At 45.7% G+C, this 286,422-nt stretch overlaps 9 protein-coding genes and 2 long non-coding RNA genes across 21 annotated transcripts; 4 read left to right on the top strand and 7 right to left on the bottom strand.

The window, feature by feature from the left end:
• The first annotated feature begins 41,036 nt into the window (after positions 1 to 41,036).
• On the top strand, positions 41,037 to 47,669 carry PITX1 (paired like homeodomain 1). Of its 2 annotated transcripts, XM_068205399.1 has the most exons (4): positions 41,037 to 41,168; positions 41,280 to 41,461; positions 44,198 to 44,403; positions 46,993 to 47,669. In XM_068205399.1, the coding sequence occupies exons 2-4, from the start codon at positions 41,299 to 41,301 to the stop codon at positions 47,530 to 47,532; spliced, it is 909 nt and encodes a 302-aa protein (XP_068061500.1). In that variant the 5' UTR covers positions 41,037 to 41,168; positions 41,280 to 41,298; the 3' UTR covers positions 47,533 to 47,669. The 2 variants fall into 2 exon arrangements, with proteins under 2 accessions (XP_068061500.1, XP_068061499.1); XM_068205398.1 differs by lacking the exon at positions 41,037 to 41,168 and having other exon boundaries at positions 41,173 to 41,461.
• Positions 47,670 to 84,554: 36,885 nt separating this feature from the next.
• PCBD2 (pterin-4 alpha-carbinolamine dehydratase 2) lies at positions 84,555 to 107,745 on the bottom strand. Of its 4 annotated transcripts, XM_068205741.1 has the most exons (4): positions 107,652 to 107,745; positions 104,789 to 104,920; positions 86,120 to 86,200; positions 84,555 to 84,701 (listed from the first exon to the last, which is right to left on the bottom strand). In XM_068205741.1, the coding sequence occupies exons 1-4, from the start codon at positions 107,733 to 107,735 to the stop codon at positions 84,606 to 84,608; spliced, it is 393 nt and encodes a 130-aa protein (XP_068061842.1). In that variant the 5' UTR covers positions 107,736 to 107,745; the 3' UTR covers positions 84,555 to 84,605. The 4 variants fall into 4 exon arrangements, with proteins under 4 accessions (XP_068061842.1, XP_068061846.1, XP_068061845.1 ...); XM_068205745.1 differs by lacking the exons at positions 104,789 to 104,920; positions 107,652 to 107,745 and adding an exon at positions 92,274 to 92,422; XM_068205744.1 differs by lacking the exons at positions 104,789 to 104,920; positions 107,652 to 107,745 and adding an exon at positions 92,163 to 92,207.
• Positions 93,592 to 95,094, top strand: LOC137483007 (uncharacterized). The gene is made up of 2 exons (XR_011004309.1): positions 93,592 to 94,161; positions 94,198 to 95,094. It is a non-coding gene; the product is annotated as an uncharacterized lncRNA (long non-coding RNA).
• A 773-nt stretch (positions 107,746 to 108,518) lies between the features above and the next one.
• Positions 108,519 to 112,319, bottom strand: TXNDC15 (thioredoxin domain containing 15; the record flags this gene model as incomplete). The annotated part of the gene is made up of 5 exons (XM_068205767.1): positions 108,519 to 109,879; positions 110,575 to 110,705; positions 110,899 to 111,062; positions 111,574 to 111,944; positions 112,031 to 112,319. Coding segments are annotated over 5 exons (1,152 nt in total), but the record flags the coding sequence as incomplete, so codon positions are not given.
• A 1,935-nt stretch (positions 112,320 to 114,254) lies between these two features.
• C15H5orf24 (chromosome 15 C5orf24 homolog) lies at positions 114,255 to 126,471 on the bottom strand. 2 transcript variants are annotated; one of them, XM_068205766.1, is made up of 3 exons: positions 126,323 to 126,471; positions 118,466 to 118,895; positions 114,255 to 116,617 (listed from the first exon to the last, which is right to left on the bottom strand). In XM_068205766.1, the coding sequence occupies exons 2-3, from the start codon at positions 118,890 to 118,892 to the stop codon at positions 116,577 to 116,579; spliced, it is 468 nt and encodes a 155-aa protein (XP_068061867.1). In that variant the 5' UTR covers positions 118,893 to 118,895; positions 126,323 to 126,471; the 3' UTR covers positions 114,255 to 116,576. The 2 variants fall into 2 exon arrangements, with proteins under 2 accessions (XP_068061867.1, XP_068061865.1); XM_068205764.1 differs by having other exon boundaries at positions 114,255 to 118,895.
• A 4,753-nt stretch (positions 126,472 to 131,224) lies between these two features.
• DDX46 (DEAD-box helicase 46) lies at positions 131,225 to 150,882 on the bottom strand. The gene is made up of 23 exons (XM_068205748.1): positions 150,786 to 150,882; positions 148,356 to 148,538; positions 147,943 to 148,083; positions 146,915 to 147,032; positions 146,579 to 146,744; positions 146,126 to 146,277; positions 145,676 to 145,789; positions 144,894 to 145,059; positions 144,405 to 144,525; positions 143,880 to 144,055; positions 143,327 to 143,448; positions 142,434 to 142,512; positions 140,557 to 140,639; positions 139,546 to 139,710; positions 139,044 to 139,206; positions 137,952 to 138,145; positions 137,282 to 137,419; positions 136,495 to 136,644; positions 135,678 to 135,875; positions 134,877 to 135,095; positions 134,209 to 134,353; positions 133,587 to 133,660; positions 131,225 to 133,127 (listed from the first exon to the last, which is right to left on the bottom strand). The coding sequence occupies exons 1-23, from the start codon at positions 150,800 to 150,802 to the stop codon at positions 133,080 to 133,082; spliced, it is 3,132 nt and encodes a 1,043-aa protein (XP_068061849.1). The 5' UTR covers positions 150,803 to 150,882; the 3' UTR covers positions 131,225 to 133,079.
• Positions 150,883 to 151,199: 317 nt separating this feature from the next.
• On the bottom strand, positions 151,200 to 157,732 carry CAMLG (calcium modulating ligand). 3 transcript variants are annotated; one of them, XM_068205759.1, is made up of 5 exons: positions 157,462 to 157,732; positions 155,890 to 156,344; positions 154,934 to 154,999; positions 153,795 to 153,885; positions 153,072 to 153,188 (listed from the first exon to the last, which is right to left on the bottom strand). In XM_068205759.1, the coding sequence occupies exons 1-4, from the start codon at positions 157,715 to 157,717 to the stop codon at positions 153,805 to 153,807; spliced, it is 858 nt and encodes a 285-aa protein (XP_068061860.1). In that variant the 5' UTR covers positions 157,718 to 157,732; the 3' UTR covers positions 153,072 to 153,188; positions 153,795 to 153,804. The 3 variants fall into 3 exon arrangements, with proteins under 3 accessions (XP_068061858.1, XP_068061859.1, XP_068061860.1); XM_068205757.1 differs by lacking the exon at positions 153,795 to 153,885 and having other exon boundaries at positions 151,200 to 153,188; XM_068205758.1 differs by lacking the exons at positions 153,795 to 153,885; positions 154,934 to 154,999 and having other exon boundaries at positions 151,200 to 153,188.
• Positions 157,733 to 158,663: 931 nt separating this feature from the next.
• Positions 158,664 to 182,263, bottom strand: SEC24A (SEC24 homolog A, COPII coat complex component). 2 transcript variants are annotated; one of them, XM_068205746.1, is made up of 23 exons: positions 182,107 to 182,263; positions 176,906 to 177,427; positions 175,372 to 175,530; positions 173,603 to 173,680; positions 173,117 to 173,283; positions 172,311 to 172,483; positions 171,261 to 171,363; positions 170,371 to 170,497; positions 169,929 to 170,038; positions 169,443 to 169,555; positions 168,659 to 168,777; positions 167,966 to 168,021; positions 167,450 to 167,656; positions 167,036 to 167,156; positions 166,324 to 166,482; positions 165,645 to 165,818; positions 165,450 to 165,560; positions 164,894 to 165,069; positions 163,782 to 163,919; positions 163,009 to 163,113; positions 162,780 to 162,872; positions 162,174 to 162,277; positions 158,664 to 161,767 (listed from the first exon to the last, which is right to left on the bottom strand). In XM_068205746.1, exons 1-23 carry the CDS (start codon positions 182,153 to 182,155, stop codon positions 161,653 to 161,655), a joined length of 3,279 nt encoding a protein of 1,092 aa, XP_068061847.1. In that variant the 5' UTR covers positions 182,156 to 182,263; the 3' UTR covers positions 158,664 to 161,652. The 2 variants fall into 2 exon arrangements, with proteins under 2 accessions (XP_068061847.1, XP_068061848.1); XM_068205747.1 differs by lacking the exon at positions 182,107 to 182,263 and adding an exon at positions 180,149 to 180,297.
• A 120-nt stretch (positions 182,264 to 182,383) lies between these two features.
• On the top strand, positions 182,384 to 196,205 carry SAR1B (secretion associated Ras related GTPase 1B). Of its 3 annotated transcripts, none has more exons than XM_068205761.1 (7): positions 182,384 to 182,560; positions 186,984 to 187,054; positions 189,869 to 189,988; positions 190,788 to 190,853; positions 191,393 to 191,496; positions 191,647 to 191,778; positions 193,278 to 196,205. In XM_068205761.1, exons 2-7 carry the CDS (start codon positions 187,000 to 187,002, stop codon positions 193,392 to 193,394), a joined length of 594 nt encoding a protein of 197 aa, XP_068061862.1. In that variant the 5' UTR covers positions 182,384 to 182,560; positions 186,984 to 186,999; the 3' UTR covers positions 193,395 to 196,205. The 3 variants fall into 3 exon arrangements, with proteins under 3 accessions (XP_068061862.1, XP_068061863.1, XP_068061864.1); XM_068205762.1 differs by lacking the exon at positions 182,384 to 182,560 and adding an exon at positions 182,586 to 182,636; XM_068205763.1 differs by lacking the exon at positions 182,384 to 182,560 and adding an exon at positions 185,579 to 185,602.
• Positions 187,061 to 189,793, top strand: LOC137483020 (uncharacterized). The gene is made up of 2 exons (XR_011004311.1): positions 187,061 to 188,403; positions 189,065 to 189,793. It is a non-coding gene; the product is annotated as an uncharacterized lncRNA (long non-coding RNA).
• Positions 196,206 to 215,519: 19,314 nt separating the features above from the next.
• Positions 215,520 to 284,952, bottom strand: JADE2 (jade family PHD finger 2). Its single transcript, XM_068205740.1, is given in 13 exon segments — positions 215,520 to 220,072; positions 222,320 to 222,448; positions 226,349 to 226,466; positions 230,811 to 231,272; positions 236,794 to 236,910; positions 237,416 to 237,583; positions 241,272 to 241,483; positions 250,975 to 251,144; positions 267,270 to 267,427; positions 278,526 to 278,611; positions 281,017 to 281,074; positions 284,756 to 284,857; positions 284,860 to 284,952. Coding segments are annotated over 13 exon segments (2,727 nt in total). The 5' UTR covers positions 284,938 to 284,952; the 3' UTR covers positions 215,520 to 219,203.
• Positions 284,953 to 286,422: the final 1,470 nt, after the last annotated feature.

The following is a 286,422-nucleotide window of genomic DNA, read 5'->3' as shown; positions in this document are numbered from 1 at the left end:
AGGATTGCTCCTTCCTCTGTGTTTGGACAATGCCTGGCACAATGGGATTCCAGACCTAATTGTGGCCTTGGGGCACAATAGCAAGGGCAGTAAAACCAGCCATGTTTTCTTGCAGTGATCATCCCATTCCGAGCCCCACATTTCTTTCCAACATTTTAGTAAGAAAAAGAAAAAGCAAGGATCTAAATTTATTCCCTGGTAAGAAAATGTTGTGTGACTTTTGGCTGGTTTGTGCCTCCCCTTGAAGTAGCCTTGCAGAGAAATTCAATTCTGGTCACAGACATACACAAAAAAAAAGCCTGCAGTGGAATATTCAGGTTGAAAGTCCAAATTAATCTGTGGTGTAATTGCACAGTCTTCCTGAGCTTTCTGCTCAAAGCTGCCAGATGGGATGCAAATACTTTAGTGTTTTTGCATGGCATCTCTCAGTTCTTGAACTGGATTTCAAAAATGGCATTGAGCTGGTCATGCCATTATTGGTCTTTGTGGTGATTGACTTGTTTCTGGTACTTGTGAGATAATTCCCTGCTAATGCTGGCCACAGGTTGGCTCAGTCAGCAGGCAGGGGAAAAGGGAGAGGCTCCTTCTAGGAGAAATTAGTTTCCTCCTCATTCCCTCTCTCCAAGTACAGGGTTAGTATTTTGACATGCAAAAAAAAAAAAAAAAAAAAAAAAGAAATTGGGACCAAAACCCTGCATGAGCAAAAATCATTGCTCATGCAAAATTATGAGAACAACTTTTACAGTCCATCTGAAAAAAAAAAAAAAAAAAAAAATATTTACAGCATTTGCAGATGCCAGAGCCTAAAAACCAGGAATCATAAATTGACTTTCTAGCAAGGAGGTCCACAGGCTGCTGCAGCTGACCTCCAGCTTCTCTTAGGTCAAGCACATCTATGTTCATTCCACACTTCTGACAACCACTCCTTTTGCAAAGCTGACTCAGTATTTATTGGGATAACCTGGGTGAGACAGACAAATCTATCATTTTTGGACCAATTTGTCTGCTCTGTGATCAAAGATGTTTAGATGTCATTAAGACTTTGGAACATTATTATTTTTAAGACAAGATAAATGTCACAGATACCAAGTTGCTGGATGATTTAATGGTTAAATTCAACTTTTTTTTCGTCTCCACCCATTCCACAAGATTTTTGGATTGTCTCCAAGCTGAGTTCATTCCAAAGTGTTCCCTCATTTTAGTTCTGTCCTTCTACAGAGATCTGCACATCCTAACAGAGGATTTGGCAAAAAATCACTCTCCTTGTTTAACATACTTACAGAAAATGTAGGCTAGATCTGACTACATACAGCATGTTTATGCAAACATATTTTATAGAGGAACTTGAAAACATTGTCTTTTCTCTTTGTCAGTCACATTCTGGTGCTTTTCTGGATACATTTTGTGATGTTTTTTAAACAATAATATGAATTATCTGGCTTTCTGTCTTTTCCACAGGAAAAAAAAAGGGAAATATTTATATTTGCTGTAATGTGTTCTCATCAAAGTCAGTGACTGAGAGTGACCCATTACCTGACAAATTAATTGTCTGGAAAGTAATCCTGGTCCCCATCTTTTCCCCTTACACTGCATCAGAATGGAGGGGCTTCTCTCATCCCATCAGCAATCAGCAGGTTTGAGATGATACCACACAGTATTTTGCAAAAGAAAAAAAATCACACTATATAAAGCTATTTTTGCTTTGGAGCTTTTATTGGCCTGTAAAATATTTTTACATTTATTACACTTTTAATGAGAACTCCTAGAACCAACACTGGTGTAAATAATGAAAACAACACTAGTAAATGTCCCCATAAACCTCGCACCAAGCCTTTGATGCTAATTTGCAGGCCTGGCGTCCCTTCCCTCCTCCCACCACCTTCTGCAGCAGGGCAATGGCCCGACTCACAACGCAAGATCTCCAACAGGAAAGGCATCCCGCAGGGCTGCTGCTCCCTGCCCGGAGCTGCCGTAGGTCTGGGAGAGAAGAAAAGCCCAGGCTGAGCAGGGACCAGCTCTGCCATCTCTGCAGCCCTCAGTCACATCAGCTGCAGCATCACTCCACCCCAAGCAGCTCCACAGGCATGGACCCTGCTCCCTGTGGTGCTGGACAAAGGGCTCTCCTTCTTCTAGGAAGCTGTGTGTCACTTGATGAGTCATTTAATTAAGACCCTTAGACAAGTCAGAAAATCTTGGAAGCACCTTTACAGCTTTGCCTTTGCAAATCCCAGCACTTCTGGCTTCGATAACACCACCCAATGCCCAGGGTAATGCAGTGGAACTGGTCCCTGATTCTCTCTCTCTCGCTGACACTCTGATTTCTTTATGTAGGCGGGACCTGGAGACAGCACCAAAAACCAGTTCAAGGGCCCATTTTGGCAGCAAAATTCAAGATCACAGCTAGGGCACACCAAAATGCAAGAGGCGATTGTCCTGCACCACCTTCCATCTCGGGCTACAAGTGCTTCTCCAAACACCTGTAAATTAAATGAGTCCTGTCACACTCCAAGATCATGATGCACAGGACAGAAAGAGAACACAGCCAGGCTGTGGATTAGGCCCAGAAAACACCTTGAATTACCAGGACATGGGGCTGGACCTTGGACTGACTTCCAGTTCTGTGCTTAAACCCCCAGACCATAATATCTTCTTTATTCTCTCCTGCAAGCCTGACCACAGCATTGCAGTATTTTGGGTTAAGTCCAATAGAAAAAAGCACAAAGCCTGCTGATGGAACACAGATCAGCACTCCATGGCAGCACATGATGCACAGTGTGTTGCTGCACCCCGGCAGTAGTGTGGGCTGCAGTGCTGCACAGAATTTTAGTGATTTGTTTCCTGTCTCAGGCACTTTCCAGCTGGGTTTGACACTGCACCCTGGAGCTTCCCTTAAGCACCTCCAATTCAACACACATGGATTAACTCTGACACATGGACTGATGGCTTCAAAAACAAAAACATCACAACTGAGGGGAATGTGTCCGCTTTTCCCACCATGGCGCATCCTTCCTGAAGCCATGAAGAAATGCAGGACTGCTGCAGCTTGTTTCTCCAGTCCTGACTCTCATGCTGTAGCTGTTCACAGATGGTTAGAAATGGCTGGCTACAGCAACTGGGACTCAAATTCCAGTTCCTACCAGAACTATCATTTCTGTGCGCTATCAGTTACAAATAGCACATTGGTTTTTCCTTTGCTATTTAATCCTTTCAATTCCAGGGCCAGATCCCATAAAAATTCCTTCCAGTATCTGCATCACAGAAACACACTCAAACCTTAACAAATCACTTTTTGCAGGGCTTACCAGCCCTGCCTGCTGCAGAGGGCTGTGCTCATTCCAGGTTGGGTCAGTAGATCTTTTTTCTCCCCATTTTTCCTATGACATTTTTCAATTGGAGTTTTCTCAGTTCCCATCCCAAAACACTGTGTGCCAGTACAATGCTCTTTCAACTTAAATCAATGCATCCCACTGACATCAGCTGGATTTCACTAGGAAATTAAGATAAAAGAGCTTTTGGTTAGACTAAATCCATATTTTGGTTTTTCTTTGGGATTCTTCGAAGCAGAAACAATACCTTCAACAGTCACATTTCTTAGCTGGAACTAATGACTATTCATTCATGAACTTTGAAAAATGTCATGTAATAAAGGAAATAGTAAAAAGTTATGGTAATGCACCATGATAAGTCATATTATCTGCAGAAAAACAAACACACGCAAGAGTTTCAAGTACACAACCATTGAACATGGTGTTCCACAGCCTCTGTGAAATGAAGGAGAAAAACCATCAGTGTCCATGAGGATGACTCGGACATAAGCCAAGCAATGTGGCATTGTGACATTCCCCACATGCAAACTGAAGATGTCACTGAGCCCTCGGGAGCACTGCCCTTACAAAATATTTTGTTGAGGCTTCTCATCACATGGACACCCCACCTGATGCTCTCACCTTCACAACAGGAGGAAAAACCTCTTTACACCAAGTTAAAAACCCTTGCATTAGTATTTTTTGTAGCAAAAAAATACCCTTCAGTATCGTTTTCCCAGACTACAATGAAAGCGGCATTCCCGCAAACCAAGACATGAGGCATTGAAAATGCAAAGGGGTTTCACATTGCCTGGCCCAAACCCAGCCAGAGCGGGCCAGCGGCAAGCAGAGAGCCCTTCCTTCACCAGATGTGTCCAATAAGGGGCAACCCAAAACTCAGCCCTAGTGGGATCCAACTTCACCCTTAAGCAGTGGCAAAATTAACCATTGTGCTCGGCTTCTCCAATGGGAATGCCGCTGCTCTTGCCACATAAATCAAACCCGGCTGAGAGATCAAAACCTTCAGCAGAACCAGATGGCTGCATATGGGGCACACAATGCACGTGCTCGTCGTGCAGGCAGCCCTTGTGCAGCTCCTGCAGCAGTGGATATGCAAGAAAAACTATTTATTCCTGAAGCTTCCCTGAGTTTGGGCTGTCTGTAGGAACAGGAAGGCTGCCACAGGGAAAAAATTGTGTGTGCCAGTCAACAAGGTAAAAGCATGCAGTGCAAACATGGAGGGATGCACTGGACCCATGAATATTTGCACAAACAGCCTAGAAATATCCTTTCCTCACATGTTGCCAGCAGGAAAAATCTTCAAGGAGTGCATTGGCACTGGATCCCACAGCACCCCTCTTCCCATGGCACTTTTAAGAAGTCTCTGGCTAATCTCCAAGTCATGTGAGACTGGGAAAAAGCTGGTATCTTCAAGGACATTAATATTCCTAATTCTCTGGGTTGATGCCTATGTCATACAGCCTGGAAATCCATCCCACAGAAAAGAAGAGTGACATTGTGGAATGAGGAAAACTAATTAATATAAAAGCAATAAATGAGACAGGTAAACTAAGCATACAAACTAGCAGGTAACTTCTAGATGGCAATTTTAATGTACAACATTTCCTCAACCTGGCAAGGGCCAGTGGCACCCAGGGAAGGTACAGTCAGCTGGAGAGACCTGTCTGTGCAACTGCCTGGTGCTGTGCCACCCCTGCCCCCTCACAGCACGAGTGGGGTTGGTCTTCACCAGGGGTCACGCACCCTGAAAAAAGCACCTTTGAGAGAATGACACCAAGACACATAGGCCTGTTCCTCCCTTCCCTGGATGTCTCTTTCTTTTGATTGTGATCCACAGAAAGGAACAAGCGAGGGCTTGCTGCTGACACAGTGATGGATGGCTCCAGGCAGAGGCTGCTGCGAGGGATGAGTGACAACCTCCCAGGACACAGAGCTCGTGGCAAACAGCCCAGTCCGCCAAGCTCCACTGCTAAAGAGGTGGAGCTACACTGCACAGTGGGGACCACTCACAGGCAGGTTGATTTCAGCAGTCTGAGGCCACTGGAAAAGCACTTTCTGGGAAATACAAGATGTGTGGAGAGCTTCAGCTACGCTCAGATCAGCCACCAGCAGGAACACGGGCACATCACACAGCATGATCTTGTCAAGGGAGGTGACAAGCAGGCTCACCTAACCCATGGCTGCTCTCCAGAGATGAGTTGTAGCAGGTCACAGTCCTTTGTGATAGCTATAAAGCACCATCAGTGTCTACTTCACTGTGTGCAAACACTGTGCAGCCTTTTTTTAAATAAATATAAATACTAACAGGCAAGTATTCACAGAGAGTATGGGAATGGCATTGATTTACTAACAGTAGAAATTTCAATTCATATTGATTTCCATCAAACATGCCAAAGGATATGGGGGTTTTATGGGTTTTTCCTGAAAATAAGATCTCCATTTCATGTGAGATCCAAGAATTCACCAAGAAAAAGGAATAACTATGCTCCTAAGTTATTTACTTCACATTTCATTTCAAAGCTATTTGACCTGTTGTACACAGGAACTACTTCAAACTTTATTTCTTTTTTACCATTTTCTTCAGAAGGCTGTTTTAGCAAAGCAAAGAACACATAAGACATGAGGGATCTTGTCTAACTCTTGAATGATACTAAAAAGAAAACGGAATAAATTGACATATACCCTTTTCCTCATGCCACATGTGAACAAAGAACTTGTACAGGAGCTGCCAGAATCCAGCCCACACCTGTCTGCTAGAAGAGCATCTCATTTACCCACTTTTTGTACTTCAACCACAGCAAAACAAAACCAGAATTTCCACACAAAGCACTCTGCAGCGGTGGAGAGCCGATGCCTGCTCAGGAGAAAAAAAAGTAAATTAATAAATAAAGCTTGTTGTTGTTGTTGTTTTAAGCACATCCTGAATCTGCCATTTCCAGATATCTTTGGGCTTGGTGAGTTCTTCTTACATTGCAATGCCAAGGGTGACAAGCTGAAAAGCTTAGGCCAAGGCTTGGAGAGATGAAAACCAGTGGCAGTTTCACCAAATGCAGGTGGGTACCAAGACTGAGGGATAATTTTTTGCCAAATGAATGTTGCCTCACCTGCAAAATGCTTCCTGCCCTCACCAGCAAAATGCTTCCTGCCCTCACCAGCAAGCCAGGAAATGACACCTGGAGTTGGGCAGCAGCACCACCCTCCCTTGCTTCCCAGCAGAGCTGCACAGGAGGGGAGCCTGGTCCTCGGGACCATCACGGTCTGTTTCTGGGTGCTGGTGGCTTTTTTCTGTCTGGGAAAGAGCAGATTTATTCTTGTTCTTGATTCTGGAGCAAGGAGTACATGTAAATTCCTACCCACCACCAGAGCTTAAGCCTTGAACATGGAACATCCATGGTTCAACAGCTCTGGAAAATATTCATTTAGAGGGAGAAAAAGGTTGTTTCTGAAATAGAAATCCATTCCTACATCTTACCTCATTATTCAAAGAAGATTTCTGATTCATGCTTGATTCAACTCTGCCAGCACTCTCCCAAAGCCACATGATGTCCAGGTCCCACTCCTTAGTGCAGCTACTGCAGGCTGAAAACCCAAGCCCTGCCCCAGCAGCTTTTTTTCTCAGCTCCTTTGCAAACATTTGCCATACATCATTCATTACACTTAAAACAACCCTGCATGCTTGTTTCTTAAACCAGTGCCAAAGTCATCTGCAGGGGAACCCCGGGCAGGTAGGTACGGGAATACAGAGCTTCCTGCTTGTCAGGAATGCTACAGTACTTTTCACTCTGAATTCCCATCCATTGCATCTTGTCCTCAATTTTCAGGACCAGTCTTTGCTCTGAGACATGTTGAATACCCATATGGTACAAATATACTTAGTGGAAAACCATAACACATCTTAATTATCAACACCATCACTTCAGAAGGACACAGCCAAGTTTACGGTGAGATCCCATTACAGCACTAAACACAGATAGCTCCTGTACAGCAGGAAAGGAAGAGAATAGGGGTAGAAACCAAGCCATTTAATCGAAAATGCACTATCTGATTGAAAAAATCTGTTTCTTCAGCAGCTCTTTGGGCCCAGGTTAAGCTAATGAAAAGAAGGTTCCCAGAGTACATGTGTGACTCTTTAGGCGACAGTAATCAAGCCGAGGTGCATTTCCTGGGGATTGGGAGCCAGCTGAGAGGAGCTGCCGTGCCTCGGCTCATTAAGCACAGCCAGGCAGTTACCCACTGCCCCATTGCCATTACTGCCAATACCCCTCAGCAGAAAAAAGAACCCTGTCCAGCTCAAAGGGGGAGAACCCCGGGGATTTTGCCCCTTCTGCACCATTTGTGGAGTTCATGGGATGTCAGGAACCTGTGTGCAAACCTGGGTGACAGAGCAAACCACCCCACTGATGCTTCTTGCAGTGTGTGGTGACAACACAGTTTGCAAAGCTGGGGTTTTCACCAAAATAAGCAGTTTGCCACGTTAAGGAATCCATAGACATCCTTTTCTTTCCCTGTGGCCACTAGAAAAGGGTGTTTGCTTTCACTGTCCTAAAGACAGAATGACGCAGTTTGCTCATCCCTGAGTTTGTTCCCTTAAAGAAGTGCTGTAAGATTCTTCAGAAATAGTCTAGGAGAAGCAGCAACTACTAATTTAATTATGTTTTTTTAGTAAATACCAGAGTAAATAGACATGAATGTACAGTGTTTAAATAGCAACAGCCTTAAGGCATAAGTAAATTATCTTTATCCTCTTTTAACTAAATGGTTTCTGAGGGCTCGGGTGGGTTTTGCACATAAATATGTATCTTAACAAATATTCAGCAGAATCTTTTGAATTTATGTCCTGCTTATGCAAAGAGAAAAAGGAGTCTTCCAATTCCCAGTGCCTTCAGAGACAAAAGGAGAGGCAAGCACAAGGCTGCACAGTAGGAAAGCTGCACTTGGCACAGAAAATAAATTGCTCTCTGGTCCCAGTGTGGATCCCACTGAGACCAGGGACCGGCCAGGGACACAGCATAGCGGGATGGCTTCTCACCATGCGGTGTGAACCATGCCCAATCTGCAGATGGTATCAGCACTTGTACTCCTCGTCTATCAGTGTGAAATCTAACATGATTCACAGCCTAAACATCACTCTTCAGGCTATAATTAAGCAGAAGTCTTGTTGCTGGTTTGCAATCTGATTTTAGGAAGGGGAGTGATGAGATTGTGGTTGGAGTCTCCAAGTGGCTTTGATGGGAGCATATTCACATCACATAATCACATCCCAAAACTGCAGGAACAGCTTCTTAAACCTCCAAGGCCATTTACACTGAGCCTTATTCGTCTTTCACCATGTTTATTTTTATCTTTAGAAAGTAAAATGATGCTTCACAAACAAAACTATAATGACTAGTGCTTAAGCAAGCCATTTGATCCTGCAACCTCCCCAAGCATTTTCCTCACTCCCACTACTCCCAGCCCAGACTCCCGAGGCATGAAGAGGTGCAGCACCTACTGCTCTGCAGAGGGGTGCTGGTGCCACCCTGTGATCCAGCCCCAGCTTGGGCAGCTCTAATAGAAATATCTCTGCACATCTACTGGTTTTCACCAGCTCTTCAAAGTGTGTCTCTGCGTTTCAATTCTAAAAGTCTTCACAAACATGAAGAGCACATGGAGATTTAAAAATGTGGATGTAAGCAGAAAGGAAGAGAGGTGAAAGGGACCTTTGTCTTCTGCAACCCCTGGCTCCAAAGCACTGTGTGTTTACCAGCCCTGTTGTATGCAGTCTCTAGCCCTGTCCCACGAAATCTGAGTGCAACCCAGCGGCCCCTCAAAACTCCTGGTGTGAATTATCTGTCCTTCAGGAAAGCCTGCTGATAAATCAGTCACTGCAGCCCATTTTCTTTCTGGTGCTCAGTAATTGTTACAGTCTCTCCCTGTGCCCGTGATGGCTGGGTTTCTCATTAGCATCTCAGTGAGCTGAAAGATGTGTAAACAGGTGTAGCTACAGAATTTCCTACCGGGTACACATCTGAGGAGGCTCCAAAGCATAAATTACTCTTTCTAAAGTCAGTTTTAAATCATGCACACTAACAGTCATCTCCTGCCCTTGATCCTTGTTCCTAGGATGGCAATAGGAGTTTCACATATGGTTTGAGTGAAGCAGGAGCCCTTCAATGGCTCCACATCCACCTGTTTCAGATTGTGTCATAGGTATGTGCTTAAGCATTTCATTAACATTTCCCTTTTTAAATGTTAACCCAAGCCATGCTAACTCTACACATGCATCTGGAAGTTTGCAGCAGAAATGCAAATTGCACCCTAACCTGACGCATTCCAGAGGCAGCAGAGTGTGGAGCCAGTGGGTGAGCAAGGTAGCTCTGAGATATTCCTGCCGAGAACAGGATGTTTTCTCCTATTTAAATGAAATTAAAACTCTGTGGATGCGTGATGTGCAGCTTTAAAGATCCATCCCTAAATGTACAGATTTGGAGTACCTGTGAAACACACACTCTGCTCAAGAATCTCAGCTGCATTCCAAGGCCATATCCACATTACTGCTTTTTCCTCATCAAAGCAGAACTGCACCCCACCTCCTTTATTTTGTGAGCTGGGAGGGTCCTTGCTATTTCATAATTGCTTTAGGAAAACCAATACAGTACCTGTGATGGAAAGAGCCACCCATCACTGAGCCTTTGTTCCATGAGCAATGTTATCCAGCAGCACAGCTCCAAAGCCTGGCTGGGAGCTGGACAGGTTTTAGCATGTTTTTTCATCTCATTTTTTCTATCTCCTTTCAGTTGGAAGCTCAACTGTCAAGATTAAACCATCCACCTGTGTGGCATACCCCAGCATGGCTGAACTTGATAGATCTGCACAGTTGGATTCTGCAGCAAAGATCACAGATCTGAGACGTACACATTGAGAATAGTCTACTAATCTTTCCCCCCTCCACTCCTCCCCCCACAAAAGAAAAAAACCAAACCCAAACATGTGTTTTTCCTCGTGATGCTTTCTTTTTAAGGTATCTCCTGTCAACAATGTCATGATGGGAATTCTCAGGGAATTCTCAGAGGGAAACCTTTGAAAAACTAGATTGCTGCTGGTATGTCATGTCTTACATTCAGCATATTACAGCAATTGAGGACAGAAATGTGTAAAAAATTATTTTCAATGGGAAAAAAAAGAGAAAAGTCAGCTATGCAAGACACAGGTAGGTAGGATGTTCCAAGTCTGAAACCTCCAAGCACAGTTTGGAAATAATGAAGAACTCTGCAGAAAAAGGAACACAAATGCAGGAATGGTGTAGGGTGAAGTGGGCTCAAACACCAGGTTGTGCTGCAGGGAAGCCCAGAGGTGAAGGAGGGGAAGGCCTCTGCACAGATGATTGGTGATTACGAATTTTAGAGTAAGACATCCACCTGTACACTGCTGCTCTCCTTCATGGGAAAACATGACAGAAATTACACAAACTGCTCAAGGACCTCAAAGCCCCCCTGAGAGGAACCTTAATATTCAGCCTTCTCAGGTCTGGGCTTGGAGTAACTCGCATTTCTCAGCATTTCCTCTACAAGGTGTTTTCTCCCTGTAGTTCTCAGTGTTGTTACCACACCACCTGCTATTCAGTTTTAGTTGTGAAACTTGGTGCATTCAAGTCCACCTTCAAACCCGTGTTATAATGCTCCATGGCATCGAGCTCTGTATCCAATCTCCTTGCCATTCCTCAAAGCAAGCTGCTGCCCCTTTGTCTTTTATTCTTACCTCATCTGTTGAACAAATGTCACAGCCACAGTTATTAGAAATATTTGAACCTGACAGCTGCAAATACTCAGAGGCAACTATACATGCAGAAAACTATAATTAGTTGGAGCATTAATTTTGTTTCTAAATCACTGAGATCCAGTATTGGAATCTCTGCAGACACAGACAATCAATACAGACAGTGTGACTTAGCGAGCTTTACGGTCATTTATTTTCCATGTATGAAAGGATAACTAATACAGCCTGCTTACAGTGACATGTATTGTATTGCACAAGAAGGGATTTTGCTTCACTAAAACTCAGACCTGGATACATCCACTCATACCAAGTTTAGCAGTGATACCACACTGAGTCCAGCAGTTAAAAATTAGCCCTGGGAGAGCAAAAACTACAGGCTTGGGCTGAAAAAAATTAGTGCATAATAATTACTTAGTGATTGCTGCAGGGTGCACTAAAATCATCAGCTGGAGTCTCTAATGTTGCCTAAAGTAGGTATCTCTCATCACTCCTGCCTTATGGAGGGTCAAGGCACAGTACCCTTTTTGCTGAAGGCAAAGAGATGAAGTTTGAGTCTACAAGCTCCAGCCTCATATCTCATTATTCAAAGCCATTCAGAGTTCCTTGGTATTGACAGTAAATAAAAATTTCTGATTTGTTGAACTTCCTCCAGTTTGATTTCTCTGACTGGATGCAATCTTCTCCAGAGCTTCAGACCACCACCCCACTACCCCACCACCTTGTCCATACACAATAAATCCAGGGAATTTATTACCTTCCCTTCTCCTACAGCTAAAGAAGCAGCAGACATGCTCAGAGCAGAACCTCTCCAAATAGCCCATCTTCAAATAATTCCAATCAAACTTAGGAGTAGATCCCAGTTTCCTCTCCCCATTCAAGACATTCTTCTCTTTGCTGTTTTCTGAAGAATCCTTTCAGAACTAGGATATCACAAATAAATATCTCATCATCTCTGTTTCTGCATTCATGACTGATGTGGCTGTGTGGATTGTGTAAAGTTGCTTTGGGTTTCTAATTGTGATATTAATTCATTTATTTGAAGAGAATACAGCTGAAGTAATAAAATGAAGAAGACAAAGAAGCAGTAGCCTATAAAATCATTATACCCAAGTAGTTTTATTGATAAGGATTAGGAGAAATAGCAGGAAGACAGAGAAGGAATAATATTTAGTTCAGATAATAAAACTATATGAGCTGCCATATTCATAATGTTAAACAAGACCTGAGGGAAGCTTAACTTGAAAGATTACACAGGTGGATTCTTTTCATTTGGAGAACATGAAAGATTATTGTAAATGTCTTTTTACGCAGCTGCCTCTTCAAACACAGTCACAAGAAATTAGCCAAAGGCCCATTTTTCACCACATGGTCTGACACACACAGCAGTGTGGGGATGGAGCCCTTATTGCTGCCTCTGCTCAGAGCAGGGCTCAGGGATGCTATTCTAGCACATCAAAAGTTTGGGGGGGTTGTGTTGTACCAGCTCCTTGCCCCTGTCCTGCATCCCATGGCTCAGGCACCACAGTTTGGCTCACAGGGATCCCCAGCTGTGGGGATCATGTAGTGATGGTCAGGGTCAGGGGATAAATGTGTAATGATATATAAAGATAAATCATGGACTGCTCTTGGAACAGGCACTTGGGTTCTACAGGCAACCAGGTAATACCTGCAGGCAGGGGTCTTTCCCAAAAAAAGGAGCACCTATGGATAAGGCACAAATGAGAAGAGGGAGAAAACAAGCCTCTATGCCCTCCCAAAGATGCTGTTGTACCTGGCTACCAGTGGGTTTAATTAATTTAACAAACTAATCCTGGTTGAAATTAGCAGTTTACCCCCAGAGACTTGCTGCTCAGTAACCCACTTGTTTGAGCCCATATTCTGTTAAAATGCTCCAGCCAAGCTCTCTTCAGGTGTTCTGGTCCTCGGTTTAAAAGTTGTTCAGTGATACACCAAGCTTGGCAAGCAAGCAAGTCTCACTTAATCTGAGAGATGATGCTTAAAATTTGAAAAATAAGGTAGAGAAAAATAGCAACCTTTCTGTCCTAGAAACAGGAGGAATTCCCAAACAATCCTCGCTCTGGGCTTGGGAATTTGTTTTGATTTTTACCTTGATGTTCACTCACTTTAAGCACGAAGATCCAAAGCCTATATGAGAGCAATAACCATTCCAAGACATTTACAAATGACCCTCTTAACTGTTTATGAGACATTATCTGAGGTAAAGCAGAGTAGGAGAAATAAACTTGAAGTAGGAAGAGCTGGCTCGCCTCCCAGATGGAGCATGATAAAGCACCAGTGTCAGTGTTTCTTCTCAGTTTTATGGCAGCCTTTAACTGCTTGGTGTTTAGGATTTTTTATCAGAAAACGGAAAGAAGAAGGAATGGATCCAAAGCAAAGAGGTTTTCACAAACAATATTCTCCAAATTACTTTATTGAGCAGATACTGTGTTATCTGGCTATCAAGATAACACCATTTTTTTTTTACTTGCCACAACAGCCTGCTGCTCAGATTCCCAGTCCTGGGATGTACGAGGAATTCCTGAGCACAGCAATAAATTTTCAAAGGGATCTGGATGACCCCACTCCTTTCGTATTAGAAAATATCCTGAACAAAGTTAATCTCTGGTCAGATTTAACTCATTAAATTGATTTCTATTGTCTCTCTTAAACAGTATGCTAGTTTTCAGTTCCCATATTTAGAAAAGCTCTCTGGATTTTGTTCATCTCCCACAAAAGTTTAATGAATGGCCCTTCATGAAGCCATGGGAATGGAATATATTTTTTTACACAGAAAGCTCTCCTGGTAGTTGAAATTGCATGAAAACTGCCTCACTTCTACTTTTTCCTAGCCCAATGCAGAAATAAACTTAAATCACAATTTTTACTGCCCCTTCAAGACATTTTCAGCACCACTTTAAGAAAAGAAGAAAGGGTAAACCTCAGTTGTTCCAGTTTGTTCAAATTTTGAAATGTAAGATACAAATCAGAGCAGCCATGCTGGGTTTGGAGGAAAGGTAAACAGCAATTGAGGGCTCTCAACAGGGATTTCTGCTTTTAACCACCTTCTTTAGGTAGCTCTTCAGCAAAGAAGAGCCTAAAATATGTGAGAGCGTGCCAAATAAACAATTATATCAATGGACCAGTGGCATTCAGTTCTGAAAGCACACACTTGTTTGCTATTAAAAGACAGTAAGGCCTCACATTTACAAAGCTGGTGGTTCCTTTCTATTGCTTACTCCTTGGTTATGAATGAGTAAAGCCATCAGTTTACACCATCCTTCACAGAACAGACAACCAGTCAGGTTTAGGGGAAAGAAAAAATATGTACTCCTTATTAAGCAACAGAACACCCTGTAAAGAAAATATGTTCATTGTATTGGATATACTAGATTAAAAGCTTCCCAGTTTTATGAAATCTTTATTGAAATGGTTGTCAAATTCACAGAATGAGCAGGGTTTTGACAAAAAATGTCTAAATCCATTTAAATAACATTTTTTTTCCTCATGCTTCTGCAAAGAACTTGGAAATGTGTAAAAAAATTATGAAAGAAATCCAGCAAAAGCGGGGGGAAACTAAAATACTTCAGAAATAGAAAACTAAAGGTCATGCTTTACAAAAACAGAAAGTTTGGCTTTTCCAGGATACCAGCGCTCACAACACCTCTGTCATGTGCCATGAAATGCCAGCAGGACAAAGGGATGGACACTGGGAGGAGCAGAGCTGAGGGAAATAGAAAACTAAATAGAAAGTATAAACCAGAGTAGTGCTGTAATAAGGCTTAGACCAGCTCTGGTTCAATGTGAGAGAAACTGGAATGAGTTAGAATGAGTGGTGTGGTGGTGAGGTTGTGCTTGGGGGGAAATGAGAAATCCTGCAGGATCACATCTTCAGAAATAGAAAACTAAAGGTCATGCTTTACAAAAACAGAAGGTTTGGCTTTTCCAGGATACCAGTGCTCACAACACCTCTGTCACGTGCCATGAAATGCCAGCAGGACTAAGGGATGGACACTGGGAGGAGCAGAGCTGAGGGAGGTACTGGAAAGATCTCTCATCTTCTCAGGCTGCAGCTGGAATCAGTTCATGAGGACAGAGCCAAAGAGCTGAGGAAACTCCATGTCTCAGCACCCATGGAGCCAGTTTTTGTTTGGATTCAATATCGCAGGCTTCTGCCAAGTCCAATGCAAATTTATCATCAGGTCTCTAAAAACTGCTGCTCTTCTTATCCCTAATTGATTGATTTGGTTTAGCTCCCTCAGACTGAGCTACTGTTCAGAGGCTAAAGAGGAAACTCTATCTCTTTGAGAATTCACCTGCAGATAAAGCACTTCCTGGACTGCTCAAACACACAACGAGCTGGAGAATGAAAGACCCCACCATTCCCAGGCCATTAACTCTCCCCATTGCTCTGCTGTGTGACACAGCCCCATGGCTGATGCTGGTCTTTCTCCCGGGTAAGTTACACCCTCAGAGCAGAGCAGCGTCCCTCCTGATTTCCACCAGGACAGCTGAGCTCAAGCTGTGCCCCAGGAGCAGCTTGTTTCAGCTCGGTGCAGTGGGCTGTGTGCTCTGCAGCTCCTGGCAGGCTCTGGGTGAGGCACAGGCTGCCCTGGTGGACACACACACAGAGCCCACAGAGATGGCACTGAGATGCCCCAGGGGTTCCTGGCAGTGACAGTAAGGCAGAGCTACTCCTCCAGCCAGGTGCCAGGTGCTGGAAATCCTGGATAAATATGTAAAATCCCCTGATTCCACTGGTATAAAATTTCCAGACAAAAAAAGAAAACGTGTCCAGGGAAAACACGCAACAGCCTGAACTTCAAGCTTTCAGTTCCAGGGATTTCAGAAAGCCCTGAATCAAAATTTCCACTAACACCATTCAAAAATATACCCTCCCCAGCCAGCAGGAGCCCAAATGAAGAGCTAAGAATTACTTGAGTCCACAGCAAGGCAAAAGAACTCATAGCTTGGTCCTGAAGGATCAGAATGGTTTTGAGGATCAAAGAGAGAAAAGTGATGCCACCCTGGCAGAGCTGGGACTTCCCTGTAGAGATGTGATCCTGCAGGATTTCTCATTTCCCCCCAGGCACAACATCACCACCACACTACTCATTTTAACTCATTCCAGTTTCTCTCACATTGAACCAGAGCTGGTCTAAGCCTTATTATAGCACTACGCTGGTTTATACTTGCAGCATGTTTGACCATGTTTTTCTTTTTTGTTTTCACCTTCTAGTTGCATTTTTCTCCAGATCAGAATAAAGCTCATGGCAATGCTCATGCAAGCCAACCTCTTCAAGCTGAAATGACTAGAAAAGTTCATTTATTGAACACCTTTTAGGTGCAAGGGAATAAGTTGTTTTTCCAAGTCCAGCCATCCAGTTAGAGGTTAAGAACCAAATTTCTCTAAGAATTTCAATTGCAATTCTGCTGCCCTCATTATTTACTGGTAGACTAAAACACAGTATCCAAGTGTGAGGCAGGCAATAAATACTTAGCACAATTCCATTCCAAGCAAAACCCAAGATCTGCACTACTTATGAGTCCAGCCTAATGGCTGCAAACATTATTTTAAGCATGTTAGCATGTCTCCACTGGAAAAAAAAATTAAATACTTTGTTTGAGATCTGTGAGTCTACTCTGAGCAGGCTGATGTATCTATAAGACCTGTCACACTGCCCAGAGCCCATTGCTTGGGTACCAAAAGCACAAGGGCTCAGTTAATGCAGCCCTGAGCCCAGGATAACTCATTTGGAGCAGCAACACTCTGTCCATTTTGCTGCCTTTGCCTTGCTGCTTGCTTGGGTAGGTCTGGTTTGGTGGTATCTGCACCACAAACCTCTGCCCAGATCAGATGTCTTTCCCAGACTAGACATCTTTCCCAATACAGAAAAGTTAACCTCAGCAAAGGAAAAAATATTGGAAAATCTATTTCACAACATGCTGCAACTTTACAATTTTTCATTCACATGATCCAACACAAGGATTTTTGGACATGGAAGTGTTATTTCCCATTTGCCTCTTAGAGGAAAAGGAAAGGAGAGCCCATGATGTTCAATGTGCTGCTCATGGATTAATGTTGAGAAGAGCAACTTGTAAAATAAAAATGGGGTCTTAAAAAATAAAATAGCTTGACAAAGAAATATTTGAGCTGTCTAAAACAGATTTATTTATACTTTTTGGCAAAGATCACATTTTAATTGGGGTTATTACTCACATGAGCCTGGAACTATATAATATTATCCAATAATATAGAGAATCTGACACCAAAACATGTCCCAGCACACATTATATTTGCATTTGCCAGACATGCAATCCCATAAATTGTTGTCTGATAAAGGTCTGCAGTTCAATGGACAAGACTTTAAACAATTTGCAGGGGATTATGGATTTCGACATACAACATTCAGTCACGGTTATTTGTAATCAGATGGTCTAGTGGGAAAGGGAATTAAGCCTCCTAAGCAGAGCCTGGCCTGAGGCTCTGTTGAACTTGAGAACAGCCCCTTCCAAACATGGGCCATCCTCCACAAGAGCCTGACAGCCTCAGCTATTCAAACCTCCCAAGGAAGGTGAAGCTGATCTAGATGTCTGTGAAGATGAGGCACAAATCATCTTACAGCATCAAAGATCCAAAACCTGGGATGTGCAATTTACTGCATGCATGAAGCTATTCAGGGACAAAGGAGATGGAGATTTTATGGCAGCTGCTCATGTTTCCCATAAAATTCAAAGCTCACACAGGGAGACTCAGGAGGAAGCAAAGAGTAACTGCAACTTATTTCCCAGGGTAACAGGGACCTGAACTGGAAAAGGATACAGCAAAACCACTGCAGGAGCAAAAAGAAGCAATAGGGATGGAAATGCTCCTTGGGGCATAAGCCCAAATACCCAGAACTCCTGAAAGATTCAGTAAGCTCTGATACAATAGTCACCATCACCATGCTCCCTGCAGCACACACGGTGGAAAATTTTCTGGCTTGTTATGAAAAGGGACGGCTGGGTAATCCAGCACTGGTACCTAATGCTGCTGAGCAGGAGCTGATCCCAGTCAAGGTGCCCCAGGCAATGCCACCTCTCTGCAGGAGAGATGCTCAGCTCCCGGGGGCACCTTTTTTCCAGGCTCAAAACTCTGAGGAAAAATGTCATGGGACTCTTCATTTTTAGTCATGCTTCATTTGGTTTAACCACTGGGTCTTGTGGACCAAGTGGCTCCATCAAGGGGGTGGTCATGGGGGAATGGGGACAAACCTCACCCTGGAGAAGCACAAACCCTTGGCAGCCATGCCTACTACTGAAATGAAATGTCATTAAATCACAGTTCCAGGTAGAAAGACCAGCTCTGGGACTCAAGTTTTGAGTTCAGTTGTTCTGAACCTCTACTAACAGTCATAATTGGGGATTGCAGATCATTGCCAGGAACATGTGCAAAGAACCCAGTAAAATCCACGTGTCAAGGTTTGGAATCACGTCATCATGGAACATTTCAGAAAAGAATGCATTTAATGGGATGAAATAGTAGAAAAGGAATATAAGCAGGTGTTGTTTTCACACAGGTCTCTGCACACATTGACAGCAATAAGCAAAATACAGATTAAAAGATGGACCTGAATGTGGAGGTGCACTTGGAAACAAGGACTCTAATCTAACTACCTTAGACAATCTTTGTCTTGGTCTTGCACTGTCTTGGAGCTGTAGTAAAGAACAGCAAAACAGAGCCTTGAATATCTTGAATGTCAGCTGAACACCAAGGTTATATTCAGTTCTTTCCAAAATTTCCACAAGATCATTCTTTTCCCCTCTTTCTATGGAGAGTACTGAAAACCACTTAAAAGAGTGTGTGCAATAAGGCCAAATCTTTCCAAGTGAACTGAGTGCTGGCAAAACAATCCAGGCTGAGAGCAGTGGGAATTACTCAGGTCCATTTAGTAAGAGTAGAAGAGCACCACATCAGAAGTACAAACAGCCCTACATCCCACTGCCAGGAATCTCTGCTGGCCAAGGAAGGAAAAGAGAGAGAGGCTCAAAAGAAGCCATGCACATGCTTAAACTCCATGCTTTGGCAATATCTGGTTTGAGACACATTAATCTTTTTCATGAATTAGAAAGCCTAGTACTCACAGGCTGATCTTCCTTTTCTTCTTGGGGACTTGTTTCCTTGAAAATGAAGGGACCCATTGCCTTCAGAGGGACTCTGTGAGCTTCCACAGAGCACAGAGCTCTGCAAATGAGGAATTCCACTGAAGCCCACAGGTTGAAAGTCCAAAAGAGATTGCAAGTCAATGAAAATTTATAAAGTTTGGCTATTATGTGTCTTCATTTTCATCAGTCTTCTGATTTAAGCAAAGTCAAAGTTCAGTTTTTTGTTCCTCAGGATAGACTCAAAACACCAGGAGTTACACCAAGGAGCCTGGAATTCACATGGAAGGAGAGCTCCCAGTTTTCCACTGCATGATGGCAAGAGCAAAGCAAGTGTTAAACAAAAGATACTCACTTTTTTCCAATGGCAAAGTCATCTCACTTAATGCTGTGCAGATTACAATGTATGCACATTTGAATCCTCTGGTGTGAGAACTGGTCCTATTCACTAGGACAGCTCAGACTTGGGTCATGGCAGGAGGTCAAATAAAACAATAAGAAATTAAAGTATATCCTGAGAAATAAAAACTGTATCCTTTTATTATTTGATAACAAAATTAATCTAGTATAAGAGATGCCTGTAACTACTCTTGACAGCTACCCACAGCACCTACAACAGCTACCACAGAGCATTTTGAAACGGGATACTGTGACATCTATTTTACTGATGGGCTCCTGAGGCAAAAAAAAAAAAAGACAAGAAGTGACAGTCCACACACTCACCCTGGGCTGGGGGCTTTGCAGGTGTAAAACCACCACAGAAGATTGACACATCCTCCTCAACTTACCAGAGCTCCACGGAAGTTTTCTGAGCAAAACTGACACCTGTGTAATTTCTACAGCTTCTGAGCTGGGAATGAGACTATGTCAGTGTAAAATTAGTACAAGAGATAGGAGTCAAGCCTTGTAGGTAAAAGCCTTGAAATTCTTGTCTCTGATCCACCTGTCAGCATGAAAAATAAAATGGTCAACAAGCATGAAATTCAGCTTTTTAGCTACTTTTGGCTAAAAAAATGTGAACTTACAATACGGAATACTACAACTATTAAATGATGAATGTAGGTCTTCCAAGAAGTCACGCAGATGGTGCCGCTTGAGGTTTTTTTAATACCACTTGAGATTTTCACTGGGACTTTAAGTTTTCCTGACAAATGACTCAAACTTTCATGAAATAATTCCATTATCTAGAAATGGCACTAAGGAGAAGTGCACACCTCTCAGCCATCCACATGCTGGGACACGGGTGACCTTAGTCCTGCCTGGACCGGTGCTGGTCCCCAAGGGAGGACACCCAGGAGCTTTCACATCCCTGGTGCTTACAGCCATTGCCCATCTTCTCACATGATTCTTCCTGTTTAGGGCCTGCAGTCAGCCTGGAACAAGCACAGAGCTCATTTCCAAACTGGCTCCAGTACCTAACTTCCTCATTGGTGCCATAACAGCAAGGCATTCCTCACAGAGTGCTATTCTTCTTTTTGTTTTTTTAACGTTATTAATTGTCCCCATTGACAGTTCTTAAACGGTTGGTTAGTTTTTTTCCCCTCTGATAAGACAAACACATTTGAATCAAACAAGCCTTGACAAATGCTGGAGATACACATTGCACTGAAATAATGAGGGAGCTCTTTAATACAACACCACAATATGTATGGGCAAGTTGTTGCACTGGAGTAGTATGAGCTTGTCAGATCACAGTGAAACAGTATTCATTGAAAGAATAGGTACAAGGAAGAACAGCAGAAAGTATTCTGCTGTACAAACATGTAGCTAAGCAAAACCTTTTAAAAAAATAGGACACATTCAACATTGAATCATTTCTGTACAAAACTGCCTGATGTCAATAAAATTACCCACAATAAATAGAATTATTTCCCTGACAAAGACAAAAGCACAAATTAAGTCTCAAATTTAGTCAGGTCCAGATACATAAAACAGAGAAAATTAAGAGCTGTCAATAGCTGCTGATTTGCAAACTATAAATCTAAAATAAGCAAACAGAAAAATGACAGCACGGTGGTTGTTAAAATACACAAGCTTACAGCAAATTCATATAGACATGTACAAAGTTACACTTCCCAAACCACTCACAATTAACTTGCCTGCATTCTTAATGATGTTAATTTGCTGAAATCAGGAAAAGGAAAGCGTGACAGCCATCCTTCCCACCCATGTTTGCCTCTGTGTGTGTAACATGGGCAACGGCCTTCCCAAAGCACAGGGCAGCGTGATTCACACTGTCAATACAACTCCCCAACTTCATAATTAAAAGGAGGTGCCAGTTTTGTGCTATTCAAAGCATATTTTGAAGGGCAAATGCTTTCTGGCCTGACAGCAGACCAGCCTGCAGCACCAGGCAGCATGTGCAGAGCTGTGTCCATGGAGCTGAGCCATTCTGCCGGCTGTGTGACAGCAAGGTGAGATGCTGTGAGCCTCCTCTTCCACACCATGCAGGAGCAAGCCCGTGGAGCTGTGCCTGCCTGGTGTCCCTGGCACTGCCCTCTCCCTGTATGACAGTGACAGCAGGTGGTGCACAGCCCTTGGTGGGTGTTTCGGCTTGAACAGGCTTGCTGGGAGCTCCTGCCCTCGCTGGAGGGGTTAGCAATGGAAAGCTGTGAGATGGGGCTTTCCAAGGGCACACCTTGTCTGAGGTTCACACAGATGTGAAATGCAAGGAGCTGTGTCACCACCACCAAAACGAGAGGTGGTGGCTCTCGTGGAGGAGTGTTGGCTGTTCCACTTCAAAGGAGCTGTGTGTTTGCAACCACCCCACCGCAAGAGGAGGTCCTGGCAGAAGGAATGGACTCTGCCTGAGGCAGCTCCTCTCCAGCACAGTGACCACAGGCATTAGCCATCACTAAGCATGTGCAAGTGGTGGTTTGCATTGAGTCCTCCCAGGCGGGTTTGATTGGACCAGAGGGCTCCAACCTGATCTGATCCTGCTGATCCTGTGCCTTCAGGAGGAAGGTCATGCCCTGCCATCATGACCAAGGTGATTCTGAGTGTGACCTGGCTGCTGCAGCTCTGAGCCAGGGCTCAATCTCCCCTCCCAGCTCAGCTACCCCACTGTCTTCATGTAAGACACAAGAATCTGACCTCCAGAGAGACTTTCTGGAGGACAGAGATCATCATCCACAGGCTACACAAGCTGTGACCTTGCCCTTGGGCATTTGCCTGCTCCAGCATGTCTCTCCTGTCACTGATAAAGCACATCTGGATCCTCCTCACATGCTGAAGAAGAAGGAAGGCAAAAATCCTGCTTCTGAGATTTCCAGTCCAGCATTGGCACAGCAATCCTGGAGGGAAAGGGCTTGCACGGAGCCAGGTGCCCCACTGCCACCACCCAGGGCTCCCAGTCACCTGCTTGCTCTTGCTTTTGTCGTTGCTGCAGGCACTGCTGGTCAGGGGAAGATGATAGCTCTAACCCAACACAGAAATAATTAACTGTGGGACACCGAGGGGAACATGCCATGATGATCAAGAGCCTGCAGCCTGAGGCAGCCCAGGGTGTCAGGAGGAGGGAGCAGCATCCCTGCTAGAGCTGCCACTCAGCGCTCTAATTTGTAGCGGCTAGGCATCCCACACCGGCCCGCCCTCCGCCCGCTGTCAGGAAACAGCTCCGAGTGGGAATTTACACTGGGAGGAATCAACAGACTGCCCTGGGCTGCGAGGAGGCGTTTCGGGTTTCACGGCTGCCGGTGGGTGACGGGAGCCGAGTGCTGCAAAGGGGGACACCGAACCTCAGAGCATCCCGCACGCTGCGGGAGGGCTCCCGGGGAGCGCTGCTGGGCAGCGCTTCTCCAGCTGCTGACACCCCGGCACTCTGCCCCGGCCGCCAGCTTTAGCATCAATAATCCCGCAAATAGCCACCGGGGTTTAACTTCTCTGGGTGAAAAAAGGCTCAAGAAAATGTAATAGCATGATGGTATCTCTGCAGCAGATCAGCAAGTCCTGCAGCCCAGGGAAGAGGGAAGAAGTGGCTCCTGTCTCTCTCTTTTCCCTGGGATGGAGAGAAGCTGAGAAGAGTTCTGGAAGAAGAAAGGCAAAGCAGGTCAGAAACATTGTTGGGTCCAAGAATATGCAGGAGATGGGAAAGGAGCACCAATGACAGCCCAGCCAGGTCATGGGGACCAGTGTGTGTCCTGCAGGACACAAGGACACCCCACAGGGACAGCTCTTCTGATTCAGCTCTGTGAGGAGCACTCCAACCAGAGTCCCTCATGGCAGAACACAGGCAGGGAAGAGGCTGGAAGGAGATTTGGAGGAAAGCAGGGATTTGGAGGTAAGGCAGCTGGGATAGAGAGCATGGGCTGAGCTATAAGGAGAGGAAAGCAGAGCCAAATACATCTCAGTCAGCTGGAGGATAGCAAAGGAGACATGATAGGAGCCTAAAAGTATCTGGAGGTTGTAAACATCAAGGAGGGAGAGAAACTATCTGCAGTTGTATAGATGGTATAATTAAGAGTAATGGGATGAGATTTGGAAAGGAAGGGTTTAGGCTAAATATCAGGAAATATTTCCCAATGATGAAATGTGTTCAGTTGCTGAATAATCCTTCCAGGGAAGACATGGGAGCACAGCAGTTTAGGTGGTTATGACTACCCATGACTAAAGCCTGGGCTATGTGCTGTCAGGCGTAATGGATAATGTAACTTTTGTCTCTGGCCTGCAAGGTTATTTCCTTTCCATCTCTACAGGAGGAATATTTTATCAAGTAATACGTGCTTTGAACGTGATGCTCCTTTTGTCAGAGACAAAGAGGCTCCCAGTTCCCGGCCCTGCCAGGAGTGTCACTGCAGTCAGCGGATTAGGGATGCACCCTGCTCTGCTGGTCACACCTCTTGCCTCTAGGGCACAGACACTTCTCCCAAATTCCAACCAAAACAAATACAACCTGCACTAAAAAAAAAAAAAAAAAAAAAAAAAAAAAAGTAAAAAAAAAAAAAAAAAAAAAAAAAGTGGAATGGTTTCTTTTGCTTTGATTTTCAGTTTGCAGTTAGATAACATGACATGTATAAAAGTAAAACAAATTACCCAAACAAAGTGCTGGAAAATAGGGAATGGAAGCATTGCAAGCTTGCAGCAAATTTCCTTGTCACAAGACAAATAAGATCTGGACCGACAGCATCAAACTACTCCTTCTGTCAAATCAAGGAAGCTCTTGTACCCCACAAAATCTGTACCTGCCCAGAAAACAGGATTTCCAGTCATTTTCATGGGAGGGTTTCCATTCAGACCTTAATGAGGAAGAGTCAGTCATCTGAACAAGAGGAAGGCAGCACAGAAAAGCCATCCATTGAGATATGACTCACAGCGTTTACAGTTGTAATTAGGGGCTGGAAATGCTCAGCAGCAGCATTCGGTGACAGAACTAGAACAATATCACCTTTCATAGCTCTTGAGAAAAGCATCAGGTACAATTCCTCAGCCTCAGCAGTGCCAGTGGGGTGACAGGGCTGGGACAGGGAATGAGGGGACAGAGACACAAGTTTTCTGAGGACAGGAGTGCTAAAGCTTCAGTCATACCATGTTTCTCCTGTTTATTTACAGTGGTCAGGAGGAGAGCAGCACAGGTCTGAGCTCCTGCACTAAATGGAGATCCCAGATGCTGAGCATCAGTGATGAGGCAGTCAGGGAGAAGTGGGATTTCTGAGTGTTTTAGAGCCCCAAGGCTGGGACATGGTGGGAGGAGGAGAACTAGGGAGCTATAATAAATAAACACTCTTTAACACAGGATCTCAGTGATGATAATCCATCAGATCCTAAAGGTTTGCCCTGAGCAACTACCCCGTTTATGTACAGTGGGTTACTTCCTTTGTACAAAATCTTTCATGCATCCTTATTTCCCATATACTGTTTCACCTCATGTTATACCTTATAATCTTGGCTTGTAATGCAGTTTAGAGTTATTATATGTGACATAAGTGTTGAAGTTTAAAGAAACAAACCTCAGCTGAGCTCAGACACACCGTAGCACTGGGAGGAGCACTTAGAAACACCGAAGTAAACCCGCAGAATGCTTTTCCCACCTGCAGCCTTTAACACCAGCAATTTCTACATGAGTGAGCCATTACCAAGGATCCCAGCACATAACAGGGAGCAAGAACAGAAACAACTGGAGGTTTCTGCTGGCAGAGTGTTGGTACAGCCAAAGCCAAATGTCAGCAGCAGCTCTGCGGGCACTGCTGATGAAGGCAATGAGGCTCTTGTGAAGCATATCAGATATTTCATAGTGTTTTAAAACTAATAAAGATGTAACAATATGAAACCAAAGGGTTTGCTGCCCAGGGTTTGCTGCAGGATTGGAGGATGCAGTATGCATCCCAGCCCATATCCATCCCTCATCCCCCATCCCACTGCACCCTGCACACACAGCAGCAGCTTCTCCCACTATCAGATGTGAGTCACTGCCAGAGGCACAATGCCAGACCTGATGAACCAGAGGTCTTATCCGGTCTGGAGGATCTGAACTTCCAGTGTTTACTTAAGAATGAAGAGGAATAAACTCTGTTTTTTAAAGCCAAACATCTAAATGTACTCACTAATCTGAAGAGGTACAGTAAGCAACTGTACAAACACACCTTAAATGTTCCTTGGCAATTTTTGCAGTTCACCCAGAAAGATGTGTCGTGTTTCAAAACATGAAAATCCATCTTCCCCAAGTCCACATGGAAATGTTCTGCTTTTCTCTTTTGCAGGCACCAAAAAGGTGAAGCAAGAAAAGCTGCAGCTAGGTACACCTTCACACAAAATACCAACCGCTGTGAGCAACACAGAGGCAAAAACACCTCTGCAAACAGGACATGCAGGTGGATTTTCTCTGCAGGTTGGGGGAAAAAAGGCAATTAAAGTACCTGACACCCTCATCTGTAGTGCTTGATTTTATGACCAGGAGCCTAAGCCTATACTTCTCCCCAACAGCCACATGTGATGCTTTTTAAAAAGTATTTCACTCCAGCCACAGCACTGAAATATCATTCAAATACATTCTGAAAGTTTTTGGTTTTTTTGTTTCCCTGAAAACATGGGCAGTTACTGAATTTAATGCTTTGTAGAGCAAAACCACAAGGTTTCATTCAGTCCTCATCTATAATTGTGGTAGATACTAAAAATAATCCCTCGAGAGCCCCAGCATACACAGAGCCAGACCAGATCTTCCAAGTTCCTTCCACATGCAAATCCTCCTGAATAACAAATATTAATATATAATAAATAATAATTGCAATACTTAGCACTTCCCACCCATAGATCTCACAGTAATTCTCTAAGCTGGATGAATGCCTTTAATTCTCTTGCACCCAGGAAAACAAGGACTTCTCTCCTGTAAATATTTTCCATGCAGGTGTTTCATTTTAACCTTACACCTAGTTTTGGGGATTATGCTGTGGTCAGCCCAGTCGCTGGGAGAGCTCCAGGTTAGTCTTCTTCTGTAAATGTTCCCCTCAGGAGAGCAAAAGTACTAAATGTGTTTTTAACCTACTGACATGGATGATTCATCTGCTTTCTGAGCAGCAAATATTTGCACCCAAACTTGAAATCAGATGGGCTTTAAGGTCCCTTCCAACCCAAACCATTCTATGATTCCACGATTCTGTGATCTTTGGCAGGATGGTGTTCTCTGGAGCAGGAGGACAGCCAGGATGAGATGGCAGAAGTAGCACCATGAGTGCAGAGAAGAGTTCTTTGAGGAAGCTCCTGAGATGCAAAGCTTTTGGATGTAACAAGATCCAACAGGTCTTTTCATGTGCAACTACCAAATCCACCTAGAGCATCCTCACTTCGGTGCCTTGTTCTGCTGTAGACATAAAAAATGATGGTTTTTCACATCAGCTCCACTGGACACTCTCAGGCTACCTCTGGAAGTCATCTCTCTTTTCTGCTCACTGAATTTAGGAGACCCTGATGATAGGTTTGGCAATTAACAGTCATCTAAATACAGCTACATATGGTAGGTCCATGAATAATGAGATGCATATTTAGAAATTAGTGCAGAGTTGGCCGCATCCTCCCTGGAGCCACAGAGAAAGTGCAAATTCCCTCAGAAATGCTGCCTCTAGTGCAACTCCAGCCTGTGTTTAACCCCATCTGCAGACACTGGTGGTGGGATGTGCTGGTGCTGAGCACAGCCAGGGCAAGAAGTGGGAACAGCAGGGGATCCCCCTGGCCCCTGCTCCCTGGGGGAGAGCTCAAGGCTAACACATGGCAGCCTGTCCCAGAACAAGAACACTCAATGGTTCAATCATCCCTGCAATTAGGAGACAATAACTCTTGGGGGGAAAATGTAACAAAATATTAAGCCATCAGTTTCCATTTGTATGAAGCCCTGTGTTTGCTGCCAGAGAGCTCTATCCCATATACAGCTCCTGCCAAATAATGTGCATTTACCTCATTTCCACCCACAGGCCAGCGTGGTCACCTATAAAGATTAATGTTTGGGACCTGTACACAGACTAGAGATGAGTTTCAGATGGATCATCAGGCAGTTAAATAGCTTTAGAACGGCCTTGGAAGTCATTAATCTTAATAGATACAGCAATGATAATATAAGACAGAGAAGGTCCTATGGGGCAGGGGAGGACGTGGTCCTGGCTCTAAGAAAGTCTTGTTCCACTATTTAACTTCAGGAATCAAGACTGGCTGGGCCAAAGTCCCCTCTCCTTCCTCTCACCTTGGCCCAAAGCCAGTCTCTGGGGAAGAAGGAGGAATAAAATACATATCCAGTTACAGATATGTGTACTGCACATCTCTGCCCTCAGCATCTCTTCAGGAATGAGTACAAATTTACAATGAGTAATGCCTTCAGCATCTCTTCAGGAATGAGTACAAGCTCAGTCCCTGTTACAACCAAAGCTAAATGAACCTCAATTAAAGGTATGCTCGAGTATCTATATTATACCTATATGTTTGGTTTTTTTCCTGACAAGGTCTAAGAAGCTGGTTTGAGTAGATGCCAGGGTCTAATACAGGGCGCATTCAGATGCAGTGTGGCATTCAGACAGTGAATGAGCTGAGACACTGCTGTGCCATCAAAGCATAGATGAATAATACTAAGCACAACACAGTATTTGGAGTCAGAGGTAACAGCTACCTTGTGAGAGCACAGGAAGCATCTGGGTTAATTTGAAAGTATATGGACCATTTATCACTTTCCCCAAAATCCAAAATGCATATAACAGACTGCAATAGAGATATTTGGATCGATGTCTAGATCTTAAGTAACTTTTCCCTAATGCCCAAATCCCCAAGACTCTCTTCTTTGGTGGTCAGTCCTCCGACAGATCTCTGGAACATCCTTAAAGGTGTTGCGATTTCACTGGCAAGTAAACAACTGACTACAAGCTGCAGAATCGAAAAATCCTTCAAGTGCAAAGATGAGAAATACATCAATATTTCACTGATGGAGATCTACTCCCATTAACATCTACATTGGGTAAGGAAACATCCCCAAATGTCATCCTGAAGAATAGCGAGCAGTTTTATTGCAGTAAATGTGGTCTTTCCAGTTGTCACAAACACGGCTATAATTATTTTCTAAGAGAATTAAGCTAAGTATTACCACCGTCTACAAAACTTTGTTTGTTTGTTTCTGTTTGTTGTGGGTGATCCTTGGTTTGCAGCTTGTTAGCAGCATGTCACCAGGGAATAAACACAACCACACACACAAAAGAAACTTCTTTCCCAACATCTTTCAAGGCTTGGCTGCTGCTAATTGCTGACGCACACAATTGCTGCAGTTTGGTTTTTTTTGCTGTTGCATAGCTGTCACTATTAGTAGTTTGGGATGCATTCACATCAGGTGTGTTTATTACTCAAAGACGGCAATGATGATAAATTCAGTGATTTTAAAGGAGTGAAGGGATTTCCTTGCCACAACAAGTGTTTTCTCTGTTTCCATCTAACCACAAGGCAGTGATGCCCACCTCATTCTTTCCACAAGGTATTTGGGTCTAGCTTTATTGATCCAGTGCAGCTTCAAGCGCCTTTCATAAGCATGATCAAAATGCCAATAAACTCTGCTTTTGTATAGCTTCTTCTATTTGTCCAACACCTTTTCCTGCCTTAACCTGCCCAAGTCCTGGCGGGAGGTCAGCATAGTTGGTTGCAAGCACATAAACCTCATACAGCATGCTGGAATCACACCAGGAGACTGGGCAGGGCTGGAAAAAGGACTTCTCCCAGTGCTCATACTGAATTTTCCTTGCATAAACTCACAGATATGTTTTTTAAGTGTCAGAGCTGCTCTGCTTTTCTTTCATGATGGACACCTTTTCCATCAGCAATGTCAGGCTGTGGATGAGGTTAGGGGGAAACGGGGACAGCACTGGGTCTCATTCCACTGCTCTTCCCATAAATCTGAGATGTAGACTTCTTTCAGTGGGGAATAAGAGTGAAGCAGGGAGGAGACTGAAGTTCTGGAAATATTGCCCTGAATGGATGATCTTGCAGGCCTGACTCACACCAAGCTCCCAGTGGAGTGAATGGGAGGGCTGCTGGACTCATATAGAGAGGGAAAATTTCATTATTGACTCCCTTCCCCCCATATGTTTAGGTCTGTCCTGAGGGAAGGACAGTATTTTCCAAACAATTTGTCATTTCTTTTTCTGAGCTCTCCTTTCCATTTGGCTCCAAAACAAATGTGCGTGCACAGAAAGAAGCTTATTCTTTTACAGTTTGCCTCTTCTGGGAAGCTTAGAAATGTTACAATCCAGTCATGTTCCAAACACCCCAGTTTCTCCCAGAGAAGCAATGTGGCCTTTTAGACACTATTCCGAGGATGGACTAACAGGGGAGGCTGCAAATAAAGGAATGGGTGAGTTTGGAGAGTCATTTCTTCACTATATTTGGAAATATGGAGAGACATTCTTTTAGTGAATGTTTGTGATGATTTTAAAAAGAAATTGCCAAGGGTTCTTCTCTTTGTATGGGAACAATCTGTGTCACCATCACACAGAATACCATCTTGGCTGTGGAAACAATACTTTTGGAAACTGGCTTGGCTTGGAGGTGATTTGATGCTGGTTTGGTTGGCATCAGGAGGCTCACCTGGTGGTGAGGTGCCCTTTCCTCCCAAGCCCCTGCAGCACTGGACACTCCTCGCTGTCATTTGGGCACACGCCCTGGTGTGTTATTGACAGCCCTCAATTCATCTAATGTCTTCTCTAGGGGAGAAGCTTTGCAATGACCATCTTTTACTCTGGAAGCTGAGAAAAGCAGACACTGAGACTAATTAATCCACCTCTGAATCGAGTGTGAAGGAAATAACAGTATTTAGGTACCTGCTTATACTCACAGCTTCTATTTCCACCTTATCTCAGTTCACTCCTACATCTTGCCTCAAAGCTACACTTTTTTCTCTAGTACTGAAGCTTGTTGTTAGTGCTGTTAGTGTTCAGAAATGTCTCAGTCCAACTGACCTATGTGGCTGAGGAGCTCAGTCAGGCTTCCAACCTGTAACACACATTCAGCAAGGACTGTCTCCCAGACTAGGAGGGGTGGAATCTGTATGTAAACTGCCCTTGCAGCCCAGAGGCCACAAGCCAGCCCCACTGCCCTACTGGGTGATCTCTGACCAGTTGTTTGCCTCTCCAGAAGTCTTTTGATCTCCTCTAAAAGGGAGTTCACTCTGAGCTTGTCCCTCCAGAAGGAGGCTCCTGAGCTGGGGGATATTCCAGCATCCATATATAATCTTTATGGAGGAAGGATCTTGACAGCCACAACCCGGGCTGCACATGGGCAGGACGCTCTCAGTATTTGCCCTATTCACCTGCTCGTAGTCATGACTCAAATTACTTGAAAACCTTCACAGAATCAGAATCACAGGCTGGGTGCAGTAGGAGGGGACCACTGGAGGTCCTCTAGTCCAACATCCCTGAAGAATTTCTTCAGCACCCACCCACAGACCTGGGTAAAACCTCTCCTGGTGCTGAGTGAGCTGTGCCCCAGTGCTGGGCTATCTGCAAGACTGGTAGGACACAGGGTGTCTCCCCAGCTTCTCAGGCAGGCAGGCAGCCTGGGAAGCTCCCCTCCATCCTCAACATGTAAACATCTGCTGGAGGAAGACTTTTCTCCTAATAACACATCATTAAACATTGATTTAAAGACAATCATCTTCCCTCTTTTCAGTTTCACAGCACCTTTAAAACAGCTGTTAGGCTGCAGAGGAGATGATCAGCTGAACAGGAAACACATTGTTAGCTCCCAGCATTAAAACAGTAGAATGCATTAATTTATGAGCTCCTACTCCCTCTCCAAAAGTTTTATTATGTTAATATCACCTTGATGTGCTGGTAGGCCCCAGTGCCAAAGCCTCTTTCACACAGTATGTGCCATCCTAAATTACAGATTGGTGCTTCCTGGAACTGCCTTTGGAAAACTGGAGTAAACCAGTAAGCACTGAAGTTAATATTATCTTACAGACTAACAACCAGCTAATGCTCGACATGTGAATCCCATTTACTTCTTCTCTCTATAACAAATGGCAAGTGTGGGACTGGACTGTTCCTGATTTTATGCTATTTATCTTTCTGATCCATTCCATATTCATTGTCCTTAGTGTTCAGCTACAGTTATAGCTTGTGTGTGTACAAGTGTGTGACCTGCTCTACTTAGGAAAGCCCTAGGCACACCCCTGCTGTTGTGTTTGCTTGGTCACTGCATGACTTTTGTGCTTTTCTCTCGAGAGGGAAACTTCCAGGGGGTAGGTATGAGAAGTGCAGTGTCTGGAACTCTAGAAGCATCCCGGAAAATGAAAGCAGACCAAGGGCCTGGGAATGAGCAGTGAGCTCAGTGTGCCGATATCACCCAGGCAAGCATCTCCTGGAGCCCTGCATCCTCCAGCCTGGGCAGCCCTGGCTGCTGTCAGCAGCCTTCCCCCGGGTGCTCAGCGCCGTGCTCCCAATTCCACACTGAGGTCCTGAAACAAGACAGTATTTCAGGGGGTGGGAAAAGAAGTAAAAAAAAGAGGCCATTCCTTGTCCCTGTCCCCTCGGACAAAAGCCCCAACCGGGAGGAAATGCAGAGCGCAGGGGCCGTGTAGCCAGGAGCACGAAGCCGCCCCCCGAGAGAGGCTCGGCCGGGCGGGAGTCTCCGGAGCGGGGGGCCGGGCTCGGGGATGCCTTCGGCGGCAGGACGGAGGTGCGGAGCGGCCGGCGCCGCCGGTCTCCCGGTGCGGGCGGCGCTGGCCCCGGCCCTCCCCCGTCTGCGGCACCCTGGGACGGGGCTGACGTCAGGAGGAGACGGGGAAATCTCCCAAGAAAACCCTGGAGCGGCGGCCGGGGCGCGCACAGCGCCCGCCGGGCCCGGCACCCCGCCGCCGCCGCGCGCACCGCCCGGTGAGTTCCCCACGCGCGCCGCCGCTGCGCCCGGCCCGCCCCACGCGTGTCCCGTCCCTCCCGGCCGGCCGCGTGCCCCGGCCCGCCCCACGCGTGTCCCGTCCCTCCCGGCCGGCCGCGTGCCCCGGCCCGCCCCACGCGTGTCCCGTCCCTCCCGGCCGGCCGCGTGCCCCGGCCCGCCCCACGCGTGTCCCGTCCCTCCCGGCCGGCCGCGTGCCCCGGCCCGCCCCACGCGTGCATCCCGCTCCCCGGCCCGCCCCACGCCGCGACTGCCGCGCCCGTGCCGCGGAGCCGTCCTGCCCCCGAGCCCCGCTCGCCTCCTCGGGGCTCTCCGGGCGGCCGCGGGCGCGGCCGGGGGTGCGGAGCGCTCGGGGCTGCGAGACAAAGCCGAGCCGGGGCGTGCGGCCGGCGCGGGGAGCGCCCCTCACCGCGGCCTCGCCTCGCCTCCCGCCCCGCGCTCCCCGCTCCGCTCTCCGCGCAGTCCTTGACATCTTTATACCGTGTATAAATTCTTTCGGGGCCTCTGCGCTTCGTCAGCTCTGACAAATGCGCAGGGAAAGGCAATTCCAGAGGGGTTACCTCATTTTATATTTTTTTAATGTATGTATATATATATTTAATTTTTTTTTCCAAACGCACCGTAACGTTTCCAGCCCCCAGCGCTGCTGCTCGGGACGCTCCGCGGCTCGTCCCCGGTGCGCTCGGCGGGGAGGCTGGTGGCGGCAGCGCCGGGGGCTGCAGCGATGCCCGGAGCCTCGGGCGGCCCCGGCGGGGCTGGGGCTCCCAGGAAGGAGCCGGGGGTGTGGGTGATGCGGACCGGGGCTGTGCGGTGCCTCAGCGGGGCTGCGCTGCCGCGGTGAAGGGACAGCTGCTGCCAGGGATGCGCAGGGCGGGAGGGCGGAGAGACCCTGGGCCGTTGATGAATTTTCCTTTTCAGGAAAATTATATTCTACAGCCCCTGTGCTTTCCTCTTTTTGGTTTGGGTTGTTTTGGTTTGAGTTTTATTTTAATTTAAAAAATAAGCACTATTTTTGGGAAGTACATGTATCACGGGTTCCACGCAGCTCCTGTGGCGGAGCAAAGTCCTGGAACGGGGGGAGAAATTACTTTTCTCCGCATGTTAACCCTGCTTAAATGGACGTGAGGAATGCCCACCGATGTTATCTTTTGGGGATTTCGTTTTGAGTCTCGCGTTAAAAACTAAGAGAGTTTTCTATTATTTCTATTATTTTCTATTATTTCGTCCCCTTTCCCCAAATTTTGCCAACCACATTGCAGACAAACACAAAGTTCGAGTCACGAATTGAACATAAAATGATACGTAGTGCTTTAATTGAGAACCTAGATGTTGTTTGCTTTTTAAAATAACTATTTAAATATATATATTTTCCACTTAACAAACCAAAGTCCCTGTTCTCCAGGTTATTCCCTGCGCCAGCTCCAGCCGCCTATATAAAAACTGACTTCCGAATATTTCCTGAGGTCTACTTCACTGGCAGAACTTCCCCAAAAATCCATCATTTGCCTGAAATAAGAACAAAGTCCTTGGAAATCCCGCGCTGGAGCCGTGGCCACATTTCCCTGGGAAAGTTTTAGACGAGTTAGAGGCGCCTGAGACCGAGGCAGATTTTTCCTACCGAAACCCAGTGCCGAACAATACCCTCTCCTCCTCTGCCACCTCACCTTTTACTGTGCGTTTCATTGTTCATGCATGTGTTATTATGAAAATGTATCTTTCCAAATATATACATATATATATTTATATATTTATATAAATACCTCCTTCTTATCGGGCTTAGAGAAGGGAGCACGTTTCTCCCAGAAAATGACCGCAAATGAAACAATTCATTATTTCCCTCCCGTGATGAACCGCTCTGATATATATTGCTTCTAAATAACAAAAGGGGAGGAGAAAGCATTCTCTAGTAAAGCGGAATTCCTTCGTTAGACCGCCTCCTAAACGTGCTAATAAAACTAATTCGTTTTATTTGCCCTGAACTTTTATATCTAACCCGGCGCGCTGATTAGCACAGCCCTCTGAAGGCGGTGTGTTCCTATCTCTCCCGAGATGTGCCCGTTAAGATACGGCCGTTCCCACAATGAAACTGGAAAGAAAAGTGTCCCGTGCCTTTATCTCGGCGGTGTTTGCTCCTGGGGCAGTGGAGACGAGCGGAGCTGCGCCGGGAGCAGCGCGGTGCTGCCGAGCAGCGGCGCGAGATCAGCCTTTTGGGGGGAAATAAGAAAAGAGGTCAGAAGAAAAAAAATTGGAAGGAGAGAGGAAAAAAAATATGGGGAGGGACGAGGAGGAGGAGGAAAGAAAATAAGAGAAAAAATTAAAAGCAAAAAAGTATAAAAGGAAGGAAAATAAGCAAAATAATATAGAAGATAAAATGAATGTGCTAAAAGGTTAATTATTTATCTGATTTTGCATTTAAGGCAGGAAATGTATAGGTCTTGCAGAGATTCGCTGCTGTTCTAAGCACATTAAAGAGTCCAGCGAATTATTAGAATATTTCAGCCCTTCAGGAAATGTCCTCTTGAATGGAAATGTGTTTCTCCCATCCAAATGCTGGAGCAATTAAGAGGTCGCTTGCCCAAACCAAGGTGGGGGAAACCCACAAGAAAATATAATGTCGTTCATTCTAAATGTAGCTTCTTTTTTCTCCTGAAGAAGAGTCTTCAACAAATGCCAACAGAGTGCTCGGGCCTCTGATTATCCTGTTTCAGAGGCATCTTTTTGAGCCCACAAAAGAGCCACATTTCGGGATCTAAAGATGCATAGAGTAATATGAGCAGGCTTCCTAGCAAACTCCGGTGCCCCTTCCTCTGTCAATTAATCAGAAAAGCATGTTCGCTCTGCCCAGAGAGGGAATTGTGTGGCTATATTGTGATTTTTCCCCTCTTTTTCCCCCACCTAGGGAAAAAAATCCCGTATTCCTGAGCTGTCCATCCTCCGACGCTGTCATTGCAGTGCACTGACACTCTCCCACTCACATCAGGTTTATCAGAGACAAATCCAAACCGCTGCTCGCAGCAAATTGATATTTTCTTGGAGCAGAGTTCAGTGCCTGTGGTCTGACGGATGCGAGGAGGGCTGGAAGGCAGCTCCTGGCGAGGGTGAGACTGTGCCGCCAGGGGTTTGGGGTTAAAAGAAGTTGTCCCACGTTGGACAACTACGAAATGGTTTTATTTTCGGGGTGCTGGTAGAATGACGGCCGAAGTGAACCAGGACCATCCCACTCCACCCCCGGCTGCTTCCAGCTGCAGAAACCCGAATAAAAAAACCGTTTCTCCAGCCGTCAGTCGTTGCATTTCAAGAAAGCCTTGGGGTATCATTTGTATCTGTCAGAAAACATTAAGCCTTCAACTTTTTCATCCCGAGTTTTTTCAAGCGCTGCCGCTGGCCGCCGCGCCCGGGGGAGCCCCGGAGCGGGATGCGGCTGGCGGGGCGGGGAGGCAGCCCCGGGTATCCCAGGTGCCCCGGGAAGTGTCCAGGACCAGACACCTCCTTGTGCGTTCCCCCCATCGTGTTTCAGTGGCGAGGAGAGCCGAGGTGGTGGGGCAGGGTCGGCCGGAGCGAGGGGAGCGGGATGGGGCAGGGGGAGGCCGGGGGGCCGAGAGCGGCCGCTGGAAACCCTCCCGCAGAGCATCCGCGGCGCGGAGGGGCCCTGCGCTCCCGCGGAAGGCGGAGGCTTGGCCGACATATGGAGGGACGAAGGCTGTGCGTCCAAAAGGGGCTGTTTTCGTTTTGCTCTACTTCTTAGGAAAATTGCTGTCCTGGCTGCGCAGAGGAGGACAGGCCGGCCGAGAGCCAGCGTAATTTTCCACCTTCCCCTCCTGAGCGATTTAACACACACTTCGGGCTGGGTTTCTTCCCCTCTCTCTGCTTCCCACTGCACCCCGCCCATGGGGGACCCGGCTTTAGCTCCGGCAAAGGTCGGGGGGCTCTGGGGCTCCTTTCGCCGTTTTGGAGTTTTGTTTCCTTTTCCCTTCAGGCCGGGGCCACGGTCGCGCGGGGAGAGCAGAGCTTTGCCCTGCTCGGGGGCATTAACGCGCATCTCCACCTTGTGCGTAAGGGTCATGCTTTTCATTTGGGATGATGCTGTTTTGAGGCAGAGCACCCCTGGAACATTTCCCCGACGGACACCACCCCACGGTACAGTGCAACAACAGCCCCCGCCCCCGCAGTGCGCTCCGTGCTCCGCGGGCCACCGCGCAGTCCTGTGCACACTCGAGCGAGCGCGCATCGCCGGACCCTGCTTCTTCTGACACGCGTGGTCATCCCGTGGGTCAGAGCCACGCAGCAGCAAAGCATGCCCGCGGGGCACTTTCTGGATGGTTCCATTATTAAAAGTTGTTTTCCCGCAGCTGGTCCGGTCTCCTGGGTTCAGCAAAGGGGGCGCCGAGGGAGGTTGGCGGTCTTGGCTTGGGCTTGGTTTGGCTGGGATTGCATTGTTTGGGTTTGGCTTGGTCTGGTTGCATTCGTTGTGGTTGGGTTTGGTTTGGTTTGGTTTGGTTTGGTTTGGTTTGGTTTGGTTTGGCTGAGTGGACTTGAGTTTGGCTGAGCTGGATTGGGTTTGGTTGGACTGAGTTTGTTTGAATTTGAGTTGTTTGGACTGCGTTTGGCTGGGTTTGGCTAAACTGAATTTGGCTGGGTTTGCCTTGGGGGGCTTCTCCCTCCTCTCTTGCCTCACTGCAGTTGTTTCTCAGAAGGCTTCCCTCTCTTCTCGGGTGCTTAAAAGGACGTGTCTTCATTTTCGTAACAATTCCCAATAATTTATAGACTGAATCTGAGTCTATACAACGGTAATAAATCTGAAAAGGAAAAGCTGGCAGAGACTGAACTTCACCACCTGATATATGGCCCAGGTGGTTTGGCATTGGCTGCAACCACCGCAACCAGCCGGGGATGGGAGCGCCTCTCCGAAAGTAGGGACCCCCTCCAGACACCTGGGGGTGAAACGGTGCTGTCCCCGCGGGGACAGTGAGAGTCCCGCTCTCGGACAGACGCGTCTCTTCTTCATGGGGCTGTCACTGGCGTGGCCAGCGCTGATTTGTTTCTAAGCGCCATCCTTAGTTCTGGGGTTATTTATAGCAGGAGGAAGTGGTGCGGTTTTATTTGCGGGTTTCCAGCGTTTTACACATCCCTGACGCAGTCCCCAGCCGGGGGTGCCGGGAGCGCGGTGGCTGCGCGGGCGCGGAGCGGCGGTGCCCTCCGGCCACCCCACGCGGAGCGTTCCCACGCGAAGCTGTCCCGCCACCCCGTGTCCCCGCCGATGCTCCGCGGGTCCTGCTCGCCCCGGCCCTGCCCTCCCTCCGCCTCTGCCCGGCCCTTCCCACGCCCACGCAGGTCGTGGCTCCCCAGGGACGTCCTGGCGGGGTCTCTGCGGCCGGGCTGCTGCGGCTCCTCCTCCTCCCCGCAGCTCCTCAGCCCCCCCGAGGTGGTGGGAGAAGGCACCCGAGCCCGGTGTCCCCGTCCTGCCCAACCAGTGGGGCCGCTGGGCCGCCTCCAAGTCCCGGGAAGAGCAGCCGGCTCCAAGTGGGACATCAAGGTTTGCCTTGGGTCATGGCCTGGCTGAAAGGTGTGATATGAAGTCAGGGAGGCAACGAATGACGTCACGCGAATGGACCCGTGACGTAGAGCCTAGTGGAAGGAGTTGCCGGCAGAGAGATGCCCTCGCCATCCGAAGCAGAGCGCGCTTGGATGGAAGGGAAGAGGAGAAAGCGCAGATCTGGGGGTGACCGCCCTGGAGGCGCGCTCTGCTGTCGCGACATAAGTGTCGGGAGCAGCAGCGGGAATAACCGGGAGGATTTGGTTCTGTGCTGCAGGACTGTGCCTGCTGCACAGAGCGCGGACTGAGAGGGTGCCCTTAAATCCACGAAAGACGTGTGAGACACACAGGGAAGACAGATACATGGTATGGATTAGATAGATATTAGATTAGATTAGATTAGATTAGATAGATTTATGATATAGATATATTCTCCCACTGCCGACCCGTGCTCAGGTGTGCAGTAAATGCCCGCCCGCGCCGCGGCCCGGCGCGGACACTCATGGAGACAGTCAGGGGAGAGCCAGGATCTGCTCCGGCTCCCGAGGGCCAGCCCGTTACTCTCTGTTTAAGGGTGGTATCGGGGGATGCCTGCCCCGGTGGCACCACACGAGGAGCCGAGGGCTGCGATCGCCTGGGGAGACAACCGGACCCGGCTTTACCACGGTCGTCACCTCGGCAGAATCACGCCGGTGCCCGGGCAGAGCCTATCTTTCCGTCCAGCCAGGAGGAATTGAACCTAGAACGAATATTTTAAAACTAGATTTTATAGAACAGAATAAAACCCGTAATTCGGTGCATTATTTTTTTAAAAAAGAAAATTAAAAGGAACGAAAAAATGCTGCCTCTGGTTCGGAGGTTGCTGTGAGCAGTGGGTTTAAAATAGCCGGAGCAGAGCCAGGCTGTTGGCAGACTCGTGGAATCATAGAACCATCAAGGTTGAAAAAGACCCTTAAGGTCAACGCCTCCCTCCAGCACGGCCCGTTGCGCTCCGTCCCCCTTCCGCCGAGGGCGGGGGAGCCCCCGCAGGCCCATCCAGGGCTGCCGCCCACGGAAATAAAGGGAAAAAAGGGGACGGTGAAGGGTCTCAGATAGGGTGCACGTTTGCAGTATATTCACCTCCCTCCTCCTTGGGAGAAAGGCCGCTCCCACCGCTTGCTTCTCATACTGGAGGAGGTCTCCATCCTTCCCGTGCCTCCTGTATCAGCTGAGCCCCTTGAGGCTCAGAGACCCTGGTAAATATTTGCATTTTAAACCACGTCCATCTTAAACAGCCCCGAGGTTGTCTGGTTCACCTCGGGTGCTCGAAATTCCCAGTCGTTTGCAGACTCCTGAGCGAAGTTCAGCCGGGAGCAGCGAACGGGCAGAAGAACATCAAGATGTCACTTTAAAAAAATCAGCAAAAAGAAAGAGAGCTCGGGAGAGCTGACCCTGACAGCACCCACATGTGCATCCCCTGAATGATGCTAAAGACCAGAGGTGAAGGGATTCGGAGCTTTGGGCTTCCCACACCTGGGGTCCCCAGGCCTTGCGGGGTGCTGCCGGGGGGGCAGGGTGGGCCCGACTTCATCACCTCGGCGAGGTCGGAAAAAGCCTGCGCGGCTGGAACACTGCTTCCCTCCACTTTTCCATAAAACAGTTCAAAAGTTCTTTCCCACATCTTTTCTTGATTTGAAAGCAAAATAGAGTGTCAGGATAGATCAGTTAAAATGAGCCGAGAAAGTAGAAAGGAGAGAGGGTCCTTTCCCTAGGCAGTCAGAGCCAGGGTCTTCCTCCCATTTCCATTCTCCCCGTCCCTCTCACCCCCCGTACCCGCGGTTCCCACCTTCCTTCCCCCGTGGGATTTTCCACTTCGCCAAAACACCGAGGTGTTATCCAGGCGGGCTAAGGCCATATCCCGGCCTGCGTGGGCCGCACCGGGGACGGGCCCTGCTCCACACGCCCCTGCCTCGGGACAGGGTGTCCCGATGCAGGAGAGGGGGTCTGCCGAGGAGGGGTGGGGGTCTCCCACCCCTCTCCCCGCCGGCTGACCAGGCTCCCGGACTGGCATAGTCTCAGACACCCTTCCCGAGGGTCACCGCGAGTTCGGCTGCAGCAGGAAAATTATTTGTTATTAATCATGTGCTGAAAGATGATGTGATGGGAGAGATGGCACTGCCGCTGCTCCCCGGGCTGCGCTCCCCCGGCCGCCAGCAGGGCCCGGGCAGCGTACTTATAACCCCCGCAGTCTGGAAAATAACGTTAAAAAGGGTTAAAACCAGTTAACGCTAAAATAGGTTAAAACCAGGTCCGACAGAGCCCACAGCCCAAGCACCCCTCCAGGAACATTTTCCCCGTGGGACTGAAACGTGTGGTGGGGTCGCTTAGCCCCGCGCAGACCCCGAGGAATGAGCGGATGCACATCCACTGCTGGGTGCGGAGGTTCCGCGGGTCGTGAGGCCCAGTCTGGAAGGGTCTGGGGATACCCGTGGGCTGCCGTGCTGCGCGGGGGCGCAACCTGCGCGCTGCTGGCTGGTAGGGGATTACGGAGGGGGACGAACTGACGGGGTGCTGGGAGCGGGCGGCGGTCCCCAGAGGATTGTTCGCCTCTCCATTCGTTTGTGAAATATTTTTAATACATCACCGAGTTTGGGGGAGGAGGCGGGTGAAGAGGGGGAGGAGGGAAGGCACCCTCGAAAGAGCCGGGGCCAGGCGGCGGGGGCCGGGCAGGGGCGGCGGGGGCCCGCGGGTCTGGCCGCGGACGCGCAAGGGGCGCGGATGGCGGGGAGTGCGGAGTTAGGTCCCGCGCGGCCGGGCTGGGCCAGCGCTAGATGGAGTGATGCATGAGCGAGACGGGGAGGTTTTAACCTTCAGGGGGAGGAGCCCCGTTTAACTACAGGCATTTGTTCTAGGGCAGGTCACTTTAATCTCTTTAGCTTTAAACTGTCCAACTCGCAACTCGCGTTTCTCTATAAGGGATCTTTACCACTTCCCTGCCTATGCGGCCGGAGCGCCGTGCCTCTCCCCAGCAGAGACAACCGCCTTCCACGCACTGCCCAGATTGCTTCCGACACCCTTAAAATAATACTGTTAGTAATAAGTGGATTTGCTTTTGGTTTTTGTTGATTTTTTTTCTTCTTTAAAAAAAAAAAGCTCCTTGTTCCTTTCTGTGTGGAATAAACACCTGCAAACTCCCCCAGGCAGCCCGGCGCCCCTGCCATGGATTCCTTTAAAGGTGGAATGAATTTGGAGAGACTGCCTGAGAGCTTGAGACCCCAACCCTCCCATGACATGGCTTCCAGCTTCCATTTGCAAAGATCCTCGGAACCCAGAGACCCGATCGACAACTCAGCCAGTGAATCCTCCGACACGGAGGTTCCAGGTAACCCTCCCCCTCCCCGCGCCCCCCGCGGCCCCGGCCCGCTCCCCCCGCGCTGCCTCCCCCTCCCCACCGCGCCTTCCCTCCGCGGGGCGGCCGGGGGTGCTGAGCCTGCGATGGAGGCGATGGAGGGACAGGGCTGAGCAAGAGCTGCCGGTGATCGCGGCGGCTCCATCCCAACCGAGCCCCGGGAACCGGAGCGGGGGGCAGGGGCCCTCCTGGAGCTGCCTCCCCCACCGTGCCCGGCGCTGACAGCCCGCCGGGGGGACACATGGCTCCACGGTCCCATCCCAGGAGCTGGTCTCTTTTTTTTTTAATTTTATTTATTTTTAAATAAAAAACTGTCGTAATTAATTGATGGGGTCGGGAGGAAGGGGGGGCTCTTTGGGGAGTGCGGTTTTGCCGGATGTTTCTGAAATAATGTCAGCTTTTGCCCGGGTTTATTTTCCAGCTCGGGTGGTGCAGAGATGGAAAAAGATCTCTCTGTCAGCGAAAAAAAAAATAAAAAAGAAAGGGCAGGCAGAGCCGGAGAGGCAGCGAGGGGCCAAGGCAGGCAGCGCGGCCGTGGAGAGGTTTTGCGTGGGGGCTGAGCACTTTCCCCGCAGGAAAAGGGAAGGATCCCCGTGCTCTGACCATCGTGTGCGAGGGCTACAGGGAACGCTGTGCTCTCTCAGATTGCATTTAATTAAAACAACAACATTTTTAGAATGACAAGGGAAAGGTAGAAGAGAGGAACAAAAGCTTAAAGAAGGAGTGTGATATTCCTTCTCCAGCAAGACTGTTTCAGAGGGAGTTTATGTTTTATATAATTTTAGTTTTCTAACAACTATTGTTGCTCTTCGGAATTTTAACCTAGAGAGTAGCTGTTGTGAGAGTCGGTCCCGAAGTGGCACTCGGTGATAAAGAGGGCTTGGGTTGTGCCTCCCGGCCTGATTCGCAAACAAAGTTAGAGACCGGCGTCTGGAAGGGACTCTGAGATTAGAGGGGATTATTGGAGATTAGAGAGGGAGATTTGCTCCATTTTGCCCTACCCCTGTGTGTGACCCCTCGGTGCTGCCGGAGGGCTGAGGAGCTGCCTGCTTTTCTTCTCCGAGAACCTGCAAAATACCTTTAGATTTTATTTTTTTAATGGGAAAAAAATAGTTACAAAGGCCGATTAAAGATGCCTTGCCTTGTGATTTGGAATTGTATCACAGCCTGCGCTGCGGCCGGATTTTTAGGGAGGACCGGGAGAGTTAAAGTCAGCGCTGGGCGAGGGGCCGCGGCCGGAGCCCATCGGGACCACTGCCGCTTCCCGATCGCCCCCCGCTCCCTGTCGGCCCGCTTTATCCGAGCCTTTCGCAGCCGAAAGCGGGAGGATTTGTTTTGGCGGGGGTGATTTTTGTTTCTGTTTCGCCGCCGCCGCCGGGCCATGCGGCTCGGCCGGTCTGGGGACCAGGGGCCCTGGGGCGATGGGGTCTGTGCTGAGAGGCCTTGGTTTCGCTGCAAACCCCGCAGAGCCATCGGCCACTTTTGGGGGTCCACCGAGCAGTTGAGGTTCGCTCGCATCCTCACCCCTTTCCCTATGCAGGGTTCCCAACAAGGTGCGATTCAAGGGTGACTTTGCAAGGACGAGTCCTCCCGGGCTCTGCATGCAGCACGCGATTATTTTTAGACTCCCGTTTACCTCGCAGAGGTCGGGGCTGTAGAAATACCCCAGGGCCCGCCGGCGGCGGGAGAAAACCCTCTGAAAGGGGGTTAAAAAAAATCCAGAACAACTGTTTAAAGGAGAAGAAAAAAAAAACCTCTAAAGGAGAAAACTCGCCGCGGTTTTTCCCTTCTGCAGCAGCAGGACTGAGGCCGGGGCTTGGCCGCGGTCCCCGGCCCTGCACGGCCCGGCCGCAGCTTCCCCACGCCTCCGGGGCCCAGCCCGGGAGCACTCTGGTTCAGGGCCTTCAGACCCTCTCCGAGCGCTTCAGCCGGGACAAACCGGGCCAAACCGGGCTGGGAGAGCCAGAGAGCCCGTTACGAAAGGGGAGAGAGTGTTCGCAGGGCCGGTATTGAATTCCTGCTCCCAGCCCGCGCAAATCCCGGCCGAGAAAACCCTCCTGGGTGGTTTCTTTTTTCTTTCCTTCTTCCGATATGATTTTTGCGGAGGGTTTCGCTCAGCCCTGTGTTAAAATAAACACCAAAATCCTAAAAGATGTAGAATAAAATAATTATGAAAAGAGAATGACGTGGGGGAGCGGAGAGGGGCCTTTTGCAATTAATTGCTCCTGGGTTTTCCACCCTTGCCCTTCCAAAGTTTCCTGTCGCGGCCGAGCACAACAAAGACAATGGAGCAAAGATCACGCCTTGGTTTGGAGGGAGCGAGAAGGTGCTGTAGAGAGGCAGAGGGGGCGGTGATACGGGGACCCCGCTCCCCACGAATGCAGTCACCCGTCGGGCCTGCTTTGAGCCGCTCTGGGGGTCCCTCCTGCTGCCTCCCTGTGTGCCCTGGGCCCGGCAGGGCTCCCTGCTCCTTCCCCAGCCGCGCCGGGAAAGGCCGGGATGGGCTGCGGCGCGCTTGCTGGGTGCAGGGCTCAGCGGGACACGAGTGGGTGCCCCCACGCGTGCCTCCGGTGGGGTGGGCAGCGCTGGCTGCGAGGCGGGGGTATCTGCCTTTGTGTGTCTGTACTGGGAAAAATTAAAGAAAAAAAAACCCCACGAAACAAAACAAAACCAAACAAACCATCCATTCCCAACCCAACCCCCTCGCAGAAAAAGAGCGTAGCGGCGAGCAGAAAAACGAAGACGGGGCCGCCGACGACCCGGCGAAGAAGAAGAAGCAGCGGCGGCAGCGGACCCACTTCACCAGCCAGCAGCTGCAGGAGCTGGAGGCCACCTTCCAGCGAAACCGCTACCCCGACATGAGCATGCGGGAGGAGATCGCCGTCTGGACCAACCTCACCGAGCCCCGAGTCCGGGTAAGAGGGGCTGCAGCCCCGCCGGGAGCGAACTCTGCTCTGGGGCCGCCGGAGCCTGGGGGGCTCGGGGAAGCCGCCCTTTCTGGGGGAGCGCTGCGACGGTTTGCTCTGGGCTGGATTTTAATGACCAAAATTGGGATCCAGGTCGGAGAGGAGAAATTCAGCTCTCGGCTACGGAGAGATGCCGCCCGGAGCGGGTAGAGACCGTCGGCCTTGCACTGGGGACCGGTTCGAAAAGTGGGCGGCGAGCGGTGCAGGGAGCAGCGAAAGGCCGGGGTGGGGAAGGGTCTGACTGTGGGGGGAAGAACCCTCTGGACTGGACGAAAAGCGCAGCAGAGATGGAGCAAAATCCCATCCGAGCAATTTCCCCTTGCTCTGGTTATTCCCAGTAATCGCAAGGGCCATCTCCCAACAAGCCACTGCCCCTCGCTATTGCGGCAGCGGCATGGCGAGCTCCAATCCGCACGGTGCGGGTCTCGCTGCCGGCCCCTCCCGGCCGCGCGTCCCCCAAGGCCGCGGGCTGTTTGTGGAGGCCGAAAGCGGAGGACAGGGGCTGGGGAGCGGTCGCGAAATCAATACACACTGAAGACACAAACCTGTACCGCGAAGGCGCTCGATTTTACACGCCTCAGAGCCTATGCCACCATATATATATATATATGGATATATGCTGCATATATACACATATAGTGTACATATATATATATGCGCCCCTCTTAGCCAGACTCGAAAGGTTCAGTAATGTTAGTGCACACGGCGAGGAACATATATATGTGTGTATATACATATATGAGTGAGTGTGCTTCGGCAGTTCTATACAGAGATTTATGAGTGAAAGATCCTGGCAAAGAACGACCGGGACGAAGCGGCTCAGTGTCTATGGGTCTACCGGTGTGTCTCGGTTTGTCCACCTCCCAAGTCCTTTTTTCCACCCGAGACATTTCCCCGCGCGGTTTTGACAGTGGTCGCACACCACGGGACCGTGGGCTAAGCACAGGAGGAAACGGGAACTGTGGAGCGAAGCCCCACCGCACGGAAAATGCACTTTTTCTTTTTGTCTTTTCGTTTTTTGTTTTTAACTTGGCAATTAAACCTTGAGTGACCAAATCGGATTACAGAGATTCTGCTTTAAACATTTGAAAAGTAAACACTCATCTGAAACAATTGCGTCTGAAAGCATTGTCTTAATTGAGTTTAAAACAAAACAAAGCCTGAGCATTAATACTGGTTGAATATTTCAGGGAACAAATATAACTAAAATATGAGTTGCAATTAACATAATTTCGTTCTCCTTCTGTGTGGAGATGTTTGGGTTTGATGTTTTGAGATGGCAGATTGCAAATCTAACCTTAATTTGCTATGAGGGCCTTCCTTTAAAATGTCTAGGAGCCATAATTAAAACTATTACCCTCATTTTCAGGAAATTCCTGTCTGGAAGCACCTTCCGAGGAGTATATTACAGGTTTTGAACATGTTGGCTTTCGTTTCCTATTTATACAGGATTCTTTTTATTATTGTTATTTTTTAAAATAGACTCCGCCATCCGTTCCCCCACGGAGTTTCCATCCTTGAGCCCGGTATTTAATAATAGTTGTGCCATTTCTGCGCCGGGAGGGGAGGCCCCAAGAGCCGCCCCCCGCCCCCACCCCGTCTCCGGAGGGAGCGCAGCCTGCGCGGGGCCGGGCCCCGGTGTCGCAGGGGGCTCGTGGGCCCCGGCTCGGTGGGAGAAATCCGGGGTGCGGTGGGGAGGATGCTGCAAGGGAGGCTAGCAGCCTGGGCGCAGGCAGCGGCAGCAGGATGAGGATTATTAACCAATTTTTAAAGATTTTTGAAGCTTCAATCAGGGGAGACTCAAATGCTTTCCGAGGGGTATATATATATATATATATATATATATATATATATATAATTATGTATAAAAATAATCAGAGACTGGAACAGGTTTTCGCATCAAACATCAGGACCAGCCCCTCTTCTCTGTTTCCTAGTTAGGGCTGTAAATTCTCATTAGATATAAAGGCTGCATCTATCCGAGGGTGATGCGGGGATTGACTTTTTTTTTTTTTTTTAACCTAAACATACTAATCTAATCCCTTTTTTTATGATCTGTAACAGGGGACTTTTATTACACAGCATTAGCGTTCGGAAACGCGGCAGAGCCGGGGCGAGCCGGCCCTAATCAGAGCGGGCCGTCTCTTCGCCCCCCGTCTGGCTCTGGGACGGGGGCGGCGGGGGCCCGGGGGGACGCGGACACCCGCGCAGGCACCCACCTCGGCACAGAGGCGGCTGCGCGCATCCCGGCTGGCACATCCCGCTGAACACAGAGGGATGCGCGCAGAGCCCGACGTGCGCGCAGGCACCCTGCGGAGCGGGACCCCGCGCCGCGGGGCCGGGGGGCGGCGGGGCCGGGCGGTGCGGGGCCGCGGAGCCTGCTCTGGCGCTCCGGAGGGGCTGGCCGGGCCGGAGGGAGCAGGCGCTGGGCTGCGGGGACCTGCGCTCCCCTGCGCGCATCTGCGCACCGTCGGTGGGGTGGGGGGCTGCTGCGGCCCCGCACTCACCGAGACGTGTCGCTGCCCCCTCCCCGCGCAGGTTTGGTTCAAGAACCGCCGAGCCAAGTGGAGAAAGCGGGAGCGGAACCAGCAGATGGACCTGTGCAAGAACGGCTACGTGCCCCAGTTCAGCGGGCTGATGCAGCCCTACGATGACATGTACGCCGGCTACCCCTACAACAACTGGGCCACCAAAAGCCTCACCCCGGCGCCGCTCTCCACCAAGAGCTTCACCTTCTTCAACTCCATGAGCCCCCTCTCCTCGCAGTCCATGTTCTCGGCGCCCAGCAGCATCCCCTCCATGAACATGCCCTCCAGTATGGGCCACTCGGCCGTGCCGGGCATGGCCAACTCCGGCCTCAACAACATCAACAACATCAGCGGCTCCTCGCTCAACTCGGCCATGTCCTCGCCGGCCTGTCCCTACGGGCCACCGGGCTCGCCCTACAGCGTCTACCGGGACACTTGCAACTCCAGCTTAGCCAGCCTCAGACTGAAATCAAAGCAGCACTCCAGTTTCGGCTACAGCAGTTTGCAAAGCCCCGGCTCTAGTTTAAACGCCTGTCAGTACAACAGTTGACGGACTTGACACAAACCACCTCCGACAAAACACCGCCGACAAAGCAAAGCAGAAGCAAAGCGACGTTTAACGGAAAAGAAAAAAAAAATAAACCCGATGATGATTCAAAGCAAAACCCAAGCAAGTGAGAGACGGAAAAAAATAAAATAAAGCACTCCCCCCCCCAAACAAAGCCCCAAAAACTCCGCGGACTTCGACTGTCTAGAAAAAAATTTAAAAAACAAAACAACGATGCAACCAACAAAACAGCGCTTTAAAAATTTTTTTAAAAAAGTTAAAAAAAAAACAAACCTCCATCTAAAACCGTAAACGGACCAGAAAACTTTTGCAAGAGACACCGAAATCTGGTACATGGATGAGTTGCAATTTTTTTTCTCTGGATTATGCGGGTTGTATGTGTTTACTTGAACTTGCACAGGAGTCGGTAAGGCGGCCGCTGCCCCGCGGGGAGGGCGGCAGGAGGGGACGCCTCGGTGGTAAGAGCTGGTGGGACGGTTCTTGGCCGCTTGTCGCACGGGAAGAGTTTGGTTAATGTTTACCACTGAGAAACAGAATCACACTCGGAAAAAAAAAAAAGGTTGGGGGAAGAGGGGAGGGAAAAAAAACCAAATCGCAGAGTAGAATCTGCAGGGGGAAAAATGGTTGAAATATTAGGTATGAAGCTATTAAAATAATAATGACAAGGGTCAACCACTTATATAAGGTTATATTTATATCTACCGTTGCATTGTGCCGGATCATTGTCCTTGGCCGTTGAATAAACTGTTTTTAAAATGCATGATTCTTGATGGTTTTTCTTTAGTTGGAAGCTCTAATCCAGTCATTCCTGATACGAAGCAGCTCAAGGTTCCTACCTCTTCATCCTTTCCAAAAGACTGCAGTATCCCCGGTTGTGAGAGAGCACAGGAACCCCTCAGCAATGTGAAAACTGTTCATCTTTTTCCCCATCCAAAGTCTTATCCTGATAATGAAATTATCATTCATCTTTATTTAAATGCAGGGGGTGTTTTTTCTCTTTGAAAAGTAAAACGGAAAACCAACCCCCGTTTATAAAGTCTCGAAAAAAAGACGAAAAATGATTTGTATGAAGTGATTTCAGATACTGCATCTCTGCTAGAGAAACAGAGAGCCTCGGCGTCTGGAAAGGCTCTTAGCAAAGCTGAAAGCGTTCCTTGCTTTTCTAAATGTGAAGGAAAAACAAGGAACCAAAAAAAATTCTTAAGGTGTTATTATCTTAAGGTGTTATCATGTAAATATAGATACTTTTACAAGTGCTTGTTGGAAAAAAAAATAAAAACAACAAACAAAACATGGAAATGATAAATATGATTTTTATTAATACGCATACAAAAGGCATATGAAGTTTAATTGCAGGCATATTTGTTGCTTATTTTTGTCAATACTTATTACCTGTAGATGTCAAAGAGACATAAAATGCACACGGTACTTCTTTCCCAGTGTATTTCACACCTGTGGTAAACGTTACGCTGGATGTTTCAATTATGCTGTTGTGGATAAGGATGCAGTATATATATTGTTTTATAAGTTATGTTTTGTGATTTTTTTTTTTTCAAAATTAAGAGCATGGGAATAAAAAAGAAAACTTAAAAAAAAAACCTAAACCGAAACGAAATCTAGAAATGCCTTTAATGTTCTTTTCTGGCTGTGTTTAAGAGAGCGACTAAACAAGAAGAAAAGCAACTTTCTGCCCCCGCCCCGTGGTGACATTTCGGGGAGGCCCCCCCCCGCTTCCCCCGGTAGTTGCGCCGTCTCCCCGGGTCCCCCTCCAGCATCCCGCCAGGGAAGGAGCCGCGATCCCAGCCCCCGCTCCCCGGGGCAGCCCTGGCACTGGAAATCTTCCCCAGGTCCAGTTTGATGGCAGACTGTTACCGCTGCTGGCCGGAGCTGGGGATCCAGCCCTCCTTGCCGCTGCATTGCTGCATCCCACCCAATGCCAAGCCGCTCCGTCGGGTTTTTTCCACCCCACAGAGTTAATCCCCGCACCCTGCAGCACCCCCGGTGCGCCGGAGCCCTGACCCTGCTCCTTCTCCCGCGGTCGCTCGTCCCGTTTCGCTAAGGTGCGGGTTTTTTTTTTTTTTTGTTTCTCCTAATTCCCCGACATTCAGAATTTTAAAACTTGTTCGATTAATTCTCCCTCTCCTTTAAGCTTTTGCAGGCACAAACCCTTCTCATTCAATTGCTATTTATTTACTATTTATTAACTATTGCGATTACTAATAATGTTTTGCCCCAAATGCCATAACTGATGTAACGAGTCAATGAAATATCCGGAGCCGGCGGCAGGAATAGCCATCGCCGAGGCCCTTCCCCGGCCCAAACGCGCTGCTTGCGCGGCCGCGGATGGCCCCGTTCCCCGAGGATCGCAGTTCTCTGTGCCCCGGGGGCTCCCGCGCCCGTCCCGGGGCTGGGGGGCTGCGCAAGGGCTTTGTTCTCATCACGGGGGCTCAGCAGAGCGGATCCGAGCTTTCCCGGCTGCTCCATCCCTCACCATAGCCACGGGAGTGTCACCAGAGCAGCACAAGGACTGATTTCCCCCCATTTTCCAGGCGGGAGGGGATCTGCCAGCCCTCCGCTGGGATTTTAGCCAGGATTTCAGGTGTCCGTTTTCTCCTGTTCCTGGAGGTAGCACCATCAGCCCTAGATCAGAGCGCGGCGTTCCCGTTTTGCCAAACCCTGCCCCAGGTTTCAGTGGTTGTTGGAGTCCTGAGCCGCCCAGCCCCTCCCGAAAGTGTCTGCAGGCGAGAGGTGGGCGACCAGGGACACAGCCTTCTGTGCCGGCGTCCCTCACCAGTGTTCCCCCGCCCTGTGACTGTCCCACGGAAAGCTGATCTGCTGCTGCTGGGCGACATTTGGGCATCTTGACACATTTATGGCTCAGGGAAAGGAAAATTCCAGGGAGACTGAGCAGAAGGCAGCTCCTTCACCTTCCCTGTGCACTTTTACGGATGCCCTGCTTCCAGCAGCCTTTGGGTCCCCCCCACAGCGGTTAGAGCTTGAATTATTCGGGGGTTTGGAGTGTTTGCGGCACGGCTTTGGACTGCCTTGCCCGAGCACATTTTCCTTAGCGCTGTGCCTCTGGAGGTGCCCAGGTGTGTGCCCACCCGAGGAAGGCTGTCATTTAATGGTTCATTACTCCCCAAAGTCCCCACGGGGGGAGGAGGCCAGTGTAAAACACCGCTCGCCACCACCCTTCTCGCTTTAGTTTTTGAACTCCCCTAGCCGGCATCTGGCTGGTGGGTGTTTCCACACACCGGAGGCGATGGTTTTCCGTCCCTCGCCCTGCACATTCCTCCCGGTGGTTTCCAGCGTGTGAAGCTCGAGCTGGAATTCCTGAAGCTGCATCACCTCGATCTCGAGAGGCTCCATCCCGGTGGGACCCTGCCTTCCCGCGGGTGCTGCACAGAGTCCCCAGACTTCTGCTACTGATTGCAGGCTTTGTCAAGGCAAGCAGATCCTTGGAGCCAGAGAAATACCGGAATCAAGTTTTCCATTTGTTCTGGGTGTGCTGTGGCTTACCTATTAGCATTTCCAAAGCAAAGCTGCCTGGGGAGAGCTTTGCCTGGGTTTGCTTGGGAATGCTGCATGGTCCTGAGAGGTCCCGACCAACCCAGGAGTGGCTGCACAGTGGAGCTCTCGTTGCACCAGCCCAGATGAAGTTCACAAATACTTTATGCCTCAGACTGCACAGTCCGTTCAAGATTAAATGTCTTCTAATAAAAAGCTGTGGTCAGTTTAATTCTAAATTGCATACTTCTCTTTATCTGTGGCCTGGAACTCAGCAAACTATGCAAAGTCCCATTTAAATTAATAGGATGATTCAGTACCGATTTTAATGGGGTTTTGTATAATAAAAATAACACCTAGAAATGCCCTAACATTTTGCTGCAATCTTGCAACAAAAGTCATTGGAACTGGGATAATAAAAATACAGGTTTTATATGAAACCCATGAAGGGTTTGTCATTAACTTCAGTGGCACAGTTTCAGGCCTTATTATTTTAGTATATGCTTGTATAAGTAAAAATTACTTTATCAATTAAATGAGAATCTGTGACTTTCTTGTTTCAGTCTGGCAACTTGTATGTGAAATATTTAGTTTGATGTTATCAAAACAGCCAAATACACCAACTTATAAACCAGCCCATATATAAAGACTGAGAACAAACAAAAATACAAAACTACACAGTGTTTTTGCTCAGTTTGCCCATCAAACAAAGCTGAGTTGTTACTTCTAAGAAAATACTTCATATCCCTCCTTTAATCTATTAAAGAGAACAGTTCTCTGCTCAGCCTCATAGAAAACAGTAAAAACCTCCTTCAAAGTAAAATATATTTTAATTAACAGAGCTGCAAAATAAAATCCACAGCTATGCAACAAGCCTCCTCTGCGGCTCACCATTGTGTGAACTGCTTGGACAAGCTGCTCTTATTAACAAGCCATGGGCTATGCTCTGTTCCAAACTGATTAAGCAGTAGGGCTGCAGGCAGATTTTCTATCAAAAATGTTTCAATGGCAGCCAGCCTGTTCTTCTACAGAATGATGGGTTTTTTTACAGGAAAAAATAATTTGTTGATCCGCAACTCCAATTTCTTTAATGAAGAAAGCATATGTACAAAAATTTTATTTACCAAAAAACTTCCCAACAAATAAAAATTCTCATAGGAAATAAAAAGAAGAAAAATGAAAGAACATATGTATTTGATTTTTTTCCCCCTTCTTCACTTAAGCATTTCTTGCAGAAAGCCAGGTAACAATGTTCAGTCTCTGCTAGAGACAAGCAAATTTGCTCACGAATCTTCCCAGGAGATCAGTGGAGCTGAGGAAGGCTGGTGCCCAGGGGCAAACCCCACCGATGTAAATGAGGAGCCCAGAACCAGCTCCTCCCGACACCTCTGCTGATGCAGCCCTGCAATCCACGGCAGCCTGCGATTCCTCCCTGGAATAACATGTAAAGCAGCACTCGCTCCGGGTTGCTAATTCAAGTCTTGCAGAGCAACTTCAGACCTCCCGGTCAGAAAAAAATCCCAGAAAACCTATGTGTTAATATGCAAAAAACAAAAATCTGACCCAGCATGAGCAGGGACAAAGTGGTGCCTGTCCCCTAGAAGCACAAAGTAATTTATATTACAGGGTTCAAAGTGATACATGCCTGGGTATAGGAGATTAGCAGTGGGATTTTCAAAAGCCCTATGTGAGTAAGGACCAGACTTAAAAAAAAGAAAAAAAAAAAGATTCACTGAATAAGCCCTGGTGTGAGATTTTCCTAGAAGTGAGGTAGGCACCTGGGATTTAGACACTAAGGGTGAGACTTTTAGAGGGATTTAGATGTCTGAAGATACAGCTAAGTACATAGTGGGATCTTTGAAAGCACCCAGTACCAGTGTCTACCAGAGGTTTCTGCTCTGGCTCCTTCTGAGGCTCCACTAACTGCCTGGGTGAAACTGTGAGAACCCAAACCTCTTCCAAAGGCTGGCTCTTGGCATTTGGGCGCCCTCAAAAATTCCCATTCTCCCTCCACTCCCTTCTTTTCTTTTTTCCCAGAAAGTCTAGAAGAAGAGTTCACTCTTTTAAGAGCTAATTCAGGAAAGTACTTAAGCACACAAGGAAATTACTCAGTGAAATGCTTCTAGACATGAGGTGAAGCCCTGATCTCAGGGAGGCCAGCTGGAGATCTGTCACTGGCTGCAGAGCAGGGGGGCTGTGGTCCATGGGTAACCACAGCACCCTGCTCCTCTGCTGTTAAAGCCAGCAAATTAAAGTTGCTTAAATTTAAGCATAAAGTTAGGCAAGATGTAGAAAGCATTTTGGACAGTCGTGCTCTCACCATCCCTGTTTTAAGTCAGATCCCAGATTTAATCTTATGGTCTCACAAAGCAAGACCCCACTCTTTAAAGATTTTCAGGGACAGGTTTTGAACCTTTGACAGAAAACCTGGAAAGCAGATGAGAAGATTTGGGGCAGCCTGCTTCCCCCACCCAGGGTCTGGGGAACAAGGCATCAGCCTCCCCTCCCCACTCTGTAGAAGGCAGCAGCTTTGGGGAGATCCCAGAAGTAGGTTCAGAAGTGGAGCCTGGGGCAGGAATGTCCTGCACAAATCTCTCTCCACCCACCTACAGACCATGAGCTAGACCTCAGCAGGCAGAGGATGGCACCTCTGCTGAGCACACTTGCCGGGGTCATCATATGGAAAATTCAGAAACTGCCAATCCATGGTCCTGTCTGCTTTCCTGACCTGGACCCACCCCATTATTTGTCCTACCCCCACACACCCCCGAGCTCTGACATCACAGACACCCATTCATTCCAAGGCTCCCCCCTGCTGTGTCTATTGATCAGTTTTACATTTCTCCCCCATACACCTCGTTCCTCACCTGTCTATCTCATACCAATAATAGTCTACTGCAAGTCTACCTGGAGAGGTGTGATTTAACCACTGGTTACATACTCACTCTGTTCTATATATCTTCATCAATCTGATCTCTGACCTGAAATCATAACTATGAATTCCATTACTTATCTCCATGCACCCTTTGAGCTCTCTGCTATAACTCCTCTAGATGGACATATTTCACTTGTCCATCTCTACCTTGAATCCACTCATTTAGCCAACCCTGCTCCCCCATTGCCAACAAACCCATATAACTTTAAAATACATAAACCTGACCACTCCAGCTCTGACAAATTTACCTAATCTTCTTTCTTATGGTTTAACACAGCTTAGTATCAGCCAAATAAAAATGTATCACATATTTCTACCTATTCCTCTAAGATGCAAGGTTAAGATTAAGTTAGAGACAGCGTTAAGGCTAATGGCTGAGAGTTAGGGTCAAGGTTTGTTGGAATTGGGTAGAGATTGGTTTAGAGTTGGGATATAGTCAGTTCAGCATTTAGCATTATGTTTGGTTTGTGGCTGGGTTTGGGTGAGGCATGGGTTAGGTGTAGGGTAGGATTGGTGTCAGGGTCAGTGGGAGATCTCAGTTTGTGCTAGGATTAGGTAGTGGATGCAGTTTTAGGTGAGGTCAGGGGTTTGGATTAGTGCTGTGTTCAGATACTTTTGGTTTAGATTTGCATTAGTGCTATGTTAGAATAAGCATTAAGCTAAGAGTTATGTTTGTGTCAGAATTTAGAATTAGTGTTAGTTTTAGGATTGATTTGGGAGTCACATGTCAGCCTTGATCATGTAATCTCTCTATGCTTATTTCTTGTGCAAACAGATCTATTCTTTTTCTGTCCATCTAATTTTCCCTCCTACACACCCCTGTAGGTGTTCATAGGTGAGTTTCATAACACTTAATAATCCATTTTCCCCATGTTTTCTCATTTACCTGACCTCTTAGCCTATTTTGCATACATTCATGTCTCACACATCTAATCTATCTCATATATACTAATGGCTCTCATCCTTTCTTATGGCACTAATGTATTCACCCTTTCTGATTTTGCCTGTCATGCCCAAGACATCAATGCAATTACTGCCACGATTAACGATATTTTTTCTGTTTCTTTTATTCATACTCATTAAGGTAGCGCCTGTGACTACTTACCTACCTAATTAATCTGATGCAAATTTCAATTAATCTCTCTGGATTTCCATAGTACATCCCAAATTATATATTTTCATCTCCCTCCTTCTTCCATCCATATTCATTTCTCTGCTCACTCGTACCCACTCTGATGAGCTTCCTGGTACCCACTCATCTGCATGTGCACCCACATCCTTCTTCATCAATCATCCTGTCCAGGATTTACTCTTCCATTAAGCATCTTTTCTAAGTCGTACCATCAGGCTAATTTCTCAACACTCCCAGTTCATGAATACTCCTCTGTCTCCTTATCTACCCAATACCTGGTCCAACCTGTTAGCTTGCTAATTGTTCCAAGCTTGGTTTTTTTCAGCATAATCTCTTCATTCTGCATGAATTTTATATGTGATATATTTACTCCATTACTATTTTACCTCTCTCCTCCTAAAGTGCTTTTTTGCTTTTTCCCATATCTACTCCCCTCTCCTGTCTGTACACTTTATCTTTTTTTGTGTGCATTGACCCCATGTTTTCTCCATTCCCCTATGTCTTGTACATCCCCTTTTTCACAGTTCTCTGTCTGTGTGTTTGCAGGGAGTCTCGATCACCAGATACCCTCTCTATAGGAGCTGCTGATCTATTCTTCTATTCACTGCTCATCTATTAACTCTGCTATTGTTCTTCTTTTATCTCTTCCTCCCTCCATCTGCATTCCCCATAATCAATGCCCCATTCACCCTATCAGCACATTTTTATTGGCATATGTTTATTCCATTCTTCCAGCTATCTTTCCATTCCTTTACCCATAGTCTTTCTGTTTTCAACTTGTCCCTCTCAATCTAATCTCTCTCTCTTGGCCTTTAATTTATTAATTTGTTCTCTACAGCTTTATCTAGTCAATATTTCTAGCTAATATGAGCTCCTCTGATAATTCAGCCAGTATATACAACCATCTCTTCATCCACCCACCTATCTGATTTCCACTCAGCTGAAGTAGCTTCAGAATATTCCCAGTGTATTCCCAGCACTTCCAGTGGATCACCTTTTCCTTGTTACATCCATTCTCCTGTGTTAGATATGTTAGCACCACTGCTGCTCATGTCACTGGAATTTATGTAGCCAAACATGTCTTTACATCCCTAAACATGTCAACAGACACAGCAACAGTTCATGTGTCCATTTGTTCCCTACATTCCACTGTTTTCTACTCTCTCTGTACTTATCTCCTTGCTACCTATTACAGCTACAGACCTACAATACCTGCATTCCATATTTCAACCTATCCAGACTACATTTACTCCACTTCAATTCCCAGCCATCCAGCAATTACTTTACCTACCCAGTCCAGCTTTCTTGTTCCATATTTATGTGTTCCACACCCATACAACAAACCAATACCTGACACACAGACACCTATTTGCTCATTTTAACATGGCCATCAGGCTCAGGTGTGCTGCAGTCCATTCCATGCATTTTTATCCTCCCTTCCTCCCTTCCTCCCTTCCTCCCTTCCTTCCTTCCTTCCTCCCTCCCTCCCTTCCTCCCTCCCTCCCTCCCTTCCTTCCTTCCTTCCTTCCTTCCTTCCTTCCTTCCTTCCTTCCTTCCTTCCTTCCTTCCTTCCTTCCTTCCTTCCTTCCTTCCTTCCTTCCTTCCTTCCTTCTTCCTTCCTTCCTTCCTTCCTTCCTTCCTTCCTCCCTCCCTCCCTCCCTCCCTCCCTCCCTCCCTCCCTCCCTTCCTTCCTTCCTTCCTTCCTTCCTTCCTTCCTTCCTTCCTTCCTTCCTTCCTTCCTTCCTTCCTTCCTTCCTTCCTTCCTTCCTTCCTTCCTTCCTTCCTTCCTTCCTTCCTTCCTTCCTTCCTTCCTTCCTTCCTTCCTTCCTTCCTTCCTTCCTTCCTTCCTTCCTTCCTTCCTTCCTTCCTTCCTTCCTTCCTTCCTTCCTTCCTTCCTTCCTTCCTTCCTTCCTTCCTTCCTTCCTTCCTTCCTTCCTTCCTTCCTCCTCCCTCCCTCCCTCCCTTCCTTCCTTCCTTCCCTCCCCTCCCTCCTTCCCTCCTTCCCTCCCTTCCCTCTCCTTCCCTCCCTCCCTGTCCCTCCCTTCCCTCTTCCCTCCCTCTCCTTCCCTCCCTCCTTCCCTCCCTCCCTTTCCCTCCTCCTTCCCTCCCCCTAGCTGTATGTTTTTAAATATTTCTGTTTATAGTGAATCCAGCCAGCTCCTCTTCTGTCCCCATATTCATCCTAGCTCGTCAGCCCCTCATTCCCAGCTCCACTAATCATCCATCCATCCATCCATCCATCCATCCATCCATCCATCCATCCATCCATCCATCCATCCATCCATCCATCCTTCTGCTGGATAAACTTTCTGCTCACCCAGGCAGGACTTGCTGTAACACAGCACATCCCACTTCTATTCCTGACATGCATCGAGACCACCCTTACCCTGGCTAGGCCACCTTGCCCATGTCACATGCACAGGCTTTCCCTCCACCATCACATCTTCTGCATTAATATCAATTATCCACGCTTTGCACAGATCCTGTATATATAATTATGCCAATTATTCTAATTTATCCATCCCCCATGTACCTGTGTACCTCTACCCATTTAATTACGTATGTTTATCTCAACTGTCCGTCAGTTTACACCATAAAATCCAGCAACCAGCACATGGGGCCATTTGATCTGGGTGCCCAACGCACTCTCCCTCATTAGACAAGAGGTGATTCAGTTCCACATAACTTCAGCACTCTCAGTGACCCAGCCTTGTATCAGACAGATGGGCACAGGGGTACAGAAAGCAAGAATCATCTGAGTAAATGTCATGTAACCCCATGAGTCTCAGAGCAGAAATAACCATCAGTTGTGAACAAGTAGAAGTTTGCTTCTGACATGCTGGGGAGGTCGGGGCCATTATGCTAACAAAAGGAAGAAAAGTGCATGCTGGGAACAGGCCAAATAATCATCTCAGCATCTGTGAAAAGTATGGTTTTCACTATGTGGGGGTTTTTGTCATCATACTACCAGGGTAAGAAAAGTCATATCAAAAGCTCCTATCTCAGCTCTCCTCTCTTTCTTGTAAGTTTAGTTTCCTGTTTTCCTTTGGCACTCAGAATCTTTCCTTGACCAGGTGAGTTTAAAACCTGCCTGCAGCCATTGTGGGGGAGTTTCTATCCAGTAAAATTGGTGTCTTCTTCTTACTCTTAGACATATATATATATATATATATATATATATATATTTTTTTTTTTTTTTTTTTTTTTTTCTGTTCAGATTCTGGACCCTGACCTGGGTTCAAAATAAAGTCTCATAGGACCAATAGGGGAAAACCTCTGAAGCCCTGAGTTTGGAAGTGTTCAGACCCAGGAATTTGAATTATCAGGATGCTGAGCTGTAGGATTTGGTTTTGAACATTTTGCTGTTATTTTAACTATTCTCAATTACTCTCCAAAATCAATCCAGTATCATTTGCTGCCAAAAATATTTGGGATCAGTGAACCATCAGGTGGCAATGACTGACAAAGCACATGGAGTTATGCTTCCAAGTGCCATGGAGGGAACTGAGGACTGGGATGCCCCAGGAGGCTTTCCTGAGTCCTTGCAAGCCGCACACGTGGCAGGAACTGGGGGAGTGGAGGGCAGGAGTCGGGAAACTCTTGGGAAAGTGTCATAAATACCTCTCAGTATTCCCCGAGATAGCAGAGCCCGAACATGCACTGCTGGTTGCAATCACCAGCCTCTGTGAGAAATTGTTTGTCTTGGTCTTTGCATTAGGTAAATGCCCAACCCAAAATCACTGATAACAGCAGACACCAAAAAAGGAAAAAAAAAAAGGAAAAAAAAAAGCCAAAAACAACCCAGAGACAAGGTCTCCTTGGGCCCCCAATCAGCAACAAAAAAGGCAGCAACCAGACAGCCATTTAGTGAACATCTCAAAGCTATCTACCGTCTGCTGGAGGGGCTTTAAAGGCATCAGATTTGTGTGTTTGGCTCAAGCCAAGTGAATTGTAGTCTAAAGCTTTTCCTTGAATTCAAGGCTGTGTTTACTGCAGTCAGGGCGAGGGGAAGGAGGCAACCCCAAAGCCCTCCCTCCTCCTCTTCCCCCACCCTGCAAGCCCCAGGCTTGAAACTTGATTTAAAAAAAAAAATACAAGATTGAATTTCAGTTTGCAGGATTAGGGAGATGACTTTTAGGGGCTGCTTGTTGGAAAAAAAGGAAAGCAAAGCAGCTGGGAGGGATTAGGCTGAGCTGGCGTCTGCACTTTCAACTGATTCAATTTTGCTCCACAAGACATTGTATCTGAGCCTTTCTGGAGACTATTCAAAGCAAATCATTTTCATTTTACCATTTGGTAAGTGATCAGAGTCTATTTTTAGTGTCTTGGAAGCGTCGGGGGTTTTCTCTCTATCCTTTTTTTAAAATTTCCTTTATTTTCTTTTTTTTTTTTTTTTTTTTTTTTTTTTTTTTTTTTTTTTTTTTCTTTTTCCTTTCTCCACTTTCTTCCACAATTGAATATCTGCATTTGGGGCATCAAGAACAGGCATGTTTGGAGGGAATGTTTACCACAGCCAGCAGCTTACATTTATTTTATGCCTCACTTACAGAAGAAAGGGCACCAGAGAGAGAGGTTGGACCTGGCAGGGCTGTCAAACCACTCTCTCAGAAAGTCTCCCAGCGTCCAGACTCTGCATCAGTTTGGGTGTTTTTTTGGGTGATTCCTTATGATTTTGGCAGATCCCAGCAGCTGTACATGGGGCTGTTTGCAGAGGCTGGGGTCCGTGTGCCCAGGAGCTGTTGAGCAGGATGGGAACTGGGATATATTCGAGGGTACAAGCTGATGTTTCTCCAGGTAATCCCCACTTCTCACTCCCCCTTCAAGGTTAATTTTATAACTCAGAGGTGATTTGCAACATCTTTGGTGGTTTCGTTGCATTTTTCATTAAAAAACCAGAAATCAGAAAACCTTATTGAAAATAAGAAAAGGAAGAAAAAGTCTTACCACTTAGGAGAAAGACTTCGGCTTTCAGTTTATATTCAGTTTTTCCACATTTTGTTTTTTCTTAATTTCACTTTACTGCAAACAAAAGAGTTTGAAGGGTGATTCTTTTTCTTTTTCTTTTTCTTTTTCTTTTTCTTTTTCTTTTTCTTTTTCTTTTTCTTTTTCTTTTTCTTTTTCTTTCTTTTTTTTCTTTTTTCTCTTTCTTTCTTTCTCTTTCTTTCTTTCTTTCTTTCTTTCTTTCTTTCTTTCTTTCTTTCTTTCTTTCTCTCTTTCTCTTTCTTTTCTTCCTTTTTCTTCCTTTCTTCCTATTTTTTCCTTTCTTTCTCTTATTTCCTCTCTTTCTCTTTTTTCCTCTCTTTCTCTCTCTCTCTCTGTCTCTGTCTCATTCTTGGAGATGTTTGGTCTGCTACATTTCTCCACAAATTGAAATCCTTCTGCAAAAAGGGGCACAGGCTGGGTGAGGGTCTCACTGTATCCTCTGGCCCTCCACAAACACAGCAGCTCCCTTAGACTTTGGGGAGGACAAGGGCTTTTGCAACCAATGGTTAAAAGCCTTTCTCTTGCTGGCCTTGCCACAGATTCATTGTATGCCTTTAGGGCAAGTTATTTATTGTCTTTGCACCTTCTCTTACATAAAATGCTTGTAGCAGAGAACAGAAAATGATAAATGCTGGGGCGTTTTCCACCTCACACTGTATTGCAACATATCACTTTGCTCCAGGAGCACGAGTGCCTTCTCTGCTTCCTAACCCTGAGATGGCAGATAATGCAATATCAAAGGCTGCATTTCCAAATCAAAAAATCCAGCCTTGGGACAAGAGTCCTTCAGGATGAATATTTTTCCTTCTTTTGTTATATTCTCCAGGATGTTTTTTTCTATTAGTGATGTGTATAAAGCACTTGCTTTGTGTAACAGGGTGCAGATTGCACTCCAAATCAGCTGGGTGAGTTTATTCAGTTTCGTTTGTAAAATAGGGGAAAGCACTGTCCATCCCTGAAGGACATCCCTGGGCAGTGTGGGGTGTTTGGGGGGACATGGGCAGGAGCCCTCTTGGCACCACCAGCCCTTTAGGACACACAGGACCACTCACAATGAACACTTACACTGCAAAAGGATGGAGCAAAACAAGGAGGAATGTAACAAAACACCCCCTCTGTGCAGGGGGAGAGCTGTATGTAAGGCCCTAAGAGCACCAGATCCAGAAAATAAGCTGTTGGTGAAGGCAGGGACACCATCCCCTGCCATGAGAAGGACCTTCAGGAAGGTTTGGTGAGATGCCTAGGATCAGCAGTTCCTTAACAATGAGGAGAAAACCTCTCCTGCCTTGTTCTTGCTGTCCTGGGCTGAGCCTGCAGCCTGGCTGGGTGTTTTGGCCACAGCAATCCTTCACCCTGCAGAGCCAGGCAGCAAGAGCTGAGAGCCTTGTAATAGCAACAATCCTTTATTCACAAGCTGGAGCAAAAAAGGGATCTGCAGGCAGGGGGAGAGAAGGGGGTGGGGGGCAAAACACAACTGATCTTGTAAAAGAGACCCTTAAAAATACCATGCATGAAGGCCCTTGCTCCAGCTTTTTGTTTATCAGTCTGCAGTCAGAAGAGGAGAATGCAATAAGTGCGTGGCACACAGGGAACCAGGGGTAGGAGGGTCTCTTCTAATAAAAAAGAACGGACCTGAACAAAGAAAAAGGTTCTGCTAAACTGATGGTGGCAGATGGCATCAGCCCCACCATGTTCCCTTTCAATTGCGGGAAAATATAGTAAAGCAATTTAATGAAAACGTTTAAATAAGCAAACAGTGCAGTTAATTGAACCCATATGCATTAGGAAGGAAATCTAAAGTATACTGATTCATTAAGTTTTATATAACTGTAAACCCCCAGAACCTAAGACAGAGTAAGAAGCCATGATGAAGTGCCAGCTAGAAGGGGACCTTCTACCCAGCTTCACTTCGATCTGTTTTGTTATGACAAGAACAAGTGGTTTTAACAAGTACACCATAAATCAGGAGTGTGCACTCCAGCCTGGAGCCTTCCAGGTACCAAACTCTGCTGCAAACTCACATTCCTTTTCCTCTGGTAGACTTTTTTATTTTCCAAGACAGAAATAACTGGAACTTGGATGCTGCCATCTGAAAAGAAAATGAGCATGGAAGCGCTGGTCCTTGAGGTCTATATTATATTTTTTTTATTCAAGAAAACTTGGTGTTGCACCTGGATGACGCTCCCTGAGACACTTTTAACTGAGGGCTCCATGTCCCTCACACCTGGCTTTGGCAGGTAAAACACATTCCTTTTTTTGGCAGTGAGCATGGTTCCCCAGCTGTGACTTTTGGACAGAAATAGGATAGACAGAAAGCTGGGACTGGAAAGGCAACTGCTATACCCACAGTTTAAAAAACACCCATAAATAAAATCCTGGGGAGAAAGTAGCTCTGACACCATTGAAGCAAGTTCAAAAGTTCCCTTCGGTTACCAGAAGGGCAGAACTTCAGATCAGACCAGGAAACCTCTGGAGAAGTTTGGTTCAGGATTTGCCTTGTGTGATTTGGAACTGGAGGTATCGACTCTGTTAGCTGCTTTCACTGAGCTTTCCCTGGCTTATGAAACAAGATCCGTTCAGTTTTCAGAGAAATCTGGTTTACTGCAAATAAAATCTGGCAAGTGATGATGAACTGATCCCAAGGCACAACTGTGAGCTGGGTTTTGGGTTTTTCAGTGATGCTGATTCAAAGTGTCATCGCAGTGAGCAAAGACCTTCATCCTCAGTGATTTGGATCTGAAAGGAAGGGGCCCTACAGCAAAGAGAAGGGTCTCAGGATAATTGGAAGGGCATCCAGAGCATCCAGGCTGGTCCAGGAGGTCATCAGTAACCCGTGGAGACACTGAGGCCTTTGCCATCCATATTCACCTGTTATGTACAACTCAGCAGATGGAGGACGTAACAGGAGAAAAAACTACAAAGGCAAAAAATTGCAAAAATTAACTTTTCATTCATACAGGTTGACAATGGATGCTAAATCATTGCACATTGCAATTCTTCCTACTCAGGACTTGGAAAAACCCCAACTACTTGAAAACAAGCAAAAAGAAAGCAGACATCTTTGAAAAACATGCAGAACATTATGGAGAAAAAACGATTGATTTTAAAAAACAATAAAAAAGATGATAGATTTTGAGGCTGAGTCTTCACAGAGACTTACAAATATATTGGGTTTTTTGTCTCTCTACAGGTGGTGCCATGGGGATCCCAAGGGATGGGGAGTGATGGGGGCATGGAGCTGCTTGGGATGACCTGACCCTGCCACCCAGAGCACTTCGGCCATGCTGCAAAATAGATGCAGCCCCATTCTGAAGGGAAAAGTTCTGCTGGTAGGTGACTACTGCAGCCCCTGTTTGAATTTCCTGGATGTCAGGCACAGTTAATGTCAGGGAGACAGAGGGAGAGCTGAATTGTTGGCCCCAATTCAACAAGGCACTTAAGCACAAGCTTAACTGTAAGTACGCACTTAAGTCCCTCCTTATATAGCAGAACATATGTTAACACCTCGCTGAAGCCTGGGCTAAGTGCATGCTCAAAGTTAAGCGTCTGCTTAAGAGCTTTGTTGAATCAGGACTGTTGTTTACTTCCAACAATTGATGTCTCCTGGAATATCCACAGTTCTAGTTGCAAACCTCACGCATCTGTTTTCTCTTAAGATTATTAATCAGGTCATTCTTTAAAAAACACACGGCGACGCAATCCGTGACAATCTGCAATTGCTGCCTTCAGGAGAGCAGGGAACCAACAAGGCAGGAGCATTTCCATAGAGATGTTTCATGCCCTTCATTTTTCCATTTTATTCTAAGGAGTTTAAGGGAAAGCAACAGTGTTACAAAACAATGTGGAGTCATCAACAATAGAAATTATCCGAATTTAACTTGATTGCAAAAAAATGTGTTTCCAGTTTTAAGAACTGTGGAGATTGCTGGAATACGGACTTGTAAATGACAAATTGCTTATGTAAATGTGTCAGGTTAATATATATACATGTAAATCACATAAATATAAAATTGGTCCGATAAATCGAACAGCTATGTCAGGAAATCTTGAGCTATTGGACATGGCTTAACTCCACCATCAGGTAGCAGAAGAGACATTTCAGGGAAATTAAGGTAATTCACAATTTGTGTTGTTTACAGTTATTCCCATTCCCAAGATAATGAGCCCCCAAAGAAATAATGCTCCTTGTTTAAATGGACTGTAGTGAGTCTGGGATGTCGGGATGCTCTCAGGAATGACAGACAGGTAAGGCACAGAGCCACGTTTTGGTGTCTACTCACCTTTTTTTAAGGTTTATTTTCTTTTGCCTGATTGTTTGGCACCTCTCCTGTGCTCTGCTCTCCTTTGGGAACAAGGTTGCTCCCTCTGTTTCTCCAGGCAGGTGTCCACATCTCCATTTAGGTCCCAGGGCAGATCTGGGGATGCACTGAGGCACCACAGTGTCCCCAGAGAGGCGGGTGGCCATCCCAGCTGCAATTCCTCTGCCTGGGGCTCAGGTCTGTCACCAGCTGTCCTGGCCCTGCTGCATTTCCCAGCAATGCTGGAGACTTAGACCACAATAGAAGGAAATCACTAAAGCTGAATTGCTCCAAGTAAGTCCTCAGCAGGGTTTGACTGGTAAATATTTAACAAGGAGAACTCCCTATCCTCTCCTGGTACGTATTAAACTAATACATTTATTTTAACAAGGGAAACGGTTTCCCCAAGCTCCTGCTCAATTTGAGCCCTTGACTTCTACAAAAGCCTCAGTAAGGCTGGCTTCCTGGGGCTCAGTAATTCACTGGGACTAAACGAGAGATGGCTCTGAGCCATGAACTTGGAGTCTGGAGGTGACGGGACCTCCCCAAGGTTGGGGAGAGCTCGGTACTGGGGTTTCCATTCCCACCTGCCTTCAGACTGGTCCAACACCCACCTCAGGACATCCCTGCCACCACCAGTTTCTGACCACTTCAGCCATCCTGTGGAGCCAGGTTGACTGTATCCCACTAGTTTCCATGTGTTGGAAGCAGTTCTTATGCCAAGTTCTTCCCACAGAAGCTTTGCAAAGTGCTGGCTCCACCAGCACCCATCCCACACTTCCTCGATCCCCAGTCCTTTCAGCTGCCTCTCCCCATGCTCAGATGGAGCCCGGTGTCATGGGCAAGGATGTGATGCTGGGAGAGCGAGCACCTCGCATTCCTTGTCCCCCACCTGGTGATGCTGAGGGTTTATTTCCCCTTGGCTCTGCTCTTTCCTCCATTCCGTGAACCAGAAGGGGACTGGCACCCCCTGAGCAGAAGTGCTTTCACTACCAGTGATCCTCGGAGATGCCCAAAGCCATTTCTCCTCAGGAAACCCCGCTGAGCCAGCTCCTCGTGCTTTCTGACCTAAGGAGGACACACTCACAAATGCAGCCCCACACGTGGGAGTTTGGTTCTCCACAAGACCTTCCCACAGGACATGGGGCTCTGTCCCACTGTGGGCTGTGTTCCTTTGTGCTCCAAGCAGGAAGGTGGCTGCCCAGTGAATGCTGCCTCTGCAAAACATGTCCTGAACAGCTCACAGGACATGTCCCTGGTGCCACAGCCCACCCATGGGCACCCACAAACTGCATGGCTGCTTTCCATGACATTGCTGCTACTGGGGGCCCCAGAGATGGTCCCATCCCCTGCAGGCAGTGGAGGCTCCTGGTGCTACTGCCTGACATCCCAGCTGGCAGAGCCCAGTGCTGCCCTTGAGGACTGAAGGCAGCTCTGAGGCTGCTGGACTCTCTCTAGCTCCCTCTAATATTTGACTATACTAAAATTTTATACTAATATTTTTTCAGACTTTCCTTCAAGGAAATAAGAATCTCTGAAAGCAACTCCCAACTTTGCATCTTTGCTCCGAGCCATTCCATGACTCCAGCACTTCCACTCTGACTCAAGGGTAGAGGGCAGGTTTGAACAACTGTGGCTGCTTCTGCCAAGGCAATTATGACTCCTGGCATCACAGCCCAAAAGTCTCTGGGAAACTTTCCCTGCTCAGCTTACCCTGGTTGCAGTGTGTGAGATGATGTCTGACATTCCCAGGAGAGATGCAGGCACTTGAGGGGGGAAAGGGAAGATGTGGGGCCTTGATGCATTGGGAAGAGCCCCCTGGTTCCATAAACCATCTTCTGCAGACTTTGGCATCTCTCCCCATGCCTGATGGGTAAATAGTGCTGGGAGATCCTTTCAGGTGATGCTGTGAGCATGAAAACATCCAACAAAACTTGCTATGGCCTGAGTACCTGACTTCTTTTCTCCTGCCACTATGATCTGACACGTTTACTCTTTGTCACCACTAAAACGTGTCTCTGAGCATCCCTTCCCCAAATATTCCAGTCTGCCTTCAGTTCTTCCTAATATTTAATAAATGCCCCTCTTGAAAAGGGCTGAGGGGAGAAAAGGAATGTTTACCTTAGCCTCACAAGCAAACAGAAAGTCTGTCCCTGATCCCATCCCCACCTGTCCCAGCCCACAGCAGGCAGCGAGGTCTCTCCCACTGCCAACAATATCAGTAGGAAAATCCTTTCCACTCTGCTTTTCTGGGATTGTGATTCCAGCAAGCCTTACAGCAGCTTGGCAGTACAGTAAATAAGAAACAGATTTCCAAATGTTTTGATTTACCATCTTTTCTTTGTCGCATCTAAGCCTGGGGGCTGAGGACCTGACTCCAAAAAGACTCCATCCAGATCACCAACCTGCACCGACAGGCAGTAACCCCACGGTGAGGCAGGACCTGGCATGGGCTCAGCCTGCCTGGGGATATCCCAGAGGAGAGCGTGCCACGCAGAGCAGCAGCTCATCAGGCCAACAGAAATCCACACGCATCTATTCAGAAGTGCCCAGTTCCAGTGCAAAATGGAAAATTGGACAGAAAAGAAACCTTGGAGCACATCCCATGCTGAGGGTGGTAAGCCATGAAACATTCACTGCAGTTGCTTCTGTGCTGGTTTGAGATGTTGTGCTGTTCCTCTTACCATTGTCCCCAGCTGCATTTTCCCCACATGCTCTTTCATAGCTGTCAGTATTTTAATGACAATCTCAAAACACTGGGTCTGATCCTCTTCCCACGTTAGCGTCAGTCCAGGATAACTTCATCAGTTGGAACAAGCCCTGGTGTATGGTCATGCAAGAGGAGCACGAATAGCAGGATTCAGGTACTTATCCCTTTTATAACAGAAAACTCATTTTCAGGACTTTTCCTAATCTTCTTTTAACTGGACTCTCCACTTGTTGAACTAGGGGAGTTCCCACTGAGCTCAAACCCTTCCCTAAAATATTCCTTGAGATGGCTGCAGGTAACATGACCTTATGTATCAGAGCATGATGAGTGTCATATCACATAGAGCAACCATCTGAAGATTACCTCTTGTGCAGAGTGAGGCTGGACTCCACTCAGTAGCACAATTTTGGAACAAACTTTGAGCCCTTTCTCAAGTGGAAAATCTCTGTAGGATGCGGTTATCTTGCAGAATAAAGGCTATTTTCCCTGTCTGATTCACCCAGGTGATGACTAAGCTCATGAAGCATTTCTCAGCCCATGTGTTATTCACAGATCTTTCATCCAACACCTTCTCCCAGCACAGGAAAAACCATACTGCAACCTAATGATCTCAGAGGGAAACCTCTTCTCTGTCCACGCCTCACTGCCCAGGGTCTGCAGCCTTGGAGAAATAAGTCATGACCCCCCAAGGAAGTCCTCTGGAGAACACCAGTCACTGGGCTGCGTATAAAACCTCCAAACTTTATCCTCATAAATTAGTTTTTCTCTTTTGAATACAACATTTCACGCATTGCAGATTTGGTTTTTGAATACGTCAGAGTCAGTTAATGGGCTCAGATTAGTCCCAGCCTGGTTTCACCAAAGCCAAAGTGGCAGCAGTAAGAGACACAGCCTCCAACACCAACATGCCTTTGAGCAGAGTCCTGCTGTCTGCTGTGCAAGGACGACTTGCAAAGTAGGCAGATAAAGCATGTGCTTATGAATTTCGTAATGCTGGCACTCAGATGCCATGGTGCAGGGTAATCCCACGGATCATGGAGAGAATATTTTGAGGGCAGAGCTTCAAAGCAGTGTCTAGATGCTGCAGGAACTGATGCTGGCATGGATTTATTTCCCAACTGTCATTTTCTCTACTATTTTCTTAGCTACTACAGCCCTTGTTTTAATCTCAGGTGTCAAAGCAGAGCAAAGCAGATCAGAGGCAGTCAGTGCCATGGCTAGAGGGGACAATCCCTGCTTCCTATGAATGTGTGAGCTGGACACACCGGGAGGGAGAACCTGGAATTTGTCACCCTCCAAACCAGGCTCACAGGTGCTTCTCATGCTGTTACCCCTTGTGCAGGCACTTACGAACCTGCTAGAGCCTAACAGCAACATCACAGCTCTGTGTGAGGAGGTGCTGCCAGGTGGTAGGCACAGGCTGGAAAGCAAAAACAGCGTGGGCAGCTTCTGTGAGCATTCCAGTGGTGTCCAAAATCCAGCCATGGACACATGCACACAGTGTATGATCACACACCAATAAATAAGACAACAGAGTTATGGTGGGTAGTGCTCTATACTAAATAGGCAGAGTCCTATTGGGTTGTAGGACAAAATCAACATCTCCCTGGTGAGTAACTTGGGAAGTAATTAAGAGCAGTTTTATAGGTGCCAGGTCCCGCTGAGCAATAGACCAGTAAAACTGTGTCTGAGTCTTCTGAGGGATGGATGTGAGGATGGAAAACACAGGCCAGGCTCAGGCTGCAGGTGGGACACTGCCTGCCCATCCCCACCTCCTCTGACTCCTGGAGAGCTCAGGGCACTTTACATAGGACCCAATTACCCTCTCACTCCCATGCTGCACATTCAGGAATGGCTCCACCTGCTTTGGAGCTGATTCACACAAGGAACAAACCAAAACTAAAGGGCCATGCTCCCAAAAGGCTGGACCAAAATCTTTGAGCAGTTAAGCTTTGAGACTGCTGTGAAGGAGTGGTGCTCCCAGGGTGGGCATGCTCTGCATCCCTCTGATCTGATCACCAAACACTTCCAGGCTGGGTATCCAGAAATGGAGGTGACCGGGAAGAGCAGGGTGTTTTCCCAGATACAGGCTTTGGGTTTTTGCAGTTCAGCCTCAGCAGAACGGGCAGGAGACTCTTTCCAAGATGCCAAAAGGAAACACAGCAGTGGGACCCACACAGCCATTGGGTCCTTGCTCCCTGAATCCTGCAGCCAGCGCTTGGCTGACCCAGCACCAGGGCCTGCGGAGCCAGATCATGTTCCCAGACCAAGGCAACATTTTTATCATGCTGATTTAAACCATTAATAATTGTCTGCCTAAACCCTCCCAAGCTCCCAACATTATGTAAACAGAAGTGAATTAAAATTATTTTTTTCCATCACTGTTTGAAATGTGCGATGCTTTCTCTAAACTGCCCCATGAGCAGAAGAGAGAGGGGGGTCTGAAACAGTTCCCTGGCCTCCAGCCAGGTCCCAGCAAGTACTTTATATCTCACTTCAAGACAGTCAGAGCAAGAGTTTAAGAGGCTTTGAACACAAACAGCGTTAGGTTGGTTAAGTCCTGCTTTGACCAGTGGCGAGCAATGGAGACATAAACAGATTTCATTTGAACTGGGCTTAATGTAGCTGGGTTTACAGAGTCCCAGCTGATTTCCACATACATCAGAAGTGGTGTATATTTAGGGTGGCAGCATGGTCCCATGGGGAGGGCAGCCATCCGTGTGGGTGCCCCGGCACTGGCGCTGACCCCCCATGCACCTCTCAGCAATCCCCACCACTCCTTTATCTGCAAAATGGAAAGAGTTGACCTACTTCACAGAGCAAACCTGGAATCAATTAATGTCTAGCCTGCATTTAGGAGAGGCAAAACACTATATAAACATTATGTATCATTTAGCTTCTGAGGAAAAGCCATCGCCTAACAAAAGGGGCCTCTCCTTTCTATTTTATGAAGTCTGGTTCACAATGGTGCAGGCCTCCTTGACTTTTTTGGCCTGGTCCTAATTTTCACCAGCCCAGATTGCAGGAGACTTCAACTCACAAAGTACATTAATTTGCCTCATTAATAAGTGGGGGTCTCCTTGCTGAGAACTCCCATTTCTAGTTTGTCCGCTCAGCGAGTCTCCCCAGGACAAAGCTGAGAGGCAGCACCACACTGTCTGCTGGGCACCAGGGCAGCTGCTGGCTCCTCCCAAGACCAGAGACATTATTCAGAGGGCTGCTTTTCACTGCCCTGCCTGCCTGATCAAAGGAGTTGAGCAGCATCCCAACACAACCTGTGCTAGTGCCTCCCCACCTGCACAGGGAAGAATTTCCTTCTAATATCTAATCTAAATCTACTCTCCTTAAACTTAAAGCCATTCCTTCTTGTCCTGTCACTTCATGCCCTTGTAAGCAGTCTCTCTCCCTCTCTCCTGTAGCCCCTTTAGGCAGTGGAAGAGGATCTAAGGTCTCCTTGGAGCCTTCTTTTCTCCGGGCTGAACAACTCCAGCTCTCTCAGTCCATGGTCAGGTTAGAGGAATTTACTACTCTCTACCTTTCAGGTGGCTACTTTTGATGCCTGGCCCCTGTATTTATCCCGAGTTACTCACCACTGTCATTGGTGCATTCTCCTGCCATTAACATTTTCAGTTAAAAAAAATACCTCCATACCCTTTATGACAGGTGTCCCTTCACATTGGCTGCTGTCCTGAGTCTCCTGCCCTTGCACACCATTCCTTCAACCTGTCTGAGCCTTTCCTATAAACACAGGAAGGCTCAGGATTGTTTTTTACTCTACACAAAAGTTTTCTCTCACCACTAAAATAATGATAACCAGTATAAGCAACAACCTACATCCTGAGCTGGGGGTGCCAAGCAGTGTGCTGCTGCTGCAGGTGCAGTGCTGGTGAGAACTAGCCCTGCATTTTTGGGCACCCAGGGATAGCAGCAACCCTGGCTCATGGACTCAAGGTGACCCTTGTCACTCACACAAACACAAAGGCTGCAGGATTTGTCCCTGTTCAGTGACAAGTGTGGTGTGGCCCAAATAGAGCCAGTGATGCTGATAACTCAGTCATACCCCTTGTAGAGGGATTTGCTAATTTAAATAAGCAAAGGTCCTTTAACCTTGGCATCATTATCTCTGAAACCTGCAATAACTATTTCTAGGGATAGTGTTTGCTCCCCCCAGTTTGGCTCTGTCCTTGAAGCCAACAAACCTGCAATTCAGAGAAAATTCCAAACAATACTTTTTGTGTCACCCATAGGCCACAGAGCTGGGCTATCCCTAGTAAAACTAAATTTTAAGAGAAGGAGAAAAAGTTTAAATAAATAAATAAATAGCAAGAAACACCACCTGGGGATTGTACATGTAGAGTTATGTGGGCTGTGATTCTGGAGGAGTGCACAGAGTCGGCATGGCTGGGGGAAGATCAGGTACCCCACACCCCACTGATTTTCTGTCTCACTAGACCATATGCTGTGGAGATGTCAGAGAAAAGCAGGTTTTCATCCCATCTCTCCACCAAAAGGGTCACATCATGAATAAGAGCACCACATATGTTTCCATCATGTTGGCAAAGTTTTAGGAAGTATCCCTCATAAAACACAAAATGATTACAAATGAGAACATGAAAAACAAATTCAGCAGGAGCTTGTGTCACTGGTTTCTCCCTCGCCCTTTTACAAGGAGCTCCTGTTCTCAGCTCTCAGCTGGCTTGGGGAATGCTTTGGGGCACAAACACTACAAATGGCAACCCAGGGCTGGGATTGGAAAGGCAGAGTTTGGAGAGCAATGCAGACAAGCCCTCTGGGGTTGGTGAGAGGCAGGCACAGCCTCAACAGTGGCAGGCAGAGCTCTGCAAATCGACCCACTCTGCTCTGTAGGGGTGCATCAATAATTTTGCTTAGATACTGCTCATGTTAGGGTCTCATTTATTTTATGGCTGGAAGCCATAATATAGTGAAAAAGAGGATATTTTCAAGAAATTCCGCCCTGTGAGGGTGGTGAGGCACTGGCACAGGTTGCCCAGAGAAGCTGTTGATGTCCCAATTTGGAAGTGTTCAAGGGCAGGTTGAACAAGACTTGGAGCAGCCTGGTCAGGTGGAAGGTGTCCCTGCCCAGGGCAGCAGGGCTCAAACTAGAAGTTTTTAAGGTTCCTTCCAACCCAAACCGTTCTGGTATTCTGTGTTCCTCTGTCAACGCTGAACTCCCACTGATTGCGCAGAATCACAGGGAATGGTCACATAAAACTGAGAAAAACTCACCTGATGTTATGGCAGCAATGCCATCAAAGGCACAACTTGTGGCTGCCTGACAGCCAGGGCATCGAGGGCATGAGCCCGTTTGCACAGGAGCAGAGTAGTAGCCCTGAGCCCCCAGCATCCCTGCTGCAAGGCACACACCCCTCTCCCCCCACCACCCAGCCAAGAGAGAGCCAAGAGAGAGCCAAACCCCCAAACATACATTCCTCCAGGCACCCCGCTCCCTTTGGTCACCCCCACGGTCGTTCCTCGGTCCCTGCCGTAGCACAAGAACAGGACACCGAGCTGGGGGCGACGTGAAGCTGTGCAGCCAGTCCTGCTCTGCTAATCCCCACTGCCTGCGTGACTGGAGGGGTCAGGGTGCCTCAGCCTTCACCGTCTCTGGCACATCAGCCTCTGCCATCCAAGTCACCATGCCCGGCCTTGGGGTGCAGCTCTGTCCTGGCGCACCTCGTGCCGCACGCAGGAACGGCTGCTGCTCGCAGCTCTCCTCTTTCCTTCTCGGATTACCCCGAGCTGTGTGGGTGTGTTTGCACTAGAACTGCCAGACGAGGCCAAGCAGGTTGTTCCAAGGTGCTAATCAGCACCAGGGCACAGAACAAGCTGCTTTGTTCTGAGGGATCACAGCCCGTTTCCTTAGCGCGGGCTGGTTTGCTGACTCGGAGCAGCTCTTTTGCTGTGCCGAGGCTCTTGATCTTAGAAAGAGGGAGCTGGCAGGGAGAGCACTGGAGGCCTGGGCTCTAGTCCCAGCTTTGCCACAAGGTTTCCAGGAAAAGGACCTGGGCTGTGATCTGCTCCCAGCCTGCAGCTGCTCCAGCTCTCAGTGGTGACCGTCCTCCCTCCATCAGCATCTGCCCTCAGCACAGGGCCAGAGCTGGTGGCTGCACTTCCACCCATTTAGCTCACAGAAAAAGAGAAGATATTTCCAGAATGATTTTCAATCATAAAAGCTTTTTCATCAATCATTCTGGTTTATTTCAATGAAGGTTTGAAGGACAAGTTGTGGGCAGAGCTCTGACAGCCACCAAGGATCACGGTCTGCCTAAAAGGAGTTCAACTTTTCATCCTCTCATGATCTGGTGAAGATTTTATTTTCATGACTTCCACAATCTCTCCCAATATGCCAGTACATTCACAGTGGTGATGCTGCAACCTGCAGGGAGAGAAGAGCATGGTAAAAAGATCCCCAAATGCTGTGCAAAATGGGAAGGGCCACATTTAAGGCACATGGAGAACTTGCACCCTTGGTAAGCACCCTTCCATCCACCCAGCAGAGCAAGAAGCAGTCGAGACATCCAAAGTACTTTGAGTGATGAGCCTCCTGACTCTTTAATATCTTTACACTCTTTAATATCTTTCAAAATAATTTTCTCCCAAAAGATCAAAAGTGGCAATCCAGGAGTTGTTTTACAACATGTGCCATGTGCACACAAAACATTGGCAGAAGCCCCAGTCCTGATAAGTGATAGGGAGGAAATAACACAGAGACTCCTGACAATAACCACAGTCACCTGGAGTTTTGGGTAAAAGGGATTTTTTTTATATCCAGGGAATTTTTTCTGGACTCCAGGCCAGACTGCGGGTTTTTTAAACAATGGGTATCAAGCTGTGATCATAGGCTTGACTCACATTAAGGTTAACCCAAGATATGTAAAACTCAGCAGTCTCCATCTGGGGGATTTGTGGGAGGATTTTCCCATTACATGGTTTATACTTGCTGCCTGGGGTTAGCTGCTCCCCACACAAGATCCAGAGAAGTCCATTGCTGAGGGAAAGCCCAGAACAGCCAGAACCAGTGCTGTAAGAAGAAGGCAAGTCCTCCTCACCTCCCAAACTTTAAAGCAAGCACATTCTCCAACCCCTCTGTCCCCAAAAACCTGGAATGAGCTCTCATCTCTCTCCCAGGTGTGCTGAGGGGAGGAACATGAGAGCCAGACCATGAGGATGGAGACTTGCTCAGGGCTCTGCACTCAGGACCCTGTGAATCCCAGGACATGCCAGGGCCAGGCACAATGAACAACAGTGAAAACCAGTGACTTTTCCAGCAGGAAATGGATCACATTTGGGATGAACTTTGATCCCACACTGACATTACATGGTGCTGGGAAATGACATTAGTCCTGCTGATGGGAACCAAACCAGTCTATTTCCAGTACGGGACATTGATGGTGCCTTCCTAGACTCTCAGCACCTATCATGCTGAGAGCAGACACGTTTTCCCTAGGGAAAACAGAATAAAAATATCCATTTGTTCCAAGAAAATAATTCACTACCTCTGAAGGGCATCTTATTCTGTGACTTGGAGTCTCTCTTGTGAGAGCTGCTCCGCCATTCCTGTTCAGTGTGTCATCCTGGAGATCTAGGAAGGGCAAATACAGATCAATAAATGGGATAGTGAAACAAAACCCATCCGTAATCATGACATCAGAGTGGCACTAAGTGGTTTTGATGTCATCCAGCAGCTCACTGAAATCTTCAGTGATTTTGTGCTGAGAAAGAACAAGCACAGGAAGAAAGTACTGTCAGCAAGAAGGAGGTGACACTTGGGGCTGTCACCCCATAGAACCCTCCACTTGCTTCACACCAGCTTTTGGCTGGAAAGGGGGTTGTCTGTGATCCCCATCCCCAACGCCCTTTTGGAGAAGGCAGATGTGCCAGGCAGGGCAGGAGCTCCTGGGTGCTGATGGCATGGGGATGCTCATCCCAAGGGAGCAGCCTGGGGTCTCCCCAGTGCCCACCCAGGCAGGCTGGACCTGCAGCTCTGCAGGGACCCCTGCCCTCATGTGGGACCCAGACCACTGACCCACTCAGTGTATTACTGAACCACTGACTCTCTGGCCCAAAGTCAAGAACACTCTCCACCAAGGCATCCTCAACTGGTTATTTTAAAGTTACATTTGCTAAAAGCAAGAATGAGCAGAAGAATTGGGGGAAGCGGGGAGTTACGTTGCTCTAATAATTCACATTTCAGTGACAGTTTTACAGCTTTTATTTCAAGTCAGTTTTGCAAAAGCCCTTTATCAAGCAGTGCAGAGCCTCCTGCAGAATGTGTTTCAAGTCCAGAGTAGCATTTTGGATACATCACTTCACTGGGCTGCGAGAGCGCGGGAAGGAGCACGACCTCCCGTGAGTGCTCACAGAAACTGAGTCCAAGCCATTCTGGACAGGGTTCTTGGCTTGCCATGACCTAAAAGAGCTTCTTTTAAAACTTCCCTTTGAAGTTAAACTCAGACAAAGCACAGCAAAACTGATCAGGAGCTTTCCCCCACCTTTATGATACTTTAAGGTCTGTGTGCTGTTAGAATACTTTTAGCTGCACATGTGATGAACCTACCAAGGAGTGTATAAGATCTACAGCCTGGATAATTACAAAAGTGAGCAAGGAAAGAAAAGGAAAGTTTTCCTCCACTGAAAGCAGTTCATTCACATCTTTCCCTGCTAAACAACATCTGACATCTGCAGACAGTGCTGACTGCCCACAGCCCACCTGCTCCAGTGAGATGGGGTTGGTTGCTCGTGTTCTGAGCACAAACTGGAGATAGAGCAATATCTCTGCTGCCCTCAGTATCTGTCTGTTCCTCACCTGCCATGCAGGATGGATCAGGATGAGAAACAGCATTCTGCAATCATCTCTCACCTCTAAACCTGCTGAGTTGGGTTTGAACTCCTGGAGGAGCCAGCAGAGACCTTTCCTGCCTCCTTGCACAGCAAGGTCTCCGGCAGGCACAGCCTGGGACTGGCAGGGGAACAAAAGCCATTCAGCCCCCAAAATCAGGTGACATTTTTGCCAGGTTATATCATGACATCGCCAAGTTTGGGCTGGGGTACACATAAAGAAAACCAGCCACCCAGAGCTGGGGGTGACAGGGGGGCCATAAAACTCTCCCAGCAACTGCAGGCAGGCAGTGCCCCCCAGGCAGGACCATCAGCTCATTTGGGGCTGCCAAGGATTCTTTGCCTGCTTCAGGACCTGCTGCACAGTCCTGTGAGTTCTTATTAAGAAGAAACTTTGTGGTTCACAGTCTGCACAAACAGTAAACTACACAGGAATTAATCCCAAATATATTTTTAAAAAGCAAAAAAGTTGATTTTTTTAAGGTTTTCTTCCCTCCCCGCCCCCCCCCCCTTTTTTTTTTAACAGAAAAACCTGGCCTTTTGAAAGTTTATTTTGAAATTGAAATAAGGCTGAGTGGGGCCTACACTGAAACAGGGATCGCAGCTAACAGAATGTCTCTGTATGGAATACAACAAGGAAATTATTTCCTCAAGGTGGAAATTTATTGCTCCAAGGTGGAAGGCAGAGTGTTTTAAAGAGGTTTTTAATTAATAAAGGGAAGCGTGCCAAGAATGTGTTGCATGTTTGAGCTCTCTGCATTAAATACTGCTAACCTGTTGAGGGCTAATTTAGGCTTCAATTAATAAACAACAATACACACAGAGGCATAAACAGCCTCCTGCACCTTCAGCAAGATGCATTTAGATGGCTCTATCACATTTTAAACAAATTTTAGGCAAAGATGTTGTCTCTTGGCATGGAAAGTAGCTCAGGGCACAGGGGACTTATCTCCTCAGGTCAGGACACAAAGCCAAGTACCAAATGCCCCTGGAGCTGGAGAACAGCAGCATGGTAGGTCTTGGCAGGATATTTATAACATCCCTGGAACAGGAAGGGACTGTGAGACACTAAATAATTTTTTGGTTTGACATTTTTTCCTGCAGGAATGCCGTTCTAGGCATTCTCACCCAAAGCCAGGATGCAATTTCCCAGTGGTTCCAGTCCCTTAGGTGTTAAGTCTCACTGATTTCCATCAAAACTTAATCCTGCATGGCCCAGATTTTCAAAGGCATTTAGGCTCTTAAACTTGCAGATTAGTGCTGAGTGGGATTTTTTTCAAAGCACCTCAACATTTTAAGTGTCTCAGGGGGGAATGGTGCCAAATCTTATCCTATAGGTTTTCTTCCTCATGGTCCCCAGGTAAGGCATCTCATGGCACTGGGTTCCACAAGTTCAAAGTGTGAGGCTCCACCAACAAACACACACATACCCTGATTTAAATTTCTCCCCACTTTGCCATGCATCAATTTTCTCTCTCATAGACAGTCAGCCCAAACAGGAGCATCTAATCCCCCATGCCTAAATCATTCATTATTTCGTGTACTTCTGCATGTCCTCCCTTCTCCCAGCGACACAGAATAATTAACATATAAAAGTCTGGTGATAAGTGAAGTTTACGATCCAAACTAGAGGAATGAAGGCTCAGAAGTGAACATTATAAGAGCCCTGTGCCCATAAACATCCCACTTCTTGTGGGCTACCCAGCCAATTAATTACAGGCAGAAATTCTGGCTGAGCATTCATTGCCCACATAAGCTCCTAGCTGAAAAATAAACCTCCAGAGTCGTCGGGAGAAAACGAAGTAGGAGATGGTGTGCTGGAGAGAAAAATACACACAGACCAAGAATAGGACATGACCTGTGTTTTATAGGGTTTTGGGTTTTTTGTGTCTACTCTGCTGTAGTAAAAAAAGAAAAAAAACCCACCTCTTTTAGGGAAAAAGAAACTGTGCAAGAATACAATGGCCAAGCCATGAGCTTCTCAAAAAATCATGAATTATTAATTTTCACCTTTTCTCATAAGCTAATACAAGCATCAGCCCCTCTTGGGCCAGGTGGCCCTGACACCTGGGTACAGGAGAGCTTCACCTGGCTCCTGGGTTTGGATCCCCATCTCTGGTGTGGCTTAACCACACCAGAGCTCCAGACTCATCCCTCTGCTCTACTTGAGGAGCCTGAGCATGCAGAGGGTCTGGAAACCTTTGGCTGTCCCCTCCAGGTGGGTGTGTGCAGTGCTGCCAACAAGTGAGACACATGGGGCAAATGCAGTGAGGAGCATGAGCTGGGATCCTTGAATCCCAGAATGGTTTGCATTGGAAGGGACCTTAAAGACCATCTCATTTCACCCTCTGCCATGGGCAGAGATGCCACCCACTAGATCAGGTTGCTCAGGGCCTCATCCCACCTGGCACTGAACACTTCCAAGAATGGGACAGCCACATATTTTCTGGGAAAATTGTGCCAGTGTGTCATCGCCCTCAGGAGGAAGAATTCCCTCCTAGTATCTAGTCAAAACCTGCCAGTGTAAAGCCATTCCTCCCTGTCCCGTCACTTCAGGCCCGTGTCCAAAGTCCCCCTCCAGCTCTTTTGCAGCTCTTTTAGGCACTGGATGGGAGCTCTCAGACCTTTTCTTGTGCAGGCTGAACAGCCCCAACCCTCCCAGCCTGTCTCCAGAGCAGAGCTGCTCCATCTCTCTGAGCACCTTCTTGGCCTCCTCTGGACCTGTTCCATCAGGCCCACATCTTTCCTGTGCTGAGCACCCCAGCACTGGTCACAGTGCTGCAGGTGAGGTGTCATGAGAGTGGAGCAGAGGGGGAGAGTCCCCTCCCTCGACCTGCAGGTGACTGATTTTGAAGCAGCCCAGGGTGCAGTTGGCTGTAAGGAGCTGCAGCCGCTCTCTCAGCAGGGGATGGGACTTGTGTACAGCCTCTGCAAAAGCTCATTGGTGTAAACAGCAAGAAAGATCTGTGACCTGGAAGAGAGGGGGAGATGAGCCCAGACAGCTGCTTGTGGCTGCCAGACCTCGTACACTGAGCCAGCACTTTCACATTGAATGTCCCATGCATCTCTCTGCCCACAGGGACCGTTTCAAGTGAGGCAGCTCACTCTGCCACAGTCACCATCAGGGGCCACTGCCCAGTGTGGGGGGTCCTGCCCACCTGCCCACACATCGTGCACCCCTCTGGCCCCTCGGAGCCTGGCACGTGCCACTCACTTCCCTGCAGGGAGCCTGGTCCTGCCCCCAGAGCTCTTGGAAACCTCCGATGCTCGTGACTGGGTTTCCTGACATTAGCCAGGCCTGGCTATATATTACTGGGATATACAATTAAGGCTCAGAGGTTTGCATACAGTAGCTGGCTTTTGTAAGACAAGGAAATCAAGGAGTGTGACCAAGAGGGATTTTTCAATGTGCAAATTGAGTATTAAAAGGGTGCTTAAGCCAGCTGAGCCAAAACCACAAGGGGGAAAGGGCTGCCTAGTAAAGGAGCAAACAATTGCATTTTAAGAATGGTAAGTATCAAACAGATGAGGGGATTTGAAGCCGAAATGCATTTCATACAGACTCTGTGCCAGTGCAGGCAATGGCACAGGGGAGGACAGTGAACTGTCAGCCACCCCAAGTGCCCACAGGGGCCAAACCTCCATGGCCTCCATCCATCCCCTCCAGGCCATAGCACATGGGAGCACACCTTGCAACAGCCTCAAGTAAATGCTATAAGGATCTAATGAGAAAATTGGAGGCAACACATCCATCACAGGAAGGATCTGGATGCTCCATGTGCCATTTCCACAATGGCTCTATGAAACAGCTGGGTGCTTCTCACCTTCCCCAACTGACTATTGGCACAGCTGGAAGGCTGGAAATTGCTGTTTGATGCCACCACCTTATGAGGTCACTTCCAGAAGAAACCACACAGGCAAATGCTGGGGCAAAGTCCTGGATAGACAAAATTCTGGCATTAGCACAGGCTGGTTATTCTTAATTTACTGGGTTTGCATTGCTGAGCAGTTTAGGCACATCTGTTCCAGTCAGGAGGAGGAAATCAGCCATGGCAGTGCTGTGTGGACATGGGTATCATCCCTCCTGGTATCCCAGGGGAACAGCCTGCCTCCATGCCAAGGTGGGAGCAGCCAGCAGTGAGATGGAGAGGATCCCCCATCCTGTTGGCTAACAGCAAAATCTGCTGTGCACTCCCATGAGGGGCTGTGCCTTTGAGCTTTAGGGGGTCGTCCTCCCTTCTTTCCATCATGTCTGGAAGCAGTGCAGGAGCCCAAGCTCTTTGCTCTCACTGGGACCCTTCCCAAGGCTCCAGCATCCCTGCAGTCCATGTGGACTGTCTGACTCTGACCAGAGAACCTCTGGCAGCCACTCCTGAGCTCTGCAGAGTTCACTTGCAAATGAATTGCCAGTTCCTCACCAAAAAATCCAGCTCTGTGACAGATCTTCAGCCTTTATGTAAAGAGGTCAGTGGGATAGCTCGCATCCATGATTGCTCCTTGCCTTGGCTCTTTAGGAAGAAGAGCATTAACAATTGCCAATTTAATTTGGTTAGTCAGCAGCTCCGTGCTGCAAGTCTGGACACTCTGTGAGCGTTTGTTCCAGGACACACACAGGTTTCCTGAGGTGTAACTTTGAGCAAGCCACAAATATTTGTTTCTTGGAGCAAACAGTGGTGAAAAATTGAAACTAGCTCATGCAGAAGAACTCATTAACTTCATTTAATTGACAATCCCCTCATTAACCTGAGGCTGAAAGGGCCAGGGGAAATGCACACACCTAGAAGCTGTGGAAAGTGCAAAGCTATTGAAGTTGCTTTTTGCAGGATTGAAAAGCCTCTCAGAGGAGGGAAAGGCAAAGCAGGGCTCAGGACCTGGCAGGCTACAAGGCAGCACAAAGACAGTGTTGGAGCAGGGATGGGGCAAACCCAAGAATTGTGCTCATCAACCAGATCCACAGATGCTGCACCCCTGACCTTGGGCTGAGCCATCTGGTGCACATAAACCAACCAAAAATTCCAATGGGATCCACCCAGTGGTTTTACTCTGCTGAACCCCCAAGGCTCCAGACAAGACCAATGAAGAGGCAGCAATGACCAGCACAGCAGCACAGACATGTCCAAGGGATGCTATGATCCCTCCAGCCCCATCCTGGAGCCAGGGATGCGTCCTGGACATGTTAAAATTAACCACATCAATCTATCCTTCCAGCCCGGAGAGCTGGCTGGGTGAGGACAGGTCCTCATCAGCCTTCTCATGTCCAAACTGTCTCAGGTGAGAGGCCAATTAACAGAAAACCCACCTCTTCTTCAGCCACTCCAGCATGAGTCTGGGCAGCCAGTAGGAGCAGGAGGGGCAGGAGGAGTGACTGCCTCCAGACTGAGCCATAACTCACAAACTTTTGCTTTCTAATGTGTTCCTGCAGAGCTGTGGAACCCCATTCCCAGAGTCCCATAGCACATCTGATGCCACTGCCTCTCATTTCAATATCATTTTTGCAGTTTACTGGACCTGAGCTCCCACTATGGGGAAAGAAAAGGATTATTCTCTGGCCCTGTTTCAGAGCTGGTGCTGTGAAGGTCTGACCTACAGCTGAGCAGGAGCCAAGCAGTGATCCCAACACACAGCACACTGCAGGCATCTCTTCTACTCTGCTCTCTCAGCCTTGAGTTTTTGCTTTTTAATTTCCTGTGGCCACAGAGCACTACTGGAGGGTCTCCCAGGGACAGTGTTTCCCATACACCGTGGTCAAGGTTGGTGGGGGTGACACAGTAAGTTGCATCAGTCTCAGCACAGGGGAGTTGCCAGCAAGAAGGCTGTTTTCTGATGCATTATCCAAATATTTCAAGCTACAATCAGCCTTAAAGAAAAAAAAACCTAGCACTCCAGGGGAATATTTAACCTGGTGACTGGTGATCTGAACATGGAAGCAAACAGGGAAACGTGACTGCAGGAGCAGCAACACTCAGCCTTGGGGTGCAACTTTGTGGGCTCTTGGGGAGCACATACAGGTACCGAGCTGCCCGGGAGAAGAAGCCAGCACAGCAGAGGAAGCTGCATTTTGGGTAGCCCATTTTTGAGCCCTATCTTCACAGAGCAGCATAGCTCCAGCGATGCCACCACCTGGGAAAGGCCCAAACCTTGTACACTGGCTACTTTTGCTCAGAGAAGAGCAAATTATGTTCTTCTCAAGAGGAGCCTTAGGCTGAGTTTCCTGGCCCCAAACCAGTACCTACCACTAAATCCTTGTTTGTGGATGTCCAAGTTTGCTGTGAAGTTCCAGCTCATGGATACTGTGCATCCCTTCCCCATGACCTATTTTTATATTATTATTTATATTTCACAGCAATGCTCACCTTGCTTACAAGTCTGAGATGCCCTAGACTTCATTATGGCTAAATGACTAAAATTACAGCTAAACAAGCACTGACCACAAAACAAAGCATTTCAAAGCTTCATTTCCATGCTTCATCCTTCTCATTCCTGAATATTTTTGCCTCTTTGCTGGTCAGGATTCTCAGCACCCCCAGCACAGCTTTGTGGCATAGCCAGACAGTGCAGCTCTCTGAGCTGAATTAGTTGATGGGGATTTTTTTTCCTCAGAGTATGTAAATAAATATCAATATTCTAAACCAAAGACCTCACAGTAACAAAGTATTATTTATCTTAAATTTATCTTCAAACTAAACAGCTTTGTCACATATGTACAATAATAAAGAAACAAATTACAAAGGAGGAATTTGATTTTATTGGTTTTATTCAAAGCCATTTCTGAACAACAGACTTTATACACTTTATTAGAGATGCTGTCAAAACTTTGGGTGAAGCTCATTTCACTTCCCCACCAGTAACAGGAGACATCACAGCCTGGTTGTTTGTTTTAGTTTTATTCACTCTTCCCAACAGTGACCATTTTCAAACCATATCAGGGAAAACCTCCACTTCACTGGGGAAAGGCACTTGTGAGAAAAGAACAGCTGAGCACATAGTTTGAATTTGGGTCTTTTTAGGTATTAACTTGATATCCCAAGCAGGGTTACTGACAATAAACCCCAACATCTTGCTTCCTGTGTGTGACCAATTAGCACGTGATGGTGCGTTTGCTAAGGATTTACAAAAAGTATCTTTCTCATTTTATTGACAGTCACTTGGGTGGCAGCTCATGGCATTTTGCATCCCAAAATATCTGACAGACCACACATCTCGCACGTACCCCCAATATAGATTTTGGCACTCGTGCATCTCACTTCCCGGTAGCTGGTGGCTGTGCCGCCGGTGGCATCTGAGCAATGCGCTCCGGCATTTCGGAGGTGTCAATCTCCCGGCAGCGCCGCACCCGGAGCTGCTCGCAGGGCATGACAGAGCATGCTGGGGACACTCAGCAGGGGGACTGCAGGGGGAGAGGCCCTCCTGCAAGCTTTAAGCAGGATGAAATTTCCCTGCCGGCACTGGAAATCTGTCTCGGGGAGGATCATAGGATAAAAACAAAGACATTCAAACCACGGAAGAAACTATTTTAAACGCTGTCAGTGGGATCTGCAACTCCTGCAATAGTGTTTGCAACGAGTAATTCTAGCTATGAAAAAAACTGGGTGAGCATAGCTTCAGTCAAGCCCAGCTTAGCAAGAATCCTGCTAATACCGCTTCCTTCACCGCCGGCAGCCCTGGCCAGGGCTCTGGGCACTTGGCCAAGCCACCCCTGGCCTGATCCAGCAGGTACTGGAGCATTACAACACCAACAGTGGCTCAGTCCTGCGGGGAGCTGGGCACTGACCTGGCCAAGCACCTAAGCACCTGCTTCATTTAATGGTCTGGGAGCTGGGAGTTCACCGGGACATTTTGTATTTGCGGTACCGGCGCTAAAGTTTTCAGCAACTCCAAGATCCAATCCTGCACCTGGGAGTGTCCAAGCCAGCCTGGAAGAGGCTTGGAGCAAACTGGTCTAGTGGAAAGTGACCCTGCCCACAGCAGGGGGTTGAAACAAGATGAGCTTTAAGGTTCCTTCCAACCCAAACCAGTCTGTGCTTATGTGATTCTATACTCTCAGACGGGGAAAGGCTCTCAAGCAGCAACTCTGGATACAGCTGTTCCTGCCAGTTGAGCTGCAACTCCAAGGACACATCAGCAGCTTGCACTGCTCTCCCCAGTGTCCTTGCACTGGTCACTGGCAGAGATGATGGTACCAAGCCAGAGGGGACTGACCTGGCCGGGCTGCTCTTACATTGTTTGAAGTGCAGAGATGTACAAACCTATAGGAGGGAAGCGGCCAGGCTTAGGGGAAGCTCATATGGCAGCTGCCACCAGTCCCTGTGAGCTTGGGAAACACCAACACACATGGGTGGGCTCCTGGTTTCATTCCAGCACAGTTTAGTTTCTAAAAAAGGATTGTTCAAAACTTATTTATTGCAGGTTTATCCACTGCATCCCCCTGCAGAACCAGCAATGGGAAAGGACAAGCACAGGCATCCAAAGGGGTCTCAAGACTAAGGTACTGAAGGTCAGAAAAGCTCAGCCACTCCTTTTGCAAAATATCTTCCCTTTATGGGTTTTGGAAATCAGGATTACAAGGAAAGAGAGATACCATTTAAAAACAAAATACAGGTGGACACTGTATTAAAGCTATTTATATCCTGGTTAAACTGAGGCAGCAGCTTTGTCAATAAACTGAGCCAGCTTCACATCTCTCTTGGTCAGACCACCGCAGTCGTGGGAAATCAGAGTTATCTGAACCTGTCACAAAGGAAGAGAAAGAGGTTACAAAGGCATTTTGATCTCTGACATGTAGGCAGAACAGCAGTTCACTGGGAATGTCGTGTGTCTCTGTAGTGAGCTGGTTTCACTTGGTGCTCCTGGCAAGCACCAAGCTGGACCCTCCCTGCACATGTAAACCAGAAGATGCTGTAGGTGAGGAGGCTTTACAGAGCCTGGAATCTCACCAGATGAACCCTTCTGCAGAATAACACAGGCTTTGTATTCTTGGGTTTCATCCAAGAAGAGGTATCTGATTAAATCATTCACTCTTTACATTTAAATTCCATGGATCAGTTTCATGAAGAATCTGGGAAAGTGACCAAGCTGCCAAGAGCTGGGTTAGGGGCTCATATTTTGTTAAGAACCAGCATCCCAAAGGTGAAAAAAATTCTTAAGCTGCCTCACAGGTCTGTTTAGACTGAGCCAGATGACAAGCTGGGCATTATTTTGTCCTGCCTTTGACTGAGATTTTGGGAAGACTCAAAAGGAAAAAAAAAGACAAATTCTAAATATTCTAGAAATCCAAGAAAATCAGGAAGAGTGGGTGATCAGGTTTTTTTCCAGTGATCATTTAATGCCCTGTGAACAGGGTGACATGAAGGGCTGATGAGGAAGAGTCTCTGCTGGGAGTTTCAGCTGCAAGGAGAGGGGGGATGTCCTGCTCTGAGGATGATGGTCTGAGCTACAGGCTGCGTGTCCACATGTCCTTTCTTTTGGTACATTTTTAGTGGGATTGCCATATATTCACTAAATGCCACAACAAACAATGTGATACAATGCAATGAGTAGTATTAGAAAATAAAACTGAAGGGAGAGCAATAATTTCTCCCTTTACACAGCACCTTTCATTCGAGGGTTGCAGTAATCCTTGTAACCCTTGTAAATACGAGACCACCATCAGTTAGGTAATATTATAAACAAACTTTATAAGCTGCTATGTTGAGACATAGAAGCCTACAAATTTTAAAAAATCAAATCTGAATTGAGACTGCCAGGCTCCCATTTAGGTACCAACTGTCTGCTACCCTACACTGCTGAGTTCCTGACCTGCTGCACAGACAGGAATGAGAGCTGGTGAGTAGTTTTAAAACAGTAATTTATTCAGGTTGGCTAAATAAGAATTTAAAGGCTTCTGTTTTATTTTTAGATCTCAGCCAGAGAGGTGAAGCCACAGGCCCCAACCATACAGCTGGCAGCAGGCTCAAAGAGCTTCATTCTTGATTCCTCACCACTGCAAATCTCAGCATCTCTTTAAAATCTCAAATCTCTTTATAGAGACACTTCCCATTCCCTTACCTTGTAGACAAGCTACAAATAAAGGCAGAGAGAATGGGCTGATGGTTTGGTCTCCTTAACTCCACTGCTGTGCAAGTAACTAGGGCTGGTGAATATGTTACCTTGCTGTAGACATTAAACCATTCCGGGTGGTGATTCATCTTCTCTGCTTGTAGAGCAACACGTGTCATAAATCCAAAAGCCTAGGGAAAGAGAGAGCAAAGAGGAAAATACTCCTCCACCTGCCAGGATTGGCAGTGGATTGGCAAGATTCATTCCAAAATCTCAAAATCTCCTCAAGATGCCCCAGATGGCTGCACCGTGGGTTTGTGTGTGCTAGAGGCATTTGAACTTCTCATGCTACTGGTGCATTCTCAATGGGGCTGAAATGATCCCCTGCAGACCCTGGTAAATCACCCTGCTCAGTGTGACTTAGCCCAGGACTCAAAGCTATTGCATGACAGCAGTGATTCTACCTCTGGCATCAGCAGGGATTTTAAATATCCATCCCAAGTCCCCCATCCCCTACTGCAGCTTAGAAACGTGCCATTTCTAATTAAGCACCATGCCACTGTATGACCAACACTGCTTCCAGAAACACATCCCTCCATTTAACCATTTTGCTATTTATTTTACTGCGGAGAAAAAGGCAGCAGGTGGGCCTGCCCCTCTGCTTTATGAGACATATTTTCCCTTTAAATGAGTTAAAAGAGGTTTTCCAATCCTCTGTCCCTACATGCTCCCCCAGGACACAGGTTTTATCAGAGGCTCAAAAGGAAAATAATAGCAGGCTCTTGCCAAAATACTTAGGAGCAAATCACTGCATTATAAAGAAAATTAGAACGTCCATGCAAATCAAGACTGTAATTATGCACTGGGGCCCAAAGGGCCTGGGAGCGTGAGCAGGGCGCCTCTCAGCAGCAGGCTTTGTTCATACCAAGCTCCATCCATTGGGTTCAGGACCTGAATTAACATGCAAGGCTGGAGGAACATCCACGTTACAGTCTGGTTCAGATTATAATACAACAAGCTCCACAAAACCATACCTGATTTAGGTAGGTTTTTAGTGCTAATTTATGGAAGAGAATGTATATAGCCCACATTCCACCAAGTGATGACCATTTCAAACAAACATGTGGTCAATGAATAACATATAATGGTTGATAATAGTTTCAAGTCTTTTTCCCTCTCATAAATTGCAAAAACCTTTAAGGAAAAAAAAAGAATTGGTGCCTGGATGAAGAATGACTTTGTTGGTCGCTTTGCCAGTCAAATGAATGCAAATGTTTTAATCAGAGAAAATCATTCCAATGAGGTTTGTCATTTGGAAATCACCAAACTGTCAGCAATTAAAAAGCTTTTTTTCTTTGACCCAAGAGCTTTCCAAAATTCAGGAGAATCTAACTTCCCTTGAAGCTCTCGCTCGGTTTAGTTTTGCTTTGAGTGAACAATTACTTTTAAAAGTTTGCCCATGTTTCAGCAGCATGCTTTGAAGTAGAGAGCTGCAAGTTGTGCATCAGATGTTAGCAATGATTTGGAAAACTTCTCCATTAACAGTGACGATTCAAATGCTTTTATAGTGTCCAGGGTCTTAATAAGAATTCTATTTCCAACACAGCAATCTATACACAGATATATCCTCAAAAGTTTAAAACAGTGATGTGTCTGCAACCAAATTTCCTGTACAGAAACAAACAAGGAAAAAATAAAAATAAATTTATAAAACCCCCTAGCAGGTTTGTGTATGCTCTATTGGTGTCTGTTCATCCCAGGAACTCACCTGTCCATGTACAGACCCAGGTCACACTGCAAACAGTCACTGATGGTGAGACAATAATCATTGCTCCAACGAAAGCATACAGAGAGAATTTCACACGCAAATTACTCCAAAAAATTAATTTGCTCTACAGACCTTCCTCCACAGTTCAGATGACAAATACTCCTCATTAGTAGACCACCAAATCCCCCCAGTCAGTGCACCAACACGACATCCCACTGCCCCTTCCCCACAGAGAGTAGAGTCTCCAACTGGATAAAATGGACATTGGTCACAAAATTGTTCATCCTGCCAAAGACTGCTCAACTTGAGGCTGTCCAACACATGAAAAGGCATAAATTCCAGCACAGATGACTCTTCCCAGGACATGTCCTGCTGCCTGTTGCTCCAGCTGCCCACAACTGCCCCAACCAGGACAATCCAGTGTCACCATGAAGGATGAAGACTGCTCGCCTTTGTGCATGCCCTGCTCTGCCTGGAAACATTACCCACCCGCATTGCACATTACCCACAGCAACTCATTCCTTGCATTTTAGTTTACTTTAATTACACACAAAACGTATGTCTCACAAAAAAATGAGCTATGGTTCTACTGAGCAATTTCACCAACACAATCTCCATTAAGGTCTTAAATACTTCCTTTACTAATTAAATGAATTGGAACACTATTGTTTATTAATCACCTTTATATTTGTAGAGCCTTAACCTTTCTTTGGGAAAATACAACTGGCTCTGGAAGGAAAAGATCTTTAGGTTTGATTAGATATGAAAACACTATTACACAAAATCAGTTTGGACATTTCTTCACGTCTTGAAACTTGATCGGTAATTTGCTCTAATTGGTGATCAAGGAAACTATCTTGTGATCAATTAAAGTAATTACTGCATTCCGGCAACACAACCAACCTTAATTTGAGCAGGAGTCTGCACTTCTTCAAATTTAATTAAAAATAATGAAAATTATTGTGCAGTCTGCAGTGCAAGATCATTGTCAAGACTGCACTGGTGGGCAGAGTTTATCAGACCATCACACATTTCTTGATGAAAGTGGGACAACCACTTCACTCATGACAGTGACACCCAACACAGTCTTGACTTCCACTCTATTAATAACAGGGAACTGCAGTCCCTCGGCCCCAGATTAGAACTTTTTCTGGTTTTTCCTTCAAAAATAAAAAGACAGGTTTTGTGCATTTTCTAGAAGCCATAAAAAAGTATTAAAAGAGACTTTGATGTAGTAAATATTATGAAGTACTCTGGTTTCTCAGTAATAGGCATATTAGACTCATTTTTAACCTAACCCTTTTAGGACATTTGGGCTAAAATAGTACCCAGACATTCAGGGAACTCCACATGTAGACCACATCACCCAAGGGATGGCAGAGTGCAGAGGCCCTGGAACAAACCATGAAGAGCAGTGTAAGTAAGGAGTGAAGCAATCCTGCACAGACAAGATGCCATGGGTGCACTGATACATCTCTTCCCTTCATGTCTTTTATGATCATGAAAGAAGGAACTGAAAATGAATGGTGTTTCAGTCGTAACATCACATCTAAAATGTTTCTTAAATACTAGCAGCCCTAATATGTCTCCATGAGATAAAAATTAAGGCTACTATTAGAAAAACAAGCTAACCTAAATAAGTGAACAAAACCCAAGGTAAACTTTAAAAGAATTCAGCTATCTCATGATGTTTTGTGACTGGTCAAGCTGCTCTTGAAACTGATATAATGCACTATCACAAAATAAGACTTAATGTTACTTTTGTTGCCTGAGAATGGGAAAACCAGGGCCAGACACTTTGCTGTCAGAACTGGGAGGAAAGATGAAATTCCATCTGCTCCTCTGCCCTGCCCAGCGCTGCACAGCTCTGGGAGAATGGTGGGATCCTGGAGCTGATCTGCTATTATTCTTCCTTTCACACTTCTTAAGCAAGGAATCCATTCATCTTAATACTTTTTAAACATGCTGCTTTTGTACAATGCTTGCCAACATTATCTTGATGAGTTATACATCAAAGGCTCACAGGTCGCTGTGCTGTGCTCATACATCACCCACTGGAAGTCCCCTGTGATGGATCACTCCCGTGCATCTCCAGAAGAAAGCAGCTGACAGTTCTTGACTCCAAGTGGAGATATTTAAGCAAAACAGCTGAAAAGCTCAAAAACATAACCATGCTTTTTTTGTTTGTTTGTTTGTTTTAAAGTGAAGTTTGCACTCGGGGCTTCTTAAATCCTCTGGACGCCCAGCCAAGGAAAGCATGTGCTAATCACAAGTACATTAAGGTTTCTGCCTCCCATCTGTCATTATAATGCTGGAGGTAGCATTAACCCTGACCTTCTGCAGTGCGAGGGCTACCTGTCTTCCCTTCCCCCACCTCCCAGGCTGCATCTGTACCATTTATCAGTGGGAAATTAATAAATTACTCAGGTTACAGTGACACTGACACACAGGAGATGACTACACCTCACACATTTGCTCTCCACTCACGTGAGTAAAAAGTACCCAGGGTACATCATGTATTCTCCTTAGAGTTTGACTCTTGTAACAATAAAATCAATCATTAAGGTTCACTCCTAAACTCCAGAAGCTTTCACATATCCAGTTGACATTATTACCTAACAGTGAGCTACAAGCCAGCAGATAAAAGGAAAAAGCTCTTTAAAGTCGAGATATTGTAGGTCAGGATCAGCTGCTAGTCATGAGGGCTCTCACGACATTTTCTCTTGTGCTCTCAGGAAAAAATTGGGCTTTGTTTTATTTTGATTCCATTTACTCCTCCACTATATACTTTTATCATATAAATATGCACAAATCATGTCACAAAGCTACACTCTTTATCTGAAAATGACAACATGGTTAAAACACAAAAAAAGAGGAATGTAATTACTATTTAGGAAGCTGATGGCAGCACAGAAGGACAGGTACGCATTCCCAAAACCACAGGAATCCAAATATTTGGATTCTTCCCTGTTGGCATCATCAGTCTGCCTGAACCATCCTCAGGGACACTGGATCCACACGGCATTAGATATTTTCCTCCTCCTTTTTGTCTGTGTCTGGATTCATATACAACATAAATCAGATGAACATCTTCTCATTGCTTCCCCCTTTTAAACATCAATCCATGAACAGCTGGACAGTAATTAAGAATGCAAATAATCATGCACCAAAATAGAACTAAACTCAGGTTACTCATGTCCCCCATCTCTCTGCTGAGGCCTCAAGGCATGGACAAGGCAGCTCAGGTATTGTGCCTACAATTCCCTACTCTCTCTATCCTGGCATGGGCAGCCAACAGGGTCTGAAGGTGAACAACATCTGATGAACCACTGATAGAAATTTGTTTTTCTCCTCTTTAATAGCTCAAGCAGCAAAATATTGTGAACAAAGGCAACCTTCCCATTCCACAGCATCACCTGTGACTGGGGAAAGCAGTGCTCTTAACTCTGAAGGATAATAATGAGGGGAAAGGATGGAAGAATAATACTAAAGACATTCTGTCATGGACTAAGATGCCATTTCTGTCTTCATAGCAATATCTGAAGCTAAAAACTCCAAACCCCCACAACTCCAATTTCCAACTGAATTGTCAATGCTTTTCTGCGTTTACAATGTTCTTTGAAAATCCAGAGCTGACCACTTGCATCCCCCATACTTACCTGCATACATCATTCACACAAAAATGCAATGCTGCTTTACACTCTAAAAAAAGTTACCTATTTACATTCCTATTGCAGCTGTAAACATTGCTGTTAGATGTGCAGCGGAGAATGTGCAAACCTTTACACCGTGTTCTCCAAAGAATGCTGTTTCTGTCTCCCAACACTTGTTTACAATTATGTCAGTGAAGAAACCAGCTTGCCAGCTCTATATCAAACATTTCTGACAGCAAAAGCACAAACACTGATCTATTCTAAGTAGTTTGCCACTCCATGTAATCTTCGAAAAGGCATTCTTGCCTTTGATTCTAAAAATGTTTATACTTCGTACATTATGCAAATAGTTTTTATATATTAAGAAATAATGCAAGCAAAGCTCAAGTTAAATTAAATTCTTCAACAATAACCTTGCCAAAGCACTGATTTTCCTATTTAAAAAATTATTCCAATTTGTTGATCTTACATTGGATGAAACATACTGTAACAATCTTCATAATTTATGTCCTGTTGGGACACTATGATTTAAAGTAACATAATACAGACCAGCATCACTGCTAATCTAAACCACCTGACCAGATAAACAACAGTTTCCCCTTCTCTCTTCACTGAGAGTATTTCTGTTTATTGTCATATGATTTACCAATTTGAAGAGCATGAAGAATAAATGGAGGCAGAGAGGAGTGGAGCTGGGAGGCACAGCCTTGCCTCGCTGGGGACGTTTCTCACCCAGGTACCCATACAATGTCCAGAGCCACAGGAGATGACAGAATGCAATTTCAGGAATGCTGTCCCAGGAAAAGCCCATGCCACTTGTAGCAAAGGGAAGTTTGCACTCACTCAGCACCCTCTAGACCCAGTGCAGCACTAGACACATCACAGTTCTGACAGTGCTTGAGATGCAGCTCTGCAAAGGGATTGGAGTTCAGAGCTTCATCTTCCCAGCTCAGCAGTGATTGAAGCTATGACATCACAGAATCAGAAGTACAGAATGGTCTGGGCTGAAAGGCATTTTAAACACCATCTAGTTCTAATCCCCTACCATGGGGAGGAACATCTTCCACTATCCCACGTTGCTCCAAACCCCATCCAACCTGGTCTTGTCCAGGGATGGGGCATTCACAGCTCTTCTGGGCAACCTGTGCCAGAGCCTCATCACCCTCAAAGGGAAGAATTTCTTTCTATATCCAACCGAAATCTACCCTCCTTCACCTTAAAACCCCTAACAGTCATAAACCAGATGCAAGTGTCATTTGCCCCATCTGGGATTCAACCAGTCTGAAAAGCAAATTCAATTATTTTGCTATGGTCAATGGACATGGATCAGTGCAAGGAAAGGGTTTTTGAGGAAGGTAGAGAGCACTCAGCTGCTACACTTAAATCCTGCTCCTTGCTTTGCTCTCCCCCTCCTCTCAACCTCATTAAGTATGTAAAAAACCCTTGTGTGCAATCTGCACAACAAACCTCAACCTGACCTTTTCTAAGCCTGTTTACATCAGGATAAATGTGCTGATTTTAGGCCTTCTTTCTCTTACTCATAATAATAAAACACAAAATGTTACATGTATTACCTTCTTCTTCATCACATCTTGACTTTTCCAGCAGCCTCCATGTTGAGGATATTTTTTCCTATTCTCTTTTTTATTATACGTGGTTGCACTTGCAATCACTTGTTGTCATTGGCTTTCATGAACAGAACAAAGATAATATTCTTGGTGATTCAATAAACAGACTTCACACCAAAACTGATCACCTGTTCCACCAGAAAGATTTATAGATGTGACGGAGAAGAAGAGAGAGAACATGGAGATGTCTTAAGGCAGCATAAAAACTTTCTGGAAGTGATAAAAGTTTCAATGCCAATACAACCATATTACAAAATACATTAATTTGTTTATAGGTAGATAAATATGATAGTTGCCCATAAAACTTCTGCAAAATGAGTAGATACCCTAAGTCCCAACCACACCTGCAACCAGGTCATGTGGTATTTGTGATGCATCCTTTCATATCAAAATATAGAAAATAAATGCTTTAATTTTTTCTTTCCCCCCCCCAGGTCCCTCAGCACTTATAGACTAATTAATTAGACCAATAATAACTAACTAATAATATAGACTAATATTATTTTATTTATTAAAAATTGTAGATGTCTAAATTACTAAATTACATTTTCCAGAAAAAAAGAGGGAAATAATCCCAGGTTTCAGGACTGAACTAGAGCATACTGGAAATCCTTCAGCCGTATCATAATCTCAATGCTCAATGCAGCTCTCCACCTCCCAAGCCATTTTTGAATGCTTTGTGTTAAAAAATGGAATATAAAGGTTGCCCTTAGGAGGTTTGCAAAAAAAAAAAGCTATTTCAAGAAACATGATTTTTTAAAATTAGCTTTTTGCACCCTACCTAAAAACATGAAATAACACAGTGAAGTCCCCATTAACTGAGCACCTGTTAAAGTAATCAGGCACTTAAAATAATAAACTCTCTTGGCTGCACAACTTAAAGAACAATGATAATTTGACTTGCTACAACTAATGTTTGGTCCAGCAAATCAAACCCTTGGCTGTACTGCAATAAAGCCACCACACAAACCACAATAAAAATAAAGTAGTAACAAGGTGCAGGGAGTCCCCAGTTCCTTCTGAATTCAGGCACCTGAGCCCTCTGCTAAGGCAGAGGGCAATGAATCATCCTGGACAGCACAGTGCCAGCCCATGACACGAAGGTATCGTAAACCAGAGCAAATCAGAATTAATTTAAGTGAATGTTCCACTTCTGAAAGTTTCTCAAACCCTCTGACTTTTACAGAGTGCAGGTATGGTGTAGAAGAACAGAGAAGTTCATTATCCCATTATGCCACATTTTGGATGAAACAGATTTGACTGGAGCAGAACAAAATATTCTGCAATTTTCCCCAATGTTTGTTTTTACTCATACGCAAAGGAATGATTTCATTCTGTAGACATGAAAGTGAAGTTCACATGCCATCCATGCTGTTGATAACACAGGGATGCTCAGACAAAATTCTCCTTGGTCTTTTGGCCAAGATTACATACACTATCAGTTTAATATCCAACATCTTCTCTGCTGAGCATCCAAGGGCAATCATATCCTGCCTCTGATAATCCTCTAAATATGTGCCATTTATGATCCTAAGAACACATCAAAGAGTGGTAAGAGAGGCTTTGCTTTATGATGGATTAAGAGAAGATGCTGGTCTCATGACCATTTCATCTTCCACTATCCCATCAGCTTTTTTAGTTTAGTTTGATTTTTAAAGACAAGTTCAGCAATTCAAACACGCAACAGAGAAAACATGATGGAGATTTGAGGAATTTGGACAGGTCTTCCCATAATTCTCTTGGCCAAGCCAGAAGCTAAAAAGATCTAGAGATTTGCAATAAAGCAAACTAAGGACCATTTACATCAGATCTAGTCAGGGAATCATTTCACTCAGCTGAACTGCTGAAGGTGTCCTACTGTACTGTCAGAATGAGTTTTAATGTTTGGACACCTCTCTAGTAGAGGAGTTGAGATGATACACAGGGGCAGTGAATTCAGGAGGAGACTTACCTGGGCCAGCACTGGCAGGCTGCTAAATTATATTGCACCATAAAATTCAAATGTTATTTTGCAAACAAGACACTTCAAGTCCAGATCATTTGGGAAAAAAGAGTAGGACAGAGCAAGAATTTTCCCAGACAAGATGGGGTATCCTTCAAGCTCCACGCAGTCGGGTCCCTTGCTTGGTTTGCCATGCCCACTGTTCCCTCTGGGATCTGTGGGTCACTTTGACCTGAGCTTCATCTCCTGTCTCTGCTATTTGGAAGAATGGCTGGAGCAGGTCACAGAGAAAAGGATAAAAGCAGCTACATTAAGCTGTGGTATTAGAACAAGGCTCACCTAACTGCCAACAATTCAGGTACTCAGCCTGCACTTAACATTATCCACTGTCTTCAGACCCCTTCTTATGCTCCAAGCACATGCCTAGAAGGGACAGAGTATGTTCGATGAGCAATGTTTTGTGAAGTTTTTGTTGGTTGTTTTTTTACCAGAACACAAAGGTTTCTCTGGGCAACCCACACTGCTTGTGCATTGGTCCATATGGAAATAGAGACGTAGGCTCAGGAGGGGAGGCAAACAGTAATTCTGAGTCCTCTGGCAAACACCAAATTTCTTTCAGAAATTCACATGAGCACACCACCAAGGGAAATCCTTTGTAGAGCTCTTGGGTTTTTTGTTAGATTGGGCATTACAAGACACGTCCATAAACCCAGCATTCTGGGCTTGTACAGTTAACAGTATTTTTGCTCACTATGAGCACCCACCCATTGTAAGACAGAGTAAATGCTCCTTCCCTCAACCAGGGACACCTTGGACATACACAGACATATATTTAACTGTCTGTTATTATTCTCACCCCAGTCCAAGGAAAATCACGGTAGATCATGTAATCAGGACTTTTCCCTCTGATCCTAGGAATAAAAAATATTTTCCTTCAAAGCATCCTTAGCAATAAATAAACCAAACAGTGCAGTGCTAACTTAGCACAGGGCTTCCCACTCATCACTGTGTTCCCACCAAACCCCTCCAAAACATCACACCCAGCTTCTTGTTTGTCCAAAATGACTTTTCATCTCAGCCAAACAAAACTAAAGGAATAAAGGGCAAGGAGAAGGGCAAGAAAGGAAACTCTCCCCCAAAAAGCCACGTGAAGTGGGTTTGCAGCTTTATAAAAGAGGGCTAAAAAACCTCCACATGCCTCGCCCTGATAAACGACGGCCCTGCCAGTGGCTTTTCAGAGCAGATGTAACGTTTTAGCCAAACGTGATTGTTTGTGAAAGAAATAATTCTGATCAAAACCCGAAATTGCAGCCAGCAGAAGAGCTGCACTTCGTCACGCTAATCCGCCCTGACGGGGAGCGGCGAGCGGAGATTCCTACTGCGAGAGGAGCAGATGCGAAAGGTCAGCGCTGGCCCGCGACTTCAAACCCCTTAACGTGTAAAACAGTGTGCATTAAAGCCTGAACCGGCTCACGGCGGGATTAACGGATGTCCGCTAAGTGGGTTTGATGTGCTTTTGGTGAGTAATGGTTAATTTTGAAATAGGGGCGTTGTAGTTTTATTTTAGTTTATTCTGCCAGCCGGAGTCCATTTTTAATTACAGCTGCAGAGAATAATATCCCAAAGCGTGTAGCTCCTTTGTGGGAGTATGGGAAAGTGAGAGCTGCTGGTGCTAAAGGCAATTTACAGTTTGAAGCTGTAGGCAGGCATTGCTCCAAAAGCAAGGGGATGCAAAGGGTTAAACAACCAGGATTGCATTTAACCAGCATCATTCCAGTCCCCCCATAAAAATAAATGTTATTGCATAAAGGAATTCCAAGAAACCAGCTTTCCTTAACTGAAAATATAAAAACATTCATCTGAATAACCATCTTCCAAATAGGCAGTCACACTTGCATTTTCCCAAATGAAGCTATTCAACTGAATTCAAACCTATTGAATTTTCCATTCATTTTACAAAGGTGTTTTATCATGGGAAATGCCCAAAATGTTGCTAAAATTAGATTGATTTGCTCCCATTTACTGCTTTGAGCACTGTCCACATGGCTGATAGAACATTATTTATTCTGTTTAATTGAAACAATCAGTCTGTGCAGCTGAAAAAAGAGATAAACTCTTCTTTTGCTACAAATCTATAAGACAGCTTGTGAGATCCAAAAGGCATTTTGACAAATAATTTCTTTTGCATCTTCAGATCGATGCATGCAACAAGTATAAAACAAATGCTGTAATAATTTTTACTTGAGTGATAATAAATCCATCTGTTAAGAAAAGCATTTGCATTGGAGTCAACTGGAGAGCAGCCCAAAGGTCAACTGGGCAGATTTTAAGCAGTGGAGTGCATAAAAGGAGATACAACAGGTCTACTGAGGGGAGAAACTCAGCAATTAGAAACACCCCACTCCACTAATTATAAACAATAAAATAATGGTTTGTTCTAGAAAGAAATATGATTAGCTTATCAAGAAAATGAGTATGCCAAATTACAGTTAAGTCACAAAAAAAAGAGAAACAAAACCAAAACTGATGCAAACTCTACCACAGCCAGGATGGCAGGATGGGACATTTTGCATGATGAAGGAGATGAAGGACATGTGACCATGCATGAGTCTTCAATTTAAAGATAATTATATTTATTTAAATATTATTAATACTGTGGCATTTTAAATAACCCTGGTGGCCTGACACCACTGGCAGTGCCACAATGAAATGATAATGGTGACGTGGGTACTGTAACAGCACTTGTCATAGGCAGGTGGGACACAAGGGTGGTGGCATCTGCACACACACCCCCTGGCAAAGAGGAGGTGGGACACTCAACAGCACAAGGAGGACCCATCACCTACCAGGGCTACAGGAGAGACAAGTAGGGACTTCTTACCAGGGCATGGAGTGACAGAACAAGGGGGAATGGCTTCAAACTGACAGAAGGCAGGATTAGACTGGATATTGGAATGAAATTCCTCCCTGTGAGGGTGGGGAAGCCCTGGCACAGGCTGCCCAGAGAAGCTGTGGCTGCCCAATCCACGGAAGTGTCCAAGGCCAGGTTGGACAGGGCTTGGAGCAACCTCATCTACTGGAAGGTGTCCCTGCCCGTGGCAGGGGTCCAGAGTGAGATGAGCTTTGAGATCCCTTCCAACCCAAACTATTCCAGGATTCTATGGGTTTGTACATGGCAGGCCATGATGGCTGTGAGAAGAAAATAAATACCTTATTTCCCAACTCCCAGCTCCAAGAATTTCATTTCTGCTTAGACACAATCAGATCACACATTTCCACCAGTACAGACCTCCAAGCTTTGCATAACTTCTCACCAGAGGAAGCATCATTGGACACAGGACACGCTGACCAGAGCTCCAGTGTCATCTCTTCCTCCTCCAAGGCCAAGGAAGGAGAATCATAAGCTTCCAAACAAGCCATCTCTGTGGAACCTCTCATCTCATTTCCCCCAGACCCTGCATTACCTTCGTCCCACAGGCAGTGGCAGGCAGCAGCGTGGGCAGGTGGATCATGTCCAGGTCCCACAGCTGCACCCTGACCTGCCGACTCAGAGGCGAGACTCTTATTTACTCAGTCAATCCCAAGAAGAAACTCAAGGAAGGTGTGACCATCCAGGAATCATATATTTTTACTGTGCTCTGCTCTGAGACACTTGATGCAGTTCATTGACTGTGTTCTGGCCTGCAGGTTAACCTCTGCCAGTCCCAGAAACTTCACTATCAGTTTCTAATAAAAGAAAATATCAACAGGCAAATACGCCCAAAATTCATTATTTTCAGATACAAAGATATTTCCAACTTTGTAAACCCACTCATAAATAATTCTGATTTACTGTAAATCGGTTATTGTATTCATAAATGCTGGGAAGTTAGTGAACAACATAACTACCAACATAACTACCAAAGTTATGAAATACTTTCATAACTTTGCAGGTGCACAAATCACAGCATATGGGAGAGGACTCAAAGGATAACGGAAAATGAAGCAATTTCAGAAAGCCTATATGAAAACCAGCACCTACCTAGCTGGATAAAAAAATAATTTATTTTTAGTCGACAGGCAATCAAATGCAAAACTCTAGCAGAAGGAGCTGGCAGAGCACTACTACATTAAAAATAGCTATTCCTCCCAAAATGCATGAAAAGAAGTCCAACTTTCGATTAGCAGAAGTGACAGTTGGGCTGAGGCTGCTCAGGCTTTGAGGTTAAACACTACTGACACAGGCTGCACCTGAATCCAATCACTCCCCGGGCTCAGAGAAGATTCACACGCGAGGACTAAATTTGTCACAAATGGGTTGGTTTCCGATCTTCCTGTAGCCAACTTGCTTTATTCTGACCCCCGTTTAACAAATCAACTTAATGGGCACTGGGAGTGCTATAAAACTTAACAATGGAGTGATTTTAACTTTTAAAATATAGTTATGAAGCAAAATGTTGGAGAGCGCCTTCAATACTGGAAATCAAATTAAAACTAGACATTTTTTAACAGTCTTGACAGATATAATCCTAGTTACCATGTAAATTTATGGTAAGCTGCTGTGATATTAGCCACAGGTGCTACTTTTAATATATGGCCTGCATCTGGCTGGGAATAAAATATCTCAAGAGGACTGAAAATGACCTCACTATCAGACAATGGAGAAGGAAAAAAACCACAAGACCGCTGTGGCATATAAAAAGATGGAGATGTGGTCCACAACTGAATATTTACCATAAAATTCATCTTAACTCTGCAGATTGTAAGTTAAAGGATATAATGTTTTCAATACATAAAAGGCGTGGACGTATTTTAGACAAACAGCCAAAAGATAAAGTACATAAAGTAGAAACAAAATACACTGCCTATATGTATAAAACCGAATTTTCCAACCATTGATGAATGTAAAAAACAAAGCAACGTGCCAGGTGTAGAAGAAGGAAGGACGGACCCAGATTATATTGAAGGCACTGGCACCAAGTACTGCCATTGAAAGAAAACAAGAGTATGCATTGCATGTCCTACCAAATTCATTTGGATGTGTAACTGGGATCATACAACAAGGATCATCAATTTAAAGGGACAAATCTGAGCATGTCTCCCTACAGCCAGAAGAAAAAAAAAATGGCATCACCAGGAGGGAGAAAGAAAGGCATGTACCATAACATGCTCTGTCTGACTTTTTTCTCCCAGATTCCAATGAAGAGAGACAGCAAATCTGGAAAGGAAATGCAAAGTGAGAAAAATAACTTATTTAATACTCCTAGATTTTTTGCACATCCTTAAATATGTTCTTAAAACCCAAGACACAAATTGCACTGAGACACATGTGCCTCTATTCTTAGTGCATAGCATTTCCATACCGTCCCCTCCACTCAGACTCATCTTCCACCTCCACCCTCTTGCCCCAAAAGACAAAAAATGTATCTGAAATAGTTTTAAAACTCTTAGAGCATTTGGTTTCCTGTCATTTTCGAAAATGACGTTAGAGGTCTTATGGAGACTTCCTACACAATCTTTTTTTTTTTTTTAAACAAACTTAATTAAAAACTTACCCTATAAAAGAAAGCAGCTGTAAATTCTGAACCTGACCATCAGCAAACTTGCCCACCTTTGTAATTTCCTAACTGCATTTGCTGCCTTGGTGTGATTACCTACGGAAACGCAATCACACAGGCAGTTGCCCCTTAAACCCTCTGGTCAAATCCAACCAAGTTTGACAAGAGACATGGAAGTCTCAGAGCTAAGATGTTTCTGCAAATTCAGGGAAAGTGAGTAGCTGAGCACTTGGCATCCTGCACTCACAGCCTTTCACAGCTGCCTGCTCAGCCCAGGACTGGGCTTGAGATGAAACTGTGAGAAATTCACATCTTTAAACCAGGCCTGTCCCCTCTTCCAGATCACTGTTCCCAAGGTGAACTGACCTGAAATGCTGGGAGAAGTTACCAGCATGATCTGGAGGCATAAACTGACTTTCTATCCCAATTCTCAATTTTGTTTGAGCAAGCAGAGGGCTTGCTCCCCTGCAAGAAAACCATTTTGTTTCAGTAGCACAAAGATGTGAATGGATGACAACATCACAATGCTAGACCATGGCCTGAAAGCCCCACCAGCCACTCTTCTCTGCCCTGCAGCCTGGGAGAGAGGCCCCAAAGAAGCTCCCTGATGTGGCTGTGAGGTCTGTAGATGCTCATGAGCACTCAGATGCATAGCAGGAATTGGGACTTGCCATGGAGTGCTCCAAGCCCACCTCCTCTCCAAAACCTCACTCACAGCCAGAGTTTTCTGCCAAGCACACGTTCCTTTGGAAAAGGGTCTCAACCCAGGGCCTTTGAGCAAGTGCTCAAAGGGTCATCAAGTGTCCTGAAGGTAAAAGACTGCAGTGTTAACTCATCACTGCCTACCTGCCACTCCACAGTGGCAATAGCTCAGTGGCATATGGAGGAACAGAGGCATTAGTGCCATCAGCACAGCTCTTCCGGACACAGCACTCTCCTCTACAGCCAAACTGCACTTTTCCCCCCACCACTGGTGTACTTTATTTTATACAAGATGCAGAACACCGACCCACCAGAAGCCTGCCTCACACACTGGGAGCATACAGTCAGTGACATCCAGTCCCCCAGGACTGGTGCTTGGTGGTCATCCACAGCAACAAAACCAAGCAAGCACTTTCAGCAGAAACCCCAGGCTGGTTTCCAGCTTATTTCAGAGAATTGTACCACCAAAGTCCATTTTTGTGAAAATGTATCCTCAGACTAACAAACACCATCAGTGCTTTCAAATTCTGGGTTACAAAACTAATTCCCTGAGCCAGAAGTGTCATTAGCTTGTCAGCCTTACAAAGGCAGCTCACTGCTGGTCGCTTTTAACTGAACTAATCTCAGCCTGAAAGCTTCAGGAATCTAAATAACTCTTGTTTCACAGAAGTTTCATTTCATCCTCATGCTGAAAATAATATACATAAACCAAGCTCATGTCTACACATTTGCACAACTTTATAATAAAAGTTGTGTTTATATTGTTAACATCTGTTGACATACACAAACTTTGTAAACCTGGCATAGATTTTGAAGCCACAGAATTTTCCATGCATCATGAATATTATCTGCAAGAAGCAATAAAAAGAAAAGCAATGAATATATTAATCATACCAATATCATCTGCAAAACATAAATTTGAAATACCTTTCATGTCAGCTCTACTACTTTTTTTTTTTTTTCATTTTTGGGGGTGGTTTTTTTTTTTTCCACACCTGATTTTACGCCATCTGTAAAAGGGCAGGAAGAAGATCACTGAGGAAATGACATTTCTCAGTCCTTTGACTTTTACTAAACACTTTAAATCCTGTAAATAGAATATTTATTGCATTAAATGAAAGCAGTTGTACCTACAAGTTCCATTTTTTCATTGCAGGACTACATTCTCCTAAAGTACAAGGCAGGTATAGCTCCACTTTTGCCATTTGTTTCCTAGGTTGTAGTAAACATGGTGTTTACTCATAGTCATTATAAATACAAGTATATGTGCATAATTTAATAAAATTAAGCATACATGCATAATTTAAATTTATTTTCAGCTTCAACTTATCGAAAGGCAAATACCTGCTCTCTAATACCAGCTAAGGATCTAATGCCCTTGGGATCTGCATGTTGAGCCTGCTCCTGGACTACAAGAACAGAAATTATTTCTGCCCTCTGCAACAGCAAAGGGGACAATGCAGTAAATCCATAAAAATCAACAGGTGAAATTCTGCCCTTACATGTTCACATCTACGCTTGATCCGACCAGAGCTGCCCAGAGCACCCACCCGCATGGCTTTTTCTCCCAACTGGGGGCAGAAATTTTGTTTTGAAGCCAACTCCCAGTCTATGCTCTCATTTCTGCCTTACATCCATGAAAGCAGCTAAGCATGAAAGACACTGTTCTAGTATCTCCCAAAAAATTCAAGTGCCACTTTTTTAAAGTACTCTTCCCGTGACTACAGGTACTAGAAGTACTGGCATATAGTTCATCATTTACCAACAAGCTAATTTAAATATACTCAACTTCCTATACTGGTATGTGCTCCATCCACCTTCAAATCAGGAAGACATATGGATATCTACCTAAGCTGGTAGGTAAGGTAAGTCTACACTGTCAAAAAAAATACAACTTTGTAAATTTCTGTCAAAGCAATGCGTTTTCCAGATATCTGCTGGTGTAGGACACTGATTTGTCTCTTCACCTGTCTATTGGCAGACAGGGACTGTCTAAATCCATCTGATCAAACTGAGTTACTCATTTACAGTGGGAAAAAACACTTTTTAATTGATTTTGAGGGCAACTTCATTTCTAGTTGTGCTGAACCAACAAAGACTTTGACCACAACCAGGCAGAGATGTAATTTCATGAATATTCAAAGTCAGAAAATCTCTACTCTTCCAAGGGTCACTTCTATCCCGCCACATTCCTGGTTGCTCCAGCCCCCCGCTGCCCACACATCTCACCAAGGCTTCCTGTGAGCTCCCTCTCATGGGCTTCTCCCCTTCACTGCCCTTGGAATGAACTGATTTGGTTCTATTTGCTCTGTATTAACATTCAGATTAAAAATGTACTCAGGGTTCTGGATGTGCTCCCTGGACCAGCACTGTCCTGCTAATGAGCTGGATTCTTCTGCAGTTGTTTTCTCTTTTGCTTTCTCCCAGCTCACCTCACCCACTTTCTCTCTATTGCCTGAACTTTCCTTAATATGGCAACTACTGAAACAACCAAAACAAGGGCCAGCATTACAAATTTTTGTTTATCCAGCTCACTGTGGTTTCCTAAAACATCTTGTCCTGGGTTCAGGCACAGCCATATAAACAGCTCACAGCACAGCTCCTGGTCCCTACACACAGCAACAAACCCACAGCATCCCCAAACTGGAGCTTGCCATGTCCCTCTGTAGTGAGGGAAAGAACCAGCTTGGTGAGACCCATCATCCCAACAAACCCCTGGAAATTCTTTCCCTCCCAAGAAAGGGTTCACCCCCCCCTCAGAAATAAAACAGAAAGGAAATGCATGTTCTGGGAATGTGACTTTTTCTAAGCAATGTCATGATTCCTCAGAAGGGAATTTTCAGTGGAATGTAGCTGAACAGGGATCTCAAGACAAATTCAGTATTTCTAAAGCAAGTTTGTAACTAATGTCTGAGACAAGTGCTTCTGAGTGTGAGATGTGGCTCAGGATCCTGTTTCCAAACAAAAACCCAGTGAGGTAAATAAAAACCAGCACTGTGCACTCTATGTGCCAAAGACACTGCAAGATCAGCTATTAGAATTCAATCAAGGATATACCAGAACTTTGTCTTCCTGTTTAGAAGGTGAATCGTTTCTGTTTTCCCCACCTTGCTTGCCAAAAGTTCCTGTTCTTTCTTATATTTACCTATTTTTCTCACGTATTTCCCTGACAAAAATGATCCCCACTGCCCATCAGTTATGTATTTCCAGCATTTATTTATGAGTGCTAGTAATGGAAAAAAAAAAAAATCAGGATCAAATACTGCTTTGTCTGATTCCACAATACCAACCTTGACTCTGACCGGAATATTAGAATCAAGAAACTGTAATATTAGAACAAATCTACTTATCAACTACAACATGGAATTAATTTACTCCACCTAATGAGATCAGAATCTGAGAGCAATTCATCAGGGCAAATCCAAGAGGATTTGGCCTTACCAGGATACTCCCAAACTTCTGAATATAAATATTTTCCCATCAGGATCATATGGAAATTAAAGCAATTACATTTCCTTTATATTAAAAGTGGCATATAACAATCATTACCTGATTAAAATTTTTGAAATTGAACTCCTTGTAGATGGCATCTCTTTCTCCCAGCTCAGACCAGCCTGAAGCTTTGAGATCCAGCAAAACTTGATTCCTTTCCTCTGTTGTCAACCAGTGAGACTGGGAGGACTATTGAGGGAAAAAATAAAGGCATGGCACAAGTGAGGCTGAGGTTCTCTTTTATACAACAGTAAGAAAACTACACGATGAAATTGTGGTCAGGTATGGTGCAAAGAAAATTCACTGTGCAGTTCCTTACCATTCATAATTTCACAGACCAGTTTAACCTAAACCAGCCAAACCCTGCCATTTCTATTTGGACAGGTAAGTTCGGCCAAGTGCTTTTTGTACAAAACTAGTGAAAAGCAACAGACTCCCAGGAATGAAGATGGACATCAGCATACCTGTACCCTTGGTCATCTGAATTATCCAGATGCTGTAACATCACATTTAATTTCCAAATATTCCATTCTGTCTGGTAAGTAAAGGATGATTTACATTATTTGCTAAATGTACAATTATAAGGCTAAAAGATATCAGGAAATACCTATTTCAAAAGAGAGAAGAAAAACAGGAGATTGAACTCTACCTACTTCGTATTTTACTAGGAATGGACTTTTAAGACAGCACATGCTATGGAGTTCTACAAGGAACAAAGAGCTTTGTAACTAAATCAAAAGAAAGAAATGTCAATACATGGATGCACCTGCACACAATTACAAAAGTTTGAATCTACTGGTAAAAGCACTAGATTCTGCAAAGCACCAGTGTTTAAGTATGGCTTACTTGAAGTGACAGGAGTCCTCCTGATGCCACTGGGTGCACAGACATGACAGATTAACACTGCTGAAATACCTGAATCAGGGGCTGAACCACACACAAGGCCAGAGCCAGACACAGAGGAATGTTCTGTGAGGCCTTTGGAAGAGGTTTGATACCTTTTCTAAAAGCAGGGACTAAGAGCATGAGCCCATCCTCAGACCACATATTCTGAGAGATGGGTCTCAGACTCCCATGATAAATGCAACGCTTTAGTGGGAAGAACCTTTCTCCCCAGTACAGCTACATTCAGATTGGTTTAGTCTTTACTTTAGCAGCTGGCTCAGCTTTGTGAGATCCTCCAGAAAGGCAGTTTTGCTCCAGAGGTTCACTCAGACATGGGAGGCAGTGAGGACCAGCTCAGGAGTTTTCACCTTTGCCAGCCGGTGCTCCAGCGGGAGCCCCGGAGCCACCAGATGGGGCTGTGAGTCTGAGCAGAGCAGGAATTAACGCAATTAATGCGACTGAGCAAGGCCTTATGATGCACGAGGGCCAAGGACCAACATTTTCACCAATAGCATAGGATTAAAAGCCCCAAATGGACTAAATCAATCTAACAGCAATACTGCTGCTATTTGTGTTTAGGGGGATACAGAGATGTAACAAGAGGTGGATTTTACAGGCCCCAAACTGAACTAATTTAGGCTCTTTACACTTCAAACACAACATTAGACTCGCAAGAACACAAATTTCAGATTTGTCATTGCTATAACTACAGTCATAGGCATCAATTTCTTACATTCTTCTTTATTTTTTTCCCAAGCATATACAGAAATCACCAAGGGTGATTTTAAAGGCTGTCTTGAAATGTACTGTTTTATCTGGCACGAGATGAAATTAGACTGCAAATGCACACAAAATCATGAGGGTGGTGTTTTGTTTTTTTTTGGAGACAGCAAAGTCCAGGGCTGCTGGACTTTGCTGTCCCAAACACAAAGTCCAGCTGGCACAGAGATGTCCTGTGCCATCTCTGGGGACACTGTGGTTCTCTCCTGACACCTCACCTGACACAAGGCCATTGACAAGACATTGAAATTCGATCACAGAGTTTTTAATAGGCATATGGAGACCACATTTTATGCAAGCCCTGCTGAACACTGAGCACGTTTCACATTGTGGAGGTCACGTCCTGAGTCAGCCCCTTGACACATCACGATGTTCAGAAATGGAGCAGAAAGCAGCAAGGAAAAAGATAAAGTGGGAGACTCCACTGGCTTTTCCTCACTCACAGCCCTCAGCAGCTCATCGCGGGCATGGCCAGACCCCCAGGGAAGCAGGAACGAGCACCAGGTGCCAGTGCTGACCGAGCATCCGAGGTGTTGGCACCCAACCCACACTCAGGGCCCAGGGGCTGTTGGGTGCTGGGACTGACCGAGTGATGGATAATGTTTGGTCAGAGGAAGCTCAGGCAAAACAGGCATAAGGTGAAAAAAGAAAAATTAGATTTAACTCTCATGCCTGAGGGGCGAGAGTTGAACCCTGCACGTGCTGTTCACTATTAGCTTTGTGTAAAATAAAATAATCAGCAGTGAGGCGGGATGGCGGGGGGACAGGGAGAATCATAGAATGATTTGGGTTGGAAGGGATCTCAAAGCCCATCTTGTTCCACCCCTGCTATGGGCAGGGACACCTTCCCCTCTCCAGGCTGCTCCACGCCCCATCTAGCACGGAGGAACACTTCCAGGGATGCGGCAGCCACAGCTCCTCTGGGCAGCCAGGGCCTCACCACTCCCACGGGGAAGAATTTCTTCCCGATACCCCATGTAACCTTCTATCAGGGTGAAGCCATTCCCCCTTATCCTTTCCCTCCACGCCCTCGTAAAAAATCCTCTCCAGCTCTCCGCATGGCTCTTCACGTACTAAACGGTGTCAAGCAGGTCTCCCCGGAGGCTTCTCCAGCCTGAGCAATCCCAGCTCCCCCCGTTCCGAGGGAACAGGGCCGGGGGCAGACCCGAGCCCGCGGCCTGCCCGTGTGCGGCCTGCCCGTGTGGGGCCCCTCCGCCCCGCGCCCCCGGCCCGCGCGCTCGCCCCTCACCCTCACCATGGCCGCGGGGCTCCCGGCGCCGCCCGCCGCCCGCCGCGCTCCCAGCAGCGCCCGCCGCAGCACGGCCCCGCCGCCCGGCATGGCCCCTCCGGCCCCGGCGGGCCCGCCCCCGCCGCGCCCCGCGGGAGGAGCCGCAGCCCGCGGCGGAACCGGGAGCTCCGGGCGGGCCGGCAACGGGGGGAGCGGAGCGAGAGAGGAAGGGGAGCTGCCTCCGCCGCAACAGCCGCGCGGGGCCGCGGGTGGTACCGGCAGAGCGGCCAGCGGTCGGGAACGGGGAGGCACGGCACCGCATCGCTCTGTGCAATGCCCTGGAAGGAGGCTGGAGTGGGGGAACACCGATCTTCGGCCGTGCCTGCAGTGAGAGGACCAGAACTGGCCTAAAGCTGATTGCAGCATTCAGATCAGATGTTGAAGAAAACCTTTTCACTGTCGGGCTGGCCGGGCATTGGACCGGCTGCCCAGGGAGGCGGTGGAGTCACCACCGCTGGAGGGGTCTAAGAGGCGCGGGGATCTGGCGCTGGGTGATGTGGTTTAGGGGTTGGTCTGGACGGTCTAAAAGGTCTCTTTTAACCTTGACGATGCCATGATTTGTGACACCTACCCGGGAGGAGAACGGCCGGCCGCGGGTGGATTGTGTCGCACAGTGAGCGGGCAAGTGTCATTTCCAGCCCTCGGGACCGCACTGGAACAGCCCCGTTCTGTTTGTAAACACATCCCCGCGTTCTGTTTGTAAACACATCCCCCCGTTCTGTTTGTAAACACATCCCCCCGTTCTGTTTGTAAACACATCCCTGTTAGCGGTGCGGTGTGAGACAATCCAACCCTGGGCCTCTCAAACGAACCAGATGGCAGAGGCAAGAATGCTCCAATTTATCGTTCACAATCTTTATTAATAACATCCATCCCAGGTTTATCTTCAGTAACACCGAAGTTTTACCAGTGCAGTTTCCTTTTTGGACACAGATATACATGATCTCTTGGTTTCCAGAGGAAAAGACAGAGGCAGCAGAGAAATTAATGATATGAGCTGTCGAACAATAAGTCTTAAGACTGTCTTTGTTTTATGTTAGTTTAATTTGCTCTCTAAACCACCCTATTAGGATACTCTGGCAAGCCTACACCATGATAAATTTTATGCAATCACGTAATCCAAACCCCACACAACATACCAGTCCATACCTTATCCAAAGCCCTCCATACTAATCATATCTAAAAAAACCCATAAATTCTTTATGTAGCCTCAAGTGGAGAGTGTGGAACTAGAAAATATGGTACTAGAAATTTAAATAGAACTCAAGGCTGGTCTTGCTAATTTAGGCAGGTGAGCCATAGTTCAGAAATTTCATGTTTTTACTTCTGAAAAAAGCATCTTAAAAGGTTACACTAAAAACCTGATTTTTTTTTAAAGGACAATTAATACAATTTCATCCAACAGGAATGTGGTAAGTAAGTTGTATACACACACAGTAATAGTGAGGTGAGCTTGGAAGTGACTCTAAATCTCATAAAGAACTGTTACTAAGTCAAAACTCAGAGTGAAGTGAATGAGAAAACCAGCACTGAAGCCCAGTGCCAGATGTGGGAACAGTCACCTCCATGGGAGTGAAAAATCATTTAAACATCTTCATAGTTCATTTTATGGACAGTCAAACTAATGTACCAACACCTCCCTTCACCAGTGTTTGCCTTGCAGTGCCACGCACAGACCAATGTGCTGTAAAAATCTTCCCTGATCTAAAAATTAGAACTGTAACACTAATTACATCAAAGTCCATTAAAAAGAAGTAAATCAGAGCAACTTAATAAATACTTTAGTTCATGTTTTTTCATACTTGTTCACTTACCACTGGAATCGCCACAAATGTGCTTGTCACAGATTCAGTAGTTCATAAATAAAGCCAATTTTTAGTCATTATAAATTACAACCAACAAATTCAACAGTTCATTCTTAGGTACTTCTAGTCCGTAGAAATCTCCACTTTACCAATAAGTGGAGAATTTTGTCCCTGTTTGAACGAACATCTGAGGTTATTCCTGATGTTCGTGCTCTTGTCCCGGGATGAGCCACCGGATGCTGTCGGTGCGAACGGTGGCGTACATGACAAAGCCAGCCAGGAAGAGCACTGAGAACAGGAGCAGCCAGTCTATGCCCTTCGTCAGAACACTTGGCAGGGGCCCTTCCCAGTCTTCCTCTGTCACAGCCACATCGCTTCTAGCTTCTATCCCTAAAAAACAAAGTACTGGGTCAACACCATAGTCACTAAATACAGAGAGGCTGCTTCTATCTGGAGCTTTGCTCCTGCTCTCAGACTAAGGCTCAAACACAGGTAGACTTAACATTTTGGTGAGATTACCCTTGTACAATAACGTATGCCCAGGATATGATTTACTGATATAAAAACTTAGTGATTTTTATGTGTATTTGCATAACAGGAGAAGGCTTGTTCTGTCCTTCCACAGCACAGCCTTGGACAAGTTGTGGGGGTTTTTCAGCACATGGAAATGTAATTTAGAGTGTTTCAGGAATCTCATTTTTGTCCATTTCTGGAAATGCAGATCCAGACAGCACTAGAGTGTGGATTAGAAGAGAGCTAGCTGGGTGGCAGGGAGAGTTTAATTTATTTCAATCTCAATTAAATCTTTGGGCAGGAAGATACGCTCCATCCTTCTGGCAGCCTCTCTAGCTAAACCCCAGCGTTCCCCCTGCTCTGTGACAGCAGCCCAAGGAGCTGAGTTTCTACTCTCAGCACAGGCTGAAATCCAGCTCACAGCAACAACTGATTAAGTGAACCTCTGCTGGGTCCTCTCAGGGTCTTTATGACATTCATTTTAAAGGACACACACAGGGACAGGAAAGCCCAATTTGGACCTTAAAGCCAGCCTGTTCTTCCCACTGGCAAACCAGGGCTCATTTACACACCTGTCTGGTTAAAGATGAAGTCTTTCAGGGTTTCCAGAGTTCTGTCTGTATGATTAAACCTAGCCATAGGTTTAGCACCTTGGAAAAGGAGAATATTTGGTACAGCCACTGTTCCAAATCTGGTTGATAAACTACAAAAAGAAAAGACAAAGTATGAAGGAAATTATTCTTCCGGAGGAAGAAATAAAGACAGTCACAATACCGAAAGTGTCAGTTTCACTAAATAAAATTGTTAGTTTATGCAGAAAAAAAAGTCACTCCAGTTTTTAAAACTCAAAGCTAACAGAAATGAACTGCAGCTACAGCATAGGGAGTGTGAGTTACCTGCTGTGCTGGGATGCATCTAGTGCCAGGAAGCGAAGAGTTGGAAATGCTCGGGGCAAAGAGTTAAAATGAGGTGCCAGGCTGGCAGAAAAGCGACACCACGGTGTGTAGAACAGGACCAACGTACAGTCACTACTGTTTGGGTTCAGGAAATCCATCAGGTCCTTGGAGAAAGCATGAGAACAAACATGGACAATTACATATTTAACAGGGTTAAATTCTGTGTAGGGATGCAGCATTCAGCAATTGATTACATACTTGGCAATACTGATCAAGCAGCCGCACCTTTTGAAACAGGTGGAGAACTGTATATAACCTGTTTTAAAGGTTGTTTTAAAAGTTTATTACTTAAAAATATACATACACATAACCATTACAAGAAAAGAACTGGCACTAATCGCCATTAACGATTTCCAAGAGAAACACCAGTCCACAGAGCAGAAAAGCTGGCACAGAGATAACACACACAGGCACATGAAGCAAGCTGTAACTCCATTTTTTTTTCCTGCCCAGAATGGCCCCAAAAGCCTCCTTGCCCAGTCATCTGTTTTCTTCGGTAGAACGTAGAACGTTACACAGGAAAATTCACTAAGTCAAGCACTGAAAGCAACAGGCTGACGGGGCACCCTCACGCGTTCACACCAAGGCCGGGCAGTGAGCGGGCCACCCGCGTACCTGGGACACGTTCAGGATCTGCAGCGTGAAGCGCTCGATGCCCGTCGTGTTCCTCTCCTCGCAGTTCACCTTGGGAGCCTTGGCGCTGTCGGTGCCGTTCTGCTCCTCAGCGGGCGCGGGCAGCACGGGCTCCAGCACGGGCTGCTCCCGGGCCTGGGCGGCCGCGGGGCCGCTCCCCGCCGGCCCGCACGCATCGCCCGCGGCCGCCCCATCGCAAGCCCCCGCCGGGCCGCCGCTCGCCTCGGCCGGCACCGCCGACAGCAGCACGGGCTGCTCGGCCAGGGCCCCGCTGCCCATCATCGCGTCCGCCATCTCGGCCGTGCGGTACCGCACCGGCTCGGGGCCGCCCGCGCTCCGCTCCGCCGCCGCTCCTGCGGGGAGAGAGAGGCACGGAGGGAGGTGTCAGCGCCGCGCCCCGCCCGCCCCGCGACCGCGCACCCAGAGCCCCCCGCCGCACCTGCGGGAAGGGTCGCACCGAGCCAGGCCAGCGCCAGCAGCAGCCGCCACATCCTCACCCACAGCCCCGGCCCCCGCGGCCGCCGCGTCTCCCCGGACAACGACCGCTTCCGCCGGATCGCGGGGACACTTCCAGTTCCGCTGCCGCTCGTGTTTCCGTGGGAAGAGCTCTCAGCTTGTGAGGGTGGTGGTGGTGGGACGGCGGAGCGGGGCTGAGCTCTGCTCGTGTTGGGTACAAAGCGGGCGGGTTTAACCGAGTTTTCTCGCCGCCCCGCCGAACCCCGAATTGGGAGTGTTCAGCCTGGACAAGAGAAGGCTTCGGGTTTTTTTTAATTACGGCCTCCCAGTACCTGAAGGGAATTTATAGGAAGGATGGGACAAGACTTATTTACAAGCGCGTGTTGTGACAAGACAAGGAAGAACGGATTAGATTAGATATTAGGGGAAAAAAATTCTTTACCAAAATTATTTTCAGAAAAAAATTCCTGTGGGCATGGTGCGCCCCTGGCACAGGTTGCCCAGAGAAGCTGTGGCTGCCCCATCCCTGGAATGTGTCCCATCCCTGGAAGAGTTCAAGGTCAGGCTGGACGGGGCTTGCAGCAACCTGGGACAGTGCAAGGTGTCCCTGCCCATGGCAGGGATGTGGAACAAGATGTTCTTTAAGTCCCTTCCAACCCAAACCATCCCATGATTGTGACCCCGCCTTGCAGGGCTGAGCCCGCACGGTGACCGGAGCCGCTGATGCTGCTGGAGGCATTTCACTACTGATTTAAATTAGTTCAGGTCGGAAATTCTTGCAGCGAGACAAGTGCCATCCCATGGCTTCGGCAGGCTGCTGTGACTGAGCAGTGCCTGCCTGTAACTCAAAGCCTGCTCTGGTGCAAGCGTGTTGCAGCCCCAGCACTTCCCCACAGCCGCAGCTGCCTGGCGAAGGATTTGCCTACTCCCACCTTTAGGGAAGCACCGTCCCCTTTGGGAGCTGTTTGCACACAAACTGTGCCTTAACCTACAGCAGGCTGGGGTAAGGGTAAAAGGCAGCAAACTAAAGGTGTATTTTTAAAACTAAAAAAGAAGAGTTCTTGTCCAGCAGCTTATCAACCAAAGCTCCCATGCAGAAAGGCAAGGCAAATACTCCCATATTCTTTTTTAGGAAATTGTATTTTTCCTGTTGCAGAATTAGTTTCTACTTTATTTCAGTTTAACAGTGAAACCTCAAGACTCTTTGGGACATTCTGAAAATGAACACATTACTTCAAGTGCTGGTATCCTTTTTTAACACACTTCCTTAAAAGTGCCAGCAGTGCACAATGAGATTTTGCCAAAACTCTGCGTCTGTCAAAAACTGATAGTCGTGACCGAGGGGAGCATGAACCATGCACATGGGAGAAGGGCAGGAAAAATCAAGTAATTGTGTATAAATGAAGATGGGGGTCACCTATTACAGAAACTGGACTTCTAGCTTTGTTTTTACTCAGGTGTACTTCTCCAACTGTGTCATTCCTTACAGCACACATTTTCTTGCTTGAAGCTTTTTCTTTCGAAGTCTAATTTGCATAAGCACTAATAATGAGGACATAATAGTCTAAAAATAGAAAACATGAGGTTTGCACATAGAGGGAAAACATTTAATTAGATCAGCTGATACGGAGCAAGCCTGAAAGCAAAAGCACAAAGGGAATCCAAACCGGTGCAGACTAGCAAAGAACAAGCTGCCTCATTTCCCCTTCTCCTTATGTTTTAGTCAAAACAGCATTTTCAACTTGAAAACAATTTCTTACTGTGAATTTAATCCTAACATAATCTCCTTCCTGCCATAGCACAAATATTCCTGGAATACAGGGATAAATATATCTTATTCATCACAGAATAATGAATTATGACCACCATTCCATGAAAATTTTATTTATGAGTATTTTCTATTTGATTTCCATGTGCAACAGAGGAAAAAGTTAGCAGCTGACTATTTATCCATACAGGGTTATAGTTCCTTTCCTCCCCTTTTCTCCACTTTGAACGAAAGGACAAGAACAATTAAGTAACTGTCACATTGTTTTCAATTCATTAAAAAAAACCAACATCCCTCTATCTTCTGACACCTGGCAACTCATGGTCTTTTTGCCTTAATATAAATATATGTAATATGTCTGTAACAAGCAGGTAACACTGTCAACTGGCATCTTCAGCCAGAATTTAAAAGGTATTTAAAAAAAAATCAGGAAAAATAGTTAGGTTTTAAAGTATTAACTTTATTAATAAATATACATCCATATGATGATGTAAATACAGATCATGAACACTACTCCATTCCCATACACATAATTGCACACGAGTAGCTCAAGTTCATGGACATAAAAACATACACAGTATCTAATCAGGCTTTTTACAGCAGAGGACAGGGTGCTGATACTAGTTATTTAACAGATTACTGTTACCCCCAAAGTAAACCTGTGGAAAAGCAAATGATGGAACATTGAAGGAACAGAAAGTGGTTCAAATTTCAGAATACAGATTATTCTATTTCGAAAAAAAGTCACAAGGAGAAAGGTCAGGTCGGTACTAAAGCCATAAATACATTTAGCGGTGTTAAAATATATGCATTAAAATAGAGAAGAATAAACTTTTTGTAATCAGAAATGAAGTTCGCAGTTCCAAGTATTTATGATTGCTATCAGCTGTTTTAACTGTCAACTCTAAGGGTAGTGTGAAACATTGTTATACATATAACAAAGAACAGCAGAGCCACAGCTAATGAAACCATTGCACAAATGACTTCACATTGCTCTGCCTTTTAAAGCTCTTCAAAATGGGGGAGGGAGTTAAATTCTCATCTGAATTACTCGGTGTATTGTAGTTCCAGGTAATTATCTTCACAGATACATCACTTTTCACTGACAAGGCTTGGTTGTGTCCTGACTGAACATTAAGATCCTTCAGACAAAATGAAAATATATTCATTCAGAAGAGAGATCTTTAATGGCTCTAGTTAATTTGATTATTTTAAACTAAATCCAAGATATAAAGAACATTGCTTTAATGACAAAGCTAAGTGCTGATTTTAAAAATACCATCTTTGATACCAAAGTCAGCTGCTGATGGTATCTGATTTTTTCTGCCAAAATATGGTGCTAGCATCTTGAATCTGTCCAGTGCAAGACTTTATAGTAGCAAAATTATTTGGTTTTAAAGTTTAAGTAAATTTAATCAAGAAAATGAATAGTAGTTACTATATGTATCTTAAACAGTGAACTTTATAGCATCATTAAGGAATAATAGCAAGCTAATACATTTCATTTATGTATAAATAAGACATCAGAAACTTGATAATTAAAAGAAATTATTAAAACCTAAACTTGACATATCGGTCTTCTGAACAGTGTTAACACACAACAGTGATCCTAGCTTATGAATAGCTGAATTATGATATATAATATAAAATAAGCAATTTACCTTACAAGTGATGTTTTCATACTATGGGGGAAAATGCCAGTTTTCCCATTGGTACTATTAAGTTTAGGCATTAACATGCTGTTTCAGTGTTTCCCATGGAAAAAAAAAGTTTTGAAAAAAGCACAATGTATTCTGCAGAGTATACACAGGAAGAACAGAAGTATTTGAAAATTCCATTTCTAGTCACTTTGAATCTCATCCTTTTTTTTTCCCCTTCACTGCATGGCACCAGTAAACTCTAGTCAGATATAAAATAAAGCAGAATTAGGAAATACCAGCAGTGCACTTCTGATCTCCTTCCTAAATCCAGAGAGCCAAGCAGCACAGTGCGGGCTCTCTGAACACTTTTCTATTTGATGCTCATCATTTCACAACTGACAACATTAATTAGTTTTTACTGGGATTATATTTCATCTGATATAATTAATAAACACTGTAATGAACAAAAATTGCTTAGGTGATTTCATTATTTCATCAGCATACTTGAATACAAATTATACTAGCAGAACAGCAATACATCTGCATTATCTCCTGACACACAGCACAGCACCATTGAGTGGATGCACAAGTGAGGAACGGACAGGAGCAAACAGGATCAACAGGAGGAGGTAAGGAGTGGAGTTTCTCCAAGGTACAGTGGTGACATGCAACACGTTCCTTGCCGGCGAGGTGTGACACTCCTGCAGTTACACATTCAGCTGAAGAGGACTGCTTGCCCAGCTGAGTTCAGGAAAGAACTTAAAGCAGTCTTTTGTTGAAAAATTATCTGATTAAAAACAGCCAATACAACACAGATCCTGAGGGTGAATGAACTCACATTAGCATTTTGCATGTGTCAGAAGTTACATCTTCTGAGAGAGACTGCTAAATTTCTGACTTGCGAGTTTGTTGAGGAACAGAACGTACAACTGGATTTCAGAGCTTCAGCATGAAGAAACTATTCCTTAGTAGCAATTTAGCTGCCATTAGTTCATCTACTGACTAAGGAGCCATCCAGTATAAGTTGAGGTTCATTGTCTTAGTTGCCAGTCCATACACAGTTCCCCCAAAACAATTCAACACACCTATTGTAAAGTACAGCAAAAGTCCAGCTCTATGTGTTAGGCATCACTGGAACACCTGAAGGCTTGCTGCTTTTTTCCTGATAAAAAAGGTATGAGACATGACATCTGTTTCTTAAGTTGTCATCACTGAAATCAAGAGGTCTAGTCAAAATGACAGCAGGCCAGAATAGCATTTATGTTAACAAAAACGACCATCATTACCCATTCAGCTCAACCCGAATTTTATTCTCCCCCAAATCTGCAAAATCTACATATTCCCCCTCCCCAGGTATTTCAAGCTACAAATATATCATAAAGTCATTTTATATGTGAAATTATTTAAGCGTAAACTTTCTTCCAGATTAAAAAAAAAAAAAGAAAATTAATTTAGAACAAACAATATGTAACACTGAGGACTGATTATTTTTTTTCTTTTGAAGTCTGGATGAAAGTATTTTACACACTCACACTCACACATTCTCCCACACTTAAAAAAATTACACACACCCAGCTGAAAAATGGAACATTTCTTTTGGGAGGAGGGGAGGTTTTAGTTTGAGTCAAGAAAGGTATTTATAGTTAACCAACAACATTTTTTTCTGGCTTGCATGCATAGATTAATTACTCTATATCTGGGATCTAGCAGTGCAGTAAACTGCATCCTGTTTGCATCAGCTATACAGTTTGCTTTTATAAATCATGAAAATGGTGTCCTTTGGTAGATATATAAGCTTCCATAAGTTAAATATAGTATAAATGCCTAATAATGAAATAACTATTTCCAGGAATATCTGGCAAAACTAAGTCTAAAAATTTGGCAACAGTGTCTATTTAAAAAATTTAATTTGTAAACATTATAGGTTACTTTAAAAGCTATTAAACTGTCACCATCTAAGCACAGATTTGAAAGGCAAAAGCCAGCGTAAATAGCTATTTACAGATTTAAGAACATACTGTTTAATATTAATCAAGTGGCTCACTGAATGAACAGTACTTGATTTCTTATAAAATTTTTCAAATTCCAAAGAATTATTTGTGGTTTGGTATATGTATTACTAGGCATTCCAAAATTACCCAGCAGAATCCTGTAACAGTGTAACTAAAGGAACAGCTCTCACCTAATGGCAAAGTAACTTGTCTTTGTAAGGCGCTGTGAAGCTGTAATGCACTGTACGAATGCTCAGGTTTCTTTAATATCTTCCAAAATATTTTTGGAGCATTAGATGAAATTCACTTAATGCTACAACTCCAGAAATAAAAGTCACTGGAAATCACTTTAGAAAAAAAGGGTGGGGTTTTTTTTAAGTTTTTAAGTCTATTTTAAGTCTATCTGAGGTCTGTAGAAGGTCCTGCAGAAGTGGAAAATGTGGCTTGACACTTTATTAATTTTTCTTACTAAGTAAGAACTTAACTGGCTAAGTTGCTTATTGTGGGACAGGCCACATCATGAACCATCAGCCAGCTAATTTCTGTCCTCCTTATTTCAATTATTTAATGCATAACACACGTCTAGATTTATGTGAAACTGAACTTAAAACTAGGGACATGGACATTACTTAAGTATTGACACCAAGGCATAATGTATTTTAGACTTCTTTATAAATTATGATTTTAAATCAACAGAAGCCTCTTTAAACCAAAGCCTTCCCAACATTCTGTAGAAGTTATTAATTACACCCATAGGTTATGGCATTATTGGAATAAAATCTAGAAGCTCAGACTTAAGCAAACATTACAAGAAAACTCAAGAAACATGCCCAAAATCAGCGTAAAGCAGATTAGTAAGGAGTTACTCATTCCCTCCCTTCATTCATTAGGCTGTTTGATTTTGCTGCTAGTTTCACCAGCAGCATGGACTCCTCTGTTATGCACCATAGGATAAGGAAAAGCTGCACTGCCACAAGTATAATTTAGATTTGCAAGCCGTGATAGAGCTTTAATGCTACCTGGAGGTCTGCCTGGGCTGACTTTGTATCCTGCTGCTTTAGTTGTACCCAAGGGTCTGCCTGGACTTGTCTTAAATCCAGCTGCTTTGGTGGTCCCCAGGGGTCGACCTGTGCTGGTTCGGTACCCTGCTGATTTTGTGGTCCCTGATGGCCTTCCACGTTTCCCGGAGCGGTTGAGGTTTTTCTTTTTCTTTAGTTCATCTTTTGTCTCTATATTCCTGCCACTTGTGGTCTGCAAGTGGGGGTCGTTCAAGGCATCTTGTCTCTGGCAGGCAATGGGTTTGTGGCTGACTGCGTGGCTGTACTTGCTCTGCTGTGTGGCGTAGAGGTCAAACTGATCCGCAGCCCTCACATTGTCTTCGTTCAGGCAAGAGCTCTTGCCGGTCCCACAGAAAGCTGGATTACTGCTGGCAACAGGGTGCATCATTTTCTACCAAAAACAGGAGAGGGAAATATGTATCAATATATCATAATACTGCAGTGTTCCACAAAAGAGAATCCTTCAAAAGCTACCTCTGTTTCATAAATTAGTCCAAACTACTTTGTCTATTTTTAGTAAACAGTATTGATTGATGTCAGTAAATTACTTTTGAAATTAGTTTTATTAAGCCTTCACTTGAGGTTCTGCACAGTAACCTTTACACATAGTCAAAAAGGAGAGTTTACAACACATATTATTCACATAGGTATAATTAGGGACAAAGTAAGTTAAAAAACTGAACAAGAGCATTTCAGAAACCAAGATCTACAATATTTGCTCATCTATGATTCCAAAACCTTTCTAACTAAGTATCATTTTAGTTGTTCTACCTCTAAGATTAATATGTGACTCAGCTGTAAGCCAAAGAAAGATATAACTCTCTTGGTATAGTAGATACAAGATCCTAAAGATTTTTTTTTTGTTTGCTTAACTGCAGCAAAAGAATGAAGTGCAAATCAGTTTTCTTATTTCATGTTACAATTAATGTCAAAGAAAGAAACACATAAGGCATTAGGCAACACAATGGTGCCATAGTTGGGAGAGCAGAGGGATGAAATTAATTTGTAACGAAGTACAAGATGCTGGATTGCAGAAATGCCACTGCTGTCCTAGTTAGGAGAGCACGTACAAGCTGCCAGCAATGCCAGCACTGAGATATGTTGATATTGCTGGCATTGCCAACAACTGCGGGAAATAAAGCAATTACATCTTCCATTCAACTATACTGGTTCTACAACTTCAATAAGCTGCAAATACTCAAAGTCTAAGATAGTAATATTTAGCCAGGCTGAAGACAATATTAAGCCAATAAATAATCTGGCCCTTCAGAGTATTTCTATGTCTTGCAGCCACACTCAAGACACCAAAAATGTCTTCCCATGGTAAATTTCTTAAGAAGATAAAGTCTGGAAGATTTATTATCTTTTCCCTACAATAGCTCTGGAATATCACCTACAGCAACATAATTTAAACTCTGCCATTGATTACTGAATTTATTTGGCAGTTACAAATGTTTCCTGCCAGCCAGAGAGAAAGCACACAGCACAGTCTATTTACCCTGGAGTAAATCCCCGTGCTCTTTTCTCCTGATTACAAAGGATACATTCCCTGTTGGAACACTCAATCTACCCTGGCTTGTCAAATGCACATTACAGTGTGCATTACTCTTGTGCAAATATATGAATATGGGTTTATGTCAAATAGTGAAATCATGATAGTAATATAGTTTAAATATTAGATGTTCTAGCAGAGATAATCCAAGTACTACAACCCTGGTGCATAGCATGGGGTACAGTAGAACAAAAGTGAAACCACTGTTATTGCAGCTGTTAACGTCCAAGCCAAACAACTAAGAATAGTTTGCAAGCCTGCACTTAGCAAAGGACAAAGGAAATAAGCTCAGGTCAGGAGACCAAACAGAAGGTCTTATCTGTGCAGCAATACAGAAGGAAGCTCAGGGTTTTCTACAATTCACAGTCAAAAAATGTTACCTTTCTTTAACCCCACTAAAAAAGTGCCTGCAATTATCACAAAAAATAACTGAGATTTTTCATGATATGTAGCTGCAAACATGAGACTTCTATAATGTCCTTTTACTGTGGAGAGTGTAAAGCCCAGCAGCTCTGAATGGCTGTTCAGCTGTTTGTTGATCCACTAGAGACACTTGGAGTGGTGAGCAGCATTCTTGTCTCAGTACTCATTTTAAACACGGGAATACTGGCTTTGGCCCCAAAAAACTGCTCCAAGCTCGACTGCCACAAAGAAGGATCAGCTGAGCTGCCCAGTATCCAAGGAACACACCAGAGCAAGGCACTGAATAAAAGCAGGGGCTCCTGGTATTTCTCATGAGACCAACCAGGCTCACACTCACTCCTGTGTTACATTTCTACTCTCTGCTTCTTCTCCTCATTACACGTGGGGGGATTTTTCCATCCATCTTTCTGGGGGAGAGCCATCATAAGCACTCCTAGACAGTGAATATATTCTGCTGTGGTTGATGAATGCTGGAGCTTCATCACCATATGTATGTGCTTTGTGTCTGCTGCAATACCACTGACAAACACTGACTTCACACACAAGCCCTAGCTGATGATACTTTACCTTCCATCTGGCAACAGCCAGCATTACTGGAATGGACCAACGAAGAAAGACAGTACAAATCAGTAACTGCTTAAAATTTCTTTCTAGAGGAAGCTTAACAAAACCCCCAATCTCAGTGGAAGACTGCCAATAGGATTTTTTAAAATGCATTTCCCCCTGTCTCTGCACCATTTTTCAACAAACCATGCAAATTTCAAGTAGTAGCCAAGGTTCCTCTTTTATCTTCTTTGATTTAAGATTTTTTTGAAAAGTTTTTAAAAGGAAATCTGTAATCAAGCTTAATTACCCTAGCATGGAATTTCCAGCATAATTTTCCTTCATTCACATTACAGTAGGGAATAAAAGAATGTAGAGAGTCTATCTGTGGAGTGGAAGCAGGTTTCTTGGCAGGGAGATATACAGTATAAAAGAAAATTGGTATAAAATGCAAAGCTATGCCAATTTAAAAATTATACTCTAGCTAAACTGTATAGCTAAACACATACAACTTTGTGTGCAATCATTCCTGAATAAAACCCTCCAAAAAGTTTCCGATAGAACTTTCTCATTTTAAACCTGTAAATAGACATGTAAAAATATTTGCAACAGTTTACTTAAATCAGTTTTTAAAGTGATTTAACTGACTGGCTCTGAATATCTCTGTATCAACAAACAGTTAAGATGAGGCACTGCAACAAGGAAATTAAGTTGTATTTCAAAAAGATTCGCTGGAAAGTGACTGTGGAGGATTTGCTGTACAGATCTTTTAGTGCCTGGTAATTTATATCCATACTAGTGCTGGGGAAGGGAGGAGGCACTGGATAAGATGGCTTTGGGAAAAGAGGCAGCTTCTCACGCAACAAAGCACAGAAGTTCCACCACTGCTAGAAAGAAACAGGACAATCCAGCTGGGACCCACGAAGCTTTGCTACAGGGGGATGTCTGGACATGGTCGTGACCCCCCCTCGTATCCCTAAAATACAGCTTAGCTCACAGCTGCTAAGGCTCCCGGTATTGTTATGGCCCATCTCCCTCTCCAGGCTTTCCTCCTGCAGGAAATTCCCATTCATGACCTGTTCACTACACAAAATTCTAATATCAAAGCTACTCAAATCACATTACATAAAAACATCCTCTTGGGCTGTGATGTGATGCCATCTTTGGCTTTCAAACATCATACCTTGCCTTCTTCACGGGCGTGACTTAGCTGCCAGTGTAGACAAGATGAAACCTTTGATAAGCAGAGATGTTCACAAGGCCCCCCAGAACAGGCACTTGCTCAGTAGTTATTTTATACTGAGGACTGGACCTGAGACCCATTATCTGCACTGAGCAGAATAATCAGCTCCAGCACAAGCAGCAACTGCTCTGCTCTCACCCACCCAGCCTGCCTTGTGTGGCCTGGTGAGTGCCAGAACAGACCTGACTCAGCAAGTGCCTCTGACTTCTGCTAAACACACCTGAATCACAGCAAAACTGCACAGAACTTGAAGTCCACCTATATTACAGCTTTCCAAATGATGAACACCAGGAAGGGTAAACTCCTCACAGCAACAGGGATGATTTTGCTTTTAATGAGGGTTAGTATACAACACCCACTCATTTTTCTGAGGTTTTTCACCACTGAGCCTGCAATAGTTTCCACAGTATCGATGGGGCTGTGGGAGGCTGTAGCAGCGTATTTTCATCATCATCATCCAACACACACAAAGTATGTGACTCGCTACTTCACAACACAAGCAGCCACAAGCATCATTTGTGCAGAGCTCTCTGAAGGTCACTGCAGGCAGTGAGCGCCGCAGGAGCGCAGCACAGGCCCGGCTCTGTTCAGGATCCCTCATAAAGGACGCTCTATGCTGAGCTCCACGGCCCTGGGGAGTGTCACGGGGCTCCTTTGCTTTGCAGGGGGGTTGAGAAGCAACAGCAGCAGGAGGAATATTTTCCCTTTCAAGACCACAACAGAAATATGGTGTCAGTTCTGTTTTTCTCTCTTAGGACAGCATGTGTGGGAAATCCTTTCATCACTCACGAAGAATTCTATCAATTTAAATGTTTTTCACATGTCCCTTTTATTGTCAGCTCCTTTTCTACACATTAACTCTTGCTAAAGTAGGGCCTTACCCAATTTTTAAAACTCTGTAACTGCTTGCTTTCACAAAGATGCACCTTACCTGGAGTATTCACATAAATGTAAATATTTTAAAAATACTAAGTATTAAATTCTATCAGTGGCACAACATACACTGTAACACCTGAATGTACAACCGAAATCTTATCTACTTGTGAAGTTTGATAACCAGCTTTTCCACACTGTGCTTATGAAGCCCTTCCTGCAGTTGGTGCATAATATGTATTTTCTCACTGTTTGACACCAGATAAAATGCCAGAATATAAGAAATCATTTCTTTACAGCAGTGACTTCCTAGAATTACTACATGACAACATAGGACTGCAAATCAAGAGAGAACATAATTTTGGAATTTTGGTTATTCTTAGAAATTAAGAGTTCTCCAAGCAATACAACTTACAAGTATGGTCCTTCCCCTGGTGACCCAGAGTCATTTTCTTATATGACAGAAGTTAAGAGAAGAGTTATTTGGAGCTGAAACACCCACCGCCTTCAAATTCCCCTTCCCCAGACATGTCAGGCAGAGTGGGAGCCTTCCCCCATCAGCATCTGCATCTCCTGCTCCTCACCAGAGATCTGCAGCCTGGGTGTGGTCTCTGTGACCACGGGAGTTCAAGTCTTTTGACTCAGACACCCCAGGAGAAACAAAGCTCTCCAAAGCCTAAGCACCAGCTTTGTACTACAGACAAAGCTCAACTGCTCTCACAAAGAGTTGATGTTGGCAAGCACCACTAGGCTAAGTGTAAAGTAAACTGAACTTTTAGGGTTCACTCATTATTTGATTGCGAAACCAGGCAAACAAGTAATTGTTAGGCTTTCTAACCCTAAAAAAACAAACAAGCCATATCCAAGGGCAGTTTCACTAGATGCTTACATTAGCAAGAATGTCAGCTGACTTCTTCCCACCCCAAAATTAAGATCATATATGATGATGATGATGATGATGAACAGGACACCTTGAAAGGCTTAAGACAGCTTCACAAAAAGTAAGGAAGATGGCATCAATGACTTAATTATCTGTGCACCCCAGTCACACTGACACAACTGACAGTTTGGTTTCATAATCAACAGAAAAACCACTCTGAATCCGCCCTTCTTCTGAACAAGACAATCTTGCCCTTTCCTCTTCTTCCACATTCCCACTCCTTCTGCCAACATTAACTATTGTGCAAGAGCAGGACAAATCAACACCAGGGATCTGATCCAGGTGAAAACTAATCCAACAAGAAAGCAAAAGCAACAGTGTGTAGGCAGGGGGGCAAGAGAGTAACAGAAACCCACATTTCCATTAGCACAGAGACAGTGCCAGGTCAGCCTAAGCCACATTACCCACTGGCTGCCACTGACCCCACTACTCCCTGGTACTGTTACTTAAAAAAAACAACAAGATCTCAAAAAGATGGTCTTAGCGGAATTCAGAGACCTGGATGACAGGCATGACAAGTTCCAAAGGCAGCACAGGGAATGGAGGTGGGAGAAAAACCCCAGAGCTGGGGATGGAGCAGCTCAGAATCGAGGCAGCCATTAGGCCAGACAGACTGGCTTAGGAGAGTAAGGTGAAACTGCACCCTCTTTATTCTGTGGTTCTGCAATTACCAAACTTCAAGGCAAACCAAATATGCATATGAATGATGGAGCAGGTCGAGGTGGATCTTTATAAAGAAAGGATTATTAGTGTATGTGAATTTTCCATTCACCTCAAGGGGCTATTCCCAAATAAAAAGGAGCAGTCCTTGCCATAGCCTAGAACAAGGGCTTTGAGGAGCTGGAGATGCTTATTCATCTCTGTGGGTGTTCTCGCCCACCCTCTTCTCCCCAGGGCTGCAGTCTGGAACAATAGCTCCAGAGGTAAGAGGTGCTCATTTATCTCAGTGGGTGTTCTCACCTACCCTCTTCTTTCCCTAGCCTGCTATCACAAAAGGGCTTTCCAGCTTAAGAGATGGATCCAGCATCTCCTTCCCGATGTGCATTTTCAGTGCTTCTCTGTGACCCGACCATGCAGAAGGCTCTGGACACCTGTCCACGCATCCCAGCAGTGCAAAGGGCTCTGAACACCTGTCCACACCCCCAAAAACAGCCACAGCAGTGTCCTTGTGTGAGACTGCTGAAAGACAAAGTCCACTTGTTGAATCTGTTCAACAATGGCCAATGGGAAAACATGTTGGACTTTTTTTTTATTTAAGGCTTCATCTAAAATATGAGGAATACGGGTGCAGACACACATACACACACAAAATTCTAAGAGAAACTGTGGCATCTGAAGACTGAAGTAGAAACAAACCATAATTTAAGAAATATTTTAACAGAGTGCCCCTCCTACCCTTTCATTTTACATAAATAAAAACCGCATGGATCAAAATAACTCTTAATCCAGGGAAAACTGCACAAAAATTTAAGGTTCAACTATTCACTAATTAATTACACCGGAAGGACTATGCACAAACAGGAATGCACTAAACTATCCATAACTGAACACGAGCATACACAGCACTGACACGCGTTGTATCAGAAGGCAAAGAGGCACAGAAGGGACAGAGTGAGGCTCTCCAGGTAGCCCGATGTGCAGGTGAGCGAAGGCATCCGCTACTCAGGTGTGTCAGGAAATACATCCGTGGGCTGTACGCACACATCCAGATGCCCCACGCGAATGGGATGTGCTCCGCGTAAACAGCCCCGCACACCCAGCAGCCCCACGCACGGAGCTGAGGGTGCTGAGCATAAAGAACAATTCCCGGCCGCAGGCTGGAGAGCAGGAGGGCCCAGCCCCACCTGGAGCGGCCAAGGGCCGGCTGAGGGGACAAAGGGGCGGCACACCTCCCTGCGACTCGGCCGCAGCCGGGGACAGCGCGCCAGGGGTGGCCTCGCGTGTCCCGTGTCCCGCGCGGGGGCACGGCCGGGCCCGGCCCTGGGCACGGCCGGGCGGGGACAGCGGGGCGGCCATGGCGCAGCTCCCCTCGCGCGGCCCCACGGGGCCCGGGCACCGCACCCCGGGGCGACGAGATCGCGGGATCGCCCTCAGCGGCGGGGAGGGAGCGGAGCAGGGAGAGGAGAGCCCCGCTCCCCTCCGCTCCGCTCCCCTCCCCCGCCGGCCGCGGCTCCATCTTGCCCGCCCGCCGCCTCCCACCGCGCGGAGCCGGGGCCGGGGCCCGCGGGCCCGACCCGCACCTACCTGAGAAGCTCGGGGCGGCGGCGGGCGGAGCGGCCGCCTCCCCACACCGCGCCGGGCGCTGCAGGGAGGGGACGGGCGCAGGGGAGGGAGCGGCGCTGCGGCGGGCGCGGGTAGCGGGGCGGGCGGGGCGCGCTCCCGAGCGGGATCGCGCTGCGGGGGCGCGCGCGGGGCGGGGCCGCCGAGGCCCCTCCCGCCGCCGAGGGTCGGGGCCGCGCGGCCGCCGCCATTTTGTGGGGCGGGCGGGCAGAGGTGAGGCGGGTGAGGGCGCACTCGTGTCCCGAGTGCTCGAGGCACCGTGCGTGGCCCTGCACGTCCCTGGGAGCGGGAAAGTGTTACTGGTGCTTCCGTCACTGCCCTTTGGATAGAGGAGTGTGGTATCTTCTGTGTCAAAAGTACACACGCAGGCTCACTTGGGTCGGAAAACACCTCTGGGGTCACCGAGCCAACCTGCGATCAACACCACCTCATCACACAGAGCATGGCACGGAGTGCCACATCCAAACACCTCCAGGGGCAGTGACTCGATCAGCTCCGCTCCGCCTCGCACTGCAATCCCTCACGGGGCAGTCCAGCTCCAGGGCTGTTAAAACGATATTGAATACTGGGATATTGTATACTGCAATCCTTCACGGAGCAGTCCAGCTCCAGGGCTGTCAGAACGATATTGAATACTGGGATATTGTATACTGCAATCCTTCACGGAGCAGTCCAGCTCCAGGGCTGTTAGAACGATATTGAATACTGGGATATTGTATACTGCAATCCCTCACGGAGCAGTCCAGCTCCAGGGCTGTTTGTTAGAACGATATTGTATACTGCAATCCCTCACGGAGCAGTCCAGCTCCAGGGCTGTTTGTTAGAACGATGCGGTATTACTACATGAGTTCTGTCTCCCTGCTGGCTGCAGTGCGAGCAGCTGCCGTTTCCAGCGTAGCTCACACGGCGTTGGGTCCGGGCATGGACCGTCTGCGGGACTGCTGGTTATTAAATACTTTGCTTTGTTTCGTCCATCCGTGTTCTGAAGAGTTCAGTCTTGTAGCACTTCCTTATAAACACAATTTCATACCTGCAAGCAGGAACAGCAGCTGCAGGAATTGCAACTTCAACTGTTTACAAAAAGATCCCATAGAAACATTTTAAGTGCCCAGCACATTTCACCATCCAACCTTTTGCCCACTTGGTGGAGAGCTGTGACCAAGGTATTTTTTAATGCACATTTGTTAATGACCATAACAGATTCCTGCCCTTCAAGAGCACCCTTGGTCCAGGGTCTGAATGACCACATTGGTCTTTAAATGACTGACACACAAAAGAGCCTGAAAAATATTGTGTATTATTCAGATGAGGTTTTAGATCATAAAAGCAAAAAAGACCAGGAAACAACAACCTGCAGCTTTCACCAATAGTTAATTCTGCTTTTAAAAATATTTTCCTCTCCTGCTGTTGTTTGAGGAGCAGACTGCTGTACTCCAACACTAAGACATTCCATTTCTACAATACTTGGAGCTCTTCAGGCCAAAAATTGCCGTGAAACATCCTGCCAAGATGATGATTCGTATTCTTGCCATTTCTTCCTAATGCATGCAGGAATCCTCACTTGCAATATAAGAAAGCAGCAGGGAAAAGCAGCATTTATTTAGCTTAATTTAGCAAATGATTCAGTTTATTTACAAAGTTCATCTTTCTGCTGTTCAAACGCTTGTTGGAAATGCCAATGAAAAATGGTTCAGTTTGATACCTTTTCAGTGTCCTGTTGTAATATTTAAATCTGGAAGACGACGAAGTCAGGCTGGGCTTATCCTCCTGATTTTTGCAGAAACTGTGGACTCAAGAGAACACAGAAGCCATCAGACCCCACAGGAGTGGAGGTGCAGGGTGAGGCAGTGAAAGGCTCCGGCCGAGCTGTGAAGCAGAACCCAGCTGTTGTCGAGGCTGTTGCTGGCAGAGCAGAGCAAGACCTCATTGTCTGAGCTGGAACTGGCCAGGTTGGTGTCACTGCCCTGCACCACACTCCAGGCAAACCCACAGCAGCTGAGCCAGCTCAAATTGTCATCTGGTAGCAACAGGGCCGGGTCCCCTCCTGAAACTGTGCTGATAACAACAGGGACCAAACTGATAACTGCTCTGCCACTGTTTTCTTTTGTCACAGCTCCCAGGGCCTGAAGCACGGGTGTTCCTCTGGTTGTGAATCTGCTTCCTCCTTTCCTTCCTCTAAAGGACTGACTCATTAGCAGTACCCACTGATTGCATTAATTATCTGTAAGATAAGTGATGCAATGAAATGTTGAGCCTTCCCACATCCAAACCACAAAATGCCATTCTCCTGCTCTCTCAGGAGATTTCGCAGAAGGATCCACAATTTTAAGGAGAGGAAGGGCCTCAAAACACAAGTTCCTTCTTCTGCCAATACAGGAGCTTCTCGCCAGCCCTGGGCTCCAGAGCATGCTGAGCAAATGGAGAATTCAGTATGGGAGCTGCCACAACCTCCTGACTATTTAACTGTGAATTATCAGAGCTGATCATTTCTACAAATCCACTTCCTAGCTAACATGCACAGGCAGAGGAAATAGAGGTTTTAATGAAAATCCTTAATCTTAACTCTGAGTGTAACATTTTCCTTGCTTGGCCATTCATTTCAGAAGAGTTGCCATGGGGTATTTATTATTTTGAGAAATGTTTGTGATGATGAACTTCATACTTAGAATGGCCAAAGTATAAAATAACTTAATCATATGCTCACTCTGCAGTAGGTTATTAATAATTTCTTAGCTCACTAGAACAACTTAGATCTGAGATGTTAATTAATTTACCTCTGCTTATGCTGGTCAGCTTAACAATCTTATATCTCTCAGTCTGACTGAAGAAAAATATTTAAATCTGTTTCAGATGAAAAGTCTCAGAGAACCAATGTTTGGGTGGCAATCACTCAGACTAATGGTCATTTATTTAAAAACAATTGTTTCCACTGTAGCTAAAGTTATCAAAACAAATCTTCCTGCCTAGCATTGTATAAACATTGTACAAAATGTACATTTTGAGACAAATTTGAATCCAGCTGTGCCCCTTTTAGTTTTGCATTTTTAGGTTGCTCTCTGCCTTCACTCCCCCATACAGCCAGCCATGGTTAGCTGGAAGCCAGAATTTATTCTGCATACACGCAGGCTCTAAGAACACAAACTTGTTTAAGCTGAGACCATATTTGGAAGAGATCTGGGTCAAGGAAAATAATCAAAGGAAAGTGCATTCCTGGATCATCACGTGAGGAGGCCACAGCGGCACACGGGGCCAGCGCCAATGCTCAGGGACGACCCTCAGTGCCTCCCTGCCACTGATGCTCACCCTGAGAACCACCTCAGCAGCAATCTGGGGCAAAGCCAGCCCCTTGGAAATGAGGTGTTCAGCAGCACACCATCAAAAGCATCATGACCATGGCAGAAAGGCTCCACCCTCATAGCCACAGGTACCTGTCTGTGACCCTGCCACTACTTTGGCTGAAGTAATGACCGTTTCTTACAACTGCAAACATGCCTGAAGGACTGAAACACCAATGTGTTCTCTCGCTCCCTAAAATTCCAGCATTCTTTTTCTTATTTTAGGAAGATCCCAAATCCAGCCTTTGGTTTTTGTTTTATATCTAGCTGCCACAATTGCAGAATTTCAGGAAAACTTTGCTTAACAAGATTTTTTTTTTGTTCCACTTGGAAGACTTGAGTAGAAAAACCCCTACAGATGGTACTTTAGCCTCTGAATATTTTACTTAATTAGCAGCCAAATGCACATTAACTAAATTGCAGTGCTTTAATTGTACAAGTAAAATCTCAAGCAGCCAGCACAGGGAACAGCTACAGAACATGCTGGCTGTGATCAACACTCACTGTCCAGGTTTATGTTTATAGCATAAAGTCAGCATGCAAAATAGGCCTTGAGCTGCCTCTTTTAAACAAAAGGTGTCACCATGAACTATTTAGTTCAGGGAGTATAACATTCTGAACTGTGATAGCACACATTTTTTATCTTGCTGTGCATTTTTTTCTCCCCACGCAAAATACTGGATTTAGTCTCTCCTGTTTTCATGACTTGGGCATTAATCCTACACAGGGGTGGTGGTGGGGAGTTACTGCTGTTTGAATCTCCAGTGGGTCACTTGCATGGAGAATGAGGGAGCTGGGCTGGGAGCAGGGGTCTCACCCTGCTTCCCATCCCTGGTGTGAGCCTGCTGCACAGTGACACCACTGCATTATGTGACATGCAAGAAAAAGGTAATTCACGATCCGGTGCCAAATGCTTTTATCACTTATCCACCCAAAACATCACTCTTCACTCACTGAGAGCATAAAGGCAACCTTGAAAGCTGGTAGCAATATCACCTGTGTAGGTAACAGAACAAGCTGTGCTTATGTGTATTTAAAAGGGAAAAAAACCAAAAAAATCAGCATCCCTGTGCTCTTCCCACAACTGGCAACGTGAATCTGACCAGGGCAGATTCCCTGGAAAGCAGCCAAATCATGATGTTTATACAGATCTTGTTTAGATCCATGGACACTCTTATGAAGAACTACATAGAGCTTTTCATTATTGAATTCCATCTTCTCCAAACTTTTATTCTCATCTTGTTTCTATTGTTTATTTCCCTGTGTATTTGTAAATTTGAGAGTTTCTTTTCCCCCAGCTTTTATGCATTTTGCTCCTGTTTTAATGTATCTAAACATCTTCACTGTGACTTTCTTAACTGAGTCTGGGCTGTGTGGCATTGCATTTCCAGCACAAAAACAGAAGTACAAGCTGCTGTTCACATCACCCCTCTCTAAACAGCATGAGGTTAACTGTCATTGGAAAAACCACAGAAGCAGTACAAATGCAGAAAACAGAGGAGCTATTCAGAAAGACAGTTTCTGAAAAATATACATTGAAATTGCCTTTATTTTTGCTGGAATTAAAAAAAAAACATAAGAATATTGACATTGCATTTAAAACCCCCAGGAAGTTAAAGATTATACATTTTTGCATCTCTGAAATCCAATAAAAGTGTCTCCATCATGCCTTTTTTAGGAGATATCAAAGTATGAACATTTTGAACCAATACTTTTAAAGACCTGTCAGGCTGTCCAAACTCTGCAGTGCTCTTCAATAAATACACAAAATGTGTCACTTCTGCGAAGAGACACTGTCCAGAAGTTAGACAATTCAACAAAGAATTTCTAGGAAAGACATCAAACCCCAGTCCTTAAGGGAAGGAAAACATGTATTTAAATGTAGAACAGAACTTTAGCTTGGGATTTCTGTTTTAAGTTTTGAGAAGTGTTACTGTGTGTGCTGCTTCTCTCTGCTCTACTCCATGAATTAACACTAGCAAGTACTACATTAGGAGTGTTCTTATCCCAAAAGTAGACTGTTAAGCTGGTACAGTCATTCCTTTGCTTCTTCCCTGTACTGCAAAAAAGGTACACTGACAGGGTAACAGACCGTTGTATGCAAACATGAAGAGTCACTTAAATTACCTGAAGTTTGGAAAGAAAAGTTGTGAATTTGTACAGCCATGATGCAGATTGTATGAATTGTCTTCAGCAGGGTTAAAGCAGTATATACACAGCTGGTTTAAAATGACACATTTCTTGTCAGTGTGTCAGGTGAGAAAAGCTTTCTGTGAAAGTCCTTTTGAACTTTATCATCTGAAAGTCTTGCAGCTGCTAGAATGAGACAATTCAAATTGCTACTGCTTTGGCTCCAGAGAAGCAGACAGAAGTTAAATGCTTAGGAGTAGAGTCCATCATGAATCCTACTGGTTATGGGGATGAGACCTCAAAAACACCAGTCTTGCCTGTCCCAGTAGCTTATTGACTGCAATGATAGTATTTGTGGAATTAATTCATAAATATCACTGTACATTTTTACTTAAAGCCATGTCCTAACAGTAATACAGATGACAATCCTGGGGGAATAATCACATTAAATGTATATATAAGAACACTATAAAAGAGTGACAAAGTTGTATTTCATTACAAAAGAGGTTTCTCTTTTCCTGTGAATTCCTTTTTAAACTAAAACAGGCTTTCATTCTTATGTCACCAAATGAGGAAAAAAAAATCAAATCCTAAAATTCTGATGTTTAGAAAAAAACAGGAAAACTATTGTCATACTACAAAACATTTCACTTTACAACAACCCCAAAGAGTTATCTATTACCTGGATGATAAAGAAAAATGGGGACATGAGAAGGATAAAATTCTCTAGTCTGATCAATGCAAGACTCTCTGAACTTAGGGGTACATTTGTACAGGGAATGAACGTGTGTGGAACCAGCCAGAGAGATGCTATGGATCAGGAGAAAAATCCTGCCTTTATTTTGGTGTTTTATAATTTTTCCAGTATAAACTGATGTGTGAACCATTTCAACAATATGAAGCAGATACATTCTAACAATTTCCAACACAAATCCCAACACTTTCATTTTACTTAACAGTATACTGTCTGTCAAAAAAATTAAAGTTGGCTTATTTCATATTCTTTATGATGAGAAGTGTATAAACTGCACTTTCAAATTAAATCATGTTCCACCAAAACTGGTCTGCTTTAAGACTAATAACTTTAGTGGAGAGAATTAAGATGCTTCAGCAAGTATCAATTTTCTGTTAAAAAAATGTCCGCAAGATGAAATAAAAAATTTTCTTAATTTACAATAAGCAGTGTAAACAGCAAAAACAACAGAAGCCACAAAGTTTCACGCACCAGCTGCTAGCAGACAGGTAACTCCAAATGCTCATAGAACTTTGTATCTTCCTTTGTTGGTTGGTTGGTAAGAATTTTGCTGCAAATAAAGAAGAGGATAATCACAGTTAAAAGTGAAGATGGATAAGTGAATTGCAATAAAACCCCACTAAGTTATTAGCTGGATGCATTGTAAAGCTACAGCAAACCAGATCTCTCAACACATATAAAATACTGGAATGAGGGGAATAATCCTCTCCCCTGCCTGATGGTGTTGAAATTAGGAAATTTACTGAGACCCAACTCTTTGAGGGGTCTTCATCCAAAAAGCTCTGTCAATGTGTTATCTCCATCTGCTGGCTGATAGCAGCCGTGTTCTGGCTGATTAACCAGGGCCATGGATTTTTGGGCTGTTAGGAAAACTGTGGTTTTGAGATCTATAGGTCCCAGTCCCTGATATTAAGAAAACCTTATGCCAGAGCATCAACATTTGCAGAAGTCAATCTCATAAAGCACACATTAAGGCACTTTCCCTCTGCATTCTGGATATTGCACTCACCAATCTGATGAGCTCCTCTTTTATAAGTCGTGTGATTTCTGCCTTTGCTTTCTGTACAGCAAGTTCATTGGCACCTGAAGATAAAAATATGTATTATGATCTTAAACACTTTCTGTATATGAAGCCTACAGCATAAAAACTGCTGTCTACTTTCAGAAGCACAGTAAAATTTGCTGAATATCCTCAGCTATTTGGTGAAGAACACTCTATTGCATCGAATGACAAAGCTTGACTGTGTTCTCTTTTAAGGCAGATACTCCAGTCATAATGATACTGTTCAGAAATAAGTAGGATTCAATGTTTCTTGAGAAAAACTCAACCATCATGACATTTGCCAAGTTTTTGTTGTAGTAGTTGATGCAATTTCTTATACCTTTAACAGCCTGAACAGATTTCTATTTTCTTCCTTATTTCACACTGGCACAGACCTCTTAGTGCTAATTGTTCTCTGTGATCCCCTTGGATCATTTGATAAGTGTATAAACAATGTTTTTAGTAATTGCAAAGTAACTGCAGTGAGTCTATAATTTAAGTGTCCAAACACTGACTACAGAAATTCCATGTCTAATTACAAAACTAGACCCATAGCTTTAACAGAAACATTTATAAAAAGAATACATACTTTCTATAGCCAAATATATCTTTCGTTCTCCTTCCTTGGGTTCTTTGCCTGGAGGGAAGTAAGTTCCCCTGATTGTAATGGCAGCTTCAGAATATTCACTGATTCTCTGCAGTGCTTCTTTGGAGGTAACTTTCCATCTGGCAGTCTGCAAAGTAAAGGATATGAAAGGATCAACAAGGAGAAAGGCACCACACAAAATGGCAATCCTTTAGTACTGCCAGCATGGGCAGAACCTCAAAGATAAATACAGGGATTGTACTTGATACTGTGAAATATAAATCCTCAAAATAACAGATGAGTTAGATCAGAGCAGCAATATTCTGCATGGCAGAAACACTCGGGTACTAAAAAAAGGACAAAGAGTTGTATCAGTCATGGCAGTAAAGCCTTTGCAAAAAACACCAGACAGTGTCAGAGATTTGGGTATTAGAGAAGTGGGTAGAGGGTGAAGAGATTTTTGTAAGATAAATTCTTGCTTTTCTGATACTCTCTGGTATAAGTCCAAAGCATTGCATTTCTATAACCTGAGAAGTAATCACAGTTAAGGTAGCAATTTCAATTAGGTATGATCAGAAATAGAGACATAGTATTTTACTGGTGTAAGTGTGAAGAGAGGTTTTGTTAAATGATGGTCATTTATACTTTATTATAGCAAAATGGTTACTTGCCTGTGGGAAGTCATTTATCTCTAATTCCTCTTCATATCTCTTGAAGGATTCATTCTGTCCTCCATCCTGTTTCTCTTCCTCTTGCTTCTCTATGGGTACATAATTGAGCTTGGCATTGATCTTTTCAGCCAGTTGCTCTGCAATGGTCTTGGCAGACACAGTAGGAGCCTGAATTGTGCCTCCTCTCAGGATAGCATTTGTAGCCTGCTGCATCACATCCTGTAAAAGCACAGGTCCATACTGAGAACAAGGTAGCCAAAAAAAGTCCTATATAAACCAATAAGGGTTTCATTAAAGCTCTCTATGTAATGCAATTGTCTACATAACAAATACATTCTCCAGACTTCTGCTCTTCCTTCCTTCCTCTCAACAACTCCCTTCACACCTGCAAAGTAAAGATCTTAGTGGTCTTTTGTATTTTCAGTTTAAAATATCTCTGGATAGTCCAGAACAATTAAGCTCAATCTAAACACATTGTACATCACATGTACATCTCATGCTTCAGCAGAGAAAGATGTTCTGCAACTCTGCCAAAGCTGACAAAACTAATTGTGTAATGTTATCAGTAAGGAATTAACTCTTTGCCCGGGCAGACAAAGCATTTATGGTTCTATACTAAGTCTTATGAACATATCAGCTCACTTACACATCCTATATAAGTGAGTTAGCCCAGCTTAAATGAGATAAACAATGCAGTATGTTACTAGTGTGCAGAAATACTAAATCAAATGGCAACCACAGAACAAAGAACTGAACAACCTTTATTAAAAAAGAGTAAAACTGATCTGTAAAGAGCCTGACCTTAAAGTGGAAGGGAACCATGACTTGTGCCTCTGCTCCAAGATTCTTCTGGGCATTGATTCTCAAAGCCAATCTTTTAGCAATTTCCAATTTTTCTGCATTCCCAGCTGATGGTGTAGGAGCATTTGATGTTCCTGGTGCTGCCATGTCTTTTACTCTTTTCTTTGAATTGAACATGCTTTCAATTTGTTCATCAATCTAAAGAAAATAACAATTATTTGATCACTGCATTTGCCACTATATAATCTCATTGTCATAAAGAAAGAAACACTAAGGGGCATTTAGTTTACATGTTCTTAAAGAAATTAATCTTGTATAAATGGTAGAAGCCTAACCAAAACTACAGCTGAACAAGAGGATGATCTAATCAGGAAAAAGTATGAACAGTGCTTACTTGCAAGGTCACTAAAAGAAATCTATCCAACATTAAGAAAGAAATTTAGTAAGATTCAAAATAGAAAATGCTACCATGAATGTCTTTAAAACACTTCAAATAAAAATATGCTTGCAACTGAGGACCATTGTTCTATTCATTTACGCAAGGTTAATATCCCAAATAATTTATGTGACATTTACATAACTACACACGTTAAGTGCAAAATACCAGTAAGTCAAAAAGAGACACTGAAAATCTTCCTAGATCTTGATCTTCATAGCTGTATCTCTGTATTTGAAGAATACATGCAGTCAGTAACAAAGGTCACAGAGTAATAGAAATCCATGCTCTCTGCAATGCATTATGCAACCTACTGGGGAAGAAAATCAAATGTACTGAGAAAATCCAGAAGCAACTTAAATCCTATTCCCAAGTGCTTACATCAACAGCTGTATCTTCATCATCTGAATCCTGCAAGCCAAGAGCTGCTTTTTGTAGCTTCTTTCTTTCGTTAGCCAAAGCCTGTTCTGTTTCATCAAATTTAAAACCTTTGCCAGAGAATCCACTGCTTTTTTTAATCAACTTTCCCTCCTGAAAACAAAAACATGTATTATCATACTTATGAGTTTCAAATCCTAGTTCTCATAGTCACAAAATAACTTTAAGATTATACAAAGAATTTTGAAGTTCTTTAAAAAGCAAATCCTAGCACATTTGTAAAGTGCTTCAAATTTAAAAGCTGCATTTCACAATGAAATGTAATAAAAAAAACCTATGTTAATTCAGCAGAGACAGTACCCCATTGGGATTTTCTCTAAGTATACATTTTAAATGCTTTTCAAATGCAGTAAAAAAAAAACCTCCATTTTTTTATATCAGAAAAACTCCAAAGTCACTCTTCTCAGCATGAGCAAGATCCTCTGATGGTGAGAGTTCTAGAAATAATAATACAAATTCTGTGAAAGGGCTTCATTATCTTGTACGTGATTTTGTGAAAAGCCAAAGTGCCTCTTATACCATAGGTATCTATTACAAACCCGGTGGCAATATTTAAATTCTCAAGAACAATTCTTAAGTGACATTCAAGAGCCCAGTCTAGAGGTCACTGACACACTCAGCCAAGCACACACGTGTTCCCAGAGAAGTGAGCCACGTATGTACACTGGACACATGCATGCACAGGCTTTAAACCTGGACCAAGCCCCCTACAGAAGAAAGAATTACTTACAGCCTTCTGTTGGTCTTTGAAGTCAGCCCAGAGCTTCTCCAGATCAGGAGGAATTGGATTACCAGACAATTCCAAAGCCTTAATGATATCACCAGCATAACGTGCCTGATCCTCAGTAATGAATGTATATGCATACCCCTGGTCAAAATTCATTCAAGAAACAATTAGGAAAAGCTCTAAAGACACTATCTCTAAATTTACTGAAGCACCCTTGCACAGATGCTGACCTCTAGTCAATGAAAGTAATCACGACAGTCATGCAATCTCTTTTTTAGTGGAAGTGTAGAATGAATAATGTGATTTCCCAGGAAGCTGATACTGAGGTAATCATCCAAAGATAGTAAACACTGAAATCTCTCCTTCCAACCAGTGTTGTCATGGTTAGAAGTTTGAAAAATTAAAATCTTATCAATTTTGTAGGGCACATTTCCAACAGTGAAAAACACCCGAACTTCCAGCCACAAATGGGATTTAAAAGAACACTCAGACATCAGAAGAACATGTAACTTCCAAACTTCAGACTGCTGAAGTTCAGAACATACTAAAAAAACTCTTCCCACCAACAATACAAACTACTCCTTCTGTAGCTATCTCTTGGAACAACTTCATCACACAACAGAGAAGGGAAAAATGCCAGAACTAACCAAACCTGACAGCTGAGTGTACATACTTTATTGCCAGCTCGCCCAGTGCGGCCTGCTCGGTGCACATAGTCCTCATAGTGGTTGGGACAGCTGTAATTGACCACCAGCATCAGCTGCTTCACATCCAAGCCCCTCGCTGCTACAGACGTGGCCACCAGAAGTTTGCAGGTCCCATTCTTGAAGTCATTAATGATGCTGTCCCTGTCATACTGATCAATACCTGCAAGACAAAGCAGGTATTGTAAAGCAGGTTAATTACAAAGCTCTGCTTTAAGTCATGAGAATTTGTGCACAGGTCAAAATACCCTTGAACTTCAAACAACCAAAAGCACAAGCAAATAAAACTTCAACACTTTCACGCTTGTGAAGGCAAAATATATTAACCAAAATAACCTCTATTATTTAGAATAACTTATAATTTTTCAACTACCATAAGATGTTTTCCCCATACCAAGATCCTCAAAATGTTTTTTTAATATTATTTTCTATTTTGCACTTCAGCTGAGATCTCATCTGGAGGCTTTGTCTATTCTCTAAAGGCAACAGAAATCTCAGAAGAAAGAGAATATTTTTCCATCTTCCGTTGCTGCATTCCTGCTGAACAGTGATTTTTTACTTACTGATTTTATACAAAATATTCTAAAAATACTTTAAATTTTAAGATACACTGGGATGGACAGCATTGTAAAGAGATTTTTATCCTCTTGCTAGTTCCATTCTATTATTACTTGACAGAAGAAAAGTAAAGCGACAACTGCTGTTACTGTGGAATCTCAAATAAAAGTATCATGTGATACTCCCCAGTGGCACTCACTACTCTACAATAACCAGTAGTTAGCAATATTCCCTGAGAGGTGTTAACTCTAAGTAACAGTCCTCTTGCACAGACACAAGATTTGGCATCTGATGACATCTCACAGAGAACAATGAAGAGAGATTATACAATATCATGTCTATTTCAAATTAAGAGACAATTATCCTCCCCAATTACAAAGCAAAACCTGCTGATAAAGAAGAAATAAAATTGGTACTATAGAGGAATTAAGTGATTTTTAACTATTGGATACCAACATTCTAGTTGGCAGTTGTTAATATAAGTCCTTAAATTTGCAGATTACCTCCATGGAGAGACAAGCAAGGATAAGAGGCCCTCATTAAATCTTTCAATAAGCCATCAGCATGTTCTTGCTTATCTACAAATATGATAACAGATCCTTTCTCCTGATAATGTCCCAGTAGCTCCAGTAACTTCAGAAATTTGTTCTCCTCTTCTATGACAATCTGGAAAAAAACATATAAAGAGTGTCATTTGTATCTTGAGTCATTATACAAATCCAGAGTGTATAAAAGTAAAAATCAGGAATAGGAGATGAGTTTTTCAGGCTGTTCCCACAACTAGTGGTAAAACAGCTGTTCGGCTTAGTGCTAGAAACCAACTTTAAAAAACCACACTGCATTTGCAGATTAGGGTGTTAATTTATTCTAAGATCATTTTTAATAAGGCCACTAAACTTTTGAAAATAAAAGCTCTGTGGGTATACTGATTTATATTCAACATTGCTGGGAACAATCCTTTGCAAGCAAATGGGAAGAGAAGCAAGGCAGATGTATCATACTCACCACGTGTTGCTCCACATCAGAACAGACAACACTTCTGCCTCCAACCTGCACCTCTATAGGCTTACTGAGGATCCTGCGAGCCAGGGCCTCCATAGCTCTGGGGAAAGTAGCAGAGAACATGACAGTCTGACGGTCAGGCCTGACGTTGTCTACAATGCGCATGACCTGCGGTGGGAGAACATTCCCTGTTAACATCCAACTGCTGGAACCCAATTTCACGCGCACACAAAGCTATCTCTTTAAAGTCAGGTGGTATCTGCACCTCCCAGACTACAAAACATTCTTTACAGATTTCTTCTAGGCACCAAGCTGCTGGCATTGGAAGATGGCAAAACTTGCTGGATTCAGAAGGAAGTTGCATGGCAATATGCAATCTGGCAGCAGCTCAGCAAAAATCCTAGGAAATGCAGCAGAAACTCTACAGCTCAAGAGACAAATAAAAGGAATTTTCCTAGTTTTGCAGAACAGTACAGCCCATAACAGCTGGAAGAGCCCTGGATGCCCAAAGCTCTCAGAAAGTCAGCAGCATTTCCAACATTTTGTTCTTATCTCTTGCCAAGAGACATCAAAGACTTTATAAACAGACTGCAACTACTAACACAACACCTGTATCAAGGAATTACACAGGGATACAACATAGCCACAAGTATTCAAAATGAGTGTGTAAAATACTCTGTGTATTAGAGAAAAATCTAAGCTATATAGGAATTTATTGAAAGCAAAACAGAATCACAGAATGGTTTGGGTTGGAAGGGACTCTAAAGATCTTCCAGTTCCAGTCCCTTGCCATGGGCAGGGATACCTTCCACTAGATGTGAGGATAATGTGATGTTATAATAATGTGGTAATAGATAGGAGAGTAATAAAAATATTAGAGTCAGCTTAAACTGCTGTCCATATGCAGCACATCCTTTTAAACACCCACTGGCAGTGTAGTAATAATGTAGCATTGCAAAACCCTTGATGTGAAAACCAGTATATTTTAGCACCATCTCTCATGTTATGAATTACCTGAGGCTCAAACCCCATGTCAAACATTCTGTCAGCTTCATCAAGTACAACATACGTGACTCTACGGAGGTTTGTCACCCGACCTGTGAAAGGAGAGGAAAAAACACATGGGAAACAAAATCAAATGGAAATATAGTTTCCCTTAGGAATATTTTTTTAAAATGTTATATAGTCTCACTATCTTCTAACAAAGACATTAATGATTTTTAAAAAAAATTCACTAAATGTGAATTTTAATGTTCACACTTTAATCACACATACATTCTGGGAAATGTCTAAGTATGCACAAGGCCCTTTTAGTTTGTCAAACTCTTCTCTTGCATACCATCATAGGGCCAGAAGAACCTGTAAAATTCAGAAAACTGCCCTCGCCAAAACACATCATAAAACTAAGACTGAGCTGAAGCAAGGAGCCACATCAGCCAGTATCTGACAGCGGCACCTAGAAAAGAACATATTAGAGATTACAGCGCATGTGTGGAAGGCAAAGCCCAGTGCTATCTGCTGCAGCCTCAGACAATTCCTTTATACACAATCTGCAATGCTTCCTTGGAATTAAGAATAACTATATGAGGATAACCATACTAGGTCTAGATCACCGCTAATAACAGGCATGAAACAGAGTAAGCAGTCTTTTAAAAATAACTATTATATAAAGATTAAAACCTACCCAGTAACACTACTGAACTTAAAATCAAGAACCACCCCAAACTCTGGGACAGGTTGAAATAAGATAAGCAAGTTTTGTTTCTGTGAACATTTTGAAATTATCGTGGACAGGATAATTAGCACCCTTCCCAAACAGTGAAGAGATTCCCTTTCATGAGAAGGATTTAACTCAAGGATTTTAGAATCATACTCTCAAACAATATAAACACATTCAGTTCCACACAACTGTGGAGTGACACTGCCAAATGCTCTCTGAATGGAAAAGATTTGTCACATTTTCTACAACTCAGACTTATACCTATCAAACTACAGAAGAATTTGGTCCTCTCAGCTTCAGCAAATTGTAGCTAAATCCTCAAATTATTTAAGACATTACGCGCTGCATTTTTTAAGATATGGAATTCAATATTAAGGAACAAAGCACGTATTCCTTATATCTACATATCTATTTAACATCTTAACACTTTCATCCCCAAATAACAACTTTGTAAAATTACTTGGGAACAGCATTAATGTACCTACCTTTGACGATTTAAGTCTTGGAAGCCCAGTTCTATATGTCTTGAAGGTACTTTTTTCACAGAAGTTAAATAATGTCAACAGTTTAGTAGAGGTTTTGATGTGGAATAATTTAATAATAAAACTTTATCTAATAAGCATGCAATGGTTACACTAGGACAAAACCTCTTAAAGCTGCAGTGGCTCAGTTTAATCAATCTGAATATCTGATATAAGGTCAGTTCTTTTACTCCTGAGCAGGTATTTAGGGAGGGCTTCTTTGTCTGTCTTTTAAAGCCAACAGATAAAGGCAGAGTCAGATGCTCTTGTAAAGCCAGGGAACTGCTGAGCTACTCTAGCACGGGTAACGGATCAATGGGCAGACAAAATAAGCAACTGTTACATAACCTTTATCTAAACGACTCCAACTTCAAAAATTTGGACCAGCACATTTCAAGTTTAGCAATGATAAACATTCTCAAAAACTCTTCAAGAATGTAGTATTTCCTGTCCTCCCCAAAGAAGTCAAATCAGTATATGCTTAAACCTATTATTAGTGCTATATATTCTCAATAGCTATATAGTGCAGCCTGAAGAGATATAAGAAAATTCCATAAGAACATTTATCAAAATACATGATCTTTTGAATTTGTTAGAATTACACAACAAATGTAAAAAAACATCTCCAAAGGAAAAGGTTTTCTACTCACCATTGTTAGCTGCTAACATGTCAATCATACGTCCAGGTGTGCAAACAATAATTTCAGCACCTCTTTTGAGTTCAGCTATCTGATTTCAAAACACAGTAAACAATCTATATTAGTTTTTGCTTTGTGATTTCTTTCAGGTTTTTTAAAACATATATGACCTTGCAAAAAAGAAAACCACCTACACTGTAATACAGCCGTTCTACTAACATGAATCATGTAAATATTTTAGTTAGTAATTTCTTCAAGTCTTTGGAGAACTTTGCTTCCAAAAAGAGTAACCCCTGACAGTCTGAGTTACCACCACCTGAAGCAGTTTTAATGAGGATATGACTTCAGTACGCTTAAGAGCCTGTAAGAAATGTCAGTGTTACATCAGGAACAACTGATAGTAGACACACCACGCTCCACCACAGATGGTAACTCCTGGTGTTTCCACAAATGGGTGGGGTGGAGGTGTGGAAAACCTTGAAATTAATCTCTAAGTTACTTCAAGATGCAATACTTGATAATGCAATTAACCAAAGTCATCATTTTCTGTCTTTTGTTATCATAAGGGAACTCTCAGAAAAATACAGCTTCCTAGTAACTTTCAAACTATTATATCCCACTAATAATTCAATTTCAATTTAATGCTCAATACATGCATAAAGAGAAACAGTCTGAAATTTTTAAGGATTACATCTGAGACTTTCCAGGTTCATTACTGTTTAAGGCTAAGTTATATGCAAAACTTTTTGCATTACTACCATTCCCACAGAGAAAAGCCATAATGAAGACGACTGCAAATGTACTGGATTAATGGAAAAGAAAAACCAACTAACTTTGCTACAAAAGAAACATTGACTGATGAAGCCCCAGCACTCTTTGACAAGCCAGGCATGTGTTTTGCATACCTGTTCACTGATTCCTGTTCCTCCATAAACACAGACAACTCGAAGCCCTAGTGTCTTGGAGAATTTCTTGCACTCTTTGGTAATCTGCAAAGCCAACTCACGTGTAGGTGTCATAATGACAGCTGAAAAGCAAAACATTTTCATCATACATTGCAATATAAAAGATGTTGTAATTTCCACAAGAAAAATTAATATTTTGTAATGATGTTTACAGGAATTTACTCCCTATTTTTAAGAATGCAATTTCAAGGAAAAGATAATTGAAACATTATGAGGAAGGAGTGGAAATCTGGTCCAAGTGTGAAAATCAAGGGAGGAAGGTCTCCCAGATATGTGGACATGGGAGTGCTACTGAAACAACATGAGACAGCACAGTAATCACAAAACAACATTAAAGAGCATGGTGATCTTTAACTAAAAAAGAAACCACTTATCAAGGGACATTAGTAAGCACTTTTCCCTATAACCACATAAAGAACTGAAATCCCATCTAAAGCATATACTTGATGTTATATTTATTTAAATAGTAAGTTTGAAAATAATATCTTTTTACCTATGGGACCTTCTCCTTCTTCTAATGCTCTCTGATCCATAATGTGTCTGAACATGGGCAAGAGAAATGCAATAGTTTTTCCACTTCCTGTTTTAGCAATGCCGATCAAATCCCGTCCGTTCATAATTGCTGGGATAGCCTGGGTTTGAATTGGAGTGGGCTTTTCATAGCCATGTCTTAAGGCAAAAAAAAAATTTAAGAACAAAATAGAATTTGACACATGAGACTCATGAAGTTATGCTAATTTTTTTTAACATATTCATATTTATATATATACATATCAGTACCCTTCAAAAAATAAAGATCAAAATGAGCAGCAAAAGCATGATACAAATGGCAGAAAATAGTTAATAACAATAATTCAACACGGAGTGATAAACACACTGATGATATATATGTAGCATTTACAGACATGCACATGTGGCATTCATTATGCAGCAAAGTAAAATGTCCTTCTCATGGACACAGGCTATAAGAGCAGCGAGCAAAATCAAGGATGATACAGTTCATATAGTGCTTGCTTACTTTTTGAGGGCAGTGAGAATCTTCATGGAAATACCACATTGTACCCAGGTTTTTATTGGTTTGGGACAGCCTTTTCCCTTGACTGTAATTCCCTCCAGCTCCAGTCTGTACACATTGACCTCTGAAATAGAGTTTACCTTTTAACAGAGTCAAACTTGACACTTCTCTACTACCCCAATAAAAAAATTCTTGCTTTGTCGCATAACATGAAATACTAATTTTATCACTAACAGAAAAACAGCTTTTTGCTTGTTACACATAAACACAGGAGTTAGGTTGAAAGGACTCAGGTTAATTTTCCAATCAAAGCCTCATATACAATTAAAGTAAGTTATCAACAACAGGGATGCATCTGATATAACACTTTTCTATAGCAAGTTGCTCCAAATACTTTTACATTGCAAAGAATTTGCTGTTCCTTAGCACACTGAAATCCACCATTCTTTTCTTCAATAGTACCCAAGGTGTTCTGGTTGTGTTTCTCTTTACCTTCTTGAGTCATTTTAGCTAGTTCTGGAACTTCAACATAGAAGTTTTTCCTGAAAGGTTCATATTCTATCTTTCCATGATCCACTGGTTCTAGCAGCTTTCTCTGCTTGGTCTGATAGCCAGTCAGGGCAGTCTGAAGGTCAACTTCCTCCTCTTCTGAGGAATACTGCAGAGATCACAATTTTTGTGTACATCAGGATTAATGACTTCTTAAGGTGTTTGGCTTTTTTCATTTACAGCGAAACTATTCAGAAGCAACAGGTACTTCTTACTATATTAGACATGAAACTGAAGACCTGCTCTTAACTTATGAGTCCCAATTGTTCTTTCCCCTAAAACTTTCATGTTTCTCCCAAACCTTAACTCTCACCACGTTCTGTGTCACTTTCACAGCTTTACCAATGCCAGCTACCAGCCCTGTCATTCAGAAATAATCACTGCCACACAAAAGGAACAGTAAGAGGAAATTAGGAGAAAGCAGCCAGGCAGCAGACTGGTGTCACACTGCAGTCACAGCTCTGACAGATGTCCCCAGGTCAGCTTTGAAGGAGCACCACTAACAGTGGAACTGCAGCCACAGAGCAGGGCCTGAAGTGGCTGAGCTCCAGGGCCTGCAGGGTACTGAGTCTGTGACTCAGGCAAGGCTGACCCTCCACAGCCTCCTGAGCAGCAAAATACCCACACCCTTCACAGCTCTTCAGGCCAAACACCACACACAACCACAGGAAGCAAGAACAGGCACTTAGCCTGTTCACAAGAGAAATACAAAACATTTCCATTACCTCCATTGCATCTTGGTCGTTCTCCATGAGTTCCCCTTTCTTCTTTTCTGACTCAGCAGCTGCCTTTTTGGTTGTCACCACAGTTACCACCTTGGTAACAGTTGGTCCAGTTTTCTATAAAAAATGTTAAAAAAAATCAATGCACTATTGTATAAAAGAAAACCCATTCTGTAAAAAACATACAAAATATTTGTACTTCTGAATACATTATGCTGAGCAATTTATTTCCTACTTCCCTTCGTGAAATTTTATCAGAATAATTGTTTCATAAAAGCTTCATAAAGTTTCATAAAAACACCAGGAAACAATAGTTAAAGCAAACATGCATCAAGTGCATGTGACTTGTTGCTTTTTTGCACTTTCCCCCATTTTCCCCAAGTCATTTTGCTATTAAAACACAAAGTTATCTCTGTCTTTTAAAAGCAATAAATATTTAACAAGTGATTTTACCTTTTCACTCCCACCTCCACCTTTCACACTTCTCATATTGAACTTCTTGACCTCTTCTTTTACTTCTTCCATATAAGCATCTAAAGGATCTAACTCCTCATCTTCAACCTCATTGCCTTCTTTTTCTCCTTCTGCAGTTTCCTCTTCATCATCTAATAAGAGTGAAAAAGATGGGGATAAAAGACAGGGAAAGACAAAAGTCCTTACATGTGTCAAATTACTGTCCACCCAAATAATTACGGCCCATTATATTACTATATAATTCTTCCTCATACAAATCTCTCCAGTTGGTTTATCAAAAATGTATCTTAAACCATCTGACACCATGACCAGATTTAGGCTTTTTTATTTTATGACTTACATTCTCAAGAATAATTAGATGCTTTAAAGATATTGTAATAAAAATATTACTAGGAACAGAAGTATTCTGTTATATATAAAGAGGTTAAATACCATCATCATCTTCTAAACTCCATTTTTTCCCCTGTTTCATCTCTTCAATTTCTTTTTTTAGCTCTCCTATGTTTTCCATTGCCTTCTTGCGTTGCTCTTCTCTCCATTTCTCCACTCTTTCCTTTCGTTTTCTCATTTCTTCTTCTAGTTTGTTCTGATCAAAATTCTATGACAAAAATCAACCAAAAAGTGAAAATTAATGGCCACTTGCTTTAGCCTATGCTTCTTGAAACAAATGTAACCATTGAGTGAGCAAGCTGCAGAAGACTGGACATCCACAAACTTCCTGGTTTAAATTCTTTATCTTTTAAATTTACAAGTGTTAGAAGTCTCTACCTCAGTGGCCACAGCATTTGTGGTAGCATCTTTATCTTTCTCTTCCTCTTTGTCCTCTTTGTCTTTTTTCTTTTCTTTGGAGATTTCCACACCTTCTGTCTTTTCTTTAGATCTTGATCTGAAAGGTAAGATCAAAGTTTTCTTAGAACATTACAGCTTTTCTCAGGGGGAGGATACATATATGATGGACAGAAACTTCTGTTTTGGTTTTTTTTTTTCTATAATCACCCTGTTATGTTTTCAAACACCTCACAAAACACACTGCTTTCCAGACAATCTTTCCATGTCATGGAATTACTTCCTCTCACTATCAGTAATATAGACTCTAACCCAATCCAGCAATTCATATGCTTTCCTCATCTATTTGCAGACTTCATTTTCAGAGCTCCTACAATTGAAACTCCAGTTGTTCTGTGCTTTATTTTACACCTCCTTGAAGTCAGCATTTAAAAAAGAGAACAAATTTCCTGTTTGTGGAATTTCTGGAGAAAGATAAAGTGATCTAGCATCTTGCCATGGAAGTGTGAGCATCCCCCTAAGGACACTGTCCTGGCTGACAGACAAAAGCTCTTCTCCCTGGGAAAAGCTTCTCATATAATGTAAACATAACAGGCAGTCTTGCACTGAATATAAAAACCAATTATAACAGGTTTTATTATACTTACTTGCTTCCAGTTAAAAAGAAAGCATCTAAACCTAATTTGTGCTAGCTTATGACAATAAATATAAAATTTCCTTTAGCTAATTAAATATCATTAAGTTTTTTCCTTTGGACTATTCTGATACAAAACATACACTTGTCCCCAAAGCTTTTGTGATTCTAGCTTGTCATGATTTCTAGAGTGCCATCACTACTTATGCTGTATACAGACTGCTGTTTTCATTTATAAACTCCCCACTCGTTTTACAGCAGAGCCTGACTATATGCTGTTTTCAATTATATCTGAAAACCTTATCAAGATATATTTAGAAGACAATGTCCTGCAGTAAGCTTTTACACATTTCTAAAGCTAAGAACTCCAGAATACCTGTTTTCTGTTTTCCTGTTCTTGCTTGGACTGGAGGATCGCGACCGTCTCCCTCTACTCCTGCTCCTTGAGCGCCTCCTCTCTCTGCTCCGGGATCGTCTTCTCTCTCGGCTCCGCTCCCTTTCTCTACTCCTTGAACGTCTGACATGCAACAAAATTGTCTTTACTTAGGACATGCTCATAGCATAACTTTAGTCTTCTGTTGAGGAAGAGGTTGTAAAAGGAATCACCTATCATCAAGACCACTAAGAACTTACAAACTCCAGCAAGCCAGAAAGCATTTAATAAGCAAAAAGCCTTAAGCATAGTGAAATCCACCACAGACATCAGCAAAGTAACTAACTGGAGTGGGAGAACATCAATATTCAGCGGACAGGCACTTTTAGATCCTTTGACTGGAGCTGAGGTCGTACCTTTGACGCTTTCTGTCCCGCGAGCGAGACCTCCTCTTGTCCCTGCTGCGCGACCTCTCCCGCCTGCGATCCCGATCCCGGCTCCTGGAGCGCCTGTCCTCGCGTTTCCTCTTGTCCGACGGGGAACGGCTCCTGGAACGGCTCCCAGAGCGTCCCCGGGACGCAGAGCGCTTCCGATAATGCCTGCGTGGCACGATCAGAGTGTGAGCTCCAGAACCAGTTACAGCAAGGACAATAATTCTCTGAAATTCTTGGACTTCTTCAATGTCTAAACTTGTGCAATCATCTTGCCAAACTGATTAATATACATATTTTATGTATAATATACATATACACTCTTAATGATGCTGAAATTAGAAGTATTATTTGCTCATGATTTTCTTTTAGTTATAAGCACATCATGAGAACACCAGAACATCAAGAACAATTTCCTTTTCAGAAATCCACTGATTTCCATTTAATATATAGGAAAAGCTGAAAGGCTCTTTGAAGTTATCTCAAAGTCTGTCAAGCAAACAAAACTGCTCTGTTGCTTTTTATACAATAAATGTTTACCCATGTAAGGTAGGTGAACTGCTCAGTGGGAAAACTGTCAGACTGGAATTAGAGAAACATAAACCCCTGAGGAAGTGACACAGCTGTGGTCAATGCCTTTACCATGCTGACATCAATAGAAATTCTGTAATATCAAACATCACAACAGAAGCTGTCAGAAGTCAGCAAGGCTTGAGGGGTGTGAGGGAGATGGGCGTCTCCTTTCCTCCCCTCATTATTGCTCCTATCCCAACCACACTGTGGGGCAGAGAAGGGCTAGGAATTTTCTAGGAAACTCTTCAATGGAATGCAGAAGTCACAGAGGGACCTTGACTGCGACCATTTCCTCTTCCACCAATCCCAGATTTTCAGACACCATGCCAGAATAATTCCCTTGTTCACTCTCCTGTGGCTCAGGACCCACAGACCCTTTCTCCTGACAAGCCCAGTAGTCATGCTTGAGAAGAAGGAAGAAGCATAGAAGGCAAGTCTTTAAGCCCCCCACTCCTTGTTTCATTTGCATGGTAGTATTAAAATAGTTCAGCTCTAAAAATAGGGGTATATTTATATCTAGTCGGTGTTATGTGGTATATTTAGGCAGTACATGCACTTGAAGTTAGCACATATCCACATCCTGCCTATCAGCAGGATAACTGACAGCAAAGAACATCCATCAGCATTGAGATTTTTATTTTCTTTTCTATCTCCATCACAAAATGCCATGGAATCTGCTCTATACTTCCTCTCTAACTAATATTTTAGTTTTAAAAAACTACTTTTGTTTTTAAATTTTTTACCTCTATAGTGTGCAAGAAAGTCAAAAAAGATGATTTCAGGTTGCAGAAGCCCCAGTGTGAGGAACATTTCCTCACACCAACCCCAGCACATGCAGCCCCCACCCATCTCCACCCACCATTCACTCTCACCCTCGTACCATTTCTTCACTTTTATAACTTTTTGTATATTAAAATAGAAAATTAATACAAGTTTAAACCCACTTTTAACATTATTCTTAGCCCAAACAGAAGAGCTCTGTCATTTTCAGCAGAGGAGCTGTACTGTGACAAGCAACTGAGTCCTGCTGGCTAGAGTGCCAGAGCTTGGTTTTCAATTCAGAAGGCTCTAAGAGTGCCCTGTAGCACCCACTGCTGCCCCAGCTCATCTGGAACTAATTTCGATAGATTTGTGGGAGTGCCCAGCTCTGCACTAGATCGCTCATTTGAGCCAAGGTGGTTGTTAAAATTTCAAGTCATCTGTCTCGGTGTAAATCTCCGTTATGGACCTGGGAGCTGTTAAGAGTGTAGTACAACTGCATGTGGGGACTGTTGTGTCAGCTTTAGTGTAAAAATCTGATTCAGCTACGAGACAGAGGCAAATGCCCGACAGCACTAGCAAATTGTGGAATCGCAGTAAAGCCTGATAGGTGTGAGCAGCTCCGTAACATCTGGAGCACAGGTCTGGCCCGAGACGCGCAGCACAAGGGCACATTACCGCCGAGCGGCTTACAACAGCAATCGGGTCTTTACATCACTGGGAGAGGACAAAATACACGTGGTCCATTAATACAAAACACACAAACAAAAACATCTAAACCAAGATAACCCCTCTGCGTGGGTAATGATGACATTTTGGAACAAACCCGTGAAGACCGGAGGTGCTCCGGGAGCCGCGGGGTCGGTGCCGGTGAGCCCCGGCACCTCGGACCCACCTAGCGCTGGAACCCTCGGCCCGGAGCCCCAGTGCCAGGCCCGGGCCCTGCCGTGGCGGCCTCAGCGCGCCCGCCGGCCGGGAAAGCCCGCGCCACTCTCTGTCCCCCTCACGGCCGCCTCACCGCGCCGCAACCCCCGAGCGCGCCGCGACCCCCGGGCGGGCGAGGCAGTGGCGCCGCTCCCTCACCTGGACTCGCGGCCCATGGCGGCGGCGCTCCCGCTACACGGCGGCGGCCATTCCCCGCCCGCGCGGCTAGAGCCCGGCGGCGAGCACCGCCCCTTCCGGGCCGCGCCCCGCGCCGGCGCCCCCCGGCGGGCGGAGGGCGCGGCGCCGCCCCGGGCACACGAACGGACGGCGGGAAGCGAGCCCGCCCGGCGGGAAGCGAGCCCGCCCGGCGGGAAGCGAGCCCGCCCGGCGGGAAGCGAGCCCGCCCGGCGGGAAGCGAGCCCGCCCGGCGGGAAGCGAGCCCGCCCGGCGGGAAGCGAGCCCGCCCGGCGGGAAGCGAGCCCGCCCGGCGGGAAGCGAGCCCGCCCGGCGGGAAGCGAGCCCGCCCGGCGGGAAGCGAGCCCGCCCGGCCCAGCCGCGCACAGCGCCGAGGAAGCGGGTAACAAACAGGCTTTTAATAGAAAACAATCGGTCTGGCAATAAACATTCAATAGAATTATGTACACCAACAGAGGCAAGTTAAAAACGGAATAAGAGAGACTGGTTTCTTGGTCAAAGGTCGTTTCTTGATCGCCATTTCTTCATCGAGATGTCTTAATTAAGCACAAGCTCCTCCTCGTGCTCTGCCCATGCAAGGGTATTTACCTGTTTTAAGTTTATGGTGAGGATTAAAAATTCATAGCTTTTTACAGGTACAGGTGTAGGGACTTTTCCAATTTATTTGTAGTACATTTGGGCATATAAACAGAGAATCAGAACAAGTAAATTTTGAGCAAGCTCATTATTTACAAATCTCAACTTTATCTTAAATTACTGTAATTTCAATTTTCTGAAATTACTATCTAATATAAATAAATTTAAAGCTGCTGAATCAATATCTGTGCTAATAGACCTAAGTCAGAATTTTCTGCAACCCAGCCCTGTACCTCTGTAATATAATACTCACCGTAACAGAACCAGTTAAAAAACCCCCATGAAAATGGTCAAATCAAAACATAAGGTTCTTGTATTCAGGCCACAAACATGTATCTAATTTAAAAGTCAGAAAAGCATCACTAAAATTACAGGAGGAAGCTTTAACAGAAAATAAACAGCTGAAAGCTGGGCCATTTAGAGAGGTACAATTAAATACATCTGCTCCCTAAAAACACCTCTGCAGGGAAATACCAAGTTAAATATGTGGTTTACCATGCTAAAAATAGGCAACAGCCTATACTACCTGAAAGTCCAGATTTTAAACAGAAAACTACAAACTGAAAACACTACCAAATTTAGCTTCAACAGAGATTTTCAGAGATTATCAGTGTTTTAGTTGACTATTTGGAATGACGCTTCCTCTCACTGTGCAAGATTCCTAAGAGATTAAAACCAAAACTGTTTCCCTTTTAAGTTTTACAAACACTAGAGCAAAGATTCAATGCTGCAGGTTGGGTGCCAGCATGTAAAATTCTCATGAGATAACTTAACATAAAAAAAGTATCAGAAAGCACAGGTGTGAGCTGCACTAGGATTAGGTTGCTGGAAACTTATAAACAGATGTTTATAAGTTCTTTCTTCTTACTTTTTGAATAATGACCTTTATAAGCACGAAGACCTTCTTGCTGTTGGTTTTGCCTAGCTCTTTTCCACAACAATCATCAAATTAAATTAATCACAATCACAACAAGTAATGTATGGCAAGGCAAGGATAAGGACAACAAAGTGGCAAGTTTCACCAACATTCTCCAGAAGCAGCTACTTGGCTTAACATTCTGAACTTGAACATTTGAAAAGAATACAGGGACTTCTTTTCTTTAGAGCTTTCTTTAAAAAATGGGAACACCACAAAATGAGCAGGTCTTGTTAGCTATAGTCATACAGAATATACACATATATATGGTTCTGCTGGAGGGAATTCTCTTCTTGTTCTCACTGAAAAGAACAAAGGCAGCTTTGTAAATGTTTATGAAGGAGGCTGAGAAGGGCATCATCTAACTAAAACAAATCATCCACTGTCACTTGCATCCTAACCTTCACATTTGTAATATGTAGACACAGTATTTAAATAAACTGAACCAACACAACTGGCAGTCTGGGACCCTGCTCTCCCTTTCCCAGAATTATTGGATTTAAGGTCCCTGTCAAGCATTCCAACAGGTAAGAATTTTAATGAATGTTTAGACCTGCCTGCACAGTCAAATGTTAAAAGGAACAGAAAGCTTTAGTGTAGGTACTGTTGGAATTCTACAGCCGTCATGGTACTTCAGAGCCAAAAACCAAAGTAAGTTCATGGCAAAAGATAAAAGTAAAGAAATAGACACAAAGGTCTGTGAAAACATCTCCCATTTTGCTGTAGGTGTCCATGGAGCGACTGATCACTTCCGCAGGGATTCCAGAGAGGAGAAGAGCAGCAGTCAGTACTGTTGTTTTCACCTTCTTCTCACACTAGGAGGGAAAGAAAAACCAGTATCACATTAGCTCTCCTAATCCAATTCTGTTTTACATGTCACCAATGTTGTGCCAATTTCACACGTTCCAAATGCGTTGGTCGGAGTAGCAGGTTTGGATTGGTTCTGTCCAGACACGCTCCAGGAGTCAGAGCACTTATCCTAGACACAGATTCCTGCTGTGATGGATCTACCAGAGAGATGGATCTACCAGTGACAGGCTGGTTAACAGCAGATAAAATTCATCCTGGATATTCTGCCTTCTTCACACTACTCCCAGCAGGCTGAGATGTGAGGCTGGGCAGCTGCTCCTGCATGAGTGGGAACATTCCCAGACAAGGGAAATCTAGGTGTAAGAAGCCAAGCCTGGCATCTCCAGGGTCAGAACTGGATTCATCCATCACACTATTCAGCAAAAAACAGAATCCCAGAATGGTTTGAGTTGGAAAGGACCTTAATGCTCATCTCATTCCAACCCCCTGTCATGGGCAGAGACACCTTCCACTAGACCAGTTGCTCAAAACCCCATAAATACTGTTAAGTTTTCTAACAGAAAATGTTTTTATAGTAGAAAACCAACTGTTTCTGTTTTAGAACAACTTACTTTGGCAGTTTTATCCTCTGGACTCAGAAATGCTCAAAAACCTTTTGAAAGCTGTTCCATCCTTAAGATGAGGAATCCCAGGGATGCAAGTCTGACATGCAGGAAAAGGTGATAGTGGCTGAAAATTCTAGTAATTTGATGATACTTGCTGGATATTTTAATTTAATCCAATCCACTCTAAATTAGGCTTTCAATAATATTTCAGTGTTTCATGGGAGAAAAATGAAGGTTAACAAAGGGATTGACCTCACCCACCCACATCTAACTGCAGTAAAAGCAAATTGTGGAAAGGAGCCACCTCTTGAATTCTGAAACTGAAGAGCGGATTTTAAGTACACTAGAAACAAGATCAAGATGATGTAGCAGATGAGCTGGTGCAAATCTAAGGCTAAACTTACTGTTTTGTGTTGTGACATATCAGCTTAGAATGACTATGATGATATACTTAACTACAAAACAACTGCTGATTTATTCTGATTTTCTGCAAGTAATCTTTTATTCCTTTTAAAATGCAAATTTTCCCTTTTAGCTATGGATTGAACATCATTCAATCCCACTCTGCACCACAGACCTGACAAAATCATCAACCTAACAAATGCTTAAGGAACAATTACCTGTTGTAAATATATAAAGCAAGTGGTATAGCAAATCTTCCTAATAAGCAGCAAGTTTCACACACAGATAAATGTCTCATTTCAAGCTGTCATTCAAACCAATACCAGCAGTGGAAAAAACTCAACATTCTGTCTCATTTTTTAGCAAACACTCTCCCAGATTTCATCGAGATATTATATGCAGAACAGCTTTTAGCAAAGCAAGTAATAACCAGGGAAGAGCATGGTCTAGAAGAAAAGCAAGTTTCCTGAAGACATAAAACTACTACCTGGATTTCTTGGTCAAACACTTTTAATTAGGCTACAGCTACACAAGCTGCTAGTTTTCACTGCAACTTTTACAAAGATCCTGGACTAAATCTGGAAAGATTAAAAACTAGTATAAACTATCAGCACTGGTCATTCAACTATATAGTTTAAAACAAGGGAAGAATACTTCACATGCATTGGTCCTAAAACAATACAATCTAAACACAAATTTAAACTGAAAGCACCTCAAATTGATCTAATTCTGAAAAAAATTACCTTTGGAAAGTACTTGGACAGTCCCATGTAAGCAAGTTGTAGAGTAAGAAATGGTGCAAATATCGACTGAAAGAACAGAAAAGAATATATAAAAATTAACTTGGTCAGAATAGCTAAGAAACATAAAGATTTAATGCTTCCAAAGCAGAAAAGAAAATTAGTAGGTAAAAATTAATTTGTGGAACAGAGCAAAGTTGTTCTTGAACACTACAAATCTAAGTAGACAAGTTACATGCCAAAAATAAGGTTCTGCTCTACATTCTTTGAGCCTAAAAAGCTGAAATGGCAGAAAAGAACAGCAGAGTGTGAAACTGAGCCCAGTGTGTAAAACTGAGCCCAGGGATCCAGGAGCTGGATGGCTGTACCTGCATCACACCTCTGTGCTGTTGTTCTGGCTGGCACTGGGAATACTGAGGAACTACTCTTCCCAGGCTGATAAATGACTAGGACCTACTTATCTTCTTAGAATCACGGAATTACTTGGGTTGAAAGTGGCCTGAAAAGCCATCTCATTCCAAACCCACGGGCAGGGATACTTTCCACGAGACCATGTTGCTTCAAGCACCATCCAACCTGGCCCTGGGCACTTCCACAGATGAGAACTCCATTCCTACTCCATTATTCTTTTGTAGGCCCTGAACCAGAGGAGCAGCTGACTCATATGCTCACCAAGATAGGAATAAACTTGCAGGGGATTTAAGCTGCAACAACTATTCCAGTGCTCCTGAACCACAACAGACCAAATGTGCTGCACTCAGTGGTTACACAGTGGCTGTGTTGGTAGCAGATTAATCTCATAGAATTGAGCAATTTTTTTAGGTTTTATACAATTTTTGGAAATGTAAAGAGTGCCTGAAGTTCCCAACTTGGTTGTTACCAATAGACTTCAGCCTCAGATATTTCCCAACAATCTGCAGCGAGCAGCAAACCCCAGCAGGATGTGTCCCTGAACTCACCAGGTACTTGCACACAAAAGCCCTGACCACGATGGCGAGCAGAGCACACCCCAGCAATCTGAAAATGCGGAAGGAGTCAAACTCCTCCGCCGCATTCCCGTTCTCTTGGCTTGGCTTCTCACTCATCAGCTGGTTCCTCAGCTTCAGAGCTTCATCAAACCTGGACAGGTACTGCTCCAAGCCAGGTCTCGGTGGCCGTGGTGCAGCCTCAGAGGGCAGCTCTCCCCTGTGACGCTGACGGAGCTCGCCTGTCCCCTCGGTGACCAGCTCTGGGGCTTTACCAAACAAGTCCTTGTCCCCTCTGAGCTCTGCCATGCTGCCTGCATGGTTGGTCGAGCCTGTCACATTACACATAGAATCACCAAGCACAATCCGCTTGGAAACTGAAGGAATGGAAAGGGAGTTTGATTTATCTTGCTCGTGCTGAGGCTTTAATTCTGTGTGACTTTCATCATCTAAGGAAGAAAAATAAAAACAGAGTTATGCACACCGTGTACATGGAACAACACTTCAGCTATACTGGGTCAGGATTCTGGGTCTCTGCTTCCCAATAGAAAAGACACATTTATGATTAAAGAAGGCACTCTTCATGGAGCAGACACAAGACATAAAACTGTGCAATGCCGGTGAGAAGTTGAAGCAATGGAGATATTAAAACACTGAACTTCCTTAAACAAGAGCACTGGCACGCACAAACAGAAAGATCCAAATACGTGGACTGACATTAAAAAAAAAGACAAAGATTTGCAGAAAGTGAATCAACCATAAGAGCACTAATACCTGACAAATAAGCAGCCAGTAGAAGTGCACTTTAGCTTGCTGTTCTACTGTCAGAGGCAGAGCAGTGTTAACCTGCTCTGTATCAAGCCTGAAGACCCGTCTCACAGAGACAGGTGAAGGCAGAGAACAAAAGGCAAATCAAGAACCTGTCTGCACCTACCACAGAGCCAGAACTAACACTTCAGGAATTCTTTTCAGTATTAAGTCAGACTGATTCACAGCTCATGGGCATCCTTATAAACCAAAATCTGATAACTTTCTCTTGACAAGACAAGCCATTTGAAGAATGTACAGAGATATAAGTGAGCTACCCAGGGTACGGCTCTGCAAGAAAATTCTGCATAACAACCACAAACATCTATGTCACTACCCAAATGTGAGATAACTTTGCTATAAAAAGCCAGCTATGAAATCCAACAGCTTTACTGACTAAAAACATGGGGGAGGCTCATCGTTTCTTCAACAAAAAAAAAAAACTACTTGCAGTGAAATGACAGCTTGTATGCTCGCTATCTAGGGACCGTGCCGGGCCCAAGTCCCGACCTTTCTGACGGCACAGGGATTTTATGGGCGGGTCCCTGGGGGAGCAGGGCAGGTCGTGCTGCTTGAAGCATCCCTGGGAAGGAAGGCGGCGCTGAGGGACCGGGGAGCCAGCCGGCCCTGTCCCTGCGGGCAGCCGGCCGCTCCTGCTCACCAGGGGACCGCGGGCAGCGGTCACGGCCGGAGAGGCCGAGGCGTCACCGCAGCCCCGGAGCCCTCACACAGCCCCGCCGCACCCGCCACGGGGCTCACCCTTGCCCGCCGCGGGCCGGTGGAAGCCCATGATGCGGTTGATCCGCTCCTCCGAGTTCATGAGCAGCTTCCTGCGGCGCAGCTCTGCGCGGCGCTGGGACGCCGAGAGCCCCGCGGGGGGCCCCGGCTGTGTGGGCGCCGCTCCCGCGCCGCCGTCCGCCATCCCCGGCACCGCAGGCCCGGCGCACGGGCCCGCCCCGCCCAGCGCGCAGGCGCCGGCACCGCCGCCTGCAGCCGCTGAAGCGGGCGCCGCCATCTTGCGTAGGGGCAGGAGAAGGGCGGGGCGCGCTGGGAGAGCGCTCCGCGCGCCCCTCCCTGCCGGCGCGGCGCCCGCACTCAAGATGGCCGCCCCGGCCTCAGGAGTGACGTCACGGGGCGAGGCCGGGAGGGGGCGATGGCGGCGCTAAGGGGACCCCGGTGACGGGGCAGCCCCGCTGCACACACGGGACGGCCTCCGAGCCTGGCCGCGCACCGCGGCGGTGCACACCGAGGAAACACCAACAGACAAGCACCTCTCGAGGGCGCCAGAGCTACTGGCATTATCGAACAGGGAGCGTACAGACTTCTTTGCCGTGAGATGCAGTTGGCGGCCGCCGAAAGTCCGGTACAGCTGTCCCTGTGCGCCAGGCGAGGGAACTGCCGCGTCACTGCTCCCGGCGCCGTGCACAGCGGGCTGCCAGCAGCAGCCGGCACGGAAGAGCTGCAGTGGCGCACCGGAGGCACTGCCGTGCGAGCGGCACCCGCCTGCAGAGCCCGCAGCTCCGCAGGGCACTGCAGGAGCGCCGCAGCTCAGCAGCAGCAGGACAGCGGTGCGCGTACGGGGAAAACAAACCCGAGCTGACAAATCCAGTGTCTCTACAGTATGGAACGAGAGAGTTCTGTGTTTAAAACCACTTACATACACAAGTCAGAATACCAAGCTCATTAGCATTAACTCATCTATGATGGGCCAGAGGCAGCAGTGACAACAACTCAAAAAAAGTTGCAAGCATTAAGATGGAATGGCTTTTACAAAAAAGCTGCTGAAATAATGGGATGTTAAATGAAGATACAGGATTACCTAAAATCAAATTGATCACCATCTTGGAATGCTGCTGAAGGCTAAATTCCAACCATCACAGCTCCTGTGACCAACGTGGTATTTCTCTCAATCAAATACATTGTTCTACTTTTATTTAAAAGAAAAGAGTGATGGACTGGCATGAGTTCTTTCAATTAATTTTATTGAGTAGCCAAATCTGATAAATTAGCACAGATAAAATAAGCATTTGCATGTGTTATAAATGACTTTGTACAGGAATAAAACAGTGAAAATTACAAACTGTAAAAAGGAGGACAAGTAAATCCTGTCTCAAATTCATAAGGGGGAAGATTTATAACTCCATACTGAAGATCAAATCTTTTGAGTTCAGAGAACAAAGATTTAATATTACAATATTATACACTACTTTACAAAATTAAATTTACTATAAGGATTACATCCATAATAGTAAACAGAACCTTAAAATCACATTTAATGGTCCCTTAACTTAACAGCCATTCTGCATCTTTGATTAAATTCTGTTAAGAAATTAATTCTAAATAAAAGCGAATCATTCTAGTTATTGCAACACAGTCTATGTGGACTTAGACTCAAATATATTAATTTAAAAACAATAATGAAAGCAAAGTAAAATGGATGGTCACAATGTTGGCTGAATACTTATGTGTCAAAATAAGAAATAGTTTAAAAAAAAAAAGTGTTTGACTACAAAGAGAGACACACCTCCACCACACATTTACAGGGGTGGAGTTGTGGTGCTGAGATCTAAGTACCAGAACGCTCTTGCCTACTTTTGCAGTCCATCTTCAGTGTCCTCGTTTTACACTTGTATGTAAAAAAGCAATCACAGGTAGTGTGTGTGTTCATGTTCCCTGTATTGCCATCACAGCAGTACAAGTGAACCAGCAGGCCTTCCCCACTGCAAGGGAATAAAGGAACAAAGTTCAATAGAGAATTTCTTCTCAAGTGAAGAGAACTCCCAGAGGGTTCATCTGACTCATTTATCATGTTTTGCTCTGTAAAACTCTGGGACTCAACTTCAAACTCGTTAATTGCCACAAAGACTGACATCTTCAGCCATTAGTCTGGTGTACATAAAGCAATGAGGCCACCTCCAGTATTTATGTTTCTTAAAAAAAGGGATATAGTAGCAAAATACAGTCATAGTAAGAAATAGACTTTGGGTGGGCCATTTGATGCAAGGATGGTTTTCAATTCAACTTCTGAGTGATAATATACCCAAACCCACAAGGTTTAGGGCAGAACCTATCCAAATGCAGAGATTCCATTTATGATTTAAATGAAATAGACTTCTTTCCCCCTCCCTGGGGTGGGGGAGAGCAGAAATCAGACTGTCAAAGCTTAAAAGACATCTCTTCACTATGACTAGAAACTGTGCAATTCTCTGAAAGCAGTTCAAGTAAATATAATCCTGTTTGCTACAGAGGCAGCAGACAGGGAAGCTTAAATTGGTTCTTTAATAATATTATCATGCTGTTTTAGCCATTGTTCTGAACTTTAGCTTCTTGTGATCAGGAACAATTTCTCCCAAGGAACTCCTCCCCTGAAGTGAGGCAATTCCTGACGATCACAAGCAGCTACAGCCTGAAATGGGAGCAAATGTTTACCCAAATGTTGACCCTACTAACATTTTTATCTCCAAAGGTCCTAAGCACAGTACATTTGACCACTCACAAGTGTTTTACCTCTTCAAGTTACTTGCCCCACAAAGTAGGTTTTGAAAGACCTTTAAGCTTACCACTATTAAATAAAAAAGCAAACCAAGATTTTTCCATATGCAACACTTCCATGGGCATTGGAATACAGTAACTTAAAATACTTTTTACATTGGTAGCTATCAATGATAGCTTAATCTTGAAAAGAGAAGAATTATCAATACACCTCTATACAATTATTTAAATTTTTTTTGTATGTAAGTTTTTACTTTAAGTCCAATGTCAGCTTTGATCTGTAGCTCTGGCAGGATCTCAGAGTATATTTAAAGCTTTCATTTGGTGCACACTGGCCTTGGACCTGGGCTCATTACACAGCTCCAGCAAAAAACCTTTTTTTTGAAAACTCCAGGCATGTCTGCAACCATATATAAATCTTCAAATTCAATATAATAATTTTGTTCTTGGAAAAATAATTTCCAGTTTTAATGTCAGAACATTCAGTGTTTCAGACCAACATTTGGTCTGAAGTGCTGCCAACAAACTTGCTTCAGAAACACACCAGATCTGAGGGGCCCAACATTCACTTAAAGTAAACAAGAGCCAGAAGTCTACTGAATATAAACCAAACAAAATCTGAGATAACCTTCCTTGCTCTTCCTCTCCCACACCATAAGTAGAAATTAAAACTATTCATTTTACTGAAGAAAAGCAAAGCTTACAATCTACCTAAGTCTACTTTTGCTGCCAATTCAGCCAATGACTTTTTAAAATCTGTCTCATGTAGGGCCCACTCTTCCCCACCGTTTTTAAAATTAGAATACTGACTTATTAAAAGCATCAATAAATTCAGCCACCTTATCCAGGTTAAGCTTACCTTTAGTCCTATTAGCCATAATCCAATCCAAGCACTGGATTCTACACTTCACAAGCATTTGTTCAATTCACAATGAACACTTCTTTCATTGCTACTTTAAGCATTAAGTTGAACATTGAGATGCTCTGTCTGTAATCACTGGGTGCACTTAGAAAGAATTTCCCTGCAAATCATGATCAGCATTGTGAGGTTTTATATCTAGCAGCAACAACAAAGAAACCAAAACAAACAAAAAAAAAGTTACAGAAATATACATTTTGAACAACAAAGAACTCTTTATTTTACAAAATGTATTTCACCTTTTCAGTATTGCCTTTGTAAATGTACTTCATGCTGCAACTACTTACAGTAAAAACACGATTTGCAGCAAATTAAAGGTGCTCAACCAGTTCCAACAGTTTGATTTTTTTAAGGTACAATATAATGTAGTTGCACATTTGATTCTCAGATGTGGTCCTTTATTTGCTTTAGTTCGTTGAAATCACAGTGAGAACTTCTCATCAACTGCCTCAGGCCACAGATTTAATGAAGATATTACAAGCACAATCATTCTTTACTGCAAAATCTTTCCTTAAAGAAGTAAGCCAGAGGCTAGTGTTTCATTTATTCACTTGCTGCTGTATATGAAGGAGGAATTCATAGTATGATAAGGCTGATTCTGTTCTGTCTTCAATCATGTTTTGCAGAAAACTTGATTTCAATGGACTCTCATCCCTTAAAAACAAAAATATAAGTATTTGAGTGGAATTTACATTTGCCATGGGCTACTGTGCACTAATAAAATTACAGGTCAAATGGCAAGACATTTCAAAAGCTTAAGGACATATGAAAAGAGGATCTCAAATAGTCTTTAGTAGGGATTAATCCTAGTAAGTGCTCTTACCAGCATTTACTTCATTTATCTGACATTACCCAAAGATTCTTCTGTGACATTTAGTCTTTTTTAGTCTTTTGAAATTCTAATTGGAGACAACTCATAAGTCATATCTGTAGTCAAATCTGTCAGGCACAGCACACACTATTGTTAAGAATTCCATTAAGAAAGTTCAGTATATGATATCCAAGTATGTATTGTAAACAGGTTGCTGAAGAAGCAAAAAGACTGTTAAAAACCACTTACTTTATTATATATAGTATAGGAAAGAAAGGTCTCTGTTCTCTCAGCCAAGAAATGAAAGTTCGTGTTCTGATGGATTCTGCCGTTTCAAGTTCTGGGAGATGTGTCTAAAAGCCAAAGGGTTTCATTAACACAAAATTTTCAGAAAAACAGTAAAAGGAACACTTCAAATAGCCCAACTCATTAGGTATACGGAAAACCAAAACAGATAAGTTTTGTGATGTATAGTTTCAGTCTTGTCTTCTTTGAAGGGGCTTGAAGAGCAGTAAACTCCTTTCAGCAATTAGCTGTCAGAATGGTGATGACTGGGCTGTGATTGATTCCTGTTTTGTTGCAGAAACTAAAGGATTTCCCACTAACCCAGTGTGCTCACTATTTGCAAGCGTTCTTAATCTGCTCCGATAGGTCTGAGAAACTCAATCATTGTCAGCCTCTTCCTACTGTGTCTTCATGAGGTGAAACTCCAAGAGGTAGCAGCAATTATTTCTTTCCTTGGATCTGGATCTATACCACTAGAGGGCTAATATCTGACTGGTGTATTTTAATTCTCATGCAAATGATATTCTGGCAGCACTGTATGTATGACTGATGTGCAGAGCAAGCACGTACCATATTCTGTGGTATTGAGCCATAATTTGGAACTCCAAGGACTTGGCTGATAAAACCCTGCCCACAGTTCTTCCCAATCCACAGAAACATCACCTGAAAGACACCCAACAATAACATTAATCAAGCCCAAAACACACCTCAGCAGTCCCGTACATATTTTGGGTTCTCAGAAAGAACACACCAAGTAAACTTGGATACTTTTTTAAATCCCCCCCACCACATAACTTACAGAGCCAGCATCCATTAGATAAGCACCATCCCTACTCAACTTCTCCACTGACAGCTGGAGAAGGGGTGGCTGAGGTATAGTTCTGTCATTTATGTTAAGAGCTCCCTAAAAGAAGGATGAAAAACAGTGGTTCACATCTTGATGCAAAAAACCAGAGCAGAATGCTAAATAAGAGGAGGATCTATTACACTGAATACTGGAGCTGGACCATTTTCTTAGTTTAGCCCAAGCCATACTTAAAGTGATTATTTACTTTATTAGTAATTTACTAATAAATTTTAATGTTTTATTTAGAGAGGGTGAATGTCATCAAATGTATTTTAGTTAATTAGTTCTAGAACTGGAATATCTGATTTTTTATGTACCAAAGATGTGATTTTTAAAATTGTTCAGGGTTTTACATAAACATTCCCTGTTCTCAAAACTGCTTCATATTTTAAAATAAAGAAATCTACAAAGGGACAAAAACCACATTATGATGTCTTTATGTATATGTGATTTTATAGCACAAGATAATGACACAAGGCAGAGGTGAAATAAGTTAGGAGAAAACTTTCCCCATCCATCCATAGCAAAGCACAGCTTCTCTCCAGAATTCATCAATCCAGTTCCAAATAACAAAAGCATAAATGCAACAAGTGGGGAAATATGAAACATTGCATTTTAGCTGTGCAGCTTTAATATGGAAAACTTGGGAGATTTCTAACATATTTACTTTCACATTACACAGATCTTTGGGATCAAACAGATTATGTAGCAAGGCCAAGACTCACCTCATCTGTGAGATTATCGACTCTGTACAGACTGGGATGTGTCATGAGCATGAGGTAAACAAGGGGCTGGTTTTTAACCTGACACATGGTAAAGATGCGTTCATCCAAACGTGTGTTTGTCCCAGTTTGAAATGCTTTCTGCAAACAATCAGGCATTTAGTTTAACCATTAAAGCAAAGCAAGATAAGACACATCACCTACTGCTTATTTCTAACTTAAGTTTTAAAGATGCACCCTAAGTCTTTTCTCATTGTATTTTACTTCTCCATAGCTCTCTTCAGCGTTTCACACAGAAATCAAACAAGTCTCACTCCCATTTCTGGATTTTAGAATTAACCTCGAGCTGGCAACATCAGTCCTCTCTTACAGCTGAGATGAAAGCACCCTGAAATACTAACATACATCTCAAAAATGCTACTGGATGAAATTTAAAAGTATAAATATTGGAGCAGTTTACAGTTGGGTTCAATGTACAGAATCTTAGGTCTGTATTAAGAAGAAAGAGATAGTCCTGGCTTGTTGGGACCAAAAAAAAAAGTTATAAATCAAAGTGGGGCTCACTCCTCCCACCTGACTGGATCAAATTCTTATCAAGCCTTTCACATGAAAAAGCTCAGAATGAACATGCGGGTTAATTCCTAACCAAGATGTATGAATCCAAAACTTCTTTTTGAACCAAGAAACCAATTTGTCCAACACTTACATGACTTCTAGTATCAGTTCAGGGAAATTCAATTAAAAAATACTTACATTGAGCAAATACTGTGAAATGCTTTAAACCTGTTGCAAGAACAGCCAGCTAACTCCCTCTCTGCTGCACCCAGCTCTCTTCTAATCCACACTGAACTGCTGTGTGGATCTACATTTTCAGAGACACACAAAATTGAGATTCCTGAGAAAACACTATCAGTACCCTGACACATTCTCTTAACTAGTCAGTGTCTTTATTATTTTGCCATTCCATTGCTTAAAACATTTATACTTTTGGTTTTACACACACTTCTAAATTCCTGCTTTTGAACTAAATCATTCTCCATCAAAGAACTGTTCTTTTACTTCAGGCTGACCTGCCAAACAATCATCCTCTTGCCTGGCTTCCTTTCCCCTCTTACCTGTTTTAAGAGTGCCAGTATATAAAGTGGGAAGAGCCGCAGTGAGAAGGGAGCTGTGAGCCCCGGCTGTTGGATGCTCAGCACGGAGGAGCGATAAGCAGCTAAAGAATCGATCACTGCATTGACCAAGGCATCCCGAGCATCGCTCAGCGTGGCGGAAACGGAGCGGTCCACAGCTGAAAACAGAGTGCAAGGCTCAAAGAAGAGGGGCTCCTCCCTTGGCAGGAATACAGTCACAAACATTAACTTCTCTCACTTTATCAAATATGTCGATGAAGCTTAAGCTTTTACTGCAATCTAGGGGAAGGCAAGTGCTTCAGAAAAAAGCTGGGGGCCCATGACGATGCACCAGAGAAACCTAAGCCCAGGTGATTACACACAGCTCTACTGATCCTTCACCTAAGCCAAGCATTAAAAACCAAAACTCTCTTAGGACTGCAACTTCAAAAGCACTCTTAGAATGAGGGAGAATCTTTTCTTCTAATCCAGAGGATTATTGCTCAGACCTTTAAGGATACAATCCACACATATCCAAACAAGCTCTTAGCACACTCACCCATATTGGCTAAGAGCCCTGTGATGGCCTGCACATCTGCCCCTAGGTACACTTCGCTCAGTGTTGTGACAACAGGTAAGCACATAGTGTGGACACGAATTCGTCTTTCACCTGCAAGGAAAGACAACTGCAACCTCCATTCTTGTTTTGTGAAGCAACACTACAAAAGCCAATGTTGGCTCAATCTAACCTTACCTTTGCTGGAGGTGTACAGGAGAGCTGACTGAAAAGAAACAACTTGCATATCAGTAAGATTCTCTTCCACTGACATTTGCACAGCATATCCCGCATCTGGGTTTACATTGGGTAATGACAACAAGTCTGTAGATCGTACAAAGAAGTTCCCATGGAAAGTATGAATGGAAAGACCTACAAGATAATAATGAATCATTTTGGGTCTTATAGCTGTAAATACAGGAACCACATACAGATCAATGCATATGACTGTACTGGAATGCTCCCTCTCAATGAAATACATCGTCTTCAGAAAAGGTAAATACTGCAAACTGACAACTCATCCAAAAAATCCACAAAGCCTAACAGAAAGTGGGAATTAGCAAGGCAAATCAATGCAGAGTAGTAGAAAGTATCTAGATTATAAAACCAGTCCCTTGTTGAAATAGTTCAGGAAATTTTCCAGTTTTGACTATTATAAACTGGAACCTGGATGCCAGAAAACACACTGCAAATACAGTGTTAAAAAGAATTGTCTTATCCCTGGTACTGAATTTTACTTTTCTAATCATTGCCTTTTAATCATTTGAGGTTACAAAATAGCTCGAATACCAATGAAAACATTCCCAAAGAGCAGCAAACACCCACTTCCCTCTTCTCCACCCCGCAAAAATCTAAGAAGATTTTTGTGAATTCAGACCTTTGGTGCATCTTATCCTCATGACAGCCTCAAACCCAATTTTTCTAGTTAAATATCGCTTCAGTTCCTTTTGCAGTTTCTCCACCTGGACAGGGTTGTGTTTATGATGGTAAGATTGATAGTAGTAGACACTACCTGCAGAATACCTTGATATACAACCTGAAACAAAACCAGTATACATTGGAGAGTGGAGACAGTTGCTGCTGCAGTCTTTAAAGTATTCAATTGTTCACACATGCAAATCACTCAAATACACAGTTACAGACCTGCCTACAGAGGCAGATGTAGCTACAACTGTATATTCTAATATGTGATAAATTTCAGGTGTGAAATAGTTTTCCATTGACCTGAAATTATTGTCACTTGAAAGTTTGGTTAAATAGAAAAAAAAATTAAAATTCTAATAAAACTTGCTCTAAAGGCAATGACACTGATGGTTAAAAAGGCATGAAAAAGGAAGAAACTATTTCCACTACTTGTATCAGGAGCACAAGAATCCTGACTCACTAAGGGAGGACATGAAAATAAGTAGGTTAAATCAGGACTGAAAGATTACATTCTATTCACTGTCACTGCTCTGCAAGGACAAGTTTGTATCTTGACACACTAGTATAATTCAAATCAGGTTCATCTACTAAGTATTAATGTAGATTTTATGCATTTGCTCAAAATACAAGAGTTACATGCCCCAAAAGAGCTTTATATGACTTACCTAGAGAAGCCAAGTCAGAATATTGCCCACTAAGAAGAAATAAATCCACTGCAACCTGTTGCCCTGAACAGTCCAAGGCCAACTTCTTGTAAAAATCAGTCGATGGTGTCAGATGTATATCCTGTTAACACAGTGGAGTATTACAAAATACAAAGGAAATTCAAATTGATTCATACATTTATTGCCTGTTTTCAGAGACACAATCAATTCTCCATCATTGATTAAAAATATTTCATTTTTTAAAAAATCAAGTAATTAATTTGTGTTTATATTGTTTGATTTTTCTTTTGGCTTTTTCTGCTACTTTAAAAGGAGCAAGACAAGCACACAATTAACCCAGAAGAGGAAATGCCAGAACCACGTACATGCGCAGAACAGAGTTGTTAATACTCTCAACCTTTTTGCTCTCCTAACCTTTGCTGTTGCTCTTTGGTTTGGCTCCTCTCGTGACTTTAGTGCTCCCATTCCCACAGATGGGAGCTGTGTCTGGAAGACAGTGATTCTACCTCCAGTGGGGGACATCAGTTTAAAGGCAGCCTGTAATGCAGGCCCCAGAGCACTCTGAGTTTCCAGGGACTTGGTAAACATCTGTGGCAATGTCTTCAGCAGATCTTCAATTAGCTACAAGTGAGAAAACAGTATTAGGCCCAGGAGTCTTCAAGGTTTTCTACTTTACACAGACCCAGTAGCTGAACATAACCAAGTATTGACACTTCTAATATTAAAGAGAAAGTCCTAGAAAAATTGAAGTACTGTCTTGTTTCAGGTTGGTAAGAACTTACAGTGACATAGATAAAAGACCTCTTTTTTCACCTCAAACCTGGCATTTGAACAGCTGGTATTAATGAGCATTAATTAATCAAAAATTACCAAACATCTCCCCAATTATGTAAATGTCACTAGTTATGTAAGAAAGTCCTTGCTTCTTACCTCTTTATTTTCATTCAAATTTACTAATAAGTTTTCTGGCATTGGTATAAATACATCTGAAAGGGAAAAATATTTGAGTTACCTTTTAAAAACACATCAAGCTTTCCCTGACTTTATTTGCCAACCATCATATTTACTGGAAAAAAATACACAGTATCAGTGTATTAACCCATGTAAACATAATTATGTGGCTTTCTTTTTTCTCTCATAAGCATTCCTGTGGCTAGAATCCCATGTTAGAGCAGCAATCAACAGGGCTGAAGGATAATCAAGACTCTTAAATAAAATCACATAGGAATATTTCCAGTGTTCATTCTACCCTGCCCAATAATGTCCAGTGAAAGGTGATTTGAAACAAAAGGCAGAAGGACAAGCACTAAGCAGCAGCTACAAGAAAATCTATAGAAAGGTAGCATCAGTATTTGGGATTTCAAGAGGAATCTAGAGATTTGTACAAATTAAACTAGAAGTTAGGAAAGCTGTCTTCATGTTTGAAGTCATGAGCAGCCACAGCATTGCTCAGACATCAGGGAGATGTCTTCATAAACAAACTCACACATACGGTACTTCTAAAGTCATTACTAGAGAGTCTAATGGTGTGATCTAGAAACTCCCACCAGATACATACTTTTAAAGGCTGTCATAACCAGAAGTCATTATTAGGTACTGATCACAAAAAATATTTTTGCATACCTTCAATATCTGAAACTATAAGCATCTGAGGCTGAGAGAGACCTTCCTGAAGACTGTAGAAATGGATTGTGCTGTCAAACGTTATGAAGCCTATTTTTGTTCTAGTGTTCCCAGGAAGCCTGAAAATGAGACATATGGTGTTCAACAAGATGAAATTTCATTTCTGCAGGCTTTTTTTTTTTTTTTTTTTTTTTTTTTAAACATCCACTGCATCTCTCTGTGGTTGTTACCGAGCAGTTAGCTTAACAGCTAGATTTCAAGAGCTTCACTAAGTCATTTTGGAAAGAACAAAAGCCACAACAAAAAAGGAACCCATGGTAGAAGTCACCTAACAGGCAGGTGAAAACCTTTTAATAGGGTAATCAGAAGTGGAACAAAAGGAAATAAACTGCAAAATCCCAAGTAGTGTTTATATAAGTTCAAACTATGAATTTTATGAGAAGTTTATTAGATGTATGACTCTTTTCAGCAAATGCTTATCTACATTTCAGCTTTTAAAAATACAGTTCAAAAGATAAGCATGATGCTTACATTCTTTTAGGGATTTATGAAGCATATAGGAAAGAGTCAGACTGAAAATCAAGCCTCAAAATTACCTTTTATACTGGTGTAGCTGTGATGGGAAAAAGACTACAGTTTTATGGCACATTTTAACACAACACTGGCCATTGTTTGCCCACACTAGGAAACGTGTCTTCCAGACAGAAAGGATTGGCATGTTGGTGTCTATCACAAGTTTCTTAAGACAAATGAAAACTGGAGATTTGAAGAAAAAAGTACTTACGAGTCAAGATTGTCTAACAAGGTCTGGCAGACTGTGTTCAAGTATCCTGTCTCTACTGCATTGTGAGAGACATCAAACACAAAGAGGTACACGGGTGGCTGAGGTGGACGCAGCTGAGCAAAGAAAGGATTACCTTTCATTTTCAAATAGCATTTGTTAGATTTGGTTTATTCATTCTATTGCAAGTTTAAACTGCTAAAACAGCACACAGATGATAGCTAAAATTTCTGGATGCATTTGCCTCTTATTTGGTAATACCAGAATTCTAGTTTTCTTCCAAAGATACCTACATATTCCAAATACAGAACAACTTTGACATTATAAATGTTTAGAAGTGAACTCAGAGGTCCTCCCCATGAGTTCTCAGATAACTCCTTAAGGCAACAGCTGTTCTACTGAACTGGAAAGCATCCTCTGAAACAAAGCTTTCTCTGACTTCCCTCTGAACATAAAACAAAGGGAGAGAATAAGTAAATAAAGCCTTACCATGTATTCAGATGGAGCCATGAACTCAATAGTAGCATTCTGGACTTCAGGTCTTTTATGAGGTTCTCCATAAACTCTTGTCACAGGATTATACAGGAATTCTTCAGGAACTAAGCAGATAAGTTTATATATTAGTATTTCACACTAGTATTGGCTGTGCTATATTTTAAAACAAATACATCAACTCTTTTGTGGCTGTTGGGCAACACATGGAGAACTACACCAGGCAGTGGAGTTCTTACACTTGTGCAAGGGTACTGTGAGGGACTACTTGGGCTCATGGTGTTTCTTTAGGGACACCACTGTCACTGGGAAACACTTCTCATGACTCCCAGCATGACTGACAGCAATCCCTCTACTGATGTGGCCAACAACACTCCAGTCTCCAAGGCCAAGGTGGGAAAGGTTAATTGCAACACTTTCAAGCACATCTACAACTTACCATCATTGACTCTATAGCACAAATTGCATTTCCATCTCCTTTGGTCTAGGAAGCTGACAAAAGGGTTGATGTACGTCCGGCAGGAACGGCATCTCACAATAATACTGGAAGTGACCACTGGCAATTGCTGGAAAGGAAAAGCTTCCTGTTTTAAAGCATCCTCACCCGGCAGCTGCTCATCTACACTGTCCTGGCTAGTGAGGCAAAGCATCCTTGTTGAAAGAAGGAGTACTTCTGCATCCTCACAGCATCACTTAAATTTTTTAGTAAGACAGGTAGGAACTGAACTCTAACATTTGACTGTGTGGATTCTGTTTCCAAGCCTCTAAATTCTTGAATTTTACACTGATGGTTTGAGATCAAGTCCTGCACCCAATACAGATCAAAAAGCAGAGGGAAAAAAACCCCACATCTTTGAAAAATCAGTTAAACTGAGAAAAAAAAACAGTGTTTAAAAAAGATATTGCTAAATTCAAAGTCTTCTGGCTATTTCATGACATCCAAATCCCTTCAACTTTGTCAGGTCTTGAGTTTAGAATTAGTACTAGGTTTGAAATTAATAACTGCAACTGATATATGACAAACTAGAATTTAGGTGTTGTCTTCTACCACAGTCCAAATTCTGTGCTGCCTTTGAGCTTTTGTGTTTTTGAGGTTTTGGAGGCTTTCTTTTTTAATAAGAAGTGAGACCTGAAGGTTTAAATACGGTAGGGAGGGATAATTGAGAAAAATTACAGCAATCTGTAAGGAATAAGGAAATGTCAGTTACTATGGTAATTCTTCTGGACCAAGATAGCTGCCCTTGTTTTATAATTCATTGTCCATTGTCTGGACTCTAGTAAAGGCATAGTTGATATTTCAGCATGTAAAGTTTTGAATATTTCTCATACCGATAAGTCTTTGAAAGGATGAAGCAGGAGCCCCAAAGGAAGTTTGGCTTTATTCAATAAGGCCTGAGTTTGAGGAATGTTAGTCAGGGTACAGCGGAACAACCTACATGGATGACAAAGGGTTATTTTCAGAGGCTTTCAAATAAATTATGATTTCAGTAGTACAGTATATTTTCCTAGAGCTGTTAACGGTGAATTTCTGTTTCCAGATGCAAGTTCTCTATCTCTGTCAAATCATTTTGTTTCTGAGCTTGACCCACAGTACATACTTTGAGTTCCTATTTTATACAAATGCTCTTTTCACAGAACTGAGTGTCATTTTAGTCACTCAAGTCAAATATTCAAAGTTGCACTAGATCTTTATATTCTAAATGTTATTTTGGAATAAATCAGAACCAGCAGTGTTTAAAAGGTGGTTTTAAAAACATAGTAACTATAAACAATCCCACAATCATTTTCTGAGTCTTGAGCGCTCAGCAGCAGGTGCAGACGTATGTGGCAGTTTTGCAAATCCTGTCCAGCTTGTTTGCATGAACAACGTCACAAAGGCACTGTTATTTCCTTTATCTACCATAAAAATATTTGCAAAGCAGAAGTCCCTGACTATACACAGTTTGGTTGGTCTCCTCAGAGAGAATAATTAATTAACCAACTGCCAGTCTCTTGTTTGAAATTTCATTTAGTCTATTGTTTTAAATGGTTACTTTTCAATACAGAGGTCACCCATGTTTCTTCAGGCACAATCTTTTTGGTGTACCTCACCTGACTGAATTAACTCCTATTTTATATCTTCTCGTTCATCCTCACTGCCAGGCATAAAACTTTTATACTGTACCTTTCTATAGCTGCCTTGTTAACAACTTTTTCCTCATACTTTCTACAAAGATGATTTTCCCCTCTTCAAAGTTAAACCCACTTACTGTCTTTATCGTAACAGTGAAGCCCATTTTCACTATTTTCTACTCATAAAATGAAGAAAATATTTTGTGAAATTATAAGTAGGAATTTATATTTCTATTTTGATGTATTATAGCAAATGCATGATCTTACTCAGGATTGCAGTTGAGCTTCTGGATATCTTCATGCAAGTTGGGGACAGGAGCCTTCAAAAGGGTGGTAGGAAGAATATTTCTTTCTTGAAGAAGATTCACAGGTCTTAACCCTTCTTGCTGTAGACTCAGGCCAGCCATTGATGCAGTTAAGTGATTAGTGCCCAGGGCAGGCTAGAGACAAATCAAATTTCACAAATTAGCACCAACTACTTGGATGAAACCCACAGTCTGTTTAAAACCACACCTATATCCCTTTCAGTTTGTTTTACTCATGTACTAACTGCCATTGTAAAAATATATTTAGAAATGCTGGTTGTCACATGAACTTGAATTATGCATGTAACACAACAGAGTTATGAGGAGGAAAAAAGCAATTTATGCAATTTATGCCTTTTTTTAAATAAAACTCTTGAAATACAGAGGCTCAGCTGGTGAAAGTGTTGGTCAGTTCACTTTGAAAGTTCAGGGAAAGAAAAACCAAACACTTCAGCTAACAATAACAAAGCCACAGAAGAGAAACATGCCAAAAGCAGCTGAAAGTTTCAAAAGAAACATCCTGAACAGATTTGAGGGTGGAACACTTCACAAAGAGCCGGCACACAGCTTTTCCAAACTGGTACCAAGGCACAGGCAAAAGCATTAATTCTGGGCTATGTCTGTCCTCTTGAACAAATGGTGCCCAAACAGGGAACAAAAGAATCAGCATCCTAGGGATGCACAACACATACCAACCATCACTTTTCTTCATCCACACACCCCCACCAGAAGTAGTACTGAGACAGAAACCAGACATTTCCACTTTACCTGGTGGAAATGTTTTGATCCATCTGGATATTGCAAAGCAGATGCATTCATTCCTGGTGCTCCAGGTGGAGAAGTATGTTGGTAGCCTGGAGGTAAGGCAGGGTAAGAATACCCAACACTTCTATTCATCTTAAGATTTGGGGCTGCAGGAGAATGATGTGGAGTTGCTGGAAGCAGAGTAGACAGATCCTTAATTGCTGAAGAACTGGATCTTACTTGAGGCATTAGTAGAACAGGAGAGCTGCCTGTTAATTTCCAAGTCTAAAAAATACAGCTGCTGTCAACTTTGCAAAGGCCTCTCACCTACTTTACATATCACAGACATATCACATTGCTAATTGTCAGTGCTTCAAATTTTGCATTTAGCTCCAAGACAGGCATTGAACCAAGTACATATGTTTGTACACAAATGCTTAAACTTCTATCTTTCCCAGACTCTTAAAAGTTCCATAATAATAACAACCATTTTTAATCCCAAAGCCTTACCCATGAGGCCACCACCTTCAATTGCATCGTAGCTGTTTTGCACTACAGACCCATCACTGGCAGCAGATCTGGCATCACCTTTAAAGAAAAACAACCACAGGGAAAATTTGCACAAGTTATGAAGAAGTTTTAATGAAGTAACTGCAAAAAATATCCTACTTGCTGGATGAATATTAAGATAAGCATGGTTTGAATCTACTTAGGTTTTGACCCAGGATGAAACTGAATTAAATATACATATACACTATGTCCTCTTTCTCTCACACATATCCCTTGCAGATGTGACCTCAGCAAAGGACATTCACAAAGCATCATAATCTTTTTTTTTTTTTTTTTTTTTAAGGAAAACAAAAGTCCCTAACTTCTGGTTGAATAATCTTTTATGACTCCTTCCAATTAGGGATTTGCCATTGCTTCCAAGCCAACATGCAGTAAAGGGTCAGGGGATGGTCCCTCCTCAGCTGAGGAAGTCTCTTTAGGCTAGCTGTAGTTTTCCAAGTAACCTGTATCTTAGGTTTACATGGTAACCTTCAGCTTAACACTGACTAACTTTTTCCCCTGATAATTCACAGAAACACCAAACTCCCTAAACTTACACATTTATTTCACTACTGCTCACCAAACAGCAACAGCTCTGACACAGTCATATACCAGTCAAGACAGAAATTCAATCTAAGATAGGAAAAACCTTGAGACTCAGAGAGCGCTCCCAAAGGACAGTTTTTGGTAAGCCAACTATGTCTAAATATACTAACACAACTATATATTGCTAAGGACAAGTAGGTACTCTATTTTTATTAAAATCTTCAAAGATGACCCAAAAAAAGGAACTTACATTACACACTGAATCTTCCTAGCAGCAGTCAACCTGCTTCATAGACTAAAAAATTTTATCTCTCCAGGGCTCTGGAAATGTTTCTTTTCATGATGAAGAAAATATTTTCTAAGCAAAAGCTATTTCTAATGCATTTAATACATTCCAAACAAAGTTAAATCTGAATATACTATTCTTGTGCTCACAGAGCTACCACACACGAGAAACTGTCAATCTGAACATGGAAGGAACCAACAGCTTTGACAGAACTGTGTTTGTAAAAATAAAGCTGCCGACTCGCACATGGCCCCATCTAGCATGGGCACTAAATGCCAAACAACTGGAGTCTGTCTGATACAGAGCCCTGAGGAGTTCCTCAGCAATGGCATATTTGTGCAGGGCCCACAGGAAACACTAAGTCAGGTATCTGTCTTCAACAGCTGACACTCCACAGCCTCTAGTAACTTCCTTCAGAACGCTAACAAATGCAAGATGTGTATTGCAGTGATTTTACACAGAGAAGAATAAGGTACAGCTACATAAATAGCAAGGAATTGCAAGGTCCACATTTTATCTCTCCCTGTAGATGAACAATACAGGGAGTCATACATGGATTTCTATCCTAACAGCAGTCAGGGATGCAGAGACATGAGATCCCTATCACTTTACAACACACAAAAGGAAAAAAATTCTACCAACTACAGCAGACATTGCCACATAAAACAGCATTGGAAAACTATTTTCAACTGTTAATTTCTTAAATTTTATCATGTCTGTTTACAAGAATTTTTCTTCTTTCCAGGTCCTTACCTACTCTTTTCAGATTAAATTAGCTGTACTGGTATCAATTTTACAATTTGAGTTTCTAATAGAACGATGTGCTTGGCTTTAAAGGTTGCATATTACAGCCAGTTGCAGTGTTTGAATTCAACATAAAGAGCAAATTGTTTCTTACCTTCTTGGTTTGCAGCTGATTTTAGCAGAGACTGTGCACTAGGTGGTCCTGCTACTGCTGCTGGTGGCCTAGGTGGACCACCAACTGGTGGAGGTCCTAAAGGTGGCCTTGGAGGGTGGAGCGGTGTTAAAGGCTGAGTCACTGGGGGAGGTGCAGATCCTATAAAGAGATTAACTTTTAGAGGAGTTTAACCCAGCTGAAAAAATCATAAAAGTTTTGTTACAAAAATGCACCAATTGAATTAGAAATATTTTTGTTATTCAGAGGATGAACGGCATGAGATACATAATCCTAACATATGGGTAGAGGGTCTCAACTTCAGGTTGTTTCTATCATGTTTTTCTCATTCTGGGTTCCTGTATCTACTGATCTTTGTTGCTATTGTTGGCAAGAATTTCAAGATGTACAGAAAATATCCCAACTCTATAACCAAGTCCAGAATGATCATCAAACAAGTTTAATTAAAGTGATCATTGTTATACAAAAAAATACCAGGGAAATGGCTTAGGGGGATTGAATGGCTATAAAAATTACTTATTCCAAACACTTCCTCTCATTTCATATGCCACTTTCCAAAATTTCTCTGCATTTTCCTCACTAATTCCAAAGTACTAACTGTTTATTCTAATTATGTGCCAGAATCAGTTTAATAAATTCTGCAAGCTTAAGACATTTTGAACAGCATAAGAAAATTAGACAGGCATATAACAAAAAAAGTAGTATCAATAAAAGTCTCTAATGACACTAAAAGCTCTTAAGAAAAATTATTTGCTTTTACATGGAAAATATTTCTGTACATAAGTCCTGTTTGCATGCTTAGTGAGAAAAAAACTAACAATGTACGGCAGTTTGGCAAAGAGAAACTTGAGTATTAACTGTGTTTCCACAATAATCACAAGTTGCACAATAGAGCTATTTTGTCTTAGAAAAACTCTTACCATTGCATATACCAGCAGTAAAGCAGCAGGAGCAAAGTCTCCTATCTTTAGAGTACTTTCTGAAGACTTACAATTATCATTAAATGTGAAAATTACATGTTTGGGAGAAAGGAAGCTTTCCATTGAACTGACCTCTATTTCAACAGTACAGAATGCTTTTCAGTTTTCTTTCCAGGCTGTGCTCCAGTTATTTGCATCAACCTGACAGGCTATTCAGAAAATTACCTGAATCAAGTGGTTACTGACCATGCTTACTGAAGAGAACTTGTTTTCAAGTCCTGGACTGAAACATACTAATGCTTCAACAGTTACCCCAGGAAATGGTCTAGATCACAGAAACAGCATCACCCACACACAGCGTCCCAAAACAATGGGACACCATTCATGAGTTACCTGCTCCAGCCAGCTGAAACAACCACCCTGGGCACAGAACTCTCATTTCTAACCCAGAGAAAGCATCCAGGTAGTTCTGATGGGTGTATCTGCTTTAACAATCTTCCACAAGCAAAGTGTCACTGCAGAGTCAGTTCTATACTCATTATTTTAAAAGGTCATTGAAAAATGGACATTGGTAGATTATCAAAAATTCTGATTACCTGGCTTCATGTAGCTGTTCTGCAGTGGAGGAGCCCCCGGAGAAGCAGCATATTGGTAACTCCCTGCAGGATTTGTACTTCCTGGTAATGAGGATGGTGGCTGAACTGACCCTGTCCCAGGCACATGAGCCAAATGGCTTGTTTGAGCCCCAAGTGGCTGACTCACAGGAGTCTGGCTGTACTGCCAGTTTGAAAGCACCGGTGGGCTGGCTCCAGGAGGAAAGTTCCCAGCACATGATACAGCAGCTGAGTTCTGTAATGCAGGCGGCAGCACTTGTGGAACAGGACCTGGCTGTTGTACTGGTGACCCAGAGAAAGCTGCCACTGGTGGTCTGTTGAGAGTCTGGCCAGGTCCTTGGTAATTGTTTAATTGAGAAACATTCTGAGAGCCACTATAGCTATACTGTCCAGAAGACTGATGTGGAGGAACCTTTGCTGGCATCTGATGGGAGTACGATCCTGGAACTGCAGGGCTGTATCCCTGGCCGTCTGGGGACTGCATCAGCTGATTTTGAACAGGGCCTGGAATGAAAAAAAAACTACACTCTTTAGGAAGTCAGTGTTGTGTATCACTTCAGATGTTCCTGTGAATGTCCTTCCTTAGGATTTTATTAGTGTCCAAGCCATTTTTAATTTAAACCATTAGGCGTGACAGAAGTACTACTGCAAGGGACATGAATTCAGCAGTATTTTGCTATTGACACTTACATCTTTGTTTTGTTTCACAGTAACCTTGAAACCACTAAGCATTCCAGTACCATCAATGCTCCTGAATTGAAACTCACGTGGGATCCCATCCAATCCTCAGAAACCCCCAAAAGCAAGCTGCCCACAGAGGAGCACTGTCCCACAGCACCAGCAGTAGCACACACGAGCAGATCGAAAGCGGAAGATCCATTGCGTAAGAACTGCATTTCACTGACACCAACATACACGTCAGCTTACCACAATGACACCGCCAGCCAAGTGCCAGCATAGGTCACCATGCTACTTCTCAAGTGACTGAGTTAATCTATGAAAGTTTCTGCAGTTAATTTTAGTATGAGAACTATTCGTACACATACAGCTCATGTGAGTGGCCAGCTGGTCACCAACACAGAATGAAGAGTAAGTCGATCATAAAATAATTCATCAGTCAGGAAAAAAAAACTTGACAGGTTGATGATGCTCTCTAGGCATATGCTGGTTGGTATACATGAAGTAAGTTTTACTTATTTGAAGGAAAAAAAATGAAAAAAGGTTAATAACTCTACAAAGAGTAAACAACACGGTCAAGAACATCATCAGATTTCTGCTTTACAGAGGAACAGGCTGACAGAATCCCATGGGATTTCCAGTGCAATAAGAGCTCCATCAGGAAAGGTACTACTACAGATTGCTCATACCATTGCCACAAAATGGACATGCTGAAGAGAGACTATCAATTTTCAAGTGAAATCCTTCTGAGCAGAACACACTAGATGCTGCAGGCCATAGCCAGCTATGACTTCTTCACAACTACCGAAACACTTTCCAGTGTTGTATCATTCAGTTCAGCCAGTCACATTGTGGCTCTCCTCATCCCCTAAAAACACAGTTTAGATACTGGAGACTTCCACACACACAGTTATACATTAAAAAAAAAAGATGGGTGGTTTCCTATTAGAATGTAATGGTTAAATTCTGAAAGGTGAGCAAGTTCACATTTCCAAGTTAAAGTAACTCACACATTTCTGACAATAAATTAAGCTAAATGCAGAATACATTGACATTCTTAGGACAAACAATGCACTGATCAGTCAGCTCCTCATCCCCTAGCAAACCTTAGGCCCTGGGTCACACACAGCTGTTAATTCACCGAATATTGCGCAGGTCCATAGAACTACTACGGCGCCAGTGATCTCATCCTCACTGCCTCTTCTTTGTGCATAAAAGATACACCCCATATTATTCTCCAGTCATTAATTTCAACATGCAATTTATCATTCAGTTAGGAAATCCAGTTATATCCTACTGTCCTTACAATGCTGCTCATAGATATTTGCAATTAATAATTCTCCAAAATCAAGGGTGTTTAAAGAAAAAGCTCACCAAGACAAAAATGCTTACAGTTATGAGCAACCTTCAAAAACTACCCTGCAGTGTATCAGATGGGTTTCCAACAAACGATTTACAAACCCTATTGGCAATTAAACTTGCTAACTTGAAAAATTATGAATTCTTATCAAACCTTCTGACTGCATCTGCACAAACATTGATATAATATCATCACTACAAACCTTAGGAAAAATACAGAATAAACAAATTGATTTAATACCTTGATTTTTCACCTTAGGGCATGACTCTATCCCAGGCAGAAATCAGAGTATTTGGATTGTTCTCTTATGCACTGTTTTCCCTGCTTCAGAATAAAACAGTGCAAGTGAGGCGATATCAAAAACTGACCTACTTCATATTTTCTACGGCACTTTATGCAAAAATATAGATGTTCCAACTTCAATTTTTATTTTTAAAGTCAGAAGCACAATGATAAGTCTTGACACCCGCATATAATAGTTCCTGTTTCCAAGACAAGTCTGCACTAAAGCTGCCAAAAAAAGCTACAGCAATAGCACTAAGGGACAAAACACCTTTACAAAGTGTTTCACAGTACACAAAAACTTTTCAGGACTCGCTGTTTGGCTGCAGCCAGACACCCATCTTGACCTGACCTCTTCACCGAGACCATCAAGGAGTATCTAGGCTGTCCAGCTTTCCCCAGATACTGCTGGTTTTCTGTGAAGTCAGAAACAAACAAGGAATTCTGCGTGGACTGAAGAGCTACTTCACCTGCACAGCAGCAAAACAGCCAACACCCTGAGACCACAGAAATGAATTAGTAATAGAAGAAAGGCCTCCTATTTAACAGCAAGTCTCCTCTACAACAACACAAGGCCATTTAATGCTTCTAAGAGATCAGGAATAGCACCAGAATATACATGAAAGTTACTTGATGGTTTTATAAAATGGTCAAAGTACTAATGTGGATGGCCAGGATCCAAGTAATATTTTCTACCACACAGATTTTCACTGTCCCTTACTCCAAGCCAGTTACTTAGCACATCACTTTTGCCAACCACAAGCTCTAGGGAGATGCAAAGATAAACACTCTGAAAAATTACAGATGCTGTTGAATCAGTCACCACCAGTGTCCACTTCATCTGACTCTGACCCAATGGATTCCAAACCCAGCAGCTCCTAAAGCACCTCATGACATCAAAGTACCATGCTAAGGTATCACATGAGAAGAGCAAAACATTCTGAAGGAATTGTTTCTCCTTCTTGCTTGCACTTCTGATCTATCAACTGGAAAGCAAATTAGACACCTGCAATTAAATGAGTACAGAATACTGGTCTTATTAAAAGACAAACAGAAACGAAGGACAGGAAGGTTGTTGCTAAGCAATCCAAAGCTCTGTGCTAAACAATTTCATGGGCAGCACACAGTGCTGCTGTGACATTTTACTGCCTTAGTGGACATGCAAGCTCAGGGAGTTACCTGCAAAGACTCCACAAGCAACAAGTTGCAATGAAGGGCTGACATTTATAGAACAATTTATCATCCTGATGACGGTTTTCTTTCCTCACAGACCACTGTAAGCACCACTACAGCACTCAGTACCCCCAAAATTGTTTTATAAAGCTTTGGTGTTAGTATAAACGTCAAGGATCACAGCATCCTCTCAACATACATTTTAAACAACGCTATGAACAGTCCATGCTTGAACAATTTGATTTATTTCAAAGGCCAGCAACCCAGACCTTATCTCTAACATACCATAACAACTGTTTAATTTGCATAACTCTACATTTCAGTTCTTTATTTTTCATACACCTGACAGCTGAATAGCCTGAAATTCCTCTTTCTCGGCTGCCTCGCCATAACTTCCATTATGTGCTTAATCTGACACTAGGGAAATGAGCAAACATAAAGCAATGCCAGTCTGTAAATCATCCCACTCAGTTACTCCATTACATTACATTCTCTTTGTACAGCCTCTGCTCAGACCATAAGCTCTCCAGGATAGAGCCTCTCTCTCCACATTATATTCATACTCTTCCCACTCTCTTGACCCTAGAAGCAACTACACAGTTAATTGCAAATTGTCGTTTTGCTCATGACTTTGAAGAAAAGCAATAAACACACTGTGCAGGAGGAGGGGGAAGAAAAATCAAAAGATCTCATTATAACTGAACTGCTTATGATGCAGCACAGCTACTGAAAAACACAAGTGTATAATTAAGGAAGCAAGTGCAGAGGATGTGTATGTGAAATCAGGAGACACTTCCATCAGCACAGATTTGCACACATGCAACGAAAACAGACATAGAGACAAGGCTGGCCCTGAATTTTTTACTCCTATATTAAAACACTGGCTAGTAAGCTCAGTTTCACGTCCACTATCTCATTGTAAAGAAATACATTTTGAGGGGAAGAAAGCAATCAAGACTTTCCCAGTTTGCAGCACACAGAACCAGATAATGTCGGCTTTAGGAGAACGACAAGATAAGAAAGGCCCGCAGCGCCGCGGGCTGAGCTCAGCGATAACCACAGTGCCACATGTACAGCCCCGTTCCAAAGGGTCAAACCTCGGCTGTGTCACCCGTGTCACCGACAGGACCCGCCCGGGCTAAGGGACGGTCCGGGGCAGCTCGAGCCGTGCGTGTGATCCCGGCAGCCCAGACACGGGCTCTCCGAAAGACGCTTTCACACCGACAGACAAATGTACTCTGGGACACTTCTGCCATTAAACTCAACCAGAACGAAGATTAATTCTGCCCAATGAGCCGCTGTGCTTTCTTCAGTGACACTTGGGGCAGGGCCCGGTCCGGCAGCACCTCGCCCCCGCTGCCACCGCCCCCGGGGTCACACCAGGAGCCGGCTCCGCTGCCGCCCTTCTCCTGCTTTCCTCCCTGATCCAGCTGCGTTTCGCCCCGGGCCGCGGCTGTCGGGGCTGCAGGGAGGGCACCGCCGAGCTCAGCCGGGGGTAACCCAGCGGCCCGGGCAGCGAACGGGCCGTCCCCAGAACCCCCTCTCTGCGCTCTGCGCGCGGGCACCGGCCCCGGCCCCCGCGGCCCCGGGGCGAAGAGCGGCCTGGGCCCGGGGGAAGCGCCCCGGGACGGGAGCCGTCCCCGCCAGGCCCTATCCCGCGCCGACCCCCGCGAGCCTGCCCCGCACTCACCGTTGCTGTAGGGCTGCTGGCCGGCGGGGGCCCCGGCGGGCTGGGCCATAGCTCGGCCGGGTGCGCTCGGTGCCGCCCGTGTGGCGGCGCCGGCCCGGGCGGGGGGGACGGACCCACCGGAACTGCCGGGCGGCGCGCGCAGCCGCACTGCGGACACGTGGCACTTCCGGGAGCGGCGCTGCGGCTCGAGGGGCGGGGCCAGGGGCGGGGCCGGGCGGGCACGCGGAGGGGCGGAGCCGAGCGGAGCCGAACCGAACCCAGCCGAACCCAGCCGAGTCACACCGAACCTGGGCGAGCGCAGCCGAACCTAGCCGAAGGCAACCCAGTCGAGACCACGCCCGCCCACCCGAAGACACACGAGCCCACCCGAAGACACACGAGCCCACCCGAGTGTGTGCGCCGCGGGTGCCGGTGCCGGAAGGAGCCGCGGGGGGCGGAGCGGGCGCGGCCGCGGGTGAGTGTCGGTGTCGGTGTCGGTGTCGGTGTCGGTGTCGGTGCTGCCCGAGTCCCGGAGCACCTCAGGCTCGGCGGTGGGTGAGCGGGCAGGCGGTGAGGGGTCTGTTCTCCCCGGCCGGCGGGGAAGCCGGGCGAGCCCCGCAGGACGCTGGGCCATTCCCGTGTCCTGCTGGGAGCGGCCTCCGGGCCGCGGCCGGGCCTGCCCGGGGGTCCCTGCCCGGCCCGACAAGCCGCGGCCTGCGCGGGGCCGCGGGCAGCGCGCCGCGAGGGGCTCGGGGCGGCCGCTCCCCTCCCTTCCCTCCTGTCCCTGCTGTCGCCTCCCTGCTTTTCCCCCGGCACAGCCCTGGGGCTGCTCGGGCCGCTGGCGGCACCGGCCGGTCCGTGAGGCTGTCACGGTGCTCGCAGGTCCCGAGCAGCGCTGCCTCAGCGGCTCTGCGATGGTGAGGTGTGTTAAGTCAGCCCATAACCCACCCATGCCCTGCACCTCCCTGGGCAGCCGTCTGCCACGTTGTATCGGCCTGGCAATACTTGTTTGAAGTATTGTTATGTCTGCAGAAGTTACTGCTTTTAAGGGTTTTGGTCAAAAGTCAGTGAATGGTGCAGCAGCCCCTGCGGCGAGGATGTGCTCTGACAGCTGGGCTTTGTGAGCCAGGGCTGCCCAAACCTCTACCTCAGGTGCCCTTAGGAACTCTGTGTTGTAGTGCTGTCTTCACAGCTAAACTCTGCTGTCTCAAAAATGAGTTGCTGTCAAAACATTATTAAAATACTTTAAGAAAGTCTATGCTTTTACCTCATTTTCTAACTATGCCTTTCCTTAGCTCTTAAAATGCAACATCCAAGTGTAGTTTCAAATCAAAGAATAAATTGTGTTTTAGAATCTCAGTTTATCCACTGACTTTCCTAGGGATTTTTACTTTTGTTGCCTGTGGTAATATTTTATAATGTTATGGTGATCATGTGTGAAATTATAGCTTTTAAGTTATCATGTTTCTACCCTACTTGAAAAACTAAAAATACACCCTTAGCAGTAGGCTTTAAGCCATTGCTTGCAGGTTGTGGTTCCAGACTGAGCTGTGGCTGAAACTATGGTTTGGTGCTCTCAGGCTGGACTGAGATTTCTTCACTGGCTCCTGCTGACAGGTGCAGCACAGTGTGTTCCCAGTTCATGCGGGAGCTGTTCACTTGGGTGTCGCTGGTTTCTGTTTCCTAATTGTTCCATAAAGGCATTAAAATGCTCTTTAAAAGCCTGGTACTGTCTCTTACCTTAACTTCAGGAGTCTTCAGAAGTGAGCAGTGTCCTAAGATTTGGAAGTGAAATGATGAATTTTTAGCTAGAAAAAAAGCAAGTTGTGTGTAGGAGGAAAAAATTTCTTAGTTCTCAGAAGATAAAAGAGGTGTGAGTGAGTTTGCTTGCTAGTCCATGCTGTCAGCAGCTTTCCTTTCAGGAGGGTGGCTCAGCGTTCCCAGAGCCACTGTGGGGAGTTCCTCATTCTCCACAGTCTCAGTAAGGGAACCCGCATCCTTGGTCTATGGAGTGGTGGACCTGGCTCCACAGGAGTTACTGGGCAATGCTTTGCTGGTGAAATAACTGACCAGGGTTGAAGGGGACATTTTTCAGTGGTAGACATGTGTCACTGAAGTGATACTAGAAAGTTAGCTTTGGTATCTTTGCAGTGGAGATACAGCAAGTTGGTGATGTCTGTAAAAGTAGTTGGTATGAAAATACTGTCTTGGTCCAGCACAGCTTTTTGTTCAAAGCTTTTGCCTATTTCCAGTGGATTATTTTCAAATCAGCCCTTTAAATAACATTAAAATAGTACCTTCGTCTCCGTCATGGCTTGTGAACAGTGATTGCTGAGTCTTCATTGTTCTGCTTTTGTGGTGTTTTTAACGTGAGCCTGAGAGATTGAGTCTGTATATATTCAACAGCCTCAGCTCTTCCCTGGATTTGCCCTCAGCATAACAACTCTCGAACCGGAGCAGAGCCACTCCAGTTTTGTAATGCTTTTATTTGACACAGCTCTGAATTATGAAGTTACTTTTCCTGTGTGATAAGAGTAGATTTAATATCACTATTCAAATAATACCTGTGTGCCTTTACAATTAGCTGTCCATTTTTCCCCCATTTTTAAAGTGTTTTCCTTTAACTGCTGCCAGCTGATATGGAGGTTGTTTTGGGAGGATCTGGGTAGCTCTGCTTCCAGCACCACTTTTCTTATGGTGATGGAAATTGAACCAGTATTAAGGCCACTTCAGCTGTGTTTGTAGAGTAATTCTGTTCTCAGCTTAATCGTTTTAATCTTACCCCTTAAAGTTTTTTTTTTTTCTGTAATGCATGAAGATTGTTTTGGTTGATTTTTTTTGGAAACCTAAGTGTAGTAGATGGAACAGGTTAATACAACTGAACACTGAAGTTATTCTCACCTCAGTAATCTGAGCACTTCTCTTACATCACACTGTTTGTCCTGATTTGCAGGTTATTTGAGTCGATCGTTTCCCTAAGCCCCACAGACGCTTTTCTCGATTGGTATTTTGCTCAAGCAATAAATAAATCTGCTGACGTGTGTGTTCTGCCATGTTTGCTTATTCTTGACCTTTGATTTTTAGCCATGCAAGGGACAGTTTCAGTCATGACATTGTGTAACTGGGTGTTTATGCATTGACAAGTATATTTGATTTGTATTCTTAAAAATTGTGCCTGTTGCTGTGTTGTTCAGAGTAATGTAGACGTGGTTAAAGGTTTACGGGTTTGCTGTGGTGAAACCAAGACACCTGGTGCTTTGTCATCTGAACAGATTTTGTTCCAGTGCAAGCAAAGGTCATTTAAATATCCCCTCCTCTTTCCTCATTATCTCTGTATAATGTACCTGCTGTTGCGTAGCAAAGAAACTCTGTCATGAGTTGCTGTGATGGATGCCTGGATTCTTGGGCTGGTTCAGACCTGTGTTTTGACTCTTGTGTGCTGTGCTCTAGGCTCAGAGCTGCCCTGAAGTCCTCTTGTGATGCCCCAAGGCAGCCCTGCAGCTTCTAAACAAGCGTGGTGAGAGCCTGTAGCAGTGTGGATACCTCTGCCAGCTGTTTAGCAGCGTAGCCCAGTTTTTCCAGGGCAATCAGACTCTGATGTCTGCAGGGGTCATGTATTTCAGTAGGAATTAGCTGGCTGAAGGCTTCTAAGGATGTTGCCCTTTAGTCTCCAAGAGAACTAAAATGCTCACAGTTCACTGTATCAAACTGGTGCTTTCAGTGTGATTTAGAGCACAAGTTTGATGAGGAGCATGTGAGGGAGCTGGAGAGGCTCAGCCTGGAGAAAGGAGGCTCAGGGGGAAACCTCATCACTATCTACAACTCCCTGACAGGTTGTAGCCAGGTCGGGGTTGGTGTTTGCTCTCAGGTGACAAGACAAGAGGAAACAGCTTCAAGTTGTGCCAGCAAAGATTCAGATTACATATTAGGAAAAATTTCTTCACTGAAGGGTGGCCAAGCCCTGGCACAGGCTGCCCAAGGCAGTGGTGGGTTCACCATCTCTAGAAGTGCTCAGAGTCCTGTGGATGTGCCCTTGGGGACTTGGTTTAAGTGTTGAACACGGAGCTGCTGGGCTAACAGTTGGACTCAAGGGTCTTAGAGGTCTTTTTCAACCTCAGTGATTCTATGATTTTCCTCACTTTAGGTAATGAGGAAATTAAGATGAAAGCTAGGAAATTAATCACTCATGGCTACACAATGAACTTAGTATGGGCTCTCAGCTCAGCCTTCTGTTATTGAATCCAAGCTGAAGGAATTCAGTGGGGAAATACAGGAGTCTGATGGGTTTTTTTAAACAAAACTTTTGCATTTAAGGTTTGAATTGTGGCAGACTGTGCAGGGCAATACAGGAGGTCACTGCCTTTGAAGGGTAATTCCAGTGCTTTGTGCTAGATAATTGTTTTCCATAACAAGCCAAACAGACAGGTTCTGTGTGGACCAGGATTTATTTGGTATCAAACTTCTCTAGATTCAGCTCTGCAAAACTTCTTTGCTTCTTACTGCCTCCACTTTGAACCCCAGCAGCTCCCAGGGGTGGCTGGAGCACTAAATCTGCCCTGATATCCTTCTAGTGGCCTCTCTGAAGTACCACTCTTCCCCAGTTAAAAAGTGAAAATCCTGTTTAAAATCTTCAGTGGATCATCACATACCTTCAACAAATTGTACTTTGGATAAAATTATTTTTACTTATTGCAAAGACTTCCATCCGTGTAGTGTTTTCCCAAGAGAGGGGAAAATCTTTGCTATTGTCCTTTAATTGGTCTATGGTACAGTTTACCAAAACTAATTTTTTTTTAACACAGGATTTTAAATTATTTTTGTTACCTGTAAATACTTTACAATGCTTAATGTGCTGTTCTGACAGAAGTTAAATGCATTATGTTTTCTCTTTATTTCAGAGTATAAGATTCAGATATGTTCCTATTTGATTGGATTTACAGTGGTTTCAGTAGTGTATTGCAGTTTTTAGGTAAGTCATTATTTTTTGGGGCTTTTCCTTTCTGCTATTCTTGTGTAAAATATATGTTCACTTCTGTTATCTTCAAATAAGACTGCTGGGTAAATAATAATATTTGGTTTGGTGTACATTTAGTAACACTCAAACAAAAGTTTCACTTATCAATACTGAGCATTTCCAGAGTGTGCTCTCCACTCCATCTTACGTTAATCCTTCTTGAAAAAAATTACATTTTATTTCATGATCACAATAGGTTAGACTTTTCTAATCATACTACATTTAAGCTGGTGTAATTCAGTTGGCCTTTATGGGTCTTCTCCTGATTTTTCTCTGCTGTAAAGAGCTGAAATCAGTTATTTTAATTCAGTTCTTTTGCACATGAGGATATAATTTCAGAATCCAAATAGGAGGGACTTCCTGCAAAAATTAGTGTCAGATATTGAAACCCTTTCTCATGTTCAGCAGCTCATTGTTCTGTGATTTTTTGTTCTGTGCCACAGAAATTAATGTGAAACTTCACTGGCATCTACTCAAGAGCCTCAGAAAATTATTCCCTGTTCAAAAAGTCTGCAATCCATATCAGTCCAAGGTGAAAAAAAACCACAACCATGAGGAATATTAATGTTAGGATACAATTAATTTTAGGATACTAAAAAAGGATCAGAAGTTGCAGATCACATAGGTAAAAGGCACAATTTCCAAGTTCAAAGGATTTTATTGGAGTAGTCAAAAAGCATTTGAGGCTAAGAAGTCATAGCAAGCTGTGCCACCTACCTTTTATCAGTTGAAAGTTTAAAGTTTTGCACTGAATGTCAGACCCTTGGCCTGCTATCAGAATATTAGCCAGTGAAATTTTAACTAAGTTGACTAATCTTTCTTATCTCTTCTTCCTTAGCTGCACAGTGATTACTGCACACTGGCCTGCTCTTCCATTCTTGTGCAAGCAAAGGCTAATTCTGCTGAAAGATAGAGGAGCTTGAAGCAGCTCCCTCTTTTTCTAAAAGAAACACTTTCTTTGCATTCTCAGTTAGAGTTGAAGAAGGCAGATCATAACATTTGGGAAACTGCCCACAGTTCCCTTTGCTGTCCTATCAGAAGGCTAATGGGATCACTTTAGGAGAACAACTTTGTACAAGTATACTTCTGGAAGGCTCAAAAACATTTTTTAATTTGTATATGTGGAAACTCAGGTCTTGGTGTAGCCAGTAGTTGAAGTATGGCTGCTTGTTAGTGTTGTGTTTCTGTGAAAGACACCTGGGAAGCTTGAAATGTTGTGGTGCAACCAGCAACATCTGACTGGGAAGTAAAGACTCCTGGATCTGCAGGCTGAAAGTGGGAAAAATACTATTGTTTTCCTATAGGTTAGTAGAGTCTTGTTTAACTCATGAAGTGAGTGTGAACTGCAGTTTCTCCTGTGATGTTAGTAATATGAAAATGTTTGTCCACTTCTTTCTCTGTAAACATTAACACTTTCTCCTCCACTCTGTAGTTTAATAGTTAGTATGTATATGGGCATGTTAGAAGGTGAGTTTGGGAAGTAAGAGTTGTTGTATTGAAAGAACTGTGAAGACACTCTGCAGGACCTAGAGTAATAAAGATCATTAATGAAATAAGATGAAGAACAGGAGAGAATATTCATTCCTGCAAGTTACAAAACACGTCCAGCTGGAATGTGATCCCTGAGATTAGCTCAAAGGCAGAGGGAGAGGTGAGCAAACAGCAGTGGTGTAAAGGTCTGCCAGGCAGAGGCACCTCTGCCCCTGGAATGCTGCAGCATCAGCGGGGCTGGCTGAATATCCCAACACACATGAGGATAGCTCATTACAGAAGATAGGGGTTTTTTTCAGTACTGAACAGGATTGATTTTTTGTTTTTAAATTAATTTATCTTAATGTTTTACTTTGAATATCAATGAGTTTGAAGCAGTGAAAACTAATTCTGGCAGAGGATACAGTGTTGACAAGTTGTGAGAGAATTGCCCTTCGGTGTTTGTGTTTTAAACATCTTTCCTCTCCTTCACAGCAACTGTTGCATTTCTGGGGTTACAAGTGGAGGGGGAGAAGACTGGCAGAAGACATTTTTATAAAGATGACAACCAATGAAAATAAAATTTCTTATTCCTGTTAGGAAAGCATTGTCACATGGGACAAAGTGTGTCAGAAGTGTCCTGATGATGCCATTCAGGATGTAGCCAACAGTTTTCCTGGGAGTATGGGTGAAAGTAACTTTTTGTCCAAATAATATGTTAACCAATATTAAAGAATTTATACACAAATTATGATTATTGATGTTGAATCCATTTTCTCTGTATTATTGTGATTGAGGTCTGAATTTTCTTTTTTGTCATGGACAAGTGTTTTGTTGTAATTGGAGGTAAGTGAACAGAGTTCAGGTTCAGAATGGTCCATGATCCAGAGCCTGCTGTTAGTGCTGGGTCTGTGCCCACCTCTCCACCACCTGTGAGCAGAGCTGTCCTTTTGCTGGGGCAGAGTAAACTGCACTGGTAGCATTTAGTCCTGTTCTGTCATGTTTTTCCTAAGATAATGGAATGCATTTCCATGATTGACACATTCACACCAATTTGTGCCTCTCCTGCCAAGCATCCTGTAAGCTGCATGTTACCTGGTGCAGCAGGCTTGTGGCAAGTGGGAATGTCATTTGTACAACACGGATGAAGGGCACTGATAAAGGTGTGGTGGAGTTTGCCTGGTCTGTATTTTGTACCGTGACTGTAACACTTTGTTCCTAGGAGTGAAATCATCTCTAGTGCTGCAAATGAGCTCCTGCTGGTTGAACTGATTAATCACTAGGTCCTTTTTGTTCTAGGACTGTACAAGAAATCAGGCAAACTAGTGTTTCTTGGACTGGACAATGCTGGAAAAACTACACTGCTGCACATGCTCAAAGATGACAGATTGGGACAGCATGTGCCCACGTTACACCCCAGTAAGTTAATAGTGCTGATCCTTAGCTAGAGAGCATTTGAAGGATTGCAAGAAAAGCAGGATCTGATTATGCCAGATCTGATTATAAGACCACCAGTGTAACTGGGGAGATACAAAGGGATTTTTCGGATTGCAATCCATAGATAGTTCAAGTAATCTTAAAAAACAATGTGTGTAGGTTAGTTCAGAGTGCTATATTTAAAATTAAGAGGTGAATAACGAGCAGAACAATGAAGCAGAGAGTTTGTACTATAGAAGCTGCAAGAAATAGGAACTTGCAATTTTTGGGAACAGCTTCTCTGTATAATTAGAAAATCAGTGTTTGTGTCTCAGAGGTTGCTGTGTAATTGTTATCCTGGTAACCTTGCAGGAGAAAAAGTTCAACACATGTTGAAAATGTGGATTGAGGAAGTCTAGTAAGGAGGTGAGAAACTGGGAAAGGACGTGAAGAGGAGAAACCTTAAACAGTATTGAAAACAAAATGCCAAATGCAAAATCTTTTTTGCAAACCAGATGTCAGAGCCAACTGTTGTTTGTGTAATATGTAGGGATAAATAATGTAGGAATACTCTGCTCTTCTTAGCATTGTAGGTATTTCACACATGCTTTAATGGTTAATAACATTTTGGTGATACACAAATGTGCCACTGATTTTGAGAGAGTGTATTACTTTCATGTTCTGCTTGAATAACAAAATACTGGAAAGAACCAAAAGAAAGTAAAACCTATGTGCTAGAAGGCCAGACTTTTCCAAAGCACTGCATAATCTTCACCTAGAACATAATTCTGTGTGTTTCTAGCTTCAGAAGAGCTGACAATTGCTGGCATGACTTTCACTACCTTCGATCTGGGTGGACATGCTCAAGGTAAGAGTGTATATTGACTCACTTAAGCTCACTGAACTGGGCTGGAGTTTGCTTCCAATCAGAAACACGGCCCTGTTGCAGAGAGTGACTTCCCAAACTTTTCTGTGACAGCGTAAAAGACATTGGCTGCTCTTTTGCCCATCTCCACCATTTATCACAAATCACAAATATGATTTAGCAAGAGCTGCAATAGAGGAGAAGCTTTTGACTAATACTGTGAGGAGTTCTGTACTTTGAATTCCTTGCATTTACCTTCAAACTTACCTTTGTTGACATACTTCTTGGGGAAACAAAAACCATTTCCACACATCAGCATTCATGTGGGATAGAATAGTGATAACATTAGAGCGAATTATAATTTTGTTCTGTTATTTCAGGCTTTGTAAAATTGCATTCCAAAGACTGGGAACATAGGCTAAGAATTAAAAAAAATCAAATTAATAAACCCACACACACCTGTTGCTTCTTAATTACCAGTGTGCATTGCTCTGTATTTGGGGATAATTTCCTTTTATTTTTATTTTTTATTTTACCTGTAGCTCGAAGAGTGTGGAAAAACTACCTGCCTGCAATTAATGGTGTTGTGTTCTTGGTGGACTGTGCAGATCATGAAAGATTGCTTGAATCAAAAGAAGAACTTGATGTAAGTTTAAATAAGCTTTTGAAAGTTTGAACTTCTAAGAACTAAGCTCAAATACCCAACAGACCTCTGCTGCCACCTGCGAATGAGTAGTAGTGATTTGACCTTCTGTACTTTAAATTAATCAGTCCTCCTTTGTCCATTCCTTTGCAGTCACTAATGACAGATGAAACTATTGCTAATGTGCCTATCCTAATTCTTGGTAACAAGATTGACAGACCTGAAGCCATCAGTGAAGAGAGGTTACGAGAGACATTTGGTCTGTATGGCCAGACAACAGGAAAGGTATTTTTCTTTTTTGTTCTTTTTTGGTGTTTTTTTTTTGGGTTTTTTTTTTTTTTTGGGAGTTTTTTTTTGCTTAGGCAGTTAGTTTGCTTTATTTGTGTGTTGACTCTGGTTTGCTCCACCTATACAAAATAAATGTTTTTCTAATTTATAAAGTAATTAGTGCATAATAACAGTATATAGAACGGATCCCAGAGTCTCTTTGCATGTGTGTTAAATTTATGTCTACTACAACTTTTTACGTGATATAATGCCACATTTTTTCAGAGAAAATGTATTTGTATCTAGAATAATTTTTAGTAATTCAACTTTCTTATGCACTACTTTTAAACAATTTTCAGAGGCTATAGTTGTAGAGTGAATTAAGAGAGAAAACTGAATAGAATCTTTCTCATTTCAAGTGCAAGCTTTAATAATTTTCTACCTAACATATTTGTCTAAAGCTTAGAGATAGATTTACACCATTGTAGAAGTCTAAGCTTGTAGGTTGTGGGAAGGAAAAAGTTCCTATTGGCATCCTAGTGAGGATCTTTGTGATACTTCAGCTCCTCTTAATGTAAAGTTAATGCAGAGTTCTGCTTGTGAGCATTAGAAACAGTGTTTGGTGTCCTTGGCCCTTGGAAAGAAACCTCCCTGAAGCTAACAGGGTCGTTCCACTGTGGCTTCCAATCACAGCTCCCATTAGCTGACCAGCTCTGCTGAGGGCACCTGCCTTGCAATTCCTCTTTGCTTATTCACTCTTAGGTGCCTCCCTTTAAGTTCAGTGCCAGTCATAGTTCAGGTCAGGCAGGAACAAATCTTTACTTTCTTGTTTGTTGCATTTTGCCCTCTTGTTTTCTGGTCTTTACATCACATGTATTTGATGAAGCGTGGACGCCAGTGTGAATCTCCAGTTGAACAGCAGCTTTATCGCACTGTGCTGATCTTGGCACGCAAGCACATGGCACTCTTGCTTTGGTCAGTCCTAAAATTTGTAGCACATGGTTTTTTTTATCTGGTTGGAAAACAGTTGCAAACAGAGCAGGGAACTGTGACTGAACACCAAATATAAGCTCTAAAATTCTCTTTGCATGTTTGCTGTTCCATTCTGGTTTCACGTACCTCCCCCTCTCCAGTGTGGATGCACGTGAGAACGTGCCTAGCGTTCTTGTACACAAGTTCCTGAGGTTGAGGTCACGTGTTCTGGTCTCTCTCTGGAGGTGTCAGGCCCAGAGAAGCTGGGGATGCCCCATCCTTGGAAGTGGTTTCATGCCAGTTTGGTCAGGGCTTGGAGCAACCTGGTCTAGTGGAAGGTGTCCCTGCCGTGGAGGGGTTTGGAATGAGATTAGCTTTAAGGCCCATTCCAACCCAACCCATTCTGTGATTTTAGATTAATTTATTTTCCAAAATTCCAGTGTCAAACACGAGTTCAATAGGGGCATTCCATAGATGCAAATGTCCATGTGGAATAGATGTGGTTTCTAAGGGAACTGTAAGGGCATGTTTGTGTCTCTCTGCAGGGCAGCACACCACTGAAGGAGCTGAATGCCAGGCCCCTGGAGGTGTTCATGTGCAGCGTGCTGAAGAGACAAGGCTACGGGGAGGGGTTCCGCTGGATGGCCCAGTACATCAACTGATCCCTGCCAAAATCACAGCAGCACATCCTGGCCTGGGTCTCAGTGTTGTCTGCTCCTTATTTGATCACTCAGTGTATGTAACTTGAATTCATTTGACTGTTCAATTTGAAAAATACACATTTTTAGCTAATTATATCATTGATGCTAAATTGTAAGTGTGAGGATTGCAAAATTATTTCAAGCAAGTTTGTAAGTTTAAATACCACAACCTGTGAGCTTTCTAATCCCATGCAACATCCTTTTGCAGCTTTTAATTTAATGAGTCTCCAGCACCATTTTTGGTCAGAGCAACTTTCCAGTACAGTATGTTTGAATGCACTTTTTAACAGCTGAAAACGATGAACATGTGAAAAATATTTAATGCTTATGTTAAATTTTTTATGTACTTTTTTGAAACTGGTTTTATAACTTTAGAGTATATAACCATCTTTCAAGGAATAATAAATAATTAGCTGATGGATAATTGCATGATGCCTTACAGTTTTCAATAATACACTTTCTTATGCAACGTCATGCAATAAATTTAAATCCAGTTTTTGGCATCTTTAATGGGAAATGTTTCATTTTAATGTGTCTTAACTAGTGAGGCTGATCTGAATATGTGGGATATTTTCCTGAAACACAAGCAGGCCACAAAGTAGTTTTGTTGTAGATTAGAGTAAGGTGCATTTTTTCAGACTACTAAATTGTATTTATTTTAGGATTTTCCATAGTAAAGGAAAAATCTACTGTGATGCCCTTATAATTACCACAAATACAAAAAGTCTAAATTAATTGTGCCAAAGTAAATCTTGAACTAATGACAAAAATGGTCTTAATCTACTGGTCTCTTGAATTAGACCCCTGATGTAACAGAAGAAATACAGTTTCTTTCTGAAGAAATAAGAATACCACTGCACTAAATATCCCATTTCCAATTTCATTCATTTTTGGGTCTACCAGAAGACTTGCCCGTGAAATTTCCAGGAGAAAAAAAAAAAAGGGTTGCCATTGCTGCTTTTGCAAGTTTACCAGCTCACACTCATTGGCCAGTTTAATTTTTAGGACAAGATAGATTCTTTTATGTGGTTTTTGCCCTGAAACCTGGCCAGTGTGGCAGCTGCTGGCTGCCCAGGGCACTTATTTCTGGGGTAAAATTCAGTCCCTCCTTCCAGTTTCTGACTGCTTTTGAGTGTTAGTTCTGCAAGGAGAAAGCAGGTTCTCTTTGAAGAAAGGGTGTTGCAGCACGTTTTATTGATGCTGGCTGGGAGCTGTGGTGGGTGCTTTCTTGTGCTGGGCAATTTTTACTCCTGATTTGTTAAATGAATGTGGGGTTTCAAGCCCTGGAGTCACCATTTCACTATGGCTTTGAGTTTCACTGTGTAGTTTATTTTGTCCTTGTACAAATACAAACTGCTGCAAGTTGTACTGAATCCCTTTTACTTCATGTTGTGTATCTTCTCCAAAATACTTTTAGGCCTTATGTTTCCAGCATCCATGGCAGCAAATGTATTTCTTACTGGTTTGATTTCACAAATTACTTTCTTCTGACCTCTGGGCTTGAAGCTCAGATCTAAAGGCTGTAGGCACAAAGCAAATAAATGAGACTTATTCCTTGCCCAAACCTGAACTGGTATAATTGAATATTGATGATCAGTTCCCCACAGTCCTAGATTGTGCATCTGAATAATTCAGAACCTAACTAATATAAATTGTAAATGAAGTTTATTACTGCAGAATCACATGCAAAACATTAAGCCCAGTTTGTGTGTGGTGCAGTTCAGTGTGAGGGCATTGGAGGGCTTTTCCAAATGACCAACATAGAGAATTCTGCATTTAAACTCATGCTCAGCTGTAGAGTGGTGTCTCTGCTGCATAAATCCAAACTGGAGGCAAGAAGTGGCCTCTCACCACTGTGTGGACAGTGTGTGTCTTTGCTACCTGCAGCCATTATGTAGGGGATGTGCCTCTTGTTTTTTTCTCTAGCTTTTTCTGATGATGGTTATAATGCAGAGAACCACAGCTAAATCACTAGATGGTGTAAATATTAAAAGTACTACTTGCAGAGTCACGTTGTGTTGTTGATGTGAGAGATTTGGGACTGTGTTGCCCGTGCTTATGGAAATGAAGCTAGAAGTGGAGATGTTCTGCTGCACTTCCACAGGCTGAGCCATTGCATGGGCTTCTCTTGCATGGGGTCCTCTTCACCTGCTCTTCCAGCCAACTGTGAACAACAGCTATAAAGAAAGGGGTAATCCTATTAAAAATTAAAAGGAAGGGAGGTGATGGTGCTTAAAAGTGTGTGTTAAGAATAGTTCCCAGTGTTGTGGAAACACACTTGATTTCCTGGTTCCTGCTCTGGGATGGTGGCTGAAATGTTATTGTAATAAGGGCATGAAGAAACCTGGACCTTGTGTTACCAGCTGGGTATGTTGTTGGAATAGGTGATCAATGCACAGTGAAATACATAAATAATCTTGCTCTATTTCATTTCATTCAGCAGAGGAAGGACCTTTCTTCTGTAGTTTACATTCTGTTGTGCACATGAATGTGAATGAGTGTTGTGTGTCTTTGTGTGAAGACTTTATTAATAGACAAATATACTGATGAGAATTTTCCTGGTGATTCTCATCCCCACCCCCTCCGTATCCCCCTGGCCGTTTATTTCTATTATATTCCTATGACTGTGGCCAGTCTTGCTTCAAAAAAAGTGTGCACATTTGGGTCTGACTTATATGATTTTTTTGCACTCTTGACTATGCAGATTTTAATTGAACATCACTTTAAAGAATGTGAAAAAGAAAACTCATTAATAAAGATGTTATTTATGAATTGTCTCATTTTGTTTTTACATTGCAACAGTTCCTTAAGAGAAATGAATGCAGATTTCTAAGATCCTAATAACTACTTCTGGCAGTGGCCTGTATTTCATGGCAGTGACCCCATTTACTAACATCTCTGGGTTGAATAAGATTTCTTTGCTTGGATGTAATTAACATTGGGGTCTAGTATGTATTGTATAACTGGGAGGTGATTGCTGTATTTCAGTCTTGGTTTAATACATTTTTCAGTAACAATTATGGGCATTGGAGATGGGAAAGCTCTCCAAGCTTTCTCATTTATCCTCTGCCAGATCAGGATTATTTCTGTGTTCAGGTCCTGACTATGAGGTGCCAAATGTGACCTGTGGCATTCACTGGAGTACAGTACCTGCATGGATGGGAGCTTTACTGTATTTTGATAATTGGATCTGAGCATCAAATAGAACATTTGGCATTCACTTATTTATAATAATGTCAGTTCAGAAAAATGATGGAGGTGGTCTCCAATCCCAGTCTCCAATCCACAGGTCTGCTGGAGGTCAAATTGTTCTTCTCTTGTTTGTCCTGTCAAAGTATTTGGTTGTTACCAGCCGAAGTCCAGTGTTTCTGTTGACTACAGTGTGCTCACATTTAGGTCACACCATTGTTAGTTGTGGACTGAGGAGTTACATTTGAGCCTCATCCACTGGGGTCAGTGGGGACGTGTAACTTCTTGCACTTGGACAAACCACTCTTTGCACTGGTGTTTCTGTTCTGAAATGTGAGTGCGCTAAATGTTGGAAATTGCAATTTATATAATAAACTGCAGAAGAAAAGCTAAAGATGAAAGTGTTCTTTGACATGTTGTTGATGCATTTGTTATTACGTTGTCCCATCCTATGCTGGAAATACAAGTATTGGGAATAGAAAATAAAATTCTGCTTGAACTTTGAAGGAGTTTTAAACAGGTAGTTCTTGTCAAATTATCAAAATCAGGAAAAAAAGTGTGCTCAGTATATGGTCTAGGAGTGAGTTTGGGTTTTCTTGGGTGGGTATAGTAATAGTTCTGTCTCATTTTTGCTCAACTTCTGTTCATGGGTGTATGGAAAAAAATCCTCTATCTGGAAAACTCTTTGAACATGGAAAAAATGCCTTTCCTTTGTTGCAGTTCTAAAATAAGATGGAAAGTTATGATCTTAGAGGTGATTGATACTTCCTTAGAATCCAGCTGTGCTCTAGGATTGGCCCTGTTGGTGGGACTTTGGGGTGGGGGTTGCCCCTGAGTTGAAACTTACCAAACCAAGTGTAGCCCACAGGACAGTGTGTTAACCTTCTGTTTGAGAACTATTTTCCAACCCTAAGAATACATTCTCCTTAGTTTACATTTTTCAAATTATTTGTGTCTGCTTTTGAATTACAATTAAAAATTTGATGAGCAAGTATGATAAAATAATAATTTAAAAATATATCCCTTGTTTTTCTTACGACCCTATTTCTTATTGCACATGTTGCATCATAGTAAGAAATTGTGCAGTAGTATTTTGGACCCTTTGATTCTTTTCATTCCTCAGAACTTTCAAACTACTAATGCTGCCTCATCATCCTTGTGAGTGCAAGGGCTCTTGTCCTTGGTTTACCTCTGGTGCCAGCGGTGGCTGGAGGGATTGGGTCATGCTTGGTCTCTGCCTGGACAAGAAGAGCTCTCACAGCAGCCTTGAAGGAAGAGGTGCCTCCCTACCGTAGGCAGCATTTGCCCATGTCTGTAACAGGACGACAGAAGCCTCCCTCACACAGAAGCTACTGGAGATGCCTCACAAACCTTGTGTAAATTAGTGGCACACTGGCTCCTGTCCCTGGCATTCACAGCACAACAGCCACTCGAAGTGTGTGCCATTCCTTGTGTTGCACCCAACCATGACAAGATTCAGTAGAATACAAGGTAAAAGAACAGCAGAAAAACTTGCAATGTGTACACTACAAAGCTTGGATCTATTTAAAATTTCTGATTCTCCTTCCTAAATCTAAATAAACGTTTTCATAAAAGGAGAAAGTAAAGGCATGCTTTCACTATTGGGTCCACTTGCCTGGTTTTGGTACAGGCAAGTAAGAATTTATATTGTTTGGTTAGGTTTTCCCCCCACAAAGTGATACTTTACTGTCAGAGTGTCAGAGTGCTTCGATGAACTCCCAGGAGCAGCACTTGCTGGAGCAAACCCTTGGCAGCAGCTTGGGGCAGGGATGAGCTGTTGGAGATCTGATTTTGGCCACTTAGTGATATTTGAGTATTTGACCCGGGGGAGGTGCAGTGGCCCTGGGGACAAGGGCTGAGGTGTGACAGGGGGCTGGGCTGGGACCGGTGCTGCAGCAGCCACTGGCAAAGCTGAGCTGAGAGGTCTGGAGTAGCTCAGCTTTTGTAGCACACGGGTTCTGAGCAAAGGGATTTGGTTTTCAGTGTGAATGTGGATCTTGAAAGGAAGGGCAGAGCTTAAGTTCGAGTTTGTTCAAGTTTTGGTGAGAGCGAAAAGCTTTGCTAGTGGGCATTGAGCAGGCTGGAGGAGGGGTCAGTGTTGGGGACATGGGGCTGCCCTGCAGGTTGTTGTGAGCATCTCTAGGAAATATTTGACCAAGTTCCCCCTGTGTAATGGAGGAAGGGAAGAATCCTCAAAAGAAGGTTATGTTGATTTGACACTTGGACCTGAAGATTTGTTTGTAAAGAGAACTTCTTTTTGATTTATAGTATTTTTTATTTTTTCAGTTCCCCTCTAGCCCTCCTATCTGCTATTACCACTTCTGTAATAGCCTTTTGTTTCCTAATCTGTAATTTAAATTGCCTTCCAACTTAAAAAAAAAAATCTGATTCTTTTTGTCCAAGGCTGTTTTGGGGGGAGCTTTATTCCAACACTTTGATACTTAAAAATTCTGAGAGAGACCTCTATCAAAGAAGAAATTCTGCTTTTGTTTTCAGAGCCATTGTCAGTCACAATGCAAGAGAAAGCAGTATGAAGTTTACACATGTTGTTTGCCATTATTATTTTGTGAGAAATGAAGAAAACCCAAGCAATTCCTCTGTGAGTAGTTGAAGTTATCTGAGCTGCTGCGAGTCCAACTGCAGTGAAGAATGTGTAACAGATCCTCACACATGTGACTGTGGGATGAGTCTATTTATGTCTCTGTAAACATGAATTATGAAATGCACACCATGGAGATGGGGCTGGTGAAGTCCTTGGCTGACCTGGTCAACTGTCATTTGGCTTGCACCTCTCTGGGAGAACAGAGCGAACTTAAACTTGCTGCAGAACATTGTGCTGCTGAAAGATGTTTCGTGAAAGGGAAGCAGGTTCATGCAATAAAGCAAAAAAGGCATCCTATGTGTCACCAGATAAGAGGAAAGTGCTGTGAGTTTCTGTAATAGTATCTTAGACACCTTGTGGGCATAAGAGCACTTCATAAAGACAGCATCTACAAAAAAAATCACAATATTTTTTCTTTTGTATGTTAAATAGATGTGTGGCTGAGACTTGGATCCTTTCTGGGAAAAAAAAAAAAAAAAGAGTGCAAATCTCAAGATTGCAAAAGAAGGAGAAAGAGAAATGGGTCGTGGAGACTTTGCTTTTGCACTCATTTGATGGTACCAATGGTGCGCACAGTGCGAGGCTGTGGGGGGGAAGGAGCTGCTCCTACCCTGAGTCCTTGGCTGGAGCCTGCTGGGATCCAGCCCATTGCCAGAGGGAGTGAGTAGGAGGGTGGCACTGGGCAGGTGCTTGCTGGGACAAGGAGCAGCCTGTCTGTGCAGGCACAGGAGTCCTGCCAGGTGGGAGGAGACTCAAAGTCTGCCCTGGGAACTGGGTGAAAAAATCATACAAGGAGGGAGAGCAAAACTCCATCCAACCTGGCCCTGAACAGGGACAGGACAGCCTATCCTGGACAGCTTCTCTGGGCAGCCTGTGCCAGGGCCTCAGCACCCTCACAGGGAAGAATTTGTCCCTAATATCCAGTCAAATCCTGCCCTCTGTCAGTGTGAAGCCGTTCCCCCTTACCCTGTCACTCCATGCCCTTGTCTGAAATCCCCCTCCAGGTCTCTTGGAGCCCCATTAGGTGCTGGAAGAGCCTCTAAGGTCTCCCTGGAGCCTTCTTGGCTCCAGAATGAACAACCCCAGCTCTCTCAGCCTGTCTCCAGAGCAGAGATGCTCCAGCTCTCAGAGCATCTTTGTGGCCTCCCCTGGAGTTGCTCCAACAAATCTCTGTCCTTTTTATTTACTCCATTTCTGATTTTCTCATTTTGCAGAAGAGGCAATCAAACTCCCACCTCATTTTCAGCAAATGCTTGAGCACAATCCTTTCAGAAGCAGATGGTGCCCCTCTATTCACACAAACATCCCCCAAACTCCTGGAGCAGCATGTGCCTTCATCTCCTTCCTGTGTAATGCAGCCTATAGGGCATGTGTTGCAGCACTGCATCCGACCCCTGTAGCCTGTGTTGCTGTGTCTCCATGGGGAATAGCCTGCTCCCAGTCCTGACCTTTAGAAAGTTTGTGGGTTTTTTAAGCTGAGTAAAAAATCAGGTGAAGTGGAAAGAGCAAGCCTTCTAGCCCACAAACCTTCCACAGTACTGGAAAGGTTCTCGGTGAAAGCTGTGCCTGATCGGAAGGATTCAGTGAGGAGCCAAGCTGGCATCTTACTGCTGTACAAGAGCCAAAGAAAACCCTAAAGCCCCACATTCTGCTCATTCCCCCCTGCAAATACACCCATACCCCACATTGTCTGGCTGGGCAGCTCTGCCAGCAGTGAAGTGTTGGTGACTACTGCGGAAATTTTGACTAGAAATTACTTTTAAATAGTTTTACTGTGATCTTCCTAATTGTGTACAAAGGGCAGCATAGAAGAGTAGGATGGCAAGAAAAAAAAACTGTGTTAATATTTCCCATCAACTGGCTACTTGCTGTTAGGGAAAAGCAGAGATTTATGCCCCAGTTTAAGCTTATCATGGTGTGCAATTCACTTTTGGGGTACTTAGCAGGAATCATCCCAGTTGTAGTTGAAACACTCATTTTATTCCCACTTTCAAGTTATGTTCTCATGCCTTTCTTTGCCTTGAACACACAGAATCGTGGAACTGTTTAGGCTGGAGAAGCCCTCTAAGATCAGGTGGAACCATTCACACAATTATTGGTGCTAAGGCTGCTCTGTGCCCTGTGCATTCTTCCTGCCCTTGAGATGAATCCCAGCCCAACTGGACCATGGCAAGGGTTTGCTGGAGCACTCAGTACTACAGCTGCAAGAGATTTGAGCCATGATTTGATTTATGTCCCACAGGGAAGTGCAGCATCAGGTATTTAAGATAAGATGCTGAGTATAATTTAATTTTGACAACCACGAGGTTAGAAGAACAAATACTGCCAAATGTCTTAGTTTCTTTTCTTTATTGGTACTTATTCAGTTGCAGAAGGACAGGAAGAGAATTATTCAGGTTTTGGTGCATAGGAAAAGCAGGATCAAGCCTTTCATTTTGCACCTTTAAACTCTCAAGGCTCAGTTTTGCTCATGCAAAATTTGTTCATCCCTCACATGCTGCTGGTGCTGCATTTGCTGGACTGGGGTGATGTATCTCTGAGTGACAGGGGATTCTAGCTCCAAAAGAACCCTCTTGATTTAGATTTCAAAAATATATAGTTAGGATCTGTGTAAGAGCTTCAGTGAAGGGGATAATTTGGATGGCGGCCTCCTTTTCCTCCTGAATTTTTGTAATTAAAGGTGTCTCATTAGCAAACAGTTGTGTTTTCTGCCTCATGGAAACTTGATATTTCCAGGTATTTCAGCTCTGTCATTTAGGAACTTGACTCTCCTTGCAAGCAGTTGTATTTAAACAGCAGACAGACTGGCAGTGAGATGTGGTTCATGTGAATGCTCCTCATAAAAAACGATTACAAAAGCAAATAGAATGATCACTCCAGGTTCACCGAGGAAAAGGAACAAACCAAGGTTTAACTAGCCATGAGTCAATGCAGAAATGAAGTGTCTATTTATTGGTAAATAACGGCTGGCTCCCATTCCCTGCTTCGAAGCCCACGTGCCCCCAAGGGGTTTGGAAAGTGGTGATGCAAACTGATGAGTCACAGTTTAGAACAATAGTTTCTTCATGTGAAATAACTCAGGATAAAAGAAAAACAGGTTTTTCAAGAAGCTGATGAAATTACAAAAATAAAATTAAAAAAAAAAAAAAAAAACAGTAGGACATCTTTAACCCTGTGCTGAAAGTATATCTGTTTCTAAAGGGTAAGGTGGTGGGTGCCTGGGATCAGGGGATCAGGTTGTACCTGCTTTCAGCTCATTTTCTACTTCCAGAGCATGCATGGGGATAACTAGAGAAAAAAAAAAAAAAAAAGTGTATGAGCACCATGTATTGAACAGCATCTGATTTAACACTGAAGTGTGGTCTTTGTCTGCACCACAGTCCCTGCCCTCTCCTCTTTGCCCAGTGTGAGGTAAAGGTTGGTCCTGCTGGGCAGAGGGCAGCACGGCTCCCTGTGAGGTCTGGTGGGATTCTGGTGGGATGGGAGAGGTCCCCTGCCATGGCCCAAAGACCCTCTTCATGAACTGCTAGGGACAGTGCTGTAAAAATAACACATCCATATTATGGATGTGTTATCTATAACATTGCCTATACTAGATATATCCCTGTTTCCTCCAGTGAAGGTGGAATATGCTGCTCTGTAGTTGTCATGGCCCCACAAATAGACATTCCAGGTGTTTTGTAGAGTATTATTGCAGAAATTATCACCTCAGAAATCTGAATGCAAATATGTATAATTTTTTTAAGGATTTAATTACAACAGAACAAATAGGCAAAGGGGAAGGCAAGCCACAGTCTGTTAATGAAAACACCATAATCAGATTAATACAGCAGGCCAAAATCCAGGCTCTCTGCACTATTTGTATCACATGATGGGTAGCAAATATCCCAATACATTTCCTCAGCCCTTTGTGTCCTACACTTCGTTGGGCTTGTCTGAAGAAGGAGGAAACTCGTGTCTTTCTGGGCTGCTGGCATCTCCCCAGTGCCAAGGACTTCATCCACAGTTCAGGTGTCCTTCCAGTCAGGTATGCTCCCGGGAGGATTCCTGCTCTCACTGCTTTCCTTCCATCCATAGGTGGCAGCAGGCTTTAAAATCTTTAACCTCTCAGCACTGATGTTTTTTAAGAGCTCAGGGAGTTGTGCAACGATCTCCAGAACTACTGTGCACAGAGCTGGGGTAAGAGGAACGGATTCTTTTCAGGGAATGAAACATCCTTCGCAGCTGTTTACTGAATTGCTGAATTGTGAGGACAAACAGCAGAAAGTCAAACTCGGGAGCAAGAAAGGGCAAACAGGTGCCTGTTTGGGGCCAACATACCCTTGCAAAGGGCAGCAATTTCACCAGATAAGCAGCTCAGGAAGACTAATGTGGTTAACAGCTTTCCCCTGCAAAAGTATGTGGATGCAAAAAGCTGTGATGTGGATTTGAGCAGCTCTGCTCTAATTTGCTTCTGTGTGCCTGTGCCTGCAGCTGGGGAATCTCTCCTCTCTCTGCCGTGGTGCTGCCTGGCTGCTGCTGGGTCAGCTGCAGGGGGCAGGGGACTCTGCATGCTGGGGACACAGGGACAGCAAGGGGCAGAGTGGCTGCTCCTGCTCCAGCAGCGCATGGACTACCATCTGCTCCATGGTGGTGTTAACTTCAGCTCCAAAGGCCGCTCAGCATCTCCAGGGCCTGGGATCTCCACCCTGATGCCTCCACCTGCCACAGCATCTCACTGGCTGCCCTGGGCTGGGCAGGGCTGTGAGCCAGCCCCCCTCCAGCCTCTCACCCCAACTGCTTCTGAGCATGGAGCAGGTGGAGGAAGGTGGTCAGCATCACGGTCTCTCCTCACATTAATTTCAGGTTGTGAGTCCCTGCTTGAACTGCTCAGCACATCCTGGGGACCGTGGTGCCACGTGCCAAGCACACTCCAGTGGCTGGCTGTGGTTTGCCTTTTATTCCCATGTGTGTCGTGCCAGGCTCACACAAACAAATCAGATCGTGTTGACAAGGACCAGCCAAATCCACGTGGGCTGGAGGCAGGGCTGGAGGTCAGAGGGCTCCCCAGAATGAGGCACGGCTTGCTTGGAGGAGGCACTGAGTCACGGGCACCTCCCAGGGTGATTAATTGGGAATGTGTTAAAGCATGGAGAAAGAAAAGGTCAGCAGCCCGTGCACTGGCCAAGGGTGAGGGAATCCCTCCACAGAAGTTATTATACTTCAAATTAATCACTGCTTCAATTGAAGGAAACATTCTTTTCCACCTGCCCAGTAGCTGATGAGGTGTTGCTGGAACAGTGGTAATGACTCACTTGGAAACCACAAAGGTGACGAGAATTTTGACAGACAATCCTAAACAAAACCTTGCAAGCTTTACAGGGTGCTTGTAAGATTAAATAATAATAAAATGATAGTTACAGTAGTGCCTACATGCACAGGGAGCTCTGTGACTTGGCCTGGAGGGGAGGCATCCAAAGGAGAAGAAGAAAGCCTGGGATTGTGGATGGATGTCTTGAGGCTGTGAGGGGGCAGGATCAGGCCTGGTGAGCAGAGAGGCTGGGCGGGGATGTGGTTCTCCTTCAGCAGACACAGAGCCCATCCAGCTTTCTGCATGTGCTGGACTGGGGGCTGTGCTCACCTTCCCCACATTTACATCCTCAGCCTCATTTTCTGATCCTGCAGGCAAAAGTACATGCCGACTTAAATTTAACTTTTCCCAATACCGTGATTAAATACATGTTTTGCAGCTGCCTCGCACAAGGCAAGGAGGCGATTTCATGTGGGGGTGCAATGCTGGTACCAGTGCTGGGACGTGGGCACCGAGGCTGCCACATTCCCTGGGCAATCCCTGCCCCACAGTGGTGGCCAGGGGATGCCCACAGCCCCTGCTGCACTGCAGAGCTCTGAAGTGAAGCACGGCCACTTGTTTACAGCCACGAGCTGGCTCTGCAGGCAAAATTACCCCTATTTTGACACCTCTCAGAAGCACTGAGTGACGGCTCTTGGAGAGGAGCAGCAGCTCCACTCAGGCTGCCGTTGACAGATCCAGATGACAGGAATATGAAGGCTTAATTATGATATAATTAAGTTGAAGTGATCATCTCGTGTCTGTTTAGTGTCTAACATAAAATGATCTGGTGATCTCTGTCTAGTTGCAGTGGCCTTTGGTTACAAACCAAAATGTGGGGATGGGTGGGAGTGGGTGCTGAAATCTGGGGGGAAAAGAGGGTCAGGGAGAGAGGTCCTGCCTGGGCAGTGGAGGCTGCTCAGGAAACTGGGCTTCTGCAGAGTTCTGCCTGTATTTGGGTGGCTTTTTACTTTGCCTCCTCCAGGAACTTCCCAAAGAATGATTTCTGTGTCAGACAGCTGTGAGAACAGCAGTTCTTCATCTGCTGTAGCATAAAACGCAGATTTGTGCATGACACAGGCAGTGGCTGTTCTGTGCTGCTGCCTGACCTGGGCTGGGAAAGGGGGAAGCCCTCAGCCTGGATCACCCTTGCTGGTCCTGAGCATCCATCTGCTATGCTCCCAATACCCAGGAACACCAGAAAAAATAAAAATATTTTCAAGATAACCACTATTCAAACCACTGACATATACCCCAGCTTCTTGGTAGCTGCCAATGTCATATTTCCTTGGAGGCAAAGTTCAGAGGATGGATCCTATCCAGGATGAGCACCTGTCATGGGGCTGCTGTGAGCACCCCAAGACTGAGCCTTGGTGGTGGCTGGTGCCACACAGAATCACATAGGATCAGAGAATATTCTGAGTTGGAGGAGACCCACAAGTAACATTGAGTACAGCTCAGCACACGAGTAAACACTTTCTCTTCCCATGTGGAATTGGATTTTTCAACCTTAAATTCTAGGAATATAGTTTTTCATTTACAGATATTCAATTTAACTTGACTATCTGCAGATGAAAAATTATATTTATAGAGCTATCTATCTATAGGTATCTCCCCATATAGATTTTCACATATAGATATCTCAAGATATTCATTATAGATGTGCCTGTAATATACATTTATAAGGCTAAAAACCTTTGTAATTTCAGGAAGTGTGGATGCTGGCATTGGTGGGTTGCTCAGCTGTAATTCCTGAGTAGCTTCTGTGCCCGTGGGTGGGAGCTGACTAAGGAGAAGCTCTTTAACCCCACAGCTTCAGCACAGATTTGCTCCTTGGTGGTTGCTGGTGCCATGCAGCCTGGTATGGTTGGTCTTCTCTCATCAAGACTAGGGTAGGAAACATTAGGACAACTGTTAGGCCATGTTTGTATTTTAAAGGAATTTCATATTGGGGTTCACATCTACCTTGGGAAAACCCAGAGAGGAGCTGCAGTGAGTGGGGGACATTTACAGTTTAAGTGTCACACTCGGTAGAAGCCCGTCCTGCTCAGGCTGGGCTCTGATCTGTCATTCCCAGCCTCCACCTGTCCTGCTGCTCCGACACACCAAGGGCCTGCAATTGCTTCCAGAAGAAGTTCAGCCATTCCCCTCTGGCTCAAGTAGTCCATGCCTTTACCCCACAAAAATCTCCAAATGCTTTTTGACTTTGAGCTGGGGATGCTGCAGCTTCTGGGCAGCTGAAACAAGGCTCTGTCTCTGTCAGATGGACTCTGCTCCATCACTACAGCAAATGCTACTTTTAGTTATTTTTACCATTTCTTTGCATTAACCACATGGGAAGTAGCTGCTGTACAGCCAAACAGTGTTTGTGCCTGACAAGAGCCCACGATTTCAGACTCTCCACCCTTCCCCTGTGGCTTTGCTGCATTGTTTGCTGCTCTAGTGGTTCATGTGGAGCTCACTAAAAGTGCCAAAGCTGGGAGCCATAGCAGAGTTGTCCCTCCACTGGAACAGCAAGTGCCACTGCAGGCAGTAGGACAATTTCCTCAGCTGCTTCTAGGCTATCCCAGGGAATGAAATCGCCCTGCAGGCACTCAGCGTGGTCCACGTGGCAATGCAAACCGGCCCAGTGGCACTGCACTCCCAAAAATGCTTTCCCCAGCACTGGGATGCCTGCCCAGAGTCAGCAGTGTCCAGGCTGGAGCATGCACAAATGGGGTGTTCATCATCAGGATCTTGGCAGTGGCCTTGCTGGGGCCTCCTATTCCTGCAGAAAAGAGCAATTCCCACGTGCTGCTACCACAAAAGCTGTTCCTTCATGCACAGCCCTGTGTCACTCTGGGCCACCTCTGCTCCCTGTTCCAGGGACTGGTCTGGGAGAGTTGGAGTGGGCTGGGGAAAACCCTGTCTGCAGCAGGCTGAGTGTTGTTCCTTTATGAAGGTTTTATTTATTTATGGATTTATTTTGCCAGCTCCAGCCTAGCTCCTACCCACCAGCTTGTTGGGTGATGAGCCACCAGGACAGGCACGCAGGGACCACCCAGTGTCCTTTGAAGGAACACGATGGCTCTGGTGTTCTGCAGCATAATCACCTGCCCATGGGGATGGAGTGCCAATTTGCCATCAAACTAGACTTGAAAAGTCATAAAATTATTGTGGTAACATCTTCACACTGTTTACATTACTAAGCAAAACTCCACATGCACAGAGCACAAGGAAGCCAGTCCCCAGGCTGCAGTGGTGCTGAGCATCCTGACATGCCCCAGGGCCCATGTCCTTATCCCTGTCCCCTGTCCCCGTCCCCAGGCTGCAGTGGTGCTGAGCATCCTGGCATGCCCCGGGGCCCATGTCCTTATCCCTGTCCCCTGTCCCCGTCCCCAGGCTGCAGTGGTGCTGAGCATCCTGGCATGCCCCGGGGCCCATGTCCTTATCCCTGTCCCCTGTCCCCGTCCCCGCTGCTGGAGCAGGGAGGTGCCCAGCAGGGCTGTGCTGCCCGTGCAGCAGCAGTGAGGGGAAGCTCTCCTGGAACAAAGCCCCTCTCACTGCAGCAGACCCAACACAAACTGCTCGGAGAGCTGCGTCAGGGAGGGGACACCAGCCCTGGTTTGTCTTCCCGAAGCCAGCTGGCCCAGATCGACCGCATAAAGCCTCCAGCGTTCCGAAAGGCAGCAGAGCCTCGAGCAGGGCGGGCAGGCAGCGGGGCCAGGCAGGCAGCGGGGCAGGCAGGCAGCGGGGCAGGCAGGCAGGCAGGCAGCGGGGCAGGCAGGCAGCGGGGCAGGCAGGCAGCGGGGCAGGCAGGCAGTGGGGCGGGCAGGCAGAGGGGCGGGCAGGCAGGCAGCGGGGCCGACAGGCAGGCAGCGGGGCCAGGCAGGCAGGCAGCGGGGCAGGCAGGCAGCGGGGCAGGCAGGCAGCGGGGCCGGCAGGCAGCGGGGCAGGCAGGCAGCGGGGCCGGCAGGCAGCGGGGCCAGGCAGGCAGCGGGGCCAGGCAGGCAGGCAGTGGGGCCAGGCAGGCAGGCAGTGGGGCCGGCAGGCAGGCAGCGGGGCAGGCAGGCAGGCAGGCAGTGGGGCAGGCAGGCAGCGGGGCAGGCAGGCAGCGGGGCCAGGCAGGCAGGCAGGCAGGCAGTGGGCCAGGCAGGCAGACAGCGGGGCAGGCAGGCAGGCAGTGGGGCGGGCAGGCAGGCAGCGGGGCCGGCGCTGCCGGGACCCGGCTCCGCCGGCAGCGAGCGGCTCCTGCGGCTCGGCCGACACCGGCTGCTGCTGCGGAGATGACTCGTGTGTTTCGCAGCGAAGATGATGCTCTCCATGTCGCCAAGTGATGCCTTTGCTTTCCTCCCCTCCCCAGGTGAAGGTGCCAAAAGCCTTCCAGTACCTAAAGGGGCTGCGATAATGCTGGAGAGGGACTTTTTATAAGAGCATGGAGTGACAGGAGAAATGAGAATGGCTTTAAGCGGAAGAGGGGGGGGTAGATTTATATTCGATATTAAAAGGAAATGCTTCTCTGTGAGGGTGGTGGGGCACTGGCTCAGGTTTCCCAGAGAAGCTGTGTCTTCCCCATCCCTGGAAGTATTCAAGACAAGGCTGGATGGGGCTTGGAGCTACCTGGGATAGTGGAAGGTGTTCCTGTCAATGGCAGGGGGTTGAAATGAGCTTTAAGTTGCCTTTCAACCCAGTTCAAACTGTGACTATGAAAACTGCACTGAGGGCAGATGATGGCTCTGGGGGAATGGCAAAGCAGGGCTTGAGCCCTGCATGGGACCAGCAGCACCACAGCTCCTCTTCTTCATTAGGAGGGAGTTATGTTCCCTGCTTTGGTGACTTGGGGACACAACTACTCGTGCTGGAGTGGGAACTGGGCATCCCCCAGTGCTGCTGAGCTGCACCAGAGCTCAGCTGTGTGGGGCACTCGGGGAGTGGAATCAAAGCCAGCATATGGGCTGGGGGCTAGTGATGAGAGGAACAGAGCTGGGGCTGGGTTGGGGGCAGAGGTGTTTCAGTCCAGGCTTTTCTTTCAGTTTATGTTTGATCATTAAACAAATTTGTCAGTGGACGATCTGGGCCTGTCAGTCCTCTTGCTCAAATGAGGGCTTAGAGCATCCTAAAAGGGGGTGCAGCACCCATGGGTGGCCAGGCTTGGGAGCAGAGGTCTGACAGCCAGAGGTGCAGGCACTGAACGGGTGCCAGCCTGCCCTCGGCTCCCGCTGTGGGTACAAGCCTCCCCCGGCTTTTGGTGTTTCAGGTGTCATTTGTTCCCCCACCCCAAGAGCTCTGGATTCTGACTTTTAGTCTGGCGTGAGTCAAACTCTAAGAGCAAAGTGTAAATGAAATTGCTGCCTGTGGCTGTCTTTCCACTTGTACCAGATCACAGGAGCACCCTCGGCGGGGACAGCCCTGCCCTGATGTCCTGCAGGAGGACACAGTCACAGCCCCACACAGTCTCCCTGGGAAAGACAGAGGCACAAAATGAAGAGAAGGGGAAGGGATATTTTGTCAGCAAAGCCCCTGCTCCTGCTGCTTCCCTTCTGAGGGCTGCAGATGCTCATTCCAGCTGGGTTTAGCCTACGGCTGAGTCTGGAAGGTGCTTCAGTTGCTGCTGCAAACAGACTCCTCATTCTTTCCAATCATTCAGCAATGAGACAATTCCTTGCTTATTCACCCCATCAGTACAGCCCTCCATGTCCACAAACCTTTCCCCTGATTCCCTCATTTCCAACAAACTTTCATTGATACATTACAGAAACCAAAAGGCAAAATGAGTTTGTATATGCATGACAATTTCTCTTCTGCCAGCCCCCAGCATCACAGCTCTCCAGCAGCCAGCAAACACCACCCTCACACTGGAAAGTCAGCTGAAATGTGATTTCTGTGAGGGCCCCAGTGTGGTTCCTCTGGCTATCAGACAGTGCTGCCACCTGCCTTAGTGTAAGGTAATTCTGTTTGCTGAAGCAGCTGTTGTCCACTTAATTATCAAGAGGTGAAAACCCTTAGCTAAGCCAAAGACTTAATGAAACGATAAAAAAAAAAAAAAAAAAAAAAAAGCCAGCGAGCAGTCTCAGAAGCCAGTAATGGCATCCTGTGTTCCCCCATTAGGAAGCAGAGAGTTATACTGAGTTTCAACTCTCAGGTCATGTTTTCCAACAGGCAGCTGTGAGCCAGGGCCAGCACTGACATCTCCCTTGGTGTCAGGTGCAGCTCTTACTTCATCATCACTGAAAATCCTCTAATGCTTGGGATGGAAAACACCACAGATCCTGTCAGGGGGGCTGGTGGGACACTGGGCAGGAGCTGGGACTGTCGATGGAGTGGGTGAGGTGCAGCCACTCTTGACACACTCTTGGCTCTGGTTGTGCCAGTGCCATGCCATGCCATGCCCTTGCCGCTCCCAGCCTGTGCTCCTGGAGCTCAGCTATTTATGCTCCTTTATTTATATTCCTCCTTCCTCCTGGTGTGTTTGTATGAGCTGGTTTTGGAGCTGCTGTGCACCACACACAGAGGACTGGGGAGATGCTCGCAGGCTTCAGTTCAGAGCAGTGACCTCAGTCCTCACGGCTCAGCAGACATCTGGCTCTTGCTGTGCCAATAAATGTGCCTTGTGGCTGACTGTGCCTTGGCATCCTTGTGACTCAGCCTAAAATATCAGCCATGGGTCCTTTTGCTGCTAGGAGAGAGCTGGTGCTGAGCAGGTGATGTTCGTGGCACAGGGATGAGTGACCCCAACCTGCCTCTGGCCACACAGGGATGCTGTGCTGCTCCAGAGCTGCTCCCTGTGGGGTGGATTAAAAAACCTGATTGGAAGCAGCTCATTTCCCTTGGCTCTCCAGAAGAGCCCTTCAGAGGGGCTGGAGCATGCCAGGTCTGTGTGCTGGTCTCTCTGTGTGTCGAGGATTCCTGTGTCCCCCAGCATGGCACCTGGCTCAAGCTGGCTTTGGGAATGCAGGGCATAAGGGCTGGCATCCCTGCTGCTGTGCTTTATCCCCCAAACTTACTCATTTTAAAGCTGGAGCTGCAAAAATTGCCGATTTCCCTCTTTTAGAAATGCTTTATTTATCCTGCTTTCTTATTAAGGGCAGGAATTCATCCCCTGCCTGACAGTCTCTCTGTGGAGTGTCAGTGTTATTTGTGGTATCCCACACAACAAACACCTATTTATAGCTGAGCATTCTTGGAAGGGGTTTTGGTACCTTGTTGTCTGCAGGGAATTTTCTCTCTTGCAGGGAACTGCACTCCATCTCCCTGCACAGGGAGATGTTTGGATGGAGGCAGAGCACGTGGCAGGTCCATTCCCACATGGATGGCTGGTGTCCTCAGCAGCTCTCTCCTGAGAATAATTTTCCTAGGAGTTATGGCTGCAGATGTGTTATTTTGCTTTCTTGACCTGCTGTTTTTTTTCTCTGGAAAAACTCCATTTCATTGATCTGACCATTTGGAGCTCATTGCAGGGCTGCTAATGACCAGGTGTAACAGCAGTATTTTAACCTCTGCATTTTCTCCTCGTGCTCAGTGTCAGCATTATAAAGTACCACTTAAAATGTAAGCACAGGCAGTCAATTACTTTAATCTTTATTACATCTGAATGTACAGTAGCTATTCCTGAGGAAAAACACTACATCTGATACTCAGCAGAGTGGGTTTAGCTGGGAAACACCATCCCAGCACTTTGGGAAACGCCAAAATCCCACCACTTTGGGAAGCTCCATCCCAGCACTGCACATACCAGCAGAGCTCAGACTCCCCCAGGGCACGTTTCTCAGGGCACCCACAGCACAAACAGTACCACCAGCACCTGACTTCTGATTTTGGAAGGAAGCTGCATTCCTCTTACCACCTAAATCCCCTATAAACTCTGCTGTTTGCATGATTTATACCCAATGGCAGACAAGGTCCAGGATCTGTGGCCATAGCACCCTCTCATGGATGAGGGATGGGCATGGGCAAAGCTGTGGGCCCACTCTGTGCCCCCAAGAATTGGCTGGGGGCTGGGCACCTCTCCACCATGACTTCATGGTGGATCTCCAGCATATTTGGCTGTCATGGGAGAAGGAAGAGCTGCCTGCAACCAATACCAGTCCCAATTCATCGCCAAGCTAAATTGCCATGGGAAAATGTACCTGTTTAAACCCTCCATGAAAAAAATGCCTAGTTGGACCCTCCACAAGTCTAGTTTTCACTTGTGTATTAAACAAACAGGGAATGAGTTTGTCAAATAGAGTTTGGGATGGGCAAGATGGCAGAAGCAGTGCTTGTGAAACCCTCTGGATCAGCCAGGGTCGATACTGGCTGCAGTGGGATTTTTCCCTTGTTTTGTGGGTTAGTCATACATTTGTTTATTTTTTTAGAGATTTTTTTTCTTATTCATCTGTTGCAATCACAGCAGACACATCATTTCACAGCCCTACATGGAAATCCAAGACCAAGGAACTATTTTTAGTGCACAAAATGTCTCCCCTAAATGTATCAACTTTGGAAGAGTAAATATTAAATATGGTCTCATCACATTAGAGGCATTTATGCAGAAGTACAGCACCAGCAGTTTTAATGGTTAGGGGAAATTATGTTATACCACCAGCACTTAATCAAACACAATAAAACAAGGTCTTACTGCAATTCTTTCAGGATAAGCTGAAGGAAAATTAATTCCTTTCCACATCCGTTGCTGATGATTTACTGACACTGGGGGGTATTTGACCCATTAGTATTTATGGTGGCACTTGCAATCTGTATGCATAACATATAGGGACTAACCTAACATTTATTTTGCAATTAAATTGAAATGATTCTTTGGTTACTTCCTCCAAACCGAGGCATTCAGCAACATCTGTGATGAGGATACTACAGGCAAGCCCTGAGCGAGCACCCTAGCCCTATGACAGAGCCCTATGTGCTCTAACTGCCTACAAATACGTGTTCAATGATAGCTTTTTGTAACTTTATTGAGGAATCATTTCTCATGTTGGACTGTGGGACAGTGTGGTGCTGCTGGTGGAGCCCCAGTGCCCCAGGTCTGCCTGTCCTCCCTGCTCTGTCAGCGGTGCCCTTGGTGGCTGGTAGCTCTCCTCTGGGGATGGTGATGGGCAGTGGGGCTGCTGCCTGGGTTTGGTACTTAGGGTTGGGGTCCCGGCCTTGTGGAACTCCCTCCTGCACCTCACTCCTTCAAAAGCCAGCTTGGGATTTAGAAGGTGTCTCTCTAAACAGAAAGATGTCAGACATGAGCTGCTGGGCTGTTCCTGGTGAGTTGGTTTTGTTGTCAGCTCGGTTATTTTATCTCCTGTGAAATGGGGTCTCTGGGAGAGGAGGCAACATAGAGAGGTGATGTAGTATTTTCAGCAGCCCAAAATTCTCTTCCTTTGCTTGCAGGCATTTCTGTTCCATTGCCCATGCCCATTTCCACGATACATCCAGCTAGACCATCCCAGCCATCTCTGGTCTAATGCAGGTGCCAGCAGGCAGGGATGCATCTTCCCAGGAATTTGGCTAGCTCTCTCTTCCATGAGCCTTAAATATTTTGGAGACAAAATCCTTGCCAGTTTGTAAAGATGATGCCTCATGTTCCCCAGCATCAGATCTCTGAGATCCATCTGGGCTTGGCATCATCCCCTTGGACATTTTGGGGCTGGGAAAGGAGTTGCTGTTTCAAGTTAAACAATAGCAGTCAGGCTGGCCTTGCTCCCTGCTGTATGGAATTGAACTCCTGAGTATCTCCCTGCCTAGAACAGGTGAAAAACTTGCTACAGAAAGCATCTCTTGAACTGGCTTTTTGACAGGTTCATGCACTGCTGTGGGCATCACACCTGCACCGACGGGCTTTGGGGACTAGACTGGAGTTTGAGTTCATCACTGGGGTGCCTGGAGAGCTGTGAGCAAGAACACAGCCCAGTAACAAAATCCTTAGTTTGCAATAAACCAATCCTTTCCCTTTTCATTGAAGAGCTATGGCCATGGTAGCTGCTCCACGCCTCAGAAGACCCATCTCAGATGAATGGTTTTGCACTGTCTTCACTGTGCACCATGACCTGCCCAATTAATCACTTCACCAACAAACTGAACAAAGTATGTCTACTAAATAGCTCATTTTCCTTCAGCAGCTTGGGCACTTGGGCAGTTTTACAGAGAAAAATGTGCCGGTAAAGGCCAAAAAAGGTGGAAGAGAAAAAGCCATTCCTTAATGACTCAAATATTTGCTGAAGCAAGGCAGCACCCTTGCCTGTGGCCTCCAAACCAGCCAAGCATGCACAAGATGTGGATCCCATTCAAGTTTTTAAAGCTGTGTGATGAGCCCTGCGCTCCCACCACACTCCACAGGTGGAGGGTCAGGCTGCCAACCACAGCCCATATCAGCAGTCACAGAATGGTTTGGGCTGGAAGGGACCTTAGAGACCATTAGTTCCCATCTCCTTCCATGGGCAGGGATGCCACTCACTAGATAGGCTGCTGGTCGATATCAGCAGGGTACAAGGAGTGTCTTACAAACAGGAACACATCACTGGAGTATTTTGGATTTCACAGCTTGCTTTTGCTCCCATGAATAGCAGATCTAGCAGTTTGTTTCCCTGCCTGTTAAACCAGCTCCTGGTGCAAGAAGCTGTTCCTCTGAGCATCCTGTCTCGCAGCAGGACTCCCTCTGCGGGCTTCGCTCCAAGTCTGCAAAACAAGACTTAAATCTCCACCAGAAAGGTGGCTACTTTGAATTACAGAAACTTTCAGGCATGGGGAACTTTGTGAACATCCTCTTGCTTGGGCTTGCCCTCCCAGCTGTTACAAATGTCTCCAGCTGTATTTCCCAAGAGCTGGCTAAGATTTGGCAATGGAAATGCAATGAAAGTTCAAAAATGTGCTACTCACAGGCAGAGTGGCTGCATCATCCGGGCTGGACCAGCCCTGCATCCCCACAGAGCTGCATCCCTGGGATGAGTTTGCTCTGTGTGACCATGCTCACTAGACCGACACGAGGTACACAGAAAACACTGCTTTATTGACTGCATTAGCCAACACATTGAGGAATGCAACGGGGTTTCTTTTCATAAGCAATGGGCCATGGTCCCAATGTGTATTAAAGCATACACTGTATCTAAACAGGATGAAAATAATGGCAGACAGAGCTATTCCAAGGCAACACAAATAGCATGCATAATACAGTCTCACACAGAACGAGTTTGATAACATTATATTGCTTTAAGGATTAACTAACATGGAAAATGTACAAAAAGGAGAAATAGGTTTTTGCATTAATGAAAAATACATTTTTTCTCTACAAAGGAATTTCTAATACAAGAAAATAAATATTGCAACATAAGCCAAAAATAATTTAAAATTGCTCTTTTTAATATATTTTCAATATTTCTCTTTTGTATTAACAAATGGCACATCACGTTCTTTGAAACAAAGAAAACAGAAGGGTTTCTCCTCCTGCGACATTCATTTCGTTTCCTGTAACTGATGTGAAGTGGGTTGTTTTGAATGTGGAATGGTGAAAACTGCAGGGGATTTCCTTAAAGAACAACCAAGCCTCATGCCCTGCCCTGTAGCAGCATCTTCCTGCAGCCTGCATCCATCCTGGCTCCATTCTGCATCCAACTTTGGGGCGAGCTCCATGGGACAGCAGGCATCCTAACCCCATAAAATAGGTGCAAGTGAAAAAAAAATAAAAGAAAAGAAAAGAAAAAAGAAAAAAATCAAAAGGTAGGTGTGGGGAAATGGGAGTGTGGAATGGGAGCTGTCCTGGGGAAACTCCCTCAACCATCAGGGTTGGGGCTGGTGTGGGGCTGTGCTCCATCAGGGAATGATGCTTTCTGCATCCTCATCTCAACAGCGGCTGCTTCTCCAAGGAAACAGGTGCTCTTTCAGTGCAAATGTCAATTCCTGCAGTTTATACATCTGAAAAGATAACATTTCTGTACTAAAATAAACCTTTTTTTCTTCTCTTTCTATTCATTTCAAAATACATTTACATTAACATCAAAAATATTTCCCTTGTGCATTTTCTCTCCAGAACACCAGACTCCCCTGCTCAGAGGATGCTCCAGGCAGGGGATGCTCTGGGGTGGTTGCAGCCATCCTGCCATGGTCCAGCCTTGCTCAACCCCAAAGCTCACCAGAGCCCTTTTCCTCCTCTCTATTCCTGCCATCCCATTCTTCTCCCTGCGCCCCACCAGCTCGCTTAGCTTTTCCCCCATCTCCTGATGGCAAGACATGATGCCTGATGTTTTGGGAGTGTTTCAAACTGTGCTATTGCCCAATGTTGGAGGTGCCAGGTTGGTTGTTCTTTAAAGTTACCCTGTTTTTGCTTTCCTGTACTGAGAAGACAAGTAGTGCAGAAGCTGATGAATGGAACTGTGTACAGTGAAATTTGTGGATTGCTTTTTTTTTAACCATAATTGAGTGAAGCACACGGAAGCAAGATTCATTAAAAGGCAGCATATTGATTATTGTTATGACTCGTATACTAGGATACTGGAGCTAAAGCTAGCAAGCCTGATAAGATAAACTAAGTCCTATTTACTGTATTTAACATTATCTGAACATACTGAGCCTTAATTAATGAGCAGATTTTCATTTCCAACCTCAATGGATTATGCTAATTTATAACAAAGGTAGTTCCTGTTTTGTTGGTATTTTGCTGTTTTTTGTTTTCTTTTTTTTTAACACTAATAACTTGTGTCACATTTTTCCCATCTGAGGAAGATTCCTTCCCAGGCACGGTCAGTCTCAGCCAGGTGAGTGTTGGGCTTAGGCAGGGCTGGGCATCCCACCCGAAGCCCCCACCGGTCGCCGTGTCTGGGATCAGCTGGGCTGTCATCGCTGATCTTTGCTGCAATTTTATCAATAATAAGGACTTTGGAAGGCTGATAAAGATGATGATCTACTCTAAAACATCAATCGAAATAGTCTCAGAGTTTCAAAAAGAAAGCTCACAGTGAAATGAGCAAAAAGCATCGGAAACCAAAATGGCAGGATGCGGTCTCGGAGCAGCAGCATCCCTCGGAGCAAGCTTGGAACCTAACGCCGCAGCAGTGTGGTATGAGTGTGTCTTTAGTCCTTGGTTGCTAAATAACTTCCAATTTTTTTTCATAATGACAAGTTTCCGGTTTCTGGCTGTGCTGCTTGACTGTCAAAATATTTCTTTGGCATCCACAAAATTCTTTGACTGATTGGTTTGACAATTGCAAGGTTTTTTTGTTTAGTGATGGGTTTAACCGGTTGCAGAAGTGTCCCAGGTTTAGGTTGGTTTTGTTTTTTTTTTTTTTTTTAGTTTTTTTAAAACATTTTTTATTTTTAAAAAACAACAACAACAAAAGTTTCAGTGAATTCCTTTTTTTTTTTGTTCCCTGAGCTCACACTGGGGTCACTCCAATAAAACACGTAGCATGACTTAACTGTGACCTTTGAAGCCAAAACCGAAGTAATGGTGCAATTAAGTGCAAACATGGAAATTCGCCTGACTTATAGGTAACATGGGCTTTTAAACAACATTTAAGGCTTATTGGGGACATTTTATGCATTAAATTATTGTAATATTTATAATGTCAGCTTCTGTGAATCACCCCTCCACAACGAGTCAACAGCTTGTAACCAGGATTTAAGGTAAAAAAAAAAAAACAAAAAAACAAAAAAAAAACCAAAACAAAGGATGGAGAGGAATAAATTCACCGTTTCCATTGTAGCATTTAGAAGGAAAACATAATGGTGGTGGCAAGGGTTGCCATTTCCCCTCAGTGACGGCACATTTGGCCCTGGGGCCATGGTTTTGGTTTGTAAGGGGGATTTCAAATGTGCTGCCCTGGCATGGTGAGACCACAGCAGCACTGGAGAGAAGCATGGGCAAAAAAATTGCTCAACCTCCCATGTTACACCAACCCTGACTCCCCATGGTGGTTTTAAAGGACGCTTTCCTCCTCCATCCTGCCCCACATTTCCATTTTCCACTTGCTGATCCATTCACCTGAGTAAATCACTTCAGTGTTTCTAAGAACCTCAGTGGGGGCATGGACCGGGAGGACTTCTGTGTCCTGGCCCCTGGACGGATCCCAACCAGATGGAAAGGTGAGGGGAAAAATAATGACCAAGAGGTTTTTTCCCTAAAAATAGAAATGTAACATTGCTCTCTTCCACCCCAAGCGTTTTCCTCCAACAAGCTTTTTGTGCTTTAGTCATTATTTATTTTAGAATCGCTTATTTCGCCTCCTTCTCTCCACACACACAAGTGGGAATTCACCCTCCCACAGCTGGCCACTGCCGGACCCTCTACTCGCTCCCTGCTCTGAGGGCAACCGTCCCAGGCAGAAATCTGCCCCTCATTAAATAATGCCCATTAATTGAACTGTCATCCCTGCAGAAAGCACGGGTACCGGCACCCTCCACCCTCTCAGCACCCTCGACATGGGTCCTGGCGGGTGCCGGCTCACGTTCCCAGGAAGTGGGGTCTGGCAGGGAGCTGGGGAGGGACCACTGCTGTCACAGTCGTCGATGTCGGTGAAGCTGAAGCTGTATCTCAGGCGTATTGAGAAGAGAAAGACAACAGTGCCGAATTTCCAACTATATACACATATTAAAAACCCCCCTCGCCGTGATACCAGGCAGAAATTGGACATGGCAGTTGGAACTGGGTTGAGGCCTCATCAAGCCGGCGTGGTTAGAGTTAGGATGCCAGGATGCTCATCCTGACGATGTCCTCGCTGGCCGCGTCCAGCTGGCCCCGCTGCGCCCGGCTGCCGCGGGACTCCCCGTCCGAGTCGCTCATCTCAGCGTCGGAGAAGTATCCGTCCGTGTCGGCGTCGAAGCGACGCAAGGGAGCTCCGCCAGCGCCGTCAGCCTTGGGGGGCTGCGAGCGCCGCGTCCCCCGGCTCTCCTTTGGTAATTTGAACCGCACGATGGTTTTGGGGCTACCTATGGAGTCAGGCACTTTGGCCGCGGGGCTGGGCTCCGTCTGAGCGCAGCGCGGCGTCTCCTCCTCCTCCTCCTCCTCCTCCTCCTTGTTGACGCAGCCCCGTGTCCCAGCAGGGGGATGAGGCTCGCTGGCTTTCTGGAGAGAGCCCTTCCTGGCCACCTTTTTGGCCTCACCTGTCCCTTTGCGGTCGGTAGGAAGCTTTGCTGCCCCTTTTTCCGACTTGCTTGGTCTGGAATCCAGAGCGAAGGGCTTGGCGGGATCATCCGACAAGTTGCTGGCATTGTTAGTCCAGGGCTCTGAGCCCTCCAGGTGGCCCCCACCCACTGCAGAGGGGCTGCTCCTCGGCAGCTTTTTCTTAGTGTTCGTTCTCGTTCTGCTTTTCACTTTCTTTGTGGTCTCACTCTGCCTGAATGGGGACCTGAGGGAATGGTCCATCATGAAGCTCAGCAAGGTCTCCTCATCCTGGAGGAGCTCCTCAGAGAGGCCAGGGGTGCTGTCCTCATGGTGGGCGTTGTTGAGTGACCACTCGCTCATCGCCATGTTCTCCGCAGTGATCTGCACTGACTGTGCCAACCAGCTGTTGAAGAAAGTCCCATCAATGGGGAAGGAGGTTGACAACCCTGGGAAAAACAAGAGTGGAAGACTGCCTCAGAAACCAAGAACAGCTAAGTTGCCCTCTATCACCATCACCCACGCCACCAAAACTCCCTGGCACTGGAGAAACACTCGAAAGATCAGCTATAGCGCACCACACCAGACAGAGAGCAGGGTTTACTCCAGCACTAGTGCTGAACTTGGGGTTCACTGAGGTCACAGCACAACAACCTGAGCAGTCCTTCACATCCAACTCTCCCTAAACCTCCCTGAATCCACACCAAGCTTCTTCCTTCAGCGAAGATGACAAGCAGTGACACATCCCAGCTAAGGTGGAAACATTCTCATGCAAAGGCAGAACACAAATAATTCAAGTGTAAGTTAAAAAATATGGTGACAGAGCAAGACTTGTGCCCAGACAGGGGATGACAGGTTCTCCAGGAAGCAGCTGCTGCAAGGCCACCACCAGAGCCAGGCAGTGTGGTGATGGGACCACTCCACTGCTACTTCTGCAGGTCTGAGAACATCTCAGAAGGCATGGAAACTGAGGAAGAGGAGCAGAGATGAAGGCTGGAATGGAAAAAGCTGAAAAAATTCCTTATAATGATCTCTGGGAACAAGAGTGAGCACTGTGGGCTGGGCTAATTGGGTCCAATTAGCAATGGTAAGGTGCACACCTACACAGGCACAGGCAGTTTTAATCTTTGAAACAAAAACCCATGGGTTCAACATTTGAGTTGGTTTTATGGGTGGAGGAAAAAAATGAGGTCTAATTCTGGATTTCAGAAAGAGATTTCCTTTGAAACAGTCAGTCTAGCAACAGAGGGAAAGAGCAGTGGCCCGGGTGGGGTGACTCATGCTCACAATGATTGCTGGTAGCAGTGTTAGCCTTACATCACTCTCACCTGTGAGCAGCAACACAGGCTGTGACCCTGCACCTCCTGCAACTCACCACAGCCTTTTTGGAGAAGACAGCACCCCACCCTGACACCAGCCCAAGGCAGAGAAGGTGAAGCAGGAGCAAGGATGAACTTTTGGCATTGCGTGGTGCCCCAATACCAAAAAGCCCAAGTTCTGTGGGCAAGGGCACTGCCCAGCTCACCTTCCCCAGCCCTGCTCTGATGACAGCAGCCCCAAGGGATGCTTCAAACCCTTCACAAAATGCAGAAGGCAACAAGACCTTGGTGAAGCTTTGGGTCAAGTTGCCTGGTTTCCCACACTTGTAGCCATGCAGCTTTCCTCTGAGATTCTCCAGCCTCCATTGTTTGCTGGAATTTGCCCCAGTAAATCCAAAACATCTTTAGCCAAGGACAGAGCAGAGACAGAATGAGTGCAAAAGACCCATTTCCAAAGGTCCACCAGCTCTGAGATGACCAGAAAGAAGTATAGTCAGGTGAGCAATGTGCAAAGCAGAGCAAGGCAGGGTGGTCCAGACCACCAGACCTCCCACAGAAATGCTCTGTACCCCCTGGAGGGTTTTACAGCATCTCCAGACTGCCTGAGAGTCTCACAGGACCAGTGCTCCCCTGTGCCCTGGCAGCTAGGCATACATGAACTCATCACCTTCTGCCTCTGCTGGTGGAGGTGGCAGCACCAGAGGAAGTCAAGCAACAACCCAATTCCATGTAAAAACCATAAGCAGTTGTCAAGGACCTTGTCCAAAACAACCTTTTCTGTTCTGTTTCTTTCTCTTCCCCCAGCCCTGCCTGCTGCTGTAGGCGATGGGGACCTGCTGGAGGTGGCTGAAGCATCTGTAGGGCCAGGCTCCTCACCCCCTGAGCAAATTCAAGAGATGGATGTGCTTTATGCCTGACTCTTGGATGTTCCTGCACCACTGGCACAACCAGCATGGCCATATATGCCATGGATGGTACATGAACCCTCACAGCCCACGTACTGTACTCACCATCACTGCACAGCACAGAAGGCACAGGGGATCAGCCCTACCATGGGGTGGGTAAGTCTGATTTTATCACCTGAAAGTGAAATCCCGCTCCAGCAGCACACCACAGGTTTTGTAACACATTCTCCCAATCCTGGAGCTACAGAGGGGAATTTTAAATCCCCTGCCCTGCCAGTGAGCATGTTTCTGACCCAGTCTCTCTGGTATGACCTGGATAATTCAGGCAGATTCTCACAAAGGAGAGAAGGAAAGTGTAACTCCACCATGTTACATGCAGGAGGGATCAGGGGCTGGGGCTCTTAACCCTGCTCCCCAAAACAGGGAGCCTCCAGCATCGCGGGTCAACTCTGCGCCATAAAATCAGACTTACCCAGTTGTCCCAAAACAGTTTCGCTGACCGATTTCCTTTTCTCTGTCTTCTCAGGACTATTTTTTCTACCATCTCTTCCTTTCCTTCTTGGGTCACTTTTCTTACCCTTTGTCTTCTTCCCAGTTTGTTCTGGCATTTTTTAGAAAAAAAGGAAAACGCCATGTGAGACGAGGCATCAGGGATGCTGTGGTGAGCAAGTTCCCCTGGGGCACACCCCTGCAGTGGAGACCTGGAGCAAACCTGCAAACAACTCCCAAGCCAAAGGGAGAACAAGGGCCACTCTTTGGCCAGCTGTAGGCTAAGGTCTCTACACGTTAAGAAAATCTTAATCCTGTAGGTTATAAAAAAAGGAGATTTTAGCCTTGGAGAGGAGTGGCCACAGGAGCAGTCCCACTGAAGGCAGGTGGCTTGCTGGAGATTCTACAACCACAGACCTGGACTTTGGGGTGAGGACTCACTAGGGAGTAACCCCAGATCCTGCTCAGACACCTTGCAGGAGCCATGGCGACCTATAAACCTGGCACTGTGTCACCCATCACCAACAAGAGCATCTCCAGAAGGGATTCAGCTGCACAGCCAGACTGGCAGAGCAATGGTACCAACAGTTTTAAAGCCAACCTTGATTTGACCTTTTGACAAAACTGTGCAGGAGTGAAAAAAACCCAAAGTGATACAGGTACATGAAGTAGGAAAGACGATCAGGAGTGCCAATGGAAAGGTAGGGATCTAACTCAGCTATAAAGACATTCAGCTAAAAATTAGCATTTCCTAAATGGCTTTGAACTTCTACTGGATTTATTCCTCTTGGGTAAACAGGACAAATACCCTATAAAAGTACAAGTTGTATTGCCAAGTAAAATACTTTCAGCAGTTTTTACTTACTCTGTTAGGCCATTCTTCCCCAGAAGTCCATGCTAAAACTTCTGTTAATTTTCAGAGAGGGAAAGGATATTGCCCTTAAACCAAAATGTGGGTGGCTCATGGAAATGGAGGCAAGACAGGCAGTTTTTCAGAGTCTGGCCCATAGGCTAAACAATGATCTTAAGAAGAAATCAGTTTATTGTGTCAGCCAGCAGCAAATCCTCAGCAGAGAGGCCATGGGGTGGATGGGTCAGAGGGAATAACCTCAGCTCTCCCCTTGCAGCAGCAGTGGAAATGTACTGGGTGAGCAGGGGAGAGAATTTTCATTGCACCTGCCTGAGTCTGAATTAACAGAGGATTTACAGTCCTGGAGTTGCCAGCCAGGAACCCCTCCTGACCAAAGGACTTACAGAAAGAAAGAAATGCAAAAGCAAATTTGGTATTTGCTACGTTCCTGCCAAGTAATGGGAGAAAGGCAGACACATTTTTCACTTCGCTTACAAAATCAAAATCTAACTTTGTTTAGACAGCACAACGGGGCTAAAGAGAAACCCGAGCAGCACTTTTTGAAGAGGAACCTGTCAAAATAGTAGCCGTGTTTCAAAGCCAGACAGTGTTTACTTTCCACTCAGTGCAAGAAAAATACAGGGGAGAGAGGACGGTTCATTTTACACGGGAAGTTCTCACTGATTTTATTAAGAATCTCCTGCTTAAATGATCATTTGACAGCGGGAAAAATAAACCCCTCCTGTTCTGAGTTTTGTGTGGGAGCCAGTCCAAAAAAACCTTTGTGCCAAAACCATCTTTGGAACAACCCCAACAGATCTCAGTCGATGGCTACCGTAAGAGCAGCTAAAAACTGCCCTCATCCTGATGAAATAATGGAGACTTCTTCCTTTCTCCTAGGAACCCCAGGTATGGAGAGCATCCTGGTCAGGAGCTGTGGGGGAGGATGCTAATGGAACCAGCCCCACTTCCAAACCAGTAAGTGCTTTGTAATGCTGGAAAAGGCAGCAGTGAGTTATCCAAAGCTTTGGTTCCACTGGATGCTGAGTATCTGCAGCTCCTGGTGTGGTCTTGGCAAGGGAACTGCTCCCGAGTTCAGGACACTCTACAGACTGATGCTGAAAGGCACTCGGGGCCCTAATGTCCCTCTGACATGGGAAGGACCCAGATGCCCAAACCACCTGGAGATCCCAGGGCCAAATTCCTGGAGCTGGGCTGTTTCCCTGGCAGCAGGGACTCATGGGAGCTGGGTCCCAGAAGAAGCAGTCAGTCCCTGCTCAGGCTCAACCAATAAGTCCATCCTGGGAGAGACAAGCAGCTCAGCTTGGTCGGTTCAGAGTGGAGAAGTGCAAATGCCAGCCAAGCAGGGTAGGAGAGAAGAGCATCTGCATCACAAGGTCTGAAGTGATCCCTGCACACCAATCCCCACCCAAGCCAACCTCCCACTGTGGGCTTGTCTCTGATCACTCACCTTTAGGCAGAACAAATATCATGGGCACAGCAGTCATGCTTTTCTCAAGTACTCTCATGACATTTTTGGGAAGGGCAATCGCACAGCACTGACACTGGGCAGGGCAGACAACCCCTAAACACCATCAGCAGAGCCTCAACATCAGCTCCCCATCATTGGCTGGCATCTGCACCCCTCTAGTGAGGCTCCCAGCTCACCCACTCCAGCTCTCCCTGGGAGGAACTGCCAGCTCCCATCCCACTGCTGCATCAGAGAGAGGGTTGGACATGTACCCCCAAGGCATTTTGGGGAACACAGGTCCCCAAGGGCATTTCCAGCTATCTAACACCTTGTCTGCAAGAGAGGAGAGCTTAAAAACCCATCCTGGCAAACTACCCTGTGTCTGTCTCCTTCTGAGAGCTGGGAATGCTGGGCTGGGTTTGCCCAGCATCCTGAAGTCCCCTGTGATGCCTCCAAACCCCACAGAAGCTGGCAGTGACAGCACATGGCAGGTGGTGCTGCTGGCTGGGGCGGTGAGGCGGGGGTCCAGCTCAGGAATAACGTGCACATTGGTGCCAGGGAATGGGTGTGCAATGTGGGGTCCCCAGTCGGTGGAAACACCATCTGTGTGTGCTCAGGCTGCTGAGCTGTACCTCTGGTCCAGTACAGACAAGTGGGGCAACACAGAGTATGACAGGGACTGGGATTTACAGGACCCACATCACCCCAGAGCACACCCTGGGGCCCCAGCCCTCCTGTGCCCCATCACTGCCTGGCCTTGGCTATGGAGAGGAATTTGCATGGGCCTGAGTCACAGGCATCTCAGCATACACATTCCTGAGCCTCCAAAACTTCAGTCAAAGGAGACTTTTGTCAAGGAAAGCTCAGCCCAGACAGTTCCTGAAGAAACCCCAACCATGTGATGGCTTCAAACACAACTCCAAAGCCACAAACACAACAACCGTCGGAAGCATCTGCCAAAGCACCAGATGCTGCTGCTGGAAAAACTGTTCTGCAGCCACGGGGTCTGGCCTGCCCTGCCACAAGGCAAAGGAGTAGAAGGAGGAGGGAGCAGGAGCTGTGGGCTCCGGCACTGCTTGTGCAAAAGGAAAAAAAAAGTAGGACAAAAGGAAACCAGCTTTATTTCAGCTCCTTAGTAAAAGTTGGCAGAGGCTTTGCAGTCAGCAGCATGATCTCCACTAAGGGGTATGTGAAGCAGGGAGCTGCAGCTGACCAGAGCTAAAGGAGCTGGTCTCCTGGAGCAACAGACTCCCCACCAGCAGCTTAACCCTTGATTCTTGACAGAATGCTCAAAGGCATCTGCAAAGAGCCTGAAGCAGGGCTTCCACCCTGTGCCAGGGAGCCAGCTGCAGAGCAGCCCCATGCCCAGGATGTGCCATCTCCTCCCAGGCAGTCCCAGCTCACAAAAGTCACCAAATACTGTCTCAGCATCCCCACCTAAGCAAATGCTTGGTCCTTCCAACTGATTTCTGGGAAGGGGAGGATCAAGAGGGATCTGTGAAAACAAAAAGCTCCAGCACTCCAGTCACCCAGAGTCTGGTTTTACTGAGTGTTTCTGAGTCAATATATGAACCATGCCAAAATAACATATATGGGGAGGGACAGCTCTGGCTTCCCTGGTGAGGGGAGCTGGGGCACACAATTTGGCTTCAGTGGCTAGCATCTGTGAGAACAAGTTTTGTGGTACTGACCTGGGTAAAGATCTTTCTCAATAATCTTCATCTGGAGATGGAAGATCTGCTCCTGCAGTTTACAAATGGTGTGTTTCATTTTCTCCCGTCTTGTCACCATGTAACAGAGATTTCTAACCTACAGAAACACAAGAAATGGTGTCTGTTGTAGGCAGGGTCAAAGCAGGTCCCCTCAAGCTGTGCTGCTGCTCCTGCTGCCTAGGGAAACCCCCACTCCCTGGGATTCCATCCTTTTCACCTCACCATCATCTGTGCTGCACTCCTACCACGGCCCTTTGGGTGAGCCAGGGCTAGCAGTGAGGGCTTTTGATCCAAACTGTGTGGTACCAATGGGAAAAACCATGCAGTGAGTAATCCCAAGCCCAAACACCTCTGTCCTGGCTCCAACAGCCAGGACCCCACGGAGGGCAGGAAGGCTGGGAAAGGAAGATGCTGTAGAAGGAGCACTGTAACACAGTCGTGCAAAGGGCCAGCACCAACCATCTGAGCATTTTGCTGAGTCCTTGACCCAGCAGCTGCATCATGCACATGTTCTGTTCACACCTGACATGGCCACCTGCACAAAAAAAAAAGCCAAATTCGATGAAGCACCTTGGTGCCCTGAGTCAATGCACCATACACAATGAGTATGAGTTCTCATACACAAATTGCACCTTTTGCAGGGAGGGATAAACCCTCTTCCCACAGGCCAGTGAAGGGAAGGGACTGAGCTGGGATGGGGATGTCAGAGCCTCACAGAACTGCCCTAAAGCAGATACCAGGAAAAGCATAGAAAATACAGCAAAAATACCCTGGTCATGCTGACCCAGGTCAGCAGCTGGAGCAGCTCCCTACCTCAAATCTGGCCCCTCCATATGGTTATTCACACTTGCTCCACAGCTACCTGCAAATCACTGGTGCATTTTGTCCCAGTTCAAGAACTTTCATTAACCATGGCAGTGGGGCTGGAAGAAGATGATGTTTTAAAGTCCCTTCTAACCCAACCCATTCTATGATTAGCTGAAGCTCTAAACACAAACAGCACAGCAAAAAATATAACTGCTCACATGAGCCAGTGCAGCAGCAGCAGCTAAACCCTGCTGCTGACAAACACCCCCAGTAGCACAAGATGACAGAGCTATTGCTGGTAACTCCTGGCACCTGATGAGTTTCAGTGCCATGCTTTTGCCAGCCCCACGTAAGGGTGGCTGGAGAGCCAGGCTCTGGCACTGCTGCCACAATGGCCATCAAGGCTTTTGGAGCAAGCAGAGGCTTTCAGCTGCAGAGCATAAAATGCTAATGGCAGCTAACAGGATTTGACAGCATTTACTCAGCTTTTTGATGCGCTGAAAGAGCAAAGCTGACTGTAACAAGGTAAGAAGGAGGTGGCCTGAATAGGGGAACATGCACATGGGTATGTCCACACTCACATGTACCCCAATGTCTTTGATTCCTCCCCCTCCTCATGCTCACACCCTTCTCTGCAGAGAGTACTTCCAGGCTTGGGGGGCTGTCCCAGTGTGGCCAGGAGCCTCTGTGCCTCTCACAACAACACAGCAAGACAGGACATCATCCACGCTTACCTCGTGTCTGCCACCAAAGTCTGTGAGGGCAGCAGGACAACTGCAGTCAACCCCTAGTACTGCCTCACTTAAGGACAATTTGGGAATGTTTAGAAAAAAGGAGAAAAAGCTGCTCTTTTGTTGCTGTTGTTGAATCCCCTAGCTGCAAATACAGGGCAGGGAGTTATATAGTGTATTTTACTACGTTCTCTTTTTTCCTTTCTGGATTGGAGAAAACATCAAACTATTTCTTTATGAAGAAAACAACTGCTTCTGGCAACCTGACTCTTCAAGAGTTTGGCCATATCTCTTCTCTATGATTTGATATTCCTGGGAGAAAACATTACTTTAGCTTTGCTTAGAGATTGCTGGTATTTACCCACACTTACACAGCTCAACACCACCCAGAGCTGCTTCCCCAAGCCAAGTTTAGATGCTGGTGTGAAAGCCTGGAAACCACAGCTTTTTGTTAAAGCTAATTTAAACACAGAGCCCTTGGAAAAAGCTTTTTAAAAAAGGCAAAGAGGGTTAAAAATGGCCAAAAATAAAATGGAGGGACTGTATTAGGATTCCCAGGTAATAGCTTTAATTTGCTGACACTGTGAAGTACAGAAAAGTCAGGGATTAAGAAATTACAGAGAGAACCACCATCATTCTGGCTGTCCCCATGACATCTGCTCTCTGCTTCTGCCTCTCAAACTCCTGGACCCCTATACTATTATCAGCCTCAAAATCACTCCTGCCAGATTAATTGCTGAAATTGCTAAAATCCAACATGACCTCCTGTGGACACCCTCTGAAAGCCTTCAGAGCCCTTGAGGCTGCTCATTTCTGATCCCAATTTGATGTGATTCCTCACTATTTGCAAGTGAAACAGGGTGGCCATGACCTGCCAGATGCAGGATCAGATACCTGGGATGCTCTGCTCACAATTGGATTTAAACCCCTATCACCCATCTGAGCACTGGACTTTGATCTGGCTGGTGTTTATTGTTCCACTCTTGGAAGCAGAACAAACAAACAGCTCTTCCAGGGCCAGGCAGTGAAACCTGGCAGGGAGTTGCTAAGCAGAGGCTGAATGCTGATGGGCACAGCCCACAAAGCCTGGAGGCAATTCTGGAAAATGAGAAATCTGGTAAAACACGCAGTTTTGACACAAAGAAATCAAAGAGAAGCTGCCGTGAGCAAAGCATGGTACCCAGGGATGAACAGTGGTTCAGTGCAGCTGGAAAAGCCAAGCTGGAACAAAAGAAAGCAGCAGGAGGCTGGTTTAGATTTACAGTATAGAGCAGATGAGGGGAAAAAGTGAGTTGAACTTGTCACCCTCGGATCAGGCAGATGCAGCCTGTTGCTGGAGAACCACTAATGGTGGCACCAGCCCAGCACAACACAGAGATGGAAATGTGGTAAAGGCAGGAACAAAGTGGGAACAGACTGGCAGAGGGATGGCAATGATGACCACAGAAGGACAGAAAATAGACCAATAGGTTCAAATCCAGCTATTTCTACACAGAAGAAGGCTCTCAGGCTCCAGGAGCCACACGGGAGGTGGGTGCAGTAGGGGACCAGGGCAGGCTGGTCCAAAGCTGAACCCCCACCTGGACATGAACACAGTGCCCACCCACACTGCCCTTCTCCCCCTAGGTTCAGTTATGCTACAGACCCACAGCAGCTTGAAGAGAGGGTTCAGGGACATACAGGGGGAGCATCCCCACCACCTTCACCTCCCAGGGAACGGCATGTCACCTACAGCACCCTCAGCCCCTGCTCAGGAAACCACAGCATCACATCCACCAGGTCAGAACAATGCTATTTTCCTGCTTTCCTTCTTCCTTGCTCCTAGAGACTCCCTAAGCCATGGGTGGGTGGTCTAACAGGGACCAAGGCAAGGGCAGTGGATTCACCCCCCTGGAAGGAACAGGAGAGAGGGGACCAGGCAGGGCTTGGGTATTAGCAAAGGAGGAGAAGGAGCTTGGGCTGAGCGTGCCAAGCTCAGCATCCCTCCCTGCCTGTCCCTGTCCCTGTGCCACTGCTGCCGTGTGCTATGCCCATGTGCCACCCCAGCAGCAGCACTACTGCACCTGTCCCCTCTCTGCCATCTCACCCCAGGTTCTGTGTGTGCTTCTTCCTCTTGATGCTTCTCACCTTCACGGCTGCTGCTCCTCTCTGCCTCTGCCCCAGCCCTGCTCCTGCCCTCCGTGCAGCCATGACAGCCAAATCCACAGGCAGCTGCACGGTGTGGCAGCAGCCCAGCCCAGGGAGCTCTGGCACCACTTGGGCACTGGTGCTCCACCAATGCTCCCTCTCACCCAAAAAGCTGCTGTGGAGGCTGCATCCTCTGCTCTGGCTGGGAGGATTTAAGGATGCCCTGCACCACTGGGAGCTGCAGGTGCCTGCATCCTCCATCTGCATCCTCTGGCCTGGCTCTGCCTCCGCCAGCAGCTCCCTGAGGAGCTGACCCACTTTTGGCTGCAGCAGGGCAGGGGATGCCCAGTCCCACTGGCCCTGCTCTCACTCATCTTTGATGTTTAATATAAGTAAATAACAATGTGTTCCCAAGCCTTGCTGCTGCAAAGCATCTGAGGGGCAACACAGGATAATTCTGTGAAACTATTTAGGTAAAGTGGACATAACCTGCAGCATCATCCGCCTCCCATCCACCCAGCCCTGCCAAGGCACCTCTCCCTGCACACATTTGTTCTTTTGAACCCCTGGATGAGCCCAACACTAACTTATTCCATCAATGTCAGTGTTCTGGCAGTGATGATGTACACACACCGAGCACTGCTAAGTTTCTGAATGAAGATGAAAGAACAAAACTGTAAGGGGAGTCAAACTGAGTCAGGGAGAACAGGGCTTGTGCTGCCTGTGGGTGCCAGCAGCCCTGATGGGTACACCACTGAAGGAGAAGCTGTACTCACCCTCTCCAGGTCTTGCCTGAGGTGCATGAAGAGCTTTAAGCGTCGGTAGAGAACATCCTGCTCTTGCTGAGCCAAGTTGTCCACTTCATCCGTTTTTGGTGTCAGCAGCGGTTTGTTGGAGTTTGCTTTCCTCTTCAGCTTCCAGTACTGGTAGACAAAGTCCACCAGTGATTCACTTAAGTCAAGGTTCTCTGCCACCTCTGAAGGCTTCACGAGCTCATAGAAGTCCTCCTCCAGCTGCTGGAGCTTCTGCTTCCGCAGCGTGACCTTCTCCAAGTCCAGCTGGGCTTGGTCAGGCTCTGTCCGTGCCTCCTCGGGCAACTTGGTGGCCCCGGTGCTGTGCTCAAGGCAGAAGGACTTGAACTTCACTTCATCGTTGTCTGCAAGGATAGTCCGCATGTCGAGGTTGTGGTCAAAGGCGCAGGTGACGTGGAACGCGGTGACACAGGCGGGCATGGAGCACTGCGGGAGAAGGACAGGGCTCAGGGCCAGGCACCATCGCTGAGGGGACACCCACCAACACAGCAGGCAACATGGGCATACCACAAACCCAGGGAGGCCATCAGGTTGACACCTGCCATGACGTGATGGATGCTCCGCAACAGGAATTCCTGCTGGAGGAACACCTATATTGCCCCAGTCGCAGAGACCCAAGGGCCCAACACCACAAACACAAAGCAGAAGAACCCCAGAGTTCAAGAGGTGGCATTTTCCCACCTAACCTTCTTTAACCCACCTCTGTAATAGGCCCTGCTCATCTCTCACCTACCATAACCAGAAGCTTCCAATGGTTCTTCCAACAAGACACGTCCAAAGCCAAAGAACAGCACGTGCCAATGGGATGCTCAAGACTGTCAGTGGATTTCTCCTGATGGAGAAATGCTCACCTGTATTTCACCATCAAGCTACTCTCCCTCTGTCACCACATCTAAAGCCAATATGCCATTTTTGCTGGAAGCATACAGAAGGTTTACAGCAAGGTTTAGGAGTGAACATGGGATCCAAGAAGCAGCCAATGATCCTAAATGCCTTCCTCCTCAGGAAATTACACAGCCTCTAACTTGCACCATTTAAAAAAGAAAGAAAAATGCAACTGGAGCAAAACATCAAAAAATGAATGCTTTAGAACTTGTACATTGGTTACAATGTTGTCAAACATGCATCAGAACAATTTTTTTAATGATCTTCCGAACTTACCTCAGGCTTAAATTACTTTGGATCCCACAGGCAACAAATCTCAGCCTGGTGTCCTACAGAGGAACTCCCAATAGCCGGTACCCGTATCCATGTCAGCACCTTCTCCCCCTCCACTCATTAACTGTTTTTAATGGCTCAGAGTGTCAGGTAATTATTTCAAACATAAGCCATAAGAAATCAGTCTATTCCAGCTGCTAATGACCAGTTAAACTGCAATAATTAGACCTTTTAAGTGGGCTATTACTGTAGGCACTACTCTGGCATTAATACAAGAATTGTTCTTGTGGGGGATGAAGATGCACTTGTGGCCTGAAGGACCAGGTGGAGGCATGTGAAATTTCCTGAATGTTGATGACAAACCATTTAGTTTTACTGGGGCTCTGCTGCACCTTAATTCTCAAAAAGAAAAATATATTCTGGTAGTAGTTGAGGAACAGAAGTTTTACAGCTTTTTACCACCATCCCATCCATCAGCCCTGAATCCTGCTCAGGCACCCGGGGGCGAACTTTTGTCGTTGCTGCTTTTAGATATTTTCCTTTGACTTTTTTTATGAGTCTGCTGGTGCTCAAGAAGCTGCCAGGGCCAAGAAAAGCGTAGGCAAGCACTGTCCAAATCCTTCACTTCCAGAGTTCTTCAGGCCCTGCTCCAAAGCCTCAGAGAGCAGTGGGAAGAGCTGGATGTAGCTCTGGCTGTACCAGCATGGCTTTGGGCAGCAATGCTGGGCAGAAACTCCCACAGGCACCACGAGCAAGCTGATTATGAACTCTGACACCACCTTCATCCTGTTTAAAAATGGCCATTTGGTCCTAATTTCAGTCTGAAATTGCTCACGAAAATATCTGGAACTTGCAGAACTCAACTCCTTCTGCTATGCTGCTGGCACTCGCTTGGAGCCTGGCATTGTGAGGGAGCCACTGATGCTCCCTGTGCCAGCCCAGGGCACTCACCACCGCAGCGGGCAGAGGGTGCCTGCCCTGCCACCCTGGCCTTCTCCTGGGACAAGCCGTGTCACAGCCACACACGCAGCTGAAGCACCAGCTCCGTTCCCAAGTTTTTATTTTTGGCAATGAAGGAGGGACAGAGGGAGCCCAGCCTGACTTGCAGCTTCCAGATTTACTCGGGGCAGTCAGTGTATCACACGCTGGCTTTTAAAGCACACACAGTGCTGTCCCTTCCCTTCTGTTTCTGCCATCAGTGCTAAAAACAGCATTAACAACACGCCCATGTCTTCTGCCAGGACAGTGTCCTGCTAACAGGAATGACCATCACTCCACCTTAGGAATAAGGCAAATCCAGTGACACTCATCCTGGATCCCTCTACTCCAACAGATGGCAAGCAGCACTTGTCAGAAACTGTGCCCAAAATGCAAACAGAAAATAACTGGCAGTTCAGCTGACAGGGCAACAAACAAAGATACCTGGTCGGCTACAGCCACAGAGGGACGCTGGATAAACTAACAATAAAAACATATTGATCCATCCCAGAATGGCGCTGGAATGAAGCCACTTGTGGCAGGAGGGAGGGATCTGCCACACAGAATGAACCAGGCTCAAAAGACTGGAGCAGTCCCCGCTTCGTTATTGATTGTGCTTCATTATCTTACAGAACCTTTCATTCAAGCCCTTCAACACACTTTGCTTATCCAGGCAAATCCATTCCCAAATAAAATTCTGAGAGAGAGAGAGAGAGGGTAAAAACTGCCCCAGAGATTTAAAGTGGGCTCCTACTTAGTCCTAAAAATCATTCTTACTGGGAAGAAACAGAGAGATGATTTTAGTTGCCAAGGTCATTCAAACAGAAGTTTAGCAGCTTGCAGTGGTGCTCCGCTGCAGTTTGGGGCTGAGGGGAAGGAAGTGGCTCCTCCAACAGACCTGCGAGGGGAGCTCAGGAAGGAAAAATTAATTACCGGTGCTGAACACTGGCCAAGCCATCAGACACAACACTTCTGCATCCTTAAAAAACTACCATGTGAGTTTTCACGACCACAGATGGTCTGGAGCCTGGTAGAGCTTCTCAGCTAAAATTGGCAATTTCAGCCTCGCAGACTCCTCGGAGGATGCAGGACAGAGGATGGACGGGACTGGGGCAGCATGGGCAACACACTCTGCTCTTATCTCTGATGCCTTTTCAGGACTACAGGCAGAAGACAGCTTTGGGAACCACCAGTTATCCCACTGGATGAGGACCAGGGGCACTGCTTGCTTAATGGGAGGGGGCGGCAGTGGGCAGAGAAGTGATGATGAATGGGGGAGTGATGGAGGACATTTCCAAGGGCTTTTTCTCCAAAAAGCGACAACAAAAAGAAAGCTGGAAGATGATGACTTCTTTGGAGAAGCTTGCCAACAATCAACAGAGCTCTGGCATTCTGTGCTGCCTCTGTGAGCTCTTCCAGTCACTCTGACAAGCAAGGAGGAGGGAGCAGAGTCCCAAAAAAGCATGGTCAGGACTCAGGCTGCTCCAGAGTCTGGCTCCTGGCACTCTCTTTTCCATCTCAGAAATGCAAACAAGAAAATTCCTCCTGCGTTCTGAGGCTCTCTGGCATCTCCTGATGTCTGACCACAAGAACCACCATGAAGTAATGACTTCCCCTTAACAGGAGTCAGGCAAAGGGTGTCTCCAGAGCTGCATCCCTGCACAGCATCCAGTACTTCAGGCTCGGTCACGGTCACACCAAGTTACACTGGGCTCACAGCTCTGTACCAGAGAGCAGGGGTTGAATTACATGCAGCAGCAAGGCCAAAGGCATGGACAGAAGCAGGGAGCCCTTTCTAGGGCTTCTCTGAGTTTCTTTCCCTTTTGATGGTCAAATTTGGATGGGGGAAAAACACCTCCACACACAGAGGTCCCTACAAAGACTTCTCATGTTTGTCTCTGCAAATGTGGCTGAGGTGGGTGTTTTCTCAAGCTGCAGTGCTGCCTCTGAGATGGCCTGCTTGGATGACAGTCCTCTACTCCTCCAGCCTGCCTCCCAGATTTTGCTTTCACAAAACCCTCTTGGCCACTTGGAAAACTCCCTCCTGGAAGCAGCTTCCTTCTTTCTGCAGACCTGCCCACTGCAGCACCTGACTGCTGCTGCCAGGAACACACACCCAATGCTTTTGCAGAAAACAACATCCTCCTTTCAGAGCTGGGTCACAAACCCAGAATGCTGACAAGGGCAGATCCCACCTGTATAAACAAGCACTAGCAAAAATGTACTTCATAAAATACACTCCATAAAATATGCTCCACAAAATATGCTCCATAAACATAAGCTTTCAAAACAGAGCTCTGTATCATGGATGAGTACAGAGCGTATTTATTTACCTATGGGTGTTAATTTACCCCTTAAATAAAGGCACTGCCTGCTTTTTTGTCACTTCTCCCCCTTTTCCTTGAAGCAAGACCATCCCGCAGGCACACAGCAGGGTGGCCTCGGCAAATGCTCCAGTGGCAATCTCATGAAGACTTAAACCATCTGAGCACATGAGGCAGCAAGGCTCCTGTTCTGTCTCAGGTGACCTTTAATGCAGATCCATTCAGTACCCAGGATCTCACAGCTCCCATGTCATGATGGCACTAAGAGGATGAAGCCTGAGAGACACTGAATTCCTTTTGATGCTGCCAAGCCTGTTTGCTTCCTTCCCTGCCCCTCTGTTCTTTGAAAGCAGTTGCCATTCTGACACAGTATCTCCATCTGGCAGGGTGAATAAGCACCCAGAGCCATCAAAAAAAATGAGTCAATGCGACAGATTTAAAGAAGTATTGTGAGATTTCATTTCAAACTGTGGGGATTACTTTTAAATAGCTGCCTTTAAGGTATTAAACCCAAGACAACAGCACAAACACAGCTCAGCACTGCAGAGCTCCTATCCCTGCTCTCTTTCTGCCACCAGCCAGCAGCTCCTGGTCCATGGTCACTGCTGCAAACACTGACTTCCACCGTGCAGCTCCTGCTGAGGTACCAGAGCTGATCACTTGGGGTCAGGACATATCCCTAAATTTCTCTCAATTTTTCAAAGCTTAATGGCTATCCTCTGGGACCACCAAGACATCACACTGGCCAAGCACGTGGAAGAAGGGGGAATCATGGGGTTCAGCAGGGCTCCCCAAATGCCTTCACACCAAGAGTGCTGCATGATGGATGGGAGCTTCTGCTCTGCTCCCCAGGAATAGAGATCATGGTGTGGAAAGCTATGTCCCACTTTTGCAATAGAAAAGCCTGGAGAATCCCTCTTTCTATCTGAAAACAGAATGTCTGCCTCTCCTGTTGTGGGGAGGGCAGGCAATCAGGTATCTGCAGTGGTTTGTTTAGGTGTGGCACAACAGAAAATGTGGAAATGTAATACATGGTAAGTACTTTATTTTCCCAGCCAGCAGGTCAGTGAGGACTCTCCAACCCTGGTGCACCCTGACATCCCCACAACTGAAAGGCCGACCCCCTGAGGTTTGTGAAATACTTATGTTATGTATCCCATGAGCATCTCACTTTCCTGGCAGCCTCACAAAGCCCTTCTCCTGGAGGTTTCTGATCTAAATCAAGGTCACTTGCAGTCCCAGTAATTAGTGTCACTACAGCAACACCACTGTGTTATGCAAATAAAGTTAATCTAGATTTCTAGCACTCAGTGCATTAAATGATTGCAAACAACATCTGATGATGCCTGACAGGCTCTTGTCATTAGGTTTACTCAGAACAGAAATAAGAGTCATTCACACTATGTCCTTCAGCATCTCAAGACTCTCCAGTGGCTAATACAGGTAACAACCCCTGAGCTGAGTTTCTCCAGTGCCAAGTTACATACCTGAATGCATGTCCCAGTGCACTCCTTGCACAGGCTGCAGGACAAAGCCCATCTGCTTGCTGGGATATGTGAGATCTTCGTAATGGGTTCCATTTTTTCAGGACATCCAATGCTAACCTGGCCACAAGATAGAAGACAAGTTGTAAATATCGGCTATGGTCCCAAATCTCCTACAAGGGGGTGTCTGTGGCAGTCTGAATGAGGGATGGATTATATTTCTTATTCTTCAGGGTCAGTTGTAATTTGGAAAAAACCCAAACCCCCAAAAGCAGAAACAAATCTGGATGACAAAGAAGGAAAAATTTATGTTGCTTTTCCCTCTGCATGAATTCCTCATCTGAGGTGTATCAGATGGGCATATGAAATTAGCTTTACTCTGCTCAAAGATATGTCCCCCACCTCTGTGGCCTTGCAGCCCAGTTCTCTGCTCTCCCTTAACAGGGTGCTCCTTGGCTGCTAATTAAACACACGGCATGAAAACTGCCCGGCGCTGTGGCTCTGGCACAGCTTGATGAGCCAAACTGCATTTGTTATTTACACCACTAGTGAACACCCTGGGCCAAGAGCTGAAACCAGGACTGTGCCCACCCACGTGTCAGGAGGAGGCTGGAGAACGTCTTACTTCAGGTATCCATAAGGCACAGCTAACGTGGACCCATTTCGTCCCGCTCCGGGTGGGCTTCAGCGCTCCCCCCCTCTTGGGGCACAGCAGACACTTGGGCTGAACGCCGAGGGCGCAGGTCCGGCACAGCCAGCTCCCGATGGGGACCTTCAGGATGCCATAGCACGCCTGTGGAGACACGAGGGACAAGGGTTAATCCAGCAGCCCGGGATGAACACCCTCCCAGACCTCCTCTGTCACTCCCACCTTTCTCACTGCCGCTCCATCCCAATAAACAGCAGACTCAATGCGGCACAGACAGGGAGCTGAAGGTCTGCCTTACTACTTTCCCTGCTTTCACATGGATGCTCATGGTGGATCAGTGTGTCCTGGCTTTTAACTAAAAGCTAAGTATAAAAATGTGCTGTGCATCATGCCAAGCACCCGCCTGGCTCCAGGCTGGGGGTGGGCAGAGCCCCCACCACCAGCAGCTCTGCAGTGGTGCCCACTCATGTCCTGCCTGTTCCTGACCCATGATGACTGGGAAGAGTCAGAAATGCTGTGCAGAGAAATCTTCTGAGGTCACTGAGGGCTGAAAAGCCACAAGCCCACGATTGAGAAAGTTGACCACACTGGTTAGAGACCCAGCACAGCCCAAAGGGGAAGCAAAAATAAATACGGAAAGGCAAAAAGGGGAAGCCAATAGTCATGAATGTAAATGAGATGGGAGGAACCAAAAGGGATAATAAATCTTAAGGATGACACATCTAAAGGGGGCACAGACAAGTCTCCAGCCAAGAGAGTGATAACTGAAGGACTTGGGCTGCCCGTGGAGCTCCCTGACCTGCTGGGGTAACACAGGACACCGAGAAGCCAAACTGTTCCATAAATATTTCTCTTCTGTACTTGGGGAAGAGCCAAATGATAAACCATATCACATAATGATAAATACTTCCCACTTTCACCATGATTTACGACTGTATTAAACAGCTACTTCTAAAACTAGACAGTTTTTAACTGGCAGGTCCTGATAACTCACACTTAAAGGGTTTTCAGAGGTCAACACACTGCCTTGGGCACTAACACAGGGCTGTGTCCTTATTTAAAGAGAGGAGATGTAATTAATTCTACATCTGGCTGCTCTGCCATCCCTGCAGAAGGCAAGCAGCCAGTGCTGACAAGGACCCCCAGCACTGGTAGCTGCAAATTGAGCCCAGGCATTCATCAGCTCTACTTCTTGAAGTTTACCTCCAAAAAGAGCAACTTTTTCTCCTGCTGCTTCAGGTCATTGTCACTGCAAGTAACAGTGCTGTGGGTGGGGACAGGAACAGAGGGGGCACATGGAGATGTGTGAGCTTGGCAAAAGTACATCATCAGTCTCTACTGGCCCAGAAGACTACAACATGACTTTAGGTTGCCCCAAATCACAAACTGATTGTGGTTTCCAAGTGGAAAAAGCCACTTTGTGAACAGATTATTGAGATAACAAGGAATTAAGAGAGGCAATATTATTGCTGCGAGTCTACACGGTTCAAAGAGACTTAACTGTGTGTTTCACAGTGCCTCCAAAACTGATAGATAAATCATTTCTGTAACACAGTTTTATAAAATGTGATTTATTACCAGGCAGGAATCAGCCTGATATGTACTAGCAGCAGAATGAACTGGCAGACTCATCTCAAAATCTAGGGAAAAGCAGGAATTATGACCATCTCTAGCAGACTCTTGGATCTTGGTTATTTATTTCTAGTGATTTTAGACTAGCTGAAGTTGCAATTCTGCTCCTGAGAAGCAAATACAGGTCTTCCATCCCAGACAAGGAGCAGCTCTAGAAATAAGGTGCATTATCAGCTAAACACACTCTTCCAAGTCCAGCACCAGGCAGAAGGTGCTCCAGAAATATGAAGCCAGGGGAATGCTGAATAGGAGCAGCACAGCTATTTTTATTGCTGCATCTATTTGGGGTGCAACATCACTGAGAACGAGATGCAAAAAAACAGGGAAGATGCCAAGCCATAGACAAGCTTGGTGTGATCCATGGAACAGAGGGTGGGTTCAGCCCACAGCAGGGAAAGGGAATTCAGTGATGACAGGCCCATGGCATGGTGGCTGGAAACTGAAGGTGGATCATTCCCATGCTAAAGAGAAGTGTGATGTTGTCACTGTGAGAGCAATGAACTGTGATTTAGCAGCGGGGGGCATGGTTCCACCTCACTGACAATTTTTAAAAGGACAACTGCATGTGCTTTCTAAAAGCTTCACTTCATAGGAGTTAACTAATAGCAAGCCTCATGGCTTGTGTTATGCAGATGAAGTGAGTACAACGATATCACCTGGCACATAACCCACCACCATGTGTCTTGAGCCCCTTCCCAATGGGATGCAGGAGGACAAAGCATGGCTCTGGTGAAGCCCACGGCACCAGCACCCATATGCCTGCAGAAAAGTGTTATTGGACGTGGTGCTGGCAAAGGCATGGTACAGGTTAAATAAGCATGATGCCACCCTGCACTGTGGCTCTGGACTTCGTGGCTTAGGGTGGAAATCGGGGCAGAGATTAAATCACGGGCAGCTTATGGGCTGGCACAGGGCTTAGGGCTGGACTTTGCTTCCTGAAAACAACTGAAAATCCCTCTTTTCTTTCAACAGCCTTGAAATCCAGGCTGCTGTGTCCCCTTCTGCAGCACTGGGGCTGCTGCTTAAAGTGGAGCCCACACGGTTGCCACAGCTCCTCCTGAGGCCCTGCTGTGGCTCATGCCAGCTCACAGCCTGACATTGCCACTTGGGCCTGTTAAAAAAGAACCCAAGACAAAAAAATACCTCGAACCCAACCCTGAATCATTCTGGTATTTTGTGGAATCTGATTCACTGATGGAAACCATTCAAAACACCCACCATCCGCAACTATAGATATCTCCAGTGCCCTCCCACCTCCAGGAAGCACTGATGGAAAAGCTGCCCAAAAGATGAGCAAATGGCTCTCTTTAGAATGAAAAAAACCCAAAACTGTTCACACAGAGGGTGAAGCCCCGGTGCTGCTGCTGCCATCCCAGCACCACACAGCGCTTCCCCTTGAAGCACGAACAGTAGAACCTCCCTGGGTCCACGAGGGACCCAGGAGACCCTCACGTGGCTACCTTCCCCTTGTCAAGGTTTCCCCAAAAGCAGGAGGCCCACAGACTCCCCCCAGCAAGAGCTTGAAGCATTAGCATTCAATTCTAAAAATAAAATTATTTTCCTCCAGGCAGCAAAATAAAATGAAATCCCACGCTCACACAATGGGGAAGCTGGAACAGAAACCCTGCGATGTGAGACTGCACTGGTGGAGCTGGAAGGTCCAACCATTCCCCAGACAAAGCAGAGGAGGAGGAAGCTGGAGGGTCTGTGCAAGCCCACCCCTCTGGTGAGCACAGGACTGCAGACCCACATCCCACCCAGCCACCTGCCAAGTCTTGCACACAGTCAAGTGTCACCTGAAAGTGCTAAAGATCCCACTGGGGTTCAATAAATGGGGTAAAGAAGAATAAGCACATTAAAGGACAAGGAAATATAAAATAAAATATTACAGAGACCAGAGAATAAGGAGGAAGGGGCACTTCAACCTCTGGTTGTGTGTTTCTGTGGGCACTTATAAATGGTTGGGGGTAAGAAAGTAAGAAAAGCAAGTTTGCTGTCAGCCAGCTATCCAAGACTGTCGCAGGGACAAGACCCCAGTGCTATCCCCACTCCTGTGGAGCTGCACTTGGGATCCATGAGGAAAGCTCAAGAGGTGTCTACAGCAGCCCAGGGGAAGGGATGGGAGGAACCCAGAGCAGGAGGGTACCCGAGTGTGATGAGCAGAGCCACGCGCTGCCACCCCGGCCCGCCCCGGGCTCACCTGGTGCACGCAGACGTTGCACTTGTCACAGAACACCATCTCGTTGCCATCCTCCCCCTCGGGCGAGCGGCACACGTCACACACCACGTCCTCGTCGTACTCGATGCCCAAGCCCTCCTCGGTCTCGATGGCGATGTTCATGTTCTCGTAGCACATGGTCTCCAGCTCCTCCAGCACTCGCTCCAGGGTGATCTCGTCCAGCTCGGGCTTTTCTGCAAGGCAGAAGGCAGAGCGTGAAGGCAGAGCCACCGATGCAGCTCCAGCACAGGCGCCCACCCGCCTTCGGGGAGCGTTTTGCCATGTGAGCATTTCACATGGCAACTCAAGAATGTGGCAAATCCACAGCGACGGTAAAAGCGGCGATTCAGAAAACGGCTGCTCCTAACTCGGGATGCAGTTTATATTTCATAGACAGTAACAAAATATTGCTGCTGGCTGAGAGGAAGGAAACCCATTCAGCTGAAGCAATGCGGATAATTGGGGCTGACAGTTTAAATGTTCAAGGAGACAAGTTTTGCAAAGATGCTTTCTGCAGCGAGGGCTCAGACAAGCTTTGGCAACACAAAGTCAGTGCTTTAATTGTTAAGGCTGAAAATTGACCATTTTAAGGCCAATTAAACAGAAATGTAAAACTGAAGCCAAAGGCAAAAACTGAGGATAAATGAGGCGGTTTTTTTGTGTTTGGGTTTAGTAAAATCAGGAGGTCAGACCCAGGTGGGTCTTTTATTCCCCTCACAGCAGGATCTTTAATGGAGAGAGATGGGAGAGATGCTTTACCAGAGCTTTCTCCACAGAGACAACCAGGAATATAAGGTCAATAACCAGCAGAAGTTTTTTAGAGCAGCAGCCTCTATGAGTGAGATACCCAGCTGCCTTTAGACAGGGCATGCTGCTACCAGGAGCTCAGCAGCCCCAAAATGGTGCCACACAGAAGGCTTGTCCCAGGAGTGCTGCATCCCACCTGCACACAAAGATCCTGGTGCCACAAATGCAACGTGAGGTCACTCCAGACAAGGAAGAAAATCTGTCAGGAGCAGGAGTGAGGTTTTCTGTAAAGGGTTAGATGCAGAGTTAAGCCCCCATCACACCCTGACTCCCAAAGAGCTCTATGTCATCAGAGGAGAAGGGACAGGGATAACAGAAGTACCAGCAGGATGCAATACAAAACACTTAAGACTTTGTAGTTCATTAGTGTGAAATATCTACAACTGACCAGACAGTGGAGGAGCCTGACCCAAACTGCTGTCCACCCTCCTTACTCCAAAGCAATGGAAGAAAATACCTCATTTATAAACAGAGATGGAGAAAAAGGGCTTGAGGAAGAACCCATAAGGACCAGTTACTAATGAAATGTTCAGTGAAGTATCTGGCATCCTGGTCATCTCTCAAGCCACGGTGTGATGTCCCTATTCTGGGCTGAACTCTGGGCTGCTCTAAAGCCCCAAGGGATGGGGTTGCAGGCGTCCCAACACCTCTGGCTGGATGGGGCTGGCGGAGGCTGCATCTTTCCCCCCATAGCCACTGATCAACTGAAAAAACTCTGTCAAGGGGGAAAGCATCACGTAGGCGAGCTCGGCAAGCAAACACACCATTGTCTGCCTTTTTAAGCTCTTCCCCAATGTTTCACTGGCACGGTTTCCCTTGGCTTGACAAGTCCCTGCAAACATCCAGCCTGGCATTTTACACGTCTATGTCGAGTCTGAGATACCATCTAAGACAGACAACACTGTTCCCTATCACAGCCCTTTCAAGAGCTCGGGCTGCTGTGCTGCAACATGCCAAGGAACCTGCTGATACCTGTTTGATTCCACAGCAGCCCCGGCGATGGGCGTGGGATCTCAGCCCCAGGCTGGCACAGGCTGCCTGCAGCCTCTGCAGCTCAGCAATGTGAAGCATCCTGCACTAGCACAGTGAGTTCTGAGCACCAGGGCTGGGATGGAGCCACCACCTTGCTCTTGGCATAGTTCCGGTTGGATGTCATGGCAACATGGAATGGTTTAGCTTGGAAGGGACCTTAAAGATCTTCTTGTTCCAGCCTCCCCTCCAGGGACAACTTCCACTAGACCAGGTTGCTCCAAGCCCTGTCCAAGTGTTCCCTTGAACACTTCTATCCACAGCTTCTCTGGGTAACCTGTGCCAGGGCCTTCCCCCCCCTCACAGGGAAAAATTTATTTCCAATATCTAATCTAAATGGATCCTCTTTCAACTCAAAGCCATCCTCTCTTGTCCTAACACTGCCTGCACGTTACAGAGAAAGAGCAAAAGAGCATTATTTCTGCCTTAATGGAGTCCTTTTACAAACACACCACCCGAGGTGCACTTGCTCAACATGACTTTATGTGAGTATTAAACCAGTCCAGCAAGAATATCCTCCTCTTGGTCAGGGTTTCAACTCCCCATCTGTGACTAAGAGCCTGGGCATCAGAGTGCCAGTCTAGAGTTACTCCATTCTTCCCAACATTTCAGGCTCTGCTCTTCTGGAAAGCAAAACAATCAAGGTGCTCCCAGTGCTTCTCCCCACACACTTTCCAGAGCTGCCCTGTGCTCATGGGAGAGGGCAGGCAGAGAGCTGGCAGCTGCAGGCAGCATGAGGAAGGAAAGGGAGGGGGTTTTCCACAGGAATCATGAACTCAACCTTGCCCAGGGTCAGGATCATGCAGGCATTGCCACCGTTCCACTTCACCTCGAGTGGAAAAAAGCAGCACCCATCCCACATCCTGAATTTTCCACCATCACCTGCTTAACCCTGGGAAGAAAGTTCATGCTGATCTCAAAACTCCTGCACCAGAGGAAGGCCAGAGGCAGAGGGAGAGCAGCACTTTGGTGGGGTTCCCTCATCAGCCTCTGTGGCATGCAGCTGTTACAGCACTACATGGGGCGGATGGATCCGCCCCTCTCACACTCCATTTCGGTGTAATTACATCAGGAATGCGCTTGCCAAGCGGCATCCCAAACACCTCGGAGCTTATTGGATTGACAACCGCACTTGATGGGGATGAAGCGATTAATCGTTTATGAAGCACTGAACAATGGGGCCTGGGGGTGAAGTGCTTTTTCCATTTGTGCTCCATTTATCTCCTTCTGCATCACATGAAGTTTGTGCTACTAAACTCCATTCATAAAATTGTCATCTTTTTGGCTGCAAAAACTCTCTCTTTATTGATCGTGGCCAGCTAAACAGCAAACAAAAAAATTCTCCACCAAAACACTCCCTGTGTACATGCACAAGTGACACTATTACTGTCTCCAGAGAAGGAAAGCAAAGACACAGACAACTGATCTTGGCCACAATTAACAAATCCAGCAATGTCCACATTTGGGACCATCCCCAAGTCAGCGGACTCTACCTGCTGACCAAGAGAACAGTATTTTCACCTGGTTAAGGTGTGCCAAGGTATTGGGCAAGAAAACAAAGCTTTTCTGAGCCCCCACAGAAGACAGCAGTGATAGCCATAAACTTCTTCAGAGTTTCTGTCTGGAGAGACACAGGCAGAGGTGAGACTTCAATCCCGTGCCAATATAGTCCCTGGCTATTTAGTTCAAACCACCAGCACAGGAGGAGTATGTCCCATCACCCCTTCCAGGAGGCCACCCACACCCTTTCCCCATTAACACCGAGCTCATTAACGATGATGGGTTTTGATGTGGCTACCCAGCCTCCCTGGAACATCCCAGTATTGCCCCACAGTGGGAAGGGCTGTAATCCAGGGAATGCTGCCTCCCACGGCCTCTCAGATGAGAAAATCTGTCCCCTCTTTGCACAGGGCAGGATGCTGCAGGGTAGCACCTTCCCAGCTAAAGGAAGCACCAGAAAATGGGGCTTGCTTCAGAAATGGAGGAGAAGAGGTGACAGATAATGATGCACTACAGGAGGTCTCCAGATCTGATTCATGAAAAGAAAACAGGAAGGAACTTTGCTTCAAGCAAAAAAGTCTTCCCTGTGTGTCTGTATCAGGGTCTGCCATGATCCCTGTAGCTCCACAGCCACCCAGCATCCTAATCATCCAAGGGGGCTCCCAAGGGGCCCAGCCCAATTCCACACAACTCAGCCCTTACAACTGCCCATACAGCACCTGGAAAACAGAATTTTAGCACTCTATCCCAAAGGAAGTGGGATTACTGGGCTGGCACTGCAGCCACAGCGCCGCGCTGGGGAGAAGTACCAGGCACATTCCTTCACACAACGCCGCCCTCCGTTGTAATTATTCCTGTAATATCGTAATTTATGTGGCATGAAGGAGCAATATTCTTCTGCTAAATGAATTCTCAGCTACTCCTTGCCGTAGTGTGAGCCAACACTCTGTGAGGGGAGGAAAAAAAATAGCTGGAGAGCCACCTTTCACAAAACAGAGACCTATTTCTGACTGAACTGTGCTCCACTAATATCAATTTACTGAAACAATAAATCCTTTCCCCCTGTGGAGAATACCTGGAGATAGAAACAGCTCATGAACAAACAGCTATCAGGACTGCAGGCTGTGCCATGTGCTGATTCACAGACTATAAACCTGGGAGTCTACTTTTCAGAAAATATATATATATAAAAAAACAAGCAAAATTACTGCTTTTTAAAATTATAATTAAAAAAAAAAGGGCAAGCAATTGTGAGATGATGTAGGCTCGTCTCTGACTATCTTGGAAAACCTGAGGTGAAAGAACGACAGGTCCCTGATGGGATGGGGTGGTCACACATGGTACAGGGACCACACAGTCCTGAAGTCTCCTTCCAGCTCACTGGCCCTCCAGCTCGCCCCGGGCAAGCCACTTCAAACCTGCCTGCTTTGGCACTCGTGGGGACACCAGCCACCCTGCCCCGGGCTGAGTGCCCCCCCGGGCATCCTGCAGGGACATCAGGGGATGACAGCCAAACACCTGAACACCACACCAGACCACCTGGGACTCCCCCAGCCACCTCCAGCCCACCACCTGCAGACACACAACCCTTGGACGATGCAGAAATTACACATTAATCTTTTATCGGTGTTATTTATAAACAGACCCTACATGTAAAGTGTGACCAACACACAAACAGTGAACTGAGCATCCACAGTGAAACCTCCAGACATTTTGTTACAAACAAAGCCTGCTAATGCACTTAAAAGATTTACAGGAACCAATTATCACCCTTTCTGCCACCCACCGACATCAATTATTGCTCAAATTTAAGATGATGACAAAATGTTTCAGAAGCCACTTTAGAAGCTGCTGTCTCTCTGCAGCGATGCTTGGCTCTGACAGGGCTGTCCTAGAGCACTCCTGATGAAAGCCTCCTCACCCTATCAGCAGCAAAACTGGAGTATTGCTGGAAACCACTGCAATTACTGCCAGGAATTTATGGAAACAGCAAAACAGTGACTTGATGTAAAAACTGATTGTGCTGAAAATGTGGAGGGAAAATGTGTTAAGAGTCTCCCACTGATCTCCAACCCTGCTAATCTATACATTAATGTGTCACATACAAACAATTAATACATTCATTTACATGTGGTATTGATTATCTGAATCTCTAAGGAGATAAATAAGCTCAGATCCAGAGGCTTGTGGTGTTTTACAGAGGGGAATAGCTTCAAACTGACAGAAGGCAGGGTGAGATGAATATTAGGAAGCAATTCTTCCCTGTGAGGGTGGTGAGGCCCTGGCACAAGTTGTCCAGAGAAGCTGTGGCTGCCTCATCCCTGGAAGTGTTCAAGGGCTTGGGGCAATTTGGGCTAGTGGAAGTTGTCCCTGCCCATGGCAGGGGGCTTGGAATGGGATGAGCTTTAAGGTCCTTTCCAAACCAAACCATTCTACAATTCTATCCTGGGGTGCCCTGCACAGTGGGACATGGGCACACGGTGGTGGGCAGCAGCTGCTTGGAAACAGGCTCTGCCTGGGGAGTGCCAACTTGCTGCCTCAGGGTGAAAACGGGGCTCCCAGAATCCCAAAAGGATGCAGTGGGATGGGAGCAGCCTCAGAGTGTGACACCCAAGACTGCCAGGGTGGGAAGCAGCCACTCTGTGAGGAGCAGGACTGACAGCAGCCTCTGCTCCACTGAGCACATCTTGCCCAGGGTACCCCACTGACTCCAGCTTATTTCACATCTACTTGACCAATCTCACCTCCGCCCAGGGAGGCATCATCTCGTTAGTGCACAGACATATCTCAAGTATGCAGCGATGAATTCCCCCCGGAGCTTCAAAAGCAATCCATGTGACCTTTGCATGTTCCTGCCATAAAATACCAGGAACACCTCCAGCTCCCAAGATAGAAGCTGTGGTGGGCATATGTGAGCAGAATACACCATATGGATTAAGTCAAGGGAATACTTAGAAACTTCAACTCTGCCTTCAGCAAAATTGATTCCGACAACAATTTTAGCAATTTCTTGAGGATTTTCCGTGTGTTTATGAAGTGCCGATCACTGCAAAAGGATCTTTCAGCCTTGGTCTTTGAAGTCTCTCTAGCTCCACTCTTACAATAGTTTTGGATTTAGTAGAGATCAAAAAACACAGCATAAAATGTTAATGTAAAAATGAAGACTTATGGCATGGCTCCTGTCTAAAAGGACAGGCCTGTGCTGCCTGGAGTGGCATGGACATTAATCTGGCTCCAGGCTCCATTCAGTCTTCTTCAGATCCACTTTTTTACAATCTCATATTGCAGCAGCAACAAATAAAACACTTAGGCATCCCTAAACACTGACTTCATCTCTAGCACAAAAGGGTTCTTTAAACAGCACATTTCCATCGAGTACAGCAACAGCTACTGAGGCATCTTACCAGGGGGTTTAAAACTATTTAAAGCTCTTTTATGTTTAAAACTTTTGCTTTTCAAGTAAAACCTTTGCTTTCTGGAGCAATTCCACTTAATTGGGAGAAGAGTCAGCAGGCAGAATGCAGAAAGCTGTAGCTATCTGGAGGTTTATCTGATCTTGGTGATAAAATTCCATCCCTGGGGTGACCTAAAAAGGACTGGAAAAGGCATGTGCTGTGTGCTACGTAGACCCACGAAAGGCGAGCTGGATGATCTCATAGGTGTTTTCCAGCCCTCCTCCCCACACATCCTCAGAAGCCAGTCAGAGATCTGGATCCTTCTTTGTCATTAAATATTTTGGGAATGACATATTGTGCCCCTGGACAGCCCAGTGACAACAGTTCAGCCAAACACCCATGAGGAATTTAAACTTCTGCCTACCTCCTAAATTAATGCTGGGAGATAACTCCTGACTCCTCTGAACGCCGTTCTCTAGTTAAGTCATGTTAATGATCTCAGAGATTAGCAAAGCAGGTTTGGAAATCTCAGCGAGTCATTAACGGTGTCATTAATGTCAAGGGCTTCCGGGAGAAAGCGCTATTTATGGACTGCCTTTGGACCAACCCAGGCAGCGGCAATCCTCTGCCTCGGCTGATGAAGGGCCCCCAAATCCCACCCTGGCTTTTCCCATCTGGGAAGCAGAGGGAGTAAAGCCCCTGCTCTGTCCCAGCCTAGGAGCTGAGCAGCAATGGATTTGCTACAGCAGATTTCCTCTACGAGCACCCAAACCCCATCACTTCCAGGGGCAGGGAAGGAAGATGCATCCTCTCAAAGAAGGTGATGACCTCCAGCCTCCACGGCAGGCATGGCTGCCACGGGTGATGTGACCGTGTCCCTGCAGACAGGAGCACCAGCTCCCATCCTGCTTCCCACCTGCCAAACCCCCAGCTCCCTGCAGCACCAGGGATGGGGCATTATCAAAGCCACATCTTTTCCTTTCCAAGTCACTGGAAACAATGTACTAGCCCTTGCACTGCTAGAGAAGTTGGGGTAGGGGGAAAGATAACAGAATCTATTGGGCTGAAGCTGTATCTGCAGTGGATTTCACATGCCAAACACTGGTTTTCAAAGCTACTCTCTCCCCAGCATATTTAAGGCTCAGCCAGTAATGACAGTGCCCCCTCAGTGACAGGTATGGGCTGGAGAAGCAGGTGATGGGCAGTGATGGTCTCTGCACTACCACTGCTGAGATCACCTTGGTCCTTATCACCATCTAGAGCTGGTGATGGCAGGAAGGCTCACGGGCTTCCTCAGATTCTGTGGTTTTCATCCAGCCTGGCCCCGGACAAACTTCTCCTAAGGACACTCCTTGGAAAAGGTGACTGGCTGATAAATGATATTTGAGATGGAGGGAAAAAAATGCAGCTTGCTCAGAATGGCCAAGGGTCAGCAGCAAAGCACTGCCTGGGTCCTGACCTGGGATTCCCTGGGGTGCTGAGGTGCCAGCCCACACACATGCCTGCACAGAGCAGGGGTATGGTTGGCATGAAACTCAACTTCCCCTTCTAAACCCAACTCACTCCCAAGGCAGCGCTGCTGGAGAAGCCGGCACTCTACCCCAGCACTCGTGGGTTTGGCACATGCCAGCCCAAAGGTGACATGGGGACAGCCAGCAGCCAGTCTGGTCTGGGGCAGGGACCTTTCAGTTATCTCAACCTTCCATCACCCCAGGAGCTCCACATCTGGCCACTGCATTGGAAACCTAATGCTTTGAAGAAATTATAAAGCAAGGCAAATTTAATCCAACTGAGCTGGAGAAGCCAAATCTCTGCCCATTTCATTTCTAGAGACTTATTAAATACACACAAGAAGAAGTGGAAATAGACACAATGCTTCTCTGGAGCCCAGAGACACTTCTGATGGCCATGCAGCTGTGGAGATGGCAAGGGAAATGTAGCAGGGAATACAGTGAAGGCACAATGAGGTCAGAATGATGCCCAGTGTGGTTGAAGGTGGTTTCTTGATGCAGCAACGGCAGCTGTGCAGGGGTAGGAAGGGCGGATCCTCTGCAAGTCCTGAGCAGGACTGAGGCACTTGCCTTTATCCAGCAGCACCCTCTGCTCTGCCCAAGGACTTCATTGTAGCTGCACCTGTGTGTGCTAATGACAGAGCTGAGGCTGCTAATACAGGACCAGCTAATGAGGGCAGAACTGACTTGTGATTTCTCTGTGATGCTACAGGCTCCACAATGTTGAGATTATGGGAAATCCAATGTACAGGACACCTATACCAGATAACCAGACAAACTGTGAAAGCAGCTTCTACAACTTTCTCAAGGTCATGGTAACAAAATTTCATTTCTGAGCTTGCTCATGCTCCATGCAAGCTCATTGAACTGCATCTTCCTGACCTCATCCTGAATCCTGCTACAGCCCTCAACCAGCTGCCTGTGAGAGCCAGCACAACCCTCCTGCTCCGCAGTGCACTATCCCATCTGCTCAAGCACCTGGTCAGCCCTCACTGACCTCACAAGGTGAATGCTTTCTTGAGGTATTACTCTTACCTGCAGAGCAGCAGCCACACCACAGGAACCCTTCCCTAACAAGGACTGGAAAATCCCTCCACAGTCTGGCAGGACTACACACACCCATGGGTCTGTGCCAACAAATTTGCCCAGCAGACCATGCTAAGCACTAGTGCCAATGGTCAAATTCCAAGCTCAGGTACTTGCACTCAACCAAAATCCACTAAGGGATTTGAAGAATGTGCAGTGATATAACAGCAGTGATGCAGGCAATGTTATGCTGTGATATCTAGAGATGCCTGGAACAGGAAACAATCAGGACCAGCATTTCTGACATTTCTTCTTCAAGGCCTTTAGCTCCACATGCTTATTCAAAAAGCCTGAATGCCCACTGTGGGATACCCAGGCCACAAAGATAAAAAAAAAAAAAAAACCAGCAATACCCACCCATCTCCTTGAGCTCCATGTTAACAAGTTCCAACCAGCAGGCATCGAGCTCGTCCAGGTCATAGCGGCTCATTCCTTGCAAGTAAGTCCTTGTAGCTTCTGAAATCTCAGAGACAGGCAGGCTGCTCGGTGAAACCTGTGAAAGAGAGCTCTCCAGCTGGGGGATGATCCTGGAAGAAAAGAAGGGGAGATTGAGAAAGAGCTACAACTCAGAAAAATATTCTGTTTCTTGCCATGGAGGGTAAGACCACACTGGGCACCTGACTCTGTGAAGGAAAACAAAGCCACTGCACCTGAAGTCAGTCCGTGGGCCAGCACTGACAGACGGCCTCAGCAGAACTACTATAGCAAGAGTGTTCCCATTCATCCACAGAAATTAACTCTTTACATGAGAAAAATGAGGTGCAATGGAGATGATGATCTAAGTACTGGCAGCAAGCCCCCCAGCCATTAACTGCTCCATGAACACCTCCAGTGTGCCTTACACTGCAGTGCCACATCCACGCCGTGTTGGACAGCATTTCGGCACGCTTGGCACTGGGGAACATCCCATGGTGGCCTGTAAGATTTGTTCTGAGTGTTCTCTAATCACAACCACAGGCATGGGGAGAGGAGCTGCCTCATCTGCTGCAAACTCCCTGCACAGAGAGCAACCAGGCGCTGGCTGTCAGCTCTTCTGCCTTTCCTTGGCAACTCTGCAGCAATATGCATGATACTTGCCATGCACATGTCAACAGTGTCACGCCTAATGACATGCAAGCAGAGGACAGGCTGGAAATGAGAAGCAGCCTGTGGTGCCAGCTGACAGATCTCAGTGAAGTTGGGAGCTGGAGCTTGCTGCAGTATTTGCACAGCTCAAATTTCCTCCCCTGAAATCCACCTCCTGGCACAGATATCAAGCCAGAAAGATGCTGCAAAGTAACAGCAACCAAACATACCTCACTGCAGCACGTCAGCCCCTTCCAAACAGCTTCTCCCCATGCAAAGCTGGAGGACCCAGCCCTGCTCTTGCACCAGTGCCAGCTGGGAAGGCTTTTACTTGCCTTCTGTCCTGCTGTGTAAGCTAATGTCAGAGCATCGAGTGCCTTGTGCTCTGTTATGTGCCTGGGGCAAAGCCATGGTGTCCATCACAGAACCAGATGAATTGTGGTACCCAATGCTCCAAGGTCTGTATGTGCCAAGGAGAGACACTTGAGCCCAGCTGTCCTTGAGAATGAGACCCTACCTGCCTTGCCCATGGTCAGGAAGGAAATCTGTAGCAAGGCAGGAAAATGAACTTGGGAGTTCCTACAGACCCAGACATGCAGTTTAATTGCTGTCCTCTGTGGTCACAAACACTGGAGGTACTTCCAGAGCCACCAGCAGGGGAAGCAACAATTTATGGCTCAGAGAGGGAAACATCAAGAAGTGGGTTCTTATTATCTCTTTTGCTTTAATTTCCCCATCAGTAAATTGAAAATAAAGATGTGACCTAATGTCCTGGGTACATCTCCAAATTTAAGTTAAAGAACCAAAGCCGCATGGAAGGACAGCTCTCAGTCCCCACATTTTAAAACAATCTAGGATAGGACTTGGGGATTCACTGATGTCTCTACTGCAGAGAGCAGTCATTAACACTGAAACTAGGCATGCTCCAGCCACAGCTTCAGGACTGGCATCTAAGGAGCTCACAAACCCCTAAAATCACAGAATCACAGAATAGATGGGTTTGGAGGGAACCTTAAAGATCAGCCAGTTCCAACCCTCCCTGCCATGGGCAGGGACAACTTTTACTATCCCAGGTTGCTCCAAGCCCCATACAGCCTGACCTTGGACACTTCCAGGGATGGAGCAGTCAACAGCTTCTCTGGGCAACCTGTGCCAGGGCCTCACCACTCTCACAGGGAAGGATTGCTTCCTAATATCTAATCTAAATCTGCCCTCTTGTCAGTTCAAAGCTATTCCCCCTTGTCTAGTCACTACATACCCATCTAAAAAGTCCCCGTTCAGCCTTTCTTGTAGCCCCTTTAGCCATTGGAAGATGCTATTAACAAAAAAAAAAAATAAAGCAGGAGCTGCTGGTGCAATGTGCATTGGTTCATGTCAGGCTGAACCTCTCCTTCCCACGAGCCCACGTCTGGGTCATCCCTCAAAGAAACAGAACCTGGGTGTGGGAGCAGCCAGGCTGGGCACAGCCTTGTTACAGGAGAGAAAAAACCAGTCCTCCACCTGCAATGAATGCTTCTGTTGGGAAGAGCTGCCTGAGCAGGCACGAGGTCAGGGCTATAAGCCCTCATTAAGCCAAGTTACACAAGCTGCTCACCCAAAAGCCCCTGCAACAGGTGATGCTCTGATACCGAGCCAGCCACGGATGCTCGGGATGGCAGGAGGAAAAGAGCTGCTATTTTTACCCTGGCATAAAATTGCAAAGATTAATGCTCTGTGTACACATCAAAGGAGTATCCTGAACAGGTCATTTACTGTATTGACAGCACTGAAATGCACTCAGTGTGATAAGGATGCTGACGTGATTGGAGCAACCCCTTGGGGTTATCTCACACAGTGCACAGGATACTGCCCGTGTGTGGGACACAGCACCTGCCTGAGCCTGGGCACGTCCACTCCCACCTGGGCACACAGCCTCCACCTCCTTTCTGCAGATATCTTAGAGAAGTTTTGCTGAACCTGATGCTCAGAGACAGGAGGCAAGTGACTCTCCCCTCGAGTCATGCACCCGCCTCCCATGCTCCCAACCCCCCCCAAACCTGGATTCATGCTTAGACTCTCAGGTCCTGGCTTTGCACAGTCCCTGGTGATGCAGAGGTCACAGGGAGCTCAGGGGCTCACTGATGGTAACAGCTCCACCAGTGATCAACACCCAGCTCTTTCTAACACTGTAATTAAATGCAGTTTGCTTTGGTTTAATGGGAACTGGCACTTAAAGAGTGACATTTTGCCTCTCACCACGTCACTGATGATGAAGATCAAGGTAATGAAGATACAAACATCTAACAAGCTCACCAGCGCTCTGTTAAAAGGTCTGAAACATGCCAATGCAGTGATGGCAGGTGCCTCTCCCTGTCTGGGAACACAGGGATCAGGGAGGGATGATAGGTGCTGCAGCTCTCAGCAGATACTTTCCTACAAGGAATAAGTATTAATATGAAAAGTATCTTCTTAAGAGGATCACTAAACTTTTGAAGTTTCCTCCCCATAACCTCATGCTGATCTGGCAGCATGGGCTGGGATCCCCTGGAGTTAACTCAGGCATGGGGATGTTGGGACATGTTTGTGCCATTTTCTCAACATTTCAAATATCAGCAAACAGAGAAGGTCAGAAATGAAGAAACTGAAACAGCTGCTATATTATTTTTATATGTTGAGAAACTTGTATAACCCTATGAAGACCTGCTGGAAGCCTGGTCCAGATCAACTCCGTGACTCATCTCCAGCACTCAGTTAAACACAAAGGTTTTATGGCTTGAAAACAATTCAGCAAACCCTAAGAGAGCCTGTCCCTGTTCCCATGAACATTCCTCCCACCCTGAGGGGAGCTGGAGGCTGCCAGATGCTGAGGCTCACATGGGGCATCCCAATGCCCCAGAGGTGCACAGCTGCCACTGATTCCTGGATTTGCTTTGGTGGATAAAATCACGTTCCTAAAAGGCAGCCCACTCCTTCCTGACACATGCTAACTCACCTGGAAAGGGCTTCCTGGTGTTGAGATATAAAGATCAAGGCACAGTGACAGTGCCTTAGGCTAGGAGGAGCTTCGGGAGTTTAAGTTTACTACAGTTACTACTTAAACTACAGTTTAAGACAAGAGAGCAATCCTTTGGAAGAGACCATGCCCTGCCTCACAGCAATACAGAAAACACACTAAGCTGGGCACCCTTCCTCACCTGCAGTAGCTTCAAGAAACTGGAGCCCAGAAAGTTGCAAGCTTTGTGCTGTCCCAACACTGCAGAGGAGACACAGAAGAAAAAGGGAACAAAGCACAGAGGCTGCCCTCACCAGTGCCTATCCAACTCCTGCTGGGATCCAAGAGCTGGGGATGTCATCAGGGCTCCCCTTTTGTGCAGGGACAAGTCTTAATCCATTGGGAAACCATGTTTCCAAATAGCTGCTTGGTGGACAAAGAGATACCCAGGCTGGGTGATGAGGAGTCTGCACACGAGCCACCAACCCACCCAAACTCCCTGCACCATCATGGCAAAGAATCACAGAGGCAAAGCCTCCACCAAGAGCCAGACCATTCACAGAAGCTCGATTACACAGGAGGAGCATTTACTCCTTTATTTATCCAGAAACACAGCATTTTTTTTAAATCCTGTATCAATCAAAGGCTCATTTAAATGAAAGGCTTAAAATTGGGATCAGCCTGAAAATCACAACAAACCTGAGGCCATTAGTCTGAAAGTGGGTCTCAAGGGCACTTGAGGAAAAGGAGTAAGTGGACCCCAACACTCTTGAGGATCACATCTATCCCTAGAGAAGACTACACAGTAATAAAATATACTCAGCAAATTCCCATGGTTAATCATCTCTGTAAACTGAATGCTTCACTTGGCTGAAGGGAGAAGGCTTTTTTTCCTCTGTGCTCCCTTTTAATATATCAGATAGAAATAATTAATCCTGCATAGTGTTTCTCATCTAAAAATACTTAATTTTATTGCAATGAAGACATTAGTCAGTAATATTTTCTTTACCTCCATTCCAGTCTAAATTAGTCTTGTCCAATGTCCATAAATAAGAGAGCTTAAGAAAGTCAGTGGAAAGATAGCTCTGCCAGCAACTTTCAGTGCTGATACTGTTCCTACTGCCAGCTCTGCTTATGGGGGAATTCTCTTGTGGCACACAACTACTTTAAAAGGGCAATTTAAAGGGATGATTTTCACTTTCTGTTTATTAAAATAGCAGGCCATTTGGACTGAATGCCCCATTTTCTTATGAACTTAAGCTAACAGATTTTATAGATGATACTGCCTCTCAACAGCAGAGCAGAATTTAAGCATTTAAGTCAGAAAAAGTGCCTGGGGGTATAAGGGTGAAGGATAGGGTTGGAGATAGTGGTGGATGGTCACAATAATGAGCCACAACCCACACACAAGGGTTTGTGATCCTCAGCATCCCCACACCCAGATTTACTGACCATGTTACTCCTACTTCTTTTATTTTTATGGCTTCTAGTAAAGGCTACAAAACCATGAGCCAAAAACTATACTCCCAAAGCTGGGCTCAAAGAGGAGAGGGAATGCCAAGAAGATAATGTATGTTTAGGTTTTAAATAAACTGGCCTGAGGTTCAGACCTGCAAGCAACTGGCCTGACCAGATGGATGAGCCTAAAAGTGTCTTTAGGATCCATGTCTTGGTGCTAACAGGTACCTGTGCACTTCACCCCTTCCCTCCTTGGCTGAAGATACTCCAGGTAACATCTGGAGCACCCTGGTCACCAGCACAGAGAGTTCAGAGCTCTGTGGGCACCCTGCTGTCACCCCTGGCATAAGCCACCTGACACCAGAGCCCCTGGACGCTGCAGAAGGGACCACAGGTACCCAGAGTCTGTCAACACATCCTCCTGTGGATGGAGAAGAGATGGGTGGGGGCAGCTGGACCCAGAGAGGGAAGAGAGAGGTGACACAGTGTATCTCAACAGGGCCCTGTCACCAAACTCTTTTATTTTAAAACAAGCAAGAACCTGAGAAGAATGAGATGGCACCGCTGGGACCACTTTGTGCAGAAAATAAACAATTTGCAGTATTTCCTTATTGGCTGCTGGAGCCAAAACCCCCTCAAGATTTGGCAACAGCCTCTGAAAATCCATGAAAATTTATCATACATACATCAACAGAGCAGCCACGGAACGGGAACCTCTGGTCTGGGAAGGGAAACCTGTGATGGCTGATGGCCCCCTCTGCCACCCATTTTGCACCATTTGTAGGCTATCTTCATGGCAGGGGCTGTAACAAGCACATTCCTAGCAAAAAAGCTTGATGGAGGGAACTTAACATCAGCCCTTCCCAAGTACATCCATGCCTGAGCACACAGCTCATGCAGTTTGTCCCCACTGCCGCTGATGGGCACAGTGGGTGGCTGGGCTGGCACTGCCCTTTGCTATAACCCAAAGCCTCCTTTAAGTGCTTGTCCCAAAACCTGCACAGGCAGTTACACACATAGTCCAGCCAGCAAGCTCCATTCGGCCTTTGCTGCTGTACTGAGAGAACAAAGCAGCTGAATTTGGCCCCAGGAGGATCTACCAAACTCCAGTAACAGGAGCAGCTGTGCCCAAAACACACCCCCGACCGCACAGACATCGGTGGCTAATGCTCAGCTCTGTGAAGGTCCCTTTGTGCTCCCCAAGTGGCACTGAGGATGTTCAGGAAGGGGTTAATGCTGCTTGCAGCAGTGTCCTGCCCCCGGGTACCAGCAGCCAGTGAGTGCAGCTCCAGGTGACGTAATGCCTGGGTGGCTGTGCAGGCTGCACTCCCCATCCCTCCTGCTGGAGATGCATTCCTCAGGGACCACAGGATGCGTCAGGGACCCCGGCATGTCTCAGGGACCCCGGCATGTCTCAGGGACCCCGGCATGTCTCAGGGACCCTGCTGTCCCCTGCCAGGCAGGGAGCAGCCCAGGACAGGGTGCCGCAGCTACGCCCACCATCCCTTTAGCTGCCGCTGCTGTCTTTCCCAGCTGAATTCTGACACTCGGCGCTACCCAGTGAATATTAGAAATTTTCATTATCAGCTTTTAAAACATGCCCAGCCACGGGGAGCATCTGATCCGTGAGTAGCGCAGCACAGCTCCACAGGCACCCGCAGCTGCCGGCACATCAAACTCCTCTCAGCTCCAGGACCATTCAAGGGCTTCTCTCTTTGGGCTTGGAAATCTCCCTGTGACAATCCCATTTCCATGCAGAACGTTAAAGATGGGGTAAGGTGACCCCTCTGGAGCTGCTGGCAATTTAGGATTTACATAGACAGGTTCTGGAAGTTTTACAGAAATGCAGCTGAAGCTCCCAAATAAGTAAAGAAAATGTTTAGTTGTAACATTTTACAAGTAAGAAAAATGCTTAGTTGTTCCCTCCCCACCTGAAATCTCCTGTAACAGCCTGTAACCATAGTGGGTCCTTCCAGGCCCCTGCAATAACATAATCCTCTAAGGAGAAAGTGATTCACTCCTCTTTGATGTGATAAAAAGAGGAAAACAAGTGAACAGGAGGCACTAAACAGCCATCTTGTGAAACCCAGACAGCTTTTCCAATTCCATTTCTGAGCTGTTTATCACCACATAAAAAGCCCGATACCCAGCAGACTGGAGGAAGACCAGTGCTGATGTCCTTGTCTTTCTCACATTTATATTCCAGCCTAAATCTCACTGAGATTTAGCTCAACAAATGAATTATTTAAGTGCAGCTCTGATTCAGTGCCCAGAGAATCATTCTGATGTAGATGGGAGCGGGGACCTGGTACAGAAGAATTGAGGTGCAGAGCAGTGTCTGCTTTGCCAAGGCAGAGGAGAGCAGCATAGCACAGCTGGGTTCATCTCCACAACTTCTGTGAGCGGAAAACCACGGCTGCAGGGACACAGCAATGGCTGGGCAGTGATTTGCTGGTGGGCTGATTGAAACAACAAAATGCAGATGTTTTTCTGGCAGACTAGACAAAAGCAGTGTCTGGGCTGAGAGCAAAATACACGCATAATTTCTGATGCTGTGCAAAGATCTTCTCCATATTCCTTTCCCCCTTTTGTCTCTGTGCCATTCAGCTCTAACAGTGGTGTTGAAGGCAGCAGGGGGACTGTGCCCTGCTGCTGGGAGGTGACACAGCCTGTGCTGCTCTTCTGGCTCTGAAACCCAGCGAAACTTAGCAGCCTCCAGATCCAGGGCAGCTACAGAGGATGCTCACACAGCACCTTCTCCCTGCAGGCAAGCAGGGCAGAGCCAGCCCCAGTACCCACAGGTTCCTCTCCCCCTTCTCCCAGAGCATCACTGACCCACCTGGGGGCCCTTCAGGGACCCATGTCACACAGCAACCTTCTCCAAACTCAGCCTGAAGGCTGCCAGTATTCTGCTCATTTCCATTTAAGCAATATATGTCATGGAATTGCTACTAGAGAAGCCAGGGACACTTGAGTGTGTGCTTTCTGGATGTAAAAAGACAAAAAAAGTTGTTTCTTTATGTAACTAAAGCCAAGCTACTAACATTAAAGCATCTGGAATTAATTATCCCAGCCAGATAATGTTTCCATAATTACTTCAGTAACGCAAACAGCTCCACTTGCCTTTGCATGCACCTACTAATGGAGACCAGAAACAGAAGACATGAGCAATGGTGGCAGCTCTGCACCTGCCATGGTCTGAGCACAAGCCACGGCAGATCAAGAACTGGACAAATTCCCCTGACACTGTTACTCACAGAGCTGAGTATGGCAAAGCTCAAAACACAGACACGGGCACATGATGACAGCTCCCATCCACCAGCATGGTGTCTTCACACGGGTCTCCTTAAAGAAACACAGCCCACTGAAAGCAAAGCTTTGAGGAATTTGAAAAGGCAGCATCCAGACTCTTAATGTGTTCTGGATCACTGAACTAACACTGAACCCTGAAACACATGAGAGCAGTTCTGATGCTGAGACACTCGAAGCAGCCACAGCCCATCCCAGAAAACAAGGAGGGATCAGCCTGCCTCTTCCACCATCCCTGTGCAGCTACACTTGCTTGGGTGCACATCATGAAACCCCAGAATGGTTTGAATTGGAAGAGACTTTTAAAGGTCACCTAATCCAAGCCCCATGCCATGAGCAGGGACACCTATAACTGGATCAGATTTTCCAGATCCTCTTCAAGTGAACTGAGAGAAACCACTACGGGCTCTCCTCCACCTCCCCAAGGTCCTGGCAACATAGCGAAGCTCACTTTCCAGCAATACTTCACCTAAATTCAACAGGATTACCCACAGCAGCACCAAGAACTGAGCAGCTGTTCCTGCTGCTGGGTTAGCCCACTCCTCCCATTACTCTGGAGAGCACTTAAAAGTAATAGTTGCTTGCACTGTTCAAAGGGGACCCAAGGTGCACTAAATCACTAAGAGGTGATTTCATTAATGCTGCGGTTGCAAGCCCAGCAATCAGAGCTGCTGGGGTTTGCCTGGCTACACGATAAATCCATGGTTCTGGATGGAGAGCAGAGGCAATGGAGTGAGATGTGGAGGCTCCCAAGGCTGTACCAAACCAGAGTCTGTCCCAAGAGCTACAAACCTTGTTACAGAGCAGCAGGAAATCAAGCTCACTCGTTCTATACGTTTGCTGCTGAAGTACACTTGACTTTCTGTGTGCTTGATCCAGTATAAACCACAGGCATCCACTGGGAAGATTAGCAAACATTCAAAATAAAAGTCCAAGTGGCTCAGAATGAGGTAAGAACAGGCTGGATTAACACATTTCCCATAGCAAACTAATAAAGGTGAGGACTTGCTGAAAGCCCACACAAGAACTTGTCAAGCAGAGAGTAAACCAGAAATGATGACAAGTAACAGGCAGAGTAAATCACGCTTACTCCTTTGCGAAGCACTCGCAGGCACTGGGCACGAGCCAACAACCTCCTGCAGCACCAGTACCACCTCCTGCAGCACCAGTACCACCTCCTGCAGCACCAGTACCACCTCCTGCATGGCCCAGACCCTCTGCTGCCCTGGGTGTGATTCATCCCATCCTAAACCAGGTACCTGAAGCACTGGCAGGACAGACCACCCTGGGCACAGGCCATCCCTCCCCACTGCTTGCAGGGACAAGGGTTGCCTGAGCAGATCTGACTGGAAAGCTCCCCTTCCCAGTGGCAGAGCTGGAGACTCAGTGATGTTACATCACTAGGATTATTTTGCAGTCCTGGATCAGTGCCACTGGTCAGCCCATCCTCACCACAGCCAGTTGTCACTGTGGGGGTCCCCAGGAATGGGCAGGCAGGGAACCTTCCTCCCCCCACACATAGCCCAGGGCTTCTGATCAAAACATTTAGGCCTAGGGCAATTGGGATTTTCATTTCTTTTGATCAGAGCACAGTCTCTGAGGGAAGTGCACATGTATTTCTGGAGCATACCAGAACCCAAGCATATTTAAGGGCAGGCAGCCACAGAACAGGGATAACCAACCCAAGAAATAGCCCTTTGTAAAATAGCCAGCATGCCATCTGCAAGCTCCAAACTCACACATTTTTCATGATGAGCTGGAGGGAAGGGGAAAAAAAAAAAACAGGGAAAAAAAAAAAAGGATTATGTTGAAAAAAAAAAAGCTCTGCTCCAAAAGCTACTCAAAGTGCTGCAGAATCCTGCCTGCCCCTTCTGCAGCAAAGCCCAAGGGAAGCAGCTGATGAGTCAACAGCCAGCCTGCGTCGCCGACCGAGGAAAGGAAGTCCAATCTCACCACTTGAGAACAAAGTGTGCTGGTTCATCGAGTACACACTGAGAACGCAGCCTCGGGAAGCCCTCCCCGGGCTGGGAGCTGCAAGGATACAGCCTGGCTGCCAGCCAGCCCTCCCGAGGGACAGGGAGAGGTGACGTCCAGGCATAGCTGGGACATCTGCATCGTGCCACCCTGCTGCCAGGCCAGCCTGGCCATCTTTCCTCAGGCTACCATGCTCCACATTGCAGCAGAGACTGCTCCTGGAGGGATTTTCTCCCTTTGCTGGAATCGCTCCCTCACAGCACTGGGTGTTCTGGATGCAGCACCCAGCCCTGTGAGGAGCTGCAGTGTCTTTTCACTGCAGGATGGGGGAAGGGATTTGTCTCAGTCCTACACCCACTACTGGTGCACCAGTTCATTCTTCTCCCCACCTCAGTACACTCATCTCCAGCACTGCTTCCCACAGACAGACCTGCTCCGTGTGCCTCCTCTGCCAATGACACTGGCATCACAAAACCACGACCTGCCAGCAACTACATACCCTTGGAAAGAGCTGCTGGAACTCCTGGAGACATGGGGGCAACTCCTTATGGGAGTCCAGTAACGAACAACACAGCCCGGAGGAGATGCACAGCGAGCGGGCAGTGCCACGCCATCGCAATCCAGCCAGCCCTGCACCAGCTGGATGCGTTCCCCGGAGCACAGCCAGGAGCTGCCTGAGCTGTGTGTGTGGCCATTAGAGAGGGGCGGCGGGGGCTGAGGGAGGAGGACAGGACAGGGACACGGCCATCGTGCCGACACGGCAGACGGCGTTTGCGCCGGTGCCGCCGCCATCGCCGAGCTGGTACTCGCCGGGGTTGTGCCTTCCTGTTAGCACAGCACTTTCTGTTTTCTGTTAAAACAGGGCCACAGCGACGATGCAAGTATAGATCTGCAATGCCAAGAATATCTGGGAAGCCTGCCAGCAAGAAGCAGCCTTCCTGCTCGTCCTCCCGCTGTGTGCAAATTCACAGGAAACAGAATCTACAGCACATACTAATGTGGCTTAATGCGAGATCCAAGAGCCACCTTGAGATCCTACTTCCATCCCTGTCAGCCTGGGGAAGGAGCCACATGCCAAGAACATTAAATCACTAAATAAAGGAGGAAATAAAACCTGCACAGGTGCATAAAATCCCACATAGGTGCCGCTGCTTTACAAAGTGATGCTCTGCTGTGCAAGCTCAACATGCTGCCAGCATCGCCACCAGTAGGAAGGGACAAGCCCAGGTCCCTGGCACATTCACTGCTCAAAAATGGCTTCACAGTCTCCTACAATCACCCATATCAACCAGCAAAGTCCGTGTCCTTTGGCGTTTATTATGGTGTGACTCTGGGAATACAAAACTCACCTGAAACATCTTCCCATTTACAACAGGAGAGGTACCCAAAGCCCTGATGCTCCCAGTCTGCTGAGAACTTACTCTTACTTTACCTTGTTTAATCCTGAAGCTGTACTGCAATGAGCCAACCTTGCCTCCAACACCCAGCTGCACCCCACAGGAGACTGGGACCTTTTAGCTGGATCCCCTCATGCTGGAATCTCTGTGCCTCTGTTTACACAACTGTAAAATAACTGCAGAGTTCACACAGGGGCTGTAAGGCTCAGCGCTGGTCCAAGAAAGCCAGTGGAGATCCTTCCACTATGGGCTCTAGCAGAGGTGGAACACAGGGTACCACGGGGATGCAGTGTCACCACCACCCACACTGCAGGTGACACATGGGCAGGGGATGCCAGAAGGGAAGGGAAAGCTGTCCTGACTACTCACTCCTCTGATAGCTCCCATCTGACTGGAAGTGGCTTTTATCTCCACAGAGGAGCCCTTCAAGCTCCGGGCAATTCTCAGGCCAATAAAATTCTCAGGCTCAAATAAAACCCTTTTGAATAGCTGTGAGCCAGAAGTGATCGTGGAGAGGAAACAGCTGATCTCCTGAGCTGCCTCTGATGACCCTGGCATCCAGGTGGCTGCCAGCAGCATCCTCCTGGGACAACAAGCCAAGATATGCTGTACCTCTTCCTTTCCTGCTTTCCTCACAACTGCACTGCAATTTGTGCTAACCTAGAAAGGACCCTTGAGTTTAAGGCGGCTCTTAGTGGAGGCATTTTGAGACAACTGCTTTCTGGAGAAAGCATTCCTTAAAATACAGCTCTTGCCTTCTGCCTCTACCCGAGCTTTTGACATTTTACAGCTCCAGTAAAACAAAATGCTTTAAAAATCTCATTTTCAGCTTTGGAGGCACAAAATCTAGAGCCAGTTTCCAAGCAGCCAGGCGGGAGATGAAAAGAGCAGCAGTGGCTCTGTGCACGGCACCTTTCAGACAACTCCATCTCTGCTCCAACACAAGGCACCTTTTGGACAACGAGCTCCATCTCTGGAGTGGGAAGCAGCTCCCACACACCCCACAGCACAATCCAGTGGCTGCTGATGGCTCAGCCCAGGATCCAACTCCTGAGCATCAGCACCAGGGGCTGGCTATTATTTTGGAGGCAGTGCTTCTCTGCTCACCAGCTCCCAGGGCTCTTCTCTCCAGCCTCCCCACCTCCCTCTAGGAATCTCACATGGAAGTGGCTGTCAGAAGTGACAACATCAGGACTGGATTAGCACAGCCATCCCCCTCCTAAGGGCAGGATGCTCTGTTACACCTCTGAGATGGGGGAAAGCAGAGCGCTGACAGCGAGGAAGAAAGAGCATCAGCCACTGGGCTCCACGTTTCCAGTCCACATGAAGCATCAGTGCTGGGACTTTTTTCAGCAGATTAAAGGAATTTGGATTGTCCATACCCAACACAGAGAGGATGTTTGGTTTACACAAATTTTTTTGAGTAGGGAGAAAGGAAAATTTGGAAGCAAAATAGGAAAGTGATGCCGAGGCCATGGGGCAGCAGCCACAGAGTGAGGGGCAAAAGCAGCAGCTCAGGCAGGAGCAGCAAGGTGGCTGCCCCTGGGAGCGAGAGTGGGGTGAGCAATTAAACTGGTAAAGCAATTAAACAGGGGAGGTAAATGGAATTGTAAGGCCTGTTAAAGCTGCTCTCTTAAGGCAGATGAAATAGAGTCATCTCTTGTGAAAAAACATTTGACATTTCTCCAAAACAGGGCAAGATGCAAGAAGGAGCTGTCAACCCTGGAGATAGCAAAATTACTGCAGTCTGCACTGTCCCTGGCAGTCCAACACTGCCCTCTCCACCTCCCATTCTCACATCAGTGGCCCAAGTGGGAAAACCTTGAGGGCAGGGATGCTTTGGGAGGGAGAGCTGCTCAGCAGAAGCACACAATCTCTGCTATGCCTTCTGGCGTGCATTCTGTCCTGATTAAAAAAAAATCTGGCAGTGTCACTGCCTGTCCCCCTGGGAGTGCATCATGGCTACAAACCAGGTGCAACCATTAACACTGCTGTAAAATGAGCTCTTCATTTCACTCCCATCACATTGGGGAAGGCAAAATATCCCAAGCAGGCTTCTATCTGAGGACAAAGCCCTCCAGGCCATGCTTGCTGTCCAGCCAGCAAATAGAGATGGTTCAGGCAATTGAGACACAGTGCAAGACAGAGCAGCAGGAGAAGAAAGAAGAGGAAGCTGAAGCTGTGGGCAAGGAGCACAATCTCCAAGCAGCCCAGGAGCAGCCTGGGATGAGCAGAGTGTGACACAAACTAGAGGGGCTGCAGAAATCCACCTGGGATTAGCCGGGAGTGACGGAGTCAGCAATGAGTATCTGAGAGGTCATAGAGAATGGGTCAGATTTCAGAATTACAGACTTACAAAGGACTTTTAAAGGGGTCATCTAGTTCCAATACCCTGCCATGAGTGGGCACACCTTCCACTAGACCAGGTTGCTCAAAGCCCTCTCTAGCCTGGACATTCTTCCAGAGATGCAGCCACAGCTTCTCTGGGCAACCTGTGCCAGCACCTCTCCACCCTCACAGGGAAGAATTTCTTTCTAATATCTGTTGCTTTAAAAACAAAACAAATTCTTGTAGAGCAAGGCTTGAACTCAAAACAATGTTGAGGTACTGAAGAAAGAGCTGGAACTATTTCAGGAGGCAATTCATCAAGGATTATGGAAAAGTGCCAATTTTGAGAATAATCAATCAAGCAAAATAATCTCAAGAATTAGGAAATTCTTCAGAGGATAACACTGGAAGTGAAACTGACACTGGAAGTGAAACTTCACACTCAAGGTGAGTGGGCAGCACCAGGATGTCCCCTCCAGAAACCAAAGGGGGACACCACCACCATCACTGTGGTGCTGGGGGTGCCAGAGCAGGACAGAGTGGGATGGGGACCTGGGAGAGAATGACCTGTTCCAGGCACCACTCTAGGGATATCCATGTATGAAAACATGCAGCAGAGCTGCTCCAGGACCCCATAATCCACGGGCTTGGGGACAAGAAGAGAGGTGCATTTCCAGCCTGTCCTGCACCCCAGGAGCCTCTGGCTGAGAGGTCTGGGATGCCAAATCCCACTGCTGGGAAGCAGCACTCCCTGCTCTACATGGGCACTGCCAGCCCAGGCAGTGCCACGCTATCACTTTTCAGCTGGAAATAGCCCCAGCACGAGCCCTCAGCTGGGAAGCAGAGCACTGGCAAGGCCAGACTGCAGTTAGCTATCAAAGACAACTAAAAAAAGATATTTCACACACAGGCTTTTTTTTCCCCCTTCTCTTTTTTTTTGGTTGCGTTTTTTTTTTTTTTTTCCCAAGGATTAAATCAACTCAACAGCCCCCTTTACAACTTCCCTTTTGATGTGTTCAGACTCATTAAAGTTTCATTTCTTTCTCTGTTTTCCCCGCGGGAGGAAGGGGAGCGTACACAAAAGTTTATTTCAGAAGCAGGGTCGGCAGCTGCAGCAGCAGCAGCTGCTGTTGCTGTGGGACAAGCGGAGCCTCCACCAGCCTCTGCTCTGTGCCTAAATCCCTTGGCAAAACACATCCCCCAGCAGCCACCCCGCTCCCATGAGCAGCCCCAGCATCACCCTGGCACGATGCTGCACGAGGGTTTGTGCAGGATGCACACACGGTGTCACACGTCACAAAGAGAACACACAAGAGATGCAAAGCTCCTCTAAACCCTGTGGGGAGTTTTGGGTCTGATCCTGCAAGTTTTCAGATCTGACCCTACAAGTTCTGGGGTCCCTTCCCAGCCTCTTCCATTCCCCCCACGGGCAGCACCAACCTCTCCCCCACAGCTTTGGCCACTGGGATAATCCCCCGCACACGTCAAGGGAGTAGCAGCTCCCCCATGTTTCCTTCTCGCCTGAGCAGCTGTTTAAGTGTCTATTTTAAAATCAGTTCCCTATTTTAAAACAGCTAATGAGCCCCGATCTCTGCTGACAGACGTCGTCTCTACAAGGTCTTGGGAGATGCTTCTGTGTTTGCCGGGCTCCTTTTCCCAAGCCCTGAATCTCAGCATGCCCAGCACGTCTCCAATCTGCACAAACATGGTAAAGAGGGAAGTTTTTAATTTAAGGGCCAACTCCTGCTTCCCTGCCGTGAAATACCAGCAGTACAACCACGTGCTCCTAGACAGAGAAGCATCAAGCAGCCAGGCAGAGGCTGGCATTCTGCACGGTTTTCCGTTGTTATTTTTCTATTGTTCCTTTGATTTTATCAGATCTTTTTTAAAATTTCTCGACCAAGAGCAAACAAGGAGCTGTCACAGCTGGCCACTGCCCAAAAAAAGCCACGCACATGAGAGGGACGTTTCAGGATGCAGTGGGAGGTCCCCATGCATCCCTGTGCAAGCCCAGGATCCCAAAACCCATCACCTCTATGTGCTCTCCGAGATGGTGTGCACCCCACCAAGGCAGAGGGAACCCCACAGAGAGGACCAGGCACAGGGCGCGCCGTGCACAGAACCAGATGGAGGAGACCCTGCTCACCTACCTGACCACAGGTTCAGGGATGGCCTCGGCACTTGCTGGCACCTGGACACCCTTCTCCCACTCCTGTCTCCAAGGATCAGCCAGAACGTAGTACTCGTCAGGACTCAGCTGGAAGGAGTCAGGGATCTTCATGGCTGTTATCAGATCCGTCCGGAAAACCTGCACCGGGAAAAAACCCATCCTGAGTGCAGAGTCCAGCAGAGGCTGGGGGCACACATGCCCAGGGATGGTGTCCCTGGGAAAACTGCCCCCAAGGCACAGCTCAGGGGGTGTCTGCATCACCAACTGAGTGGCTTCAGGGTGTCAAATTAAGTCCCTGCAAGGCAAGTTTTGGGCAGGAGAACATGGCAACAGGCAGGGACTCCCCTCCAGCCAGGCAGTGCCAAGAGCCCAAGCCCTGCAGCTGCAACCCCTTCAAGGTCCCCCATACTGGGCAGTCAGGAAATCCAGCCACAGGGTGTGAGCTTGGACAAGATGCAGACCAAAAATTAGTTTTAAACTGAAGAAACAGGCTGCTTTATCTTAGGAGATTTATGATTTCAGCACAACCACACAAATCTACTCCAAATGTCAAGGGATGTACAGCAACTGGGCTTCTCCACATTTGGCCTTCACAGGCCACAAGAAAACGTTGTTCTTGTCTTGAATGAAGATGTGGGAAACACAGAGACACTTTGTCCCAAGCACCTTCATATCCTCCTCATGTCACTTCACCGTCCTGAGCACCTTTGTGTCCCCTTCAGGTCACCTCACTGCCCCCCAGGCACCTTCATGTCTCCATCACATCACCTCATTGTCCTGAACAGGGACAGACAAAAGTTTAAGACAGTAATTATCCAGCTAAAATGTGATCTAGGTGCTGCTTACATATCCAAAAACACAGATTTTTTCCTGACTGACTCAATAAACCCCTTGTGAGATCAGCACTGGTCCCCTCCTGCAGGAAAATCCCCCAGTCCTTCAGTCAGTGAATGGGCTCATTCTCCATCTCACTTGTGGCCCTGCAGCATCTTCTCCCAATATACAAGGATGAAAAACTCATTCTAAAAATATCCCTCACGGTAAGTAAGGTTTTCCTTCCAGAGGGCTGCCTGACAGCAATGACTCGAGCAATCCTGCCTCTTGCAGCATAAAAATAAATTGTAAATGAAAATGGATGATTTCTCCTCTCCACCATCTGCTATTAGCTGGAATAATAACTGCCAGTGCCAGCAATCCTGCCTGGACACCATCTCGCTCCATCCCTGCTACTTCTGCATTCCTTCCACAAGGCTGGGATGGATCAGGTGTTTTCTCTGGATATTGTTTAATCTCTTCACAGTCTGTTCTCCAAATGAGAATTGCTTTGTCAGAATCACAAGAAATAATGCAGTACAGTTTTAGATTTTTTTTGACACAAAGATAACGCACTTTGGAGAGTATTTGGGAACCCAAATCGACTGAAATGCAGGAAACTAGACATTAAGTAAGACCACTGAGACCAGTATTTAGGTCAGTTTGTTTAATCCTCAGAACCTCAGCTGCTAACCCAATCAGAGTTAAATACAATATATAAACAACCTTTGCTATGTTGGGACCTCTGAATTTCACTGGTACTCTCCTCCTGATGCAGCTGTTTGGAGACATTTTTAACTATGTCGATATAAACCTGATTTGAGCTGGTCAGACACAATCTTGGCACACCCTTCAACAAACATAATTAACAGCCTGTGTATTACAGTCAGCTCAGTTTGGGAAAGATCAGGGTCCTTTAAGCCTCTGTGTGTTATAAACACCACAGCAGCCTTTTAACAAACCGCCAGTGTGCGAAATTAAAAAAAATATATATTAAGAGAGGCATTAATTAAACATGAGAAGGGACATGTGAGATATCATAGTCCCTCCAGCAGTGTGGGTCTGTGATCCAGACAAGTGCAGGAATCCCACTGTAGAGTGTTTTCTAAAACAAAGGGTAGGAATACACCACATTCTTGACAGCCCTGTGCTGACAGGTCACAGCCTGGGTCAACAACATCTCCTTAGCCCAGTTTCAGTGCCCAGCTCCAATGAGGACAACACAAACCTGAATAATCCCTCACACCTCAGAGCTCCTGGCTTGGGTGGATGAGATGCTGCCCTGTGCCTGAGCCACACGGGGCTGAGGCCACCAGGGAGGCCAGTGCCACCTCCCTGCTCTGGCCACCAGCACCATACAATCATTGAAGCACAGAATCATTGAAGTTGGAAAAGCCCTACAAGATCACCAAGTCCACCCGTCAACCCAGCACTGCCAAGCTCAGCACTAAAGCATGTCCCCAAGAGCCACAGCCACATGTCTTTCTAATTCCCTCCAGGGATGGTGATTCCACCACTGCCCTGGGCAGCCTGTGGCAGTGCTTAACCACCCTCTCAGAGAAAAACTTTTTCCTAATATTCAATCTAACCTTCCCCTGGCAACAGCACAATACTGTTATAGAAAATACTGTTTCGAAGACAGATGCCCTAGGGATTTGTGGACATAGGCAAGCAGGAATGGTTTCCAAAGGTGCAGGGCACCCAAAAGCTGTTCTGAATGACCTGAACTGGATCCTGCTGACATGTGAGTACCCTCCTCCCTCAATGCCAGCTCACTTGCCTCCTGAGAACACCTGCTTTGATGCTGTGAGGTGCAGGAGCATTGCATTCTTCTTTCATGCAGGCAAATACACCCAACTCTGCCAGGAAGCTGCTCAGGGCAGTGCTGGCAGTGCAGGGCAGGATGGCAGCATGCTCCTGCTTCCACTTCGGTGCACAGACCCAGCAGCCAGCTCCAGAGCAGTGGAGAGCACTGGGAGTGGGACTGGGAGTGGAACAGCCCTTTCCAGGACAATCAAGCATTGGGAGGGTCCAGCCATATCATTACCCTGCCCTGAGGCCTCCCCAGGCACCCACAGCAGCTGTGGACTTCCCAGACCCTTACTCCAAGCAAAAATCACCGTTTTCTTTCACTAGGTCGGCACCAGATGACAGCGGTGAGGTGACAAGCCCTGTCTCTTTGGGTAACACCAGAGCTGGGCACCCATGGAACAGTGTCAGAATCCTGGCCTGTCACCCTCCCCCTGCTGATGAAGAGGGAGGCAGAGGAGCCTGCACAACGGGACCAGCCCTCGGAATAATTTCTCCCCTCTGCACGGTGCAGATCCCAAGCCCATGGTTTCCTGCATTAAGTCTTCCCCAAATTCATCCCTTCTGGCCTTTCAGCTCGCATCAGAATAGAAGCTTAGTTTTAATTTTAAGCCAAATAAGCACGATTGTATCTATTTCCCTGAAGATAAGGCACATCGCAGGCTGGATTTGCAATCTCACTACTTCATTTATTTAGTCCTTCTTGGAAAACAGATAAGCTCACCCATCCGACGGCAGCACGCGCGCCCGCACTTTATCACAGCGACGCCTCTGTCTTTTCATGAAGAACTGGATATGCTCAAATTATTAACTACCAAAGCAGAACACTTTAGAAATGATAGAACAGCACAGAAATTGTAAAGGAAAGCAGATCAGTTGTCTGGAAATCTCCCAACAGCTAATATGCTCAAATTGTAATCTAAATGTCTTTTTGTTTTGAATTGTCTGGGATTAGGGTTGGGAAAAGACTCAATTATTCTACTCAAACTCTTCTGAATTATTTATGAAAACCAAATAAAGGATAAATTGGGCACTGATGAACCGAGGACCTGGCGATGAAGAGAAAGTTGGGTACCAGAAAACAAGCAATTTTCCCTCAATAGGAGTGTTTACTGTTTCTCCCCGGCCGGAGCTGACAGATTGTCTGCTGCCCTGCACCCGCTCCCCCCACAACACCACAGCCTTGGCCAGGCTCTGTCCTTCCCTTTCAGCCCTGAATGGGATCTGAGTTATTGTCTATCGATCTGCCAGCAACGGGAAAGGCCAAACCAAGACGTTCCTTTATTACCTCTGCTTGCTCAGGAACCTCATGGAGGTTTAGTGATGCTCAGAGATGCATCACACCAGTGCCCAGGGCCAGCCTCTCCCTTTGTTACTGTCAGCTTTAAAGACAGGGAAAAAGAACATGAAATTTCAAAACCCAAGATATTTTTTCCTTCATATTTCCAAAAGAAATGGACACGGAGTCCACACCAGGTCGGTGTGGTTGTGCAGCCTCAGACTCCAGGCAAAGAAAAAATGTGGGGAAAACCTTAATCTCCCTTGTATTCCACATGCCAGGCAAGCCTGGACTACCCACCCCTAGTACTTCCCCATCCTTGCAGCCCACCAGTTTGTGGTGTTGGACTGACTCACCAGTAGAGCCAGTCCTGGCAGTCCAGCAACATGCAAACACACTGGGACACCATAGCCATGGTGCTCCCCAACAATACAAAATTAATTCTGTAATTTCTGTAATTTGCTATTTTGAAGTGAATCTGTATTGCTTTTACCTAGGAAAAAAAAAAAAAAAACAAAAAAACCCCAACAAACCCTGAGCTAATTAAATGTAACATCCTCTGATGTTCACATCCCAATGTGTCACTGGGATCCAGCCTGGCACTGGAAGGATGCAGGTATGGCAGACACCTGCAAGGCAGGGGTTGCATTTGGCTCCTCCTTGAGCCCCTGGCACCTTGTACATCAGCTGCTCCACTTTGGTGAGGAAGTGCTGCTTCTCCCACTGGACACAGCCCTGCAGCCTCTCCCTGTGCCCTGTGACACCTGTGGGCATCTCTGGGAGCTCTCCATGGACCAGCATCAATTTGTCCAACAGCTGGACAGCCTCAGAGAAAAACACATGCCCCTGGGAGATGCCGAGGCACAGAGCGCCTCACCACAACAGGCAGGACGATGGACGTGCCATGAGGCATCAGAAATGCCGCTCCCCATCCCTCCCTTAGCTAAGGACTCCCAGGCTGTGCTGCTTTCCAGCATTCTCCTCCTTCTCTGCCTCTGCCCATCACGATCCAGCCCCTCTGAGAGCCTCTCCACCACCTTTCCATGCAATTCTCACATCAATTTCTAGGCTCTGTGATTCACTCACAAACCCCTGTTAATGAAGTGGCCAGCAATCTCCCTGCCATTCAGTTCCCACTCCATGTGCTCTGTCAAGGACTTGGCTTTTCCAGTGACTGTACTGTAGGTCTGAGCCTGCCAAATATCCCCTTTGCCCCAAACATCCCACCCGAAAACACCAAACTCTGATCCCGTGGTAACGACTTTCCTCTTGTACGAAACCAGCTCTGGGTGAGAGCCAAAGAGCCGGATCTGTTTTGGGCTTTAAATCGAAATGAAAAGAAACACTCGTCTAGCACTGGGTTTAATTAGCTTTTAAAGCAGCAGCCAGCCCAGGGACTGCTGTGCCGGATCCTGCGCAGCCGAGCGCGCCCGGCGAGGCGGCACGGCCTCGGCATCCCCCGGCACGGGTACTCGGCTCCAGGCGCCTGCTGCAAGCCAGCCCAGGAGAAAACAGCTCCAGAGGGACCAGGCGGCTCAGCCCAACACAGATGGGCTCCAGCAGGCTGGGTCCCTGCACACCAGGCTTCCTGAGCTGGCAGGAATTCTCTTACACATTTTCCCCTGCATCTGCACCCAGCTGACTTTGGAGCTTTAGACCTTGCTCTTGGGGAAGAGGAATAAGCTCAGTCCCTCCTCCTTCAAATCCCAGGATGGGATGCCATTTTTTTAATACACAATAACATCTCTGTCTCTAAAAATTTTTAGCAGAAAGAACTCTTTCTAAAGCACTCCACGCTGCAAAGCAGTGGTACACAATGTAAGAGAAGCCCAAAATGAAGTGCGTGCAGAAAACACAGCGCTCACTAGGGTGAAGGTGGGCAGGAGAGGTGAGAAGGGGTGGTTACAGCCTGCATCCGAGATCTCACCTTTGAATTCACTCCCTCCATCACCCAGCAGAACTGTAATCCTCCCTGATGCCCTCACACCCACAGCAGCCACGTGGTATCTCACAGTGATGACCCCTCCACAGCAAGCAGGGGTGGTGGGTGCTCCGAGAGCTACTCCCAAGCAGGGGCAGCAGGAGATCACTGCAGGCAGGGTGTAGGACTGCTTCCTGACATTGAGATAACAGGTTTTCTTCAGGCTTTGGCTCAACACACTTTTTTCCCTCCCTGACTGCAGTCCTGGCAGCTGACTCCTGCATACTCCACCTTCCTCCATCCACACTGGGACCAGGGAAGTCTCCAGCTGCCTCATGCACAGGACTCCCTCCTCACTGCCAGCCAGCTCTCTTAGCCCTTCACTCTCTCAAGCATAAAATTGTTTGTTATAGCTCATGAGTCACAAGGATTTTTAGAGAAAGAGAAAACAACGGGAACAATGGGAGCCCTGAGAATAGGTTTTGGTTGTACAAACTGTCTTTATATCAGCTCGAGATGGCACCTCTGTTGGTGCAACCCTGGCTGCCCCACCCCACTCCCCTTTGGACCTCCCAGCCCTACAACCCTGCTGTTCCACCACATTTTTCCAATCCTTTCCAAAATGAGAAGAGAGCTGATACTCGGTAGCAAGGTTTTGAAATGTGGCAATGCCAGGAGTGTGTTTGCAACCAGATATTATCTGCCTGTGGGGGAAGAAATCCTGAACTCCCTTGTCCATTGGGGGAGCCAGCCTCCTATCTCTTCATCCAGTCTTGTTTCCTCTTGAAATGCTGGGTGTTAAAGATTCAATGAACAACAGAACTCAAAATAGGAACAAGAAATATTTTTGTCCAGCCCTTCTCAGCATTCAGAAGACAATGGTTTTAATCTGTTATCCCCATGCTGGCAAGGGAAAACTGACAAAGCCAAACTGCAGTCAGACTTTTCAACAGAGAGGGATTTTCTCCCCATCCAGCCCCATAAAAGCATGTCCAGTCTTGCTTGGCCACATCCATTAAAGCTCTTCTCCAAGCACAGGAGAGTACAGGAACTAAATTCACACTGCACTGGCTCATTATATACCTAATGCAGGAGGAAAAAAACATGATCCAATGCAGTAAGAATTACTTTTTAGAAGGGAAAACAGTTAAATCCTTGTAAAGAGATATAAAAAGGCGCCTTTCAAAACATGGAAGTAATATCTAAACAAGACAAGCAGAAAATAATGTAAATTGTATAAATTTGTGGTTTCCCCTTCATCCTGAGCCCAGCCTGCAGCTGCAGTCCCCTCGCCTCCCGAAGGTCCAGAGTGAGGAAGAAGGGCAGCGAGGATGTCCGGTGGGATGAGCAGCACCTGCACAGCACAGCCCAGATTGCACAGGGCTCTTCAGCTGAGAAAGGACGGCTGGAGGGCCAGCAGGCAGGTGTTCTGCACAAAAAAAGTAGGCTTTTGTCCCTCCAAAAGATATTCTGGCAGTGCAGGTGAACACTGTGGATCTCAAATAGCTCTGGAGGTAATGACTAACATAGCAGCTACGGCAGTGACTCAGAGGCAGCATCCGAGGGAGTCCCAGGGCTACTGATGGCTGGGAGCTGGCAGATAGAACCAGAGACTATCATTACACACTTGCCTTGTTCTTAGATTCTCTCCTTAGACACTGACAACTGTTCCTTGTCAGAACAGGAGAGAGGCTTGAAGACTGCAGTCAAACCAGCGAGGCTCGTGCTCACATCCCCAGCAGCTCTACAGCCGGGGGCAGGATTGCACTAATGTGCCACTAACAGAAGCAGAAATCCGTACTTCAGGCATGTGTTACTCCTTGCTGCAGACTCGGATCCATGGCAGGGATAACCTGAGCGAGCATCTCCTCCTTCCAGCTCCCAGGGTGGGGAGCATGACCAGCAGCTCCTTGCAGGGACCCAGGGAGACGGTACCAGCCACCACGCTCCATTTGCGGACAAGTTAAGAGACAAACGAGCACTAATGAGATTAATTAAAATCACCAGATTGGTACTGCTATCACTGCAGATGCAAGAAGCTGTTGGCAGCTGCCCACGTTCATCCTCTGCCTTCAGGCAAAGCAGTGCAGCAGAGCCATGCCCGGGGCACCATCAGCATCAGGCTTTAGCCTTGAAGGCTCCTCTGCCCAGGCAAGGGGCAGGGAAGGACAGCTGTCACCTCTGCGAGGGACAGAGCCAAGACAGAGGCCTGGTGCCTGGGACAGTCAGGAAAGTGCCCGGGCAGAGCCCCGTGACAGGCACAGATAAATATAATCACCCTCCCTGGCAATGGCCCCTTTGCGGATGTTTACAAACAGCTCAGTACTTTTCCATGTTAAGAAGCTTGTTTTTCCAGATGCCTTGTATCCGATGGTTTTTAATGTGTATAGTTAATCCCTTCTCACTGAGTCTTTCATAATAAACATCACCCCCTGACCTGACTAATAACTATGTAACACTAATGCTTTCGATTTTTTTATCTCCTGCCCAGTTGTCAGGAGGAATGTGCGTTTCTCTGGGACAGCAGCTCCCAGAGAAATAGGGACATGACTTGGAGAAGGGCAGGACAGGTTGGTGGGTCCACACACACGAATGCCATTTCCCCAGCCCATCCTCCAGCATGGCCTTCCCTCAAGACAGGCCTGCACCCTCTGCAGCTCTTGATAAAGCTACAGTGTGTAAACCTGGAGTTTGAGTTATTGTTTGAAATAACAAACCCAGACCCAAAATGGCTGGGGGCTCAATATCTGCTAATGCGTTCATCCTGCTCTCCCTATTATTCTCCTGTGGTTTTTTTCTATCAGTGATGATGAGATCAACATCCATCCTCAGCAGGATGGACAAAAGAAAAGGTGATTCACTATTCCATGTGAAGTAGTTTGATAGTGGTGTAGTTTGTGTTTTACATTTCTCAGTATTGCTCCAACAGGACATGATGCCTGTCACAGTCTATGCCTGAAATCCCCCAGTGTTCCTGGGAGGATGTGCCAAACCCCAGAGTGTTTGGACCAGACACGTTCATGGGTGCTCACAGGAAGAGCAGAAGTTGGGTCACTCATGGAGAAGTTTAGAAGATGCTGTTGGAGAGGAAATTCATACTGGAGTGATCTCCAAACCATCTCCCTGCTCTGCTGCAGGTCTTGGGGTGATAGATACTCTATCCACCTCCAACAATCTCCTGACCCCTGAGTTTCAGCTGGTGCTGATTTCCAGCAGACCCAGACACCAGCAAGTGCAGGGGCAATGCACAGTGAAGGGAGCACAGCTGAGATCTGGACTGCTCCATCTGCTTGCGTGCCCACCATGCTTTTGTAAAAGATGGCTTGTCAGCTTGAGCATCCTGGCCAAACTCCAGCTTGAGTAATCACACATCGCCTCCCCAAATTCCCCTGGAGTCTCAGTTCACATAAGCCACAGAGGTTCACTTTCTGTCCCAACTGTTGCTCAGCTGGGCACTGTTCAGCTTTTGCTCCACTTTATCTGTTCCACAGCTACATTTCACTGAGAGCCCTCCTCAGGGGATAATGGAGCAGAAAGCAGAGGGAGGAGCCCTCTTGCAGGCATCTGATGTCTCCCCAGGTGCCATGGACTAATACCTAGTTTTCACTCCAGCTGTTGTAGAGCAGTAACTTGGATCCAGCTCTTACCAAACTTCATCAAGTCCAGAAGCATTTTCACTTGAAATCTTGGATTTATATTCAGTAGCAGCCAGGTAAAATCCTAGATGGCTGATTAAACTAACTCATATTAAAGACAAAAATCTGACTGCACCCGTGAGGCAGAAAGATGTCCCAACTCTTGGAGAAGGATTTTGCTGCTGGGCAGCAGCAGGGTGGCACCTATGACACTGTTGTGACAGGAGTCACATCCTTTAACATGAGGCATCTCTGTAGCAGGGACTCCTGACAGCACCTAAAGGGCTTACCCAAGGCCTTTATGGACACATCAGGCACAGGGATGGGCAGTTATTTCAGAGAGGGGTAACAGTGCCACAGGAGGAGGAGATGTCCCAAGTGCTTCACTTTCCAAAGGAGGATTCAGCTCACAGAAATCTACCCCACACCCACACTGAGAAACAGGTCTATAACGAAAACCCAACATTACCAGTGCTAATGTTCAATTTTTCAACAGACTTGCTAGCAGTCAGTGACATCTGCACCCCTGGTGCAGTGTCTAGGTCTCCTGGTTCTTGCTCTCTGGAGTATTTCCAACTAACTCAGCTGGTAGTAACAGCTTTCCAGTCCCTCTCTTTCCCAAGGCACAAATAACTTTGACTCTTTCAATCTGTATCCTTTGCTAACACAGATAGCTCAATGTAAACCCAACAGAGCACTAAGAACCAACTGCAGCTGCAATTCAGGCAGTGACCACAGGAAAACCTCAAAATCTCTACTCAGCTTGATGCAAAAGGAGGATGTTACAGAGGTTTGTGCTCACCAGGCCACAGCGTCAGGAGAGGTGAAATGGGGAGTTCACATGAGCCATGCCAGCTTCATCTGCTTCTAAACTTAGCACTGTTTGACTCCAGACCCCAGTCCAGAGGGAAGGGAATGTGAGAACAATGTCCCTCTGGCTTTGCTCAGGCTGCTGCTGAAATGAAGATGACCACTGCCAAACACTGCGGTTGCTACAACAGCAGCTCATGCCTGGTATAGTTTCCATGGCTAGTGGAAATGTATCCGAGGCACAAAAGGAAAACAGGACATAGCACCACCCCTTCCAACACAGTTCTGGGGACAAACAGCCCCTGCCACCCAAGGCCCAGACCCCGCACTGCAGATACAGCAGGTGAACCTGGGCAGTGTCCCCAGGATGGGCAGCACTGCCCAGACCAGCGAGGGGAAACCCCGCAGCAAGGTCAGACACTGATGGCCTCAGCTTAATGTCCTTGAGCCCCGTGACAGGGGAAACCAACACAGCACAATCTGCCACTCAGCTGTGCTGTCTCTCATTTCACAGCTCTCCACACCCCTCACTTGCTCATGGGGAGGAGTCTTCACATCACCCTCCCCTGCCATCAGTGCTGTGACCTGTGCCATTAACGAAAGGGCACCCAGGAGGGCACCCAAACCAGGGAACCCTGGTATGCAGACACCCAATACTGTAGGACCTCCCAGTCCCACCAAACTTAACTTCTCTTTACTTGCCTCAATAGGGATGGAGTGGGCACAAGGACCCCCACCCTTCACCAGAGATGCTCATTGTGTGTCCCCATCACTCCCTCCACAGGGGAGCCGGGGTTGGCACTGCTGTTGGGAGCTGTGGCTCTGCACCATGGGCTCTGGCTTCTCAGGGATACTTTGTCCTGGCACCCACTGCCCACAGACAGTCATGGGCATGCTGGTTGCCACATCCAGGCAAGTGCAGTCCCAGGGGAAAACTCTCCTTCGGGAAAAGCCTAAAAGCCCACATACCTCAGAGGGCTTCTTCTCCTTCTGCCGTGACCAGGGGGATTTGGTATTCGGAATTTTGGAGCATCTGGAGGTGGATGTGGTGTGACCTGCAACAAGGCAACGGAGACAGGTTACCTGGGAAAGAGTCAAAGCTTTTCCTTACCTCACCAGCCCCACAGCTCCAGCCTCAGCCAACACTTTGGGTCAGCACTAAGATAACACCTTGACATGACTTTTTTTTTGTGCAGTATCATCACCACTGCTGCCACCCCCAAAAGGGAAGAGTAGCTAAAGCCTGAAATGTACTGGGACCATACATTACTGATCTTTATTTCCAACCCATCTGTGTCATTGTCACTTAAATGTAAGACTGTATTTGTTAATAATAAATAACAAGCTGATTATTGGAATTTCTGTATAATAATGATGACAGTTCAGTCTTCTGTACAGGAAGCCCTCCATATTCCAGGATATAAAAATGTTTCTGTGAGGTTACAACAAAATAACTATCAATAGGCCTATTTAACACTGATTTTATCCTTGGAGGGCTAAATAGGAGGAAACAGCACTGTGCACATTAGCAACATCCAAATGATGGAGCCAGGAGCTGAGCTGACTCAGGGATCAGGCTGTGGTACCACTGCAGTGAGAAACTGTTCTTCCACCAGCTCAGGCAGCTGAGCCCAGGTAAATTTCACATGCCTACTTTTCCTGGCAGGGGAAGAGGCACCAGCTCAACCTGTATTCTTTACTTGCAGTGCACTTTCTTGTACTTCACAAAATTAAGTGAAGGGGCATCACCTGTTCCCAAAAGACAGCTTGTTTTTTGAAATTGCAGGCCAGATGTTATTAAAGAGGGTTCCATACAAATGAAATTCTTTATAACACTTCACAGCATAACAGGACTGTGTAGACAAAGCCCAGAGCAGACATCCCTATGCTGCAGCCCCACGGACACGCTGCTTTACTCAGCAAGCTGCTCCAAGGAGTGCAGCAGCAGCAGCTCCACAGCTTTCATGGAGAGATCAGCCACTAATTTCCACCTTGCCCCCACTTCTCAAGCTACAACGTGATGCTACAGCTCCACAGGCTTGGATAACACACCACAACTACCCTTTCCTGGCAGAGGCATGGAAAAGAAGGTCACCACTCTGTTTACAACTATCCTGCAGGAGAGCATTTGTCAAAAGCTTAGATATCACCTGCAGCATAAATATCCAAGCCCCATAGAGATAAGGCCATGTTGTTTAATACCATGATTAAAGATGCCTTACCCCTGAAAGGCAGTGAAGCCAGCGAGCACAGCTCGGCTCCATAAGCCTTTGAGCATCTGGGGATTAGGAGAAGGGAAGTTTGGAGCAAGGCTTCCAAAACAAACCCCTTTCTGAGATAGAGATGTTTCATTTTACGAGAAGCGAGGGTGTTGACAGAGCCTGAAACACTTTCTGTAGGCACAGCTCAGCCCCCAGGCCCCCCGGGCTCCAGCAGGATGGGGGTCCCCGCTAGCAGCCGAACAGCAGGTTCCCGTCAGCACTTGTGGTGCATGCTCCACTCACACTGACTATTTTTTTGGCTGAAGCTGTGGGAACAGCAGCCAAACCCAGCAAGATCAGCCTTTCCATAACCCCCTGTAATCTCTCCATCATCCTGTTAGGAAAAAGCCCACAAGTTTAGTGTCTTTAGTAAAGTCCCTTTCGTTCTCGGATATCCAGCAGCCAGATCCTGTAAAGTGTGGAGAGCAAATACCCAGCCTGGCCCAGATGAAATTACTGTGACATCTGTAAGAAACCAAGAGCAACTAGTAAGAAACTCCAGAGTCCAGACAAGGGATTAGGCTGGTGCCTTGAGGGTACTGAACACCAAGGCACTGCGGTATATCTGCAGTGGGTGAAACCCTGGGATAAGTGGGAGAGGAGAGTGCTCTATTTATAGCCAAAATTCAGCACATTTGCACATGTTTATTGTTGAACACATGCTTCTGTGCCTTCCTGAATGAGGATGAAGTGAGGTAGATGTTAAAAAGCAAGCGTGGGCTTGCAAGTTTTGCTGGCTTGAGCCTTATCCCTTTTCCCACATCACTCTTCAGTTTGCAAGAAGGGAACAATGTGGCTCCAGTTTTACTCTGACTCCAGTAAAAACTTCCCTTTCCCCTGGTACAACCCAAATCAAGAGCAAACTAGTCTCATGCTACAGCTCACAGGAAAGGACAACTCATCTAAGAAGGGTGTTCGCTGCTTCTTGCTGCTTCGTTAGCAGATCTGCAATCGGCAGCTCTCCTCACCCAGACTCCTCACACGAGGGAGACACTCTCATCAGTTAAGAGGAGCCACAGCCAAGTGTTTAAATAAATTGATATCAGCTTGTTGCTGCATTTCTAACAAACCCAGCCCTGTACGCTATTCACTGTGCAGAGACTTCCCAGTAAATGCAGTTTCCTCCACTCTTTGTAATTATTCAAGCATTTTGACTGCTGAGGTGAATCTTGTTCAAAGTTTTGAATTAAAAGTCTTACTGTCAGTGGTGTCCGAGTTATCACTGCTGATGGAGTACTTGCGTCGTTTTTCTTCCATCTGTAACAAAAGAAATAGAACATCACACTTCATGTCCAGAAAACTCATCTCAGCACCAAAGCACTGCTATATGAATATCCACACACCCTCTTATCCCAGCACCAGTCAGTCCTTACCCTCAGGACAACTACCCAGAGGCTGAAGAGAAAATGCAACAAAACAATTCTCATGGATTTTTAAAAAAATCTTTAATTGTCTTTCTATCAGCTTTTCCCAATCCCAGTAGATCCCAGCAGTTACAGTGGGTGCATTTGGATCACTCAGCTTTGCATGGAAATTTGTCTGCGCGGGATTTGCATCCAAATGTCTCTTCCTCTGCAAGGGCACTGTCAAGGGAAGAAGCTCCAACACAGACTGGAGGATGCCCTCCAGGAACCGTGGTGCTTTTGGATGAGAGAAAAGATGTCCTGGGAACCACCTGTCCCAGCTGCAAAGTGAAGAAATGTGAAGACAGAAGAATAGAAACTGCACGCTCTCGCTATGTCTGCAGGGGGAAGCGCGAGCATCCCAGAGCTGAAGAGAACCCCTGTGGACCACAAGCCTGGGGTTTTACCCTCTGACTCATCTTCCCCGTTCAGCCGCTATGTCCCTCTTGCTGTGTCCCTCTTTTAAGGCTTCGGGAGCATCTGTCACACAGGAAGCACCTCCCATCACTGCCCTGCCCTGCCGGAGCTCCCCCCAGCAGCACCACTGGCACCTGAGCTCCCAGGGGTGGGCAAGGGGCTTCTGCACAGCTGCCGTGACTTCTCCATCCTCTCAGAGCTCAAATCACAGCAGCGGGTACCACTGCACTGATGAGGAGACCCGTTTCAAGCTCAGCTGATTTGCTTTGAGGCTTTGAACAAGCCACAGGAGCGCTTGAAATCAGCAGCTTCTCCTGAACTCACCCCTTGGGAACCAAGCACTTGGAACTCAAAGTAGGTGCTTCAGGAAAAAAAAACCAAGAATGGTATTTTAACTTTTGAAAATCCAAATTTTACCGATGTGGCTGGTGGCTGATCAACATGGCCCCCAATACGGGGCTTGGGCAGCTCTGGATGGAAAGGGCTGCCTGTGGACCAGACAACTATCCAACAGTCTGTAAGCCAAAACACATCCACTGAAAACAGTCTTAACCTCATTGTAATCTTCCTAGTACTTTCTGAGATATTTTCGAAGAATTTGAATGTGTTCATATGTCATCCTCACTACTGCTTCCACAAATACTAAGTGGGAATGATAATGCAACACTGGGTTTGTGTGGTTTGGTTGCAGCAGGTACAAGCAGCACACAGACTGGGATAGCAAGCTAGAGCATGACATTTCCCCCCAAACATCAGGAAATGTTCCACATAAGCATATAAAAACCTTCTAACAGCTGTGTTTTACAATATATGTGCTATCACAGCATTATAAAGGAAAATATTACAAAATATCCTAAACATTTTAACTGTCAGTGTTGTGGTAAGGCATTGCCCTGTCAAAACTACCTAAGAATATGGCAATATCAATACTTTTCCCCTGGTGATTCAAGGGGAAACATGTTATTAAAACAGCCTTGTTCCAAATAGCCATTAGATTTTGCTTGGGGGAAATGAAATTGAAGATAGCTCTAACTGCAACTTACTTACTTTTAGTGAAAATCGTACCTCAACCTTTTAAACTGGTTCCTACTGGTCTGAAGTGACAAACAGACATTTGGAGCACAAAGACAGAGCAATGCTTTTATTGATTTTGGAGTTCCTAATCACAGAGATTAAATAAGCCAAAGCCAAGAGGAGGGAAAAAACCACCTGAGATGAAGCAAAGGAATGCTACTGATAGCCAGTGAGATTTCCCAGGTTTCTCATCTTTGCTTTTACAACAAGGCAGCATCACTGACATCACTCTCCTTTCCAAGGCAGGGAAAAAGGTTTGCAATCAATGCTCAGCACAGGTAGCAGGAGGCTGGCACTGGTTTTGGCTGATATGTATGAAGAGATGCACTGATCATCCCTCTCACTGAACTTGGTCCCTGCTTCTGTCCTACAGCTACCTACAGAATTAACACGCTCACTACGTAACAAGATGAATTGATACTCACATACAGAAGTGGTTCACATTGCAGGTAAAAATAGCGTCTGTACTTCAGTAAATCATTTTGCCACTGTTTGGCAGGATGCAAGACAGCATCCTCCAAACCAAACTGCATTAAATTTGTGAATGAAATTCTGGCTTGAGCAAAGTATGGACATCTCTGAACTGCACTGAAAGGCTGGGCAGGGGATGGCACACAAGGTACTGTGTGCCTGAAAGGAGCAAATGTTTTGGCCAAAACCAAGCCATTCCAGAAAACTGTTACATTCCAAGCCCTGCTAAGAAGATGCTGTTTTCTGAGGGACTCATCTTGAGCAGCCAAACAGTAGTAAACCGCATGGCACTTAAGAGAGGAATTTACTGTAGAAGGGTAATTGGGCCATTTCCCCATCTGTACCCCAGAGTTATAAAGTCTGATGGTGGCTGAGCTCCTACCACCCTTCTGGCACCCTCGGGGGGGTGGCTGGGGGGTGGGGAGGACTCACTGCCCACATCCCTCCCAGGGCTGGAGCTCCAGCTCCCAAAAGCTCTCAGGAGCAGTTCGGTTGGTGAACTACTGAGCAAATTAAGTCCCCACAAAGTATCGTCTCTGCTCCAAAATGAATCTTTTGTTTACATTAGAAGTTAATTTCACCTTTAACTGACCCATTCCCCACATGGCATCATTAATAAAGTCATAAACAAATACCAAAAAAATTTGTAATACTTTGAAAAGGTCACTGTTAGGTCAAACTTGGCCCAAAATCTAGTTTTTACAGATCCAGAAACGAAGTGAAAGGTTTCTATGTAGGCTTGCTTAAAAAATTCAAACAGAAACAGATGTGGGTTTCTTTTATAAACAAATGAACATCCCCCTGAAGTGTCTGCAACTCAAATCCACAGGCATAGCCCTGGCTAATGCCTGGAAACCAAAAACTGAACTGCTTGCAAACCAACACATGTTTAGCATTGCCTTTGTTCAAAGCTGAGGAAGGCAGATAAATGCTAAACCAAGGAAGATGATGGCCCTTCATCAGCCTAAACAAATGTAAATCACTATGTCCTTGGACAAATTAGCACCACGATTGGTGTTAAAATGGAGATGATGGCCTGAGGCTGGCTGGTTCTGCCTCACAGCAGGGGCAGGTTGGAGAGGAGCTCTTGGGAATGCAATTTTGCCCAGCCCATGCAACCTGGGAGAGGTGAAGGCAACTACTGCTGGCACACGGAGATGCCTGTGCCCAGATCCTGAGCTCAACAGCGCACACTGCCAGGGACAGGCACCCGCTCCCATCCACACTAAACCGAAATGCCTCATCCAGCCTTCAGCTAGCACAGCAATCTGTCTCTGCAGACCCCTCCTCCACCAGCCCTGTGCTCTGGAGAACCCCCTGATGCTTCCCAGCTCCCTGCAAACTCTTCTGCACATCAACTCCACGTGCGATTTGGAGATTTTTAGTGGCATCCCAGCACCCTGTGCAGAGGCTGTTTCCACTGTTTCCAAGAACGAACCGTTCTGAACTGTGGCGAGCAAACAGAGAAATTCATAGATGCCTGTGCTCCTCACTTCCACAGAGAACAGGCACCATAAACCTGCATAAGTTGCAGCAAAAAAAAAAAAAAAAAAAGAAAGTATTTGGTCATCACCTCTTCCCAGCCTCCCCGCAGGTTGAGGGATGCGCCGCGCTCGGTCCCCGCGCCGTCACCTCTGACGCTGTGAGCAACACCGGCTGAATGATGTGCTCTGTTTGTGAGCTGCAATGAGACTGCAGAAAAACCACTTCCCTGTTTGTTCTTCCAGCCCAGAAATAGGAACACAAACAGAACATAGTGCCCCCAGCGGCACGCACACGGCTCCGGCCACCGACCCCGCGCCGGGGACCCCGTCCCGGACCCGTCTGGACACCTGTGCCCGCCGGCTGCCACCGAGCCGTGGGGCTGCTCCCGACGCATCCCCTCAGCGCTCCCCCTCTGCCTTCAGTGTGTTTTTCCCTCTGTCTAGGAACACCAGCCAGTTGTTAGAAAGTGTAATAAAAAGGGTGGAGGGCTGGAACATCCCAGTCGGTACACCGTGGGAGGGTTGTCCTCGTCCCATTGCCTTTTCCCAAGAACAAATTCTGGAGCCAAGCGCTGCTACAGGAGGCTCTGAGAGAGCAGCAGCATCCCCCAAATTGGCACAGCCCCAATTTCATAGTAACAGGACAAACTTTTGGACCAAAGGATGTAGGGCAGCGGGGCCAACAAGACCCACAGCAAATCGTGGTGCTCAGCCCCTACATCTGGGAGAAGCTTTTCCTGACCTCCCTGGTAACCCTGCAAAGCGTAAATGCTACAGAGCTGGATCCTGGTACCTAGAACAACCATTTTCTGGGCAGCAGGAGCCTGCCCCTGCCTGCCGGGGCTCGTCTGTCCCTCGCCTCCTCTACAGGCTGCTGCCAGCCCCAGCTTTCCAGCAAAAGCTCAGGTGCCCAGGTGAGGAGCAAGCCATCCCTCCTCTTCTCCATACCAACGCTGCTGTCTTGGCTCCCCAGGGCAAAATTTAATCTCATTTCAATTTAAAACAAAACAAGCCCTCTTTTACTTCCTGTGCTTTGCCTTTCTCCACACCTACAAGGGGCTTTTTTTCCTTACTACTCACATTTATAACTTTACTTGCCTCTTCTGACTCTTTACCTTATAATTATCTACTTTTTCTTTAGCAAGCCCAGGCAGAGCACAGGTAATCAGAGAGGTTACTGAGGGCACTGAGGCCACCCATGCCTTCGCGGGGGAAGGTGCAGGCAGGGACACAGGGCATGAGAAGGGACACCAGGCACAGCTCCATGCCCACAGCCAGCTGCCCCATCCTGCAGGTCTCTTGAGTATCAAAAACTCAGAGGAAATCAACAGGAGCTACAGACACCCCAATCTTTGTGAAAGATGAAAACCCACAGAAAGGTAAAGACCAGACCTGGTCTGAAGGACCACCCACCCACCAACTTTCAGAACTTGGGTGTCAAACACTATCAGCAGCCATCAATACTTTAAAGGAATTGCATCTCCTCGCCTACAGACCCCCTAACATGTACCCTCCATCCTTTGCTCCAAGCCTACATTTTTGAACATCAGCTCAATTTTCTTAAGAAAAACAAATTTAACCTTCGATTTAACCTTTCTGCAAGCTATTTTTACTCCTATCTCAAGCTTATTTTAACCCCAGTACCTAATAAATGCTTAAAGGTCGAACACCATTCCTAAAAGCTGGGCTCCTTACTCCTGAGGAGAAGGCTGAGATCAGATAATTGGGTTTTTTTCCCCCAAGCAAAACCTCCTCT

Source organism: Anomalospiza imberbis, chromosome 15 (genome assembly GCF_031753505.1).
Source record: "Anomalospiza imberbis isolate Cuckoo-Finch-1a 21T00152 chromosome 15, ASM3175350v1, whole genome shotgun sequence".
In the NCBI taxonomy this organism is placed as follows: Eukaryota; Metazoa; Chordata; class Aves; order Passeriformes; family Viduidae; genus Anomalospiza; species Anomalospiza imberbis.
The sequence above is the reverse complement of the archived record's forward strand: the minus strand, read 5'-3'. Positions and strand labels throughout refer to the sequence as shown.

Coding starts and splice junctions, on each gene's coding strand:
- PITX1 (XM_068205399.1), top strand. CDS start 41,299: ATGGATTCCTTTAAAGGTGGAATGAATTTGGAGAGACTGCCTGAGAGC. Junction 41,462..44,197: donor CTCCGACACGGAGGTTCCAG/GTAACCCTCCCC, acceptor ACCCCCTCGCAG/AAAAAGAGCGTAGCGGCGAG. Junction 44,404..46,992: donor TCACCGAGCCCCGAGTCCGG/GTAAGAGGGGCT, acceptor CTCCCCGCGCAG/GTTTGGTTCAAGAACCGCCG.
- PCBD2 (XM_068205741.1), bottom strand. CDS start 107,735: ATGCCGGGCGGCGGGGCCGTGCTGCGGCGGGCGCTGCTGGGAGCGCGG. Junction 104,921..107,651: donor CCGGGAGCCCCGCGGCCATG/GTGAGGGTGAGG, acceptor TTCCCTCAATAG/TCCTCCCAGTCTCACTGGTT. Junction 84,702..86,119: donor GGTTTAATGTCTACAGCAAG/GTAACATATTCA, acceptor CCTTTGTGACAG/GTTCAGATAACTCTGATTTC.
- C15H5orf24 (XM_068205764.1), bottom strand. CDS start 118,892: ATGATGCACCCTGTTGCCAGCAGTAATCCAGCTTTCTGTGGGACCGGC.
- DDX46 (XM_068205748.1), bottom strand. Junction 146,745..146,914: donor CAAATGCTGTGGCCACTGAG/GTAGAGACTTCT, acceptor TTTTTGTCATAG/AATTTTGATCAGAACAAACT. Junction 136,645..137,281: donor TCAAAGACCAACAGAAGGCT/GTAAGTAATTCT, acceptor TTTTGTTTTCAG/GAGGGAAAGTTGATTAAAAA.
- CAMLG (XM_068205757.1), bottom strand. CDS start 157,717: ATGGCGGCGCCCGCTTCAGCGGCTGCAGGCGGCGGTGCCGGCGCCTGC. Junction 156,345..157,461: donor CCGGCCCGCGGCGGGCAAGG/GTGAGCCCCGTG, acceptor TTTCTTCCTTAG/ATGATGAAAGTCACACAGAA. Junction 155,000..155,889: donor CTTTTGTGTGCAAGTACCTG/GTGAGTTCAGGG, acceptor CTGTTCTTTCAG/TCGATATTTGCACCATTTCT.
- SEC24A (XM_068205746.1), bottom strand. CDS start 182,155: ATGGCCCAGCCCGCCGGGGCCCCCGCCGGCCAGCAGCCCTACAGCAAC. Junction 172,484..173,116: donor GATCAAAACATTTCCACCAG/GTAAAGTGGAAA, acceptor ATTTGTCTCTAG/CCTGCCCTGGGCACTAATCA. Junction 167,157..167,449: donor ACCAAAGAGCAACAGCAAAG/GTTAGGAGAGCA, acceptor CTGTGTTAACAG/GATATACATCTGACACCATC.
- SAR1B (XM_068205761.1), top strand. CDS start 187,000: ATGTTCCTATTTGATTGGATTTACAGTGGTTTCAGTAGTGTATTGCAG. Junction 187,055..189,868: donor TAGTGTATTGCAGTTTTTAG/GTAAGTCATTAT, acceptor TTTTTGTTCTAG/GACTGTACAAGAAATCAGGC. Junction 190,854..191,392: donor TCTGGGTGGACATGCTCAAG/GTAAGAGTGTAT, acceptor TTTTACCTGTAG/CTCGAAGAGTGTGGAAAAAC.